Raw genomic sequence first — 284,710 nt, 5'->3', positions numbered from 1 at the left:
GCAAACAAGCAAAGACAAATCGTGTCTCTTCCCAGGGCTGGTGACAGAAAGACAAAAAGCCCACGACTTGGGTAACTCTAATTTTGTGGAGGACCGAGTGTGGGAGACGTACGTCTGTAGAGGGAATACCATGCTCTGTTAGGGCAGACTTCTGACCTTGGTGCTTCTAGGTGTTTTCTTCATTTAACAGTACCAAGCAAAGATTTCCGTCATTCCTTGCATCACATCGGAAAACTAGGCTTTGTGGTTGCTTCAGTCTTGATTTGCAGACCCTGTATCTTGAGGCAGCTCAAGGGATGGGCTGGAGATTGACTTACAGAATATTTTCATAGCATTAAAGCAAAATTGCCTTGATAGCACAGCTTAGAATTTGGGATCTGTTTTTTGCAAGACTAAATCAGAGAGCCTGAGTCATTCTGAAAATATTAGTTTTTACCTTTCTGGAGAGGAAGAAATGCTCATTCCAAAGGTTGGTAGAAGGGACAATTGGTAGAAAATTATATTTTTCATTCTTCTCAACAAATGAACTGTCATTATTTTTCCTCAATCTAATAGTTTTCAACATGATTTTTAAAAACCTAAGTTGGAAAGTGGTCCCTGGAGCAGTCCCTGGAGCATTATCTCAGTGTCATAATAGTAATAATATTAAAAAAAGGGGAAAGAATTAGTGAAGTAAAACATAACAAAAGAAAATTTTCAACTTCAGAAGTTGTTTCCATGTATTAAACTTCCTTTGTTTTTATCTCGTTGATCAATAGTGTTGATCCTGTTGAAGAACCAGGAGTCTAATAGAGTGCTGTATACATCTGTAGGAAAAAGGAAGGGAATTACGACCAAGTGAGCTTTATGTGTTTTCAGGCCAGTGAATATACCAGTGGAGTGTATATCCTTAAAGATGGGTAACTGAAAGGCTGTAAAGATATATGAAGCCTCATTTTTTGCAATTGATGCTTTGCAATTGTAATTTCATGCAATTTCTGACTGGAGTGATAAACCTCATTTCAGACAAAAGGTAAACTATAGTGTCTGATACAAAAGAATAGTACTCATTGGGCTTACAGAATTACTGACTGCTCAGTAAACCCATTAGATTTCTTCTCAGCCATCCTTGCTTGTGAGCTGATCTCCTGGTGTCCTGTCTCTTCTGACGTTCAAAACACAGGACCCCAGAGCATTATCGCAAATGAAAGCTCATGAATTACACGTCATAGTCCTTTGCCAGTCTGAAGGACTGAATCTAGCCTCTGCTGTAAGTGAAAATCTGTCCCCAAACACTTCTGTAGTCTGGCTTGTGTTTTTAAAGAAAAGGTTCATTTCCTTAGGCAAACAGAATAGTGCCTAAAACCAACTAAGTGCAGTTTCCTAAAATGACAGTGGTGGTTTTCCCAGCATCTTGTCACTGTTCAGCTTTGGGTAGACACATTGAGAAGTGGACATGCCAAACACATGGTAATCAAGAGAAAATCTTTCCAAGGACTGATAACCACATGAAAGCTCCCTGAATATGCTCCTATGCTCTGTGACTCTTCAGCAGAAACAAATACAAACTGTCCAGCCTGAAATTATTGCCTGCTATAAATGCAAGAGGACTGGAAATTTCTGTATTCTGTTCTGAAAAGAAACCCTGTATCACTGCTGATCATGACATTTACTGCAGGAACAGAGTGGGCATGCTGCCATAAGATAACTGATTTTAGGCATCGATGAGAAAGTGCATCCTTGCAAAGGACCTGCTGAACTCAGGGCTTTATACCAATGTGTGTTTTTTTTCAAGCGTGTTTAAACTGCATAAATGAGTTAATGGACAACAGATACTATTAGCCTGTATATGTTTTGGATTCTTTTATATTGCTTTAACTCCCCTGCCAAAATTGTAGTCTTGTTCTTTTTATGTGGGGCATGGATCTTTGGTCTTCCTTGCAGGTTCGGAACATTTTTGTTGTTGTTATTTTGGATATTAAAGTGAAGCTAAAAAATAGAGATTAGTGATGAACAGCTCCATCCTGAGCTACAAACAGAATCACAGGAAGGGCTATTATTTAGTATTAAATACAGTGCTTTGAAATGTCCTTTTAAACCAAAATCTGAAGTTTGTTGCTCTTAAATTAAAACAACAGGATGCTTTGACATAGTTGGAAATGTATTACATTAAATGAAAGTCTGGTGAGTTTGGTGTGGAGAGGCCTCAGCAGCTTTTCATTCTCAGACCAAAAGTGGTTTCTTGGAAGGCCAGCTGTATAAGGAACCCAAGCAATGCAGGTAGTTAAGCCCCACACTTAAATTTTATGGCTTTTTAATAAGGTATCTGAAAATGCAGCAGCACTGCCTGAACTCTGAAATTCGTGATTCCAGCTGCAGCCTTGCCAATCCAGTTGTCTTTTCACAGCTGAAAGAAGGAAACAGATGATGCCAGTACCATCTCAGTAGCTGACCCCTATCTCACGTAAAGAACAACAAGACCTCCAGGGAGCATACAACTTGTTTGTTAGATGTTCTCCTTTTGGCCATCAGTGAAAGAAGTTGTAGGGGAAAATCCTCAATTTACTCCAACTCCCCACATACAGAAAAGAAGTCAGATTAAAAATGAATAAAACCTTTGGGCGATTCTCTGCAAGGCAGGCAGGGACAAGCAGTGCAGGCCAAGCCACTGTTCCCACTGCAAAGAAAACAAAAACACAGGTGCTGAATGTACTGAAGCCATGCAGATTAGCCCTGTGTGCAGTACATGCTCTTTACAAGAAGAAAAAACATCATTCTTGTTATTTGGCTATTGTTCGCTTGAGGCATGTTTTATTTCAGCTCGACTCCAAGCAGAGTTATTATAGATCCCACAGCAGAAGTTCTCTGTGATGAGAGAAACATGTGATCTCTGGGCCCTAGAGAAGAAATTATGCTGGGAAGGCACCTCCAACGGGAAGGCTGATGCTGGCCACCTGAGCAAACACCCAGCCTAGAGAGCATAAAAAAGCAAGCAAAATGGATATATGTAATGGCTGTACACAGGAGTGGTTTGGTTAAAGTTTCTCCCAACGACGCTGCCTAGAGAAAGATGATTTTTTTTGTACGCATCTCTAAGACAAAGAGCTAGGAGGTGTAATGGGAGAGAGCACCGCGTTGTTCCCTAGTTAAAGAAAGAGGAGAGACAGTTTGTCATTTTGCAGTTGGTGTAGTGCAGTTCCAAACACGGCTTGCTGATGTGCTGTTTAGTGTTCTCCCATGCTGGTTATGAACTTTATGGCATTGCACATGGAAACGTGTGTATAGGGGATGCAGGGGAATGATTTGGCTTGGGATCAGTGAGTCCATCAGAGCTGACAGCAGTAGAGTCTGCTGACTGGGTCATGGACCAAATCCAGTGAAAAGAGACAAGGCTGCTGTAGAGTGATGGCTTTTGTGGCACAGAGGGAGCACTTTAGTCAGACCTTATGGGTCTAGTAAGAGTGGGGCTGGCTTAGGGGGGTTGGACACATGCTGCTGGGAGCAAAACTGGTGTCACTGACCCACGGATGTGGTGGCAGGAGCCCACCTGAAAGAAGCAAACAGATGGTGCAGAGGAATGGTGTGAGCAAGCTGAGGTGAAGCTGCAGGGGCTATTCACCAGATGACAGTGAGAAGAAGTGGATGTAGGAGCCACAGCAGTGGAAATTGCTTTTGTAAGTAAATTCTGGGAAGCCTGAAAGCCAAGCAGCTAATAAACACAAGTGTGGGATTGGCCTTCACATGCTGAACAGATTTTGCTAATATCACTTTGTTATGCAAATATGTAATTATTTCATTTCCCCCAGAAAGAGTATTTGTGGTTTCCTCTTCCCCGGGACTTCCGAATGCTTGTGTGGAGGGAACAAGTAACTGTGAAGTTACCAGGTATGTACATTACATGGCAAGCTCTGAAAAAGTGGGAACCTGGACGTTTTTGGTGGAGGTTTTAAATAGCACTTTTGAAAGGGGCTGCTGAGGGATGGTGAGGTTGGCTCTGACAGTGGCACAAAAGTTGATTATCATTTAAATAAAGTTAATTAACATTGAGGTCTACTAGGTGCCTGGGGCTAAGGAATAAATAGGCTACGTTGCTTACAAGTTCAGCTACTGCACAGTAACATGTATGAAGTGCACACTGGAGTCTCCATGGTGGATCAGATTAGAGCTGTGGTAGCAAAGAGCTGCCAAGGCCCAGCAGGGAAGGAGCAGGATCTGCACACTGGAACGGAGCTGTAGCTCAGAAGGCTGATTGACACATGTAGATAACCTGCTGTAGTCCTCAGCAATGCAGGAGAGAGCAAATGAGAAGTATGCACTGACCCTCCCTTTCTGTAGTACCATAGGTAGAACAAGCACACGTGGGTGATCAGCTCGGAAAGGCCAGTCCTGCCCAACTGTAAGGCAAGTAACTTCTGTAATTACTAAAGGGAAGAAAAAGGAAGTCAGGCTGTCTTATGCATAGCCAGCATTTCAGAGTTTCAACTTGATTCTGCCTCAGATGTCTGTCTGCAAGTGCATCTGTAGACACAAGCTTACACGCACCAGCTGGCGTTCGGTGCCTACTTCTGGAGCAGCATTATTTGACCCCTTCACATCTTCCCAGTTTCTTCTGACTGGGGAGCAGGGTAAGAAAAAAATAGTACTAGATTATCTGTCGCTGTCCAAATGGCTATCTCAGCTCCACAGACGGAAATCTAGAGTGACCATGCTGGATAGGATGGAGTCACTTCATAATCATACCAGTGTGTGTGTAGAATTTGTCCCATGTGGTGATGGTTATTCTTTTTGTCTGCCTGCATGTTTTGTAGCTTTTCATGCCCCAACAGCTGTTTTGTGTAGAGACCTGCCCTCCAGACTGACTAAGACCTGATCTGTACATTTGTACCAGAATGATTTGTGTTCTGTGCAGAAAGGCAGATGAGTTTATTTGGATATTCCAGAAGAAGTGATTTAGGAAGTTGGACAGTGTTTTGAGATTTGGAGCCTGTCAGTATATCATACTGAAATGTTTGCCTTGTTTTTATAAACACAGGAAAGGCAGGTAAGCTTTTATTCCACTCTGTTGCTTTGATGATTATGCCATTGAGCTGCTACGTTTGGCAAACCAAGACAGAAAAAAAAGGGGGAGGGAGAAAAATAAGAAATTAACACCACATTTAGTCATCTTCATTAAAAATGCAAAATACGTAGTGTTTCTGCACCAAGTTCAGACTAGATCTCATTCTGCACAAATCATTTTTACTGCTGTTGCATCAACATCAAGGCCCAAAGCATTCTTTAACCCTTCTTAGCCTTCTGAATGAGCTTCTATGGATGAGCCTCTATCAATAGAAAATGGGAAGAGCCGATCAGCATGCCTGTTAGCTGGGTGGACCCAGATTGACAGACAAGTTAAGGTGCTCCATTCCTCTTTGTTTCTTCTCTTCAGGCATAACTGGGATCAGTTCTGCAGGCAGCTGAAAAGCCGAGAGCAGAGTGGAGATGTTAAATTGAAGAACTTATTGACAGTTGTTGCCCTTCCTAGGTCAAAAGCTTACTTGATGAAAATCATTGCAGCTTAAATCAGTGAAGGAATAGCAGTTGAGTCTCAGGGGGAAAAAAAAAAAACACATGCACAATACTGCCAGTCTTTTAAGCATGGCTACTAAAATACAGTGAATCTTGGCTATATATTGTGGAAATGAGTGAATCACTGTAGTTTGTGTCCACTGAGGATCTGGCCCAGAGAAAAGGCCTCAGGATTTGACTGTGTATTGACACAAAGCAAACAACAGTTTTGGCTCATATGCGTTGCCAGGAGATGTGTCAGAGAAGCACAGGATCGGACCCTAAGGTGGACTTCTGCAGTACTCCATCTATTCCTGGCCTCCAGGTAGATTATGTCTAATTAACACTGACCCTTGAGCCCAGTTGTTCAAATGGTTTTTTCACCCATCCAGGTGGTAACGCGCTAACTTGAATACAGTAATATTGTGAGACAGTGGCAGAATCCTGGCTGAAGTCAGCTAAATGTTGTCCACTCGTGCCCCTCATCCATATGTCCAGTCAATTTATCACAAAAAGCAATCAGGTGGATCGGGCATGACTCGCCCTTGGCAAATCCAATGCTGACTGTTCCCAGACATGTTTTTCTCCCTCGTGTGCCCAGAAACGTGTCCCAAGAGGACATGTTCCATGTTTTTCCCAGAGACTGAAGTGAGACTGTCAGTTCAGTCAACAAAAAAGTACCTGTTGGTGCACCTCCTCTTGACAATAGAGCTCTGACAGGTGCGCTGGAGGAGACTTCTGTCTCCCACACCCCAACAGTCCCCTGTCTTTCCTATATAAAAGCACAGTTCAGCTGTTAGAGAGCTTCTTTATGCTGATAGGCAACAGTGCTTAGCTTCTAGTACTTGGGGATCAGTTGCTTAGAAGTCATCATGGGGTGAAACTGAGCCAGGACTTGCCCATTTTTCTGGGAAGAGATTCAGATCTGACCTTTACATTTGGCCTTTTTTATAGAAAAGTTTAAAATGTCAGAGTAGCACCATGGCCTTCATATTTCTTCCTTCTTTCCAAAGCAGAGCTAGCAGAGTTTCTTTCAAGGGGCTCTCCGTTTGCTTTTTGGAAGATAGACATTTAACTTGTTCTTTTTTTTAACCACGAGCTAAACTGGAAGCAGGAGAAATTTCTGCCTCAATTAAAAAATAGTATTAATTGTGTCAGAGAATGAAATGCAGCAAAACCATATCAGTAAATGCTGACTTCATTGTGTAATTAAGTATAGCATATTGGCCCTATGAAACTTGGCCTATCAGTGCAACCAGGCTAGAGACCCATCTGCTTCACTTGGAGCAGAACTCAGCCCACAAAATATATTAAGAAAAACTGCAGAACTACATTTCCATTCTGGAAGTAGCGCCAGTGTCAAAATATCTACTGAAAACCAAACCACAGGTTCTTTCCATAGCCCTCATTGCTGTTTGTAAAATGTTATTTAAGAAACTGAGCTGAAAAGATGCCCGTGGAGAATTTCAGATGGGAGGTAGTCAGAATCCAAACTAACCAACCACAATTTATTTAAACCAAAATATTTCATTTTAAAGGAAACCGTTTTCTCACTTTGCCAGATCCATTTGCCTACCTCTCAATATTTTAATACATCCATATCTTAGCAATAAACATTGATAGATAGAAAGAAAACAAACCATGGCTGACAGGATAGCACAGTAGCTTCTGCCAACTCATCAAAGGCCATTAAGTGTGCAAACCAGCAGTGATGAATATTCATCAATTGATGAAAGAAGATTTTCCCCCCACAATCAGCAAATTCAGATGCTGCTTTCAGATGCAGAGATTGTTGTTTGCGTGCCAAGATCTATATTTTTCAAAAGTGGGCACTAATCTGCAGAGCGTCTTTTCCAAGTTTTCACATGGCTGTCACTGAAGGGGAGGGGTACAGAATTATCCTGGGGGCTCGCGATCTAGCTCAGGAATATGGCTTTGAAGTTGGAAGTCACAGCAGCACAACTCCAAGAGTATCTTCGCATTGGCACGGACAGCAAACTGGCTGACCAAATGCCTACTGTTGGGTGAGCTGAAGCATCTCTTCAGGTTCCTCTCCCTCCATCGGTTAGAAGGGGAAACCCAGTTAGACTAGTCACCTGCAGTTAGGTGTCAGTCTCCACCAATATGCACCCTTCATAATAGCACGTATTTGCGACGGTCCCCCATTCAAATTTCAGATGTAGCTGAAGTGGCTGAAAGTAGCAGGTTCACTGACTGATTTTGGCACATCACCCCACACTTCGGATTTCGCAGTTCAGGGGAGCTTTGAAAAACCATCTAATCCCACTTGTATAATGCCTGGACTTGTGCTGAAGGCTGGCACTTCCCAGTGTCTTTGCACTGTACCAGCTATGTGAACTAAGAGTTGCAATGTGACCTTGTAGCCAGGAATATTTTCTGTTGAGTGCTGAGCGCATGTTTAATACATGCTTAAAAAATGCAACAAGATGGATAGGAAATCACTCTCAGTGGTTCTGAGATGTTTAGTTTTAAATTAAACACAGCTTTTTCCTGCCAAGACTTGATTTACTTGCTAGACAAGGACCGGTAGGTCGCATGCTTCCTAGCCTTTTGGGCAGACTGGTATAGGCTGAGGGCATTGAGTAGGCGGGGTCCTTTCAGTGCAGCATCACTGTGCAAGCTGACATCTGTAGCATGCTGTCCTATAAAAAACAGTAATACTGGGACTGTTCCCAGTTCTGAGGCAATCATACCGGCAAAGTGACCTTGACAGCTGGGATGAGCTGGTTTCTTGCTGGTCAGCCATGGCAGAAAGCTCACTGACTGGAGAGGCCACGAAGATGAAACCATCCCAAAGAGATGGTCCTTTCAATTCAGAGTAAGCTCTGGTTTGGCATAGTACATTGCTGAAGTACTGTACAGTAGCCCTGATATTTATTAGTAGAATTATAGAGTAATTTTAGCATGCATGAGGCAGCATGATGGAATTACAAGCTTGGAGTCTGCTTATACTGATATTAGTGTTAAACCATCCTGCTGGGTTTCATGGGGACAGGAATACTGCACGAGGGAGTATCTCATCCACTGTGAAAACACTTCTATGACAGGCTGCAGGCATGTTAACCACTGCCCCCAGCACATCTGTACCTCAGGTCTGGCCTTCAGAAGACCATAATGAGGGCAAGTTCTTCATCTGCCCCTCACCACACCCCAAAAGCAGCATCAAGCGGCGGAGCTCAGGCAGCAGGTGGAGGATTGCCTGCAGGAAGGGCAGCTGGCAGGGCTGGGGGGAGCAGCTCCCCTGCTTGTATGGTGCCTCAGGGGACTTCCCTGCTCTCCGCACCGTGGGAAGCTGTACCCCCTCCCCTCCTACCAGAGCCGCAGCAAGCCAACGCTGATGCAGGGGCTGTCTTGCTGTTAGTTAGGAGTGGTGCATAACCAAAAGATGCAAAGCAAGGTCAAGTATGTTAGTATCCCCACCCAAAAACATGCAGAGATCAGGAGTCATTGAGCTATCACTCACTAATGGTGAATTTGGAGAAAGATTAAGTTGGAAGTTGTGTCTCATTCTTAACATTTGTGGTCCATTTTAACTGCTGTTGGGTCCTTTTCTGTCTCTTCCCTACTGAGATTTGGCGTGCCTGCAGTGTCACACACACTCATTTTGCAGTACTGGTTGCACAGTCCTTTCACCTGAGCCTTTAGCCTAACTGTGCTGGGTGAGCATGGGCAGCCTGGACGTTAATCGTAGTATATCCTTTGCCTGTTACATCTCTGCCCCAATCCACTTGTAAATTATTTCTTTCCACTTCTCTTCCTGTCCCATAAATGCTATATGCAAACACATTATTACAAGGTTGTAGAAGCAGCTGGAAACTGACCATTGTCTAAATAACCCATTGAATTTGATCTGTGAGATTATTTTACCAAAGCTAAAGAGCAGAGTGCGCTTCCTGGTTGGAAATAGTGCATCTGTAAGAGGCAAGGGTGGTTTCAGTGGCACGCGGTCATGTTGGTAGTTAAAAAGGTTCATTGTCAGAACTGCTGTTTTGAGGGTGAACCTGTGGGTGCCTTTACCTCCATAATATTCATGATGGAAGCACTATGCCTCTCTGTCAAGGCTAGGAGCACAGCGTCACCACTGCACATGGTACCAGTACAGTTACAAGGCTTGGAGGGCCTCTTCTCTCTTAAATCAGCATAACTCTACTGAAACCTGTGAGGTTGAACTGTAAGGTGTCCGGGACCTGGTCAGAGTTTTGTTCTCTGAACAACACTAAACTGGCTAGTGATCCGCAGTACTTGCACAGAAGGAATGGAAAAGAATTAGCAGAGGGACGCAAAGGAGTTTTATCTCAAAAGTCAGGTCTGAGAGTTTGCCAGCCATTATTTACTAATGAGGAGTAACTACTTCTATGTGCTAGTTCAGTTTGGTTTGTGCAGTCACAGTGCTCAGGCATTTAAAATCACGTGTCCAGTTTGAGCTAAGGATAACTTCTGTAACTTCAGGAGCTTAGGAACTGCATGTCCCACCATGTTACAGAGACAGTCCATAAAGGGAGTGGTGTTTGAAACTGAGTATGTGCATCTGCAGCATTCTCAAAAAAATGCAATAGCAGTCTAAAAAGAGGAATCAGAGAAGGTACTTAATGGCCCAAGAAGTCATTTTTTCCTTTCTGCCTCACACCAGGTGTCCTCTTTCTCTCTCTTCACTGACTGTAATATGATTGTATAGGGCAAACTTTCTATTTTAGACACCTAGTTTAAACAACTGCAGTCAAGTGGCGGTGCAAGGCTCTGGGAGCCAGATTCTGAATTAATTCTGCATAAACAGTGCTTTTGCTAACACTTAAGCGATTTTAAATAAGGGCTCAGCAATAGGGTGCTTGAGCTTCTATGCTGAACCTCAGTTAGTTATTGTCAAATCCTCCTTTGCTTGAGTAGAGCGTGAGTGAGATGTATACTGTCTTGGAGTATTTCTTTTTGACTGAAGTAGTTCTTGATTTCCAGTGGTCCAATCTCAACAGTCAGGCCATAGTTTGGAAGATGTGTTGGTTATGCAAAAGATCACAGTCATATGGCCAGTGATTTGGCACTGTAGGTTTAAAAGAGAGTTTAGTTATGTTTGATTTGGTTTTGTGTTTGCCTTTTTTTTTTAACTCACCTCTCTTGCCATCAGCAAGTATACAGAATCAAAGAATCATTTAGGTTGGAAGAGACCTCCAAGATCTAGTCCAACCTCTGACCTAACACTAGCAAGTCCTCCACTAAACCATATCACTAAGCTCTACATCTAAACGTCTTTTAAAGACCTCCAGGGATGGTGACTCAGCCACTTCCCTGGGCAGCCCATTCCAATGCCTAACAACCCTTTCGGTAAAGAAGTTCTTCCTAATATCCAACCTAAACATCCCCTGGCGCAACTTTAGCCCATTCCCCCTCGTCCTGTCACCAGGCACGTGGGAGAATAGACCAACCCCCACCTCGCTACAGCCTTCTTTAAGGTACCTGTAACATTACTGAAGTTGCAATACCACTTCCAGTATTTCAGTTGCCTAAAGATTCCTCCTTGGGGGACACAGTTTTGCCATGGGTATAAGCCAGAGATTGCTGTTTGCTCTAAATTTCTTAGCTGTGCTCAAATGCACAATTTTCATTTTACAGTAATTTAAGTTTCTTATATAGAGAATGAAATGAAAAGTGTAGTTAGTACTGGCATTAATATTGAAATCGTGTGTGTGTACATTTATGTACAATATTTTTAGATATGCATGGCTAATTGGATGCCTCAAACCTCTTTGAAAACAAGACACTGACATATCTTGTATTTGAGCACTTAAATATAGATGCGTACAAAAATCATTAGTCTGCTTTTGAAAGTCATTCTTTCTTTCTTACCTGCCAGTAGGCACTTGCTTCTTGTAGTTACAGACAAGCTGTTTAAAGCTTCTTAGGGATATTTAGTATCTAGGTCCTAAATTCAGTGGAATTTGAAAAGCAAACTCACTTTCCAGTACATGATGTATTTTAGTTGATACATTTACATTGTGATAATCGCACACTTGACTGTCACCCGTTGAAAACGTGAATGCCCCATGCTGGAAATAATGTGTGCGAAGCTCCACATAGTAAGGTGTAAGCTCATTTTTCTTATTTCCCTTCTTCAGGTTAGAAACCAAGTCATTCTCCAAACGTGAACCCATATATTTACACACCATGAAAATGTCAAGAAGCTTCTCTTCCACCTGCTGTGCTTTCCCCCACCGAGTGTATGAGGTAAGACAATCCTTGTGTTGCAGAGCATATTTTGGAAAGGACAGCGTTACACATCTGGGGTCCTGTCTGATGCTGTGGCACTGGCAAGGGGGTGAGACTTTTATGTCCTTTTGGTTGTGAAAAGCAGCCCAGGCAGGAGGTATGTGAACTCCTCTCGGCTGTGCACAGAACACCTTGCTGCGCTCTGCTGTGCTGGAGGAGTCCTGATGTGCAGTTTCCCTGCCTGAGCCCATGCAGCCTGCAGAAGGGTTCCCATGTGCGAGAGCATTCGTCTGCCTTCACCTGGGCATGGTGCATGTCCCTTCCCAGCTCCAGGCTTCTGGGGACTCTTCAGGCAGCCCTGTCTGGGTTTGAGGGTGACAGAGGAGGAAGCAGGATGCCACCAAAGTTGGGTGACCCCTGGGAGAGGGGGGCTACACAACCCAGTTACAATCCCTTCTACCTGGCTGCCCCAGATGGTGCAGAGCCCAGGCAAGCCCTGAGATATTTGAGGGGAGATGGCTGAGTATACTTTGACTCGGGATTTTTGTTTTGTTGCAATCATGTTGTTTTTCTGCCTTTGGGAGAAGCTGGGTGGAGGTGAAAAGGGAACATCCCACCAGCCTGTTCCCCCGCTGCCCTCAGGGACGCAGTTAGTGCTAGTGATTGAATTTCCAGTCACCTCTGTCTCTGCGTGTGTGTGTGTGCATTTTTCTTTGGGTGGTGGTTTCCCCTTTGCTTTGCCTCTCGCTTGCAGCCAGAGCCGAACAAGAAGGCGGTGTGATTGGCTGCTGATTACACAGATCAGCCCCGAGAGCCGGGGCTCATGCTCGCACACACTCACTCACACACACATACGCACACAACACACACCCCACAAAAACTCACCCGGGCTGCGCCCGCACCAGTCGAAGTGGGGAAGGAGCATCCGGCCGCACGGAGAGCAACACCTCCACCTCTCGCCAAAAAACAACCTGCACAGCGAGGGGAAATAAACACCTTCACTGCCAGCACTGGGAAGGACGGGCAGTTTATACGGCAGCGCTTTCCTCCACCCCACTTCTTTTTTTTTTTTCCTTTTTTTTTTTTTTTTCTTTTCTTTTTACCGACAAGAGGAAACCCCGTCTCCGGTTTTGAGCACAGCCCCGTTTCTCTCCCGCTGTCGGGGGCTGCATCTGTCTGAAGCCAACTTCATCGGGGGTGCCGGTGTCGTGTCGCCCGGTGCCGGACAGAGGGGCGACTCGGCAGCGGGATGGCGGCATCGGCCCGCTGGGTGCTGTGCCTGTGCCTGGGCTGGGGCTGCCTGTGCCTGGCGCTGGGGGACGTGCCGAAGGCTCGCCGGGTTGGGCTGCGGCGACGAGCTGCCCTGGCAGGAGCTCCGGGCGGCCGAGCCAGAGCCGTGGCAGGTGACTACAGCCTGGGGCAGCGGCGGCCACAGCGGCTGCAGCCAGGGGACAAGGTCTCGGAGCACATGCTGCGGCTCTACGACCAGTACAGCGGTGGGCAGGCGGCAGCAGCACGGCCCCAGGACCCGCCGGGGCTGCCCGCTCCGTACCTCCGCCGGGGCAACACGGTGCGCGGCTTTCGCCCGCTGGCTGCAGGTGAGACCCCAGCGGCCCCCCGGGGAGCCCCGCTGTGGAGGGGAGGGTGCTCGGTGCGAGAAGAGAGATGAGGAAAGCAATGCTGCCTGCAGCGACACTTGTGTTTTGGGACACGGTGCTTACATTGTCTCGTGTGTTTTAATTACCGGGTTATCTGCTCAGCTCGGTATGCAGCCTCTCTCCTGGATGATATCTGAGTACCGTATGAGGGAAGTGGACTAATTAATATATCCTCTCTGGAGCCTCCTTTTATCAGTATTTTGCATGCATAGCTTCTGTTGAAATCACGGGTTGATTTGCATGTGAGAGAACAGTAACGTGCTGGCGGTCCTTTAGACTATCTATGGAACAGTTACTTTGAGATGCTGCTGACGGTAGTTGTGATTAAGGGCAATAGGGAATGAGTTGAGCTCAAGGATAGTCTGTGCATGGCAGGTGCTGTACTTCAGCATCTTCAGCAGCGGCAAGTAGATCTCTGTCCTGATTACAGACTGCTGTGCACGGGTAGATTTCTGAAAACGTGAAGTCACTTTTCACAAAAGGATATTTATGGTGGGGGAGACATGGATAACATAGCAGTATCCCAGAAGAACCATGTCCTAGCAGAAAGAGAAGGCAGCACTGTCTTAGCACTGCATCTCTGGACTCCACTGCTCTGCTCCATCATGCATCTGACCTCTGTCAGGGCTCAATGGAAATGCCACAACCCTAATGTGACTCTCACTGTAATAAACTTCCCAAATCCACTGAATCCTGGAAACTTGCTGTTTGACAACTGTTGGGCCATCCAGAGCAGCCTGCTTTGACAGTCTCTTATTTTTCATCGCACCAAAGGGTTGACCCAGCAGTAAAACTGAGTTCTGTCTGGGAGTTTGCGACCTACACTGATTCCTTTGTCTCCCAGAAAACTTGCTGAGAGCTGGGTGCCAGACTTTGCTAAGGTTTATTTGGGAGTCATTACTGCTGATTCTTCAAAGGCAACAATGTCTATTATAGGATAGCTCTGCACACAGATCAAATACCATGAATAATTGAATGGCTTTGGCATGTTAGGATTCTGTGCTACAAACACTCTCCATCATATGTTACCGCAAGTGTTTCTGTCCACAAGAGAGGATTTAGAGGCTAGAGACTTAAATACGTTTGTTTCAGAGGATGGATAGGTGGGACTCTCGGTTTGCTGTCCCCATGGAGTTTTTATGTAGAAGGTACTCTCTTTTCTTTCTAAAGTTTTTGAAATATAAATCCAATATATGTTCCTTTGTTCTGAGTTAAGTGTTGCCCTCACTGGAAAAGAGTAACGTATAATCCAAAACAAAAAAAGGGGGAAAGGTATAATCCAAACAGAGTGTATTTTCTCCTTTAAGCATATCTGATTAAAGATATTTATTGTTCTAAACCTAGAAGGCCTTTGGTTGAAATCCCATCTCTGTGGTCTTTCTGATTATATTTATACTCTCACTTGACGTTGGGTGGCAGCAGTCCTATAAACACACTATTCACTAATCCCTTTCCTCCTCCTCCAATACTTTCACAGTTCAAGTGCCAAAGCAATAAATTGGAAGTGGTTATAAGTTTTTTGACACTTTTATAAGTATTTATGCAAAATATTTAACCAATTGGCTGTTGTCTTTCTCTCCCCGTAGGCAGCAGCAGCTCGTTTGTATGGTTATTGATGGCATACGAGTGCATTTCCGTAAAAAACCTTAGATCAAATGTTCTTTAGGGTGGCGTCGGGGGAATATTAAAAGACTTCTGGTTTCTGGCTTCTTCCTTGCACCCGACTGCCCGGCCAGCCCTGCAACGCAAACGGCACCTCCACAGTATTTCCTTCTGCAGACGGTTTGTTTCCAGATCTCTGCTTTGACCGCCAGGCTCCTTGGCTGCAGATTTCAGTCTCCCAGTGGCTTCCCCCTGTCCATAACGTGGCCGTACCAGTTGTTAATCAGTTCTGTTGCCCTCACTCCACACATTAAACCCTCCCTGCTGCTAACCCCTTCAGGAGACAGCTTTTGGTCTGCGATGAGCAGAACTCCCCTAAGAATCCACCAGTTTCTCCTGCATTTGCAGCAAGAGGCCTTGAAGGAAAACTTTGGTGACTTCATGTGCATTTTGAGCATATATTTGGCAATTTAACCATGTATTTTCAGGAGGTAAACCACTCCTTCTCCAAAACACACCGCTCAAATAGAGCTGTGAAACCTTTCTGTCCATGTTTTTCCCCTAAAGGACAAATTTTGGGGACCCTAAAAGATAGTGCGGTGTGCAATGAGACCAAGAACTGGTAGGATTTGTTGAAACTCTTCCATGTTTCTAGTCCAAGGAAAGTGGTGCTGCCTGTCACAGCTGCAGTCTTGCAGGAGACAGGCCCAAAGAAAACCCAAGACATGGTTACTGAGAAGAAGCACCTTAACAACAGCACGATGCAAGTTTTCCTTTCTGTGGCTCAGTCCTCCAAGGGGACAGGGTGAGAGCTTCTACCCTGTGTGGGCACCTCTCAGGTGTCCATCTGATGCTGCCCCGCAATCTTCCACGCACCAGATTTCACAGACAGGCTGGATTATTGGTGGTTTGTTGCTCATTCTGGGATTTGGGGCCTTTGACTTTGATGACCGCTCACGTGCTCTATTCTGGCAAATTTGTTTTTCATCTCTCCCACCAAGTTATCTCAGAACAGAATTGTCCAGTTTGAGTTGCTCAGAAAAATAACCTGTGATGCCCGTGACAAAGCTGAAAAAGCCCCAAGCCCCAGATCTATGTTCAGAGCAGTAAGGATTTACATCATCTACAGAACATGCAGTCCCATCCCAGCACCATTTTTCCTCGCAGACTGAACTGTCCTTGTTTACCTTTACATATTTAGTCAAAGGATGCTCAGCCCATGATTTCTGAGAAGCTGTGTCAGGCTACAAGGGCAATGTTGTGGGATATTTATGGGATGGCGCTAGCGGCCCTTGTCTTACTTAGACCAGGCAGCACGGCGAGCTCTGCTTAAATAGAAATCCTGAGCCAGAGCCTTCCCCAGTTCTCTGCCTGCAGGTCCCACAGCGGTAGGTGGTTTTCCGTCCCTTGTGACTAAAATGGAAGCTGCGGGGAGGACAGGGCGATATGTGAGCTACAGGTGAATGCTTTGACAGTTAGGGCAAGAGTAATCTTAAACTGTGAGTGAGTCTGTGCATCGGCTTCTGCACGCGGATCTTCTTTTCTCCTGCCCGTTAGCAAAACCAATGAGTGACCAGCCCTCGGGCTGATACAAATCTGCTTGCCTCCAGTGCTTTCCGCAGAGCTGTGCTGATCTGCAGCTTCTGGGGCTTTGGACCTGGAGGAAAGGCACAACCCGGAATAAATGCAGAGTGGAAAGATAAAAGCCTTGAACACAAGGCTTTCAGTTTGCTTTTGAAAATACTTGTAATCATAGCATAGCTAAAGGAACACGTCTTGCAAATGAGTCATTTGAAAAACTCTAAGTTTAATTGGAGGGTCCCTCTAATGATGTTATAGTAAAGCTATACAGGCAGAAATTACTTTAAACTCTTTTTTATTGACTGAATTTCAAGTAATTTTAGGTATTACACCTGCCCCTGGGCCAATTCTTGTGGTTTAAGAACTATGTTCTCCTCCTCTTTCAAATGCTTTTCTTTCCTTTGTTGCGGTGTGAAATGCCCACGCAAAGAGGGAAACCAAGTACTGCATGGGGAAGCCACTGAGTCACCGGCTGCCGTCAGACTGCGAAAATCAGCAGGGGCCCAATGCTAGCCTCTTCAGCACTGGTAACAGTAAGGTCATTTGTGACAAGAGCTTTAAAAACATTCAGGCAGATGACCATGGTGGGGGGGGTTGTTTTTTGTTGAAGTTGTTTTTTTTTTTTGTGGGGTAGAGGGAAAGAGATTCTGTGCCCCTATAAATAAAATGCAATCAACAGCATTCTTCTTAGCATTGTGATACTTTTTAGGCAGAAGGAACTGGGCCCAAATCTGTGAATCTGCTAAGGCAGACGGGCAGGATCTGTAGATTTGGCCTGTCAGGACCAGACCCCGGATCTGGATTTTCTGGCTTCTGTTACCACCTGTCTCACTGTGCTGTCATCCAAGTGGATGAACTAGCCTACAGCCCTCAGTCAGTCAGTTTCTAGAGCACCTAAGTTCCAACATGAAGATTTACGGCCTTGAGGAGACGGTGTGTGCAACTTTGTTTTCATACAGTAGACCTACTTCTACCAACTGAAGTTGAATTATGACTGAGAAGGAGGAGAACCAGCCTTTTGCATTCTCCTTCAGAGCTTTTTGTGTTTTATTGATGCTACCTGCTTGCTTGTTTATTATGTGTTAGTTTTGGATTTGTTGTTGTGTTTAGTTTTCAGACCTGGTCTTTCTGCTTAAAACATGTAGTAGGGAGATGATTTACATGCTGTGCAGCACATTTGTGATGTTCAATGTGCATATTCATGCACTTCATATCACAAAATAGGCATGTAAGTTAGATCCTAAGTATTGTACCATCACTGCATCTCAAAGTTAAGTTTAATCGAAGTGATTAAACTTAAATGGGATTATTTAGCTTTAATCAGAGTGATGGGTTTTTTACTTTTGTGTGTCAAGTTACTAGCTGCTACAACCTTGCCTGCTTTGCTAGAAATAATTAAGCCAGTTTGGCGCCAAGCTGTATGCCCTTTAGAAAGGCAGAACGGGATCCTATATTTTTCCTTTGCAAAATACCCAAATCAGTAAGGGGGGAAATGGCAATCAAGTAACAGCAAAGGTTGGAGACAAGAAGAAATCTGGCTTCCAAATCTGTGTTGCCATTCTGAAACTTTTTCCCATTTCCAGCTCTGAGTGAACTTTCGTAGCTGGCCTATGAACCCATGAAAACAAGGTTTTACAACGGAAACACTGATATGTTCTTAACTGTGCACTGGCACAAGGGCACCACTTTAATATCTCATTTAAATGATGGCTAATGACGACTATATAACTAAACAGCCCTCATTATTGCATCCTTTTTCACCCATGGGATAGATTTGGCAGTCCATAAAAATGTCAGTGCATCCTCTATAAAGGTAAACACACCACATGTTGGTGGATTTGTTCCAGCTTATTGATGCCTGGAAATGCCCCTTGTAACATGAATATGTTCCTGCTGGTGATGTCAGTCTCCACAGACCTACTGCTCTTTCTTAAAATACCTTTTTAATGCCAGTAACAGCAACAGGCAATACAAACAGCTGCGGGTTATTGCAAGAAGGTGAGGAAGCACAGGCCATGCCTCTGAAGATTGAGTGGCTACAAGTACTTCAGCTGTAGCACTAGGAGGTGGGTTGCTTGCTGGTCTCAGCCCCAATAACTGCTGGCAGCCCAGTGAGTGAGCACAGCCTGACTTGTATGACAACCACCTGTATGAAAATGTTAAGGCATTTCTGCTTTGGGCCTGGAGAGAATGTATCTCCCCTTTTCCCCTGCCATGGGGAAGTCTGTCTGGGTTCTGGTTTTCTTTCAAAATAGGAGAGAACATACAGGTGAGTAGTGATTTGCAGTTGGGGTGAGGAGGCCAATAACTTTGTAGCCTATCCATGTACTTTACTATCCATGCCTTTACCTCCTGAGTTATATTCCACAGGAATGCAAGTAATGAGGTGTTCTCACTGTGAAGTACTTTCCTGTCCAGCTCATGGCTGCTGTTCCAAAGCTCTACATGGTACAGGCAAATGATACTGAAAGTGCACTGATGCTGTGTCTTACCTGCTGCAATTCAGAAGAGCTCTGTCCTGCAGAGCTTGGTCTTCAGAAATTCCTCAGCAGGCTGCCAGCAACATATGATAATCACTTTAAGGGGAGCAGAGATTGCCACTAAAGCCTGGCCTCGGAGTATCTGAAAGGTAGCAGTGTATTCCTTGCATGGAGTTCTTTTCATTCCCCATATTTTTCCTTTGCTCCTTTCCTCTTAAATCTTCTCCTTAGACTTTATTGTAGGGAAGTTGTTTGTGCTTCCTGTGTAGTACTACAAAAGAGCAAAGCTGAGTTAGTACAACTCTTTTCAAGTAAGTCCTTGAAGACTTAGACAAAAGACTAGCTCAGCTAATGCTGCTCTGACAGAACTCTGCTGCTTGCAGTGCTCGGAAGTAGAAGAAGTGAGCCCACCAAGTTACTGCTATTCAGGTAATAATTACTGAGTTGCAATTGCATCACATTTTGCGCTGCTGTGTATGTGTGCGAGGTTACCAAGTACAGCTGCTCAGAGATGTGTGACAGAACCTTGCCAGGCAGCAAGGTGGTGGTCCCTGCTGTGGGCTTGCTCCAGCAGCCGTCTGCAGTGCAGGGACACTCCTGGCTCTTAGGATCTTCCCAGTATGGCCAGCCCAGGCAGAGGGAGACCTTGTACCCAGCATCCCTCTAAAGTGTCATATTTCAGTACGAGATACTTCGAGGAGAGCATCGATTGCTGCAACAGACTATTTCACTTCTGGGCAGCTAGCACAAGGAGAGTTTCTTCAAATGTTTGGTGTTTTCATTTTTGTTTGATACTGAAAACGTAAGAAAAAAGCTATTGCAATGCCATGACCTCCCAGGGCATAGGTTTCTGGGCCTGTTTTTCTTCCTTCAACTTGCAAAGCTGACTTCATGCTTCTAGCAACAAAGCTCTCTGTTAGTCTTAGTAGATTTTGTTACCTTTGAGACCTTAAAGCTCTTTTTATAGCAGGCAAACTGGCCAGAGACCTCTACTGGGCTAAGACAGTCCAGGTTTCCCCACTGGCTGCTAATCTGTTGGTGATGGGCCCTATGGTTTGGCTCCCTTCCCCTCTTTGTTTTAAATGGATACTAGCGTACTAGGAGATATTGGTTATAATGAACATCTACAAGTTATTGGAGTTGCTGAAGCCCTAGTTAGGTTTGGTTTAAGTTTGGGGGGTTAAAAATATTAATTATAAAACCTAAGCTTCAGCTCAGATCAGACAGCATAACTAAAGCAAGCTGGCTGAGGCTTTCGGAAAGGTTCATGCCTCACAGTAAAATGTTGTTAAATGCTACTCAATACCTCCTGTCCTTGGTTAGTAGTTGAAATTATGTTATTGTGGGGACAGACCCTCAGCAGTTTCTGTTGTCTGGGATTGAGGATGAAGTTTCATTTAAGTCAAATTTAATTTTCCCAAGGAAAAGGTGCATTTGTAGATATTTTAAAGCTGAATCTTCCTTTATATATCTGTCACTTGTAAGGGTAATTACTGGCCTGCAGTATGCTTATTTGAGTGCAGTGCTCACATCTCAGTCAGGTATTGCTGTCACACAAATCATGGATTTGACACAGTGTTCCTAAGTTGTGACAGAAACCCGGGCCACACAGCTGGTTTTTTTTTTTTTGAGCTGAGAGCCAGCAAAGCCATAGACATCTGTGCTGGATGCTAATAACCTGCTTGTAGATGATTTTGTGAACTGAATTATCTGAAACCTCTTCAGAATGGCTTGAGCTCAGAGGTCGTTCAGTGAGAAAATAGCACCACCTACTGCAAGTCTTTGGTGTGGAGTTAAGAGTGGCTTCTTGGGCTTTGCTTTTAATCAAAGTATATATTCCTCCTGTGTCTGTTTCACGCCAGATAGAGTTTCTTTATAAACAAAAGCAACTTGTTTTGTGTTTCACTACAATATGCCAATTTAGGACAAGCAGTATTTGTTAAATGGAATTCTTATTAAAAATTAAAATCAAAATTTGTCATTTAATATTAAACAGGGGTTCAAATAATAACTTCTTTAACAGGCATGCGTGAGACACCATAAATTCTATTTCCTAAGACTGATATGCATAGTGCTCTGACAGATTATATATTGATCTTATAATATTAGTGATTACAAACCAAGCAGAGGTCAAGTGCACATGTGAGCTTAGTAGAAATGTAATGAGTAGCTGGATTTGGCCTTCATGAATTAAAAAAATTTATCAAAATCAAGGAAAATCCCAGGCATAAGTAATAGCCAGAAACTGGATGGATCTGGTACATTAGTTTTCAGATATTAAGAACTTACCTACCAGAACCTTATGTGATCCACTGTCAGGTTGGGCTGAGTGTGTGATCTATGGTGTCTTCCATAAATGATTTGGTATTTTTTCCCTGTTTCACTGAGAATTTTTTTTCCCCTAATTTCCTGAAGCAATACATGTGGTGTACTGGGGAGAAAGATTCTGTATTTCTAGTGAGATGATTTCTCCTCTTTTAATATACTCTTCAGAACATTGATAAGGAAAAAAAGAAATAAAGTTAGAAAAAGAGGCCACTTAGCTGGTTGGGATGGGCAGACAGAGGGAGAATATTGTCATGCGCTGGACTCTGTCTGAATGACAATAGCAGTTACGATATCTGTGCCTGGAAGCACAGAATGTCACCCAAAACATCGCCTGGAGCATAAAGCTGTCAAAATTTTTGAAAGTTCAGTATTGGAAATTATTTGTTCTCACTTGCTTTGGTAGAGGGCTTAATACAGTGTTTTGAGGATGGAAGCAGAGAGGCTGTTCCTCCCTACTGCACAGGAACATCTTCTGTGCTTCTCATTCCTTGGGACAAAACAACAACTCTTGGAAAACTCTGGAGTTTATAACTTCTCTCCAGCCACTAGAGAGGGTTTTGACATGCTATGGTGTCAAAAACATTTAACTCCATGTTGCCTCATTTTCCTAATGTGTTGGGTTGTTTCCAGCCCTTTGGGGGGCTGTAGAGCATACCTTTGCATGACTATATTTGACTTTTTGATACAGCTTGTTTTTACAGGTCTCGATAACACTTTAACGTTTGGATCTGTATTTCTCCCACTCTGAAGGACAGACATAACTGCAGTTCAACCAGGAAATCTTATAACAAAAATTAAGCCTCACCTCCAAGCCTTTCTGTCATACTCTGCAGGAGATTAAAGTAGTCAGCCATATGTTTTCACTCCTGTGTTAGGAGTGTGTCTCTGGGTTTGTGCAAGATACCTGTGGTTAAGTTGACTTCTCTAATTTCACAGCTGTGGAAACCCCACTTTCCACCACATCCCTCCTAAATGATACAGTAACACCCTGACCATGAAGATGTATTGTCCTTGGCTTGTTTCTGTCTGCACAGAGGCTAGTGGGTGCATTTTGCCACCACTGCCCATCCCTCCTCCCACCTTGCAGAGGAAGACAGCTTGGTTTGGCTTTTTTTTTGTTATTAGGGTTGCTCTAGTACTGTCTGCTTAGCTCCAGCTACATTAGTAAATATTCTGTTATTGATTCTCGTGAAAATTGATGAGATGTCCTGGGGGAATGACTGAATTTATCCTGTGTAATTGAAGTGACCCTGGTCCAGATTATTCTAGAGGGAAACTTTTGTTGTAATTAGTGTCCGACTTAGCCAAAAGGAAGTCATACAAGCTTGTGTGTTTTTAGCCCTTTACAAATTGTGAATTGTTTGTGTTTCCACAGTTGACAACTGAGCCTTAAAAATGAAAACAGTGGTTCTAGCCTGGTGTTTCTCCCCGCTGTGTCTTTAGAGGCAAGCTGCATTCCTTCTTTGTGTGCAAGACTGGTGTCAATGCTTGCTTCTGTGCTCAATTCTACCCTTGCGGTTGTGAAGGGCTCTGTGTCATTTATACATAAAAAGGAACACTTGAGGGGCCACTAAATTGGTCTTACTGTCATGGAGGAATGGTTAACGTTGAGAGGAAGCATCCTTTGTAATACAGGATTTCAACTTGTCTTTTGGTTTAGCTTTTGAAATAGATAGTACTTCTTCTGCCTGCCCATTTACCATCCTGATAAATATATGTAGCTATACCAAACATTAAATGTATTTGAGTCCCTCTTTAATAGTCATTGAAAATTTAGAATCTGCCACCCAGGCCCCAAGTTCCCATCTTGTAGATGAAGCCCAGATCACGGAGGGGTGGAGTGGGAGGTGTAAGGGAACCAGCTAGGCTTTTTGGCATTGAACAGCTCAGTGATCAGAGCTCGAATGGCTTACTTAAAAGCATATTTTAAAGCCTGGGGCAGCAATGAGAATCATTGCCCCATTTCAATCCAGGCTTTTTGTCTTCCTCACGGTCACATTCAGCCTCTATCACTAAGGAAGCAAATCTTGTCTTTCTAGTGAGGGGGCTTTGGCTCATCAGTATGATTGAAGAGTACAGACAATCCAATGCCTGGTAAAGCCAGTGGGAGCCTTTCTCCAGCTTCAGCTGCATCTTGGTTAAGGCATGGCTCAGTGCCATTGATGTCCCATTTGTCTCGGAGAGAGAAAGACAGACTTGTAGGCAGGACAGAGCAACGTTACCTAAGGTGTATTTGCAAGGAGGGGAGAATGTTTAGAGAGAGAGAGAGAGAGAGAGAGAGAGAGAGGGAAGGAGAGCAAAACCTTACTATGATATTGCTCAAGTTTGGATGATAGATAGAAGGATGATAGATACAGCCTTCAGTGCATCTCTTATCGACCTGTGTTCCTATGACCTAGTTTGTTTCCTGGAATCAAAGGAGTGGTAGCATGTGTATGAGTTTTTCTGGACTGAAGGAAGGAAGCCAGACAGAAAGTATGTGATGTTAAGGTCACCAGTTTACTAGCTGGTCATTATTCTGAATAATGGCCTTAACCTGTTCCCAAAGCACTGCATGAAAATTTTCCATGAACTTAATGTATAACCTAGAAAGTAATATGGTTTGGTCCTTTTGGTTTCCATAACAATTTGAATTGCCCATATTCTTATCTAAATATTTGTTTTTCTAGGGAGCCCTGGAAGCCAGGAGCTGTATGTTTTTAACTTGACTTCACTCACCAAGTCTGAAAATATCTTGTCAGCTTCGGTATATTACTATATCGGTGATCTGCTGAATGCTAAGTGGAACTGTTCACAATCCAGAGGCTGTTCTCATGGGCACAGAAAACCTGAAATTCAAGTACATCTTTCAGTTTGGACCTTTCCTTCTGTTGGGAACCAGACCCGGAGTCTGGGACATTTCCTAATAAATGTCTCCAGTGCTTACAGGGATGTCCTTTCCTGGCAGTGGAAGGATATCACTCAGGTCCTGCATGAAGCAAAACAAAACAATGAACTTCTGATCAGTGTCAAAATGGGTTTGACAAGCCATCACCCATGGAAAAGGGCACCTTCTTACTACGAACCTTACATTCTGATATATGCCAATGACTCTGCTATTTCAGAGCCAGAGAGCGTTGTGTCTAGTTTGCAAGGGCACCGTAATCCTCTGACAAGGGTCTTTCCTAGGCCAGAAAACCATGTAAGGAGCAGCACTGGGAAGCGGCGGCGGAAACGCTCTACAAATGTCCTGTTGCCATTGCAGAACAATGAGCTTCCAGGAGCTGAGTACCGGTACAATGAGAATGAGAGATGGGAAGACAGAAAATCATACAAAACATTCCAGCCACGTTTGGCAGAGAGGGCAAAGAGTAAGAAAAAGCAGAGGAAGAATCATCACCAGAAGAGCCAGACTCTGCAGTTCGATGAGCAAACCTTGAAGAAGGCGAGGAGGAAGCAGTGGAATGAGCCAAGGTATTGCGCCCGGCGCTATCTCAAGGTGGATTTTGCAGACATTGGCTGGAGCGAGTGGATTATTTCCCCTAAATCCTTTGATGCCTATTACTGCTCAGGGGAATGTCAGTTCCCAATTCCTAAGGTACTGTCTTTACTGATCTTTTTGCACTTTGTGTTATTGTAAACTATGCACTTCTTTTTTTTTTTTTTTTTTTTCTTCTGTATGAGTAAAATGCAGCTGGTCACCTATTATGTATCGGGATATAGAAAATAAGTGGTATCTTTGTCTTGTACTGCCAGGAGTAGTGGTTAAAACAGCTAGTAAAAAAAACAGGCTTGTAAAGATAATTAAAAAAGCATTACACGGTATTAGTTTTTTGTCCAGAGCCCAAATTGCCATAAAACATTTCCTGAATAGTGCTAATGATCTGTGAACTTGTTATTAGCCTGTTTAATAAACATAATACAGGCCAGACACAGAAAATTGCTTATTAGACAGTAGTAGTTATACCATGAAGAAGTCTCTGCTGCCAGGCCTGCAGTGGGGTCAGTCATTACAGCGTCCTCTAGGAAAAATGCGTGCCTCATGAGGCATTACTGTCAGAGTGACAGAGAGTATGTGGAGCTACAGGAGCAGTTGGGATGCTCTGCATGTAAGCCAAAGATCCAAATGACTCACTTCTGTGACAAAGTGGATCCAGAAGCAATGGTTCCCGACAGACTGCCTTTTGCAATGGTTCCCGACAGACTGCCTTTTGCAATATCCTCTGCTTTTGATGAGATTGCATGTGGGTAGCAAGAAGCGCCATGACTTTGGTAGATGAAATCAGCTCCTGAAAATCAAATGCCCAATGTCATTATTAGCAGTGTGCTTCCCCCTGAAGTCTACCAAGACCTAAAAGTGAGATGCAGTATTGAAGGCTGGCATAAAATGAAGGGTACACTCAAATAACACCTACAGGAAATTTCAGTGAAAGTAGGGCATCTGGTCTCACTGAAACCTCATGTTCAAGAGTCCCTATTCCTGATGCTATGAAGCCTTGGCAGTCTGTTTCAAAATTCATGTGGAATCTCAGAGGCTTAAGGAGTCAAGGGAGCCACCCTTTGAAAATGACAGGTGGCGAATTGTACCAAAGGTGATGGAGCCCAAATAAAGCAAGCTGAGGAAGGAAGGAGCCTCTGTTTGAAGGAGATGATTTGTCTGACTATCTCAAACTGCAATGGCAGGCTTTCAGGTTTCAGATCAAAGGGGAAAAAATTAAAAGGAATAGAAAGAGAAACAGTCACTACCTGTGCATAAATGGCATTGTGCCTTTAACTTTATTGTTGATGGGAACCGTGCTTTACTCAACATACAGGTTAGAAATTTTAAGATCAGTGGTCTTGAACTTGTAGCTATAAGGACAGACAAATTTTTCACTGCCCACTGTAACCATATACTTGAAAGTGGATTGACATTTCCAGATGCAGCTTTTGTTATAAGAACTTTATCCCAACCATAAGAGTGCTGTTTGGACTTCTGTTTAGCAGGAAATGGTACATGACAGTTAAACCAGAAAAGCTAAAGTATTTTAATTCAAAAGCGTTCACACAAACACAATGTCTTCAGCTGATCCTGGCCTCTAAAATCTTCTTCACTTAAAATGAGCTACTTGCTGTGGGCTACCATCAGAGTTGCAAAAGTCATAAAGCAAACATGAAGTACGGTTCAGACAGTTAGTGATTCTACTGGAGGTCAATTTCAGTCAAGTTCTTCTATTTCTGATGATAATTTAGGACAAGAATGTTTAGTAGCCTCTTAGAAAGGCCTGAAGTTGTCTCATGTTAAGCTCAAAAGTATTTAGGTTCCTGTTCCATAAAGTTATCAGCTCTGGCTCTTTCCATTTTCAGGGGAGTAAATCATAGTTGAGGTGCTTACGAACACCCATGATCTAGCATTTGTTAGAGAATAACCATTACAGCCCACTCATTAGATTGTTGTGTGGGTTTTTTGTGTGTGTTTTTTTTTGTTTTTGTTTTGCTTCGTTTTGGTTTTGTTTTTTTTTTTTTTTGTTTGTTTGTTTTTCATTTGGCAGACATAAAATAGGCTTCTACCTTCTGAGGCAGCAATGGCTTTAAGAAAAGCTCTCTTTCAATAGTCAATACATACCATATATTTCAGGGTTAGTGCCTCTTCTGTCTCTATGAGGTATAAGTCAAAACTAAGATTGCTCGATAAAGTGCATGTTCAAAAACAAACAAGGCTTTCACCGAAATAGTTTTGAAGGTAGTGGTTTTAGAAGCATTTGTTACTGGTCTCTCCCTGCTCCTACTGAAATCTAATCCTACCTCAGTTGATGGGAAATACCTAATTTAAGACAGAATACAAGACTAAATACTAATTTTATACTAAATACTAATTTAAAGACAAGAATACAAGAAAGAGTCAAGATTAGACTTGGAGAGCATGGATACTCCAGTAGCAAAAGAGCACCAACTATCTTCAGAGAGATACATAAATCACAAGAAACAAAAAGCAGAGTAATAATAAAGAAGCAACATAATAAAAAGGTTCATTTTCTGTATGCAGAGCCTCTTTTAGTACCCACAACCAGAAAATCCCTGACATGCTTCGCAAACTCAGGGCTTAATACCCAGAGTAACTTCAAACCTCTGGGGAGAAGAAGAAAAATAATAATAAAAAAAAAAAGCTATAAAAATGCTCCTGGCAAGTAAAATGCCCTGAGATGAGTTTAGTAACCAATGGTTCTGAAGAGACAAAGTGAAGTTTAATTGTTGTTTGAACTTCTGTTTGGCACTCTGAGGCATGACAGGGAGGTATTTACAGCGTGCACAGCTGAAGGGTAGTTAACAGATATTGCCTGGGTGAAAGATGAGTTCCATCTTTATCTATGAGTCGTCTGTCTTCAGCTAATTCCCCTGACATATTACACTTCGTATAAAAAGATTTTCTGTCATACAGAGCCAAATGTATTTTAGCCAAAATCAGGATCTACTTTCCAGCAAATAATAACATTGGCCTCTGATATGTTGTGTTTTAACCCCATCCACCCAAATAAGTAGACTTGCAGCTACTACTGTCACTGTAGCTAAGTCCAGCAGTCTCAAGGGCATATTCTTTCCCCTCCTCTTCACCCCTTCGGTCTGCCTGGGACAGGCATGTACCCACAATCAGAAGTGGTCCCTGTCCTAAAAAATCTTACAGTAGAAGAAAGGTGAGAAATAAACAGGAGAGATGAGTGGGCAAGTAAAGCGGCGTTTGAATGACTTCTCTGATATGAAGCGGGTCTGATTGCCATGAGCTAGCCATGTAGTTCAGGCCTACACCACTGTAATCAGGACATCAGTTTTCTTCCTCAAATCCTAACAAAAAGGTCTGATCTGGCCTATCTGTGCAAAACTCCCTAGACTCAGTTGGGTGAGGAATATAGAATCAGAGCATTATAGGTACATGGACACCGTGACAATGAGTGCTTGCTGCCATGTACTCCAAAGAGATAGTTTGTTGAGAGAGCAGGTAACTGAAACCTCATGGTAAGTCTGATTCCCTGGGAGCAACTGGCAGATATCTGTCCGTATTAGATTTCAAATTGTTCCTTTTGTGCATCTTTTAAATGACCTTGTTTTCCAAGGAAAATGAAAAGTTGAATTAATATAAAGGTGAAGCAAGCATCTTCTAGATCATCTTCATGTGTTATTCTTGGGCATACCTAATATCTGGTGTTGCTAATAAGACTGTGTTTGCAAAGTGATACTGTAACCATCAGGCAATAACAAACTAATCTGTGCCTATGGGTATATAATGTTCCCTTGCGGAGGGTGAACTCCTAAAGTTGACAACCTGTTTGGTAATTAAGAACAGATGTGCTTCTTCCCCCTCCTTCTCCACCTCCAAACTTTCCGGCCCTTCCCTTTCCCTGATTTCAATTAGCTGGCTTGACTGCTCTCAAACCCACGTGTGTTGGGCTTGCAGAACACCACGGAGTGTGCAGGCCAGGCAGACCCTCTCCCAGGTCAGGAATGAAAGCTCGTAATTGACATCATGTGCCCTGCTCCTAATACATCTCTAATGAAGTTCAACAGGGCACCAAGTCTCCCAAGGATGCATGCAGCTTAGCAGGTGCAGCCTTAGCCATAGCTGTACTTATTCACAGATTTGGCAGTTAGGAGTTGGCTCAGCATTTTTCCCTCCCACTGCTCCTTATGGCCTCACCTCCTAAAAGAAAATCTTTGCCTGCTTTTCATTAGCATGCGCTGGACAGAGCATCAGCGGCCCAGACGCAGTGGCCTAAATACCCGTTCTTGTGCAGGGCATAATGCCCATTTAGTACCCAGAGGGGGGTTTCAGTTTTCTGAAAAGCACTCACTAAAATATTTAGATATTTTACCTCTTTGCATCTGATCAGCAGGCCTAAGCAATGTGTTGGGCTCCCAGTGACATTTGTAGAGAATGCTGCCCTGGAGCTGAGTAAAGGAACAGGCCTGGATGCTTCTGGAGCTTTCACATACTTTTGCAGAGAGAAATTATAGAAAAATGTGAATTGTGTACTGATCTAAGACTCTTTAAAAATCCTTATAAGCTACTGCTGAAGAACATAGGTACCCTTGAATTAAAAGCAAACAAATGACCAAAAATGTCTTTCTTAAGATCTGCCAGCTAGATTGAGAGTAATGGGTTTGTAACAATGCTGGGAGATCTATAGCTATTAAGAGGACACTTCAAGAAGTTTTGCTTTTGTATTTTAAGCAGAGCATCACTGCATGTCTCCATCTCACTTCTGATAAACTTTGACTGAAACAGCAAAGGGAAAAAAGATCAGGGTTTATACAACCTTTGCGTTTAAAATGGGCTTGGATCCTGAGTATACATGAGAAAATTCTGAGTCTGTCAGACTGTAAACAGACGCAAGAGGCACGCAGGATTGGGATCATTTGTTGCTCTGCCTTTCTGCATGCAAAATAGGCTCCTCATTAGAAGGAAAAAAAAATCAGATTATGTTTAATGTGTACCTAAAGAATGGCTGAGTGCTCCCCAGTGAATCCTTTCCAATTCTCCGTCAAGTGGTTCCAGTTCTCACTTGAGACTGCTTTCAGTGATGTGGTATGGAAAAAGTCCATTCTGATTCATTTCTTTTGGAATTCGAGGAACATCTGTCTGTGTGAGAAAGAGGAAAAATGCAGAGTCATGAGCTATCCCTTCCTAAAAAGGGACAGGTTAGGCATCCATAGCCAGCTGAACTGGAAGCAGATACCTCTAAATGTACAAACATTTATGCACAAGCGATTTGACGAGCCGGTACCTCACAGCTATTCCTGTGATTTTTGTGTGCAAGGTCATTAGGACTTGCAGATGAGGTAGGTAGATATCTAAGCCTCAAGACTGATTTATCGCAACACAAATCATCTCTTATCCCAACAAAACCACAAACTGCAAATTTGGCCCGCCCGATCTTGTTCCATATATTTCTCAGTGACACCTGACTGAGCATACTTAACCATGTGATTCCCAGGTTCTGTGTGCAAGATGAGCTCTAAGATGCATTGTTAAAATTTCACCCTTACAAAAATAAGTCTCTGGCTAAAATCTGTCTTGTGCATGTTTCATGCTCACCTGCTTACAGCTATTTGGGTTTGGAAGGGTTTGAGGGTGTTGGAAGTAAAATTTAGGATATTTATTTTTCATTTTTCTGAATATATTCACTTTTCATTTTGTGAATGAACTCATATTCTATTTGTTTGGTTGGGTTGTTGGGGTGTCTTTGTTTTTTTGTTTGGTTGGTTTTTGTTTGTTGTGGGTTTTTTTGTACAAATATAGTGAAATAACTATCTCACCACTCGGATTTGCTTTTCATTTGTATTAAACCAAAATTTGTTTCAAATTATGTGAGTATTAATCCAGGAAACTTAGTCCTTTAGAGCAAAATGTCACCATAATATAAGGTACAACTGACAGGGGATTTGAGGGCTCAGTTATTCAGCAGTGTCACTGATGATGTATATTAAAGATGAGAAGTGATTTGGCATGGAAGGATTAGCAAAACAACCTAACCTTGGAAGACAGCAAACTGGAAGAGTTAGCACTGTGACATGAAGTATTTCCATACTCTCCTCTGTATATGTTTTATCCTTTTTTTTTTTTTCCCTGATGTACTCATATTCCACCAGCCTGACTTCCCAGCATAGAAGTTGTATTTTATTTCGCTCCCCTAATGAATCAGCCTGCTAACATGTTGACTGCCTCACTCCCAGCTGTACAAGTTTATGACTAAATTGCAGCCCACATGAAACTTAATTTACATCAGAAGAGACTGCCTTGACCTATAGGTACACCTTGGTGCAAGGTCTGCTGCCTGGGCATTTTCCTGGGAAGGCATGTCCCACCGAGAGCAAGAGGCCCCTGTCCTGAGTGGGATGCTCTAGCTGAAAGCAGTGGAGCTGCAGTGACATCCAGTGGCCAGCAGAACCAGGCCACACCAGGTCATATTCCCTGCTCCTGGCTCGGGGTGTGTATGGTGACAACTGGAAATAGTCTAGTAAAAGACAGATTTTACAGTGAATCAGCCACAGGGCCCTTCTTTAAGAAACAAGTTTTGTTCTGGAGTATACAGGTCCCTGTTAACATACATGAAATTATATTTTCTGCTTTTATCTTTCTCTTGCAGGCCTTGAAGCCATCCAACCATGCCACCATCCAGAGTATAGTGAGAGCAGTCGGAGTAGTCCCAGGCATTCCTGAGCCTTGCTGTGTTCCGGACAAAATGTCTTCTCTCAGTATCTTGTTCTTTGATGAAAATAAGAACGTGGTTCTTAAGGTGTACCCCAACATGACAGTGGAATCCTGTGCATGCCGATAACATCTCAGAAGACCCTTTTGAAATGCTAAGGTGATCACTTGCTATTCTGTGAGGTTCTTTTTATGATTTCTACTTTTTGTTTGCACTGCCAATGCATTCCCTTTTGAGGGGGGGGGGGGGAAGGGGGAAGGAAAAAAATTGAATCTATCCAAACTAAAAGGATGGAAATGACATGGATTCTGAACAGCAGTTCCAAGGAAAGGGAACATGAACTTCATTTATCTTTGAATTTGACCAAGATGTAACCCATGGCAATGGGGACTGACTGTTTCTGTAGAAATACAGAGATGAAAGAGGAATCTACCGAAGACTCTTCAAGATTTTTGAGACTGTCAGAAGGACATACTGATCTATTTTTGTACATGATTTTGGAAACAGCAGTAGCTGTTAATTTTTGTCTCCGTTCTTCTGGTGACTAATGGGGAGGGAGATTAGAAATATACTATTAATCATTTTAAAGTTAAGCTTTCTGCCTTAGGTTACTGAGTAGTGCAGCGAAGAAAAAAAAATCTGACATTCTAAGAGCCTTAGATAATCCAACTTAGACATATATTTCCTTGGTATGACATGTCACTGACTGCATGTGTGTATTCATTTTTGTTAACATATTACTAGATGTCAGTGCCCTTGGTGTGAAGAACACAAAACACATTACTGCTGCATGTGAAATTGTGGTATCTCAAAAGCAAAGACTTCTCTTTCTTGCCACTGTAGAAACTCAGCAGGCTAAGGGTTTGAAAGTATCACGCTCAGTGAAGTGGCTGAGTGACTTGTTCATAACAAATATTCAAGAACGTATTTGCAAATAATCTATGAGTAAATTATTGTAGTTGATTCCTAACGTGAAATTATTTGGTGCATAACTCTTACCAGTAGACCTTCACTACAGTTATTTTATCAAAACTAGCTTTGGTTGGTGAGGTTTGATTGTCACGTTAATTAAATAGTAGCTTTTCTTTTTCTCAATGCTTCTACTCGGAAAATCAAGTTTGCTGTATCTGTTCCGTCAATTTAAGGTTTCTTACTAGCAGGTTTTGCACAACAAAAATACAAAACATGCATTCCACCTGGAAAATTTTTGTGCAAAACTACAAGCAGGAAAAAAGCGATTTAATGAATCATAAACACATGAGCAAAAAGTTATATCTGTTATTGGGTCAATGTCAGAGAAACTTCAGGCTTTGTTTCCAGCAATATTCTCTGTAGCAGATGAAGCTTTTTAAAGCACTTCTGGCTGTCAAGAACAATGTTTTAGTTTGTGCTAGGAGTAAACATTGAACCACCTTTTTGATAAGTAATCTACATAACTGCCTGTGTGAAGTAGTGTACTTAAAGGGCAAATATTCATAGGGAATAAATTAATTCCCCATGGTCAAGAGAGTTCAGTTCTCTACTTTGGAGTCGGTGATTCCTTGGTGTATTGAAGGTGATAACAGTTTTCCTATGTAAATGCCTTCTTGCAGTTTCTTGACTATATGAAGCTAATTTAAACAGTCGATGATTGATTTTTGTATTTGGTCAGTGGTGCTATCATGTTTACCAATCTGAGTAATTTGCATGTGCGTAGGTGTGAGAGGCGTGGATGTGGAACACACAACCTAGGGATCCTTTCAGCAATGACTTTTTAGTGCGCAGAGTCTCAGTGGAAGCTGACAGGAGTTTCACTTCATTAAAAAAAATAAAGGGGGGGGGGTGGACAACAAGATGAGTCCCAGATGCAAGTTAGGTTTGCAGTCCTTCCCTTATCTTGCTTCAACAGCATACCCGTGCAGTCAGATTTCCCAAAATTACAATCTGATACCTTCTTACTGCCTGCAATTAAGTGACAGTAATTAGCACAGCTATCAGATTTGATTGTCCTATGTTAGGATTCCAAGAGCTCTGTAGCAGGATATTGCCTTGAAGAATTAGTTCCCTGGAACCGCAAGAAAAAAGTCTCCATTTTTACAGAGTAAGTGCCATCTTCATCAGATAGGAGCAGAATTGCCATCAAAAGTAAGCAGTAAGTGTGCAGCTGTGTGCATTTAGATCAAGGTTCTTTTGATCTGCTTCCATATGTTGGAGAAAAGTTAGACATTCGGTGTGCAAATCAGCTTGACTTAAAAACTGGAGTAAAAAAGCTGTGCTGTTCTTCTGGCTGAAATGACAGACAGCTGCAGACAGCAGAGCTTTTCGGTGCTGTGTCTTGGTGGTGAAAATGAGCCTGTCTGTGCTGCTGAGCTGTGGGGGCTCCAGCCGTGGCTTTAAGGACGGTCGGAAGCAGCGACGTGCACCAGGCTGCCCGTCCTGTGGGGCTCACCTGTGAACCCCCGGCTCTGCTGCAGGGCCCGGTGTCACCAGGGCACATGGGGGGGTCGCTGGCTAAGCTGGAAGGCGGCTCCGGCTCTCGGACAGCAGGCCCTGCAAGCACGAGAAGAGGTAGGGGCTTCCCCTAGCTGCCTTCTGTAATAGCTGCATGGATAAATACCTTGTTTATGCGGTTCTGCACGATAATGGCTACTGCTAAACAGTGCGCAAGCTCAAACAATAAACCTAACCCAATCTAATCTGCTATTTGTAGAGGGCTTGTTGCAAAACAGATTTCGTGCAGCTTGACAAGGCAACCTCGGCTTTGTGCCAGTATGTCCCATTTCTTTGTTCAGGGTGAGGTAGCTGGTGATGAGTAACAGCTTATTGCCAAAATCCTTTCCTTTACAGTAATTTTTGCTGTTCGGTACAGGCTGAATGCTCTCAAGGTGCACATCTTGTTTTCCATAGAAAGGTGGGCGCAGCTCAGCAGCACTTGAGGGCTGGATTTCTCCTCACATCGCCTTGCCTTAGGATGACAGCATGTTCCTGTCTCAGAACAGCACCAGTCTACACCTTCCCAAACACAGCAGAGAAAGTACCTTGCAGCCTTCTAAATCCTCATGGGATGGGTCCTCACACTGCAAAAGAGACCACTGCCGCTGAGAGTGGCAGTCAGTCCCCCAGGGAATGCTGTCCAAGCCCCAGTGTCCTGTTTGCAGTGGGAGGGAGGATTTGGAGCCGCTGGCTCTTGGCCAGAAGGCCAGGACTGGGCTCAGCTGGGTGTGTGAACCGTGCCTGGCACAAGCAGTGCCAGGAACTGGGCTCCGCAGAGGTCAGACGCACCTGGGCCCACCCCTTGGATGGCAGGAGTTTCCCAGATCAGAAGAGGGTGTTGGCAGCCAAGCTTCCTGGCTTGTGCACTCCAAAACAGAGGCACTACCTAAATATAGGAGTTTCTCCAGCGCAGCAGTGCTCTGAGTCACTCTTTGGGACTGAAGATGAGTTCAAGACTATAGGCAATGCTTTACGCTGCTGTTACAAGGCAGCCTGGAGTTGACCTGAAAAGGAGCATCAATATGCTATGCTCGGTTTTCACTGGGATAAAGCCAGTCTTTGTCATTAACCTTGTCATGTAGAACAAGTACAATCTTCCAAGTAAAATTTGATCTGCCTCTTCCAACTTTATACTGAGTGTTATCTTCAATTAACTATGTATGTGAGACATTTTATGCACAGGATTTGTTTTTGCATTTTTATTTTTACATGCAACTTTCTAAGTAAAGCCACGTCTAGCATCAGTAATGTATTAATCAAATAAGCAATGATTTCTGTATATAACTTTGTATTACTAGGGTCTTAATAACTTCCAGCTAATGTTATTAATCACCATTTTAGTCTTAAATCAGCATGGGGGGCTTTTGCCACCTGTTGTTTTTTTTGAAATAGTATTAATTGATAAATGGCTCTGCTTCCCATCTAATTATATAATATCTAATGCCTGCGCGTTATTTTTATGGCTGGCTCAAAAGATGCCAAGAGAATGTCTCGAGCTTCTCAAACTCTCTCCTCAGATAGGCTGTCCTGAAAGATTAAGCACTGCCTCAGTCTGCCAAGGACTCTGGGAGCAAAGTCCCCCGTGAGGAGCAGACTGTGAGCAAGCCTCTGCAGAAAGCTCTTGAAAATCCCATTCTTTGAGGCTGAATAGAGAATCTGGCAGTAAGTGTGCAAAACACAGGGTGCAAAGTAAAATGTATTCACCCTGCAGTGCGATACCTGGACCCAGGAGAGTTGTCCATTGGAACCAGTGACACAGGGTTACAAAGTGGGCAACGTTTTTTCATTTGTTTGGGGACCCTGAGCTTGCAAGGAGCTGAGTACATTTCATGACGTACCATGGACTCCTGGGGTTGTGAATCCCTCTGCTCCAGTGCTGGACCGGTCCAAAAGCTTATAGGATGCTCATCTCTGAGGAGATGCTCAGTGGTTTGCAGGAGATTGACATTTTGTTTAGCAACCCATTTCTCCTTGTAAAAACAGCCTTTGTAAATGATTTTTTGTTTAAAAGGTAATGTTTGTACAGACAACGTCAATTTAAAAAAATTAAAATTACAAAAAAAAAAGTTATTTTGTATATGGAAAGAAACTTTACAGATACTTTTAATTTATTTTATATCTGTGGCCATCCTGTCCTTTTCATATTTTCCTCCCAATGCTCTTTAAACATTTTTCACTGTCGTTGCAAAGATGAAATGCTGGGACTGTGGGCAAGTTCACAAGGACAGGTTGCAGCAACACTGTGAAGGGCATGTTTCACTACTGATGTATAAGCTTGCCTAATTTGTATTTGTTTCCTTTCAGTAATGGGAAACTTTCACTATGAACTCTGGAGAAAATATAAAATAAAATCACTTTTTACATGAAAACTCATTTGTTCTGTGTTGTACCCGGGTCTTTCCGAGAACCTTAAAGTTTTCCTTGCCTTCTGTGTTCAGCACTCCGGATATGTATACATCTCAAGTGCTCGTTTGCAAAGGCAATCCAAACAGAGATTGTGTTTATAGAGCAAAGTACATAGTGGCTGGGGAGTGGGTACTATGGATTCAGTTAAAGGTTAGCTAGTATGACAGTAATAAGCTACAAAGGTTATTGGACCTGATCCAAGGCCCAAGGGTATCAGTGTGTTTCTGTCCATTGGCTTCACCGGGTTTTGACTCCAGCCTACAAAAATAGTGCAGAAATTGTGGTGACACCCTGCAATTTATCAGAAGAATGAGGCCACCCTAATTGCTTTCTTGGTGTGGACAGAACCTGAGGCTGTTATATTAAAACCACGGAGGGAAGTAATTCCTGTAACTGTATACAGCACACAGCTACGAAAGGAAGTTGGGAGGTCCCAGCAGGATGCATTTCTGACTTCCCCCAGAGAAGGAGGGTGGTGGTGGGCTAGCTACAGTGTTGTCCTTCTTGAGTTGGCCGCGTAGGAAGCAGCAGGTAAGAAGCTCCTGGGCTATGGCCATCGTGCGGATGCCTGTCTCTGCCTCTCCTACTGAATGAAGTTACAGAAAGTGGGGGGAGGCTCAGTAGTTCCACAAAAGCAAATGAGAGCAGACAGCTGACCACTGCTCCCCTGGGAATGCATGCAAAGGGAAGAGAGGGGTCTGGTCTGCTCTGTCCCCAGGAAATAAGGAGAGTTTTCTTGCCACCGGTTCTGTTCTCTGGGCATCTGGGAGGTGTCCCCAGGTTAGGGTAACAGGAGAACCCACATGTCCACTCTAATACAAGACATTTGGCTTCAGTAACAGAAATGTTTTACTACAAAACTATGGAAAAGAAACTCTGGAAAGAAACCAAAACCATGGTATGCACAGCACAACTCCCTGCACAGCACAACTTGGCCTAGCAAGAGCACCCTGCTCTAAATGCTGGAGGGCAGGCACACCAAGGGCCACGCTTGGCCTCTCGCCCTCTCCTCGGAAGGGGGAGGTACATTCAGATTAGATATAAGAAAAATTCTTCCTCATGAGGGTGGTGAGGCACTGGCACAGGCTGCCCCGAAGAGCTGTGGATGCCCCATCCCTGGAAATGTTCAAGGCCAAGCTGGATGGGGCTTTGAGCAACCTGGTCTGGTGGGAGGTGTCCCTGCCCATGGAAAGCAAGATGGTGCTCGATGGGCTTTAATGTCCCTTCCAGCCCAAACCATGCTGTGATTCGGTAATTTACTTCCCTAGTGACTTACTAGATAACTAAGCAGCCATGCCTTCTGCTATCAGCCAAATAATTTAATTGGAATACTCATTCTGGCTTGTGATGTGGCTGGCAGGCAGCCTTGGTAAGGGTAATGGCTTTTGGCTCTGCAAAGAACATCAGATAAGCTTTAAAAAAATTACATTTGCCACTTCTCAGCTGCTGTGCATCAATGAAATACTGGCTAAGGGAGGTCAGCCACAGTTTACCCTTGACTTGTGTGGATCAGGAGCTCACCTTATTTCAGTAGCTTTGTGCCAGCTCCCACCAACCAGCCCAAAGTCCCCGTGTATCAGAAGTCACAATGATCTAACATTGAGGAGTTCTGCAAAAGGATACACTTGAAAACTGAGGGAAATCTTGCTGGTGTCTCGCTATCCCCAAAACAGATTGTCAGGCAACATTAGTGGGACAAACAAGGAATCACAGACTTGGAAGAAAATAATTAGCCACCTTGTTGCTACTGTGCGGGCTAACTTACTCTGAAACTGTAACTCTCTGTCTAGTGTGATTTTGCACACAATGTAAAGAACCAGGCTGCTATCTCTAACCTCTGATTACAAGAAGGAAACAAGAAAGAGGACTCTGACTCACAAAGTGAAAAGATGCTTTTGGCTGCTTCCCCACTGGCCCAGTCCCTCCAGAAACTCTGCATGGTCTAAAGGTCTCCCACCTCAAGGTGACCGAGGTTCACAAACCACAAGGATGTGATGGTTCAAGAAAGATGGGTTGTGACTTTCAGGATTATAAATGCATGTGCTCACAATATAAGCCTGAAGGAGAATTCGCCTCCGCACGGCCACACTGCGCATCCTTCCCAGTTAGCCCACAATCTGCATGCAAGCAGGTGCTTGGGGCCTTACGGATTAGTATTTGTGTCTGAGCTTTGCAGGTGCGCCTCATCTGCAGCACAGGGAGCTGCTCCAGGCTTCCCTTGGGTTTTGATCACTACCTGTTAGAGGGATGTTAGTTATTACTGAGGAGAGGCCAAAAGCTCCTGGTAAAATCCAACTCCATCGCGACATAGAACAAAAAGAAAGCATTCTTGCACGTGAGAGTACCCAAGCATGGGGTTGTCTTCACAAATCAAGTTTTCCATTTAAATACACTTTCTCCTTTTGAGCAAAGCTCATGTCTTTTATCTGCTTACTTTCAAGAGGCAGTCTTTTACCCATAAAGTTAATTTTGATCTTACCTCTTGCGAGAAGGTGACGTGTTTCAAAGGATGCAGAGAAATAGGACTTTGATGTATGAAGCTTGCAGAAAAGATCACTTTTTTCTTTCCATGTGGAATTTTCATGAGGTCTTTATGAAAAGATGCTTCCCTCTTTTCAGCATCATATTTCACTTTGAGGTTCTTTTACTGCAACACAGATCAGAGAATCCCTTTCTCATAAATGAGACTTCTTAGTGAGCCCCAGGTTATCCCGATTTCCAGGGGAACTGGAAACATGATAGTGAATAGAGAGCTGGATCTAATTTAAAAACAGTTTTTTTAAGCTTTCCACAATGTTAAATTTTTGTCATTAATTTCACCTCTTCGTGTCTGCTCACTGCACAACCTCCTCCTTGCTTTCCACCTTTGGAAGGAATTGTCTTATTTTACTCATGCTGCATTCTATGTCATGATTACTGCCTCCTCTCTGTCCCTAAAACTGTACCATGCAGAAAATGTTAACCATAATGTAGTGTCAATCCATTTTCCTTGGCTTTTCACCTCAAAAGATCTTACACACTTAGAAAGCACCACAACCATTTAAACCATTTATCTGAGCATGGCCGTGCAGCCACTTAAGCAGTGAGAAATGAAGCTGTATGTTCAATAACAGACACACTCAGGTATGTGCGTCTGAGGATCTTGATTTATTCCTGCTCGTTTATCCCTAGTTTAAGAAGTAAAGAAGCAAATCACAAATGCTCACTTCCATGCCAGGAAGAAAGATAGTTGTACTACAACACTCAGCCATAGAGAACTCAAGGATACAAAGTGCCATTGTTGTGCCACCTTGCAAGAAATGAGAAGGGAGGATGAATTTATGGCAGCATGCTTCCATACAGCTGAGAAGACTGGCTTCAATTTTCTGAGCTTTCCCTCACTTTCTATTGTCTGAAGGAAGGCAAATCATTGAACTGTCAGAGGTGTCTAAACGCAAACCTATACACAGGTCTCTAGAGGGAATGCAAAATTCACCAGGGGCCTTAAATCTCTCAAGACTTGAGCTCTAACTTAGTGTCAAATAAAGATAAAAATCCTTCACTCTGCCACAAAGCCCTTGGGGACCGCAGCAGGAGAAAGCCACAGCTGTTCAGAGACAGCTTATTGAGTAGTGCGAGTAAAAGAGGAGCTCAGCTGCTTTTCACTGCAAATGAGACCTGTGAAATCCTGACTAGCCTGTGGGTGCCGGTGGCAGAATGTAAGGACACAAGAACCCATCCTAGCCCATTTCCTTGCCAAGATGCAGACCTGACCTTAGGCTTGAAAGATGGGGACTAACTTGGGAGCGAGGAAGGGAATGTTTCCTCTCACAACCCCGGTGTCTGGGTGAGAGTCACGGAGAGGGGGTTGTACCAGAAACCCAATCACATTTCATGCACAGCAGAGCACAGCTGCTCATTTGCTTGGTGCTGCTTTCCCCAGTCAAGAGTAGGTTGCCAGGATCCTGTTGTCACCTCCAGAAGGAACAGACAGCCTCAGGAGAGAGACAGCCCCTGCTGGACAGGGAAACACCCCATCTGCACAGTCAGAGTGACTCTCTGAGGCCAGGTTAGTGTAAGAGCAACCTCGACAGCCCTGAGCAGTGTTTTTAATGCAAACAGGCACAGGGGAAAAGAGGCCAAACTCACGAGGTTCAGAACTGGACTACAAACACCCTCATTCTAAGGCTGTAAGTTTGGCCGCTTGTAAGACTCCAGCTGTTCTCTGTCCTTTGCTGTTTTAACACTCACTACAAGGCTCAACTGTGCTCAAGGCAAGGGGAAAAGGGCGAGAGCTTTGACTGAACCTGACCTGCCTGAAATCACTGGGATTCCATACATGTCAGTCTGGCTGTTTTCTCATTCAGTGTGAGAATCTTGCACATTTACCCACTGTAACATCTCCCCTGCATCCCCAAATGTATGAACTCAAAACTCTGATGCACCAAGGTTACTTCTTCTCCCTCCAACAGCTGATTCTGATTAACAGGTGATGCAGGAAATTCATACCTTGCTGATTGTCACTGGTTTGCAAGCAATTTGTTAAATAAATGTGATTAGCCTCAACAATTCAGCTACTTTCTTCCAGATTACTCAGTCATCAGTGAGCCCCATGGTAGAGAAATTCATTGGGCAAAGGTAACCTTATCTCTTTCACTTATCAAGGCCAGTACAGGTGTTTTCATAGTCAGCGATTCTTAAACAGTGACAAGCTTCTTCCCAAACACTTTCCAGCTTCTTTTAATAGAAGTATAATTCAGTTTTGGAACCCAAGAGAAGTTTTTACTGAAGTTATCCAACCACGTTTATGCCTGGAGGAAGAAGAAAGAAAATAAGATGCTTCTAAGAAAGCCTGTGCTGGGTCACTTCTGTGTTTGTTCCACACACTTGAAGAGACATCTAGCTCCTGTTTCCTGGTCCTGCTGATGCTCACAGGAGAAGACAGGGTGAGTGTTGTCTGAGGCATGTGTTCCACCTCCTTGCACGCTGCAGACAAGATCAGTGCTGGCACTGATAAATGAATGGCAAAAGAGGTGAGTAAAGCTGGTGGGGGCTGAAAAGGAGTAACTAAGAAAAATCCCAACAGAAATCCAAAACTCCTTGCAGGGATGTCAACCAAATGAGGGCAGTACCTGGACTGTATGACAACTTAGCGGCCAGCCTCCTGCTTCTCCACAAGGCTTGAAGGAGCAGCTTGGAGGCTGTGATGAAAATTCATCACTTGCACAGAAAACTGGATGTAAGTAGCAGACACCTCCACAATTTTCTCTTTCACTCTGCTGTCTGCGTGTCTGTCCTGAGTGCTTACCTGTATCTCTGCTCTGGTGTGGGAGATGGGGAAAGGCACTTCCATCTACCCAGCCCTGGATGAGTTCTCTAGTGGCAAAAGTAGAGTTTTGTCCTGCAGCAAAAAAAAAAAAAAAAGGGGTGGGGGGCGGGGGCACAGTTAGATTTGCATTTTTTAGTGCCCTGTGGTAAGGGGAAGAATGGTGTACAAATGGTGTACAGGAATGTTGAGGAGAGAATGAATTCAAAGAGATAGTAACTAGAAATCTGTAGCAGACCCAAAAAATGAATGTCAAAACCAATTTTCTACTGACCCCAAAGTAAAAAAAAAAAAAAAAAAAGTGCAATTTGCAGCACTAAGCACAGTGTAATGATCTTAACTGATTCCTTCCGATCTCTTGCCATCTCTGGCACACTGTTAAGCCCCCCCTAGCCTTTGTTTCTCTTTTTTATGACAGTGTAACTTCATTGACTCTGAGCTGGTGTCTGAAGTACTTCTGTGTTAAAGACATTTTGACTTAATTCAAAAAATGTTTATGTTGCATTGACTCAGCTTCTTCTTTTTCTTCAACTTACAGGTCCTGTGCATACAGCCCCAGAAATGAAATGAGCTGGGACCTGTATAAACTGGAACAGATTTGAGAAAAATATTCAGCAGCAAATGAGTAATTTGTCTGTAGTAGTTTGCATAGTTTGTCTGCATCCGAGCAAGAGACTGAGCTGCACGAAAAGTGGCTCTGTCCCCGGGATAGCCTCTCCTCTCTGTCTCTTTGGAAATACGTGGACAACAAATACAATTCAGAATGAAGAATCTGGACTGCTGTAAGGAATGTCATTATAAAAAGAGAACGTATTGAACCGTCAGTATTTATCTGAACTTTGAGTTAAAGAATTTGTATAATTGCTTTGTAAACAACTGAAATTCTACACATAAATTTATCTAATTGCTGATTTCCTTAAATCTATCATATTGGTTTTCTTTCTGCATTTAAAAACTAAGTACTTATGTATAAAATCAGAAATGTTTATAAATAGAAAAATACTATCAAAATGATGGGATGTGTTTTTTTGGGGGGGTGGTTTATGACAAAAATTGCTGTGAGACATACGTGTGCCCACGCATATATATAATGTTTAGTGTTCATCTAGTCCCTGAAAAGAAAATCTGCTTTTTGATGCTGCTAAGTAGCACTAACTTGAAGTGCACAGCCTGAAGTGCTCATAGTCTGCTCTCTCTTCAACAGTGTATAGCTGTTAACATTCTCCACAGACTTAGCTAGCTGCAGATTTCCAGCATAGCTTGCGGTGAGGCAGGGAAACAAAACCAGCTGAATGTGGCCTCATTCCTGCCTTCATTAAATTCAGTGGAACGTATTCCTCTGCCTTTACTGGGACTGAATGTCAAACAAATTGTTTAAATTGACTTGCAGGCAAGGCGATGCCCATTCAGCAGCGTGTACAAACAGCTGCTGCAGTTTAGCTCCTGTTTTACTGCACAGCCACCAGCTGTGACAGCCAGTTTGTATGGGTTCCTCGGACTCTGCAACCCGCAGGCTGTCTGTATTGGTGACTCAGGAACAGACCAAGTCAGCTTCTTCACTGTCTTTGGGATATTCCTGCTACATGTGTATAGCAAACACCGAGAACAGTTCCAGGGAGATTCTCAGTGGGAAATGGGGACCTTATCAGTGTGGAGAAAAGCCAAGCAAGATACCAAAACAGTGCTATAGATCATAAAATCAGGTTAAAAATCCTCCCTTTTAAAGTGCCTTATTTTCTTGTCTACCACATTTCATAGAATTATAGAACTATAGAATCACTCCGACTGGAAAAGATCTCTAAGATGATCTTGTCCAACCTTGAACCTAATACTGATGAGTCCACCATTAAACCATGGTACTAAGTTCTACATCTACACATCTCTTGAAGATCTCCAGGGATGGTGATCACTTTCCAGGGCAGCCTATTACAATGCTGCACAACCCTTTCAGTAAGGAAATTTCACCTAATATCCAAGTAGGATATAAATATAACTAGGATATAGGTATTTAAATAGGTTTTTTTACAAATTTGCTAGACATTTCCTAGTAGGAAAGTGAATATATAGCACCCTTACAATAAACAGTTCCCTCAGGAGTCCAGCTGCCCACATCAGCCAGCATTTGGCACAACACAGGGCAGGAGCTTTGAAAATAGCCTAAATGTGAATGGAAAATAAAAGTCAAGCAGCATTGCATGCTTCTCCTGTGAATTTCTGGGTCTTGTGCCTTGTGAATTGCAGAAACGAAAAATCTGAAAAGTCAGTATTTGTGCTGCTTCCACCCCTATCCCCACTTAGTGCATCCCGTGCTGGGTGTGGGTGTGGAAGCCGGGCCGGCTGTGCCGTGTGGCACAGTGTCCCCCGCTGCTGCTCGCTGCGGCCGTGGCCGTGCTCCTTCTGCCCTGTGCCTTTCGCAGGCAGCTGTGACTGACCTTTGCCAGACGGTTCTGCGTTCACGGCTCCTCTCCCTGCGAGCGCCTTTGATGTGTGTAATTCCAAGACCTGCTTTGCCTTGAGGAAACAGTGTCGTGAGGCGAAGGGTTCCCTCTTGTGGTAAAAAGCAAACATTAATCCAGAGATCCAGGTGGACGGGGAACTAGGAATGGATGCCCACGGGCAGAAACACATCCAGATTATACCAACACCCAGCAGCTGCATCATTTCCATAGTTGTCACTGCTCCTGGCACGTTTTCACTGAACCCACCCGCAGCGGATCTCAGTGCAGGGGGTCACCGCAGGGGACAGAGCTGCTGCCAGCTGGGGACAACAGGGAGCAAGCTCAACCCAGGCGGCCGGTCTGGGCCAAGGGTGGGCCAGGTGACCCGGGGGGGGGTCTTTTCCACCCTATTAAGGAGCCATTAGGCTCCGCGATGTTATGACTGTAAGGAGAGGGGAGCTGCAGAGGAGGTAAATGTGGGGCTCTGCCTGGCGTGCGGTGCTGCAGGCTGCCTGGGGAGCAGCCATTCAGGGCATTTTGGGGAGCAGGGGGCAGGTCGGCAGCCCAAAACACTTCGAGCACAAAAAAAATGTGTGAGGGGTTCCATGTTTCAGGAATTTTCTGCCATTCTGTCTGTCAAGCTGTGTTACCACGTGGCACCCAGCTGAAGGGCATGTGGAGCACAGGGCAGAAAGAGGAGGTGACTGACTGACTGCCGCTCCTTGAAGGCAGGAGCTGCCTGTACATGAGGTTTGGTGAGGCCCAGCTGTGTGCTGTAACGCTCCGTTACAGGAACAAATCTCCTGGGACAGCATATCTTAGTGCTTTGTATGCTGAGGTTCTTAGACTGCCTTCAGAAACATCCCAGTTTCTCATGGCCAGGGTACAGTGCATCAGATCATCCTTTCAGTTCCTAGGAAAGAGCTGTGAGTGTTTGACCTCAGAACAAGGTGCTGTTCATTGAACCCCATGCCCATTTCCCATTGCAGATTGGGGACCACAGTGTTTTGTTGGGAAGGGACACGGGCAAAGGTCTGTGACAGCACCGGGGCCAAACCAGACAGCCCCACCTGGCTGCTTTGCCTGTGGTGGTGGCAGCGATGAGAAAAGCAGGACAATGCAGCAGGATCTCCTCTCCCCAGCCAGGCGGCTGGGCCAGCCTGTCCTGCACGGCTGTGGCTGCTTTTGTAGCTCCAGGGATGAGGATGGAGAACCAGGAGCTGGTGACGTGCCTCTGCTGGTGGACAGGGCAGCAGCAGAGCCTGGCTCTGCAGGGCTGTGTCCTGGGAAGGCTGCTGGGGCTCGCATCCACCAGGCTCCTCAGTCCCAGCTCACTTCCTCCCTGGGCCTGGAGAGCTCTGCCCAGGTGGTGTAAATGGCTGTAAATGTTGGCACAGGCTCTCCTTGGTGGGAGGCTGTTAGCTGCCCCACCACTGGTTTCCCACAGTTTGCTCTTCAGTAGCTGACACTGGGGGGAGGATTGTGGCCAAGGGGAGAATCCAAGCTTGGTCCCGGCCTGCGCGTCCTGTTGTAGGAGGGGTGCAGAGGTGCAGGACTGCCCCGCAGGGTGCAGACTACAGTCAGCAATGTGACAGCTGGTACAGTGCCAGAGAAAGGCTCTTGTACAAACAGCCATGGCTCCGAGGTGTGCCATGGGACTGGAACAGGAGAACGTCTCTCTCAGCACTGTGGACTCATGTAACTGTGATGACCCCAGTGATTAAAAACTTGTAATACTCTAGCAGTTTGTACCTGAATGTTTTAAGTTGCTGAAGGTTCTTCGGTCTCAAGTGTGTCTGATCCAGGTAAGTCAGGAGCTGAGTGCTTTCCTTCAGTGATGCAGCCACAGCTGAAGAATCTGTGTTGGAAATACCATATGTAGGGAACTATTGCACAGAGGCTGTGGAAAAGAGCAGGGAGATGTTATGAGGGGTAAACTGAGGTGAGGGTAGTTGCAGGCTGGATGTGGTCAGAGTGATGACAGATAATGAGGAAGAGGTAAAAGGGAGCTCAGGTAAGAATAAGAAATACTAGGAGGCTTTTGGAGTTGAATGGAAGCAGCAGTGCCTGCAGAGCAGGCTGAAAAATATAGCCAGTTCTGAGAGGTTATGAAGTCTCAATGTTCTAAATGTGTAAGGGTGTCCTAACTGCAAGGATCAGACCATCGTTGTGCTGTGTGCAGCTGCTGAGAGCTATCCAGGAATAAAAAGGGATGGTAGTGCTCAGTTAGGAGAGGCTCAGCTTTTGGGCTGACTGCCTGTGCAGGATGTCAGCTGTCAGGGAGATGGCGGAAGAAGGCCTGGATGTCAGAAACCTTTCTTAACAGGTATGTGACAAAAATTTGTTTATAATTTGACGTTGCTTTGCATGCATCCTGTCAATGTGGTGTGGTCTTTCTGCCCTTAGGCAGAATTGTGCTTTTCAGATTAGAGTCCCTCCAATGTCTGTCTACCAAGTGCATTTTGTGCTGTCCCTTCTTCAAAAGGCTTACCTTGCTGTCCTTCTTACTCCTGCTTCACCAGTGTGGATACAGCCGTTCCATTCTTAAACTGCATGGATATGAGTCTAGATTCAGACGTTATTGTTCGATCCTGTTTTGAGAAGAAACAAGCACAATGTTGTGCTTAAGTACACTACTACAATGACAAAAAAGACTTATTTCCCCACCTCATCCCTGTATTAGTAAGTGAAACAAGAGACAAAATGCTCCTTAAAAAGTTAAGAGAAAACTTCATTATATTAATGTGGTCAGAAACACAAAACACTTGCCGTGAGTTCAAGTATTCTCAGGTGAATCCCAATCAGACTTGGCAGACCTGAGCCATGGGGATGATGAATATGAAAGTTTACTTTGTAATTTGAGTCTATGAATATATAAAATTCACTAGTTAAGAGGCTACTTTTTGCCTAGCATTGCTTATGGCACTTTTAGAGAGCCAAAAAGCATGAGTGTTTCTTGATGAGCTCTTTTTTCTGTTGTGTTCATTTGATGCCTTCATAATTCAGGACAGGGTGACTTATTACTCTTCATACCATCTGTGGAGTTCAGACCTACATCTGAGGGTCTGTAGGGTCTTTGACCAATTTTTGTGTTATAGGCATGTGAATACTTCTCGTCTTTGATCAGAAGATTGTTTTATGCAAGGCGTGTGTTAATAAGTGTTACCTTGTGGACAGAAAGGTAAGACTGCTACCCAGAATAAGCTATATCAAGAAAATGGTATAATCTTTACTAAATCTGATTACTTGTTGGTCATGGCTAGTGGTGGCTTTAGTTCTAAAAGAACTGAAGATTTAACAAGGTTGGTCTTCTCTGTATCTGAAGAACACGATGGTATTTGCTAAATGATCTTGCTGATTTACAAGTTGTTGGATTAACAATTGGCTCCTTCCCTTTTCCTAGAGGGATGATCTGACTTGTCTTCCAAGCAAGAGAAAATTCCAGTTGCTGCTGCCTGTGCTGATTTACTGCTTAACTTTTGGTAGGTCACTGAAACCTTGACATGTGCCTCTGGAGACTTAGCCAGTACTGTGTGTAGCTACTGTCAGTGTCAGAAGGTGAAGCGTGTAACTTGGCAGACATTAGCCTGTTTAAATTGTATACAAAATGAAATGTCTGATTTTTCAGCCTTGTGACAATGGATTTGCAAAATTGGCAGAGCTTTTGTGGTTAAATACCAATGGAGGCTACAGCTAAGGCATGCAGCAGCAAAGCCTAAGTCCTGAAAAACCTGGTTCTTAACCCAAAGAAGAAGGAAAAAAACAAATGTGCTAAGCATTTTTTTTTGGTGCAGGATTCTCCTTTTGAGTACTTATTCCTGTCTTTGGCATAATACAGTTAAAAGTTCTTCCAGGAAAGGTTTTTCTCAAGCTCCATTTTTTCGGTACCCTGAGCAAACCTTTCCCGTTATACTGCTGTCCCCTCTGCAGCTGGGTTCTGCCAGCTCCTGAGCACAGTGCAAAGCTGACTGCACAAGGGGACACCCTCCTGCAGGGTCTGGAGGTGGAGGAAGACTCCCTAGCTTAGTGCCTGGCTGTGGCTCTTGTTGTGGTTTAGGTGGGCCTGGTAATACCTGGGCAGAGCTGAGGAGTGTAGTAAGGTGTTGATCACACCTGCCCCTCTTCAGAGGGCTCATGGGTGAGCCAAACACAGCTGCTCCTAAGCTGGTGCCTAAACAGCCTGCGTATGAAGTCTTTATCTTCAGTGGCAGGTTATCTGAGACATTTGTAGAAATGTTCTTTGTGTGCACTTGTGTTGAGGGCAAGGACCCCACTGATGGGGGGACTGGGAGTGTTTTGGAACACAGGGGAGAGGTGACAGTTTTGTTATTTTGCTTTAGCCTGGGTTAGTTTTGCCTTGGTGGCTTCTGCTTCTATTTTTATTGCCCATTATTCTCTAGTTTGCTCCCAGCTGTACCTGCTGCAGGCCCTGTGCTCTCCCTAAGGTGGTTATGGTGCACCTGCACATGTGGATTTGATAAGGAGCTCTTGCAGTGATAAAAAGTGTTGATAGGTCAAAGCTACAGTGGTAAAATTAATTGTTCAGAGACTTGGAGTCTCAGGGCACCCATAAAAGCAGTGTAATGCACTGTATGGAGTACCACCTGTGTGTAGCAGCTGTCTCAACAACTTTGTTGACACAGGGAAAAAAAAAAAGGTGATGCTCAAGAGATTTTATTTGGGCTAAAGAAATGTTCTCTGGAGGCTTTGTTTTTCACTTAATTGAAAACATCTACAGTATTGCTGCCAAATAAGTGATTAAGGGCCAGCCTTGCTGAGAGGGCCCCTTGCCTTGAAACCATGAACCCCTGCTGATCATTTCTCAACTTCTTAGACCTGAGTATCAGGTTCTGCTTATCAAATAAAATAGTAGTGAACAGGAGGATCACTGAGGTGACCACTTTTAGGGCCTCATCCAAGGAATTATCACTGGATTTTTCTTCAGAAATCTTCTTCTTGGAACAAAAAGACACCTTGCCTCTTCCAAAGGCAGTGTAGCTGCTGGAAGACATCTCCTTGTGCTGGTGGAGCATTACCTTCATTATAGGCCTCGTGTGAGTAGATTTACTGATAGCTTTACATGAGCAGAGTGATAGGGTACTGGCCTGATGTAAGCAGGGATGTGGTTTTATATATGTGAGAACTATTTTACTGTAATTAGTAGTATGTATTTTGAGATACTGGTTCTTGATCTAGAAGTTCTATACTAATAGGTATGATGTGCGCTTAAGTTATGGTTCAATGTAAATTATCTTGTATAATTACATCACTTTTTATTATAAATTAACTCAAAGTATGCTGTGGGTAGTAAGAGGCATTGTATCTAACTTATATCATAATCACTTGAGCAAGTTTTCCAATTTCGCTTTTTGTTTTTAAGTGAAGAATTGCTAGCCAGTCTCAAGAGTTGTTAAGTGCTCTTCTGGGCAGAATTTGTGCCTAGTGACTGTGCAGAGGTAGGAGCTGGGGGTGCCCATGGTCTGAGCTGGGCATGTGTGAGTTTGGGGCAGGGGGATTCTTGAGGTCCTTCAACAGGCCTCACTCAGCAGGTTTTGAATTGGTCTGGCATAGATTTTCATGGCTTTGCCTGTTGCTATCATGTACAACGTGTCAGATGTAAGGAAGTATCCTCTACTGTAGTTAGAGGAATTGGTCTGTTGGTTCTAGCTCCAGATGACTGCATAACCTTGGGCCAAACTGGTTGTGACTGAATGTTGAACTCTGTTCTTCCCATTGGGCTATTCAGTACAACCAAAATGTAGTTCTTAAACATGCATGCAAAAGAACTTTTTAGAGCTGTTGGATTTACTTTGGAAACGTCTGCCCTTCAGTCTTTCCTTTCTGGTAGTTTCCATTTACACTGGTATGTACTCAGCCTACATTAATCATCTGTGCTTGGGCCTGGAGGACTAATAGGGGAGAAATCAGAGATGCGTGGGGCTTGTGAACCTTGCACAGAAATAAGGTTAGTTTCTAGGATGGTTCCAGCACAAAGCAGTTCAAGCTTCCCTTGCTTCCTCTGACATGCGAAATCATACTTGTGTACCCCTCAAAGCTTATATAATATATATGTCTATAGAGTGAACTTAGCATACTTATTAGGGCCTGAGGGAGATTTGGGGCCCTCATTTTCACTGATATCTCCTTCACAAGTTTGATCAATGCAAGATTTTCCTTCTCAGTTTTCAAGCTCTCAAAGTGCATGCAGTAACTCAGCTTTTCCGTAAGTTTGTTGTGTTTCCCAAAGGGGCATTAAACCTGAACCAAATCACCTTATGTAGGATTATAAATGAGGGTCAGATGCAAGGATATTCCAAAAGTCCTCTAAATTAAGAATCATTGCAACAGATATATTTAAACAACAGATTTACAATGAGCTTCTAGTGAAACAAAGATGTTGTGTACAGCTGTGGGACATCTGCAGCCCATCTTCTCCTCTCTGAAGTCTATGAAAAGTGGCCTTTGCCTTTCCCTCTGTACAGCAGAGCCTGCACAGAATTATGTGCAGAGCCCAAGCTGTCTCCCTGCTTTTACCAGAGCTGAAGGCAGAGCTCTTCAACAGGCTTTCACAGTCAGGGACCAGAGGCTGATATGGAAAGATACTGGGGGAGGATGGTTTGTGTTGGCAATGTGCTGTACTCAGCTGATAGTTCAGCTTCTCTCTTACCCCTCTCTAGTACCTCTGATCTGCCTTGTGTCACTAAAAAGAGATTTCTCAGCACAGTTTATTGTTCAGAGTGGTAATTTATCATTTAAGAGGCAGGTAGTGTCATCTACATGAATTGAAATCAGTTTGGGATTAACATTTGTTGTGAGATGTTGCAATATTTTGAAATTGGGTTAACTGGAAAAAAAGGTTAAACCTAGAATAAGGCTCAAGTTGGAAAATGCTAACTAATTTTTTATAATATTCAGACCTTGTTTTTCTGATGCCATACAGCAGAAACGTGGGGAGGAAGGCTAAAAAACACCTATGAATCTTGTAGTAAACAACCAGTCTGACACACGAGAGTACAGACCTGGATTCTCAAGGCACAAATCTCTGCCTCTGCTTCCCAGTGCAGGATGTAGGACTTGGATGTCTGCACAATGCACCTATGAGAGGTTTGCTGCCTTGTGTTGCTTCTCAAACGGTGTGAAGCCAAGAGCACTGTTCAGTTACCTTCCATCTGCTAAACAGTGTGGCTGAAAAGCAACGCAAAACCAAGAAAAACAAGTTTAATGCCAGCTATGGTAAAAAAAAACATTTAAAACAAAATTTTAATACGCATTTTTCTGCGGGTTATTGCACCAGGTGCTGGTGTGTTTGCATCCCTGTAGGAAAGGCACTCAGACTCTGTCAAGTGTAATTTCAGGAGCTGTTTGTGAGAGATATGATAAAGAAAAGCATAAATAACAGGTTCATTTAGATGCTGGGGACCCCAAGAGAAATAACATCAAATGGGCCTCCAATCCACATGCAGCAAGCACACCCCACTGGTAGATGTACCTCTTCTTTGGTCCTTACAACTACTATAGGATTTGCTTACAAGGCAACACCTCTAATTGTCATTTGCATGAGATTGTGTTGCTGATTACAGCAAGACTATGCAGATGGCATGACTGCTAGTACCTGAGTGCAGCTGTTGGCAGCTCCTCTGCTGCAGCAAACTATGTATGTCCTGTAGCCAAGAGATTTTAAAAAAGGGGGGGGGGGGGGGGTGTCACCTAAGTAAGCTGAGGGCTGGGAATTGAAGAATGGTAGTTAATCCTGTGACATTAGTCAGTTTTTGGGAAATTACCTTAGGTTTGCTATTTTGTCTCTTCTGTGCCCATCTGACAGTAGGTATTCTGACTTGAAAAAGCATATTCAAATGTGAAAATCTAGTGTAATGTTGTTATCCAGAACTGTTAGAAACATGTTAGACATCCTGACCAAGAAAAGTTATTCTTTGAACTGTAAAATACAGTGATTCCTTTACAGAAAAAATATCCATATATCGTCAGAATGCTCAGGTGAGCTTTTGTTCTGGGGCTATGACTCCAGAAATACTTCTGAAGACGGTCAGTCGTGCGAGTACCACAGCAAAGCCTGCAACTCTTAAGGCCCCCACTGTATCCAAGCACACAGCTCCCAACTCACTTATCCATAGTTGGACCCTAACATGTTGTGTTCTGTAAGTAACCACAGGGTTTCCTCTGAAATGAGTTGCTGAGTCATGTAAAGCTCTGTAAGAATTAAAAGTCAGTGGAAGAAATCTAGAAGCAAGGTGGGAGGGGAAATGGACAAGCTAGCTTCTGCCTCCATGTAGGTGGTATTGCCTGGTGGTATCAGCAACCATGCTGGTTCCTGGAATTGAACGGAATTAAGCACGGCTCTGGGTGGGGACTGGTCTGAACAGCTTGGCCTCAAGGTCAAGCTGAAGTGCCAGGAGCTTAAATGCTTGCAGTGGAGAGAAGAAGAATTGCTGAAGAGGAAGAAGAGTGAGGCCTCGCTACTGGCCACAGCACATAACTTCTCTACTTGAGAAATCGCATGGCTTGTATGCTGGCCTTGTCGCCTCCTGGATGCAGAGGGCCTGGATGTCAGCATTAACCCCTGAGTCCCTCAGGCTGATAGAAGCAGCTTGCAAGCTGGTGCGGAACAACTCTGTGCACTCTGCTGGACCTGCTCTTCCTTCTCACTGGTGTGATAATGAAATGTGCCACCTAGAGATCTGCCTCAGTGCAGCTGGGAGAGGAGTCTTGCTGATAGCTGGGAAGCTACACAGCTTGTAAATCTCTTCTGCTTTTGCTGTATGTAGCACTAAAATTCAAGGATCTACTTAACAGCCAGAGAGTCAAAATGAACTTCTGTCATCTCACTGAGCGTCTAATTCATCAAAAGATGTGTCCTGTACTGGTGTAAAGTAATTTGTTGGCATACCCACAGCAGGAACATGTCTTTGCTTTCTGTCCTGAACAAAAAGCACCCAAAAAATCAGGCATGTGACTGGGGAGTTTGTCTGCAAGTTGTTCTGTATGGTCATGTGTTTAGCTAAAGCCTTGTGCGATGGGAATTTTCTGCTTCCTATCAGGCCTTTCCAAATGGATTGTAGATCATGGCAAACATCCTGCACTTGATATGCATGATTGTGTGTGTGGTAAAAAATGATGTTCCTATAATGTGTTGGAAAGGCCCTCAGAGGATGAAGAAGTCATTACTAACAGAATACTGATGTTTCTTGCAGCTTCCAAAAAATAAAGATTTTAAAACTGTTCATTTGTGTTCTGTTAGGCTGAGAAGATCAGAGCTTAAAGTAATGCTGACAAATGCTAACATGGTGTTTTGAGGTGACTTTTGCATTTGTGTTATCTAAATGTTAGGGGAAGCAGTGCACAAACACTGCTTTTAAGTAATGCACCTTTTCTTACATCACACTGAAATAAACATCAATGAACCCCATTTTTTTTTCCTGTTATTGCAAGGCAACCTTTCCACCTCTCTGCTTTTCTGTTTGCTCAGCTTGATTTGCTGGGTCCTCAGTCTCCATTTCATAAATTACTGTTTTTGTTGTGTTCAGTAGTCCTGATGGGTTTTGGCTAAGGGGGTGCTCTCCCTCTGGAAGCTTCCACATAATTACCAACGTGTGCACATGTATCTGTAAACACACATCTGCATATACCAATACCTATGTAGTTTTTAAAAAAATACATTCTATATGTGTGAAGGGGATTGTAGGATCTAGTTACAGTCTCAAATGTGTTTTGTTTTTTCCTACAGTGTTGTAAGAGATGCTCTCAAATTCACTGAATTAAGCAGTGGCTGTTTCCCCACTCTTAGAATTTGGAAGTAAAAGGTGCTTCCCTTAGTGCCTGCTGTGTGTGTGTGACCTCCTGTAGGACACAGCTGACGGTGCGTTCTCATGGGTCAAACAAGCGCTTCTTGCTTGTGATATTCTTTCACTTTCCCTCATCTTTTTCTTCCAAGCAAAATCAGAGGACTTTGGCACCATGCAACCATACAGAAAGGAAAGCCTTGTGTTGCTGCAAGCAAGATTCAGATTCGCTGGTTTAGGGAAACTGGGCTGAGCAAGAGGAGTGAAGGCTGACATGGCAAAAAAGCAATTGCTATGCAATAAATAAATCATTGCTTGGTTTGTTCTATTTCTTCTGGATGTTTGTACATCAATATGAGCAGCTGTGTGTCTGCATCATGCAGTGGGATTTTCCATCTTAGTCCGAGAGAACGGTGCAGCTTCCCAAGATGCTGCTCGCTCGTGGCTCGAACAGAAGTGCTCGTTCGTAGCAGCGCGAAATTGCAGTGTGCTTGAGGTAGGCAGGGAGCTCTGGGGGCCAACCAGTGTGGGCCAACCTCTCTGCTCCGAGCCACATCCTCTCGGGATTTATTTAGTTCAAAGAATGGAGACTACTGCCTCTCTGGGCAATCTGTAGATCAGACTGCTTAGTTGCACTAGCATCATTCAATCTCTTTTTAAAAAAAAAAAAAAAAAAAGCTCCAAGGATGGTGGGAAGCTACTCTAAGACAAATTAGTAATTAGAATCATTTCCCTTTCTCAGACTGGATCATGCTATTGTCTTCTGTGGTATCACACCCTTGTGAAGTGCTGATGTGGCTGCCTGTGCTCTGTGGACCAAGGCTCGGTAACTCAGAGACCTTTTCCTATTTCCTAGTGTCATGCCACTGCTGCTGGCTGACTCTGTGGTTTGTAATGAGCTGTAAAGCAATAAGCCTTGTGTTTCACCTTCCTCTGAGATCAGCTATGGCTGCAGAAGATGCACTGAGTTAGGAAATCATTTTTTTCCCTCATCATAACCTAGCTGGGTTTTGGGACTCAAACTGTGAGGGCACTTGGGAGCAGTGGATCCCAATTGTTTCTCTCTGTTCTGTGATTAGGGAAATGAGGGAGCCAAGAGCAGCAGCAGCATCTCTGCTCATGTGCAGGCCCCTGCAAAGCAAGTATGTTTTGGAGCAGATTATAAGCATCCTGTCCAAACACCAAGATGCACTGAGGAAATTGAAGCAAAAGGCAAATGTTATAAACAGGTAAAGTGAGCAAGGATAAGTTCAGAGAAGGGAAGACCAGGTTTGCAGTGGATAGGATGTCCAATGTTTAAGCTTCTAAGCAGTGAAGACAGCAAACCGCGAAAGTGTTGTGGGTTTGTTAGAAGGGGTTATATGAGCCAGTGAAAGCAAGGTACTAAGGCTTCCTCATTTGTTTTCTGTCATCTGATCGTTGTACATGAGGAGGGACACATTCTAGTGACTTGGAAAAAGTCATTTGCTTAAGCCATGTCACTTGAGTTTCAACTAGTCGATGTTTTTACTCCATTGGTGAAGCAGAGCGAGAGTTGCTTTGGGCCTATCTGACGAGTGATAGTGCTAGCAGCTTTTACCTGTACTCATCAGGTGTGCCTTTCTGTATCTTTGGCAAGACTGTTTTGTTTTCTCCTGTTATCTGTTTGATACTGCTGTAAGGGAGAAGGTGTGCAGGGGTACGCAACTGAAAATTCCTATTTCCTTACTCAAACATTAACAGACAGAGGTGCTTCTCCTGTTCTCAGTGGTCTTGGGCTGGCAGGAGGACTTAGACTCCCAAGAGAGGCTTCAGCTCTTAGCAATTGCCGTGTAGCCTCAGGTTTGCTTATGTAGCCATGCTGACTGGTTTTATCTCTACATTTGTTGCTTATTTGTGATGTTTAATAAGCATTTTTAATCTACTTGGATGAGTCCATGTTCTTGTGCTGTAAGAGGGTAAGAAGTAAAAACCTGTGTGGAGGTGCTTAAATGCCAATATGCCTTGTAAGAGAGAAGTCACATTTATTTTCTTCTCAGTTCTGCTTGTATAGCAATTCACCTGCGCTACGGTCTTGGTTAAGAAAGCTCTCCTGGAGAAGAGTACAGACCAACCATGTAGTCTGTCCAGTCCAGGCAAACTATGAAAATTTTGATTTGAAAATCCCACAAGGGGAGGTTGAATGAGCTGGTTTGTTTGCTTGAAGAACAGATGTGTGTTGTCGTGTCTTAGTGTTGCAGAACTGGGCTGGAGAGGGCACTGCTGTTCAAGGTATTCCTCTGACATGATAAATATTTGATCCCAAGGATTATTATTTCAGTGGCACTGTTCTTTATTTTAAATCTGCATCTGATTTATATTGTGTCCGTTGTTGTTATAAAACTATGAATACTGTATGCATCCATTCAACATATCCACAGATACACAGTGCAACATTATTGATAGTGTTTTCGTGTTAATTACACCCACCCAATATGTGAATTGCCTTGTATATAGGTGCCAGTATCCAAGCACACACTCAAACTGTTTACACAAGGTGGCGACCTTATGTAAATACAGAAGCAGGTAATTTTTGATCCATTTCTTAAAATCCTCTCCTCTGGGTGCCAGTGAGAGGTGGCAAGATTACTCTGTTATGTTATACCAAAATATAATTGAGAATGCTAGCAGCCTGCTGAGAAAGACCTGCCAGGAGAGCTGATAAGCATTTGGTTTTCTTGAGGCTTAAGTGGGTAATTTCCTAGTTAGAGCAGAAACGAACTGTTATGTTCCTCAAGATGAAAGTTTGATTAGCTTATTCAGGATCGAAATAGTTCTGTATCTTTCTCCCTTACAAGTAAAAGAAAATTGTTTGGTTAGAGCTTTCACAGAACCAGCAATTAGCTTTCTGTCAAATCTAGACCTTCACATAGAACACTTGCATGAGCAGCTAACGTTTAGTGAAATTAATAGAAATGGTAACTTTTGGCTTAACTGAAAAAAGACAGGGAGAGTAAAGAGCACTTTGGCCATGGAAATACTGCTCACTTGCTAGATTACAGTAGATGGTTAAGGCCAGTGAACATCATGTTGCAGAGAACAATGAAGCAAAAAAAAAAAAAAAAAAAGAAGCAGAAGCCATAGTATCAGAAGAATTGCCTTTGTTTTTTCCCCTGACTGCACGAAGCCTGTCCCCAGTTGCTGCACTGAGAAGGAAGCAGTAGGGCTGTAGCTGTTCCTTGGAGGGCTCTGAATACTTGCTTGGAGAATGCTCCAGAAAAAGGCTGGTTTCAGGTGAAGTCTTTGTTCAACTTTCTCAATTTGGTTTCATAAACGGCTGTTTTGGTGAGGATGTCTTGTGATTTTTTTTTTAGATCTGTGAACAAAAATGTAGGAGAAATATACTTTCTGAGTATAACTGACCTGAGATGCGTTGAGTTGTTCATGAGAGGCTGGTTCCCTGTGAGTTTTCAGCTGTCCACCAAGAACTGGCCTGTGCCAGTAGGTAGTTCTTGGAGATATCAGAAAGCGTGGCAGGTAGCGTGGCGCAGCCTCTTGTTTGTAATTAGCTGGGGCGGAGTTTAAAGCAGTCCCTAGCCTTCACTCAACTTAGGTGCTAGCCAGGTCTTCGAGTTGTTCAGTGTTGCTGTTGAAACACCCCTTAGGGGAGCTATGGTGCATCTTTGTTCCCATCATCACTCAAATATGCATGGAGCATCATGTATAATGCAGTTCCCATTGGCATTTCACATACTGTTGGCCAAGTATTCGTTTTGTGATGAAAATGTCAGCAGCCCAGTTTTGTATAGTTTTCATCATGGATTCCTCGCATTCATCCCCTGATGTTTGAAATTCTGACAGATGCCCTGTTTGTTTTGTGCGGTCAGATGCTGGAGTTGTGCTCAGCACCTTGGTGTGCCATGACTCGATCACAGGTGGCACATTTTTCACAGTTTCTCTCCATTTGTACCAGTACAAAGCTATGGACCATTTCCTTTAGTTTGATAACATTGATAGCTACAGCTAGTTCCCAGATAAAACAGACCTTTGTTTATAAAACCAGTGTTACCTGGTTGAGAAATGAATATACCACTGTATATCAGTATAACTGAAATGCTTATATGCTTTACTGGACTACTGAGATTACTGTAATAAAAATAGAGGGCTAATTTCATTAACTTTTTCAAATGTAAAATTTACACTTTTAATTTCATTTCATAATATTGTAACACAGTAGCACATTTTTGTTAAGTTAACCATTTTTGAAGGCTGTCAACTTTTCTAGATAAAATCCTGCTGATTTCTCAAGCAAGAGTGAAAGAAAGAAGGAAGAAGGATTTTGTTTTTAAAACCAAAAACCCTACAGAGTGAGCCCTGGCCAAATAAAGAATTTGGAGCCAGTAACATATGGGCACAAGGAACTGCAATATAATTGTCACTAAGAAGTGAAGGGAACGTAACTGTGCATACAATAGGAATTGGATTTGGATCTCCCTTGTTACATTAATTGCAATAGAAGTTGCACTGGAGATGGCTGGTACTGTTTGCACTTGTTTAATTAGCAATTGCTATGTTTTTTAGAACGGGCCGGGGACTGAGGGTGTGTGACAAATTGAATAATGTATAATGAAGTTGGTCTGAAAGGCATGCTTTAAATCTGAGCTCTCCAGTGTTTGCAGAGCATTTTGAGTTCCATCTGTTCAGTTGTAAGTATATACGACAGGAATTGCTCTCAGCTGGTACTTTTTCCCAGCCTGGATGAGGAAAAATCATCTTAGGAATGATCAAAGTGAAGTGATAAATTTTTAGGCAAAAAAAATCTTGAAAGCGATGTGAAAGTTTGTACTCCATAAAGTATAAATGGTTTCCATAAGGGCCATGTAATGCAAGTCCTTTTAGACAATGAATGACACCAGAATTTTACAGCTGAGAAGGCTGAGTTAGAGTACCCCTGCCATTTAGTTTTGATGGTATCAAGACCAGATTTTAGAACACCCAGGATTTTCTAGATATATAGATATCTAGATATTTCTAGATATCTAGAAAATTGTGCTGAAGTGCATGTGTAGCATCTTAGGCTGTTCAATACCTTTAAAAATGTGGACCCTAGTTTAAAAAAAAAAAAAAGCTGAGTTGATAAATTATGCATAGTAAATCAAATCCGGATCTTTTTTTCTGTGAATATAGATTCTGATGGAAGAGCTTAATTTGTGTCTTCACATTATAAAGGAGGAGTTAGCTGACACGTTAACTGAGTCTGGCTAGTGTGGTAATCTCATGACTTTTCAGTAAAAAGAACAAAAAAAAAAAACAGCGGTATGTGGCTAGAGCTGAGACCCTCTCTTAAGACCTTAGGAGGTCTCAAGGTTAGGAGGTGGCTGAATAGATTTCAGCCTTGTTTCTTCACTGTTCCTGTAAGGTCCAATATTTTTATTTTGTATTTCAGGCAATTTCTGTGCAGTGTTACTGAATGGGATGTTTTGAAGACTTTTCACTAGTCCTCAGGCCAGAACTTGTAAGCACAACTGAGGAAGTTGTATCAAAATGTTTTTAATTTCAAATGCAAAGCAAGATACTTTTATTAAACTGATGCAGCATACACAAAGTACCCTGAGCTTTTTCGAACATTGAATAGAGGCACCTGCTTCCTCAAAGCATGTGTCTTTGCACGTGACTTGTACCACAGCATTGTTTCAAATGTATTTGATAATCCTAATGAGACTGAAGTAACTATTGATAATGAGGCACATGGGGAACATTAATGATTTAGAGAACACCCTGACAACACAGTAGCATTTGCAGCATGGCAAAGAAAGGATTTAAGAATGAACAGGAACAGATCCTGTATCAGAATGAATAAGGATAGTTATAACAAATGCACCTGGGGACAAAAATTCAGTTTAACTTATGATAACAGGAGGCAGCTATACAAAGACAAAGCCTCTGAAGCAGAGGGATTCATAGATGTTAATATAATTGAGAACATTAACTCCTCAAGACAAAGGAAGAAGGAAAGGAGAATGGACAAGAAAAGAGCTTTGAGGAATTGTATATCAAAAAGGCTGATTGTATTTTTAGATATTTTGAGGATAAGCAAGTAGCCTAAATCATTAGTCAGAGCCATCTCCCGTGGATTCAGAGCTGCCCTCCTATAGGATTTACTGGTGGCGTAATCTCTAAATCATGGCCAGAACAGTCAGTGGCCAAACTAAAGAATCAGTCAAGCGTTCATCTTAGCATTTTGAGCACAAGTGTGTTGAGGGAAATAATCTGTGCAACAACTGTGGAATAGAGGAAACCAAATTGCTGAAAATATTTTTTATAAAATATTATCTGAGTTTCAGAAGATGGGATGCTCCAATAGGAGTTAATACATATAGGTTACAAGCATCTACTCAGATACTTCTTGTTGAGGGTGGTCTTTCAAAAGCCCCTCTAAATATTGAAGGCAGGGAGCCATGTGAAGGAGATTTTGAAGCATGTGTGATTTCATTACTGACATTTAAAATATAAATTTTGGCAAACTCAAATGAGAAATTGAAAGTGATAGTCCTTTCTATTTTAAAAGGAGTGCAAGAGGTTTTAGAGGAGAGGCTGACAGGAGAACCCAGAGACAGGAGACGTGAAGTCTTGTTACAACGGGTGAAGTGAAATCCCTACACAGAAGAGGATTCTGTACACAGGACAGGGTGTCATAATAACGCACAGTATTCAGGAAGATTTAACAACCAGCTGTAACTTGTGTCTGAATGCCAATCTCCAAGTACATCAGAAATATTCTCTGTTCATTTATGGATTCTAGTGCTGAAGACAAGCTATTTAAAAGGAAAATCTGCTCTAGATCAGAAAACAAAGTAAAAGAACCCAAAGAGTCCTGTTTTCTAAGAATCTGATGGATAAAAAATATATTTGGGTGGGTTTTTTTTTCAAAATGGATGTCTATAAAACCCATCAGTTAACCAAAATAACTTGGGAGAAAGGGATGGCTGATTTAAGGTAGCTGTGTGTGTGGCGTTGTCCAGTGACATACATCTCACCGTGCTTTAGTAAAGTCTGCACAAGTAGAACTGCTTATTGACTTAGAGGAAAGCAAAGAAAACAACTTAGTATCAAAGTCTGGGCAGTTTCTTGAGTCAGACAGCCCTGAAGAAGTTGCAATTGAAGGGCACTTTTAAGACTTGCTATAAGTGTAGATGGACAGTCAGGAGGAGAGCTGGTGAACGGTCAGTTACTCGCACAGCAGCAAGCGTGAGGTTTCAGCACCCCTGTCCAGAAGGGACCAAGTCCTTGGTAGTTTCTCTGGGGTAGTTTCCCTAGTAAAAAACTGCCGGTGTTCAACACCCTAAATCGAACAGGTATGAGGAATGGAAATGGTTATCCTGTCCTTGGCAGCAAATCACCCAGCCAAAACATAACTGTTTGTCCTTAGAAAGTGTAAGCCTATTTTCATGGTTTACGTGGAAGCACATACACATCCCTTTAAAAAGGCAGGATTTTTTTTTGTTTGTTTAGGAGAATGGATTTGAGGCTACTCCATACATGTTTGGCTTTATAAGTAAAGCAGTAACAATCCAGTTTTCCACACACCAAAATGATTGCACACACATAAGTGAGAAGTTTTTTTTTGAGAGAAGAGACTGTCCAGTTTGTACTAGTGCAGGGAATAACTGTGACCTCCCCTCAGGCTGGGTCTAGGTATGGTGTTTATGTTTGCATAAGGCACTAACGTGCACTCTGGAAGCCTCAGAGAGGTAGCAAGGACACCGATGCTGTGTCTTCAGATCTATTTGTGTTTTCTTTCTTACACTTCAGTACTCAGATAAAGCATTTACTCTAGTGAGGAACTGAAATCCTATTTCCTGTCTTAGTTTGAGTAAAATTTGCATCTTAGAGATGTTTTTTTTCCTCTTGAAGTGGACATCTTCGCTTGTCTGTTCCAAATCATAGTGCAGCCACCTGGTTGGCTGCCTGGGACCCCCGAGGCTGGTAAGGAGGGAAAAATTGTATTTACAGGTGATGCTTGACACTGCATTCATTGTAAGGACAGCTCCCTGCTTATCTGTGTTCTGGGTCTGGCTGGGATGGAATTAATTTTCTTTGTAGCAGCTGCTATAGTGCTATGTTTTAGGTGTGTGACCAAACCCAATGCTGGTAACGCACTGATGTTTTATCTTTGGTTTTGCACAGCATCAAGGCTTTTTTTTTCTCTCTCTGCCCACCTTGATAACAGACTGGGGTGTGTGCAAGAGGTTGGGAAGGGACACAGCCAGGCAGATATTCCAAAGGAACCAAAGAGGTATTCCACACTGTATAAAGTCAAGCAATAAAAAGGGAAGAGGGAGGGCTTAGGGAGGTTGGCATCTTTTTGCCTGGGAACTGGCTCAACAAGTCTAACTGTGTGAGCTGGTAAGCAATTACCTCTGCATCACTTGTTTTGCTGTGTTTTATTTCTACCCTACTACTACTTCACTTCTTACTTATTTTTTTATCTCAACCAATAAGTTTTTATTGATTTTACTCTTCCTTTCCTCTTTCCCTGTCCCACCAGGCACGCAGGGGAAGCGAGACGTTGTCTCTGTGGTGCTTAGCTGTCTATTTGCGTTAATGCACAACACTCGGCATAGCGAGTGGTTTTATGTTTTATCTAACGTATGTTTTCCTTGCTCGCAGCTTCCTGGATCTCACGTGGTGTCATGTCCAAGTTGCATGATGTCCCAAAGGCGCTGCCATCTGCCACACATCAGTCATTACAGGCCAACGTTACCAACCCAGTCTCCACAGATAGTATTAAAAAGGTCTCTGTGCCAGGTCCTAGAGCATTTTTCTTTCTGAACGTTTACATATGAGCATGAGTCACAAATTATCAGTGTGAGGACAGTGTATTTATGTCCATCAGGACTGTGGGATTAGTAAAGTCCATACTTGCGGTTTTTAGAGATGTTCATCATTAACTTACACAGCGGTCTCCTGTTGTGGCTTGGCCAGGATTTGCGTCAGCACAGGAAAACGTGTTCTGCTCCCAGGAACCATTTCCAGTTCTGGCATATAAATTGTAGGACTGTAGTCACTTCTGGAATACTACTAATAACTGTGTATTCTAGGAATAAAGCCCTCTCATAACAATAGGAATTTTTTCTTCCATATGGGAAGAAATAGAAATCTGAACCTAAATGCCTTCAGAACTGGTAGAGAAGGCTGTGAAGGAATCTTACTGTATGGCTTTCAAATTAAATATTGTATTAAGCAACTGTTGCCTCCTAGGATTCTTCTTATGACCAGATGGAAACATTAATTGACAGCATTATACACTGTTCTGACACTACACTCGGTGTCTGCAGAGCTGAGATCTGGGCAGACAGTAGATCTCCCTTTTGTTTAATGACCAACGTCTGTGGCATGAAGTGTCTTACCTGCTTTTCTCTGTGGAGATGCGAAGTGAAGCAGGTGTAGGGATCGAGGAGTAGTCAAGAATTTTGTGGGAAACACTTATGTGGGGTTCTTAAAGAAGAGAAAAATAGCTTTCTCACTAGTTCATGGTGATCCCCACCATGGTTTTGATTGTTTCTTTATCTTTGTCATGTTTTTACTCTGGCTCTTATTCCAGCTACTTGAAAAAGACTTATTTATCTGCTAGGCTTTTGTTTGTGGAAGGGTGTATTTCTCCCTAGCTGCTGAAGCTGACTACATAAAAATAAGTCAGAATAGTTCAGAAACTTACCACGTACAATCCTGGCTCTTTGTCCCAAGGTCTGTGTGAAGATGCACTGCCATGTCAGAATGGGTGGATGGTAGCACAGCATATAGTGGAGAAAAAAAAAGAAGGAATAGGGAATGCATCAGTCCAGGCAGCCAAGGAGCTGGAAGCACTTATCACTGCTGCTTTCACCCTGCTCTGGTGTTTGAAGGCCAAGAACCTGAGTGCAGGTGTTAGTCCCTAACCACGGCACCGTTTGTAGAATGCCCTCCCATTCTGCCGCTCCTGGAGTAAAACACTCCTTTCCTTTGTTGGCTTTGCAGAGAGATTTCCCTCTTTCTCTTTTCCTCTAAAACTAATGAATTAAATTTCAGAAGATTTTACTTCCTTTAGGTTTATAGAGCTGTCAATTTGCATTTTAGTAACAAAAATTACCACAGCTATTTTGATTTTCAAGAGTAGTGGTATAAATGCAATATAGCATCTAAATACTTTCCCTTACACACTCCTTGACTGGAAGCCAGGTTTACTGTTGAACAGAGATAATGCAGTTAAAAATGCATACAAGTTTTTTGTTTGTTTGTTTGTTTTTCTTGAGCACATAAACTGAGACTGGACATACCTATGTCATGGATCAGCTTGCACCAATTAGTTTGGGGACTTACTGTGTGATCAGAGCATTGGACTCACCATGCCATAGTGTTCTCTTCCAGATTTGTGTTTAAAGGTATTTCAGTGGGATTCCCATAATAATATCTCATTTTGTAGTATCAATCTGCTTTCTGTTGCTGTCTTCGCTCTTCTTATTATTTTTCCACAATTTCTCTCCCTTGTCAATGTTACTTCTTCCCAGATAGGCAAAAGAGTGACAGGTGCCTTTAACTAACTAACTGATCTTGACTTTTTTTTTTCTTTTGGTCTCTTCCTTTGTGCCAAACTCTCCCACTTTAATGTATTAAACAGGATTCTGAGTTTTAGGATGCACTTGTGCCGTACTTACTAAGTAGTCCTTATTTTCCTTGCAGGTTGGAAAGGAGGCCTATGGTGTTGCAGCCAGTGGCGTAAGCCCTCTCCTGGGCTGGATGCACTCAGATCCTAGCATGAGGTGTGGTGGGAGTAGCAGCCTGGCCAGGTCTTGCCATTCTGTGGACTGCAGTAAGAAATAGATAAGGAAAAGAAAACATCACTTGAAAGGTAATTGCTTGTGCTTGTTGCTTAAAGTTCAGAGCTGGGAGCAGAGCCTAAAGAGACTGCAGTGAAGCTGCAGTTTGGGGCAGGGAACGGTGCTCTTTGGGTATGGTCCTGCACCCAGCACTATGTAGGGGTTTTTCTCCAGGCTGGGGTGAGCAGAGGGGGAGTCCCCTGTCCCATGCCTCCCTCTGTCCTGAGCATATCTTCCTGCTCAGCTTCTGAGACAGACCTGATGGCATTGCAGGCTTTTGAGCAGAAGCTGGTATTGTCCTTTAAAGTTCTTCAAGGCAGCGTATGGTTCTTACGAGCAGTGTGTGCAGTTAGCACACAGTCTGCATTCTTCCCTCCTTGCAAGGTGCCTGGTATTCCCACTTCGTGCAAGTCTGGTCCTGCTGCAGCTTCACACAGCTCTGCGGACCTCCTCCCACAGGCTGGAAGACTTAAAAGGGTGTTTTGCTGAGCCAGGCGCTGTTCAGAGGGTGCTCTGCAGAGGAGGGGGTAAAGCGGCAACGGCATCAAACGAACTCCTAGCGGCTGCCCCCGGCCCCTCACAGCGCCTGGCCCCGGGCTTTCAGCTCGCGGGGCCGTCAGGCGAGGCTGGAGGGGCTGAGGGCAAACGCGGACTGGCGCTGAGGAGAAACAAACAAACAAAAACTAAGCTTTTTCTCTGAGGGAGAAGCTGGTGTGGCTTGGGGGGCACAAAGGGCATTGTCTCAGGGAAACGCCGAGGTAGCTGTGGAGAATACAGCCTGAGTTTGGGGGGGAAAGGCTGAGGCAGGTCTCAGTGATACAAAATGATGTTGGGGGGGGGGGGGGGGGGGGGAATTTGAGGTAACCTGGAGGGGACAAAATGAATGTTTTTGGAAGAAAAATTAGAGCTAGCTTGGAGGGGACAACATAGGCATTTTTTTGGGGGGGGAAATATGAGGTAACTTAGATGGAAAAACAGGATTCTTTTGCCCGGAAAATCTGACATAACTTTAGAGGATATAAAATTACAAAATAGATTCTGGGGAGAAATGGAGCAATGTGGGAAGGGGGAAATCTGAGGTAAGAGAGGGAAAATTACATGAGGAAACTTACAGCAGACAAAATGAGCTTTTCCTGAAGGAAAACCTCAGTTAACAAATAGGAGACAAATTGAGCATTTTTTGACAGAAACATTGAGGTAACTTTAGAGGATATAAAGTGGCACTTTTCGGGAACAAACTGAGGTAACTTACACAGGAAAACTAAGCATTTTTTGAGGGAAAATTTATAGTAATTTAGAGGGGGAAAATGATTTTGGGGGGGGTTGTTGAATTAACTGTAGAGGGTAAATGGACATATTTTGGGGAAAATCTGTGGAAACTCAGAAGGGTTTTTTGGAGGAAAAAGATGAGGTAACAGAAGAAAAAAATGAACATTGTTTTCAGGGAAAGGCTGACATAACTTTAGAGTATGCAAACTGTTAATTTGGTGAAAAAAATAGGTAACTGAGGGGATAAAATGAGCATTTTAGGGGGAAAAGCTGATGTACCATTAGAGGATATTAAATGACATTTTGAGAGAAAGTTGTGCAATTTGGGAGGGAGGAAAATCTGAGTTAAGAAAAGGAACAAAATGAAGATACTTGGACAGAAAACTTGAGGTAATCCTGAGGGGACAAAATAGTCATCTTCTAGGGGAAAATCTGTGGTAACTTTTAGGTGACAAAAAGCATTTTTGGAGGGAAAACCTGAAGTAACTAGATGATATAAAGTGCATTTTAGCAGTTGGAAATTTGGGACCTTAGATTGGATAAAAATGAGCACTTTTAGAGGGGAAATAGGAGATAACGTAGAAGGGATAAAATGAGCACTTTGGGGGGGAAAGCTACAGTGACATTGATTGATGTAAAATTATATTTTTGGGTAGAAAAGCTGAGGTACCCTTAGAGGGTATTAAATGGCACTGTCGGGGAACAACCTGAGGTAACTTTCATAGGAAAACTAAGCATTTTTTTTGCGGGAAAATCTATAACAATTTAGAGGGGGAAATGATTTGGGCGGGGGGGGTTGAGTTAACTGTAGAGGGTAATTGGACATATTTTGGGGAAAACCTGCAGAAACTCAGAAGTGACAAAGTGAGCTTTCTTGGAGGAAAAAGCTGAGGTAACTGAGGAGAAAAAAAACATCATTTTTTCAGGGAAATTCTGACATAACTTTAGAGTATACAAACTGACATTTGGGTAATGGTAATGGAGTGCTATTTTCATGGATAAAAACCATTCTCATGGGGATCAGTTCCATTTAACAACGGACCTCTGCTGTTTTCTTTCAGTGACAGCTCTGAAGTGCAACTTCAGCCTCGACTCAGAGCCATGTTGTCTCTGGAGGAAGGCTGCAGAAGGATCACCAGCACTTCCCACTGAGCACGGGCCGTAGTTTTCTTGTGAGCGAGAGGCAGCAGGGCTGGGGAGCGACAGTGAGGCTGGGGCAGAAAGCAGAGGACAGGGGAATGGAGAAGTGCCCTTGCTGGGGCTGCGGGGAGGAAACCGGCCCGGCTGAGGGAGGGGTGCTCTGAGCTTCAGGCCTCCAGGGTGCCACGGCGAGGAGCCAGTGCTTCTGGTGGCTCACGGTGTACCCCTTCCCTTGCAGCAGCAGCGAAGCTGGCAGAGAAGGAAGGAAGAGTTGTGGTGTGGAGCTGTGAGGCAGAAGAGGAGTGGAGGACTGATGAGGAGCACAGGGACCCTCCTGTCACCAGGCCTGGGTGCATAGAAGATGACAGCCGACACCTGCAATGCCTTGTCTGGTTTGCGCTGGATGACCTCCCTGGAAGCAGGGATGGGTCTTGGTTTCTGTGGCCTTTTATGGCCTTTTCTCCCATTGCTCCTCCGGTTGCCAGCAGAGCTTGGCCACCCTATAAGGACGGTGAGAGGCCATGTCTTCCTGCACTGGACGAGCCCCCTGTAAGCAGGGGAGGGCTCTTTCCCTGCCACACTCCTGTGGCCCTAGCTGCTTTCTGCCCAATGGCAGCTTGGCCAGCATGACCCCCTGTCATCAGGGCGTGTCACAGCCTTTGCACTTTTGCCATCTGGGAAGCCTCTGGCACGTTTTGGTCTGTGATCTCCATGCAGCCTCTTGGGGCGGGTGTGAGGCTCTCCTGTCCTTCTGGCAGAGAGAGAGGGGTTGCTGCCTGGGCGCTGGCTGCACTCAGCTCCCTTTCTCCACTGGAACACAAACTTTGTCCCTAGTCCCATCCCTGTCCTTGCCCAAGTTGCTGTGATTGAGTGAGCAAGTTCACTTGTAACAGGGGCCTAAAGTACAATTGCTGCAGCTTAGCTTGACTTCCCAGGAGGGAAGGAATGGCTGGGTGCAGCCAGCATCTGGAGGGTGACCCGTACCTCCCTACCGGCAGGCCAGAAGACCATCAGACCTGTCTCCGGGCTGTAGGAATGCCGCAGACTTCAATGTCCCAAAACAAGAGGCTTCACAGGTGGCCAAGGCCAACGGAACAGGGCTGCCCTGTGAGACAGAGCCCAGCAGTGCCCCACCATCCTGGGCGCTTGGCACTGCAGGCAGCAGCTGCGGCCCTTGTACAAGCAGCGGAGTAGGCTCCATGGCTTCCTTAATGGGAAAAGCTGATTGTCACAGGTTTTGGTGGTGGGTAGGGGAGTTGGGGTAGGGGCAGGGAGAAGGATAATGGTAGGGGCAGTGGGTCTGCCACTGGCCGCATGGTGCCATAGTGATCTTCCCTGGGTGGGTGTCCCTCTGCCCTTCAGGTGCAGGAGCTGGCACTTCCTGGGCCTCAATCTGTCCTACTTGCTTTGCAGCAGCTGAGCTGGTGGAGGAGGAAGAAAGAAGATGCATGATGCTGAGCCGTGAGGCCAGAGCGAGTCAAGAAGTCTTTTCTGTGTCCTGAAGAAAAGGTGTTCTCAAGCTGTGAGTGATGCCTAGAGCAAATGCCATACCCCATGCTGCTGTAGCTCCCGCCAGTATCTGTGAGGGGAGGCAGGGGCCTTGCACGAGCAGTGGCAGCTCACATCGAGGAGGCCTGGAGCAGCCCTGCTGTCTTTGTGCCCTCACGGGCACCTAGAGGTAAGAGCTGGGGTTTTGGGGAGCAAGGCTGGAGGAACGGCATGTGGTGTTTTCCCTGAGAGGGGCTTGGTGGCTGTGACATGGGGGAGCCTAGAGGCGGCCACCTGCTTGGCTACTGAGCTGAGCTGAGCCCTGAAGAAGCAGCAGATGGTGTGGAGGGGGGTCTTTGCCCGAGGGCACCTGACTTGCTGTCAGACATCTTGTTATGGCATACTTGCCTTGCACTGTGGGACTGTGTCCAGGCCACGTGGGATTTTAAGTGCCTTTTGATCCTCATTTGTGCAGGCGGTGTCAGGTGTTGATGTTTATTGATCATAATGGGCCTAAGCAATCCTCTGCATAAGCTTTGCCTCATGGAAGTGTAATAGAGTTATGGTTGCCCTGTGTTTACTAATTTCATGTGCCAAATATTATAATCAGTCACAGTATAACTATTTACCTCTTCCTTGCAGGCCTTAGAAACAAAGTGTATCCTAGGAGCATGTAAAGATGGATTCCAATGATGTCTGCCTTGCAAGAAGACTCCAAAGACAACCATCAAAATATCCAAAACCCAGTTGGTATGTTTTCTGCATTGTGTTGTTCTTGGTTTTTATGTAGGTGAAAGTCAAATGTCTTTTTTTCCTTTAGAGACTACCACAGTTATCATATGTTCAGTACATTGCATAACTTCTGTCTAGCATAATATGTTTGCAAGAACATATGAACTTTGCTTTCAGGGACACCTTTCAGCTTCGCCTGTTGCAAGCTTTGCTAATAATGTATTGCAAACCTGACTTAAAGTTACATTTCTAGCGTGGTAGGGGAAAAAAAAAAAAGGACTTTGAGGAGAAGGAAAGGTGTTTACAGCACGTGTTGAGCTTGCCTCTTGTGTTGCAAACTGTTTCAAAGGGACACCCATTTCAAAATTTGTGGTAGCTTCTAAAGGAGTGACTCGTGCAGTTGGTGAGGAATGAACAGCTATAAGAAAGCATGAAGTATTTATCAGCAGGTAAGGTTTTACTTGCATTATTTAATATTCTTGAATTATGTCTTAAAATAGTGTAGAACATCCTAGGCCTCAGATAATCCCCCCAGGGTTGTTGTCAGGCATGACATTAAATGTGTGGAATGTGGAATTGGATTGACTGGCTCAGAACACAACGGGTGGTGTTCCTCCTGCACCTGAGCTGGGGACAGGAGTGAAACCTCCAGAGTACCTCCTTGTGTACTCATTGCATTCTAGCCAGGAGTATGCCCGTGTAAAACTGGCTCAAATATTAAATGAACAAATTCCTTTTCCAGTGGATGAGAGGACACAAATCCCTCGGGTTTGTTAGTGAAGCAGTGATTGATTTGAAAATACAGGAACGCATGGAATGTTCAGGCCATAAAGTAGGTAGCAGTGGGGCTGGGGGTAGGTCTAAGCTTGTTGTTCCCTATGCAAAACATGTGCACATGTGATGGTATAGCTGACTTAAATGAGCATAAAATCACTTGATATCACCCCTAGTCTCCAAAGACTATTTGCTTTTCTTGAATAAATATGGAAAGGTCTTGTTAAGGTGCCTTAAAGACCTTTGCAGGTTTGTTCTTCCTTTTTGTGCTATTATGTTTCGAAAGATTCAGTGACAACTCAGAACAGAGTTTCAGTGATGCCTTGGATTATTTGTCATCTTCTGCCCTTTGAGTATCGAGAATTGTTCTTGCCTTGACTGATTTGACCCCAGGTCAGGATGGCTGAATTTGAAGAAATTTGATACTTAGTGATGTGGTTCACAGCAGGGTTAGAGAGCTTTTGTTTTTTTCCATGTTGTCAGCTTTGTGTCAATTTTGAGAACATATCTAGCCATCACGAAGTCAAAGTGAAAGGGGTCAGTGCAGCATTTCGTGAAACAGCTTTTTCAATTGTTTTATTTGGCCTTCAGTAATCTGCGGAGGGATTTGTGGCAAGAGTTGTGGATTTACTAATCCATCGGGTTGGCTGTCCTCCCTTGAGAGGACTTGTCCTTGCTTATTGTAGCCTCATGGGATGGCCTTACTTGCTTGAATGGAGGCTCTGCAAATCCCAGCCAGAGTAAAACCCTCCTGCCAGCCGAAGGAAGGAGAACTGACAAGGACTTTTGTGGACAGAGCCCGCTGGCCAATACCGTCAGGTGTAGTGCCTTGTTTGTGGCTGGGGGTGCTTCTGGCAGGCCCCTCTGGTCTGCTTGGGATGGAGGAGGCACTGGAAGCACATCTCTCCCTGTCATTAGGCTTACAGGAGCTTTCCTGTCACCATGCTGGGAGCTGAGGAGCATGTCGCTTATGTTCTGATGCAGAATAAGCAGTGCAGTAAGCCTGTGGTTTGATTGTCACCTGATGACAGTGGTGACACAGAAGTAAGTTGTTTGTCCCATGTAACCCCTGTGCCTGGTTATTAAGGGCGGCATTGATAGAGGGTTGTGTTTCAGACATGGAACTGAAAATATTTGGCATTCCCTGAAATGTCTGAGTATGAAAGGGAGTAAGGCAACAGAGTAGCTATTGTAATACCCTTGGCATCAGCTGAGGTGACAAAAGAACAAGTCCTTCTTCCTGAGTGCATAGGAATATATTGACCCCCTTGTCACCTGGCCAGAATTAAGAAAGATTTTAAAAAGACAGTCTGATCTCTATCCAACAGGCTTATGAAATTGGTAAAGGATGGGGTTTGGAGGTTTTCTGCTTGCTCTCTTTCCTCATTTTTATTTATACGGGTAAATCTTTGCATGCTCAAGTTCCCTGCTAGTGTTCCAGTGCAGCAGAAGCCCTTCAGTGGAGGTATAAATCCAGTCTGAAGGCAGGAAGGCAACTAACCTAAAGCAGAGTGTCTGAAAATGTTGGGGTTTCCAGTTTTTCATGGGTAGCAAAAGAAGATTGTTATGCCTTGTATTCTGTTTTAGAAACTTTGTGCCATGGGTGCTTCTGATTGGGAGAAAAACTTTGAATGCTTCTTTTAAGTGTTTGGTTCCCCATTTGTCAGAGGAAGACAGGCCGTTTGCCCCTGTTTTTAGTTTGCAAGTATGGAACGGTGTTCTCAAGTCTCAGATGTGAAATGGTCTCCCTTGAAGATGCAGTGTGGGTCCATGGTGTGCTTGCAAGTTAAAATGCTTGACTTCGAGTAAACTGTTGTTGTCTCCATCCCAGTGCTATGCTAGTGCGGCTAGTCAGTTGCTGTGCTAGGTAGTTTAAAACCTGTTGGACTAGTTGGGGCTTCCAAGCCCTCTACAGGTAGGAACTAGGTGTTGTATCAAGAAGTATTAGAATGTTGAGGGAAACACTTAAAGGGTTTTTAGTGTGTTAAAGCAGTTTCATTCTGCTGCCACTTGTGTGGATGCTGACAGGAACAGGGGAGAACATTAGTTGTGCATGCCGTTTATTGTCTGGACTGCTACACTTGCTCTCTCTAAACTAGTATGTGCAAAGTAGGGTTTTATTTTTCGACTCGATTGTACAAGAGACTTGCATTGGGTGACTGGCCAGTTCAGCTGCCTTCTGCAAACAGGATGTGTTAATGCTAATGTTCTGCTCCTTCCTTGCCACTGACTGCATCCGACTCCACTTGTGGTTTGACCTGTGTGATAACTGCACAATACTTGCTGTACCGTGAGCAAATAAAACGTCCTTGAGAAGGTAAGTGGATTAGATGCTTTAGAACTGCTTGAAAATGCAAGATGTTGTGAGATTGCTGATAGAGCCAGGAGCCATAATGGCGTAATAACATTTGCTTGACTTTTAGGGCTAATTGAGGTGCTTAAACTGTACCACGTGCTACTTCAGCTGCTGCCAAGCAGTCAAGCCAGATTTTCCTGGAGCAGAGAAATTGAATTCCTCTGAATTTATTTTTTTCGGACTTTTCACTGAGGATTAGGCTTTTGATACGTAACCTAAACGTATAAGTGGCATTAGGAACTTCCTGTGTGTGTGCTTGCAGTAAGCCTGGGCAGCTTTGAGAACAGTGGTGCACAGAGACATTTTTTTCTTGGACAGTCTGTGGCCTGCACTCGCTTGTAGCAGAGCAGAAAAATAAGCCTAGCGTAGCAAATGTAAAGGCTTGGACTTAAGATACTCGATGCTGATGCCGAGTCAGTTGTATTTCACTGGTTTGATAAATTTCCATAAACTTCAGGCAAGATTGTTTTTTGTACAACTGCACAGTGCATGAAACTGAACATGCAGTGCATCCTATGCTGACAAACTGAGATGTGGAGCCTTAGCCCCAAGCCCTAGCCACCGGCTCAGGAGGGGCACAGAGGCTCTGGGCAAGTTTCTTTCTTGCTGACAAAAAGATGATCTACAGAGGATGTTACTCATTGGTAGTCAGGGCTGGAAATAGGTTTACTTTTTTCTTTTGCCGTTTGACTTTGAAGTAGTCGGGTATTCCTGAGTGTAAATAGAAAAGGATCCTGTCAGGGAGTGTTTTGTGCGTGTGTACAGGAAGGAGGTGTATGCGCCGTGCACAGGACAAATCCTGTACCACAGGCAACTTGAGGTAATTTGCTAGTGCTCATCTGTTTGCCAGCAGTCCTGCAGCGTTGTCCCTCTTACCACCCCTCTGTGGGGCCCCTTTCCTTTTCTATGATAATAGTGACATTCAGCGGGGAAAGGGGAGAAGCAAACGTTGAAAAGCCCAGGCACTGTGCTGGTGCCTTACTTGATTTGTTTATTTTGGTAAGCTACTATGCAGTGAACCTGCGCAGCCTTGTTGAAATGACAGTGCAGGAACATGCTGGTGGATGGCCTGGATAACAAGCCCAGAAAAGAGCGGCCCTGGCTTGGCAGCGAGGAAGAATTTTTCTGCTGAGCTCCTCTCTTGCTGAAGAATATTTGCCTGGCACGGTGACAAGGAAGACCCCTTCCTCCCTGCTCATATATGGCAAAGTTTCTTGCTGAGCTCCTAGGCTGCGTGTTGCCAGATAAGGGCGCCTCTTCTGCATGTGAGGTAGGTGACTGTGCAGTGATGCTCTTTGACTAGTGATTTTTAAATGTCTTCGGGGTGTTGCAGGTACCTTCTGGCAGCTTGTGTGCCTCTTCTCCACTGAGCAGTAGCCAGGGCTGGGGCAGGGGTTCAGGAAACTGGGATGTTTTGTTTTCTGTGTAATAGTAACCCCCGACGGGCTTACTGTTCCACATGTTGGTGGACAAAGAGCTGGAGCTTAATTGTCTGCTGCTGCTAACTGCTCACCTGAAAAGTGCTTGGCTTCGGAAATGAACAGCCATCAGTTCTCCCACCCCCAAATATATGCACATGAACTGGCACGTCTCAACTACCAGCAGACAAACAAGCTCCCTTGGTGTGTATAGCAAGACGCAGCATGTGCCTTAAGTTCCCTGTCTGATTTTTGGGGTGACGATAGTGCTGTAGGCATTTCTAGTGTTCTGGAAAAAATATGGTTCAGAAAATGAAGTTCTTCAACTTCAGGATGAGGGTAGTACCTCTGTAGTGTTCCTTCTAAGTGAACTCTCAGTGCTTTGGAGAAGTCTGGTCTAAAGGCTCATGAGAGGATTTTACCCCCAGTGCAGTGTATTGAATGGGAGGGTTATTTGCCTGGTTTTAGGGGCTCCAGTCCAAACCTGGATAGCAACTTACTGCAGCAGTGTCCCTTTGTGTGTGGGCAGCAGGAGCAGAGGAAGAGCTTGCCTTTTAGCATGCATTTGGGGATTTGGCTGGTATTTCAAAGGAGGTACTGCTGAACTCTATTTTGTCTGAGGAAAAAGCACAAAAAGGTGTATTAGTTCGGAATTGCGCAGTTCTTCCACCACGTGGATTATACCTGGTAAAAGTATAAATAAGTTGGCAAATAAATAGTCAATGTTTTTAATTTAAGTTTCCCAGTTAGCTTGTGTTATCCCGTGTCTTAATTGTTGGCAATGTACTTGAGATTGCTTGCTATTCTGTGCCCTAACCTCTCATGGTAAATAGCTTCTTGAAAGTATGACTTGAAAGTTTTGTTCTAGTTCAACAAATTGTACTTTTTGTCCTGTGCTTGGGCGACTGCTATAACCATCCATCACAGCAGATCGCAAATACTGTAATTAAACTTCTCCATTTAAAAGATGGGGTTTAGCATGTAGCTCTTCAGTTGAGTGTATGCCTGTGCCCCTCTGAGCCTGTCTCTGGTGGTGAAACCCAAATGAATTGGTGGTCTCACTCCAGAAGCTTGATTGCAGTGCTTAAGGCAGCCTGAATGGAGCTGATGGGTGAGAGGGATGTCCTCGAGCAGGCTTTGGGTTGACAGTGCACAGTGGCTGCAGTCATGGGGCAGCTTAGGGGGGTAGTGAGGGGCTTCCAGCTGTGCCTGCCCTCTGGCCCTTGTGGCTCAACGGGACCTGGTTTGCCAGCTGCGATTGTGCATGGCACAGCTGCGTGTGCAGAGCCTTGCCTCAATTTGGCGAATGCTCTTCAGACCTGTCTGAGGCCACGCTTTGCAAGTGGAAGCTAGCAGGCATCAGGTCTCCTGGGCAGCCTCTGGGTTTTAGTAGAGTTTGTCCCAGGCAAGTCTGCTTTGTGGAGCCTGTGCTCCAGTGAGGCGATGTGGCAGGGCTGCTGTGGAGATAAGTGCTCTGCAGACCAGCAGGTGAGCACGAGTGGCAATGAAGGAGGTAGGAGTATTCATGGTAGAATTAAATTTCATTTCAACAGCTATCACTGTCCAGATCTCATTCTGGATTGATCTATTACACTAGAAAACCTTTTTCCTAAAGTTAGCTCAGTATTGGTTTGATGATAACTGGTCTGCAAGAAATTAACATGGCCTGCTTTGCTTGGCCTCTGTTTCTGGGACAGTCTCTCAGGATAATAACAGATGTAGGAATTGGTGGTTATGGAACCTGGAAGTCACCCACAACCACATGGCTGCGAAGGAGCAGCTGCAGGCCAGCTGGCATGCCTGGTAGCACTTGAAATGGTTCTGTGCACCTATATTTAGGCACGTAATAGAGTCTTTAATCATTTTGATTGGGAAACGGGCATTTTGTGTTGGTCAGCTGTGGCTGTTGGCTACTGTTCCTTTGCTAGGTCTCTGGTGCCTCCAGTAGGAGCTAAGCAGAGGTCTCCGGTGCTTCCAGTAGGAGCTAAGCAGCTTTGTTTACATATATGCAGCTACCTTTAGATGTGCTAACCTTGAGCTTCATCCTACCTCGATTTTTATGCAGTCTTAATTGTGCTCTTCTTGTTGATAATGAAAAATGTGACAAAGCAGTCTGAAACCAATAACAAAATACTAGCAGGGGTGATGTTTGTTCAAACTGTCAGCATCTGTCACATGAGAACAAGATGTTCAAAGCGTGGTGTGATCTGCCTTGCGTTTGATATTGGCAAGCCTGCACCTCCAGAATGTCTGTAGAGAACAGTGTCTGTAATGTTTGGTGCGTGTTCCTCTGGGTGCCTGTTGGGAAATGCTACCTTTAGGTTTGGGAAAGAGTGTGGATAGTTTTGTGCAAGACCAGTTCAGGAGGACTTCATTTTGAAATCTATGTTTGTTAATGTACCCATAGATACAGAGGGATGTGTGCATGTGGCTGTGAAGGTAAGTATTAGTTGCTGATTAGAAGTTGATAAATATTAGGCTACATTCAGAAATGACTGACAAGGGTATGTGCAAGTAAAATTATCTGTTACATTTGACTACTGGTTTCCAGAGGCTTGTATGTTGATAAAAATAACTTACATGTGCATATTAGCAATAAATGACAAGCAATGAATAGCTCTGACTTGACCAGGAAAGCACTATGTGCTGCTGGAGATCTGGTTTACATCTAACCACTGCAGATGTAGATCCTGCGGCCCAGTGTTTTGCCTCCTGTGGAAGAAAAGTCCACTGCTGCTTTAGCTTCACAGGGTGGGCCATGCCCTGCGTTGACCTAGTTTGCATTGACCAGTTTGATGCAGGAAACCTACCAGTGGAATCTGTCCAAATATTTCATCTTAATGAATACTTTTGAAGTCAATGAGTTGCAGTTCTTCAGTGGTCAAGTCCATATAAGCACAATGGGAAATCCCAGACCCGATCACTGCTTGTCCCCGGGTCTTGTAATTAAAGCACAAGTCCAGCAAAACGTTGTTAGGCCAAATGATGAAACAGTTTCTGGAGAAGTACTTGGTCAAAACAGCGGACTGATTTAGCTATAAGCAGGGTTTTGCCTGTTGTTCCGTCTTAGTTCCTTGGTGACCCACAACTGGTTTAGAGAGCTATTAGAGAGTGATGTGATTTGTCCATTAATTACATGCAAATGTGATCAGAGAATTTCACCCCCAAGAGAATGCTTCAGTTGTTCATGCATAAATACCTTGCATTTGTACAGAGGAAAGTTCCTCTTGAGACCTTGATGTAACTAAAGTGGTTGAATGGTGGTTCAAAGCCAAGCATACAAAAACGTCTGATTGGATTACCTGCTGGATTTGCTGATGACCAACTAACAAGCTCTCCATGTTGCTCTCAGTTTAATTGTAATCTGAATGCAGGGCCTGTACTACTCCAAACAGATTTTGGTTGAAAGATACTAGGACTCTAACAAGGTACAGAAGTCTGGGCTTTTAATTGAAGGGATTAAAAACACTTGTTACTACTCCTTAAAGTTAACTTCACAGACTGAATTCAAGAGTAAACTTATTGGACATGTTAGTAATAGCTGTCAAGTCATATTGATTGCCGGGCTGGGGAATCTTGAGTGTCTAAATCTGTAGCTTAAAAGAAACTTTAATCTTTGACTAGTGTGACTACTCTCCTTGCTAAGAGGGTTTAAGTGAAAGCTAGGTGGAGATGATGTGCACAGGAGAAAATAGCTTGTAGCTTTCTTGCCAGGATGCCCATCTTAAAATTGTCACCATTTCACAGAGTCAGATTAAAAACTATGCAAAAAGTACTCAGAAGGCCTTAGAAGTCATAATGCTATGGGAGCTTAATAGTCAGCCTTAGTTCAAAATAGAATTAATTGCTCTGACTTGTGCCTGTGTAAATACCAACTTGTGATATAGTAAGGAGGTTATGATATGTTGTCATGATTTACAAGATTTAAAATTGGAAATCATAATTTACAGTGGACAAATCTATTAAAGACTAACCCAAACCCTGGAGAGCAGAAAGCAGCTGTGTTCATGGCTTCTATCACTGGTTCGACTGCCAGCATTACTGTCCAAGATCTGTATTTATCACTAGTGTATTTGTTCAATCCGTTTTGTACTACCTACATCTTTCTGCTGACCAGTAATGAAATACTTAAGAGCACTGGGACCTGAAACTGCAATTAGGTGTCCAATCATAAGGACTATGTCTGGCTAACATTTCTTTGAGATAAATGCAAGAAAATGTACGTAGAACTCAAAAGATTGCTTAAGGCCTAAGCAGACAGAAAAGCTACAGCATCTTCATGTGTTCATGACAGTTGAACTTCAGAGTGTCTATGAGCATATTTGCAAGACTTTCCTAACACTAATGACTGCAAGGGGTGTGGGTTTTTAATCTCTTAATGGTTAAAGAGTGAGCTTCAGGAGTTAAAAACTGTCATGTCACAGGACAAATGTGAAACATTACAGCGGTTGACAGTCTTCAGACATGTTCAGCATACCAGCAGTGTCCTTTATAAATCAGCTATCAGTCATATCTGCTCATCTTCAGACCTGGATCCTTCTTAGCTCTGGGCATGCAATTTCTCTTTAACACTGCTGGGATTGGGTCCTGCAGAGTTGGGCATTGTCATTTGACTTGCAGATTTCAGGAAGTTATTCAATGGACAGTCCCTCAATTTCTTGGGGGGAAAAAAAAAAAGAAACAGAACACTTTGTTTCTGCTATATTGGGGGGTGGAGGGGTGGGGAGAGCATATTGTAATCAAAGAGCATTTCATCTTTTGCAAACACTTGATATTGTCTGAGTGTAAGGAATTTTACCTTTAGCTTTACTCAAACTATTGCTTCTTAAGATGACTAACGTCATTCAGACTCCTGGACCTGGAAGCAGAAAGCTCAAGGTTTGGTCTGAAAAAATCACTGCAGGAGTCTGCCCTGTTTTTCTTCTTTTTCCTTTACTTGTTCCTTCCCTTTCTTCTCTATGAGCTTGAAGCAGCTGCCTCGCCTCCTTTGTTTACTGAACTGCTCCTAATCTCATAAAATGTTTTTTTCCCCTGAGGAGAAAAGTAAGCAAACATAAATGCATCCCTCTTTTTGTTCTTCTGGTAGTTTATTTTAATCTGTATGCTCAGAAAGAGCCAAGCAGAGGGAAGCTTTGCCACAGTGAGTTTGTAAAATGCAAGTGGAATGGTTCACAGAAGGGACTTTTTTTTCTTATAGGAAAAGAGTTCATTCCTGTGAGCTTTAGATACTTGCTAACAGGAAGAGTTAAGTCCTAAACTAAGTGTTCCAGATGTTATTTATTTGCTGAAGGACAGTGAGGGATGACTGGATTGGCTAGACTAAAAACATAGTTCGAAACTAGGCTTTCTGTGTATGTGGTGACAGTTGTGAGTACATCAACTTAAAACAGGAAAAACTTTATGCTTGTGAATCCTATTGAGTCCAATTTTGGAAAAGTTTTAGAACGTTTCATGGTTGAGGATGGAGATGTATGTGGAGCTGATGGCAGTGCCATGTGACAGAGTGCGCTTCTTGAGTGCTTTGTGGTCCCTTTACTTAGACAGCAGTGATATCAGAGGTGGAGTGGTGGTAATGCTTTCGGAAATTCCATTCAGAATTTCAAGTGTCTTAAGGTTAAAGCGTGTGGGTCTGTTGCTGAGGCTTAATCCTCTGGACTTGACTCCTGAGATGCAGTTTCTTGGGGCTTTTCTCAACTAGGTGTCATACTGAGCAGTGGTTTGTTAGCAGGCCTGAAATAATGGAAGCTCTGAGCTATTCCACATCTGGGTATTTGCCATCTTCATTTTCCAAGTTCTTTAGGGTTCCTGAATTAATGGTTTCCTATACAGATATTCAACTTTTTCCATGAAAGCTTAGTCTCCTGTATAGACACAGGACCCCAAAGCTTAAAAAGCAGGTGGTGGGGACTAGAGGTAGAGTTGTTGGAGCTGGCCACAGCTCTGAAGGGAAGGTAACTTGGTGTGACATGCGTCAGCTTGCTTAGTCAATAAAAACCTGAAAATGTACCTGCTTGTAAGCAAAATGAGAATTCCGATTCAGAAATAGGAATTGAACATTGTTATAGCAGCAGCGATTCAAGCTCATTTTAGTCATTTAGGATGCTTCTTTTCACCCTTGTCAGCTAAACTGAACGTGTAGTAATATTTCAGCAGCAGCTACCAGCAGTTGGGCTGTCCCTACAGCAGGGCTTGGACAATCACAGTCACCTTGTGCTAAAGCTGTCAGTACTCCTGAGCCAAGGAGGCCTGAGTTGAGGCCAAACGTTGTGGTTTTCGTCTCTTCACTCAGGACCTCAGTGTATACAAAATAAAAGAGGGTTGGGATTTGTTACCTATGAGGAGGTCTGCACCATCAGCCTTTGCAACTCTTAAAGATGGGCAAAGTTTGTCTGCCTGGGAGGCTAGTTAAATCATTGGGGTTAAGGTCTGAAAGGAATAATGATACAGTTCTAAAGATCTAAGAATTATTTAAGAAGCTATTGGCCATGAGAACTTTCTTGCAACAAACACTGTCTTCTATAACTATAGAGTGAATTTTTGCTATGTCCAATTTAGGAGAATTAATCAATGTTTCAGAGTGTGCACATTAGATTTCTCTCCTGTTCTGCTCTGTGCATTGTGGAATAGCTTGTGTGTACTGACCTTAAAATGAACTTCCTGGTTGTCTTTTCCCTGTCTGAATTCTGAATGTTTAATGAAAATATCGGCCTGCATTACTTGGAAGGGGGATTACTTGTCTTGTATTTTTCATGTGTGTTGAAGTGACACACAGAAAACGTTGTATGGTAAGGAATAATAGCAGTAGGGGGCAGTTTTCTTCAGTTGTAAGGTTTGATCAGATTTTCAGCTAGAATCCATTAAACTGAGAAAGTGCACTTGATTAGAAAAGTTATGAGAACAATACCTGATGTAATTTCATTGCTGGGATTCATTGTAGTATTTCCATGGGAGGGGAAAGAAGGAACCATTCATGTTTTGTTACTATTGTTAGGTATGAAAAATGTTGCCCCTGTGTATGATTTCAAGTTCAAGTGACTCATATGCAAGTTCAACACCAGCAAGGTTTGGTGTTTGGCTTATGTTGTATTGTAAACTTATGTTTAATTCTCTGTGGTTGTCTTAAAATTTGAAAAGTAAGCCATCCAATTTTTAGCATGAGATTTAATTTAGCCTGCTCAACATCATGTCTGTTCTTTCCCTCCAGTGCTTACATGCCTCTGTTTGACAAGTGGAGTCCATTTGACTTGATTTCATGTGACAGAATGCATGTAGCTTGGCAGAAACATGTGAGTGGCTACTGAAAGAAGAACGGGGGCATGAACTCTTGCAAGGAGGCCTCAAGAGGCAGGTCTTTCTGTGTGCAGTTAGCTTCCAGTACTGAGTAGACAGGATGTTTCTGGAACATCTGTAATTGGTTTGGAATTGATTCTTATTCTAGCCTTTCTTGATTATATGTTATTCGAGAAGAGATGTTCAGAGGATTTGATGTAGACGCCCAACTCTGAGGGAAATACTCAATGTGGGGGGGGGAAAAATCATTCTGAGCAAAGAGAAAACACAAATAACAATGTTTCTGCAACAGAAACACAAGTGCTTTAGAACTGAGTTCAACTTTCCCCCTGCTATTCCAGGGCAGGGACCTGGAATAAGTCAGTGGCAAGAAGGTTCTTCAGCATAAACCAGCTATGGTACTGGGTGGGCCATTTCCCTAGGCTTTGAGGCTTTTTGCATTGTCCTCCTGGAGGCAAAGCTTCCGCCATGCTTCATAGCAGGTGTGTTCTTCTGGAGACCCACAGCTACATTTTGGAAGTGAAAAACAGTTTTATGCAAGCCTGATGCAGCAGTCTGGAGAAGGCATTAGATCTTTAGAGGTCACTTGGAAATAACTGCACTGTAAAGAAATGTATGCTTCAGTGGAAGTGATGAAGCATTGGCTTAAGGTTGCTTGGGATACCTCAGGTGTCAGGGCTGTTGTCTAAAACCTTTAAAAAAGGTTTAAAAATCTTTAAGAAGGTTTTAAAGGTCTAAAACCTTTAAAAGGGTTTTTAAAAAGGTTTTAAAGGTTTCAAAGGTTTTTGTTGTTTTTTTTTTTAAGGTCTTAAAACCTTTAAAAAGGTTTTTGACTTGTAAGGTCTAAAGATAAGACTAATCACAATGGGATATTGGGTTTGATTTTGAGTGTTTGGTTCTAACTTTGCTCTTAGCTGTATTTGACAAAGTGCACATGAGCTTAGCTTTAAAGTATATGCTTAATACTTGGACAAATCAATTTTTGGATGTAAAACGTTTTCTCAGTGTGAAACTTTAAACCTCACTTCTTTCCAGGAAGAAATGTGAATTATGCTGACTTGGAGGGGGTGGAAAATTAATCTTTGTTGCAAAATCATCTACTAATCGTCTGTTATGAAACCTCTGGGTCAATAGTCTGGTAAAACAAGTAATCACTTCAAGATTAAAAATGCTTTAGGACAAGAGCATATTTAAATGGAGTTCTGTGAGCTTATGCTGAGTTTGAGGGATTTGCTAAATACTTACAGTGGAGAGCTTTAGTTTGGGTCTTACCTGCTTGGTTTTGTGGTCCTTTTCTACACCTCCTCATCTAAGCTGCTTTTCTTTAATATGTACAGCATACCTGAAATTTCTGAAGACTTGCTTACTGAAGTCAAATAAGAGCTGCTGTTAAACACAGTGTATTTAGTATTAGTGTAGAATATTCATCAGTTCAAGTGCAGTGGGCCTGTGAGCTGAAGGTCATTTGTTCATTTAGACACTCAAATGTGGAAAGTGCAGAGAGCTCAAGTATTTCGTGGTACTCGAGTGTTTCCTTTAGTCTGACTTACACCTTCAAAACAAGCATTACAAATGAATTCAAGTCTTCAAGCAAACAATGTTCAGCGGATGTAAAGTGACAACTCCAATTTTAACAGGAATCGTTTTTTTAAATGTGATAATCCCCTCTGAAGTATGCCGGGAGGGAGGGTGGGGCAGGGGCTTAGGGATATAATTCTAATTTATGAGAGTGACCACTCTTGTGCCATGCCTGAGGAGTATTTGCAGCCTTAGCAGCTTAGTTTAAGTGTGAAAGGCCAGCTGAATTGGACTATTTCCAAAACAAACATAATGGCTAAGCTGAAGAAGCAGACATGCTTTTGGGAGGAGGTTTGTGGTGTGCTGTGTTATTTGAAGACTGGATGAGTGATGCATGGAGCCAATTGGATGAGGTGATATCAAAATATTTTGTATCTGTAACTCAAAATAAATCATTTTTATAATTTTTATTAAAACCTATCAATGCCTCCCCCCCAGTAGTATATAGTGTTAGGAACAGGCCTGTGCTGTTTTTGTTAATGAAAAATCTCATGCATAGATACCAATTTAGACTTTTGCATTCCAGTCAGAGAATTTGGTTGTTCAACGCCTGCACCAGTTTCCTCACTGTTTTTCTTGCATGTCATACCTTGTCATTGTGTAATCTAATTTCCTCTTTTCTTAGATGGTCACTGACTATAATGACCAGTTAAAACAAGATGCCATTCAAGCATGTAATTGTAGAACTAAATTTACAGAGTACTAGTAGCAAATCCACTGCAACTAGGTACTGCCTTTCCTGTTTTGTTTACAGCCTATACAACGGACAAATGATGCTGTTGGGATTCCTAGCTACTGAACATATGGTGTTGTAGGATAAAAGATGGATTGGGGAAGCCGTTTTGCCGTACCAAATGTTAGAGAATGTGCATCATTAGAACTTTGTTATCTTGAGTAAAATATTTCATTGCTAGGTGACCGTCAGACTTGCTATCAAGTTCTGTGCAGATGTGTGTACCACAACACTCAAAACTCAGAGTGCACAGCAGTAGGTAAAAGTTGGGCTGTCTTTCTGCTTCTCACTTAAATGTAATAAAAATTTTATGGCAGTCCTTTAATAATGAGGAGCTAGACACATGGCAAGTAGCACTAGGGTAGGAACTTCTTTCAGGAACTAATTAAAGGGTCATCAATACGTGTTAAAGAGCTTAATTCTAAGGGGCTGGAACATGAAATGGTGGAATAAATTCTCTGGGAACTTCATTGGCTCTGTGAACCAGTAGTCATTACTTTTCATTAGATAAAACTTCTGTGCTGCCATGAAACCCAAAGAAAGAACTTGAGGAAATCTCATCCCTAGGAACCAGGTAGTCTTTGTTTACATGGCCACAAAATGTGTTGAGTACGTGGATTGTGGAAGGCTGAAGTTTATTTTAGTCACAGAAGACTTGAGACATCTGCTTTCAGACAGTTTATTTGGTGATACCTTGAACGTTTAGCCACTGGCAAGCTTTACTGGCTAGTTGCATTTTCTTGCTGAAGAACAAGTGAGATGCACTTGTTTTAAGTGTCTTAAGTGTTTTTGAAGCTGATAAGGCAAAATAGTCTGTGGAGATGAAGAGTATTTTGTCAAAGGAGAGATGAATGCAATTAATAAATCTGTGGTCTTAACCTAATAAGATCTGATAGCTTTTTTTATTAAAATGTTGTAGCCTGTCATACAAACGGTATCTAAAGAAGTGTTAGCTCAAGGTAAGTATAACTGGGAAGGTGGTGTAAGTGGTAATCCCAGCAGCTGTAGAGTTAAGATGGGTTGCAGTAAGGCTAAAAATCATGCTGTTACTCATTTCTGAATGACTGAAGTTTGAGCATTGTGTTTAAACATGGAACACTTGCCTGGCTGTTTATAAAGGTACTTAGGTACAAATGTCTTTCTTTGAGTCCACATATAAAAGCGTGAATAAGCACAGGTAGGAATGGCATAGTTGCAAGTAATGTTTGTGCTACTTTTCCTGAATGGTGTGCTTGCTTCTTGTTCTGAGTGGGTGTTTTGAATTGCTTGGAACTCTGCTAGGCTGAGCTCCCCTTGGCTGAGGTGAGCCTGGCTACAGAGGTACTGAAGACTGAGCACCACTGGAGTGGTTAGACCTTGACTACACACAGAGAAAGACAGCCTATTAAGTTCAGGGGGGTCTCCGCATTTCAGGACACTGGTTAATAAAACATGAGATTCAATTCATAACAAATGCACACAAAACAAGTGGCAGCAGCATGTTCTTGTTGTTTGTTTGTTTGTTTTTGTATTGGACTTTGATAATGTACTTCCAATGCAGTTGGTAGGGAATATCATTATATATGGGACTGGTTTTGTAAGCCTCTTGAATAAGGTTGTCTTACCAAATGTCCATAATGAGTTTGCTCTTAAATTATTTAAGAGTTCATTTGAAATAAACTTTTTTAATGTATCCACTGAATTGCCTAGTGTACTTGGGAATAATCATTTATGTATCATGTGAATGTTTTTGTTTTTTCTTTAATTTGGTGTTACTGACATCTGGCAACAGTGTTTTTGACAATGACAAGATTGTCTAAAGGCTCCTTCCGCTAGAAGAAAGCGTGATTTTCTTTGAAGAAGCTTTTTTTTTTTTTTTTTTCCAAAAGCTGTAGCTGAGTAATGGTTAGGGATTGTGAAGACGCTCGGAGCTTATCGGCTCTGCTGATTTTACACCAGCTCCATGCGTTCTTTGCTGGTGCTGATAAAAGCTGTGTCTGTAGTTGTTGGGTTACTGCTCAGCTGGGCCTTCTGAATGGTTACCTGCAGAGTCATACAGTAAATGTCTGACTTGCCCAGTGCTCTGGGTGTTATCCAGGAGCTTGTGTGAGGACTTGCTTATGTATCTTACTTGGACGGCCTCTTATTTTCATTGTTTTAAGGTTTGCCAGAGTGCCATCAAACACCTGTTGAAGCCAATTCTGTACAGACACTATCAAGGTGCATGTTATTAGCTGACTTGCTCACTTGCACATCCTGCTTTGGGTGCACTTAACTAGAGGCTAGGAGAATTTCATTGCTGTGCAGGGGCAAAGCATTAAGCCTTGGGAGTTGGTCTTGGGCTATTTAAATGTTTGGTTAGAGAGGAGACAGCACAATTAAGCGTTCTGCTTGCTGTTTAAAATTAATTATCCTTTACTGGCTTCCGGATTTGCTTGTGTTGCCTTAGTGGCTTTTTTCCTTTGATCCAATTGTCTCTGAACATGAAGCTCTTTAAGAAGAGTCATGAGTGTTGTCTAGGCAAGTTTCTCTTCTGTGATGTGTGATTCTTACCTGAAAAATATTTAATTCCACATATCTGAGCTGTATTTGGAGGATGGCTTCTCAGCTACGCTGGCCCTAATAGAGGGGTATGGATGAAAACCACAGTTGACTTGATATAGACTTGACTTTACACCCTGTTTCCTTGATGCTGTAGTTCCCAAGAAGCAGGGAGCATTGCACACTGCTCCAGTTGTGTCCAGTCGGTAGCAGAGGCTGGGAGCAAGTGCAGTTCTGGTGAGCTCTGCAGCTGCAGACCTGCTCCATGCAGGAGAGGTGCCCAGGGACCTGCTGGCTTGTGTCTTGCTTGGTCTGGCTGCTGGGATTGAGCACTAAGTGCTGCTTGCAGACTGGTGTGTGGATGGGGTGTAGGAAAAGGATATGGGGACAGATAGCTCTGAGAAGAACTTGGAAAAGCAGGCATGAGTGTCTTAAATGATTTTTCTGTGGTGTTTTTACCTTTTCTTTTTCTCCCAGCTGAATTTGTTTTCTTTGTTTTCTAGTCCAGACAGTCCTGTGGTGGTGTGAAGCAAAGCACTAAGCAGAAGGTATGCTCAAACTTTTTAAACAGTTGATTTGTTTTGTTTCCCCTATAAAGCATTTGGGTGCCTTTGTGTGTGATCTCATGTTGTACTTGGAGAACGTTTCTGTGTTTTCCGTGGATCCATTTCTGTGCTGTACAAAAATCTGAATATACTGTGGAGAGCTATTTGGGCCAAATGGACTTCTTAAAGGTAGGTAGTAGGCTTCCTTGGACCTATAATTTCTTTCAGTCTCGAGGGATTTTGGGGAGGGGGGGGGCAGGGTGGTGGTTGTGTAAATTGTTTGCCTTTTAACCTTGTCCACCGACAGTACAATGTTTGGAAACTTACTTAGCAAAACCCAGTGTCAGAGATGCCCCTTGCTATATCTTGAATGGCGGAAGTACTAAGGTGAGCAGGTGGAGTATTCAGTCTTCCTGCTAGATCATGTGCATAAAAGAACAATCAGGTCCAAAAAGCTAGAGGGACTTGTTTTCAATTACCATCTGCTCCCTAGGATTTTAACTCATAACCAGGAGTTATTTCCAGTTTTGCAGAGCTTGTCCTAAAGGTGCTTGGCACCTTATTGAGATGGATTTGCTTTTACCAGGCCTGACGAGCTTTTTTAAATATGCGCTTTGTAACTATACTTTTTTAACGGTTTTAAACCAATTTTTTTCTGGTTGTGGTTGTTAAAACAATTGTTGCCCTTATTGTTGTGATGAAGTGTGTGTTTGCACTCTAATAGTGTGCCAAGTCCTCAGGTAGTGTAGGAGAGCCATCATGTTGAATGCTTCATAGTGAAAAGTAGCTTAAGGTTAAATGAAAGAGCGAAAATTTGAGCTATTTTGGATGAGATTGGTGGTAAAAGCAAATGACAAGTACTATGCCAGTTTAAGAGGGAGAACTAAGACCTGAATGACTTGTTTGCTTTACTGTATTTTTGGCCTATAATAATTGAGTCTGTACCCCTTAAGGTTTAAGATCTTGTTTGAAGAAAGTGCTGTGGTATAGCTGGGCCTGTTAACATTCTCCTATCTTCTGTTGCCATCAGGCTGTAAAGTGACATATTCAGGATAGAGATAGGTATAGTGGAAGTCCCCAGTATATTCTGGACATTAAACTTCAATGGTTGTTTTTTGTTTGTCTTGGTACTTGCATTTTGTTGCTTGTATAAAACTGGAATCAATTGGATTTTTGTCTGTTTTGATGCCCACAGTCAGTAGAACTTGGTTGCTTTTCAGATGTTTGCAGAGGGACTTAGTAGTACTTACTTGAGTTCAAGTCTAGGTTTACTGTTTGGTTTTGGTTCAAGACTTTGCAAAAGCTCTTACCTAAGGCTTTGCAAGCTATAAGGAAAGCTGAGGAGCAGGATAACTAAAGTGGAGGGACCTTTATCTCTGGTCTTTGTTTCCTATTGTGACTAAATCTTGACCAAATGCATTTTGGCCATATACAGAAAGCTTTAACTGATGTAATCTGAACTTTTTGTTAACCGACCCTAGTATTTCTAGTACGTATGTCTGTGGAACTAGTGCAGAACCAATTTCATTACCGGTTTTAAGTTCTGATGTAGTAAGATAAATTAGTTTTCATATTTAATTGTTTACATTGATGTGAATCAGACCGGATAGGGGCCTTAATAATTCTGTTGGTTTGTATGTATCTTGTAATCCTTTCTGGCCCCGACTTTATGTCAAGTGTTCAAACCTTTGATCTGCTGAAAAACCATGCATATGCAGAGGGGAAACACTATTTTCAGGATAAACTCACAAATTAACTGTTAAAGCTAACTCCTGAATCTGTTTTAAGTCATATGCCTTCATTTTCCTGTATTCATATTCCATTTTGGTAGTTCTCTCCAGATGTTGCACTGAACAAGGATGTTGTACCAGTGTGCATCTGTGGAAAAAGGTGGTTTTTCGTTTGTCACTGTGTAGTATTATACCTCTCGCTGGTGCAAAAAGGACAAGGCTATTTTAGAGCTGAGTAGTCATGCCTTATGTGAATTAGACAACAGCTCTTTGCCTCCCCTTGCTTGGTGGGGACTCAGGCTATGAAATTAGTCACTTCTGTGCTGCCCATAGCCTTGTGTTTCTGCAAATTTCTTCTGGTAGCTGAGCAGGCTGCTTTGAAACACTTCTGCTGAAGGTATACAAACGAAGTTCAGAATATGCTAGAAAATTGGTAGTTCTTGAGTGACCTAATGCTTTCTCTGACTGCCTACTGACCTGGATGCATGTATTAATAAGTTATCATTTGAACAGTAATGATATTTTGGGTTTAAATCATTGTTGTGGTTTAACCCGGCTGGCAGCCAAACACCACACAGCCGTTCGCTCACCCTCCCCCCTCCCTCTCCGGGATGGGGGAGAGAAACAGGAAAGTGAAGCCTGTGAGTTGAGATAACGACAGTTTATTAAGACAGGAAAATTAATAACAATAATAATAATAATAGTAATAATGTGTACAAAATAAGTGATGCACAATGCAATTGCTCACCACCCGTTGACCGATGCCCAGCCTATCCCCGAGCAGCCGGCCCCCCCACCCCGGCTAGCCACCCCTATATATTGTTCAGCATGACGTCAGATGGTATGGAATACCCCTTTGGCCAGTTTGGGTCAGCTGTCCTGGGTCTGTCCCCTCCCAGCTCCTGCTGCACCCCCAGCCTGCTCGCTAGCAGGACAGAGCGAGAAGCTGAAAAGTCCTTGGCTTGGTGTAAGCATTGCTCTACAACAATTAAAACATCAGCATGTTATCAGCGCTCTTCTCATCCTAATCCAAAACATAACACCCTGCCAGCTACTAGGAGGAAAATTAACTCTGTCCTACCTGAAACCAGGACAATCATGCAGTAACAAGCTGATCTAAACTTTTTTTTCAAATGGTTTTGATTTGAAAATCACGTAGTTCACTACCCTAAAACCACTTGGTGTTTGCTGGTGTTGTAAAGACTAGATCTGATTTTGTATCTGTTTTGTTAGACCAGTCTGAACCATTCGTTTTACTAAATGGTCTCACTGAGTTTGCAGCTAAATGAGGATGGTAGTGTCAGACCTTGTGTCACTGAAAGAAACGTGCATCTGTGATGCCAAGGCAGTCACAAAACTCCAGAGCCATTAAGGTCACTGAAAGGATTCCAATGACTTGAGCAGAAATTGAATGAGATCTTTCAAACAGGCCTAGGGCTACATTTTTAGGAGACCTTGCACTGATGGTTTTTGTGGATAATTGGCAATTTTGCCTACACTCGCAAATCTGAGCGGGGCTGTATGCAAATGGAGCTTTCACACTTGGCCCTTGTAGTTAGTAATTACTGGGTGATACATGTAAATCTGGGAGCTGATGGAGAACTGAACTGATGTTTTCCCATTTTATGTGCTTTTTCATTTTCTTTCTACTTCAAGGAAATTATTATCTTTTGACATGGGTGGCTGGGAACTGTTTAGAGTGCAGTATCAAGCAGGAAGGTTGAAGATAGGAAATGAGTGGCAGGTGTAAGCCTGTCCTTAAGCTGCTCAAAAATCACAACTGAAAAGTGCCCTAGTGGCACACATGGAGTTCTTTGCAATTGCCTACAAACAACAATTACTAAAACTGAAAGCTTTGAGTGGTCTAATACCGAGCTGAGGTTAAAAAGCTGTCACTTCCCTGAGGCTTTCCCTTCAGGGTATTAAGGATCATGTGCAGGGGAAGAGACTGCATGTGGTCAGTGTGCCAGGGACAACAGAACAGCTGGAGTCAGACATGGTTAGTGCTGGTAGTCTGTCAGGTAGATATCAGGGGAGGGAGGAAGTGGTAGAATGTGAATTATTACTGACACCTGGTATTTTTCTTGTCATCCTGATGAGTTTCTCAAGTTAAATTTCAGGATGCTATCCCTACTATCACCCTTTGTTTTGTTTCTGTAGTTTCTGTACTGTCTCCTTAAGCTTTCTGCTAATTCTGGGTTTTCCTCAATCCCTAGCCCACTAACCTTGTTACCTTTGTTCTTTTCAAACACTGCACTTGCTGGTCCCTCTTATGCTTTGCTGCCTCATGCAAATGTAATGAGCTGTGGTAGTGAGCTGTGGTGTTGGAGTGCTCCCACTGCAGACTCCCCAGATGCTTCATTATTTGCTTATAATGCTAGCATGCCTGCAGGGTTTGGTTGAAAAGGCTGTGGGGAAGTAAGCTTGACAAGGCAGAGAAGTTGGTAACCTTTTCCCTTTTTTCCTTTGCATTAGTGCAGCATTAGCCATTTTATCAAGTGATGCCAGCTCACCAGTGAGATTGGTAGTGCCTGCACAACTGGCTTACATTTCTTCTTTGGTCTGCTGCTAATAGCAGTGGGTAGTGTTAGGCCAAATAGATCTTAACTCCAGTCGGAGGTGTAGGGCAGAAACGTGATGAGACATTTTGTTGTGAGAAAAGGAATGTTCACGTGTGTGTGCTCATATCCTGCTTAGGGGAGAAACGTGACCCTGGAGTGATATTTTCTCCTGTTGTGAGAGAAGGAACACCTGCATGTAGAGGATGGACGCTGAGTGCAGGAGAGTGGAGGGGGGCTTGAGGTAACAGCGAAGGGTACAGGAAGCAGCTTAGTTAGCTTGAACCAGGAAAAGAAGCCAAAGCCTTCAAGAAATAAGCTTTTGGCTGATGAAACTAGTGGCAGAACACAAAGTGTGCGTGTTAGCTACCTGGGCTAGCAAGGATGTTCATCATGGGGACTTCAACTTCCCAGACATATCCTGGAAGCACAACACAGCCCAGAGAAAGCAGTATAAGAGGTTTCTGGAGAGCGTGGAAGATAGCTTCCTGACGCAGCTGGTTAGAGAGCCTACCAGGGGAGGTGCCCTGCTAGACTTTCTGTTCACAAACAGTGACGGACTGGTGGGAGATGTGGTGGTCAAGAGCTGTCTTGGACAGAGTGACCACGAAATGGTTCAGTTCTCTATTCTTGGCGAAGTCAGGAAGGGGGCCAGTAAAACCGCTGTCTTGGACTTCCGGAGGGCTGACTTTGAGCTGTTCAGGACACTGGTTGGCAGAGTCCCTTGGGAGGAGGTTCTGAAGGGCAGAGGAGTCCAGGAAGGCTGGGCACTCTTCAAGAAGGAAATCTTAATGGCTCAGGAGCAGTCTGTCCCCACGTGCCCAAAGACGAGCTGGCGCGGAACTAGACCGGCCTGGCTGAACAGAGAGTTGTGGCTCGAGCTTAGGAGAAAAACGAGGGTTTATAATCTTTGGCAAAGAGGGCGGGCTACTCAAGAGGACTATAAGGATGTTGCAAGGCTGTGCAGGGACAAAATTAGAAAGGCCAAAGCTCATCTGGAGCTCAATCTGGCTACTGCCGTTAAAGATAACAAAAAAAGTTTTTACAAATACATCAACACAAAAAGGAGGACTAAGGAGAATCTCCATCCTTTACTGGATGCAGGAGGAAACTTAGTTACAAAAGATGAGGAAAAGGCTGAGGTACTCAATGCCTTCTTTGCCTAAGTCTTTAGCAGCAAGACCAGTTGTTCTCTGGATACCCGGTACCCTGAGCTGGTGGAAGGGGATGGGGAACAGGATGTGGCCCTCACTATCCACGAGGAAATGGTTGGCGACCTGCTACAGCACTTGGATGTAAGCCGGATGGGATCCACCCGAGGGTACTGAGCGAACTGGCGGAGGAGCTGGCCAAGCCGCTTTCCATCATTTATCGGCAGTCCTGGCTATCAGGAGAGGTCCCAGTCGACTGGCGGCTAGCAAATGTGACGCCCATCTACAAGAAGGGCCGGAGGGTAGACCCAGGGAACTATAGGCCTGTTAGTTTGACATCAGTGCCAGGGAAGCTCATGGAGCAGATTATCTTGAGTGTCATCACGTGGCACTTGCAGGGCAAGCAGGTGATCAGGCCCATTCAGCATGGGTTTATGAAAGGCAGGTCCTGCTTGACGAACCTGATCTCCTTCTGTGACCAAGTGACGCGCTTGGTGGATGAGGGGAAGGCTGTGGATATGATCTACCTTGACTTCAGTAAGGCTTTTGACACCGTTCCCCACAACATTCTCCTCAAGAAACTGGCTGCTCGTGGCTTGGACTGGCGTACGCTTCGTTGGGTTAAAAACTGGCTGGATAGCCGGGCCCAAAGAGTTGTGGTGAATGGAGTCAAATCCAGTTGGAGGCCGGTTACTAGTGGAGTCCCCCAGGGCTCAGTGCTGGGGCCAGTCCTCTTCAATATCTTTATCGATGATCTGGACGAGGGGATTGAGTGCACCCTCAGTAAGTTTGCAGATGACACCAAGTTAGGTGTATGTGTCGATCTGCTTGAGGGAAGGAAGGCTCTGCAGGAGGATCTGGATAGGCTGGACCAATGGGCTGAGGTCAACTGTATGAAGTTCAACAAGGCCAAGTGCCGGGTCCTGCACCTGGGGCACAACAACCCCAAGCAGCGCTACAGGCTGGGAGATGAGTGGTTGGAAAGCTGCCTGGCCGAGAAGGACCTGGGAGTCTTGGTTGATAGTCGGCTGAATATGAGCCAGCAGTGTGCTCAGGTGGCCAAGAAGGCCAACAGCATCCTGGCTTGTATAAGAGGCAGTGTGGCCAGCGGGTCTAGGGAAGTGATTGTCCCCCTGTACTCTGCTCTGGTGAGGCCGCACCTTGAGTACTGTGTTCAGTTTTGGGCCCCTCGCTACAAGAAGGACATGGAGGTGCTCGAGAGAGTCCAGAGAAGGGCAACGAAGCTGGTGTCGGGTCTAGAGAACAAGTCTTACGAGGAGCAGCTGAGGGAGCTGGGGTTGTTTAGCCTGGAGAAGAGGAGGCTCAGGGGAGACCTTATCACTCTCTACAGTTACCTTAAAAGGAGGCTGTAGCGAGGTGGGGGTTGGTCTATTCTCCCACGTGCCTGGTGACAGGACGAGGGGGAATGGGCTAAAGTTGCGCCAGGGGAGGTTTAGGTTGGATATTAGGAAGAACTTCTTTACCGAAAGGGTTGTTAGGCATTGGAATGGGCTGCCCAGGGAAGTGGCTGAGTCGCCATCCCTGGAGGTCTTTAAAAGATGTTTAGATGTAGTCCTTAGTGATATGGTTTAGTAGAGGTCTTGTTAGTGTTGGGTCAGAGGCTGGACTAGATGATCTTGAAGGTCTCTTCCAACCTAGACGATTCTGTGATCTTCGTGCCAAGCAGGTACTTGGGCCTGACCAGTGCTGGAGAGGCTCTCACATCGCTGGACGGGTAAGTTCACTGCCAAGCATCGGTGGGCTTACCTGAGGTGCAGCACCAGCACAGCAGTTGCCTCACGTAGCTGTGTGGCAGGGCATTAAGCTTTCCAGCTGGAAAACTAAGCTGCCTTCTGACAGACTTGATAGCAGAAGCTAAAATCCTTGTCCTCTTTAATTTGTTCTTTAAGTTGTAGAGAAATGACATCAGTCAAAACTTACTGAGATGACTTTGTCACCGCAGCTGCTCTTCCCCATGTGCTTCCACTATCCTTTAATGATAAAAGGAGCATACAAATCTGTGTGTAGAGATGGCTGGCGGGATGGCAGGTAATGTGGCCTCTAGGGGTCTGCTTTCATTATGCCTATGTAATTATGACTGGCTAAGTGTCTGCAAGCAAGCACGCACATATAGAATTAGTAAAGCTCAGTGATTGTTCTAATGGAAACAGTGATGCGTACCAACTCTGGAAGGTGTGCTCTGTTCTCTAGATGAACTGCCCCTCAGCGTTTCTTCCCCTTGGGCTGTGCTGTGGGAACTGGGCCTCTGAGAGAGGAACTAGGAGGCTGTGTGCGTCTGTCAGTGGAATTGCATGCATGGTTGGCTGTCTGGCTGCCATGCATGAGAAGTAACGTGGTTATCTGTCTTGAAATAATGTGGTTAACATTCTCTGTGGAGCATGATAGCATGCAAGGCTGAAGGATCTTAAGTGCTGCAAATCCTGTCGTTAGGAAGTTGCGTTCACCAGTGTGCCTTGGGCTGGCCTCGTTTGCTCGGTGCTGGAACTGCTGCTGTCTGTTGTGTGTGCTTGCTTTACCCAGCTGTGACTACTGTAGGGGAAACATGAATGTTGTGTAATGGACCCTACAGAGCTATGTCATAATTAGGAATAAATTTTTATGCTAAACTTAAGTGTGTTATGTGGTCTGTCCAGTAAATACACTTGTTTCCTAGGTTGTCTTCCGCACAAAGTTGAACAGATTTTTCTTAGTGTTGTTATTAGCATATTCCAAGTGACTGAACTGACTTTCTCCAGGTGAGTTAACAAGTGGGAGTACGGGATCTTTAAAGCTGGGGAAAGCACTGGAGGTGAGTTGCATCTTCAGAAAAACTGTCCCTATACTTTTGGTTCTGGAAAGACTAAAACTTGAATACTGTACAGGTTTGAGCAGGTTACAATGCTTTGGCGAGGTCACTAAACTTGAGTTAGACTATAAATATCACTTAGTTTTACTCACAGATTTTGTTTCAGATCAGCCTCCTTTCCTTGTGAGAGGTTGGCAGGTGTCTTGTGTGTTTCCTGTGCAGTCTAAACACAAGATCCTGTAGGGAAAGGAGGTACCAGCTACGCTTGAACTTGTAAAAGCCTTTTAGTGTTCAGGGCTGTGCCCTCTACTCCTAGGTAAAAACTATTCCTCTAAGTCCTTATCAACACTGCTTGGCCAGAAGTAAGGCTTTTTTTCCAAGCAAAGGACACTTTGCTAGTGTTGATGGAAAGCCCAGTTCAATTCTGTTGCTTAAAGTTAAGTATTGCATATACTGTTAATTAAGGGGTGAGACTCCTTTCAGACTGCTTTAGACATGTGCTTGGTTCAGACAGACCTCCTTGAAATACTGCCTACGTGAGCATTTTGGTAGTATTTAAATGGTTTCCCTTAAATATGTTTATCTGTCTGTGTCTCCAATTAAGTGAACTGCTTCCTGAAAAGGATAAGTGTTCTGATGAAAGCTGTAATTGTTCTAATGAGCTGGATCTTACTTAATTTGCAAGCTCTAATAAGGTATTCTTCAGTGAATAGGTTTGCTGCAAGCCACCTTATTTTGCATCTCCTGGTGAATGCATCAAAAGCAACCACTCTTTATTGCCAGCCTGTTTCCTGAGCATTATTTGGGTGTAGCCTTTGAAGAAACCTGGGGGATCATGCTGGTGCTCCTGGAGCAGTTTATGCTTAGACCCCGCGTGTGATGTCTACTGCTGCCACTGGTGGTGAACGGAGAGGAGTTACCAGCTGCAGCGCTGAAGTGTCCCCTGTCCTTAGGCTTTGATGGAGAAGGCCCGTGGGGGTCTTGAAACAGAAATGGTGTTTTGTAGCAGGTGGGGTTAAGTAGTGGGAGGATCTATCCATCAGTGCTGTAGCTGTGGGACAAACTTGTCAGGTTTTCCTCTTTTTCCAGTGGGCAGTGTAGCTATTGATTTCTTGTCAAGCTGTCACAGCGGCTCTGGTAGCAAATGAGGGCTGTTTCACCAGCATCAGAGCTTAGCTTTTAAGAACCCATCAGATAGTTACTTGAGGCAATCATTACTATTCTGCTTTGGTTTAAAAGATGTGTAATAGCTGGTGATTATGGTAATGACTCTCTGCATCTCTGAACTTGCCCCTTGTGTTCACTTCATCAGCCGCTATTATGCTTTTAATGCAGTCTGTTGGCAATGAGTGTAGGCTGGTAGGCGTCTGAACCTACTGGCCACAGAGGATTAACCGATGAAGAGGAAAGGATGAGGGTTAAAGGGACAGGTGAAAATCTACTGGAAAAAAACTTTAAAGTCATGTAAACTGAAAAAAGTGATTACACTAGCAGTTATCACTGAGCTGCTCACAGCTGAGATAATTTCCTGTCCATTTTTTGGTCCTTTTTATATTTCAGTACGGGGGAGGGGGGAGGTCCATTATGGTTTAAAGCACTGATGCTATTGGAAGTGAAAATTATCGCAGTGAAAATCTTAATTCAGTACTTCTATCATGATAATTTGTTCTACGCAACAGGGTGAAAGCCTCATTAAACTGGCGATACAGGATAAAGCTCTGCTTTTTTTTTTTTTGCTGGAATTTTAGCCCTAAAAATTACACTTTGAATTCATGTGCTTTCCCCTCCCCCCCCAGTGGTTACAGGGTACTTCCTGTTCCTTTTTCCCTATTTATATTTTTCTTAATTGTTACCTCTGGAAATGCAGTACAGAATGAGAACTGATCTGTGAGCTTGACATATGCCTCTGAGTAAAACCTTGCTGTACAGTTAGGCAACCCAACTGGTTGTGATGAGCTATGCAGCTAATGAAGAGATTTTCCTTTCTTCATGTTCTCAGGTGTTAATGTCTTGTTGTGACTTATGAGCAATTTTACCATTTCATACCTAGTGTGTAGCAGTTTTCATGCAATTACTGTTCTGCACTTGAAACATGTCTTAGGAAATAATACATTTGTTAACCTTGCCTTGTGAGTCATGTGTTGAAACCTTTTAATGTGGCAGGAACATTCATCTGTTTGTTAACAGGGTAGTTCAAGCTGTTTGGCTGAATTTGTAGGTAGCTGTAGCTGCAGCAGCAGTAATTGTCTTGGGCTTAAAAACCCATTATGTTAGGTTCTGCGCAGTGCCAGTTTCTTTTACTGTAGTACATTGGGAAAAACAGTTACAGATAAAGGGTAAAAATGCTGGGAGGTTGAGATGAAATGGAATTGTTTTTTCTACTCATACAGAAATGGGTAGCAGAGATAAGGCTAAGGTGGTTTTTAATCCAAGCAAAATGCTTTAAGGAGGGCCTCTGCTTTCTTGATGTGTGAGGAAGTGTATAAATATCGAATTTGGGTCCTTCCTAGGAGCTGAAAACTGAACCCAAGTCTCTGAGAATATTCTTGGTGACTAAATGAGTTAACGCTAATTAACTGCTTTTATTGCTGTAACTAACAGGATAGTGTGGTGCGATTGCTTTTTCTTGTGTATGACTTGGGTCATAAATACCCTGCATGTGTTCAAGTTGCTAGTTAAAACAGGTTCTGAGGCTACCTTACATGTTCCAATAGCCCACGCTAAACCTCAGGCAGAGCAGAGGAGCTATTAGTGGGAGAGGGAATGGATAATGTGAGTTCAGAGAAGAAAAACTCACTACAAAGACTTCTGTATAATTACCACTGTTGCCGAATGTAATCTAACTGATGCAATAAAAATGAAAATGTAGTGTGGAAGAACTTGAACATGACTTTTTATGTGCAATGAGGGCAGGTGGCTACACAAAAGGGGCTGATTCTGAAAGTGCCAAGACCTGCAGCTCCTGTCACCTTCAGGTGTTTCCCTAGCAGATGACAGCCTAACATCTGAATGTCTTTGAGCCCTTTGAGAGGTTCTTAACTGAGTATGCTCAAACACTGAAGATGGCTTTCTGGTGGATAGAATTGGGTTGGTTTTGCAAGTGGCAGCTGAAGGGCATTATAGGATGCTTATATCAATCCACTGAAACATTTTGCTTGAGTTAATCATAAATTTCTTTTCCAAATCTCAAGAGCACACCTGTGATTTCTCATGACCCGAGCCACCTGCCTGCTTTCCTTAAGAAATTGGTGTGGATGCGGGGATGTTATAAATGGGGAAACTGTAGGCTCTTGGGAATCTGTGACTTCTGGCATTTTTGTGGTACTCAGTCTTGTTGCTCATACCTGTGTGTGAGGGCTGATTGTGCTATGACCTGCTAGAGAATCCTTTCCTGACATGAACAGCTGGAATCAGGGAGGGGCTGATTCTTAGCTGGTAGGCTAGTTTCTTAAATAAAACCTAGTCCTGGTTGTGATGAGGTTTTGTCTAGTCCTAGAAGCTTTCCAGTTGATGGTTGACTAACAGCAGCAGGGAAGCAGTCCTGCAGTTTTGGAAGGTAAGTTTCTTCAGGCAGGAAGAAGATAAGAGGTTAAGTCCAAGGCTGAGGAAATTCAGGTTAAGTGAAGGTGTGGCTGTGCTGGAAAGATGTCACTGATTGTCATTTGGGACAGTGTGTATTGTGGAGAATGAGGTGGCATTTAGGCTGCAGAAATGTATTTCAACTGCATAGCCATGCTTGACCCTGTAGTTACTTGTGTAGTGCTAGATCTTGTTTTTACAAGAGTAAGCCCAGTTGTCTAATATATTGTAGTTACTTTGGAGGGTAAAAGAGTTTTGATTTTTAGGATGAGAAACAATGGAAGAGAAGACTTGTTGAACTACTTTTCCTTTTAAACTCATATTAACAAGTAAAAGATTTAAAAGGTCACTAATTTGTTCAGTATATGTAATTGGACTTCCATGTGAAATTCCCTCCCCTTTGACTTGTCTTGCTAAGAGTACTTACTCTTGCTAAGAGTATTTTCAGAGGAAACCTTCAGGGCTTCCTCTGAGGCTGGATACAGTCCATAGGGCTCTAACCCTGTCACTTAACAGACAGAAGTATGTATCTTTCTGCTCCTGTGCATTTCAGTAGAAGAAACCCCAGTAATATATGAAACCTAATGTTTTTCTTAGCCAAAAAACTTGTTCTAAGTTTTGGAACCTATTTTTATAAATGTTTTTTTTCTGTTGGCTTCTTAATGTTTATCTGAAAATGTTTTGGATCACGTGTGAATTTCAGTTAAAGTCTGAGTTGTCTAGCTTCAGGTGCTTTGTAACAGAACATCTCTGCTTCATGCTGTACGCTGGGTCATACGGGGGATTCAGCTTCAGTGGCAGTAAATCTCTCAAGGCACCAGTTCCCGTCAATGTGGGTGAAACTACTGTGAACAAGCACTGAGGATTGTTACATTCCATGCTTGACTAATATGCTGAACAGCCTTCAGGCATATAGTAGGCTGAAAGTGTTTAGTGCTCATTTCTCCAGCCTTTTTGAGGAAATGCTTGCCTAGAGTTGAAATGCTGAACATGTTTAAGAAAAAAAATGTATCAACTGATTCCAGTTTGAGAGCCTAATTTTGCCTTGAACTCCTAAGTTTTTAGGTCATCTCACTGGTAAATATTATGCCTTTATTGGGTGAGCTATTAGATACACTTTGCGTTAAATGAGGATAAGTAGTTTTCTTTGCCCTGTTTTGCATTTTATCCCAACAGCTTTTCCCTTAATTGTGCTGCAAACCTTCATTATCTAAATAGGATGCAGATGATGGTCATTAGACTGGAGGGTTGATCCTGCTGGCACAGTTAACAGTTTCTGCACTTGGGCACAGGAAAACATAAATTATCAGCTACATATGGGTTAGTATTTTAGATTATTTCTGTATATTTTATTGCTGGGTTGGTGTTGGTACCATTTGTTCTGGAAATAAAACTGATTAGAGACTCAAATAGGGCTTGATGAAGGAAAAGAACTAATGTATTTCTAGCAGGTCAGTGCTCATTCTTGATGTAATGTTCCATTTATAAGATGAGAATGTTATTGAAAGCATTGCTGTGCCCAAGCCCAAGTTGGTGGGCACCAGGTTATGGTGGTTGTTAGTACTTCAGGAATACTGTGCATCATGTGCTTAGATGCCCAAGTGCTTCTTGCTGTGCTGTGCAGAAGTGATTCATAGTGACAAGGAGATAAAATGAGGTCCTGGTACGTGAACATGAATTTCTTGCCAAAAGTATCGATGGTTTGTTGAAAGTTAATGGCCCTTCTGCAAGTGGATGGAGGGTGGTGCATGAAGCATGGGTGTCTTCTGATTGACCCCTCACTTAGGAGTGTCTTTTTGAGCCTGACACCCCTCCAGGAATGCCTTGTCTGTTACAGGAGGAGGGAAAACTTACCAGAACAGCTGAAACTGACCATTGCAGAGAGCTGTGCAAGGGACGACATTTACATTTGATTTGTAAAAGTTTTGCTGGACTGTACTTAAAGTGCTTTTGTGCATAGATACTGTGATTACTGTGAAAAAAAAATGGACCATTTAGGGTTCCATTGGGTCTTCCTACTTGTGGTTAACTCCTACTGGAACTTTGAGTGTGCCCTTTAACAGAACTTCAAGCCCAGAATATTGTATCATGTAAAACAACTGCATACATTACAGCACATGTTCCACAACTTAACACTAGAGAAACTTTTTTATTCCATGTCACCTAGCCGAAGGACTAGAAGAACCTAAGGGTAGCATGCACGTCTTGATACCGAGGCAAACTGTTTTACTATACAGTAGTGATTTGTTTTAATGTTTAGAGCCGTTTTGTTAAAAGAAAGGTGTTTTGTTAATCCCCCAGAAAATACAACAGTAGTTGTCCAGACTAACGCATCTTATGTCCTTTATTTTTCAGACTGTGCTTTTCAGGACATTGGCCAAGGAGAAGTCCTTAACTGCCCACAAACAGGTAAGCTAACCTTCCATTGTGCACGTCTTTTTAATATATTAAGAAAACGGTGGCAACTACGTGCCTGGGTGCTCCTAAGACCAAGCAGCCTCTGCAAGTAAGTAGTGTAATGCGGCAGGGAACTTGATAACCTGTGATTGAAACAGAGATGAACACCCTTTGATTTTGCCTTCAGTTTCTGGGGTAAAGTTTTTGGCATGTTGCTTCCTGTTCTGACTTTGAGCACAGGTGATTATGGGAAATGTTGCTGCCAAGCTGTTCAGATAGCTTAATGTTACTTTTATTTGAACTTTTTAATATATTGCTTTTAATACACATCAGGAGGGATGGAAAGTTAAAAGGGGTAGAAGGAACCATTATGGATTAGGGATTTGGAATAGAATTCATCTGAGAAAAAAATTCGGTTTTGAATCACCCTAGCCATTGTGAGCCTGTGTCCAGCTTCAGTAAATAGGGTTGCTGCGCTGTGGCTTAGCACTCTATGGAAACAATCCTGTATTGCTTCTGGGTCTTTTTTTTTTTTTTAATCTTAAATGGGCTAGCTTGATCTTTGGCTTGATGTAAGGCTTAACTTAATGTAATGCCAATTGCAGGGAAAACAGCTTAGATTTGTATTTCTGAAAGACTTCAGGTTTAATCTTTTAAATGTATGTAGAGGTTAATTATAAGAGGGGAAAAAAATAGAGGAAAGGAGTTCCAACAGCGTGTTCTTTTATGTGATGTAGACGTGATTGACATCACAGGACTGTAAGAAGCTTCTGTGCCATTGGTCTACATACTTAAATATCTGGGGGAGACTTTCTTCATATAAGGATTGTTCTTGGCCATCATCTTGCTTGAGTCAATAACTCAACTGTGGCTTCGGAGGATTTTTTTTTTTGTTCGCAAGGAAAGGATCTAAATGCATTCCTTCTTTATAAATACATCAAATAGGAGACCTAGTAAACTACGAATATAGATAACTCTTCTACGCTACAGTCTGACCGTTCTCTGCAGCCTGTTGTGCAGACTGGCAACCACAGGCAGGTTTTATAGTGCCTCTGTCAGCTCGAGGCTGTTGCTGGTTTTGTCTCTGCTTTCCAGTACCTTTGTAGAACATGGCTTTGGTAGTTCTTGCATGTGTAACAGAGTTCATATTGCTTTTTCAAACGTTTATATTTGATGCATCAGGCTTACTCTTCTGAACTTCTTCCTAATTAGCGACTTCGAGAAATTGCAGTTTCTGGATTACTTGGATTTGTGTGGGTTGATTTTCATGTTTTTGTCTTCTAGGTGCACTTGACTTTTTTTCAACCAAAGCAATGAGAAAACTGCCTTTATTTTCTACAGGAAGGCATCAATTTAATTCTGCATTACCTAGGGCTTTTATTTCATATTGCAATATTGAGTTGGCTGCCTTAGAAGTGTGTGAAAGAACTTGGAAGGGCTAATGTTATGGTTCAGGACTAATGTCCAATAGCCTAATGACTGGTTGCGGATCACATTGTGAAGGAAGATCTAGTGCATTCAATTGCAGCATGTGGGAGCAAAGGGCTTAGTGTTATTCAGAATAGAAAGCAAGTCCTGCCCAGTGCAGTGTGGTTTGGGATCATGTTAACACTTTGCTTATTAGCAGGTAGGTGGCACTGTTGAGAAGGCCACAGTCTCTCCAAAAAGCTCCAGTATTAACTGTACCACGTCATTGCTTGTGTCTGAACATGATTCTCTACTGAAAGACAAGACGTTTGACAAAAATTATTTAGCCAAGGTATGTGTGATGTCAGAGAAGCAATCAAAGGCAGACATTGAAATAGTCTGTTTGATCAGAGTGAAGTGGAGAAGCAGAGGTCAAAAAAGATGTAATGGGAAAGGAATGAGAAGAGTAACCCAAATGTAGGTGTGAATTTTTCTCCAAAGGAAAATGGAGCTTCACAGAAACACTGTATTATGAAGTTCTTTATTAGTACAGAGGGGGCTAAGAAATGTTCTAAGGACATACACTGTCAGGGCAGGTAGATCAACTGGATGCAGAAACAAGACTTATCCATGGTATCAAGCAACTTATTTGCCCCTTCTCCCCTCACAGGAAAAAGAACCTTAAAAAGGACACAAGTCACCAAGTGCTTTTTTCAGAGGCTTGAAAGCAAGTTTGAGTTGAGAGGTAAACCTGTGTGCATCTTGAGCCTGAAGAAGCCCAGGGCATCACTCAGTGAGTAGACACTCTTCAGATTACCCTTAGCAGTAGCAGGTGGCAGTTTTCCAGACTTTGTTTCCAACCACAGCTCTATCTCAAGAAGCAGCTGTGGAGTGAAAAACACAGGAAAATAGGTGAGCTAATATAAAGTAATTTATTTTATGAAGGGACATACACATTTCATGCATCTTAGTCATGTACTTGCTAAATAAAACTTGGTAATGCATTCCAAGTACATTATTAACAATCCTTTCACAATCCTTCATCTCTTCAAGAAATTCCTTCTTGTGCTCAGATACCTTGGGAAACTGGCTGCCCGTGGCCTGCGCAGGTATATTCTTCTCTGGGTAAAGAACTGGCTGGAGGGCCATGCCCAGCAGGTAGTGGTTAATGGAGTTAAGTCCAGCTTGCATCCCGTTACAAGTGCTGTCCCCCAGGGGTTGGTACTGGGGCCTATCTTGTTTAGTATCTTTATTGATGACCTAGATGAAGGGATTGAGTGTACCCTTGGTAAGTTTGCAGAAGACACCACATTGGGTGAAATTCTTGTAGGTCCTTTCCAACCTTGTGTTTCTATGATTCTATGAGAGGGGTGGGGGTGAGATCAATAGATGATTTGCAAGCTGAGGATTCCTGTTGGTGATTGGGAAACACAAGTAAGTTTGAGAATGAAGACAGGAAGAACTGGACATGGGATAAGTAAGAATAGTTATGATGCTGCATTTTTGTACTCAAAATAGTAAGTAAAAGTTCACATCTTTACGTCGTGTCAACATGTTTGCTACAACATAACTCCATGGAAGGGGCAAAGGAGAAAAACTCATGGATTTTGTCTGTCTCCATCTCCCTGTTGACAGATAACATATACAGCTGCAACAACAGCATGCCCAGGTTTGCTGGGGATGCTAGCCAGAATGCACTGATTTGTGTGGACTGCTGAGATATTGAAGTGTTTTGCCTTCCCTGACAAGCACTTCTTGTGTTCCTTATACCAGTATTTAATGTCATGATTGCTTACGTGTCGATGAACCTTGCAGAATAGGAGTTCATCTTAGTGCTGTGTGGTTTGGCAAATGGAACCCCAGAGGATTATTTGCTGACTGTGATGAATTGCATTGTAATGAGGATCATAATATCCAGCAGCTGAGCCTTCTGCTGGGGGATGCACAGCATGGGGTCTGAATGCTGCAGTTCTTAGTCAGCCCCCATTGACTTGAGTTTCCAAAGTCAGCAGGAGTGAAGATGTTTTCTGTCCCTGTTTTCTCCCTGTATATTTTTTAGGAAAAAGCACTTGGACTGCATTATAAAGCTCAGCTGTCAGTAACTGGTCCTGTCAAGGTTATAAGTCATATGCATCTTCCCCCTTCTCTGCATTTATTTCCTGGGGAGCAAGAAGGATGGACAGGATATCAACTGTTTCCAGAAACCTGTTACCACTGTTCCTCTTCTTACTCTAGCTACTTAGGACTTGTGATCTTTAGTTTCAGTAACACTAGTAAGGCTAACTTCTGCTACTGAGATGACCAGTGAAATTTGGCGTCATAATTTGACTACGGATAACTTTATTTTTTTTTTTTTTTTACCAGAGGAGCCAGGAAATATCATCTGTCCTATCCCGTAGCCTTGAAGCTGGTGTGTTTTCCTAGTATGTAATATATTTTGGGACTTCGTATAGTTTGTTTTTCTGTGGATGTTTGTGATGACAATATAAAACAGCTTAATAAAAAGGACCTTCTCTGACATGAGTAATAAATGCAAAAATTGTCAGGCATTAGTGCTAAGACATTAATATGAGAATTACATGTTTCTGAGGATTGTCTGCCTTGGGTGGTAAATCTCTTAGCATTTTTAGTGATAGCAATCCTGTAGGATAGAGCCATTTATAATTCTGAGCTGTCCTTTTGGTCTTTTTGTAGATTCTAGAAGATGTGTTTGAGTTTATTGCAATTCATGTGTTGTAGGATTTCCTTAAAAAAAAAAAAAAAAAAAAGGGGGGGGGCAATATACTTTAAAGGAAATGATCAGTGCTGGAGCAAAATCATGCTGCAAGAGATGTTTGTAAGTCTAGGGTAGGAGTGTTATACAATGTGTTAAGCCCTTGGCTCATTCTGTTTAGTAAGCCCTGGTACATGCTGCGGAGGCTTGTTTTCTGCCATCAGGCTGTAATTAGCGTTTAATTCAGCCTTGCATGTTTTGGAAATATGCAAAGGGAAACCTTTTGTTTCCTGTTCTCCTGGCTTCAGTTCTTTAGTGGTTGCCCTTTGTCAATGTTGTTTCCCTGAGACAGCTTAAAAGTCCTTTTGGAACTGAAATTCTTGTTTCAATCTTAACCCTCTATGCTCTGCATTTAGGCCTTTCTCTAGCATTTAAAATGGAAACTTAGGCCCTGTGTGCCAGTCCTGTATGAGCCCACCAAGGGGAGGGCTTGGTTTTCAGTTGTATTTTGAGGGAGGCATGCATAGCATGTTATGGCTGAGATGTGAATCTTCTTGCGGGGGGGGGCGGCTATCAACACAGCTAGGACTCCATCCTACTTGAGTGCTCAATTTTTTAAGTCTGAAACTTAAAAGAAACTGTTGCAAGTTTTCAGTCTTGCTCTCTGTTTCTTCTGAGCCTGAGCTTACATCCTTATGGCTTGTTCTAGGTAGAGGCATGAGGAAAAACCCTGATTGCTTTCCAGATGCTTTTACTTTGATTTCTCAAAATGCTTTATTATGAGTCTGCTGTTGGTATAGCATGTTCCAAGGGTTGAGACTCATTCCACTTCCCGCAAAGCACACAAACTACTGCAAAAGGGCTGAGCTGAGAAACTGAGAATCTCTGCGGAAGGGAGAGTCAAAGGGATGGATTTCCTGAGAGAAGGAACTTCTTACCTAGGTAAACGCAGGAACATCTAGCTGCTCACGCTTCCTTATATCTGAGACAGCTTGTATGCCTTCAGTACAGCTCAGTTGCTTCTGTTTACTGTTCAGAAGAGCTTTGGAAGCTGCCTTAGCAACATTTTCTACCTAGCAGAGCATGCGAGTGGCTTGTACAAACTAGATGATTAAGTATTGTCTTTCAGTCAAAGAAAGCACAACAATTAGAAATGAAGCTGCTGCAGTGGTGTGATGTATGCTGATCAACTGACCTAATTTAGTACCAACACTTTGTTGGGCAAGTTGCCACAGCTGCTTTCCTTCTCAAAACTTTGCAAAATAAAGGAAATCCACTTCTGTTGGCTTCGCTTCCTGTGTTGGATTTAAATTATCTATAAGCTGAAGGTGATGCCTCAGCTGTGCCGTTTAAATCTGTGAGAAAAGTTCTGTTCAACTCTAAAAGCACGAAAGCAGAACGTGGATCCATTTGAAACCGATATCATGAAAACATAGTCAAAGAACGTTGGATTAGTGCTTAACTAGCTGAATGCTGCTGCAGGTTGTAAAGTGATATCCTAGTCTGCTTCAAAATGGCTGTAAAATCAGGTACTATAAAGTGTTTTTCTGTGGCGTTTCAGGATCAAACAGGGCACAAACCAAATAATGAGCCTTGCTCCTAGAGCCCTATCATGTAATTGTTTACACAGACCTGCAAATGAGATGGTATTAAAAAGATAGAGCTTGTATTAGACAGAATTCATCTTTGAGTACAGCAAAAAGAGCACAATCAGGATGAAACTTAAGACCAGCTAAAATGTATTGTTTTGAATATAATAGCTTTTAAGCAACTTTGAAGGATCCCTCTAGCAATAAATGCTTGTTTTGCCCCAGTGCTATTTCCCAAACTGTGGAAAGTAATATTTTTGTATCCCCTCACACTTAAAATGCAATTAAAAAAAAAAAAAAAGATAAGAGGAGTAGTTACAGTTGCCGCATTGTCTCTAATATGCAAAAGGATTATATAGTGAATGTAGTTTTCTGGAGCAGCCTGGAATTCAGCTGTTACTTCAAAAAGCTTGAAGACCTGAGGTTTGCCAGCGTGTTTGACTTGTGACGCCCCCACGTAAAAGTTAGCATTGCAGTGCTCTGCTGGGGACCACAGACAAAGCATTAAGAACAAATCCAAATGTGATTAAAATGCAGTGAAAATAGTGCTTAGGGAGGCATGCGAAGTGTGGGCCAGCCTGGTACTACAGTTCTGTGGGATGTTAAAGCTTGAAGCTGGGCCCCTTCCTCAGGATTGTTTTGATGACTGTCATGTGGATGAGTGGTGGAAAGCCTTAGACCAGGCAGGGGAAATACCGACTGAAGACTTGGATAGAGCAGTAGTTCACAAAGATTTTTTTGGAGGAGGAGCTCGGTTGGGATTTCCTAATCCTGTTGGAATTCCCTGGCTTTCATATTTATCGTATCAGAATACTTGTTGGACAGTAACCTGACATCTCAGTACTGATGACTTAGCTCAGTGTGGTGCTGTACTCTGGATTGTCTAAACTTCATTTTCATCCTTAGTAATCTCTTTCCAAAGGGCTCTAATAATACAGCCTGCGGTAGCGTTGGGTGTCTACTTTCCTTGGGGTGTTGTCAAGTTTTTCTTCCAGTTCCCCCTTTAATCTGGTACCCTTCATGGAAGAGCATAGGGCTGTTTTCTTCTGCTTTTTTTTTTTTTTTTTTTTGCTTTATTCCTGATGCTTGGGCAAGAATTTTCCTAGCTTTACTTGACTAGTTTTCCTGCTTTATGGTGTTATTTAAGCTTTACAGACAAATTGTCTTACTTAGTAAACGCCATTTTCCTTGAAACAGTTTGCTATGGCTCCTGAAGGTCTCCCTTTGTGCAAGTCAGACATGGTTATTACAGTGGTGTTTGTTATTGTAGGGTTCTCAAGATTCAGAACATTACTTTTAAATGGGAGGGTGCTGGGTGTGCACCCTAACTGAGCAAAACTGTCCCTCTAACTTGGAGGGCATGATGAGAAATTGCTTAGCTATTTTTTTTGTAATACTGATCAAATTGTGTAGTTTGTTGTTGTACTATATTTCTTCTTCCTTAATTAAGCTTCTGGTGTATAAAAATATGCCACTTGTTGTGCCATAATTATAGTTTAGAATGGGACTGTCTCCTCGTCTATTTCTTGTGTTTGGTCATGAGGGATGCTTCACTTGTATGTTACTTCTGGATGCTCACAGCAGAATGACCAGTTTCAAGAAATGCTTTTGTGTATTCTGATGATGGAGGTGGTTTTCATGATCTTTCCTGATGAGTGGTAGTAAATCTTGTATGTTTTTAGAGACCACAAACCCTCACTGGCCATAAGAGCTAGAAATGTATTTTAGATCGACTTGCAGTTTGAAGTTCTCTATTAACCTTTTGGTCTTTGCCCTGTTGCAGTGGTACCTAATAATCTGGTTCCAACTCGTGAGGTGAATTTACGTCATTGGGGGCTAGGAAAGTGTGCTGATGTAGCCATACTGTAGATTTTAGAGTATTTGATATTTTTTTCCTGCTAAAAGGGATCCTCTAATGGGAATGTCAGTCCATATTTAATAATGCATTGTTACTTGTATTTTGCTCATAGCTTTCAAGGGCGCCAGACTTTGCTGCAGAGTCAGAGTTTAACACCTGAAGAGCAGCATCTCTCCAATTTCTTACTCTGTAGAAATTGGGCATAATTTCATGCTTCGTTGTCTGAAAAAAAATGTTGGTTGTCTTGTGTTTTGGAAACACTGCAGGAGTGGAGATACCTTGTTGTTTTGTGGCTAAGGCTCAAAAAAAGGCAGCAGCTTTAATCCTTAGGTGAATCCCTGGAGCCTGGTCCCAGTGTGGGACATCTCTTCCAAATCCTGTGTTTACATCCCACAAGTATGAATATTTTGTTAAATGTGTTATCTTCCGCTGCTTTCCAGACATCCATGCTTTCTTCCCTCTTGTGACATGAAAATGCCTGCAGTGCTCCCTGTTCCCCTGCTTGTGGCATCAGCTTTCCTTGTTCAGCTGCCATTCAGCACCTTCTGCTACCAAAGTGCAGTGGGCTTGAGGCAGGCTCCTGGCTGCTTGTTCTTGGTCTTGTTTTGTGCTTCTTGTCCGTAGCTGACTCAAAGATGAGAAGTACACAGGCAATGGGCAGAGATGAATTATGTGCTGGCACGCCGCCTTTTTCACTGCTCTGCGCTGGTGCTTTGACCCAGAATTGCGGTGTGCTGGTCACTTTGGTCCCGAGGTAGGTCTGAAAGCTCAGCTCCGGCTGCAGAGCTGGCCACCAGAAGCAGTGGGCCCACCGGCTATGGCTGCTAACGTGGGACTTGGCAGCAGCGCTGAGCACTTGTGACATGTACTGGATTGTATATAATTAATGCTGGTGTCTTTGTGAATACTTGTTTACTGAGACCTGGCTTAAGATCACAAAGCTTACTCTGTGCAGCATGCCAGAGACACAGCAGATGGTCGTGTTTTGTGCCCTTGTAATCTGCTGTGTATTTGGACCGGTGACCTAGAAGGGATGGGCTCTGTGATGTTTTGCCTGTTCTCTGTGGTCTGCCGTTCTACCCACAGTTGTGTCCCTTTTGTGGGCAAGGTATCATCATGAATGTTAATTTGAAGAGATTATACTGATCTCACAGTGGATGGTATCTGATACAGGGTTAGCAGCCTGAAACCGGGGGGTTTTAGGCTGCTATGGAAGCAGCAGGCTTTGGAGGCATCCCATCTGTGTGTCTGCACGGCTCTGGCCATCCTGATTACAGCGTAGTTCCCACTATGGACACCTTCTTTCAAAAAGAACCTGATTAATATTGTAAACATGCTGGGAACCTCTCCAGACTTAAACTACTTGACAGAAGCTGTCATCACAGGCTTGCTCAACCCTTTCTTCCTCCTGATTTCTCCAACTCTCCCCTGCAACTTAAAGCCGGGCTGGCAGGCTTTGGGGAGACTGATCAGTGGCAGGTTCTCCTTGCACTGTAGCCTGCTGCTACTGGCATGAAAGGTAGCTGGAGATAGCGGTCGCTGGTAGCGCTGCAAGGTTTTGTTAAGGCTCGGGCTGATCCACTTGTACTGTGTCAGCCCTTTGCTACCCATCAGCGTTATCTATTGGTATACTGGAAGAGAAAAAGAGGGTGAGTGAAGCAAAAACAAATATTGCATCTGCTTTTGTGATAACGTAAGGGATCCATTGGAGTGCACAGGAATTCAAACAAATTTCCTGATCCAGTGAAATCTCTGGTAGATTTTTCCGATCTCCAATGAATTACCGTGCATATTCTATATGATCATTGTGTGTCTAAATACATCCATTTAAAACTTAAGTAGAGCAGGAAAATAAAATGGCTTTACTGGAATTGTACAGATAGCTTCAAGCCCCAGGCAGCTAGTGACAAAAAGAGAGGTAAATTGGCAATATGTTGTAGGGATGGATAGTAAACATTGCTGGGTGTCCTCACCTCTGACCACACAGAGGTTTAATTCTGTTTGCTGCAGTCACGCAGATAGTTTGGGGAATTACTGCATTATTCTTCAGGTGGTGTTGCCCCTTTGCTGGGTGCTCCAGGCCAGCTTGTGAGAACAGATGGGAGCCCCAGCCCAGGAACAGGAGTTCACTTAGCAGTGTGGTCAAGCTGTGCACTTGAGCAGCTACCTGAAACAAGTAGGTTTGCAGTTCCGCATGGCTGTAGAGCAGATTTCTGCCTTTTTGCACCAAACCCTTTGAATGATTGGATGGTAGAGTTGAAAAGTGGAGGAGGCACAGCACCTTAGGTGGTGGGATGGGGGAAGGATCCCACATTATCTTAGCTTTCCAAGTCAGATGCTCAAGCAGTGTAAATAAGTAGATAACAGTCTACCTCATAATTTGGCCTTGTGGGATTTTTTTTAATTCACAACTCATGCTGAATAGTTAGCACAATGATGACTGTACAAAGCATCCTCCCGTGAAAGATAAATGAGTTAAATAACAAGCTAGTTTCTGGTAGGAGTATCCAGATGGTGCTGTTGTACAAAAAGTTATTGGCAGGTTTTCTCAGCGTAGGATTGCTGCTTGCTATGAAGAGCAGCTTGTACTGTTAGGAGTTTGGTGCTACAGGAGCTACTGGTGCAAGTTGTGGTAAATGGGAATTTCTGACTCACTGTGGTTGAATTAGTACCTAGGCAAGGAACTAGACCCGTGTTAGGCCTGAAACACAAAGATATGGGAAAAATGCATGCTGTTGGCTGTCTTTTCTGACACAGAGGTATAGAACTAGATAGTGCGGTCAGATGTTCTTGTTGTTTTCATTAGGATTATTATCAGAAGAAAAAATAAGGATTCTCTTCATAGAAATCCCCATTCCTTTGCATTATGGGTATAAGAGGCAGGTGGGTGTTCTGAAGTAGCTAGGAATCTGAGACAGATGTGGTGGTTTCCAGTGGCGAGAGAATGAAAGTAGGTTTTGCTTCTGATTTGCCCTTAAACTAATAAGGCTGCTGCTTTTAGTCAGTAAAATGCCATTAATATTCCCTGACAATTTTTTTCAAAATTCCAAATACATTTCTAAATTAATTGCAGGTGGAAATGGAATTGCATGGTGTCATTTCTGCATGATAAAGGGCTGCCATTGAATCCTGAGTTTTTACACCTTAGGAGGGCGTTCAGTGACTGGCAGACAAGTGAAAGTAATGACAGCTTTATAATGAGGGGACTAAAAGCTGAATGACAGAAACAGGGAAGAGAACTTGAGTGTCGTTAACTTCATCAGTTCTAATTTCAGTTCTCTAGGTTTTTGTTAACCTGTGTACTTAGCTGAAGTGACCACTGGAGGTAATGCCTTTGATTAAATGTATGTGGCACTCAGTGTCCTTGGGCAGTGTATTAACAAAAAGAGATGAGATGACACTTGTCATTTCTGGTAAGTTATTAAAAGGAAATGAACACAGCTTAGAATGCATTTGAGATCTCTTCAGTTCTTCAAGGTAAATAAAGGTCAAGTCCTCATTTGTGGGGGAAAAAAGTATCAAATTGTTTGTATCTTTTCTTAAAGCAAATGCAGTTTAATTTTGCAAGGAGAATGAAATCCTAACAGGACAGGCAACATATATCTCAAGTTCCAAGGACTTCTGTGAAGAATGCTTTTGTTTTGGCCAGTTTACTTGGCTATTAATTTATGTGCTAATGATGCTGATAACTGAAGCATAGAAGGGCAGTTAACCTGTTGTATTAACTTAGTAAAATGCTACCTTCTCCACCCATAAAAACCACTAGGCTCCCAGTTAACCATGCACTTGCAGGTATTTGATCAGGAGAAAAATGTTGCAGAGCATGAGAATAACTTTTCGCTTGGTCTTAGTGATACCTGTCTGCTTTGGAAGATCAGCTGTTGGGTTCTGCTTAGGAAGCTGGTCTAGGACTGGAAGTTCTGGATTACTTTTCGTCAGTTCCTGGGTGCTCTGGTTAAAAGGGGTCATCTGGTCTGATTTTACTTGGATCCTGTCTGTGGCTTTTCTTTCAGAAATGCTGTTTGATTTAATAAATATATGAACAAAAATTTCTGTACTGGGATTTACCATTATACCTGGACTGTCAGGGAATTTTGTCTTCATCCTTCAGCTTCTTGTTCCATACTAGCAGGACCCACAAGGTGGCAATGTCCCACAGTGGGATTGTTATGACAAGGACAGCAGACTTGTTCTGCTTAAACCTGGCAGAAATGCAGGTAACTTGAGTTTTGTTTACGGGAGGGAATTGCTGACAGGCTGGAGAGAAAACTTCCAGGCTAGTGACTCAAGCTTTTGAGGGCCTTCCTGATGGGGCTGCTTGGGCCTGAGGTGCTCTGTGCAGTTACCTACATGGCAATCTACAGCTTGGCTTCCTGCTGCTGGGAGATGTTCTGGAATTCATGTCCCCATCTGATAGTTCTCTTTGTTTCCTTCCATCTCTGTTGGGTTAGAGCACGTTTGTTTGTTTTAATTAAATTTGTTCACAATGGGTTTCTGCTGTTTCTGTTCATTTAGTCTGCTTTGTAGAGATCCCGTTAGTCTTGTTTGATTATGCTTGATGTAAGTGTACAAAATTTACACCTTTCAGGTAATTACTATAGCCCCTACTGTGGTGATGTTTAGTTTATAATGAGGAAAAGTAACGTTTGTTTCTTAAGGTCAGGTCAGTCACATTTCCTGAAGCTGAGATGAAACTGATGTAGTTTGTCTTAAATAATGAATTCTCACTGTGCCACTACATGGCAAGTGAGTTGTGATGTGCACGTAATGATTCCTTTAATGAAAGTACAGCATCCCAGTAACTTCAGCAATGTAATGTCTGTCTTGGTTGACACAAAGCCCTTCATTAGCCTTTTCACGTGCACTGTAAGGTTTGTCTTAATGGAACTCTTTGATTCCCTAAACTGTTGAAAAACATATGTACATCTTATTTCCCTTCTACATTTAGATAAGGTTCCTGGAAATAACATGACTATGGAGGGAGAGAACCTGGCTTTCTAAGTAGCTGGAGAGTAGCTGCCTAAATGCTCTTCAGCTTTGGGGTTTTTTACACAAATTGCACAATGTAAATATGCTTGATAAGATCCTTAATTAGTGTTATGTGCTCTCACTAACTGATCTTCTATTAAATGGTTAAGTTCTGAAACTGTATTCCAGTAAGCAATTGTATCTTCAGACACTGGCTTACAGTAAAGGATGGGTCTGTATATTCTGTTCTTCCTGTAATGCAAAAACCATTAGGGGATGAAGGTCTCTCCCTAAAGCTGCTATTTTAGCTGCTAGTGCTGGACCCTCTGTATGATGAGAGATCACAGACAAGCATTGGCACCTGTGAACATCTAGGTGCTTTGTAGCTCACATGTGCTGCTTAACAGTCTTAGAGAATCAACCTTTTCTCCAGGCCTCAGCAATTACTATGCTTTTTCAGCTGTCTTTATGTCTATGGGAAGTAGTAAGAAGCAGTTCTGAAGCTGTGGTCTGGTAGAGTACTTTGAGCAGATCAAACAGCACATGTCTGCAGTCAGCCTGGGCTGACTTGAAACTGCTACAGCTATTTCAGCTGGTTTCAGCTTGCAACTTGGTTGGTGGCCAGCTTGTTTGGGCAGCAGTACCATAAGGGCAGTAGAAAACCAGTGCCTGCCAAGTTTTCCTGGGAAGATGGCAGTTCTGAATATCTGTTTATATTTTATTTACTGGAAACAGAGCTGATGTTTGGCATGCTGACAGCTCGAGGCTTGCTTAAATAATGCACTTCTCCAAGATTTTTTCCTTAACGTTTTCCCCACCATTCATGCCAATTTTTTTGAGGGAAAACAAAACCAAGGACCTCGGTGACAATCCATTGGAGTTGGTAGTAACTTCCAGTGCTTTCTACTCATCTGTACCACTTGGCTTTCACATACTCTTATAACAAACTTGGAATGCTTACTTGCTCCCTTTTTTTCCTGAACTTTGTCGTTTACTCATCTCCAATATTAAAATAATTCAGGGGGCATAGCTGGCTTCAACTACTGGCAGTGTGTTTTGATTCTTCACTGTGGCCACCTACCTTTGTGTGCGTTAAGTGCATTGGAAATGACTCGAGAAAACGGAGGGTTCTGGCTACGCTGACACTGGCTGCACTTGCAGCCAAGCTGGTGAGGGAAACTGACCCCAATAGGTAATGCAGGGGTGTGTAGCCCTCCTAAAACACCTCCTTTGTAAAGGACTTGTATTTTTCCAAACAAGACAATCTTTCCCTACAGTTTTATGTGATAGATGCTCAGCCACTATTAGAGTTTGCTTCGCCAGGCAGACAGAGCCAGGTAGTGTAGGGTGCAGTATGTAAGGGAAGAAGTTACAAGTCAGATGCCACTGAAGTGTTAACTTAAATTGCCTTGCAAAAAGGGCTGACTGCTGCACTATATTGGAGTACAGCTTCTTCAGGTTGATTTAGAGCTCCAAGTGCTAGAAATTTCCCCTTTGTCACACAGCCTTCTTAGGGATGAAGTGAGAAAATGGAGGCTCGAGCTCAGATCTCCCCAGGTCCATCCTGCTGTCTTGTTCTTTGTTGTCCTGTACCTCACACAGACTAAATTTAAATTCTGCATGGAAATATAAGCTCCAAACATGTAGTAGTTGAAAAACGATGATGATTTCTAATCTCAGAACCATAGAATCATTTTGGTTGGAAAAGATCTCTAATATCAAGTCCACCCATTAAACTAGCACTACCCAGTCTACCAGTAAACCATGTCCCTAAGCACCACAGCTCCACCTCTCTTGAATCCCTACAGGGATGGTGACCCGACTACTTCCCTGGGCAACCTGTTCCAATGCCTCATAACCCTTTCAGTGGTGACATTTTTTTCCCCGATAGCGGACCTAAAACTCCCCAGGTGCAACTTGAGGCCCTTTTCTCATGTTCTTTGGCCTGGGAGAAGAGACTGACCCCACCTGCTACAACCTCCTTTGAGGTACTTGTAGAGAGCGATTAGTTGTCCCCTGTGTCTTATTTTCTCTATGCTAAATAAACACAGTTTCCTCAACTGCTCCTCCTCAGACTTGTTCCCCAGACCCCTCACCAGCTTCGTTGCCCTTCTCTGGACATGCTCCAGCACCTCCATGTCCTTCTTGTAGTGAGGGGCCCTAAACTGAACACAGCACTCAAGGTGCAGCCTCACCAGAGCCGAGTACAGAGGAGCAATCACTTCCCTAGACCTGCTGGCCACACTGCCTCTTATACAAGCCAGGATGCTGTTGGCCTTCTTGGCCACCTGAGCACACTGCTGGCTCATGTTCAGCGTCCTATCGACAAATCCCCCCAGCTCCCTTCCCACCGGGCAGCTTTCCAGCCACTCTTCCCCCAGTCTGTAGCACTGCTTGGGGTTGTTGTGCCCCAAGTGCCGGACCTGGCACTTGGCCATGTTGAACTTCGTACAGTTGACCTCAGCCCATTGGTCCAGCCTATCCAGATCCTCCTGCAGAGCTTTCCTACCCTCGAGCAGATCAACACATGCACCTAACTTGCTGTCTGTCGTTTGCAAACTTACTGAGGGTACACTCGATCCCCTCGTCCAGATCATCGATAAAGATATTGAAGAGGACTGGCCTTAGTACTGAGCCCTGGGGGGTTCGACTAGTGACCGGCCTCCAGCTGGATTTAACTCCATTCACCCCAACTCTCTGGGCCTGGCCACCCAGCCAGCTTGTTACCCAGTGAAACATGCACCCTTCCAAGCCATGAGCAGCCGGTTTCTCCAGGAGAATGCTGTGAGAAACAGTGTCAAAAGCTTTAGTAAAGTCTAGGTAGACCACAGCCTTTCCCTCATCCACTAGGCATGTCATAATTAGTAAGGATGGAACAGTGGTGTGCTACTTGCACGGCTGGTCAGAAAAGTCCTCCATCCCTTTTTTATTATTGCTCTGAGTCAATGAATCAGTGAGTTTGCAGATGACACCAAGCTGTGTGGTGCAGCTGACACACTGGAGGGAAGGGATGCCACCCAGAGGGACCTTGGCAGGCCTGAGAGATGGGCTGCACTTACCTCATGGAGTTCAACAAGGCCACCTGCAAGGTCCTGTATCTGGGCTGGGACAACCCTAAGGACAAATATGGGCTGGGTGGAGAATGGATTGAGAGCTGCCCTGAGGAGGAGGACTTGGGGGTGTTGGTTGATGAGAAGCTCAGCAGGAGCTGGCAATGGTATCCTGGCCTGCATCAGAAGAGGAATGACCAGCCGGGGGAGGGAGGTGGTGCTCCCCCTCTGCTCCTGTGAGACCCCACCTGGAGAGCTGCGTTCAGCACTGGGGCCCCCAGTATAAGAAGGACAGGGACCCATTAGAATGAGTCCAGAAGAGGATGTACGGATGTTCAGAGGACTGGAGCACCTCTTCTACAAAGACAGGCTGAGGGAGTTGGGGTTGTAAAGCCTGGAGAAGAGAAGGCTCTAGGGAGACCTTATAGCGGGCTTCCAGTACCTAAAGGGGCCTACAGGAAAGCTGGGGAGATCCTTTTAGCAACAATATGTAGTGATAGAACAAGGACTAATGGTTTTAAACTGAAAGAAGGTAGATTTACATTTCATGTAAGGAAGAAATTCCTCACCATGTGGGCGGTGGGGCCCTGGTTCAGGCTGCCCCGAGAAGCTGTGGCTGCCCCATTCCTGGCAGTGCCCAAGGCCAGCCTGGGCTGGTGAGAGGGGAACCTGCTCTTGGCAGGGGGCTGGAGCCAGGTGGGCTTTGATGGCCCTTCCAACCCAGATTATTCCATGAATCTGTGCTGAGCTGTTAGGTGCTGAGGTGCTAGCGTCCTTTTGAAAAGCTTCAACCTTTTGGCATGGAAATGGCTATTTCTTCAAAGGATGGGAAATCGTTGTTATTGAGCAATTATCTCTGCTAAATATCTGTGCTGACCAATGCTTGGGAATTCGTCTACTTGAGAATTCTTCTGCTTGAGTAGAGCTATTAACTAACAGGTGGACATTCTGAGGCTAAGGACAGCCTTGAGACAGAACTGTAAGAAGGTAAAATCAGAAGGTAAAAATCAGCACTGTGATCAGCAAGTGAGTGCTTGGACTTCATAGTACATCTTTAGAGCTGTGCTTTGGAAATATTTTTGATCTTCCCTAAAATAATATAAGTGTGTGTGTGAGCAACAAAACAAAAAAGATACAGTTGGTTCAGAGTAGCATTGATGTTTCTGTAGTGTCTCTGATGAACGCTTTCTGCTTGTTAGACATAACAAATTGCCAGTTATGGTTAGTCATTAAAATGGCACCCTTAGGGAAAGATGAGATGGCTTGTGTGCTATATGAATAGTCATACATGTGTATGTGGTGATTGTGACTTGTGGATCTTATAGCCATCAGTGCCACTGATAATAAATCGAAGACTCCCGCGTCAGAGGACTCTTCTCTGATGGGAAAGGAGCTATGAAGTTAGACAGGGGCATTTTCCCCTTCAAGCCCGCACACACTGCAACGAGTTCCAGTACTTGTCTGTGTAGGGGAATACAGGGGAGGAAGTCACAAACCAGTGGGATGATTTATGTGAGGAGAGCTGGCTTCTTCACCTGAATCACCTGGAAACCTTCTCTGCAAATAGAGTCTGTGCTCCAGTTTAATTAGCAATTGGTAGGCTTGTCTTGGGAATTATCAGTTAGTGTATTTTCCAATAGGAGCTACTAGTTGAAGGAGCTTACTGGGCAGCTAATTAATACAGATGAGAGGCTCTGTACAGTGATCAAAAACTGAGTGTAGCAACTTCATTGGAAAATGGCAGTTCTTTGAACACGTATATGGAAAACAGTAACTTGCTTGTTCCGAGGGTACCAAGTAAGAGCAGCAGAGCTCATTATGTTCTCAGCCAGTGTTTTTTATGTTTTGCTTGTCTCAGGACTGCACTCTGCTTCTGTATTTCTACTCCTTGAATCCTTTCAAACAAAGGGGGCCCTGTAAGTGAGAAAAATACTATTTTTGAAGGAGTACTTGTTATCCCAGTACAGGAACAACAGCAGTTGGAGCCATCCTGGCTGCAGGTAACCTTTAACTTCACCTATTAGTCAGTGATTCAACACTGAATGTCCAAAATGGTATTCATGTTTTTATTAATTTTTTTGACCCACCCACACAGATAAAGGGAAGGAGGGCTGAGAAATGGCATATGCTGACTGCACGCCATGTAAATTGTTGATAGTCATTCAGTTTGCAGTGTGGTGAAAGCTCTTGAAGCACCATGGAGTTATGCGTATGGCGTTACTTCCATCACCTGTCTTAGATCCAAGCAAGCACTAGCATAGCTACAAGAGGAAGAGGAACAATTTCTTCCTCTAAAAAAAAGGCAGTGATGGAGTGAGGCCCGGTTTTTGGTCAGATCAGTGAGCTGAACCAAGTGGTTGTTTAAACACTGAGTGAAAAGCTGCCTTTTAAGCAGCAGGCTGTGTGAAGCCCAGCTACCCCTGGGTATCATCGGACAAGTTAGCAGTCCCCGACATCAGTGTGAAACTGACTTGGTTGGTGGCCTGGTGCAGCTGTTTGTGACTAATGGGAAGGGGTAATTAAGCTGGGCTGGCCATAGGTCAGAGGCTGTTGTTCCAAACTAGAGCTCTGAAATAGCAAGCATCCTCTGAGGAAGCTTCATTGCCTTTCCATGCATGTTTCCTTTACTCAGAATGTCAGCCTTGGTTTTAACCTGAGGGAAAATACAGGGTGTTTCATTGTGTAAACTGAGACATGCACCAAACAGCTTTCCAAACAAAGTGTAATAATTGGCTCACTGACACACAGGGTACTGATTACCTCTGAAATGCAGCTTCGGCTCTTATATGTTATAATGCTGGCAACGAAAGATTTATGATGCCAGCTATTCGTTTCTACCTTTTTCAAGGCATTGGCTGTTGGAAATGTGATAAGAACACTTAAGTGTGTTATTTTTGGTAAATGCTTCTTTGTGGTATAAATTGGACTTAATTATGATTAAAAACTTGTTTTCTTTCAACTTTCTGGAAGTAGATGTGGGGTGGACCTGAGCTGCTCTATGATCATCAAATAGAAGTATTTCTATTTGAAAACTTTTTTTCTTTTGTGTTCTCCAATTAGAGGAAGTGTGAAATAGGCTGTGCAAATGCAGTGTGGCATTTAGCATATAGTAGAAGAGAGGACTCGCAGCAGCACCGCATGGCCCTTCATGTGCAGAATACGGGGTAGAGGCACAGCAGAGAAAACAGCTCAGTAGAACTGTTTTTGATGAATGAACAGGAACCTTATGAACAATAAAGCTAGTGGTAATCTTTTAAAATACTCTTAGAACAAACAGATATATAGGTCCTAAAAATGGCTATCAAAAGCAACGCCCCGTTGCCGGTGGCTGTTGGGAGTAAACATTTCTTCTGACATAAAATATAATGTATCAAGAAATCCTGGAAAATGATTACTGTGTCCATGTAAGAAACAAAACATTCCTGGAGCTCCGGGCAGACTCCCAGGTACCTGCTGCAAGGTGAGAGTGCTACCTTGTCTCCTGCTGAGAACAGATGTCTTCAGATAGAAGGCAGATCGAGAGGGAGCAAGGTTCTTCTGCCCATGAATACGGCTGACAGGTGAGCAGTGGTAGTGCAGTCCTTCAGTTTGCAGGAGTTTGCCAGAAGGTCAACGCGCCCTTGGCAAGTAATTTATCTTGACAGCACCAGCTGTCAGTCAGATGTCCCAGCGCCGCTCTGCCTGCCACTCTTCTGTGCTGATGGCTGAGATAAATGCTAGGTGCTGAGTTGCTTGATGGTGGAGGAGTGGATTGTGGAATTCTGTCTGCAGTTCTTTTCTTTGCTCCTTGTAGGCTACCTAAATCTTTCTTAAATACAAGACGGTTCAAGTCAAAAAAGAGAGAGCGAAGTGTGAGTTGAAGAAGCAGGTCAAGTGTCTTGTGGAGAGGCTGCTCTTCATGGAACATGGACAGGGGTTTTTTGAGCTTGCATGGAGGAAGTGTTTTCACAGATGCAGGTCTCCAGGTTCCTGTCTCAATGCTATCAATGTCCTCTGGGAATTTAGGTTTCCTCACAGTATGGAAATGCATCTTTCCTTTTACATTAGGTGAAACGTAGACATCCCTGACTAGGTCAAATGTTGCATGCAGCTGTTATTTTGGGAGCTTGCTTTCAGTGTGAACTTCCGACCCCTGTAAGTCAGTGGCAGCTTTGTCGTGATGTTACTTAGGTTGTTGATATTTGGGCAAAGATTATATATTACTACAAGCACCGCGTGAGGAATCGAAAACTAAAATGAAAAAAGCTCCCACTACCCCTATTTTGTTTTCTTGAATATTCTTAAATTATGGTGATGCACTCAACACAATGCAGACCCCCTGTAATGCCACATGCTGTTACTGAAGGCAATAGGAACTTGGCCAATAGCTCCTGTTGGAGCAGGCCTGGGGCTGTGCAGGTGTTGGGAATGCCTTTTGAATTCTTCACTTGTCTTGGTCCTTTGTTAGGCTGGTTGTATATTACTGTACAAGGGAAGGGGAGGGGGGTTCTTAGAGACCTGAGAAGGTCAGGTTTCATACATTTCCAGGTGGTTCTGGAAAGCACACCTAAATGTGATGATACCAAATGGTTTAAAAGAAAATAAATGTATGAAGTGTGTACTCTTAAGATTGACCTGTATGCTAGGCTTATAAAACTTAATATTCATGGCTCTTTACCTGGTTTAATGATCAAGGAAGGCCAAGCAATCCAGTTCAGATTAATATTTAAATAAAATTGCAACTTCCATTTTTTTTAGGGACCTACAAAGGTGGTTATTAGATGCCGGAATAATAAGAGAAGACTTTTTTGCTTTTTGTTCCTCCAGCTTTTAAGCATTGCCATGTGTCAGTAGTGATGGAAGATGAGTAGAATTTCACTCAAAGTTTGTTTTCTTGATGAATTACATTTGGAGCTGATTTCATTATAGCACAAATGGATTAAGCTATACGGCTTTGAAGAACCCCCTACTAGGCACTGATCTGGCTATTCCTTGCATGTGAAGGTGTTGGAAGTTGCTCGGGGGGAGAAAATTGGAATGGGAACTTCCCAGTACAAAGTAACATGTAGCCTCAGGGGATTCCTTTGCTCTTTTCAGGGGGTGATTGCTGACTCTAAGATGAGGCTGAAACACCGTGTGCGAGAGCATCAGGAGGTGGGTTTTGGAGGACTAGCAGACAGCATTACGTGTGTTGCCAGTCACTGAATGAGGGGGATGTTTGGCTTCAGCAGGATCCCCGGTTCCTTGTAATCTGCAAGCTAGGAGGAGGGATGTGTGCTGGAAAAGGCTTTGAAAGCTGCTTTGAAGGAGCGATGATTGATTTCTTCTCCCTCTCATCCTTCCTGTTTCCATGCAAGGAACAGCTGTGGAGAGATTGGGTTTTCCTCTTCCAGCACTATCCTGGGTTCGAGGGGATAGATGCCTTCCTGACGCTCCATGGTCTAAGGTCAAGCTTTGCTGCTTAAACTGGGCCCTGGCTCAGGATCTGAACCGTAGTGCAATTCCTCTGGAGCCTGTGACTGTAGGCTTACACCAATTTCAGCCACTGACAAAGCTGAAACAGCAAAGTCCTTTCAGATGATAGAACTAAGCGACAAGGAACATGAAGAAGGCTGCTGCTTGCTCAGTAGTGCAGGTCTTGGAGATCATCTCCTCAGGAGTAGTCCTGTGCTGCTGTAGGAGCACAGCCTGATACTGGCAATGAATTTATCCCAGAGTCCTTGGTTTTGGAGAACAGGAATACTAATAGCTCCAAGAACCGCAGGAGGAAGTTATCTCAGTCATCTTTCTCAGATGAGCTCTTCATGGTCAGCATTGGATGCACTGTTTTTCTTCATGACACTGGCTCTTTGGCTGTGAAGTCAGTCAGTCTGAAGTGAGAAGCATTATGAACAGAAAAGCAGCATATTATGGATGAGTAGCAAACTGTCAGAAATAACCTTGAAAAGTCCTTCTGGAGAGGATTACCAGCTGAAAACTGTCTTAAGCATATCTGCATTTCACAATTAACTTCTTTAAATTAAAGGCATACTGGAAAATGGCTGGTTAGAAATGGTTTCCTCTGACCTTTTCCTGATCAATGTGGGCTATTTGTATGCAATTTCGTGCTAACCTTCCCATTGCAAATAAAGTAACTGCCTGTACCTAAGCCAAAGGTAGACCTGTATGGGAAAGTGTACCCTGTGTTTTGTACAAGAACGTGCAGCCTGTAATGTGCAGTGCTCAGAAAGATGAGTGCATCTTGCAAACAGCATGTAGTTACCTGAATCTTTCAAGGGCTGAACCATCCAGAAGAAAAGAAACTTGCTGAATCAAAAGCAAGTTGCCTGTTCTTTTCTGCATATAGAAGTTGTTGGTGCCCTGCATTTTGATGCTGTTTGTACCCACCTAGAACCTGGCTCGTGCTTTTAGTTTTACCAAATGAAGTTGCCTTAAATCAAGCAAGGCACAAAGTAGAGGGGGAGCTGAAGGACTGTTCAAAGTTAAGTAGGAAATAAACAGGCTTCTATTTCAGTTCTTATGGTGTATGTTTTATGGAGCTGGGAGTTTGAACAAACTTGTGATTACTGGGGAGGAGGTAAGTGCAGAGTTGGTCATTGTGACAGAGAGTTCAGCAATACTTATTTCTTGCTGTGTAAGTGTTCTGCAGTTCAAGTCATGACTAAAGCATGCTAGAAAGCTAGGTACATAGTTTAAAAGTTGCTGGTCCCTGCTAGTTGCAGAACAGTGCAAAAACAAAATGCAGTTGTCATGATAAATGCAGGTCCCTGGATGCAATTCAGTGTTTTGCATTATGTGATAGAGAAATTTGCTCTGAGATAAGCCCATACTTCAAAGCTGAAGTTCCGATAGGAGGTTTTGTGAAACTTTAGGGTAAGTACTGAGTCAAGGTTGAAAGCTTTGTTTTTCTGAAGCATGTGAACTTTCCCCATCACTTTTTTGGCTAAGATGACTGGCTCTGATTTGATTGACTGTTTGGTTGGATATTGCTGTGTTTGCATCCTTGAACAAATTGTTTAGAACTCGTTGCTAATGCTGAAACGCAGAAGCCACAGGGAATGCACAGCTCTTAAAGAAAATCAAGTATTGTAGTGCTTTAATTGCACTGTTACCATTGGAAGTCCCTCAGTAATTTGCACACTAATTTGTGCAGTTCAGCAGCATGGGTAGATCAGCTTTCTCTCGGCAGGTCAGTGAAGTGTGGCCTTTCGGTATGGGACACTGTGTGGGGCTTGACTGTGGAGCAGCGAGGAGGCTGACACAGGTGTGCAGCATTAAACAGTGGCACAAGACAGCATCAGCCATCGAGTGACAGGCTGACCCTAGACCAGTAGAGGTGAAGACACCGAAACCCATGCAGAGCAGTGGGAACTCCTGATGGAGGGCAGGACCCCTGCATAACAGTGCTGTTGCATGGGTATTTTATCCATACGTTTTGCAGGGCATAAGCCTACCTCCACAGCGATTCAATTGTTTGTGTTAAGCAGTTTGCTATGGAATGTGCTCATAGTTGTATGATACTTGAGAGCAGAACACCTCAGATTCACTAATGATGAGATGACTCGTATCTGCTGCAGAAGACCAAGTATTCCTAAGGAATAATCCATTTGTCTAACAGGCAGGTGTGTAAGTCATCGCATCTAATTCCTGAGTGTTAGTGACTTGGGTGCAAACTGAAGGTAGAGGCAGCACAGAAAGACTTGGAAGAGATCCCATCATATATCGGGTAGTGTGACTGAAGAAGGGGATGAGTTTAGCTCATTCTTTTGATGAAGAAGCACAATGTGAAGTCTGCTTAAAGAGATCAATTTGTCAGTGTGCCAAGTGTTTTTGTGTGCAGCTTGTTGGTGACCATGAGTGTCAGGTGAGAGGGCTTTTGGAGCTTCCTAATGGAGGGGTGGGAGGGAAAAAAAATTGCAGAGGATGTTGCTGCAGGAAGAGTTCTCTGAGATTATTAAAGTCATGTAACCAGAGTAGGCAGGACATGTGCCAAGACAGGGAAGGAATAAAGACAGAGATTCTCCTAAAAGTCACTGTAGGAGCAGGTGAAGGTAATGGCTGCTGCACTGAGGGTTTTTGAAGAGGGGGATTTAAGGAAGAAACTCAGAAAAGAAAAAAGGTCTTCGTGTATTATAAAGCTAGAAAGACTGTCGTCTAGTCTGTGGGCTGTAGGACATGTGGAAATCAGTTGTTTTCTTTAGGAAGCCATCTAATCTTCTTGAAAATTTTTGCCAGTGATGGGAGTCCACATTGTCCTGTTTGCAAGTTTTACTAAAACACAGCCCTGTGCTTCCTTGCATTTCTTTAGCGTCTAAATGCTATAGACCAAGACCAGATCTCTGTGGAACTTGCTGGAGAATTGTACGCATTTACTGATCTGTTTACTGCTCATAGTTGTGATCTGAGATCTGTTAGCTAGTGTTTAGGATGCTACATGGGATACAGTTTGTAGCTGAAGGCATGTGAACTTAGGTCTCCGCATATAGGTATGTAAGCTATAGCCAGACTTTTTGGCCCCCTTTGTAGACAGCAGAGGTGTATAACAGATAATGAAGCTTATTCCAAGGTAGATGCCTAAAGTGGAGACACCTTAGCCCAGAAGCTGATTCCTGCTCTTACTGCATCATATAACACATTTTCTAAGCCATTTAATGAAACATCTTGTAGTACCACATCACTGGTAGTAGTGTAATAGCCAGTGACCTAGGATAGGACAGACCATTGAAGAAAAGAGAACTGAAAATATAGACATGAGTATCTTGAGAAAGGGAAAAAGGTGTGTCTGAAGGGAGAAGGAATGATGCCTTCTGCATAAACCTGAACTAAGGAGAAAGCGAGAGGGATGTAGTACAAGTCAAAGCTGCAGAGGTAAAGTTGAGGGGAATAGACAGTGAAGAGAGGAAGCTAACCTAATGGCTTCGGAGCTGCAGGTGAAGGTTCCTTCAAGTGGAAGGTACATACTAGAACAGCTCTTGATCACTGTCTTGTACATGTTGTCTATTAAATTTTGGATAGAAGCATGAAGAAGAGAAATGGCTAAACCTGGAATTATGGGTCTAGAGCTATTTCAGGTTTTCAGGATGCTAATGAGGGGACTCTTAGAGGCAGAATGAACTGCAGATCATCTGTCATCACGCAGTGTGCTTGTGATTAGGGTGGGTTTGTGGTGACAGCGCAGAAGAGAGAGTCGGAAGATATCTGGGTTCTATTACTGTCACTGCCTTACACTTACAGATTGACTCAGCTCTCAATACTTTACTGCTTCTGTTTCCTGTAGATAAAAGAAAGCTGACAGGATATTATTCCCTTATTTTGCAAGGGTGTGACGATGATGTAGGCCAAACTTGTCACTCTGGTGGTTCTGATTGTTGCTTCTCGTTTTAGAGCAGTGACAGGGGAAATGGTGAGTTGCTCAGAACTCCTGCAATACTTCCTAGTTGTAAGGCCAGGCTGTGACTGACCCTCACAGCCTCATTGGTGTAACTGATTTCCTGACTGACCTTGTAGATGGCTGTTCCAAATGAGTTTGGAAGCATTAACACAGGGTTCTTGCTCTGGCTGAACTGCAATTGGCTTTGAAACTGCAAATTCATTTGAGGCAGCTTGAGAGAGCAGCGATGGAAAGGCAAGATTTGTCTCAAGGGAGATTGACTGGGAAGGATGGCACCGTCTCATGGATCTACACTTAGGTCAGCTTAGTCAGCTTAATGCTTAGGTCAGCACTTCCAGATATGCAGTGCTATTAATTCAGCCCCACTGAACGTGGCCTTTTCTCTTCCCACCTTTATGCCTGTAAAAATACCCTCCCTTGACTTAATGACCTGCCGTGTTTGCATTCCTTGTTTGGACAGCGTTCTTACACAGCAAGCTCGAGGATCTGAGGAAAAGCCTAAACTTGTTGTTAGTGCCACACTGTAATGCACCGCTGCTCTATTTCAGACATGGGTCTTGTAAAACAGGTTTTTAGTCGGATACTGATGAACGCCTGGTGGTCTGCTGCCTTCTAAGTGGTGCATGAAAGCAAGCAAGCAAATGCTGCCCATCCCACCTCAGGCTTGCTGTTTGTAGGTCTGACTCTGTGGAAGATTTCCAAGGGAGCCTCAAAACTGGAAAGAGGTGGAAGAAAACCATGCAGACAAGAAGGCGGGAGGATCTTTTTGTCCAGTGTTGCACACCTGGGGGTCCTGCTTAATTCACAAAGTACAATAATGTTTGATCTCCTCTGAAAAGAGCAGGACTTCATCTTGGCCAGGTGGAGTCTGTAAGGAATGTATGGGGTGTTTAACTTCTAAGGAGCAGCTACTTAGCAGATGTCCCTGATTTCTTAAACCAAAGTGCCTAGATAAAATTGCAAGTGTCAGATCAGAGTTCTAGGAGTCAGCCTGGTCACAATACTACTTAAATCCAAAGAAACAATTTTCTAATGAGGCATCCTTCCAGGTGTACTTTATTTACATGTCTACACAGCTGGAAGATTTCAATAGCTGAGAAGTAAAAAGTGTAGAATACAACTACTTCATAGCTGGGTGGTATTACTCTTTAACAACCACTGGGTACATACCCGTCAGCTGCAGTGCTGTCAGTGTTTTGAAATACTTGTAAGCTTGACGGTATCTAGGAGGGAGTGGAGAAAGTGAGGGCCCTTTGAATTGTAATCCTGCCTGCAAATAAGAGTTCAATCTCACCAAGTCTTCAGCTCCATCTGTTGCGCTCTCTCCTCGCCCGTCCTCACAGCACTGAAATCCTAATCATGGGTTGCTTTTCCTAGAGCAAGGGGCCAGGATCAACATCCAGGTTATTTATAGACAGTAACAGCCAAGTTGGTGCAAGGTCCCAGTTGCTGTAATTTTGCTCATTACTTTTCAGCATGTTTGAATTTTACTTCTCAGAGTGGTGTGGCTTGGAAAGGGCATTGAGCAGGCATTCACTTTGCAGCAATTTCAGGTCAAGCGTCGGTTTGTTTAGCTGAGACCATCAGGTTTTAGAAGTGCTTAGGTAACATTTTTCCAAGTGTAAAGTAAGACAAAATTGGATGGTTTGACCTTGCTATTTTTCTTTGTACTAAACAACTAGAGACTTTGTTTTGATTTTCAGCTCTATGCCAGAACAAGGACTGTTGCAGGCAGCAAGTCAGCTGTAGCTCAAGAAGTCTTCTCAGGTTATAAGGTAGAGTTAAATGAAACCCAGAAATCTTTTTCAAGGAATGAGGTGGCACAGATGCTTCTGTAAAGCTCAATACACAGAAATGAAGACATAAGGGACTCGGTGTTTTCATTACTAACCAGTGGATGAAGGGGAGCAAACCAGATTAAAAACATCAGTGCAGGGGGAAGCCGTATTACCTTCAGCTAAATATTTTGCACACAATGAAATGACAGTCTGCCTCTTGAGGCCTTATTAGTATCTTTGGGTCATGTAACCTTTGAAACCAAGTTCAAAAAGCTTTTTGAACATATGAAGTCTTCCCACCCATTTCAATGATTCTCAAAAATGGCCAATTGCATCAGTTCATCTTACAGTGAAGGTCATGGGAAGCTGGAGTAGGCTTTATTCTTCTTTGGTAAGCCCTGGTGGAAGTGGAGCTGGCGCTTGACATTCAGGCATGATGGTTACTGGATGCCTTCCTCAGAGGCAGGGGCAGCTGCCACGTGTCCTTATGGGAGTTCATCTGCGGAGCAGTTCCTGCAGCTCGGTGTCCCGATTGGAGATGTGATGGGAACAGTGCGCTCAGCCCACTTCATCTCTGTGCTTTGTTCTGGGGAGCCAGGCAGAGCAGCCCCCGGCCAGCAGCAGCAGCCTCTGGCCCCTTGATCCATTTGGAAGGCTGTCTCTTCTGTGTAGGGTCTGTGGGTGCCCCAGGCTTTGTCATGTGGCTGGGTCACTAATGGCTTTCTTGGGTTTGTGGTTGTGGCTGCAGGGAATGAATGCAGTCTTCCACCTGGGAACAATTGATTTGTGAGGAAAGGCATCATGTCACTCTTAAACGTCCTCTTTGAGAGACCAAATAGGACCCTTTTGTAAACGGTTGTTTTTGTAGTGCTTTAATATGCTGCTTGGGTTGTGCTTTGCAGAAAAGCTGCTGCTGTGTTGGAGGCAAAGGAGTGAAAGCTGTGTCTGCTGTGCTAGTCATTGTTAAACAGTCTGGGTATTTAGTTTCCTGTTGAGGGGACCTTTATTTAAAGCTAATTACAGGGCAGGCTTGACTACATGTAGTTGCAATTCCTGAACTAGTTTTGCTGGTTTCAAAGCAAAAAGGCTTTCTTTAGTCTCAGGCTGGTCAGTTATCCCACAAGCTCACATGGCATGTGCAAGCTTAAAAGGCAAAGTGAAAAACTGAGGCTGGGAGGAGAGGAAGGGACAGAATTAAAAGCAAATGCTCAGCTTGCCTTGTTCTGAGACATCTTTTAACCCTTGGAGGGGCAGGCTCTGTACTCTGGTCACTTAGACAAGAGGTGGAAGAGCTGAAAGAAAGGCATGAGGAAACTTCAATCCAGTTGAGCATGAGGCACAAGGTGAAATTGCTCCCTTGCAGAGGATCAGCCTAAAGATACTAAGAGATGCAGCCATATCTTTTTTCTTAGGTGGTCATTGGTTCAAGATAGCCTATGTACCTGTGCATATGCCAAGAACTTCAATAATTTACATCTCAAGCTCATCAGGATAATTGGATGTGACCAAATATTTCCTTTCTATTTCATATTTAATACTTTCTCCAAGCTCTTAGCAATTATGGTGTCACCTTGGTTTGTTGCCAGACTGTTCAGAACGATGCCCTTTCCATTGCTTGAGAGAAAACAGTCCCGGCGGAATGATGAACTTCTCTGTGCTGAAGGCTGAGGCTGACCTGCACAGGTGCAGGGAACACGTGGCGTTCAGTCGGTGAGGTCCTGTTACAGTGCCTAGCCAGTGCTGTTCTGTGCTTACAGGTATACACGTGGAGCACTGCAAGTAGAAATAAAAATTCAGCCCTTCAATGGATGAAGGCATGAAAGTCACGGTGGACTAGGCTGCTAGCTAATGATTAGGTAAAGCTAATTTTCTTGGCTTTGAAGATGTGCTCTTTTACATCCAGTGAAGTCCTGGCCCAGGGCATTGGCCTGTTTTAGTCCTGAAGTCCAGAAAGGAAATTGGTGGTGGCAAAATTTGGACATGGGGAGCTTGCATGAATTTGGATGCATCTTTGATCTCCTGGCTCAAGTATAAGGGCTTGAGAACTTGAACCTAGGAACAGAAGAATATGGGATTGTGTTATTAATGAGTATTTCTGCTACTGATGTCCTGTCCTAAAACAATGGCGCAGCTAACCAAAAGGGAGGGTGGTCTTTTTCTGCAATATTTAACTGATATTGCAGGGCTGGGTAGGGAAGTCTTTGTGTCTGATACAGATTGCCTCTAGGTAATACATATATATAAAAATATATATAAAATATATACAATATATATATTATATAATACATTCTTTTTCTTGCACTGCATCAAGAACCTTAAATGTGTTATAGTGTGAAAATGAATATGGGGAGTAAACCTGAAATCCTCATGATCCTTTTTTCTCTTGTCTGGAAAATCGCTTGCTCATATGAACTTGGTAGTGTTTATGGTCTGGTATGGTCATAGTACTCGGACAACAAGATGAGCATCCTGGCAACAAAATATGCTCCTGGCATATTAGGGAAACATTGTAAAGGTGGAAAAATTAAGAAAGTAACAAGTCTCGTGTGCCCTTATTTTTGCTTGCTTGCTGTGCAACTGTTGCAAGGCAGTTTGTGGCTGTGACAGTCACTGCTTCTAAGAGGTGAGAGCAGTGCTAGGAAGTATCAGTATTACTGGCTTCATGGATCTTATTACTATTTTTTATTTGGTAATGTAATAGATTCTGTTAACCTTGGCTGAGATTAGACATATGCAAGCATACAGTGCAAAATTAGTCTTCAGTTCAGATGAAGATGGTGGCATTCAGCACGGACTTGTTTTAGTTGCTCTTAATGTGTCAAACTTTGAGGTTAAATGTTCCTTGCTAAATGTCCGGGTTATCTCCTATTTAGATTTTCTAACTCTGAAAATTTAACTTTGCAACTTCATTCTTTACTCGTCGTAGTTTATTTCTGTATAGCATCTAAGTGGTATCTCAGGGCCTGTATCAGATGTTCAGTCACATTCTGTGCACTTTAATGACAGTCTGCTGCAGTTGAAGGTCTATGGGAGCTTCCTTTGAGATGTTGTGGGGAGATGAGCAGTGACTTGTACTAATAAGAGGTCAAATTGTTCACTGAGTTGGGTGACCTTACTAGCTCATAACTTAAACTCCTTTTGCAGCAGTTTAAAAATCAGTACATTAACAACATAAATGTTACTTGTCTAGTAACCAAGAGATTGACTTAAATTCCCAGGGATGGAGTTCCTTTGCAGCCACTCAGGGCTTTCCATTTTGTAAATGCTGCACAAAGGTAAACTAACTGAGGAGGTGGTTGAAATTGCTCCTATTCCTTTTTACACGAGTGAATTGTAGAATGTGTGTGTTACTTCATGATTTCACAGTGAAGACACTGGAGAGATATTTTTCCCTGTGTAAGAGAATTCATAATTTAAACATTATCTGTTACTGAAATGTTAAATGTAGACCCTTTTGGGAAATGATAACCAACCTTTGTCATAAGTGTCAAAGCCAGGCTCTGCTTGCTTGCTTACTGCTTTACAGAAGGGTGTTGCAGCATGTTCCCAGAAATCATCAGTAGAAAAACTGCTGCCAGGCTGAAGGGAAACGTAGCATGATTTTCGTGCTCCTGACTAGCACTGCTCTTCAGGCTTCCTTATCCTTCCTGCCAAGGGTGTTGTTCCCTGGGTACAGCGAATGAGATTCAGCTATTGCCAGTTCTTACTTCTGACATGGCCTCATTGTGACTACCTTCTTCCCTGAAGCACAGGCGTGCAGTCTGCTTCCAAGATATTTAAAAAGCACTCACTGGGTTTCATCATGTGGTTGTTCACTGCTTCAAGAAGCACTTGCTTTCAGGGGCTCTGTGAAAATACAGGCATCTGACAAAGAGGTCTAACTCCAAAGGACCTGATTGTAGATACTGCTGTCTGCAAGGCAATTGGGAGACCTGTGAGGTGAGTTGCAGCTTTGTGTAATGGGAGATAAAGTAGGCTGGTTGAGAAGGGCTCCAGAGGCAAGCATGAATGTGTAGATGCGTTACTTCCTCAGATGAATCCCTCCCTCATTTTTCCCTTCTCTCAAGCAGTGCGTTTGAAGCACAGAGAAGCAGAAAAGAGGTCAGGCACTTACTGTTTTTAAGGAGTTTGTACTGTCTTGTCTTGTGCTCCTGCTTGTACAGTGTTGTAAATTGTCTCAAACTTCCTCCCTGCTCCCCAGGGTGGTAGGTAAATGTCAGCGATGGGGTCAGCGGGCAGCAGAACTCACGTGCCTGAATACGTCCTCCAGGCTGCACAGTAAGGTCTGTTCCTGGGTTCAGGCCAGCAGAGTATGTTTTGAGTGGCTTATTTTAGCCTCTAAAGAGATGACTGGAGGGAACCTTTCCTTATCTTTTTCCAGAGACACCTTGTATTTCCCTGCTAATGTGAAGAGGTGCAAAGACATAAAGTGAGAATCTTACATTAGTTGTAACATCTAAAGGTGCAGTTTCGTCAGCCTCATGGCTCACGCAGACATTGGGTTTCAGCTTGGAGCTACAGCCTCTTTCTGACCTTTAAGTGTACAGTCCTGTTACGGCTGAGCATTAATTGAGTTTCTGAAATCAGACCCATGATTGCTTTCCGTGGTCTCATGAGCTTTTGGTTGCTGTGCTGCGTCCTTGTTTCCTTGCTGAAGAGCACTCAGGCTGGTGGGACAGGCCGTTTTCCTAAACATGTGCATGTCCAAGTTGTCACATGCTTCAGCAGCTCCTCGTAACTGCAGTCTGTGGGACAATTATGTGGTGCTGGCAGCTGGATGATGGAAAAGCCCCACAACTTCTGCTATCACTTGATAGCAGAATCAGGCAGTTCAGGACCTGTCCTGAAAAATCCCAGTTTCTCTTGTGGTTATCGCAGCTTGCTTGGAAATTCTGCAGGTTCAACAGTGAAAGGAGATCGAATCTTTTACTTAGAAACATTGTCAAAATCCATGCAGTTCTGAAAATGACTCCATGAATTTTGTGGAGAACCTCTTCTTTTCTCTTTTTTCCTTAGATGGGTGAGCTCAGGTTTGGAAATAATGTTGTAATCATCAGATCCTGTTTAGCGTGCACTATAGATCTAAATAATCTGCTGTAAGGTGTTGGGGTAAAGGGCTAGTGGCATACTTGGCCAGAAAACAGTAATCTGTTACTGGTGTCACAGGCTAATGCTTCTCTGAAAATCATGAGAAAACATTTGGAGTCAGCTTGATGTAGATGTCTGGTGGTGGAGGGAGTTGCTGATGCTGAGCTAGGGCGTTGGTTTCCTGCTTTTTTCTTTAAGGAAGTAGGGTTCGTTTAGAGATGACAGAATATCATATAAACTAAAGGAAAGAAGATGTGAAATGGCACAAGATGTGGGAAAACCCTAGTCAAGTCATAAACTTGACTGTCTTCTGGGCAAGCCTGTAAGCCTTTTGGCTCTAATTCAGAAGGAAGGGGTCTGGAAGTGGGGAACTTTGTAATATGATATAAAGCTGTAGAGCAAAAGCCTGAGGCTCTGATTTCTGTCTCCTGTGGTTAAAATGGTTTAGGAGGCTTTGGCCCCAGTTCAGCAAAGCGCTTAAGTTTATATGCTACCTTTTCTTATTAGTCTCAGTGGAACGATTCACATGGATTTAAACTAAGCCTGAGTTTGCTGGCCTTCCTGGAGCAGGGGCTTTACAGTAGGTAGGAAGCATGAAATTAACACCCCTAAAGATAGTGTTGATGTAAAGAAGCTCAAGAAAGAGCAGCTCGGAAGGCCTGGAGAAGAACAATGGTGTGATTGGTCTCATGCATTTCCTGGGCCAGACGCAGAAACTTGTAACACGTCTTAATAGTCTCTAGAAGAAACACAACAAATTCTCTGAGGTGATAAAAACTCAGTGCTTGACCATCGAGCCTGTTTGGAAACATGACGTGGTGCTGTGCGGGTGCAGATGGAGTTCGGAGTTGGAGATGCTCTGTGGGTCCTTGCCTCTCTGGAAGCTGCTGCCAGCTTTGCTACCAGGAGCGGCCATATGTTGGACAACTGAAAGCAGTGTCAGGACCTAACCGAACAGCAAGGATTCACCTGCAGCTCTGCAGACAGCACTAGTGCCATACAGAGGAACCAAATGTGTTTCTTGTCTTGGACAGTCTGCGGTTAGCTGCTTTCTCAGGAGCCCCAGCAGCTCGAGGTAAGCTGCTACGTACTGTGATAAAGGCAGCAGAAGCAGTCCTCGTCTCCTGAAGCAAAGCAGTAACTAAACTCAACCATTTGGCATTTGCTTGTCGTCTTTTACATGTATTTCTGCTGGAGAGCTCTCTACAAAAAATGCAAAAAGACCAATTTCAAGTGGCAAATAGCAAGAACTCTAAGGCTTTTCCTAACGTGTTAGTGATGGCATCAAAGCAACAAATGTAGGACCCTTTATCAGATCCTGAAATCAGTGTTTTCTTGTATAGAAAGTGTATGTTAGCAAAGTGGTTAACTGCTTGCAGCTTGATCGTATGAGCATGTTGAGCTTTCCAACATGCCAAATGGAAACCTCCAACTGCTGCTGTGTTTCAGCTCACCTTCTGGGCTGCTGTGGCTCTGGGACAGCTTTCTGCCCTGAGCTTTCCATGGCCAGTGTTTGTCCTCATGGCTAGCAATGCATGTCTTAGGTAAGCTGTTTGTTAAAGCATATGGGGCAGTGTGTTTACTTCTGAATTCAGATTTATGTACAGGTCAGCAGCGTCACAGTGATGCTGTGGAAGGCATGTGAGAGGGCTCCTTTTCTCCCCAGAACGCACTGCCTGATTCATGGTCTCAGTGCTGCAAATTGTCTTTGTCCTCTTGAGGCAGAACAAGAAGGCTGTTCTTTTCTTGTCTGTGTCTGTGATAGAAATAGCCCTGAGAGAAAGACATCTTACACATTAAGTCTCCATCTGACTGGGTAACTGGATTTCATGAGATGCTGCCCTTTAGCCCTGCGGTAGGGTGTCTGTGTCTTGTACTGCTGCAGTAAAGGTTCCTGTCACTGAATGCCACTCCATCTGTTTGGTGACTTGTAACTTCATGACTGGGGAAATAAGTTATTCCTGGTTTGAAGGGGAGGATGCGAGGGACAGACAACCACTGTCTGAGCCCTGTTCAGCTCTTTGAGCTGGCATATTTTAGCTTGGAGCTTTTGCATTCCTTTGGCCAGTACAGGCCTTAAAAAATATAAAAAAATAAAAATAAAAAAATCCTGCAGGGTGGTAAATAAAAGATGAAATTGAGCTGGTGGGATGAATAAGGGGCTGATGCTGCTGAACAGTGGTGACTGTCAGTACCCTTCCAAATTAAGTTGTCTGATCACACCATTACTAATAGTGCCGTGTTCTGGGGGACTTGAGTGGTTGTCAGTGTCACACTGGGCTGGCAGTTGTCATAATTTAATGAGAGACAGGATTTTGTTTGAAGTTGTGAGATGCTATAATGGAAGGAAAAAAGGCAGAAACTACTCAGTCAAGTGCTAACATTTCTCTGCTGGAAGTTCTCAGGCTTACTGCTCTTCTCCCTTTGCATAGTAAAAGATTGCACTTGCAGCCCTACATCTTGTTGAATAAAAACTCATCAAAAAGAAATCCACTGAGCATTGCTCAACACACAGACTCCACATCCAACCCAGTAAAGCTTTGTGCTTGCACTCTCAGCTCCCACATGCTTTACTGGAGAGACTGTCAAATAGACCTGCCTCAGTAACCCTCGTCTTGAAGATCTGCATGTTAACACGCTCCTGGAGATGCAAAAAAGGTCTGGACGGCACTTTGGTCTGACCAGGACACCTTGTCTGTTGTTACTCCAACTGCACCAACTGAAGGGCCCTACTCTGTGAGTGCTGAGCATCTGGCGTACAACAACTTTCTTCCCTCTTACTCTACAGGAAGCTGCCTTTGTGCTTTGTTTTACCAGTAAAGCTGTGTAGGGCTGAAAATATTGCATCTGAGCTAACAAGGACGAGGCAGTGGTGCTGCTTGTGAATTGTAATTGCAACAAAGCCCAGAGTATTCTTCCGAGTGTTCAAATGCAAACCAGAAGCAACAAAGAGCCTGAAGAAGCAAATTTGTAAGCATCTCTAAGGATATATGCAGAAGAGCTGACACACAGATAACAGGAGATCATTGTAGCCTTTTCTAATACCTTTCTGATAATTGCGTGAACTACAAAATGAGTAAGAAAACTGGAGAGCGCTTAAATTGACGGGAAGAGGAAAGCAATTGGCAAATGATGTAGATGGATCGGGAAGCATGTACAACGATCTTCAAAGAAGAGCTGAGACAGCAAACAGTTAAGCTGTTGATGATGTGAAGAGTTAGAACAGGATGAGACGGGGGAAGAAAAAGAAATGTTCCCGTGTCAGAGGAAAATCAGGTTACAATGGTGAAAAGTGTGAAGTAATTTCTTGGACAATAGTGGAAGCCTCAGAGTTTTGAGTCACTTAAACCTGGGTCCCAGGACAAAACTCCAAAATATACTGTAAATACCTACCCTGTAGAGCAGAGGAATGGACATTGCTGTGTTTCATTTCAGTCGCTTTTCTGGCAGGAACACTGACTCTGTTTTCTGGAGTGGAAAGTCAGATGAGTTGCAGCTTGGTTGGGGAGAATGGAGGTTTCAGTGGTGTGTATGTGTATTTTTTTTTTTCCCCATGCATATTAGCAGCTGAGGATCAGATTTGTTAGAGTGCTTTCAAGTTAAGCTCCAATAATAAAAGTATCAGAATAGATGTTAAGACAACGTGAAAAATTGTGTAGAAATCACTTTACGTTATCAGATCCTGAGTTCTTTACAGAGCTTTGTTTTCCACGCTTCATTGAAGCTAACAGGAATTTTGTTGCTGGTGTCTTGCAAATAGAGGCTGTCACATGGTAAAAGCCAGTAACAGTGTACTGCATCCGCCATTTAGAAAGCTCAATTACTAATTTCTTCTTGGAGTTAGTGCTGTGAACTGGGTTTGTTACCTTTTTAAATCTACAGTACAACTGTTCATGGACAGGGTGAATAACAGCGATATCTCCAAACCCGACCTTTTTAGAAAGTTAAGAGAAATGCAGGTAATAAGCAACTTTAGTTAAATAATGGTTCACTTATATTTAAAGCTGTATTATACAACATCTTGAATTAATGAAAGTAGTCATTTACCTTTTTAAGGTTTTCTTTTTTACTACATGTCCAAGCAAGGACAGGGCTTTTTCAAGATGCTGACTTCTCATCCCAAGCAAAAAGACATGCAAAACTGGTTTCCCAGATAGCATTCAACTTATCTGTCACTGTCAGAATTCCTAAACTGATGTGACACTAATGTGTGAGAGGGATTCCTCGTGTTAGTGTACTGAGTGTCAAAAAGCATAAGCAGTCAATTTGAGGCTATATAAGATGGCTGTGAATTTCAAGGCTGCGAAGTCTCCTTGGGGATAAATTATTTCGTAAGTACTCAATGTTTTTATACTCGGCCTTGCCTTTGTAATAGACCTGCCGGGTGTCACTAGAAGCAAGATATTAAAACTAAAACACAGCTTTGTTCAATGCAGAGAACGCTTCCATAGGTGCTGAGGCTCAGTGGGCTTGGAATAAATCAAATCCTCTCCAGCTACTTATCACCAGATCAAAGTAGCATCAATAATTACATAGCAGCCCATATAAAGAGTATCCTGGATCCTTCTGCCTTTTAGGCCTCTGAATTTGTACAACTTTTGCCTCTTGACAGGTGGAAAATTGAGATGGAAAAGAGAATCTTCATCTCTTGGGAGAAATGAAAGCTTGTCGTAAGCAGAAGGCAAGGCCTGAAATACGGCTGTGACATGTAAATAAATGGGAGTTGGCCTCCAAAGAGGAACTTTTCCTGTCTGTGTGCAGCTCGTGGGTTAGCTTCATCTCCCTGGACTGCTCACGGGGTGTGGGTGGGAGAGAGAGAAGTCTGCCAGGGGTCACCAGTGTTTTGCCTTCATTTCCAAGCACAACAAAGGAATGTGATGTTTGCGAAAATGTGACTCACTGGAAAAGGTTTTGGCTGCCATGTGCCTGTTAGGATTGTAACGGGAAAACATCTGCTTTCCACAGTCTGTTACCAATCTGGAGGATGCTCATGGTGGTATATGTTAAATTGACTTCTGAAGTAATGTTGATAGGACAAGGAGTCAGTATTAAAAATACATCTTTAAAAGCTTCTCTGGTACTGAGAAAGAATATTATTTCTCTAAAATTTCTCAAAGTCTGAGTGTGTGAGGATTTTTTTGTTGGTGGTGTTGTGGTTTTTGTTTTTCTTTTTTGCTTTTATGAAAAGCCATGTGCTGATGTAACAAAATTGAATGGGGTTCTTGGTTTGCAGAAAGTAATGGGATGCACAACTGAAACTGATAATGCACACAAGTATAGGTAACAATATTAGCTTTATTGCTTACAGGATGGACTTTGTTACATCTCCTTTGTTTTGAGTAACAGGAAATATATCTAAGGGACAGATGGCATACCGGAGATCAGTGGGATGCGGAGGTTGCAAACCTTTTATAATAAAGACTGTCAAAAACTCAGACTTTTATCATGTTAATTGAGCAGCAAATACACATTGCAGCACATAGGGAAATGTGCTTGGTTTTGGTCTGGCTGAAGTTATATAAAATTGCTGTCAAAAGCTTAGACATGATTAGTTTTTTTCAAACTTAGGAGCAAGTCCTGTGACTGTTTCAGCACGGCTCCATCAATAGACCAAAAGCACGTATGTGTTGACAGGTCTGGACTTGAGAATTCGTATCCAGCACAGTAATTTGCCTGTTGCATGCTCATCACCTGACTCTTCTCTATGCCCTAACAGTTTATATATGCATCCTGCTTGGATCACATTTGGAGGAAGCATTGGCAGCTGGCCTAAAGGTTATATATAGCTCTGCACAGCAGGGTACGTATCTTCAGTTCTGGGTAACTGTAACAGATAACCAAAACCACCACAAACAGAATGCAGATGCAAGTCTATAGAAGGAAGGGGAAAAAAGGTTATTGTTCTCTATACATTCTCGTTATATTCTGTATGTTCTCTCCTATATGCTGTTTTCTATATTGTTCTCTTACCTACCAGTTACATAGCTAAGAATGGCTACTTAAAATGAAAGCATAGTATGATAAGACGATCATAATGGCAATCAGGTGATACAGAAACATGTATAACATGTAAATAAAATACCATTGGTATGGAAGGAATAGGCTTTTTTAGGTTAAGTACAGCAGTTACTCCTGCCATTATGGGTTAGGAAGTCACAAAGGTATAACAACTAAACATTTCAGGTACACTTAAATATATATTTCCTATTATATATATTTCTCTGTGTATTTATATTTATGTATTTATACATATAGAGAGAGAGAACAGACTCCATGGAGGTATAGATCATGTAACAGCGTGCCCAGCTGTCACACTGCTTGAGGTACCAGCGCTGCCCTTTATCTGAGGGTGCCGTGCAGATCTGGAAATACAAAAGGAAGCAAATTGGAGAATGTGAAAATAGGTGCTATTTGTTCTGGATGAGCTGTTGCAAAGCCTTGGGCTTACTGCGGAACTTAGGTTTGCCACCGGATGAAACTGTATATTTGAAACTTTTTAATAAGTACTAGAGTGCATGTAATATGAAAGGCCAAACCAACATAACCTGGCAAAAAAGATCTGCTGTCTTTTCTGTTCAGCTTGGTTTGTGTTCTAGGTGGGCTATGTAACATAGATGGTGCTGTTGCTGTCCAGTTGGAATGGATAACTGCTGATGGGATATCCCATCTGGGCAGCAGTGGGTGCAGCCAGCATCCCTTGGGGCAGCAGCCTGCACGCTTGCCATAGGTTTGCTAGAGCTGAGGGCAACACACTCTGAGCTGTGCTACGCACTCTGTCCCTTCCCAGAGATACAGAAGATAAAATGCTATTGATTTCAGCTGGTCCTTACTATTTCTAGTTATTTCTAAAAACTATTCTGGTGTACTTGGTGATTATTTTCTTTCACCCATTCTTCAAGAGCAATGTTTGGAGCCATTGTGAGCCTCTGACCCACTCTGACTGGCACTGAGCATGGGCTCACCTGTGTTTGATGCAAATTAGGGAAGGCTTCAAAATAAACGCTTAGTGATATAGCTGTTTTGGCTGAAAATGCTTTTTAAATGGTTCTGAGTGCACTTAAATTTGAGGTCTATATAAGGTTTTGTAAGCCGTCTATTGATTTGTTCATTTTTCTTTCTTTTTTTTCCCCTCATGCTTTTACCTCAACAATTACTGCAGCTTGTCCCAGAATTTGGTAATAGTACATGAGAAACGAGGGCAGCCTTCTCACACAAAGGTGCTGTTGGCAAGCTGGTGTATGTGAGTTTATTTGTTGCAACAGTATCCAGGCACACACCTCCCTGTGAATGTTATTTCCAAAAAAAAACACCACCACGATTTCATGGAACTCCTTCTTAGGCTGAGCTTTTCCCTAGTTCTGATTTGTGTGTTCTCTAAAGCCCATTCCCTTCTAAATGACTGTCTTCATCACCTGGAAGAAATTTAGAAAGCTGCTACAGTCCAGAGGGAGCTTATGCCACTTTTTCCATGCAGTCTGAGTCTGTGTATGTCACACTGATAACATAAACTTTAGAACTCTGATGAATTTTTTCCCCTTTCGTTTATGTGGGAGGTTTGGTAACTGATTTTTCAAGGGCATACTTTAAAGAATGATCATTTGGTGACTAATGAGGAAAAGAGAAGGCAGGAGTCTGCTTATCTGGAGAAAGTAATGGGAGAGTCCTGCTCTGAAAGCAGTGACATGAATTTGTTTTGAGATGTCACTCATATAGTCTTTGATTCCCGCAGGGCAGGCCTCCTTGAGATTGATAGCTTAGGTCTGGCAAAGTGTCAAAGACAAAACTGGAGCTTTCTTTAAGCCTAAGGTAAGCTAGAAATCATAGAATCATTAAGAGGGTGGAAGAGACCTTCAAAATCAAGTCCAACTCTCAACATGACAGAGTTGCACCATTAAACAGTGTCCCTTAGTTCCATGTCCACACGTCTCTTAAATACCTCCAGGGATGGGGGCTTCCCCACTTCCCCGGGCAGCCTCTTCCAGTGCTTGACCAAATAGTACTACAGCTACTTTAATGAAGAAAAATATTTTTATCTGGCATGGTCTTGGGTAAGTCTGCCTAATGTTTTTTGAATTGGAGAAGACAGTTGTGAGTGGTTATTGATTTCCTGCCTATAAGCGGTGCCTCCTGTGCGTCTGGTCTGCATTTCCACATGTCATGTATTTCCTGTTTATCTTGTGTTCTGTGGCAGTGGGAAGCAAATCAAAATTCCGAGTATTTTTTCTTTGACACAAGCTATCAGGATCAGGGCTAGAAGTTCAAATTGAACAATTGTTATCTGCCAGTGTATAGGTGAACAGAAAGGGTCAACAGCAAGGGGGCGGAATTGGCAAGTGGCATATAACTACATGTTAGCGAAAACTAGAAAAGAGTTTGTGGCACATTGGCAGGACCTCACAGATCTGCAAAGATTTGGAGACGTAGCAGATGAGCTTAAATGCAAACCATTGCTGGATAGGACATGCTGGAAGTAAGAATTAGAGTACTATTGTGGTATACTTTATTGTGAGCAGACAGGAAGAAAAGCAAGGTTTTAATGTTGACAGTTCAATGAAAACAGATGCTCACTGCATAACAGAAGCTACAGAACTGCATACTTATATGTCTAAGGAGGCTACTCAGTTCCAGTGTATTGGGTAGGATAAAAATGAATGAAGTTTGCCTGCACTTTGTTTTTGGCAACAGAGGAATCCTGCCAAGGATCCAGGTGTGCTTTCTGAAGTTGGGTAGGTTATTTCTCTGAAGCACTCGATCAGAGTTGGGGGCTTATTAGAGGATCACCAATCCAACACAGATATCAAACCCTGTTTTTTTTTGTCCTAAGTAGCATGATGTGCTAAAAGTGTTTATGACAATATCCTGAATTGCTGCAGGGAAGTCTGAAGTTTCTGAATACAGAGAGATGAAGAGTTCAGTATTAAAATTGTTCTTGAATACTGGAGCAGCAACATAATACAGGCTGAACTCTGGACGTGGTTGAGATGAAGGGAAAAGCGGGAATCCTAAATTTTACAGCTGGCCTGATTTGTGGGGTTGTTTTTAAACTATTTCTACTAATAGTAGCAGTAGGTAGCAGATTAGGGGCTTTGGATTCGTAATAATTCTTCTAAAATGTCTGCAGCTCATCTTTGAAACTTTCTGTTGGACTTTAAGACTTCAGCTTCTTGATGAATTTCTCAAGAGGCAGTAGTCTTGGAATGTAGGACTGAGCTTCAGAGAACAGAAAATATGACGGGTTTTGTTGCATGAACTACTGTGTCTGCAGACAGTGAAATTGCTGCTTGTACCCAAACAATAAATAAAGGTGGTCTTCCATACATGTAGCACAGCAGCATGTGTTTAATGCCATAAAATCGTAGTTTATCTGTCTATCCTGTTAACCAGAGTGGTGAGAAAGAGAGGAATTGGTGTTTCGGGTTTCAGGTTGACCTGACTGGTGCAGGAGAGGGGGAAGGGAGGCAACTGGCTTGGGACAGAAAGAGAAAATGCACAAGAGCAACATATAAGCCATATAGAATGTGTTTAGGCATGTGGCAAATAACATGAAATATATTCTAATCTGAAGAGTTTCACTGTGATCCTCTTTGTGGAGCAGCAGTCCCAGAAAAGGTGACTGTTGCTTTTTCTGCAGCAAGGAGCGGTGGGAAGTAGGACCTGTCCCAGCTCCCTGTCCTGTCAGGACAGCTCTTTTCCATGTGGCCTTCCTTTCCAAGAGTATTTCTACTTTCTTGGCCTCCTGTAGTCTTCTGAACAAGCAGCAGCTCCTACACGTCCTGAATGTGGACTGACTAGTAAAATCCAGGACCATTACTTGAACCAGGAACATTACTGATTCCAATCTGGCTGAGTGAGACAGGAGGTACATTACAGGGAAAAAATGCCTTGGACACAACTATCAGGTTGCCCTTGCTAAGCAGCACATTCTCAGTTAACTTTACATCCTGGGATACCGTTCATCTCCTGGTTTTATTAACTGGCAGATTCCCGAAGAGACAGGCAGCTTTGACTAAAACGGGCTTTGTGATGTCCCACACTGTCAGGTGTTTGATTTATCTTGCTGTTCTGATGCATCTCCCCCACCCGGAGGGCAGGGTGGTTACGGAGCAGTCCCAGCTTGCTTGGGAATCTGCATTACCAGGCCTGCAGTGTTTTGATGCTGTCTGATGTGCTTCCCTTGAACAGCTGCCGATTACTGTGGCGCAGCTCTGCTTGGGCTGTAAATGCCCTGGAGCTCGGTCACCTTCTGTGGGGGTGAGAGGAAAGGGGCTGTTGAGGGGCAATCAGTTTCTTTCTCCCCCAGCCCTTTTCAAAAACAGGGCTTAAAGACAAAATCCAAGCGAAGGTGTGATGCTGTCTCAAGTTGACAGCTAGTAGAGCTCTGTCCAGTGAAAAATACCTGCATCTGAAGAGCTGCCAGTTCTGTGCATGTAGCATAAAGCTTGTCAGCATTGAGTTCTTAAAAAAAAAAAAAAAAAAAAAAAAAAAAACAACAAAAACTGAATTTTCAGTTAGAGAGACACCATCTGATGGGAACTGGCAGAGCATTAGTACAGCAGCCTGAGGTCCAGCACCCCTCATTTAACAGCCCTCCATCCCTAGTTTCATCTCAGCTGCTGTTCATCAGATACCATGGCTTTATGCCTGGAGCTCTTAGCATTAGTGATATTTATTCCTCCTACACTGATTTCAGCTGATGCATCAATTAATGCAGGATTAGTTCTCAATTGTAAAGTTTCACAGCAAAAACATTCAGATTTCATGTTCAGTTTTGCAGGGGTACAGTACAGGTTTCCACTTTGTCCTTTTCTGAATGAGCCTTTTTGGTGGCAGGTAGCTGCATCAGCTGCAGCTGCTGGCATTATGGTCTGTTGCCACCTTCCATGTTTTCTTTCACTGCAGCAGTTTGAGCCCCTAGGCAGGGGGAGTGAATATAGTTGACGTTAAAATGTAAAAGTAGCATATTTACTAAGGTAGGGTTTGAGTACTCTGGCTCCTGATATTCAGTGTCCTTCCTTCATTCGTTGCTGCATGCGACTTCTGTGACTGGTCTGATTTTTTTTTCCACTTTTTCTCTTTTTCCTTGAGATGTCCTGAGATGGTATTGCCCTTAAGTAGGGTTTGGGGTGATTACATTTAAACATGTGGTGTGGATCAGAGCTGCTAAAAAAGGCAAAGCAAACTGCTTGGAAGTTGCTTATTTGCTTATTCTATAGCAGTGAGGTCTGTTTATTTCTCCTCCTTGCTCTGTGTAGGCTGTTAACAGGAACTGCATCTTGTTCCTTCCACGAGGTCCTTTTGGAGCAGTTTTTGCCAGGAAAGCTATCGCATGCGTCCCCCCTTGTGCGAGTGAAGTAACAGCTGTCTGGTCATGGGGCTGCTGTAGGCAGCCCACCAGGCAACTTGTGAACCATGAAAATTGCCTTGCAAGATGGCACCTTTGTGTTCTTGGTAATGCCTGCAAAATGTGCAGTGAAGCTGGGCTTTGGATGACGGGTTACTTGGCAGCATGTAAATGTGCCTTTCCCTTGATTACCCACCTTATGCTTGTGTGTGACATGAGAACCTTTGCCATAGCCCTTCTCCTCTGTGAGTAATTCAGGGTGTTTGCATTGGTCCAAAAGCGTCTTGCTTTACTCAAATCTATTGGTTGTAAGGAAACTTCGGGAAGAATTGTGTGGCCATGCAATAATGGCTAGGAAGAACAGAGTACCTACCTGATCCAGATCATCTCCTGGCAGGTATAACTAAGCCCATGGCAGCGACAGTACAGGGTCAGACTCGAGATGGCTGCAGTCTACTAAGGAATATACTGTGCCCATATGTAAATACCCAGAGAGCAGTAACAAGAGGGCATGCTTAGGTGAGATTTGCCCCATCTACTTCCGTATCTTTGAAATATTCTCAGTATGTGGCTGTTTTTCAGCCATGGATAGATTTCTCTTCCATTAAATTTTTGGTCTAATTTTAAACTTAGGGTACCCTTTAGGAACCAGAGTTACCTTCTGCAGTGAATTCCATGTGTCGTGTTCTGCTCTTTGTTTTTTGGCCAGACTGCTGTTAGTTCCATTCAGTGTCTTCTAGTTCTTGTTTGAGAACAGTCACGCTCAGCTGTGCATACTTCTGAAGACCTTGCATTGCAGCAATGTTTCAGGCTCCCACACGATCTCTGCATGCAGTCCCTTGTGTCTGAGGACAAACCTAGTGACTTGGAGCAAGTGATGTCGGAACAGTGTAGTCAGCAGGGTGGAACTGTAGGAAGTAGCCTTTGAGTATACTTCTGACTCTTTGGCTCATTTTAAATTGCTTGTTTTAGTGTATGATTAGCATTTCTGATTTTGTTTAACTCTGACCATGATTTGAATACTTCTTCCTTTTCCTGCTCTCCAAATGGAACACTGACATGAAGTTGTGATGTAAAGCTGGCAGCTTTTCTGAAAATCTCTGGAGTTGAAGGTTTTTACTCAAATTTCATTGTATCTTCAGCCATAGTACTTGGTTTGGCAAAACTTGGAGTGCAGCCTGGCTGTTTTACTTTGTTGTTTGTTAAATAAAGGCCCGGTTTGCACCCACTGAGAAGAATGTTGCCTGTGCATTGGATCCCTGGCTCCTGACTTGTTCCATAACCACTTGACTGCATCCAAGAGCCTAATCCCTGATCTCCTGAACCTTAGTCTGTACCTTAGCCACAGAAACCTCCTACATTCCAAAGAGGAGGGAGGAGATAGGTGGGGACAGCACTGAGTTTTTAAACTACCTGAAAAAATAACTTCTTGGAAGAGTGATAATGAGAGGTTAAAAGAACTTGTCAAACCATGAAATGCGTAATTACATGATAAAAGTCAAAATACATCTGTTGCTCAAATATCAAGTAAACTTCTGTACTACTATTTTACTGTTTCTCTTAGACCCAGTAATTCCTCACAAATGAATTTTTTTTTTCTTTTTTGGCCAACAGTCTTGTGTGCGAGTTCCTGCTAAGCTCTTGAATAGTCACTCAGCTGTAGAACTCCCTCTCTGAAATGACAATTTTTAACAGAACAGGGCACTTGAGAAGATGACCAGAGGTCAATCATTTGTTTTCAGAAGTGCAGTGCATCTGGCAGCTGCCATTGACATCAAAGGAAACTTTCTGGTGCTCAGATCTCTTTAATAGGCTGTGTAAATATCAGTCTTCTCCGGACAGCAACTTCTCAATATGTTGTTTCAAATACCTAAGGTCTCTGTTCTGGGAGACTGTTGTTGCTGCAAAGACCTTTTATTTGCTCTCATGTTCTATGCAAGTGTCCCTAGCTCTATTTTTGCTCGAATATCTCAAGACATCTAAACAAAGATATTAATGAGGAGAAAGTCGGAAGTTTTTGTTTATTTTGTACGGGGTCAGTGAATGAATCATGTTTCTGACTGGCCTTCAGTGGGATTCAGTCTCACATTGAATTTAAGATTGATGAGGATGTTTAGCTCAGAGTTCACTGGAAACTGGAAATTCTGAAATTCAGAATAATTGGTTGTTAGCCAGGCACACACATCGGTACACACGATGTTTTGAGTCATAGGCTTATGCTTGTTGGGTTCGAGTACGAATTACCAGGATGTTGATATAGGCCGTTACTGTAATCTGATGAGACTTGAGTCTTGCAAGAAGCAGGGGCAGAGGACATCATATCAGAACAGGAACAAGGAGGGATGGATAGATTTAGAACAACTGGAAAATGTGTTGGAATTGTTGGTAAGCAAACTTTGGAATTTTTGGTAAGCAGAGTGAAAGGTACCTGTTTGGGGATGGCATGCCTTCTGAGGTTCTCCACAGATGCTGGCTGGACATGTAGGTCTGAGTCAGCAACAGTCAAGGTTCAGACTCCCCTAAAGCTTTTATTTTGCAGAATGCAGGTAAGGAATTTCATGGTTAGAATTTGTCTGTGGCTTGCAATAGCTCTTGTTGAAACAAACAAACAAAAATCTGTAGCTGTTCTCAGGCACCCTATTAATTTCATGGAGGAGAAGTCATAGCTTTGGAGCGTGTCAGAATCAGTATCTGTTTCTGAAATGTCTTTTCACATTTTCTATCTTTTTTTGTTGTTGTTCAGAAGCATCCTATATCCAGGCTCTTAATCCAAGCAACCTTATGACTTTACTATGTTTTCCTTTCTGTTTTAGTCTCATTCTACAGTGGCTATGAAGGGGTTGCCCCAAAATCTCATCTGTCCTTCTGCTGTTGCTCGTTTCTGCATTCTCAAGTCCTGAATAAACGATGCTAGCAGTCTCACAGGATAAATGGTACACGCTGGAGTAACCATGCCTTACCACATGTGACTTAAGTTTATTGGGGGGTGGAGAAGAAACACAATACATGCACTTAGTGACACATTCAGTGTTACTGTCACATTGCAGAATTGTGTTGTGGAATAAAAGCAAAATTGCAGGAGTGCCATCAGGCCACGTGAACATACTTGGAGCTTATGGACGCTCTGTGCTCAAGTTTTCTCCACCTCCTCCAGTGATCTCCTTTAATTGGCTCACTAGAAAGTTTTCTGCTTGCTCTCCATTTTGTGAAACTGTTCCCTAATGTCTCCAACTTTTTAAAACATGCTGTGGGATCATGGGCAGGAATTCAAGAGGAAGGAACGAATGATGGAACCTCTGCTAAATTTTTATTTCCTTCAGCGAGTGCCAGCTTTAATCCCAAATTGCAGCCCTGCTTTCTTCCAGAGATGCACATGCTCTGGTTTTCTGCCAAATTTTGGAGCCCTCTGTACCTGATCAATCCTTTACACACTAGATTTGAATTTCTATGCTTCCCAAAAGTTGGGGAATTGAATTCAGTTAAGTATTATTTTAGGTTATTGTCTCCAAACAATGCCAAAGCTTTTCTTTACATTTGTTATCTTTTGAGAGATCATTCATCCTATCCATTTCCTTTGATCTGAACAGAGCCTTTTGGACAAATAGCAAAACTTCAAGATGCAAGTTTCAAACTGTCCAAATCAGATGGTCTTTGACAGAGAATTGCATGTCAATAATGTATTTTTGAAGCCTAACTCAACCATTGCTGTCTGTGCTGTGATAGTTTTACCAGCTGAGAACCTTCTTCTGACCTGTGTTACTACTTTAAACTGCAGCTTCAAGTATGGAATTTAGGGACAACATTTCTTCATTGGTGGATTTTTATGCATTTTTCAGATACTATTCTTGTATCAAAATTTTGTATAATAAGAGATATTTATCCTCAGAATTTCACTTGGAACTGGTTTAGTTAAACCATGCTTACACATGCCATAGACATGTAGGTTATGATACAGGCCAAGCTAAGGAAATGCAAGGATTTATTTTGTAAGGTTAAGATGGCTTTAGCTAAACCAGTTAATCTCAGGCCCTTAATTGTTGGATTTGGTTTGGTGTGCAGAACTTAACTTCATTGATCTCTTTTAAACTCTAACCACAACTTAAGTGGCATTGCGCTAGCAGCTTATGAATGTGACGAAGTTATTTATATTCTGTGTGAGATGGAATGCTATTTCCGTGTACAATAGCCACGGCAAGTACTAAAGGCATCCTTTTATTGGACATGAGAGCGAGTCTCATTTGAGTACAAGAGTTCCAGTAGACTGTGGATTTTTGTAACGTTTCACTTCAGAAAGCTGATGCAAAAGTTTCCCTGGGGACTGTACCATGTCCTCACCACACCCTGATGATTTGTGCATGGCACAGTTCAGGGGGGCTCAGCTTCCTGGTAGGTCCAGGCAGGGGAGGGGGTTAGAGGCCAAATCCAGACCGACTTCCCCTGCCCTCCTTTTCCTTTGTTGTTTCTCTCTCAGCTTTATGGGCTAGACCGGTTCAGTGCTTAATCATTTGCTAACCCACCCTGGTGGTTAATTTATGTTGTAATTGATATGCTGGTTCTTCAATGAGAGAGTGGGAGGGGTGGGTCATCTGGAAAAAGGCTTGCCCTCCCCTCTGTCACAGTTGGCTGCTGCTGGAGCTTTTCTCCCTGAGGTTCTTAAAATAAACTAAATGATAGTTCCCAGATTTTTTGGCTGTGTGGGACACATGTCACTCTGTTGTGCAGTCAGGGCTGAGTAGTGAAGGGTGGTGGTTAAATTGGTTAGAACCTCCCTCGTAATAAGGTGAAAGGAGAGGGGAGTTGGTCTGTTTTCTCTAGCATGCTGCCTGCCTGTGTTTTCCTGTTCACAGGGGCCCTCAGGAGAGAGGTCAAGTCCTCTCTGTGTCTGCAGTCAAAAAGAAGGATGGCTCTGAAGGAGATGAGTTTAACAACAGGATCTCAGGATGTTCCGTCTCTGATGGGCCTGAGGTTGTAATCAGGGTGGGAGAGCACACACGTTTTCAATGTCACAAGGGCGAAGCATGTTGATTATTGTCTGTAGGTGACACGTATGATCTTTGCCTGATGGTGTAGTATTTGTACTTATCTAAGAGCAAAAAGTGTGTTACTTTTGTTAACTTGTTACCTCCATTTTACAAATTGTTAAAAGCTTTTTCTGGTCATCCAAATTGTGTTACATAAATTGGAAATCCTCCCATTAACTACTGTAGATCAGTAACCTGCAGGTGAACTCTCATTTTGTTAGCTCAGGTCATAGCTTAGATTTGTTTAGTACAGTTTTAGCATGGCAATTAAGCTACAGCATTCACAAATGCTCCTAAGGATTGTGACTGGATCCCTTCATTGGCTTGGGTATTTGTGAAAGCGGTTTTATAATGTTGTTACTTCTCTTGTCTTTAGTCTATGGTTTTGCTCTCAGAGATGCAAAAAGCTTAGAAAAATGTCATTACTAATGTGTGTAACTTAATCATGTACTTTATAGTCTGGAAAAAGCAGCAGGTGCACAGAACATACTAATCGTCCTGAATCTCATCCTGAAATCAAGTCATTGATCATAAAGCACTTGACTACAGTCTACAGTAGGTACTACACTAAATCTTTGATGATCCTCCATAGCAGTTCAGCTGGGACACATTGAGGTATTTATATTCCATGCAGGGAACAAGCCCCACAAGAGATCACGTGAGCTCGAGGGGGATGAAACTGCAGTGGTTAACTCAGGCACAGAGACAAATACTGACCTTCGCTAGCTGAAAAACAGGTTTGATTTTCCTGATGATAGTCACCTTGAATAGATCACTTTGCTCTGAAAAGGTCACTTGTGACACAGCTCCATTTTCTAATGGGATGAATGTTGTTTGAAATCTGAAAAAAAGAATAACCCTTATTTCTAGATCAGCCAGCATTAATATATCTAGTCTTATACTTATGAAAAGCACTGCCGGCGTGAAAGAAAGAAAGTTCTTACGCTCATGAGTTTTCAAAAATAGTTTAACTTGGAGCTAAATACTGAAATCATCCCAGTCTTGTGCTTAGTTCAACAGAAGGTACTCAGCAGGTGTTAGTATTTGGCCTTTACTGAACAGCAGGAGACAGGTCTGGCTGACACAGGGTGGACTATGTTGTAAAGAGGTTCGTTCACCACTTCATGGGTTTGTAAAGCTTTCCTGTTGGTCACTTGTGGCACTATTCATCCCTGTTAACAGTGGGTGTAGTGAAGCTGTGTAGGTGTTGAAAGATAATGATTCAGCAATAGTGAAAAGGAACTTTGCTGCAGCTGCTGCCCCAGACAGGTATTGATTGATGCTTTCTTCATAATTAAAGAGTAAGCTTCCTTGTGCGTTACGCATTCAATCGCTGCTCTGAGCCAGAGTTCATACATGTGTGTCAGTTCAGATTCGGCAATAGGACTACAAAGCAGTGTGCTCATCATTCCGTGTATGCTCCGTTGCTCCAATACAATACAATGCAGCCTCTTGGGACAGACGCTCACCGATGATGAGGACTTAACTTCCTGAGAAGTCAATGTGATTGTGTACTTTGTCTGAGGATTTGGCCTCCTAAAAATGAATTTATAGTGAAATGTAATGGCTTTTGATACTAAGACCCTTTAGATAAGAGTTTACAGACCGATCTGGCCAGCAGTCTCAGGAGCTCTTCTCTTACAGACTACAGTCAGCTAAACTGCTCTGGTATTAATCCCAGCACCCAGCAGAGCGATCCAAGACCTGTTCAAGAATGATAGCCATTCAAGAATGAATGCCAGAGTGATCTGGTGAGAAGAGAGAGATGTTCACAACTCAGATATCTACATCTGCTTTTCAGTTTTCTTGTTAAATTCCCAATGCTAGCTAAAACCAGTGCCTGCAGTTCTTTTGTAGGTGTTGACTTATAGGTTTGATCCTACAGTTACGGTACTAATTCCCTCCTTTTGGGGGAAAGAACATTGTCTAGTTAATGAAGATGAAGTTACCTCTTTCTAACAAATCTTCTCTGTGGGCATAAAATATGCAGTATTGCTTCTGCTGCCCATGGCTACTTTTCCTGGGGTTACACCCACACTCTGCAGTATTAGCTTTGGAAAGTCCAAAAAAGTTACAGAAAATACTGTATCAATGTGAGCCGTGTTAAGGGTTTATCTGTGGAAATAACAAGCTTTGATTGCAGGGATCTCCAGGTGATGAGAGAGAGTTTTACTAAGATGGTCTGGAAATGGTTATGGTTACTGACTCAGTCTCGTTGTTGACCTAACTGGTGCAACTGAACTGTTCCCTTGGACTTGGGTGCCCTGGCTTGATAGCCCAGAATGGTGCAGGCTGTCCTCCAGCTCGACAGGAGAGCAGGCAGGTGTTTAGGAATTGCTGTTCTCTGGCATTGCTGTGCTCGCACATGATTAACACGTGCTGAGGTTGGCGTGGTGGTGGGGCTTAAGCTCAAATTAAAATGAAATTTTGGTCACACAAACAAGAGACAGTAGTAGAGCAGAGGACCAAAGGAAATTCAGCTTTTGCATGAGTAAAGCAGCTGAAGAGAGAAAAGAGAACCAAGAGGAAAGGCTGTAGGATGAGATCTTTTATTAGACATCAAAGGATCCCCATGGGAACACAGCCTCTCAAAATGAATTCACAGAAGGTTGTGTTTGCTGTTGAGGCAGTTGTTTTTTTATGTTACTGCATGGCAAGACAGCTTGTTGAAAGGGACAGTTGGTTTCTGCAAAGCCATAGCTGAGAAGACTTTTCAGTTTCCATTTTTGCTTTTTTTGTTTTTTATTCCTATGCTGGTAGAAAAGACATCTAAGGTGTGGGTTTAGTTGCTAATTGTCCCTCAGACTTACGTTGGACCTAGGGTCAGTCACTGAATGCGTCTGTTACTTGAGACATTATTTCTCATCAAAGCTAGGGACGAAATAATGCTCTTTGTCTTGCCTTATTAGAAGTTGGTTTCCTGTTAAATTTCGTAGTGCACCTTAGCCCTCGAGAGTAAACCGTCTGTGTGTGCTGTAGTGTAGCAGGTCAATAACACATCGTTACCTTGAGCAGAGTCAGATAATTAAAATGCTTCCTCTCCAGCTCACAGAATATCGGCCAGTTCTAGGATGCTTTTGAAGCTCTCTGGGCTGTCGTTTGCCAGTTGGGATTAGTTTGTTAGGCAGCATACATGACACAGATGGGTATGGAGAGGACACCGAGCGAGTGTATGTTAGCTACAGTGCAGACATTCAGACAGTAAAAGGCAGTGCAGGAAAATAAAGCGCACGGCTGGGATACTGGCAGGTTTGGAGAGAATGGGCAGGAAGCTTACATGCATGAATGTTGCTGTTCATTTATCTGCGGTGTATTGTCTGAGAAGACTCACACCAGTAATCACCTATGAGTGAAAGGCCCATTTGTGCTGAATAGGTGGGCATAACAGTGGTGTCTTAAGAGTGAATTACTTCCAAAGATGAGCTTAACTGTATTCAGTTGTCTTAACAACCAGAACTGTTTTCTTGTGGAAATGGGGAAATACAGATTGGTTAGGAGGTGGAGCTCTGCAGATGCTGCATGGCTGCAATTGCTTGCTACGTTATACAGCATTACCAAAGGCCAAAGTTCCTCAAACCCCCTCTTCTATTATCAAATTGGCATCTGACAGTGCATGAGAGGCCTTGGCACCTGGGTTCAGCGCCACTGGACAGGAAGCTTCTCAAGGTCCAAGAAGAGGCCAAGCAGGCCCTGTTCAGGCCCTGTTGTATTGTCTCAAGGAATGTTTCAAGTGATCCAAAATTGTCAGCGACAATTAAGGATTTCTGCTCTTTCTGTGTGAAGAATGAGCTAGATTTTTAGCTTTCTCTTTTGAATTGTACAGAGTACTTGGCAGGGCAGACTGGAGAAAGCAGTCAGGTGATGGCCCTGCCTGGAGAAATGAAAGCAGAACTGGGCTGCAATGCAAGGAGCATCTTAGGTCATTGCCTGCCCAAAAGCAGGAGTGCCCGCACCATGAAGCAAGCTGAAAATAAAGTTGGTGCTTCACAGTGATGAAAAACCTCAGTCTGGTTTAATCAGGAAAAGAAAAGAGAAAGAGGAAGCTGAAGCTGTGACAGCAGGAGAAGGAAGTGGAGAGACCAAAGGGGTTTTTTTGTGCTGGAGTATAATGTGTACTTAACAGCTGCAGAACTCAGTAAGTTTCCTTAAGAAACATTACTGATGAGCTGGATGTGATTCACCTTTAAGTCCTAAATACTTTAAGTATATACCTAATAATTTAAGTCCTAAATACTACTTATCACAGGGATATTAATTTCTTTTGAATTCCGCTCTTGCAAGGGAGATTTTTCTGCAAGGGCTACAGAAGACCAAAGGAAAAATTCATGAGCCACTCAATCCAGCACAAGAAAGAGTCAGGCAGCTATAAAATAACAAAAACCTACATGAGGAGTTAGAGCAGTGTACATTTAGGGGACTACTGTGCTCCTGAAAGGCTTTTGAACAAACCAGGGAAAAAGAATGGCTTGGGTTAAGGACGATGGTTTTGACAAGAGCACAGTGCTTTCTGCAGGAAGGTTCCGAGCTGGGCTTGTTGCATGGGAGTGTGGCTGGGGAGGGAGAGGTCACACCAGGGGCTGTGTCCCTTCCCAGAGAAGGTGGTGGCTTCACGTGACTGTGGAAAGAATGGCATGCCTGTCACCAGCTGGGTGATTTAGTGCTGTGCTGCTCTCCATCTTGATTTTCTTGCCTACGCGTCCCCCTTTTCCTCCCTGTTCCCTCATCCTGGTCTGTGGACAGGTTAACCCTCCCATAGAGGATGAGATGGGAGCGCTTCTTCGTGGCCCATCTGCACAAACACTGGCACAGGCAGCACGGGGAGTGTCTCTTGTCCCCACAGCCCCTTTTGCCTTTGCTTTTCATCTCTCTTGTTCTGTGTGTTGCCCCAGGCATAAGGAGTTCTTCGTGCAGGGCTCATTTCTTTGGGTCTGTTCCCCCATAGGAGACTTGACAGCAGCTCCCCACTGCCCCTGCCAGCCTTGCTCTTCTGTTCCAGCCTCGGTGCTTGGCTTCTTTCCAACCCACCCTGGAGAGGTAAACACAGCTCTGCTCTGAACTGGCATCAGGTTAGCTCCTTGATGTGTTTACCTGTGTCACTATTGGCTCTGAAACCCTGTTCTCCCCTGCCTCACCTTTACACACGTTACACTGCTGCTGTTTGCTTACTGCCAGCAATGTAAGGCCCCACACCTCACCGCTGTGTTTCCAGAGCACCAGGACTCTGGCTGGGTGTACCTGCGGCGAGGTTGCATTGTGGCAGTGAGGAAACGCTGCCTGGTTCCTAGCTCCTTGGTGGGCTGTGTGTTTCCTTGGCAGCCCTGGCAGGAGAGAAGGCCTGCTCCTGCAGCTTAGACCCCTCTCCCCTGTGAAGCATGACAGAAGGCAGCGCTAACCTGGAGAATATGGAGGCATGCTTAGTAACAAGAAGAGTGCTAGCTGTGGTTGGGGAAAAGCTGATTTGTGGCATAGGATGGTTTGTGGTCTTATGTTTTGGTAGTAACGCAACGTATTGCTGCACTAAGAAAAGATCTGAACCAGTAGATGCCTTGATGCTCTAGATTTGTATAAAACTTTTTCAGGCCTTCTGGTATAAAAATAGAGTAATGTAAATAAACTGTAGAATTGGATCCAGGCTTAAACTAGCGTTGGTATTTTACACTTCACATATCTTGAAAAGTAGAAGATTAACAGCCTGACGTTCAAGAGAGTTTTGCCTTTTAGATGTTTAGGTAATTCAGAGAAGTTGTGAGGCTGTCCCTCAAGAAGCTCTTGAAATGAGTGTAGGTCTTGAACCAACAATGTAATCAGTTAAAGCTTTGAGCCCCTGAGTCAGCTGGTTTATTCTTGACACTGGTTCAATGGTGATTTATGTGGCAGTATAACCATCGCAAGGGAAGGCAGCATCCCTGACCAGAGGACCTTTACAATTCACTGTAAGAAGCGAGTCTGAAGAGATGTGATGGTCTTGACCATAGTTCAGGGTCAGGAATTCCAACCCAGCTGAGTTTTTTTGCTTAGTCAATGATTTTGTTCCTATTTTGCTCACCTCGAATGTCAGCAGGCAGGCAAGCTTAGCTCTGAAAGAAGATCCTCTTAACTCATGAATATTTCACTGCTGCTGACTTCAAAGCCTAGCCTCAGTTGCTGCTCTGACCAGCCCAGTTATACTCTTGACCATATAAAAACACATTCTGCTTTTGGCAAGCATGTCTTCTTCCTCTGAGAGAACTTTTCATGTTCCTTAAACCATCCTGCACATAGCATTTTATTAGCCGTCATAGCCTATGGACTTCACTTGCTTGTTCAGAAAAAAATACTTCAAAATTATGAGTGCACATGAACATCTCTCGTATGAGTGCTGTGAACACCAGGCAGCAGCATAATAACAGCACCAGGTGAGTCCAAAGCTGTGCACATCCTGTCATGTATTTTCCAACAGTGGCCTGTAGCAATGCTTATGGCAAATAGTGAGAAGCAGGACGATGACAGTGATGCATCTCGCCCGATGTTCCCTTGCTGTACTCAAGGACTGCATCAAACAGTTTGTGTGTAGGAGTAAGTGACGGATTGCTTTGAGTTTTTTAATGAATGCCTGCTATGAGAGAAACTGGCTAAGGCTGGGGGTGTGTGAAATCAGCTCGAGCAAGTTACCCTCGTTTGTAGTGTCTGGACTTCTTTTATCTTGGAATGGGTCACGTTTTGTTGCACTGAGGTTTAAGAGCATTCCTTGGAGCACTGAAGGCAGCCTCTCCCAAGGCTGCTTTGTGCAGCGGGGTCACTTGCCTCAGATATTAGCAGCCACCCGCTCTGTCCAGGAGCTGCCTGCACATGCTGCCTGCCCCACATTCCTGCCCTCCAGATTCTCCAGGGCTCCCTTTGAAGATCTCCTGTGTGCTTACCTGCCTTTAGATGCCCTTTGCTTTAAGTGCTGTGTTTATTCTGCAAGATAAACATCCCATTGCTAACTGTACTTTCAGCACGGTGGGTTTAGTTTCTGCAGACAAGGCTTTCTAAGGGTCTTCTGCCCTCTAATCTGACGGGACAATTACTGCATTCAGCAGGAGTCTGACTGTAATTTTAAAATTGTAGTATCCCCACCTGCAAAATGCAGTTGGAAGTGTAGCCTGGGTGCAAGTAGACATAGATCTGAAGTTAGTATTCTGTCATCTGCCTTGTAGTGCACTTCGTGGTACTGTGTTTCAGAGCGTTTTTCAAGGAATGTAGTGTGGAAATAGTTCTGTCAGTCAAGGAACGTACTGAGTATGATTTTCAACTAAAAATGTAGTTAAAATAATTAAACCTGAGTGCTAAAAGTCGGAGTCCGGTGGCAAAAAAAGGATTGAGTTTGCAGTGAACCGAAGTTGGTATAGCTTTCCAGATTGTCTACTGAGAACAAACTCTGCTCAACAGATGGAGGGGGAGAAAAAGGAGAACATTTTTAGCTACATGCCTGCTTAACACATTTAAATCAGAAACAATTAGTTTCATGATAGTGCTTCATGATTTTTAATCTGTACCAGAGTTGTTTTGTGGCATCTTTGCAAAAGTCGTATGTATTTTCTTTAGATTTCTGATGGGATGGTGAGATTATTCCAGTTCTTCTGTGTTGTCATAATGAGTACCTTTTAGTTTCTTGTTTTTTGTGGACTATTGGCAGGATTTTTATGTCTGTTAGTTACAGGATTTTTTTCTTGTTGCAACTTGCTAGAATGCCAGAAAAGCTTTGGGCAAAAGACGAAGGTTTTCCTATTTTAAAGAACAGCTTTGAATTTTGTTTGCCTGCTCAGTGTGACTCTCATATGCTTGTTAACCAGCTGATAGAGGAAATAATATTTTTCCTGAATGTAAACAGCTTGCAACAAATAAATAAACAGTCTTAGATGGGTGCTTTATTTAATTGCAATTTACTCAAGGACTTGAAGCAATTTAAAACAAACATGCTGCAATGCATCATCCTATAAAAGACATTTGTTTAATGACAGTCACAGAGTTTGTCCTTCTCCCAAACCCATGTCCATATTCACCCTAGTTGCAAGGAACAGGACTGTGGAGATGCACCCAAGCCTCTGAGGAAAATAAGTATATGATGCAATTGACAATCTTCTATTTCTTTGGTGGTTGGATGGACAAAGAAACCTTCTTATATTTCAAGGTGAATTAGACAGTTTTACAGGTTTATTTTAGGAACTCTAATCTTGCTGATAGCTATAAACTAACTTATATCTACCGTTTAGATCCTAAGCTGCATGCTTTGCTGGGCCTGCCAGTAGATTAATTAATTTGCTGGATCAGAGCTCAAAGGGACAAATTTCTGCACCATTAAAAAGCCCAGAACAGGTAGTAATGCTTCCAACTCCATTTGAACAAAACCAACTCAATGATAATGTCCCTGTTGACTTGATTTTCAGAGTTGTTATCCTCAAACACCACTGGCTCTTATGATCAACTCTAAAGCACTCCGAAATGGATGGGGAACTTGCCCGGCTGGAGGCAGCCCCGCTGCCACACACTGACTGTTGTGGCTCTGCAGCCCGCTGTGCCCTCGCATTTGGGGGATGCGTATCACTGCAGAGAGAGCTTTAGAAAAGGGGCACTGCAGCCCGCAGCTGACCCGCAAGGACAATCCATCTGTTACAAGGGTTGTTACAAGCTTTTTAAGCTGTCGTGATTATTCACTCTGAGTGTGTGTTCTGGTAAAGGATTTAAAATTGGTTCTGAAAATCCTAAAATCCTTGGAGAAGCTGAGATGAAAACCAGCTTACACTTTCTGTGCATCCCTCCCAAGGCTTGTTTCTGGTGTTCCTCCAGATGTGTTGGTGTTTGCAATCAAAATGTAAAGAACTCTTTGCTGTTCATGGTGGGGGTTTTTACATTTCTGCTAAGTTACTGAGAACAAAAGAACTGTGCATTTGCCTTCTGCAGGGGGCAATATTTGTTGCAGCAGCAGGAATTGCTGCTTATAGTGCACATCATAAAGGCTGGAGCTCATGAGCACTTCAGAGCTGCCATTGGAGAGCCTTGCTCTTGCTTTTTGACTTGCTGATGTGAGCTTTTTGACCACAGCACGATGTAGGATGCTGTAAGAGTGAACACACAGGTGTGTGCATGTGTCTGTGCAAGGGAGAAATCTCAGGCCCCCCTCCAGCCAGGGCTGTTGACACTTCACATGTGTAATAGCAGAGCTGTCTTGGCATAGTTTCTGTGCAGTGAGTGCCTGCACTTTGCAGTGCTTAAATGGAGCAGTGTTGAAAAACAGATCATCTGGTGCTGATGTATGTACATCATAAGCTGTGCCCTTGCAAGGGCACAAAATGTGCTGGCAGTCTCTTCTGCAAGAAAATAATTTTCTCCATCTGTGGTTCTGTTTACAGGAGGATTCTAAATATATCTCTCGTGTCCTCGTGGTGGTGAAGAATAAGTGTATTCCTGCTGTGTTATAAGCTTAGAAGTCAATGGACTCTTGAATCCTGTTTTTCTTAGAATACACTGGGTGCAGTGATACTGCCTGAATGGTTTACTAATGAGATTCATGCTACCAATGAAGGCACATGAGTTGTTATAGATGAAATGTTCCCTGCCGTAGTTGTCCCCTTCTGTTGTAGTATGTACTTGTGGCTGCTGGGAGGGAATGTGGGACATGAATGTTATGAAGCAGATTTATCCTGAAACCGTTGGCTGTTCTCTGGCACGGGTTCAGCAGCATTACAAGAATAGGGCCCTGCGAGAAATCATTTGATGTTTTTCTCTTCCTGTTAGATGTCATTTAAACTCTTTTTTCCTTTTTAAAATAAGTAGGGACAATAAAGGAATTCCTTACAAAATTAGCTTCTCAAATGTGTCTTGGTGGAACTGAACTGGAGACTCCCTTTTTATCCCTCCTTTCTTGATCAAATTGCATGAACTTCTCAAAGCAGTTTCTGGGATTTGAGTGAGTGAGCAATTACTCTTGATTGTTATGCTGGAGTTACTTGGCAGGAAATCAGACTTACTTCCCTTTACTTATATTATGTGGCTACAGTGGAGCAATCCGTACCTTAGCGTCTAGACTTCCTCTGTGTTTGGAGAAGAGACGCTTTAAGGTGCAACCTGTCTGATCTATTTTAAAGTTGGCCTTCAAAGAAAGTGAGTCACACCTGAGAAGCGCATGTCTCTCTCCTTGGTCTGCCAGGGGGACTCTCAAAGATCAGCTCAAACATTTTTATTGTATATACCTGTCTTTAGGTGAGGGGAATTCTACTTTTTTCCCCACTAGCAAGACACAGTCTAAAGAAACTGTGCTTCTGCCTCTTAGATTGAGTTTTTGTCTGATTTCAGAAGCTCTCGGTTCTTGAGTTTTTCTTCTGTTTTGAAACCCTGGCTTACAGGGGATGTTGTTCAGCAAGAGCAAAGAAAGAATGGGAGTCATTAAGGAAGTATTTAAGTCCTCTGCTTCATTTTTGGCTCAGCCCTCCAAGATAACAGCTGGTTTTGACAGCTACAAAGTTGACAATGGAAGTTCAGATTAAACATGAATTTCTGAGCAGAGTCCTTCTTTTAACTTTTAAAAGCCCAGTCTGTGTTCTTGGCACTTAAGTTTGGTTAAAATTGACAAACAAAGAGTACGATTTGGGAAACTTCTTTTCTTCTAGGGAAATTGAGTTGCTAAAGCACGGTTTTCTCTGAGTTGATTTTGTAGGATAAATGCTATGTCGAATGCATTGTGCTCGGATGGAAAATGACTCCCTTGCTTTGCTTTCAACATGGCATTTCTGGGCCAAATAAATGTAAGCTGAAGCTGTAGCTCTTCTCTTGAGACTAGAGACAACTGTGTGATAGAAATGAACATGGTCTGTGTTCAAGTCGGTTCAAAAGGAACTGCAGTTTCATAGAGGTGGTGCTGGCAATTAGTTTTTCAAAGCACACTGATTCACAGACCTGATTCTCTTCTTCCTTTGGCTAGGATGGTTAGTTTTCTCTAGGCAAAATGTGTCTCTCTGTACAGTGTTTCACAGCTGCCTCGCTCAGGTGTCAGCAGCTACACAGAGGCCGAGGTGGGAGCAACAAGGTTTTGAAGGTCCTTTCTTCAGTATACAACTTCAGAACTGCACGTTCAGGACACCTTCAGAAAGGGTAAACCTGGAATAAAATGGTCAAGATACTTAGGTGTCCTGCTCTTCTTACTGTCAGAGGTTTTGAGTGTGTTCACCTTGAGTCATCACAACGAGAGAGCTAGGTTTACAGAGGTTAGAATGCAGTGCGTTCTGGCCACCTTTTGGAAGATACCATACGGTAACTTTGAAAAGCTAAAGAGCCCAAGAATATTAGTCACTTCTGAAAATCGTCACTTGGGATGCTGTAAATGGGCAGGACAGATGGAGTTCTATACTCTGAGTCCCTTTAATGAAACCAGCTTGTTCTGAGTAGAAAAGGCAGTGTAGGAGGAATGTTGCATGTGGTAGTGGCATTTGAGTTGTTTTGTACTTTCAGATGAAAATCATCACGTTCTGTCACTTACCTCTTATGTCATTTGGAATGGAAGAACAAAGGTCTTAGTACAACAAGACTGTTTTAAACCTTAGGAAATCCACTACGTAGCTCGCAGATAATTCAAAGGTTAGGATGGTGAAAGAGCATGCCAGGAGAAGAAAAACACTGGCTTCTTACTGGAGGAAAAGGAGGAATGTGGATCTGGAAATTCTTTGCCGAGAGAGGGAGAAAAGCATGCTGCTGGTATTGCAGCAGGTGTTTTGGACTTAAATTTATCTTGGTAGGTAACAAATCACAGGACACCCAGCTGAAAAAGCAGCAGTGACTTGGGTGGAATTATATGAAATGAGCTTTCAGGAGAGGATGCTGCAGAGAAGCCTTGCAAAGAAAGATTCTGTGATAAATAGTGAAATGGACTCCTAGCAGAGGAGGCAGATGCTGTTTGCTTTGCTTGCCTGCAAGAGGGTCTAAGAATATAGTTAGTTGTGTGATTGTGTATGTGCTATTATGCTGTATGACACTGCATTGTCATGTTGCAGAGACACACAGGATTTTGCAGGAATTTTGGATGAAGACAATTTTTTCAATTGCAGAACAAATGTTTCAGGCATTGGAAAAAATGCAGCTGAATGGACATGTATTTGGTTTTCAAATGCTGTTTTTTTTTATTGACCTTTCTTCACATTGAAATAGGTGAACTGCTGTATAGCTGGTTTTCACTTAACCTTGTGCTTAGAAAGGGACGGATGTGGTCATTTGTTACTATTTACTTACATATTACTGCATTGTACTGAATGTTTTGAACCAAAATATAATTAAATCTGCAGAAGATGCTGAGCTGGCTGTTGTGGGATAGCCAGAAGCAATTTATGTCCTTGCTGATTTTTCTTTTAGGTTTTGAATAGTAGCAACTTGACTCTTTTTTTACAGCGTTATGTAAACTGAATATGTCACTTTGCCTGTTGTACTTTCTGCCTGTGGTGCAACTTATTTATAGGATAATTCCTAAACCTATTTATCCAAGCACTGCCTAGTCCTTGCACTAGTTCTGCAGAGCAGTGATGTCACTGGTCCAAATAACCATGCCTGGGATAAGGTGAATATTCCTATCTTGCCAGTTTCTGGTCTGGACTCTAAGCTGCATATCCACCATCTGTTGTGGTTTCCCAGATATATCATGTTGCAGAGGTAAACATGAGTTGCCCGTCTTTTGATACTTGTACACCATGCACCATGTCAAAGTGTACCTGTTGATTTTAATAGGACCATTTATGCAAGCACAGGAGAGTAACTTGTTAGCAGAGAAGAAAGTTTGTTGTATGTCAGAGCAAGAACACAGACCATTTCTGTGTAAACTTACAGAACCAAAGTTCCCATGGTTGATGCAGGTTTTTTTTTCTATCTACATCAAGTTCTGGGCATGGATGGCTTGTCCAGCTCTATGTAAATGGAAGTAGTGGAAGGATCCAGAAGTGACTCTTTGCATCCTGAGCTTCCTGATTTCTAGATAGTTATCTAGTATTTCTAGATAGTAATCTAGAAACTAGTTAGCTTTTACACCTCTGCCCCAAAAGCATAGGTGTCCCGCATCCTTCTTGTCTGCCACTGAGCTGTTTCACGGCCCTACCATCCAGACAGCTGTCAGAAACTTTCTGGATGTGTTTTACGAGTATTTCAAATCAGCCCTAGCAGTTTAAAGTAGTAGTGTCAGAATGAAAGTGTAAGGGGCCCACACGTGTTTAAACTACATAAATTTATGAAAGGTGAGACTACTGTGCAAGCAGTGTTGATAATAGAATTAGTGATAAAACTTTTTTTTTGTCAGCTTCTTTCACCTGGGGCTGAAACATCCTCACATCCTCTCAGCAGGAGAGCAAGGTGGGGCTCAGCAGAGCACTGACTTGTGTGTTTGCTTTCAAGATGCACAAGAAATAGTCTCACCTACTCTTTCCATGGTGTGTGCTGTTGTTTCCAGAGGGCTAATTTTGAAGCAGAGCGCATACACTGCACTTGGTTGTGCAGTGAATCCAGACTGAAAAGCTGTCCTCCTGTGTCAGGCTTTTCTTTTCTTTCCCTTTGTCTTCAGTGTCTCAGCATAGCCCGTCAACTCTTGCCTCCTTCAGTGAGGAGTGAGGACTTGTGGGTGGCTGGGGCTGTGTCGGTATCTGCTGCCCACAGATTAATGCTATGAAATAAGGGTATTTAGTACAAAGAGTCAATTTCAGAACCTGCCTGCTTGTTGGGGGCTGTTCAGTGTGGTTTGTTTTTCATTAACAAGAAAATTGCAACTCTGCTTCTACATTAAATGATTAATGCTTCTGATTACTCTGATTTGAGACAAGTGAACTTGTATTACTCATACAGTCCTGGTGATGTGTCTTGGCCTCTTTGTGTTCTCACCTATTAGCTGATAATACAAAAGATAATTAAGGTAGATAAGTGCGTGACTGAAGATTTTACTTGGAAGAAAGCCATTTTGTACAAAGGGCCAGCTGTACCCGATAGCCTCCTGCTGCCTGGTGTGCAGGGGCTGGTCCCATTGCTCTGCAGTGGGATTGGGAGTGTTGGCTGCCCCTACAGACAAGTCCCCAGAGAAGAGGAACTGGGGTCTTGAAGGCCCCAGCAGTTTGGGCTTTCTCTTTTGACATAGGCAGGTTTGGAGGAAGCAGAGGTGAGACTCTGCTTTCTAAACACGCTGCAAATACTGCCAGCTCATCCTCCTGTGACTACATCAGGAGGAACTCCAGTGCAGTCAGTGGGCCTAGTGAAACTGGTGGGAGAAAGAGGAAGGACAGAGCTGCTCAAGGCCAAGCGTTTGCATGGCTTTAGAGAAATCCACATCATAGCTGTCTCTGAAAACCCAGACCTGGCTTTTCATCCTTTATGAAGGTGAGCCTTCCTCCTAGACCATGGAAGCTGATGTGTTCCCTAGTGTGCCCAGAGCCTGCACCGCCCGTTGCAGCAGAAAGCAGGTATGGCCCACCTCCACAAGCTGGTTGCAGACCAACCGCAGTGCTGCCACCAGGTGTGGCAGCCCTTGCCATCAGCTGTGCTGGCGCTGTGCCTGCATGTGCTGTTGGCGAATTCATAGTTAAATAGTTCCTGTATTCTGGACGGGGTAGTTAGCACATGCCACGTGTTTAGCCGAGAGAAACCATGAACATACTTGCAATGTGTTGTGTTTCATGAGATGGTGCCTTACAATTACTTTAGGTTGAAAAAACTATTTACTGGCAGTTGTTACTTCTTTTGGATGAAGCTAAAGAAGCTTTTTTGGGAACATTTCATTCTACTGAATGGGTTCTTCACTCTCTACACAATGCTGTTTTATTGTATAAAGGGGCAAACTAACTGAAAACCAGTGTGTGTATACAGTGTAGCTCTCTGCTGTTTTAACTTAGTGAATTGCATCTATTTACATAACAGATGATTTTGGCCCAGCTTGTGCAGCAGCTTCACATGCTTCTCATGAATAAAATGAAGCAAGCTGTAAACAGCTGACCCGGTGAAGTGCCTGTATCGTCCTGTTGAATAACGCAACGTGACAGTGCAGCGATATCTGTGTTTCTGTTAATGAGAGCTGCAAGCTTTGCTTTCCCTCCTCATTCTCTCTCCCTGGCTGTTGGAAGAAAAGCCCTCTCACCATGACGATGAAGAAAGCTCTTGAAATGTGATTTGAAAAAGCCAGTAAGAAACCACTGCAGATAAAATGGGTGGCATGTACTGGGCAAAGACAACCAGGCATGTGACTGGTAATCACACTGGGGTACAAACGAAAGGTGTTCAACAGCAGCTGCTTCCTCTCCTTCACAACCTCAGTTGAATTCCCTTCCTAACAGGAGCGTGCGTCCTGTCAGAAAGAGATGGCTGGAAAAGATTTTGGTCATCTGTATTTCAAGAAAATAAATGGCCAAGTTGAAATCCCATTTTTCCTGGGGCGGGGGCTGGAGAGTTGGTAACGGTGAGCTGGTGTAATGCCAGTTTTAGAGGCCACGGTCCTGTTCACCACACGCAGGCTGTGCTGGGCTGCAAGGTGAGGTGACAGCTGCAGAGCAGAGGATGCGATTGGAAAGATGCTGCGACAGCATCTTGTGCTCAGGCGGAGCGAGTGGGAGTCTGGCTTCTGTTCTATCGGGGGGTGTAATAGAAGGGAAAACATTCATTCTCCATCCTATGGGATCTTTTCTAAAGCCTGTGACACGTTATCCAAAGATAAAATGCTTGTTAACCCAGCTAGCTGTTCCCATCAGATAGAACTGAGAAATGTGTTAATGCCCCTCAGCAGACAAACAGCCATCTTTCTAGCCAGCAGGATGTCTGCGTGTGAAGCTGTAAGCAGGTTCACTTTCCCCGTAACTTCTCTGGGCTTTTATTTTTTTCTGATTTCCCTTTTCCTGCAGCTGTTCCTTTAGCATCTTGAGAATGGCTTTAGGAACAGCGATAGGAATGTTTTCAATTGGTATTTAGGTTTATTCTCTTAAAATTTGAGTAAAAAAACCTGTGGTTTCATTGGTTGTGTGCTATCAGGCTGTACTGATTTTACAACATAGCATACCCCAAGGATCCTTCTGGGCGGTGGACAGCTTTTGTAGAGGTGATGGTTTTATGGGGAGGTTGTGCTGTCCGGGTGTGGGAAGAGAGCGACTTAGGACTTTGAAGCGAATCCTCACTTAAGCTTCAGGCCCACCGTTGGGAGGAAGGGAGACTTGAAATGCCATGCTGTGGTTCAGCTCTAGTTCTTCAACCAAAAAGTCTGGCTGAAATATTTTTCCTGTAGAGATCAGTAACACAATTATTGACACCAGCAGGGCTGCTTTCACCTTACTTTAACAACAACCTGAAAAATTGTGATGAGTAGAAGGCAACTTATTTCCTGCTGTGCAGTGTAGTGTAACTGTCTGTACCACCCTACCCATGGTAGGAGTGGATTGCTTGCCACAAAAGCATGTTGCTGGGAGGCAAGTTACTCAGCCTGATGGCTCTGCAGCCTGAAAAATGGAATGAGCTCTGGGTTTCTCTAAGTGGAGTTAGCGTAAAGAAGCTTGCACGATAACAGATTCGTCACAGCTTATTGTGAGAGAAGGACGAGGAAAAAGAGGGCACCGTTTATGGAATACAAATTGGAAGCTTGAGCTGCACATGACATGGATGCTGAATGGTGGTTATAAAGAGGAGTCTAAATGGAAATGAACAAGGAAGATGGATTTCTTCCAGTTTGACAGGCTGCATTTTATCCATCAGGTCTGTAACAATGCTGTTGCTCTTACATGTAGGAAAGCTGACCTGAAAAAGCAGGGACACGTAGCAACCTGGTCTCTGCAGGCTAGACGTTTTCAAAAAGCAAAAGGTACTTGAGCTGCTGACTCCTTGCAAATGTGTGGTGGTGGTGTTGTTTTGTTTGTTGTTTTTTTTTTTTTAAATCAAGCAAGCAAAGAGATGGCTACAAAGCATTATTCACAATAGAATAGCTTATGAGAAGTTAACTGTGACAGAAAACGAATCAATGCAACTGGCTAGCTTGTATGTGACGATCAGAGAAAATAACACAGCTTTTGATTTGAAGAGCATGAGAGATCAGTCTTTGTGAGTATTTAATAGCATGGATGCTTCTGAAAGGAGGTGGCTGTAATCCCTCTGTAATATGGGAGGGCATTCTCATTGGATAATGATAACATGGACAGCAGTTGCTGTACTTGCCTGTGGCAGCGGGGTTGTAATTAGATGATCTTTAAGGTCCCTTCCAACCCAAACCATTCTAGGATTCACTCCTACCTACCTAAGCGAGGAAGACACTGTAATGCTGCTGCAGCAGGAGAAGCAGTATTGGGAATTGCTCCCTGCTGGGGATGCTCACCACAGGACCAAGCAGGGGGGAGGGAAGCAGTTCTTCTGTCTGCTGCTCAGCCTGGAAGAGCCTGACCATGAGAGGTGGATGGAGTGAATATCCCTGCAGCATCAAAGCTTCTGTGTTGTTTGACCTCGAGTGTCAAGTGTAACGCAAAAGAAATGTGACTGGGGGGACCCAGGAGCAGTAGTCAGCTGTCACTGAGGGGGATCTGCGGGCAGGCTGGAGAGCTGCAGCCCGGAAGATCTGAGCTGAAGGGGGCTGTGGGAGGTTCTCCCAGGCTAGAAGTGAAGCTGCAAGCTTTGAGCAAGCATGCTTGCAGAAAGGAAGGTGGTCAGATGGAAACTCATGTGAGCCTCATGTGATTGCTGGGATGAACTGGTGAATAGGAAGGCCATTCAGCAGGGGAAAAAGAGGAAGCTATTGAGGGCTATTTCTCACTTTTCTCCGTTATAAAGACTTGGAGAGGGGGCTGTTGTGCACAATTTTGATGTGGGAGCACTGGTTCTCGGGGCCTGCGCTGTGGTAAGCACTTTCCAGGGACAGAGGAGAAAATGGTTTGCCTTCCACAAAGTAGTATTTTTGATAGACAAAATGAGTTAAAGGGTGGGAAAATTGCCTATTCCTAATTTGTTGATCAGGAACTATGCTAGTGGGACTAAATTTTGCTGAGAACTGACTGCAGGTTCTCTGATTTCCCACATGATTTGGAGAATGCAGCACTGTCCTCCTTCTTAGGATCCTACTGTATCCATCACAGGCCAAATAAAAATAGGCTGAAATATCTGAAGCTCCTTCAGAGAAGTCTGTTCAATTTACCCCACTAGCAGCAAGCTCTGTTACTGTGGGATGGGGGAAGAATGTGAGGGGACACCATGTGAGATCAGCTGCCTCAAAAACACCTGGAAATTTGTACTAAGTTTGCCTGATGCATCTCAAATGGGACTGTTAGCATTATTTCAGTTTTTGCATGTTTTGCACGTACCCATTTGACTCTGGTTCTGATGAGCTTGTCTTAAATTGAACACAAATGCTCGCACTCTCTCAAAGCAAAGCATATCCCCAACAATGCTGCTTGTCTTACTGGTATTTTATATATGACGTGGGTGGTACCCAGCAGAAATGCAGCTGCTTGAGCAATGCACACACGAGGTCGCAAGCAGCTGCCTGTAAGATGCCATTTGTCAGTCGCCTTGAAAGGGCAAAAGCATCAGGAGTGCCTATAGGTGGGATCTGGCCATTACTTCAAGGAGCTGGCACGACTGGCAGATCTTGCACTCTGCCAGGTCCAGCGGTAGCTGGCAAAGTGTCTTCAGCACTACTGGTGGTTGATAATGAGCAACCCCTGTCCTTCGGAGTGCTGGCAGGTAACAAAAAACACCTGTAAGGTAGGAACAAAAGAAAGGTTAGGTTTGCGGGGCTTTGTTTTATCTGGGGGGTATACAGCTACTCAAGTGATTAAGGTGTGCTGCCTTTCCGGCGTAGAGCACGATTCCACAAAACAGTCTCAGAAAAGAAGTGGAGCTCTTGAATTGCTGTGATTGAAAGTCCTCTGGCACAAGGTTGCAATGCGCAACATGTCCATCGGGGCAGAAGGAAGTTTCTGGGGTTTTCCTTCTTTTTCTATTTGTAGCCTTTCTGGAGACAGGATACTACTCTCATTTCCTCCGTGGAAATCCCCCTCCCACAATTTTTACAGCTTCATTCTGTGGCTTTAAGGGAATTTCCAAAGAATCTAGTTTAGCTTCTGTTGAAGTCAGTGGCAAAGCTGCAGCCTGCACAGTGAGAAGAGACAGCCTCTAGCTTTCAAATTCCCATTTGAAAATACAATTTCCTAAATCACTTTCTTAGTGTTATGAAATGACTTATTTGTTATGCAAAATGGGATCTTAGCACTGCAATGGATCTGCTGGCAAATGGGAGGGTGCTCTGTAGCCGTGGCCTCCTGAAAACTGTGAGGGATTCTCATGGGTACCAGTGCCTCTGGCAACTGACAACAAGTGCCAGCTCCACAGCCTTGGGATGGTGCCAAGAGTTCTCCTGTGACTGAGAGCAGGGCCATGCACCACCAGGCTACCACACATGATTGTGGCCAGACCCCCACCCACTGCTGTTTTTCCCTCTGTTTGCAGCCTTCACCTCAGGAGTGGTGCCTCGCTGGCTGGGAGGGGGCCACCTCCTTCCCGAGCCACTCTGCGCGGCCCGGCTTCTCCCAGAGCTCGTCCCTGGCTCAGCGGCGTCTGGTGGCACTCACCCAGGGCCAGATCCACTCGGGGAGAAGTCAGCAGGGGAATGGTTTAGCCCTTTGTAGCCACACAGCTGTTAGAGTGCTTTTATTGACCTGGCTAGGAGCTTTCTGGTAAGGAGAGCTGATTTACAGTAAACAAATAGCAAACTGACCAGGAATAAAGCTCTGGAGGTTTGAGCTTCCTGAATTCTCTGCTAGTTCAGAAGTGATGGTATGTAATGACACAGGGTGAGCTGGAAGTCTCCTGAGTGTTTTAAAAATTATTAAACGTCAGGATGGGCTTTTAAATCCTCAGACTTTGGTAGCACCATTTAAATTGACTTTTAGCATATGTCATTCTGTCTGAAAGGCCTCTTTAAATTTTGACTTGGAGATGTGAAGTGTAATGGATCTATAAATAATTCCCTAAGGGATAAAAGGAGCAGGGGTCTTTTTCACAAACTGTGTTTGTAATACCCTCTGCTGAGTGGAAGAAGCTGAGTGATAGCGAGTTGTTCTGAAGCTGGAAGTACTGGCGTAGCTGGTGCAGGGTTGATGTTTTTCCCCGCTATCAAACTGTTCCAGCCTATTGTCAGTAAACTTCAGCGTACTGCCTGTATCGGCTGGTTTTATTATTAGCCAGGGGTTACTGCTGGGTACTTGCGGAGCCAAGGAAATTAACTGCAGCAGGAGACCTTGGGCAGAACGTGCAATGGCTGTGCATTGGAAACCCATGAAACAGGCGTACGTTTTCATTCGACCCCGTTGTAACAGGATTTCAGAGGGCACAGCACCCAGCTTGTTGACATGACGGAGGATGTGTGTTTCGTCCTCAGAGCTGGGGTGGGTGCTGACAGAGGAGGCGATGAGGTTTTGGGTGCCACTTTCTTCTGCTGTGTAAAGAGGTCCTGGGGACCTCTGGGTCTCGGCCTGGATCTGCATAGGAACTTGTGGGCATCCCAAGGCTGCTTGGCATCTAGTTTTTAAGGCAATCTGTGCTATAAATAGTGGCATCACACGGTTTTGAGGAAACATTTGAAATGCTGCAAGCAGGCAGCAACAGTCCAACTTGAACTGGAATTGCAGCCAAGGAGTTGTTCAGCTCCAGAGGTGCTCTCCATACAGCAGACTGCATACTGTCAAAAACTCCTTTGGACTTGAGGATTTAAGCATGCCCTGAAGACTGTGTCACTTGTGTGGTGGTTTTACTCGGGTGGGTGACCGAGCTCCACCACAACCACTCTCTCACTCCCCCCTCCTCAAAGAGGAACAGGGAGAAAATACAATGAAAAGGGCTCAAGGGTTGAGATAAGGACAAGGAGATCGCACAGTAATTATTGCGACGGGCAAAACAGACTCAGCATAGGGAGATACTAAGATTTATTGCCTATTACTAAAAAGCTAGAGAAGTGAGAAACAAAGGAAAGAAACCAAAAGCACCTTCCTCTCATCCGCCCTCTTCCACCTCCTCCCCCCGAGCGGCGCAGGGGAACAGGGGAATGGGGGTTACAGTCAGTCTATAGCGCTTCTTCTCCGCCTCTCCTTCTCAGTCACTGTCGTCCCCTGTGCTGTGGGGTCCCTCCCACGGGATGCAGTCCTTGCTGAACTGATCCGGCGTGGGCTGCCCACAGGCAGCAGCTCTTCAAGAACTGCTCCAGATATGGGTCCGTACCACGGGGTCCATCCCCCAGGAGCAAACTGCTCCAACCTGGATCCCCCACGGGCAGCAGCTCCTGCCAGGTCACCAGCTCCTGCGTGATCTTCTCTCCACGGGCTACAGGTCCAGCCCAGAATCTGCTCCAGCAGGGGCCTCCATTGGTGCAGGTCCACCTGCTCCACCATGGTCTCCTCCACGGGCTGCAGCGTGGAACCCTGCTCCACCGTCGTACTCCATGGGCTGCAGGGGGACAGCCTGCTTCACCATGGTCCTCACCACAGGCTGCAGGGGACTTCTGCTCTGGCGCCTGGAGCACCTCTCCCCCTTCTTCTTCACTGACCTTGGTGCCTGCAAGGCTGTTCCTCACTCCTCTTATTCTCCCAGCTGCTGTGTGGTGCAGCATTTTTTTTTCCCTGTCTTAAATATGCTCTCACAGAGGTGAAAACGACATCGCTTATTGGCTTGGCTCTGGTCAGCAGTGGGGCCCTTACCTAACATGGCAGCTTCTAGGTTCTTCTCACAGAAGCCACCCCTATGGCCCCCTACTACCAAAACCTTGCCACATAAACCCCCTACAACTTGCCAGAGATTTCTCCTGCTTTTTACTGGCCTCTGTGGAAGCTTTTCTCTTCAGCCCGTCTCCAGCAATACCAGCTGCCCAGCAGGGATGTGCACTTGGCATGGTGCCATGTCCTGTCGCTCTCTGGCTGCTGTGAAGTGCAGCCCTGGAGGAGCTTTCAGCCAACCGAGCTCACAGCCACGTGTCTCAAGGCCTTCAAGCGATGTGATTGTTACCAATGACTTTGCAATAAGTCTTAATTCAAACTAGATTAAATATGAACAAAGGTGTTTAATTATTTAAAGCATAGAAAAGACAAAGCCCACTGAGGGGAAAAAAGAAAACTGAAACTAAAAGCAAGTTTATTTGCTTACATCAGGATGTTACCTAAAAAGTGTCGTATATTTGGCTGGCATGCTGTAGATGCTTTTTTGGACCCACAGTCCTAGAAGCTGATGGCCTAGCTTTGGTCTTCAGATTTCTCTGAGAGGATTATTTCCTGGTGTTAGCCTATTTCTTGTAGTCCTTCTGCCTTTTAGGAATTTTCCAGAGGTTCTGTCCGCTTTGTCCTTTTTCCTCAGGTTTTATTTATCTCTGGCAGCTGATGACTGTGACAGCTCCTGAAAAATCCAGATATTTCAATGGAAATTCGTGTCATTGCCTGTATGTATTAAGAACTTCCTGAGTCATGCAGGTGTTAAACTGTCACATCTTTCACCACACACGCCTACTCTTAGGAACATACAAACAGCAGGTCTTATCTCTTGACCCAATCTTCACATTTGAGGCAACATTTATATAAGCTATAAAACTAGATACAAACATCTAGAAGAAAGAATTCATGTAGCTCATTTCTGGGACTTGAATGCAGTCAAATGTGATGGTGATGAAACTTGAAGCTGATAGATGGCCTGCCCCCCACATCACCCCCATGTGCATGGTCTTGGGAGGGCTATTATTTTTTTTTCAAGTCCAGAGGTCTGTCATTGTCTCCTCTAAATGTGGCACCTTGCCATATCATGGGTGTAGGATACGTAGGATTGTTGGTATCCATGCTGTTTGGCTTGTGTTACATATTATATGCAAGCACTGGAAAACAGATAAATGTTTTCTGTCACATATGATCACAAATATTGATTAAAATAAAATTGGTTTGTTGAGTTCCAGCATTCAATTTTTAACTAAAATTTACCAAAATCAAGCCCTTGAGTGCAGAACAAATGCCTCTAGTGTTGTTTTTTTTTTTCATATTTAAGGAAAAAAAAGCAAATAACCCCCAAACCAATGCTTTTTTCACCATGGTCTCAGTAAAGATATTGTTTGAGGTAGATCTTGGTCTTCACATAAACCCTTGGAAAAAAGGCATGGGAAACAGCAGAGAAAAGTTATTTCCACTCAACATATGAAAGGAAGTAGTAGTACTGTGCAAAATACCACTCTTTCATTTCTCAGGGACTTCATGTATGTTTTATTTCTGTTTTTGCATCACGTGAACTCCGAGTAGCTGGGCTTTGTTTTGACTTTGAACAAAACTAAATCTTTCAAAACAAAGCTCAGATTAGACTGCTCTTTTTCATCCATTTTGTGGTCTGATCATATGAAGTTAACATATTTCCCATGGTTTCCAGCCAAAAGCAATAGTCTAAGTTTCATGTGAAACTCTGTAAACGTTTGTGTGGAGTTGGGCTCAAATTTTGAGGTGATTTCATGCAATCTGCAATGACTTTCAGGATTACAACTGAATCACAGCAAGTAGTAGAAAATACCTGTTTTGGTTAAGTTCCTTGTCTACCTCCTGGGTATTTACCTTGACAACTTAATGTTTCTGTGCTTGGAAATAGTAAAATATAGTTATGGTACCACCTGCTAGCATCCTTTGAGCAAAGAGAAGCAAAAGGCAAATCAAAACCTTGTTCCACAAGAACACGTAACTGCTGGATTTTTTTCTTCCCTTTGTTCTCTGACTACAGGGGAAAGTTTCTGCAACCTAAAATGTACTGTAGTTCTCTATTTTAAATATCTGGTTGTTCTAAATATTGCTCTTCAGCCCTGAGTGTTGGATGCTACCACTGGGATGAAGTGAATGAGACAACTTTTTTCTGTGAGTTCTGGTCTTCTGAATGAAGTTTGGTGATCTTTACTGAGGTGCAGGCAAAATGAACTGTCAACCCAGGAGTGATTGTGTTGGGCTCAGTCCTGCCAAGTGCTGGACTTTCTGGATTCCATCTGTCCAAACTCTCCACAAATGCCTAAAATACTCAAGAGGCTTCATAACAGACACACATTGTGCTCTTAAGTTAGGAGGATATCCTTAGCTGGATTGAAGCCTGAATGACTTGAATAAAACTTTGACTCATTTTATTTACGTGCACTAGGGAAAAGTGACAGAAGAACTGCCGATCAAGTTGAATCAGGATGGGGGGGAAAAAAAAAGATGAAATTTTTAGAGTTACTTGGATGCTTAATGTTGCACCTTGAAGCCAGGGGTATTCCTTTCCCCTCCTGTGTCTTAGCACAGGATGAAATGCCTCAAAGAGGCCAATGAGCAGTGAGCGAGTGAGCAGCTATATTGCTGAACGCAGTATTTCTTCTCTCTGAGCAGTAATGAAGGTGGAGCTGATCTAACCACTTTTCTCCACTATAGTCCTTCCCCACCTCATCCTGGTGCTTTGGCTCTGGTGCTCATCTGATCCCTTTGTGAGGATGTGTGTGCCTGTAGAGACTTCCTGACAGTGTTGTTTCCCCAAAACAGATGACATGGAAAGCTTTTCAAATCACGCTTTCTTTCCAGTGGGAATGGACTTAGCAGTTCCTCGCGCCACAGCTCATGCTTTTGAGGGGAAAATCCTGATGCTGCTGGAGTGATGTGCCCTGCATGCAGTAGGAATTTAGTGAAGTACTGTGCTAAGACAGGTAGACTCTGAAAAGGAAATGTGTGCTTTTAGTCAACTGCATTCACTCCTTTCCCTGCGGATGCAGGCAGTGCTGCTAAAAATCATCTTCACTCGGTGGAACCAAGCCTAGGAAAAGGCTTCTGTCCTGCTGGCTGGGCAGGGCTGCCACCACCACAGAGCCTCAGTACCATGGCTGTACTGGCACCGCGATGTGGAACAGCAGGTGTAGCAGGATGCTGACCAGACCCTACCGAGATGTAAGTGGCACTTTGCACCTCGTTGGATATCAAAGGGGACGTGCTCAGAACAGATAGTTCCCACATCCATCCCTGATGTCTCTGTAAGTAACAACGTGCTGTCCTGGCTGCCTGAAATTAACGCAGATGTATGTTTGTACATGTGCTACTGCCACAAGGGACCTGGTTCTGCATCTCTTGGTGGCTTTTTCTGGCTTTGTTTGTCTTCAGGTGTGCCGGGACAACTGTTGGTGGGACAAAAGGGTGAAATGCTTTGGGAGGCAGACATAAAATCTTTCCCTTTACTTCTTACCAGTATCCAAGCTTGACTCCTGCCGTGGCCTCCCACGTTGTACCAGCTGCAGTGGTACAGCCACAGGCCAGGGGTGAGCTTGGCACGAGCTGCGGGGGGAGAAGCTCCTTAAGCTGGCACCTGCACAGGAGAAGTGGCTCCGGTCTCCTTTCATGAGTTTAGAGGCAGGTTAGTTTTCCCTTCACTTCCTGCACGTGTGCAAATGAAAGGTTGCTTTGTATATTACGGTATTTCTGCGCTGAGGGAAGGGACTACCACTGACCTCAGGTGAATTAGTGCAGGTTTGCTCTGGTGTGAGTGAGTGGTCAAACAGCCATGGGAAACGGGACACCAAGTGTCAAGAAGATTTAATCATCAGGAGATGAAACGTCTCCTGCTAACAATGCAGACTAATCACCCAGTGCCGCTTTGTGTGTATCAGTGTCAAATGCTCTAATGGGTCTAGTCAGAAAGTATTTCAGTGATTACAAGCCGCTTGTGATTAAAATTAGTACAATTACATGAAAGAAATCGGATTTGTTTAGTTGCCCAGAGACACCTTTTGTGGGAATTAGAACTAAATTTCCTGTATTAAAGGATAAAACAACCCTAGGAGAGTTCATTTGGAAGGTTATGTCAGCATCAGCCCTAGTGAGCCCTGTATTTTCTCTGACAGTCTGTTTGCATCTCTCATATGTTGTTAAAGAAAACATTTCCCTTTGAAATGCAGACAGACTTCAAAACATGAAAATAATATACCTGCCAAGAAGAAAGATCATTTTTATTGGTGAAATTAATGGAACCAAGTTACAGAGCAGAGATGTGCATTTTCCCACTGTAGTACTAGGAATGTGTTTATGAGTTGTTTTTTCTGGACAAAAGCAGAACTTAATACTTTCCTCCAACACCCACGCACACTGAAAATTGGCAAGTTAATAGCGTCTGGATTGATTCAGAGCAAGGATGCAGAGTTTGAGGGGGGGGTGGTGGTGGTGGTGCATTTCTGATTAAATTTTTATTTTTTTATGTTTATTTTATATTCCTGCCCAAATTCTAGTGGTGGCATTTTAGGCTAGCCCCATCATATGGCAGCAGTGGATTTGCCTCTGAGCCTTGCCCACTTGATGCCAGGCAAGAAGAGTCTTATAAGAGCCTTGTCTGGGCGTTTTGTTTTTATCAGCTGTTTTCTGAAACAGCTCTGCAGAGCTTGCTTCTCCCCTTGTCCCTGTACCTGTGGAAGGTTCTTGTTCGTACAGCTAGCAAGTTGTGACCTGGCAGGGTGAGCAAAGCAGCCTACAGATTTTCATTCAGGCCAGTCTGAAGGCAGCGTGTCTCTGTGGCATGACGGAGACGATGAGGGAGAAGAACAGACCCTGGTGCTCAGGGATTCTGCTCTATGCAAAAGATACACAGCTCCTGGTCTCACTTCTTTGCCTCGGTGCTTAGGCGATGCAGGCTCTGTTGACCTCAGTTTGGATTTCCTGCTTTCTAATGTTTTTTCTTGAAATCCTAGCTCCTGGAATCATAAATTTAAATGAGAATCTCAGTGTATGCAGAACCAAAGTTGTTTTGTTTTGTGTTTCTGAAGCAGCAAGGGCATTAAAAATCTCCAGGCTATTAGCTGCGAAGCTTCAAAAGCACAGAGGTGACTAGATTAATAAGGAAAAGAAAGGTGTTTTTTCTTTCAGGCTCTGGCTTCTGCATCCTGGGAGTCTTCCCTATTCTTTTTAACTGACTAAAGGTAGAATTGTTGTTTGATTCCTGGCTTTATTGTAGTGAGGAACATTTTATGTGGTTTTAGCTTTCTTTCTACGAGCTGGTATTGTTGTTGCACAGACAGCTTGCCATACTTTTCAGCCTGCGATGCTTTATTTTTTACAGAATCTGCTTTTGCTTTCAATTCCTGTTTCTCCAAAGTCCTTGGTGATTTTTTCAGAAGGCATTCATACTTGCCTTGTAGAAATAATTAGGAAATCAGCTGGGAGACTTCTCAAAACATCTGGACAAATGCAGGATTACTGTTTCTCTGACGGGAAGCTGGGGGCCAAGCATGTGCGTGTGGCCAGGGGAAAGTGGCGGGGGATCGCAGGGCAAGGGTGCACGCAGTCATGTTTCGATTTATGAATAATCTTGCTGTACACTATGCAATTTGGTAATTCTTATGCGTGTTATAGTAACCGGGGCCTTTCCATTGATTTCCACAAAGTTATGCAAATTTGTACTAGCTGAAGGTTTGGCTCAACAGCTGGAGAACAAAATTCAACTTCACTTAGCTAGGAGATCAGCTGCTAAAAGTTGCTGTTGTACTTTGATCTTGTGAATTAGCTATTTGATTTTAACTTCACTGAGTTCTAAAAAAAAAAAAAAATTATTCATTTTATATATGACCTAAAGTTCGCTTCTCAAATGCTGAAGGAACGTCTCTTGGGACAGACGGCATGCTTCTGAAGACCATTCCAGCCCTGTTGTCTATGAAATTTGTGCTACCGGTTTTGGTTGAGAATCCTGTCAGTTCAAGATCTTTTAGGAATTTTTTTAATTGGAGTTTTCTCAGAATAGCAAACGTCTTTGGTGTCATTACGTTTGTGCGTTTCTGCCTTGCGGAATAGGTGAAAAGGGATAACACATCAAACCCTCAAGCTCTGCTCTGAGAGCAAAAGGTAAAGCAGCCTGGAGGTTGTTCTTTTTCAAGTCAATGACCCTGTAACAAGTGAATATTTTCAATGTTTTCACTATTCTCAGTATTCACAGCCTAAGGGCATGGCTGGATAAGATGGCAGTTCTATATTCAGTGAATTGTTACCATGGCAGAGCTGGTTTGAGATCATTATCCACCACGAGAACCCCACTATAGAGCTGGGATCCACATCCATGGCTTCAGTGTAATTGCTTCTGCCTTGCACAGTAACATCTTGAAGTTACAAGGGGCTGCCAAAGGGTGTTATGTGGGTAGCACATGGTCTTGCGTCTGTTTTTCAACCTACTGAGCTGGGGAAATGCCTCTAGATTGTTCCCCTACCATGGGAGGGATATGCAGAGGTTCAAGATTATGAGCATCCTACTGTGAAGGTGTGACCTAATCAGAGGGATGGATTTTTTAATGCCTCCTGATAAACTCAGTAAGACGAGGAAGGGTTTTCTTCCCCTGGGGAGACATGCAATTACTCCATTCCCATGGCAACTTCCCTTCAGTGGAATGAGCAGGGCTCTGCAGGATCTGGCAAGTGCTGCAGCATTAGTTTAATAGCCTTTTAATACTGCTTGGCCTAACATCATCAAAATCATAATTTTACTGTCTTATAAAATAAAAAGTAGTGCTGTTTGCATACTTTAAAAGCTGCTGTAGTGAAAAACACCAAGTGAATCAGCAAGTAAGTTGACAGTTGTAGCAATACGTAAGAAACACTTGAGTTTGTCTTTTGTCAGTGAGACAGAATTGTGTGCAGTGTAAGGGATGCTAGTCTGACAGCCATTTCAGAAACTTCTTGCTGCTGAGCTAAATTAAGGCAGTGCATAAGCCACATGGGAGTCTTCATTTTTCAACTATTTTAGACCCAAAATGGCACTTCTTGACATCTCTCCTGCAAGAATGAAATTTCTACTGTGTTGTGAATGTGAATGGTGCTAAACATTGCCAGCCTTGAAAAAACCTCACCGCTTTCAGAGTTTCTGGAGTGTTTCATATTTCTACAGGTAGAGCTGTTGTTACTGTTCTAACAACAATTTCCCTTCAAACAGTACAGTTCATAACATTTTCAGTATATAACACAAAAGCATAACTTCCTCTACCTTATAGCTAACTGAACATTTTAGGGGAAGGGAACTGAACAGGCTTGCATTTCAGCTCTCTCCCATGACTCGGCAGCATCTTTTACTTTAAGTCAGAAGACTGGTGAGAAAGGTGCTAAGTTGATCTAAAGGTAAAGCAAGCTCCTCTTTATTCTGTATCTTCAAATGCAAGCTGACTTTTAAAAAAAGCTTATTTGTTGCTGTAATAGTAATAATTAGAGAGAGTGTGGTGGTGGTATTGTGTCAAAATACACCATGTTCTGCATAATAGGTCACCTAACCCTAAACACCCCCTATCCAGGTGGTGGGGGGAGAAGATGTTTTGTCCTTCAGCCACTGAAATAATTTCCAATGAGATGTTTAGTCTTGCTGGGACCACAAAGAAGGAAGCAAACATTTGTAAAGCTCTGCTCTCAGCATGCTGTGTGTTTTAGCAGCTGCCCTTCTACTTGAAAGTGCAGGCAGCAGAGCTGTGAAATTATCAGTGATGCAAAAACAAGATGCAGTTTAGTTTGACACTTTAAGTGCAGTTCACAAGTAAAAGGCACGGCTTTCAAAGTTTCAGCCTTAAGAGTTTCATTTCTTCCTGAAATGCCTGAAAGTCTTCCTCTTGCCTCTCTGTTATCATCATCAATAAGAGGACTCTGCATGCCCAGTCTCTGTCAGAGCAGGTCTTACCTGCCCTAGCCAAGTTCTTCATGATGATATAAATACACCCTTGAAACCAAAGTATTTTTGTCAAGTTTTCTTTGCAGAGGAAAGTGGATGTGAAATAAGCATTTACAATTAGTTAGCAAGTCTACACTGCTGTATAATCTCTACATCACAGGAGTCTTTCTCAGAAAATGTCATTGCAAGAAATGCATTTCATTGATCTGTCTGCCCTCAGCCTCTGTACTGCCTTTTGTATCATTTAGCTAGAAGGATAAAATGAAAAGGATTTTTCCCAATAGGTACTTGTATTCTGATAATGATTTTCCTTTGCTCTCCCAGTTTCCCCAAAATACCATCTTTCAAAACAAAGTATTGCTTGGGAGAAGCTGCAATTTCTTCTGTTTAAACTGCGTTTTGGGAATTTGAAAAGGAAAACAGGCTCAGTGGTTGCCTTTGTGAAGAGATTTTTTTTCCTCCTGGTTTCTGCCAACACTATCCTTCAATAATCCTATTAGTAGCCTGCATTTTGTCTGGGACAGTTCTTACCAGCTCTGTAAAGGCCTGATCGATAATCTAATAGTGCCAATAGAAGAAATTCCCTAAGAGTCAAACAAATGTCAGCTTCCCTGCCAGGGTTAGGCATGCACCGCCTGCCGGGTACGGAGATGCTGGGTGCTGCTGTCGGTTCGCGGCGCGGGATGCTGCATGCCGCTTGGCTTGGGCTGCAGCTCACCTCTGCCACACTCCTCAGCCAACTTCCCAAACAGGGGGCAGGAGCTTGCACCAGGAGACAGTCTCCACTTCCCCCACAGGTGCTCTGCAGCTAAGTTGTGATCTCAAGCAGCTTTCAGGTTGGCGGTGGCTTGTGTCCCACCTAACAGAGCCGGTGATGTTTCAGGGCTGTGTTCAGAAAAATGAGAAGTCACCCAGTGTACAAAATCTTTGTTCCCTCTGGCAGGCCTATACTGGAAATCTTTAATACATGGGCATTACTGTCACTCTGCAGCCTTCTGTGTAGCTTTGCTTCCCTTTTAAAACAAACAAAAAAAAGGCCTCATTGTCCCTGAGGAACTGTTTTATTTGCCAGATGCCTTACAGCAAAGCATGTATTATTTCTTTGTATGAAACGTCTGTTTTTCAGGCTCTGTAGATATATTCAGAGCATACCTATGCAAATGGCTTCCCTTCAGCAGCTTGATCCTGAGCTCTCTGAGGCAAGTGTAAATAAGGGGGGTCTCTCAGATTCAGGCTCTGTGTAGCAAGACCTGTTTTTCTGCAAACGTTGCATACAGCTAGGCTTGACTGTTGGTTCTGAGTTGTGGTCTCCAAAATATGCCAAACATGGAGGCTGATGTAAATCTTTTTCTTTTGTTCACAAGCGCTGTTGTGGAATAACAAGTGGAAAACTTCAGGCTCTTACTTGGTGGTACAGCTCCCCCGCACATAGTTGGGTTTGTATGGTGCAAGGACATTGCTCTGAGCAATCTGAAGATTGCTTGATAGTGTTTCTTTATTTGTTGCTATACATTTTTAGATCGTATCAAATTCAAAACTTATTTGAAGTTTCTGGCAAGCATTTGGCTTTTCTTTGAAATGCAAAAGGAAAAGTTCATATCATGGCCTCATTCCATAAAAGCTAGCAACAGTCCTCGTGAGGCTCAGGGGCAAATGCACGTGGAAACACAGACACCTTTGGGATAACCTCCCTCATTTCAGCCGGTGCAGAAGTGTCTGCCGACTTCTGTGTTTGGAGAAGATGGTTAAAAAAAAAGTTATTAAAGAAAATTAGTAGTGGATATTCCGGCAGTTGTGAAGAATTCTAAGTAAGGTAGTACTCTGAAATGAGAAAGCTTTCATATTAAACCAGCTGGGTGACTTCTGTTTGTGTGTATCAGAATTGTGAACAACTGACAAACCATTTCCAGTGGTTTGGTTCTAAAAATGTGTGCGAGTCTGAGATTTCCCCACTATCAGCATTAGGCGTGTGGTTGCAAATGAAAGTGACTTAAAATACAGACAACGTAAATCAAAATCGGAAGTCAAGGAGAACATCTGCTTTTTGCTTTTTTCATGTGACAGTCTTTTTTATGGACTTCCTCAAACCATTGTCTTGAGTCTCTCAGCTATCCCTAGACCACTTTAATGGTAGATCAACTCCCTGTTTCAGCAAAAAGAACAACAAAGGTAAAAATGAGTTTTCAATCCACATTTTTCTGAATTGGTTATATCTTTGTTAGTTTTCAGTGGCAGAACTGAAAGCAGAGTTTCGCATGAGTTCATTTTTTTTGTTTCCTTGTCTGTTTACAGTAAAAGTAGTAAGAGTAACCTTTATCTCTCCCCGTCCTGTGTGCCTTCGTGTTATTGTGACTCATGGTTCAGCTACATGGGGCAAAGGTTGGAAGAAATGATGGATAGTATAAAATTACTTGAAAGTCTGACACTTCCAAGGCAGTGTACATGAATGATCTTGTGGAACTGAATTATTTGCAGGTGTAGGATTTGTTCTTATTGTAGTGCATGCAATCTGAGTGTGGTCTCTGGCTTGGCTCTGCCGTGAAGAGGAAGAAAAAAAAATCCAGAGGGCATAAGGAGGCCTACTGATAGGAAAGGTTTGCAGGCTGGTTGCTGCCGTCCATCAGGATCCCCGTGTAGTGGAAATACAGCTGCTGTGCAGCTCTGTGTTGTGCAGAATGAGGGCCCTGCCTCCAGGGTTAACTCCTGGGAAGTTCACGTGTGTAGATTTATGAGCGAATGCTCTGTTGAAAAAAAAAAATGATTATAAGGACAAATAGATAGTTCTGAGCAGCATGTTTACCTTTGTTTGCAAATAGCCTCTCCATGCAAACATCTGGAGCATACCGTTAATTGGTGTGTTTTTTTTCTTGCCTCTGAGACGTGCCTTTTGTGAAACCTGAAAACCTCATTTCACTGGCAACTTTCATCACAGCTTTGGAGTGATGTTGTACTCAAGTGTGCTGATGAGCTGGGTTGGTGAGCACCTCCTAACACCTTTATGCTGTATTTGAATCTATATGGTTAGCACAGCATGCATTGCGTTTAGGACTTCCAGGGGCAGATGGTTAGCTTTACTGCAGTTATGCTTTCATTGACTGTTCGCATGAGGATGGGCTGGGGTGAAGATCCTGTGTTAGAAGCTTCACTGGTCCCCTGTTGCTTACCAAAATTTTTAACAGCTGCTCCAGACACTCCAGCTAAATGTAGGCAGATGAGACTGCATGACTTATCCTAACATGTGAACGCAGGCCCACGGTGGCTCTGGTTGCCAGCAGCTCTTTTCTTAGGAAGTTCTTATTGCTTATAGTTTATTTGTCTTTAAGTACAATGTTTAAGTCCCAAATTGTAATTGGTGATAGGAGCTATAGAGATAAAGGTCTTTGAATACTGTCTTCTGTGTGGTTGCTCAATGGAGTACACTGCAGATGACATAAAATGAAGAGTGGTTTCCTGGTGAGGAGACCCCTCCAGAACTTCTGCACCTGAAACTCCTGGGGTGAGCTCCAACAAACTTGCTGCTCCCTGGAGTGACCTAGCTCTGCTCCAGAAGGAAAATATCAACAGCAAGGGACTGTATAGATAGAAAAAGCTCTGTGATGATACTGGTAATGCAATGAATTCAAAATGCAAGTGATGGGGGGAGAATAAATAAAAAAATATCCCTGCAGTAAGGATGCAGAATGTGACTTTTGGAGTTATGTAACTTAGTTTGGATTTTAGACCACTCACTTCTGAGCTAACTTGATTTTCTGATGAACTTTGCATTATTTGCAGTCTGTTCAGTGGTCTGTGCTTGGAGGTAAGATAAACGTGGAAATCTGGAAAAAGAAGTACCTGCCTTTGGAGTAATACATAGATCAAAAAGACTGACTGCCCTGCAGATCTGCTGGGAAGGAAATCCTGGGAACTACCAAGTGTAGCAGGAATGAGAACTAAAGAATGCACTTTCCAGGCTGAGTATTTTCAGTTTGATCACTGGATTTACCTGCCTGTAAGCCAGGTGGATCTAAGAAGAATCTGTAAAGAGAATATTCTGAATCTATACAGAGAGTCTGTAGCTATGAGATGCGTTCTTTTCTTCAGGCTGCCATTCTGCTGTTTGAATCCGTCCCTTGGAAGCTGAGGATCCAAATGCAGTTGCCTCCAGCTCACAGATGAGTGCCAAGATTTCTGAAGCCTCCTCAGGCAGTTGTCTGCTTTTGCTAAATGAACATTTGTAGTCAGACTCTGGAGTTTGTAACAGGAGGAGTAAAGAGCCTACAAATTTAGATGTGTACATTAGTCCTAAACAGCATTGGAGAGTTTTGAATGTATACACAGCAGTTAACTCATGAATTTACCCTTTAAATTTTTGGAAATCTTATGCACGCTCAGAGGTCTTGTGATGGTAACGGCCACACAAAACAAAGGGAACTCGTGCATTGGCACAGACGCATTACCCTGTAATGTCCAGCTAGACTCAGCTGCAAGAGTGAAGCCAGCGTCTGCAAACCCTGCTGACTTCTTTGCAGGCCATGTTACTGGCAGACGCGATAGAAAGAAGCAGCTGGTCCTAGCTGGAGAGCTTGCTAAAGCACATGGTGAGATGCCATGCAGGTTGCCCAGTGAGCCCATGGGCCTGCCACGTCAGCAGCCTGTGCTCTGCGATTCCCTTCCCCCTACCAGGGTGAGCCAACTGAGAGAAAGCACACAGGGGCACTGCAAAGGCAGGAGTAAGACTTTTTAATGTAATTTATAAGCCTGTGCATGACAATCTGTATCTGACCCGTATTTTAGTAGATGGAGCTTTAAAGTCTCAGAGGGAAATGAGGTTGTTGGGCAGGGATGATCTTTGTCAGGGAGAATTTGGAAAGCTGTTTCTGTGCTATCTAGCATTTTTTTCTGCCTTTCTATGGAGTAAATGCATTTCGTAAATGGTGTTATTTCCTCAGTTCCTCTTTCTACCATGAATAGCACTGGCAGTTACTTGTGGTGAAGGCAGCTGGCGTGGGACTTTGTGGGGTAATTTGGAGACAATTGGTGATTGAAGGCTGGATAAAATTGAGCTGCCCTTACTTCAGGGGAAAGCATAATTCACCTTGGGGCTGCAATGCTGGGAGGTGATGAGATGGAACAAAACAGAAGCCCTCGGAGCCCGCAGCCCTGGGCATTATTTCTGCAAAAGCAGGTCGGTCTCCCACGTGTTGTTCCATTTCCTGTGTGTCCAGATCAGCCCTTGGGCTCTGTGGAAGGAACTGGTATTAGCTCAAGAACGGTACTGATGCCTGCAGTCCTGTAAAGCATTAAGGACTGCTCTTAGAGCCATTAAGCCCCACCACAGCTCACATCCTGGGAGCGAAATTTGCAGCGTGGCAGGGTGTGTGCTGTTCTGTCTGGGTCTGGGTTGCAGTAATCAAACTTTCCCTTTGTGCCCAGAACACAGAGTGGAGGGAGTTATTAAACCCAAGGAAGTCAGCGATGAAGAGGGAGGCGAGCTTTCAAAGGAAGTGTGCGGTGGGGTGGTAAAACTCGAGCAAAGCAAGTATGTGATATCCAAAAAGGATCAGGATGCTGATTGGATCCACATGTCACAACAAAGTGCAAGGGGAAGACATAACTAACGCAAATATGGGCAGACTGAGCTATGGCGCTGGGAGACCCAGCATGTCTTTGACACACAGCCTCATCTCAGAAATGGGAATTTAGCTCCACCTCCCTGGGGGACCTCTCACGAGCTGCTCTGAAGCCTTCATAGGATCCTTTAGGCAGAAGCCTTTTCCAGCATGTTCTGCGGAGTGCAGGCCATTGTAGTTTGGGAAAGATAACGGACTGGCACAGACTGTACCTCTCTCGCATTTAGTCAGGATTCAACTGCTTGCTGTTGTTGCTTTTCCTTGCTTTTAATCTGTCTTTACTCCTGCTGGGCTATATGTTGTCTCAGGAAGCAGCTGGAGAGGGTAATCCCATCAGAAGCAGAGAAATCATCTTTTCTACTCAGCAGTAAAACTTTAGCCTGGCATTCAAGAGTTCCATTCTTGCACATCAGCGTTAAAGACCCTGCACCTTTTTTTTCATAGTGGTCTATGCTGCAAAAAAAAGTTAGCTCCATTTTAAGACACTTAAAAGTACCACATAGGAAAAGATTGCAGATTCTGAGGTTACTTCTATTAGTATTGAAAAAACCCTAGCCTAATTTGTTAATTTGTTGCACGACTTACGCACTCAAGTATCTGTGCAACTTGAAATTTCATTGTCCTTACTATTATCACCATAAACAATTAATATGAATGAAAATGTTTCTAAGTACACTCAGTTAAAGCAAGCTTTGAAAAATACCAGCAAACAATTTTTTGAGAATACTCACTTCTGGAGAAGCTGTCATATTTCAATGAAAAAAATCCAGAGGAAGTCCACCAGATATAGTTCCGTATGTTTGCTGGAGAATAACAAGATTTCTCTTGCTTCTGAAATAGTAGATGAGCCACCATTCATGTCCTAAAAGAAAGAAACATGATGACAACAGTAAAATAATGATTAGTATTATGCTGGATTTCCCATCGGTATAGCTATTCTAGACTTCACAAATGGTAAAATGTCAATTACAAGGATGTCTTCTTTTCCTGAATTATTTTCTAAACCCTAGCGTGGTAAATTCTTTAAATTAGTGCATTACTTCAGTTGAAAGCACTGTAAGAGATGGGAAATTTCCACACTTAATGCTAAGTATCTCAGTAATAAAAGTAATTGCCATCGTTATTGCAATGCCACAAACAAGGGGAGGGAGAAAGCGATCTCATAATTATAGCAAGCCTTTTCTGAAAGTGTCTGTCAGGGTGAATTCTAATGCTGGCATAAACAGGAGTAAATTATTGTTCATGGGTTAGAAATCTCTACAAGTAAAAAGGCACATGAGAACTAAGAGAGAAAAAGCACTTTGGGAGGGCCAAGCAAAACCCTTCTGGTCTTCCTGACCTGCTCTGCTCCAGCAACGGCTTCCAAGCAGAAGTTGGTTCTCAGCTAGGAACCCCCTGCTGATCCAAGCAAACGTTCTGACCTGCCAACTACTGAATTTAAAATGAAGAGCCCTTCTGTTGTGTTGCCTCATTTTTTCTTTCTGCATCTTTTTTGCTTTCCAAGAAAATAATGAAATGCCAGGAAAGTGATTTTCAAGAATTTACCGTCAGCTATTCCACAGACGTTCTTTAATAACACGTGGTGATGAAAGAAGAAGGGTCAGGGAAGGATATTGAGAGAATCACGTTATCCAGGGCAGTATAGTAAACTCGCATACTGGATGCAAGCCAGAGCTAGAAATAGACACACAGCATGAAGGAGAAAGAAAACTACCAGGAATCTTGTCTGCCTTCTGTTAGGTAGTAAGTTAGTCATCTTCAGGTGTTCTTATAGCAACTCAGGCCTTGGCTTCAGCTAGGCTATCGTGTTCAGCACTTTTTGATCTTTGACCCTGTTTGTCTGTTGCCGGAAGAGAGGATAACCTAGTGGTTAGCAAGTTGGCCTCAGAGCTGGAACACCGGAGTTTAAAAATGCCTAAATGAATCACTGGTGTTTTTCTGGTAAGGACATCTGGTTCTGAGAGCTCCACTGACGAGGGTGTCTTAGATGAGCAAGGATCTCTTGATTGGGGTATGCTTCTTGGGAAGCAAGCAGGCACCCTCAGCGACTGCCGTTACCAGCACCATCTACCCCGAGAGGGACATGGGTGCCAAGGGCTTCTTTTCCCTCTGGATTAGTTTCTGCCTGCAGTCAGAATCTCCAGAGAAACAACCTCCAAAGACTGTTTGGAGAGGTGGACTGGTTAACTTGCTGGATCTGGGACCAGTTGAATTAAACTTTATCATCTATTTCCCATTTTTTTGAGTAGTGCACTGTAGGAAGCAACAGCCCTCTGCTTCACACTGGTATTTTCATTTCCCATTTGAAGTGGAACTTTTTGACACTTCAGAGGGGCCATATAAAAAGATATGTTTGTAAGGCTCCAACAAGAAAGGAAGCAGCTGTGTATCACCATATGAAATGACTTTTATATTCTCCAGTAAAGATTATGCTTACTGTGGAGTAAAATCGTTGAACAAATTCAGGCAGACGCTAGTAGCAGTGCTCCTTTGAGGATTTTGTTGCTTCTGATGAATGAGGCACAACCCCTAAGGCTTTCTGGGTTGCTTCTGCTGGGCCTGATCATGTTTAAAGCCCCTTACTGCCTGATCCTAAGGTGAGTAGAGCAGACTGGAATGATGCTCCTGAGCCATAGGTGACAGAAAAGCCACCTCTGTAGTGGTTGGTGATGGGAGCGTTGCCTTGTGCACCGCAGTTAAATCAAGCACAGCTCTTTTGATGAAACATGGAGTAAGGTTTCTCTGCCTTCCATAGAAGAACACACAAGAAGTCTCATGGTAACTAAGACCAGCTGCTGGAGTCATGAATTTTTATGAAGGGCTTTCTGGCAGACGCATTAAATAATGCCTTTAGTCCACATATTGGCTCTCTGAAGTAATTTTTCTATCACCGGCTCTGCAGATGGGTGATTTGTTGCAGCACAGGCTGCAATTTAAAGTTATTGGTCCCTACGACAAAAGGCTCTTATACTTGTCGATGTTGTCGCATTTGCAGTTTCGCTTCCGCTCAGGATGATGCTGGTAAATAGAAGAATTATTGAAGGGAGAGGAAGAGAGAGATATTCTTTCACCCCCTGAGGACTCAGTTTATATTTACCACTTTTAGCACCAGTTGAATTTATTTACGTTTTGGTACTGGTTCTGGCTTCCAGGCTATCAGAATTGTTCACACACATGGCTTCTCTCAAAAGAGCATCACCGGAGTACACCCTTCAAGGACTGATATTTCACAAGTTGGGCCTGCAACAATCTAATATTTATTTCCCAAATGGGCCCCCGTGGTTCCATTGAGCCGTATTTCACCTGCACACCTTCAAGGCTTGTGAAGGAAAAACTTCCAAGATCTGTAGCACAGAGGTTGCATGTTGGTAAAGGAAAGCAGAATCTATTCTGTGAAATACAGTGGAGGTCTGTTGGGAAAAACTATTTGAAAGAAATCGCTATTGCTTGAACCCAGTGGGTTCATCTTATTACAGACGTGTTACGGTAAGTCTTTCAGATGAGTCTGGCAAATTCTTCTCCATGATATCTCTTGAAATATAAATTCCAGTTTTCACCTCAAACTTGATGGTGTTCTAGAACACCAGAACCCGGGGAGAAGGTCCTTCTCCGGTCAAGTTCAGTAACTAAAACTAGTGGGGTGATCACCTACTGCATATTTAGCCACCACCTCTCCTTGCTACCATATTTATTTCAAGAGGCTGGGTCCTGTTGGTGCTGAGCAGCTCAACCTGATGCTCTGAAGTCTGGTGGTTGCCATTGTAAACAATGCTCATAAACATTCTGCTAACTGTTGGGAGCTGGCTTGGGGGAAGTGTTTTTTATTTCTGGTTCTATTTTTTGAAAGTACACCATGCTCTATGTGTGCATGATGACACCCTTCCTTTTTGGAGATGGGGCTTGTCTGGCAGCTATGTAGAAAGATGCTGGTTTTGCAGTGACAGAATGAGGAAAAGACCATTGCTGCTTGCCCTGTAGTTCATTATAGCCATCAGTGCCCATTTCAATGTTATCTCCAAGGTTTCACAAAGCTTCTTTCCCTTTGTCTGTGTTTCTTGACAGCCGCATACCTTTCAGTTTTGTATTTCTGCAGCTCTGATTTATATCTATTGAGAAGGGGATGGAGAAGGCCCATGATGGTTCTAAAACTGAGTCCATCGATCTGTCATTTACTCTAGAAAGGAGTTTATACTCTAGAAAAGAGTTTATTTTATCCAAGTCCATCCTTGCTTATTCAAATGCCTTCCCTCCTTCTCCCAAAGCATAATATTTGAGGGAATTTCTTAAGAGGTGGGAACTTTCTTAGGGCTTTGGGCTGCCTTACAATGCATTTAAGGCTAACATCTGATCTGTGTGAGCAAGTGACACGAGACAAGGCCTGTATGTCCCTGCCTGTCTATACACAGGCTGAGGAAGAAAATTGAAGATGTGGAAGCCAGTGTTGGCTGTTAGCAAAAGCAAAAACCCTTTTGGCTTTGATCATGCTCTTTTGTTTGCCAAGAGAGGCAGAGACTTCTGCATGACTATACAGAATGCCACCTGCTCATTTGGCATTGTGAGTTGTCTGAGCTTACTGTTAAACTAATACTGTCCTCAAAGGGTGGTTATTAATTTTGCAGTAGAATGTGCTCTTTTACATTGATAATTCTCAGCAATCTTTATCTATTTCTTAATCTGAATTTAGCCAAGTTCTCCCCTATACTGGAAAAAGAAAGGTGCAGGCCTGGCTCTGGGTACAATAATGCGTGCTCAGTCCTCAGAAGTAAATAAATTTGTGCTGATATATTCCAGTTTGATTATTTGGCAAATGGGTAAAAATTGAGGTGTTACTGAATTTCTCTAGCTGGAAGCAAATGGAAATTATTTTGTTCAAGTATTGTATTTACTTAGAAATATGAAATATATACGCATATTTTTAAGTATTTTCTATCTGCTATCTGCTCCGTTACAGCAGTACGGCTGTGCTAGGTTGATGACAACAGTAAAGCAGTAAATTTTAAACCTCTTTATGAACATGAGGGGGACATTACTTGTCAGTGTAAATCTCCTTCCTTTCATCCCTGACCTACATACCTACATTCATGTGCTCGGTCTGAAGTGTGTAAATGTTTAAGGAGTCTCTCCTGGGTCAGCTCCTATTAAAGTCAAGCCTGTGCATTAAGAGTTTGTCGAATTTGAATCTTGGTTCCTGGCAGAGTGCCTGTAGTTTTTATTATACTATAAGAGGCTGGGGGGGGTGGAGGAAGCAAGCTGCCATTGAATGCTAGTGAACTGACACAGCAGACGAGTTGCAGCCTATCATGAGTGTAAAAATATGCCTGCTAAACCATATTTAGACAAGCCTTCAAGGATGTACCACTTCTTCTATTGCAAGAGTAGCTGGTTTGAAGCCATTTCTCTTGGATGAAGTAATATTTAAACAGCTTTCAAATGAATATTACTTAATAAAATGAAACACTGAAGAGTCAAATGGTGTCAGTACAAGCTACTAACACTACATTGCTTTATTTGAGACTTTGTTGTGTTCATTTTTTACCCATTAAAAGTGTTGACTCAATGACAAGTACTTGCAGATGCAGAGAATAATGGCAGAAAAGACCACAGAAGTATCAGTTTCTAGCCTTTCTATCCCACAGTTTTTCAGGAAGGCAAAATCTCAGCAGATTTGTGCAGGGAGAGACGCTTATCTAAATACACAGCTGGCACAACCAGGGCTCATACCTGTAGCTGAAGAAGTTTTTGTTTGCTTTTGTGTTTCACCTTATGTCCTGTCTGGTGGCCAGTGTGTCCTGCAGTCTGCGAGCTCAGGTTCCAAGCTTTCTGGGACATACACACTGTGCTAAAAAATAAATAAAAATAATCATAATTAAAAATAAAAAAAAAAAGATGAAGGGTTGAATGCTGAGAGCCAGCTATTTATTGTGCTTTGGGTGTAGTAGCTAGTCTGTTGCATGTGTTGGGGGAAGGGGAGGTAGATCTAGGACAGTTTAATTCTGCAGGGTTTTGTAATCCTCCTTGCGGCTGGAAGTTGGAGGGGGACAGCTGGGCACGCAGCAGGCAGCCTTTCAATTAAGTGGAGGTGGTGGTAAGCTTGTCAGTGACACTTCCTTGTCTCTTGACCAGGCAATTTAACAGAACTGACAACTGGTAGGAAAAAAAGTACAGATTCTGAAAAATATCTGATAACCTTTTTGGGCGGGGGGGGGGGGGGGGGGGGAGGGGGTGTGTGGGGTGGATTTGAAAGTGTTCAAATATCCTGCTTAAATATTCCCAGCTGTAAACATGCTTTTTAATTATTATTATTTTATTTTTTTTTTATTCAAGCCAACCTTTGTTTTGCCATGTTGGCTAATTTACATAAGGTTTTAAATAATAAAATTTTGAATTCAAAATTTAAGCTCTTAAAAACTATGTAACTTTTCAATCTGAAATGGTTGGAATTGTTTTTTCATGAACATTCTTTTTTTGGGTGTGATTTCAAATTTGTGTCGTGGTTTGGGAGGGATTTTTCAGCATCTTGAAAATATTTGCATAATAGGAATGCTATTCCCCAGGCAGCTGCTGACTACTGTCGTGACAGTTTTGAAGATGTGGATGTGTTGCTCCCCAGAACTTGAAAGAGGTCACCCACCAAATTCCTTTCACATAGGCTGTCAAACTGCTTTCATCTGTAATAAATCTCCCTTTCTTTCTCACCGATCTGCAGTTGGAGCAACACCTTAAAAGTACTAATGGCATTATTTTCTTAGTCTTCAGGACATTGCTTCATTTCGCCTGTCCTGCTAAACTGTAAGCCTATTTTTCAGTACATAGTGGTGGAGAACATACACTTCACAAAATAGCAAGCACAGAGAAATGCATGTGCATATCTTATTTGTACTTGAAAACAAAAGTTGTGGTTTGGGAAGCCTTTGAATCCTTTGTGCACTGGTTGTGGGTAGAGATGACTGAACTCTATCCAAAGACTTGTAGAGGGCACCGTCATGTTTTATTAAACATCTGGGAGGCATACCAGGCTTCCTGCAAGTCATCTGGTACAGAAGGGTCTCACTAACTAGTGCTTTGAGGTTTGTCTGAGAGCCATCACTGCCGCAGGCTAGGAGGATGAATTTCCTCCAGGAGGTGGCTGACGTGGTTAGGATGGTTGGAAGCAATGGAGGAGGACGTCTCTTGAGCTGGGATATTCTCCACTGCGCCAGAGTCCCCGACTGGCTGCATAATACGTGCGCACACACAAGACAAATAAACCATGTGCTAGTATAAGCTCCAAGCAGCCATAGCTGGACCATTTTCGCATTTTGATAATCCATTAAAATTGAGACTGTTTTGTCCTCGTGATATTTGCAGTATGAGACTCCGCACACGAAAGGCAGTTCAGAGCTCTCCCATTCCAGTTCACCACTTCAGGCAGGGTTTATGAATGTTAGAAAATGCAGAAGAAGGGTTGGTTTTGGCTTTGGGAGGAGGTGGCTTGTTTGTTTTTGTGTGGGGCTTTTGTTTGTTTTGTTTTAATTTCTGCAGGCTTCCTTTGTTTCCGTTTGCTCTTCCTTGTTATTTTCCCAAACCAGCGAGTCGGCTCTCACAGCCCCGCTCCCAGCCCTGCTGCCTAAGGGGAGAGGCACCGGGTGCGTTACCTACCGGCGGTACGTCAGGCCTCTGCACAAGGTGCCACTCATCCAAACACATGGGTCTCCACCGTTCCCAGCCCCTCGGACGGCAAAATCTAGTGAGCGAGGGATTTTTTGGCTGCCCGCATGAGTGCAGGGAGCCCCCTGAACATTATTATTCAAAACCGTAAACCTGCGCCAGACTGTTAATGTCTTGATGCTTATTCAAGTGTCAGGGAGTGCTGGCAGATGTCAGAGTAAATGGGAGGCCGTCAATGAGGAAATTGCTTGCCATTCACAGGGTGATTGCTGCAGGCTGTCAGGTAGGTTTGAGAGGATGTCAGGCTGAAACATGAAAGGGGGGAGAGGCAGGAGAAGGTGGGGATGGTCCCTTGTCTGGGAGGCAGGGGGAAAGCCTCCAGCAACAGCAATCCTACATCAGTAACTAAACAGAAACAAAGATGTCAACATCCTCCTTTAGAATAAGGCTAGTAAAGGAGGGGTTTGGGACTTTTAAAGCTCAAGGCATGTGGCAGTGGCAGTTTCAAGTATTTGCAATGATCCAGAAAGGGCAGGAGTCAGTTCACATTCAGTATTCCAGTTTCTCCTGGGGCTATCTGTCATCTGTGTATCATCAGACAAGGTCCTAAAGCAGAGCTTTTATCCATAGTTTAAAACGACAATATTTGCACAAGGTATTTTATGTGTTTTGGGTAATCTGCTTTGCAGTTAGGAGCACCTCCCAGTAAACTAGATTCTGGCAGCCAGTGAGGGAATCTGGATTTGGTTCTGTTCTTGGCCTTATGTGCTCACTTGCTACATCACGTGCCGTGGGAAGGGTTTCTTCATCGTTAAGAAAAAGTGGAATATTTGTCACATCTGCAGATAGGTGAACGGATTTATTTGTAGGATATTTGGGGGAAATTTTATGCAAATAAACAGAAAATTTAATTCACTCTGGACAGTTTATTCATTTGGGGTCAGTTAAACATAGGCCATTAATAAGGCAAGTGACTGCAGTGAATCAACAACTTGAGAGGTAAAAAATCAGGAGTAAGCCATGCGGAGTTGGAATTGACTTTACCCGCCTCCTGTGTTTCCCAGCATTTAAGAGACATCAGGAACTCATGAAACATCTTGCATTGTGCTGTACTTGGTTTTCGGTGGTTTCAAATTTGTATAGTACCCCAATAGTACTGTCAAAGTGATGTTCACTTAAAAGGAGACGGAGCCATTTGTTCCTTGTGTAAATACATTTTTAAAGTAAGCGAACTCCTGGCATTTTTCATCACAGCTAGTGGCTCCTCACTGTATTAACATCCAAGGATGCAGTGCGACTGCCAGGTAAGAAGCAGCCTATAAGCCACCTTAAAGGAAGGAGCTGCTGCTTGACTTTGAGAGCTGAAGTTGCTTCTCCAACATAATTTCAGCCTTATCTGGCTTGAATTACAGGTACCTCACTGTCATATGGACCGGTCCTGTGGAAAGGTCAAGATAATTCAGTTAGATATGATGACAGAGTGTAACGATTGTTCTTAGAGTTTAGATTATGGCAACCCATTGCTGTGGTCATCTTCACCGCTTGCCTCACAGGTTTCATGGGAAAGAAAGCAGAACTTGTGTGATACCTTATAACAGTCAGCCCTAGGACACGCGAGCAGTAGTAGCTTGGATAAATCCTCTTTGTTACTTGGGAGAGAAAATAATGCTCTTCAAAGGACATCTGTCTTTTCCTTCTGTTCCCCACTCAGGTCAGCAGTTGAGGTGAATATTCTGAAGGTGAATGGTTTCAAAGACTTGATCTTTGTTGTTACGCATGGGTTGTCACCCACTTAATTGACAGAAGCACCATGTGTGGAGTGTGAGATGACTGAATGGGGTCCTTGCAGAGTTGCCCTGTTAACTCTGAAGCTTTGGCTCCTAGATAAATCTTCAGAAGTTGGGTACTGCACTCCCTGGCCTGCCACATAATACAAAATTTGATAATTTGTGCCTTTCTTTGGTGTCTAGGCAGTACCTATCTCCTTTCCAAACAGCACTGATATCCCTTGAGGCTAGACTTGAGAGAAAAGCCATCTACAATTTTATTATTTCCTGTATGATTCCTCCTTAGCTATGTCATCCCAATGCTCAATTTCCTTGTCCCATCTACCATGTAGTATTTAATCCTTCCATATTGTTGTCAGTCTGCTTCCGTTTCTTTTGCATGGTCTTGGTGCTAACAGGGAGGCTGCTGAGGGGGCTACAAGAGGCTGTCTCCAGCTCCGGTGCCCGCTGCACGGAGGTGTAAGGGGTCTTTTCAGCGTGAGTCCAGCTCAGGCCCCTGGCTAAGTTGTCACTAGTAAGCAAGTTGGAAGGAGCTGTGCTGGCAGGCTCACACATGCTTTGTAGAGCAGGCAGCTTTCAGAAATTTAGTTTGTTTGAATTTGGGTGGTTCTTACCTGGAAACCTTCAAGGCTAATGACAGTGAGTATATTCTTCCAAATGTCAAGTCTCTGAGTGTCTTCTCAGAAGGTAACAGTAACACACAAAAAAGAAGTGTAGAAAACATAAGGACATAAAATATTGGACTTCTGCCCAGTACCTTTTCAGAAGAGCAAAAATAATTTTACCTGAGACTTGCACTGAGTCTGAAGCGCACCTGCCATCAATAGTTTTAGCTTAGGTTGTTTAAACTGTGACCAAGTTGTAAGTCTCATTGCGAAGTACGTGTTACAGGAAGTACTGTGTGCTCACCAGAAATCTCTTAGTCTTTGCTCACAATTGCACTGTCACACCGCTCCATCAAAACATTTAAGGCTATGCTTTTGTATTCTCCTTTGTCAATTGCTGAAGCATATTCGTAATTTCTAACTTGAAGGCAAGGCTTAAGTGATCTTCTGGGCTTAGGCCCCTAATCTAATTTAACATTATAAGTTGAACCTGAAACAGTTTTTTGAAAAATCAAAATAAGACAAGATGTTTGGTATCAGGTTCTGGAAATGCTTTCACCTGTGCAGGTGTCTCAATGATTTCAGCAGGACTTCTGTGCACAGATCTAAATATGTGTGCTGATATTGCCAAATTAATTCTTGCTTTTGAATTTGGGATAAATGAATGCAAATGCTGAAACTTTTCATCAGTCTGTGTTAAGAATCTGCTGTGTATGGGATTCTGCTAAGTACTTTTTGAAATGCCAAATGTATGTTATGTGCTCTGTATGTAACGTGACTTCTCTACAAAGAGTTAAATGCTACTTTTCATTTATTTTGACCTTCCCCGTATTTGAAACTGCAGGTTAGTTTTGGCAAGCATTAATAGCTCTTAAATGATTTGTAATCTGTTTTTAATATGACCCTAGTTCAAGTTCAATGTGAATAAACGTAGGGTTTAAATGAAACCTGATGTCTTCCTGCTTCATGCAGGGAAGTGCTACAGACCACAGGGTAGGGCCCGAGAGGTTTACACAACAACAAGTATTGAAATGTTAAAAGAACGGACATCAGCCCAGCCGTTTTCTCTTAATTCTTTTTTGATGGTTCCTTTGGAGTTGCGGCAGGCGGCTAGCAGCTAGACTGGCTGATTGTTTCACATTGCTCTGACAGAACTGTCCAGACGGTTGCTTGCTGAAACAGGACAGAGTATTTTCTCTTATTGCTTAAAATTCAACACTGGTTAATAGTAATACAGGCAGCACTTGCACGACCTAACTAGTAAAAGATCACTTGGTAAACCGAGGGAAGTGGTTTCTCGTTTATCACTAGGAAATAACAAGTGTTTGGCTGGGGGACGTAGCACAAGCAACACTGTATGCTCTGTACGTAAACTCAGTGCTAGAATTCCCCACAGAGAAGTGAGGGAAACAGGGATATGAACAATTAAGGGAGCTGGAAGGATAAAAGCTGAAAGGTGTGCTGTTAGAGAGAGGGGAGAAGACTGGTAATGGTACCAGTTTACATCCTCGCCAAGTTAGGGTCTGAAGCTTTCTCTAGTTTGGCAGACAGGTCAGAATTGACTTGCTTTCTTGTACAGAGTTGCAGGCTATTTTCTTTAGAACTGAAATAAGAATTTTTGCTATTTCCACAAAATCTACTGTCACCCAAATTCTTCAGAGGTAAGACAAAAATAGTTGACGTTTGAAATAAAGAAGAGGGAGTGTGCTGTTTTATCAGTAGACAGATATTCAACCATATGAAACTTGTGGAAGTTAGTCTACAACAGAAACTGCAGAGAAGTAACAAATCTCATTATCCGTTGTAGGTATTTCCAGGCGTGGTGATTTTTCTCAAGTTTCATTTCCTTATGTCATATGATTACATTAAATAGTCTTCCCCTTCCATTCTGTATAACTTTTAATTCTTACATCTCGGAGAAACACTGAAAGGTATGAATATGTTGATATGAAACTTACCAGAATAGCTACTAGTTATCAGAAAAGTAACCTGAATTATCTTGGAAAAATACATTTTTGTTCTATGCAAGTATTGAAAGTTTGGGAATTACATGCCATGTTCTTTGATAGTTGACATCGGCACTGGTGTTTTACCCTGCCTTTTCTCAAATGGTCAGGAGCCTGCTTACTACTAGTCTGCATGGTAATTTTGTATGCATTTGTTGGTGAGGGATTATCACTATCTACTAGATGAAAAAATCTCTTCTATCCTACAGTGATGTTTGTTTGGAAGTAACACATTCAGATTTTACATTCAAGTGAAAAATGGGTTTTTACAGTAGTAATGAGGGTGGAGGTAAGATGGGACTTGGGATCAGATTTTCCCAAGAGCTCAAATACATGGACAGAGTGGTCTGCAATTTGAGTTCGTAGTCTGTATTTCTACCACAGTGGAGGGTCTATGTTAAATCCCAGCCTAAATGTTGGCCTTCGTGCCAGCAGATCCAGCCATGGACATGGGTCTGAGTTGTAGAACTTTGCACAGCAACTGCATTTAGTGTGCACCAGTCTAATTGGTTTAATCAGATCCCATCTAGTTTTTTTTACTTTTTATTTGAGCTTAATTCCCTTAATCCTTGTTGCTGTTGTGACCAGTACCCTATAAAAAAATATAAGAACAAATAAGCAAAGCATTTTAGCAATCCAGATTGGGCATGTCCTAGAAATGTTGACTCATAATTGTGTTTCTCTTACCTCCTTACAGTTTGTGACCTCCTCTAAACTCTTGCCAAGTGATTCATAACCACCTGCACTACTGCAAAGCAGCCAAGCAATGCCAGGCACAGCAGACAAATTGTCTCTCTTGCCTAACGCGATACTTCATTGTGGCCCGGTGAGCTGTAGCATTTGCCAGTCTTGCAGCAGCGCAGCGCTGCTGATTCACAGGCAATGCGTGGCTCTCTGCACCACCCTGCTGCCGCTCTGGGGTTGTCCTCTCCGCTGGGAAGCACAGGGTCTGCCTTCGCTCTTGTCAGCCTGGACCAAAATAAACCAGGCTTAATGTGTGCAAACGTACCACTACTTCAGTAGAATGTTTGTGCTTTAAGTCAAAGAGTGTGGCTGAAAATACATGAGATGAGGGGAGGAGAAAACCATTGTTTGGTTTCTGAGGGGGGGCAAAAGGAAAAAGGGAAAATCCTTTATCCGAATGAAGTCTGAATTTTTTTCTAGTGGATTCCTTGTAGGTATGCCAACAAGAGTTGTAGATTTGTAGGGTAAACAGGAATTTAGCAGTAATATTAAATGATGTATTGCACTGGGAAAACTGTTACAGACAGGAAATGGTGTTAGAAAGAAACATTACAGAGTGGAGCCTGAGGAAGATAAGTAGCACCACCCTCAGACATACACCAAAGTGGGAAAAAGGATGAGAAAGGTACATGTGAAACTGCTGTGGCCTCTGACTTGGCCTCGTGTCATCTTCTCCAGAAGTTACGCACCAGTGTCATTTAATTGCCTTGCACTGTGACGCTGTGCAAGGGGACAGGGCGGGCTTGGATGCGAATCCCCAAGTTGAAGAACTCGCACATTGTTTCGGGAGATCTCACATGCATGTTTATCAAGTCCGGATTCCAGAAGGGGATCGTGTGGGCAATTTACTATTATTATCTTGCCAGCTCAATAATTTTAAAATCAGATTTTTAAAGTATTTCTTTCTAGAGACTGAATTTATAGAGATGGAAATGCAGGTAAGACTTCATGACTGCCTCCAAAATCGACCTGGCCAAAGGAGCTCAGGTTTGTATGTTCCTTCTGCTGTTGAGCGCAGAAATACCCAGAGGCACCTGTCTTGCAAGCGTTTAACTACTGGGGACAGTTTTTCTTCAGTTACTGAGAGATTTGATGCTTGTGGGTAGCTTCACATGTAAATGATGAGCTCTGACCCAATTTCTGCCACTTGTTTGGCAGATGAGTGTACTGATGGCTCCAGCTCAGTGTATGGTAGCAATCAAAAAAGCACATCGAGCATAGATTGGGAATTGTCAGGAGGGGATGGAGAGCAAGGGAAGCTGGTGTACGGCTCCCTGTAATCTGAGGTTCAGCTGGACCTCGAGTAGTATGTGCAGCTCTGTTTCCCTCATCTCAGAAAAGGTTCAGAAGGCCCGAGAAGGGTAACAGGGTTTTCGGAGATGTGGGCCCTGTGTTTGCTCTGCCACTCGATGCGAGAGCCAGGGGCAGCAGAAGGAAGCTGCTGAGGCAGGTTCGAGAGAAACGAATGGCGGCGGCTCCCTGGGCAGCCCTAGCATGTCCATGCAAGTCCTTTCCGAAGAACCTTGCGGACGGGCAGGTGGGGGAGCCGGGCCCATAGCCGGAAGGGAGATCTGAGGGCTAATGGACTAGTGAACAGCGCCAGGCTCAGCAAAACCACTGAGCTGTGCCAAAAATAGAGGCTGGGAGACTACTGGAGGAAGCGCCTGTGCGTAGCGTGCTCTCGCCGTTCCCCACGCCTCGGCCACAGAGGGAGGCGAGGTGCCGGGCAGGCTGCCTGCGGGAGTCCGGGCCTGCTGGCATGGCGCTGCTCTGAGGGCACGGAGCCGGGCACGGCCCCGCTCGCTGGCTGGAAGCCTCCGTGCCGCGCTCCCCCCGCCCTGAGGCGGCGAGGCTTCCTCTGCTCCGCCTCCGCCTTGCGAGGCGGCCCCGCCGCTGGCGTGGGGAGCCCGGCCCGGCCCGGCCCGGCCCGGCGGGCGGTGCGGGGCGGGCCTGCGGGCGGCGAGGCAGCAGCCGTGTCCCAGAGCGCCTGCGGCCACCTTCAGGTAGGGTCCGAGGGGCTGCGGTGCTCGGCTCCGCGTCCGTCCGTCTCCTGCGGTAGGGTGCTGCCTTTCCTCCCGGCGCTTGTCTCCTGATCGGCTGCCAGAGCTGTTTGTTTCTGGGGGGTTATGGTGCTGGGGAGGGGAGAGAGGCTTTCACCCAGCGGAAAAAGGACTTGGCAGTCGGGCGGGTGCGTGCTTTTTCCTGCCACCTTCCCTGTATTAGCACGGGACGGGGTCCTAAAATGCACAGCACCATCTTTCCGGGAGTGTAATGCCCTGAGATGCTTTCCTCGTTTTCATTTAAACCCACCTGTTCAATTGATGGCTGCTGATTCGGGTGGGAAGGATGAAAAAGCACCTATTTGCTAGGTTGTCATTGTAGGGCATGCGTGTACAGTGTCACCTAAGCGTGGCGGTGGGCTACTCACTGTCGGGACCTGGGCTGCATGTGACAGGTGAAACTTCAGAGCCCCGTCCTCAGCCAAGTGGGAGTGCTGGAGGTGTGCAGGTGGGGGACAGCGAGAGCAACGGCTGACGAATGACCTGAGACCGAAGCTACGCCGCTCTCGCGGCAGACTGCAGACCAAAGCAGCCCTAACAACGAGCAGTGCCTCCCTCCCTGCCTGTGTGTAAACCTAAATATAGCGTGGAGCGGCGGGGAAAACTCCGTGAGGAGTTCCCCTGAGCAGAGCAGAGGAGAGCCGACTCCTCCCCAAGGAGAAGAACGGCCTGAAAAACCCAGAGAGAGCCCTGAACAAAGAGGTGCTCTCAGCCCAGACAGACAGCTGTCCCTCCACGGCAGGAGAGCTGGGGGCTTGCTGTCAGGGGGACTGCCCCTGAGGGAGCGTGCCGCTGGTGGGAGATGGGAACCCTGGCTGGCAGGACTGCGTCTCTGTTCCGCCTCTTTATTTTGAAAGCTGGGAACAGCATCTGAGAGTTGTCTCCCTCAGCCTTCTCCTGCAGCTTTCAAATGAAATGTCTTAGAGAGAAGCTGGGAATCAGCTGAAAATCAGTGCTAAGTATACTCTGGACAAGTAGGTAGCTGGTGAGCTGTGGTGGAGAGACCTAATAGGTAAGACATTGCTTTGATTTTGGGTCAGTGATGGGGGCATTGCTGCTTTAAACAGGCAGGACTGAAACAGGCTATTGTAGGTTTTGTTAACTCCTTGTAAAAGAGAAAAAGAAAGTACCGGTCTGTCAGGGGTTAAGCTCGCAGCCGTAACACACGCTGATGAAAATGCTTTTTGTCCAGCACAACAAATCCCTGTTTGTTTGGGTTCTCAATGGTCTCTTTCTCCTGAGCGCTCTGGGGGCAGCACAGTGCGTTGTTACCTGTACTCTAGTTTGATGAGCTACCTGTACAGCCCTTGGGCAGTGCAGTGAGGAAGGTACCTGGTACCTGTTCGTGGTGTGGTGAGTGAGCTGCTGGCACGCTGTGATGGGAACAACAGGCAACAGTTTTAGACTGGAGTCCCATCGGAAAGGAATGTGAAGTGGAAAAGCTGAAAACGAGGGAGTTGCTTTTTGTAAGCAGGAATAGTTAAAAAAAAAAAAAAAAAAAAAAAAGATTAGTTTGACTGGGGCAAAGATAGGAAGGGGCTGTGTGTGGATCATGTTGCCAGTTTATACTACATGGCTATAAGGGTCTGGTGTTACAACACCCACTAGAGCTTACACTATTACGTAGGTGTATCTTCCTGGCTACCTTTTACTGCCTGACTACTTCAGTGTTGATGTTCCCCTTGGAAAAGTTGCTACAAAGCTAAATGGCTAAAACATAGTAGAACTGGTACTCTCAAGTGCCTCAGAACTAATCAGCTGTGAAAGGGTTAAGCGATGTTTGGGGCCAAAGATGTAGAATTAGGGCTGGTTGCTGCTAACCGGGATGCTTTGTGGCTCCAAGCTTTTCTGAGTATCCAGCACTAGGTGTCGCAAAGAGAGGAGGCATAAGAAGCATTGCATGGTTCGAACTCTGGGGTTTTCCTTTCTAAATCAGAGGGTTTAGAAACTTTTCTTTCTACGTAAGGCTGCAGGCAGCTTTTGCTGGGATGTTGAAACAGGATGGTGGGAGTTCTGCGAAATGACTGAGAAACAGATGAGCTCGTAGTACTCGCTTCTTTCTTGGCATGGGTGTGTTGTTCTTCGCCACTGTGTCCCTGTTCGGTCTGTAGAGTTCCTTTCATTAGCTGCAATCCTTCTCACCCATTTGGAGAGATTAGTGTCAAAGCTCCAGCCCTGAGCAGGGGAGCTGTCAGAGGAGATTTGTTTTAAGGGGCACTGTCTGGAGAAGACAGCCTCGACTTCTGGAGGTAAAGACGATCCAAGCCACTCATTTTCTTGTATCGTTATGCAGTGTTCCTTAATCAAAAACTAATTGTGTCTTTGAAGAATAGGCAAACATGCTGAGCTGAAACAGTCATTTGACCTCTTTTTTGCTGCTCAGCATACAGTTGGGCAGTACAGAATAAAGGTGTCATTTGAAATAGGGTGGCCACATTTCAGTGAAGGAGACAGGATTTCTGACTGTTCCTGCATGAGCATCTTTTTCAAAATGCTGGTAGGTATGCAGGTGTACTCTGCATGCACTGACAAGAGCCCTTTGCTTGACGTTGGTTTGTGGGACTGAGCCACATCATCTCATAAACACTTGACTACAAAATGAGCTTGCAACAAAAATTCCAGGGTGCATTCTGCAGCCGCAGCAGGGACAAGACAGCACTTACAAACAGGAGACAAAGATTCTACCTCCAGCTGAAAGCTAGTATTAATTTCTTCTCTATTACAGCTGCTGTGAGAAGTAGCATTAAAAAAGCTAAATCACTACAGTGAGGAACATGTGAGGATTGCACTCGGTATGCCTGCCTTTTTAATTAGAAAATGGGCAGGATCATGGAAACAATAGAGCTCAGTCTTCCTAGGTAGCTCTAGAATAGCACTGCATGACTCAGATCCACGTATTCTGACTACTTTGCTTTTGATTCATTAAAATACATCTTCTCCCCAGAGTAAAATGTTCCCTAGGTCACCTGCCCCTCCCATGGGGTCAGGTATTCCGCTTACGTCTTGTCACATCTGAAAACAGGGCCAGAAATACCACCTCACACACCAGTAGAGAGGGGAGCCTGGGAAGCTGTGAGTCTGCAGCAGCCAGCGCACCGAGGCATTTAGCTTCACGACCAGTAAGACAGAGGATAAATATGCTTGAGTCAGGTTGGGCAGTGGGGGATTTTCGCAGATAATTGCTCTCAGAGGTACCAGGGCAGGTGCTTTCTGCACGAGAGCAGCGTGCTGACCTGACGGCACCTGCCCATCAGCGCTGTGACTTGACCCTCCCTTAAGCATCCTGCAGAGATTGGGATGCTATTACCCCGGGTTTATGATGATCCTTTCACAACCCAAGCTGGTGTGTGTTTGCTGAATGCCATACCTATTGTGTGTTGCCTTAGTAAGTGTAATCCTTTCAAAGGCAAGGAGGCTTTGGCCCATCGGTTGCAGAGCCCAAGGGTCCACCTTCTGTTGAGCATGGGAACTGCTGCCGGGTCCCCAAGGCTGACAGGTACCAGCAGATGCAGCGTGCCGGTGGATTCCAATTACCGCCTGCCTACACTAGGGTAGAAAGTCTTCGCAGGCAGTTTGGCTGGGCTCTTTTCCTCCTTGCTTTCCCAGGCAGCCAGTCGAACTGACTGGAGCCAACTGCTTTACAAGTCCGCTGTGCCTCAGAGCCAGTTCTGCTCGAGAAACCACTGGCTGATAATTCAGTCAAGGTACAAAGGGGTGTCAGGCAAGTACTGCTGACTCGGGTACAGAGCCCTGTTTGCTCTTTACGGCCAGGACAGGGCCATCCCTCTTTATCCGCAACCTAGACACTGGAAGGTTCGGGTTTCTGTTTGTCTGGAAGTCTCTTCCAACCTGGATGATTCTGTGATTCTGTGAACTCTCATATAGGCTGCTTTTAACTAGCTGCATATCTGTAACTGTTGGTAAAACTTCTGCCGTTCATGGAAACATAAGCTGTTACTAAATGGAAAACCAGAGGTGATGTGAACCTCTTGCCTCAAACCAGCATTTTTTTTTCTGCATTATCTAAATGTAAAAGTGACATGTGGTGAGGTTTTAGGTAGGGCCAGTTAAATAAACTGAAATAAGTACTGTTATTTAACACTATTACAGCCTGCTGTTATAAATTACAACCTGGCTGTCTATTATGATTATGAAAGGGAATGGTGCTCTCTTCTTAAGCGTATTGTGGGTTTCACCAGAAGACCAAGCACAGATGTCTGAAAAGAGCTACAGCTTTAAATTGAAAAGGTGTCTGGCTCTGATGAGATTGAGGAGGGAAGCGTTGGAAGAGAGCTCCCCACTCAAGGCCAGTACTGCGCTTCTGGCATTAAAGCTGTGTGATACACCTTCTGTGCCCCTTTTGAAATGAGATCTTGGAAATTAATGAAAGGAGGTAACCCCACACTAATCCCTCTTTGTACTGTCGAGGAGAAGAATGCGGTAATGAGAAACTGAGTGACTTGACTCAAGCCACGTGAGGAGTTTGTAGCAGAGTCAAAAGTAGATCCAAGCTCTCAGCTGCCAGGTTTTGGCACTGAAATGCTTTTTTTGGTTGACTGTGGACGCATATGTGAGCAGTTGTTTGTGAAGCTTGTTATCACTGTGCACTTATTCGGACCCACTCGTTGCCACTGAGCGTGCCGATAAAGTCTGTCTTTTGGCCTCAGTGACCTGAGGTGGGTTAGGATTATGGAGGTTCGTGTCCCTGTCACATAAAATGGATTATATCCCCCAGGGTTAGCGGGAATTTGATACCTCATTGAGATCAGCTGTACTCTGTTCTGTATAGGGAAAAACACTCCCATCTCTGTTTGCAGCATCAGTTTTCTGTTCCTTCTCTTGTATGAAGAATGGAACAGGCTAAGTTTGAAGCCCACAGGAGGTGTTACGTGTGGTACGGAAATGATAGAGAGTCGGGGCTCTGATTCATTGGTGGGGATGGCATAGCACAGATGACATCTCAGCTCCCAGCTGCCCACCCCACCCTGCTCCCCGTTCCTGGACAGCTGAGCCACAGTGAATCACCTGCTGAATCACTGAGTTTTGAACGTGATGTTTTGAGGTAAATCATCACTGCTGATGGTTTGCCTTAAAACTCCTGACTGCAAACTGCAGGAGTTCATCAGCTGATCGATGAGCAGCTCAGCACGCAGGAGGCTGGGCTGGTGAGCTGCTGCGGCCTCGAGAGCTGCACCGTGCTGCTGGAGGGGAGCCCTGACAGTGTGCAGAGGTGGGTTTAATGAGCATATTTTTTCTCCGCAGAATTTTGTCTTTTAGGACTATAATGTTCAAGAGCTGTCTGCTCCCAGCAGAACACATGGCAAAACTCTTCTGTACTTCTCAGGGTGCAAGTAGAGGGAGCTGTGTATTTCTAAAAACCTTACCCTGCTTCAGCAAGTTAAAAAATAAAAAAATAAAAAAAAATGAGGCTTTAGTATTGTGCTCATGTGTGTTAAATATGCTTGTACTCTTATTTCAAAGCTCTCAATTTTGCCGTCAGCAGTTCCAGCTGATTTCTTAACACTCTCTGTTGGGCAGCCAATAATAAGCTGTTTTTCTTGATGGTGCTTGATCATGAATTAAATGTAACATTTTGAACTGAGGAGATCATGCTCAGCTTATGTATTGGTTTGGTTTTAAAGAAAGTGCTTGGAGCACTTGGACATTATTGGATATATAATATATATATGGATAAATATATAACATATATGCATATATATTATATAATAATAATTAATGGAAAAGGTCTATTTATTATTTTTGTCTACACGAAATACATCCTAGGAGATATTAAAAAAAATAGTAGGTTCTTAACATGATCCCAGTACTGGTTGTGCATCAAACTTTCCTTGCTTTCAGTCCAGCTGTCTGCTCATAAATTTTGGTAGGAAAGATAGCTTGGTGTGTTGTCTGCTGTTAAAGATGGGTGGTATTTCATTGCATGCTTTGGCTGGCCTGAGGCCTTTGTGCATGCTTTTCCCTTTAATTCATTCTGTAAATCACTTGAGGTTTACAGGAATCGCTATGGAGCGTGCGGTGGACTGAACTTTTCTAGAATCTTTGGAGGCTTGTGGCATATAATTACTGCTGTGCAAATCCATCATGTCACTGATAACAAATACTTAGGTGGATCATGTTTTAAACCTTTCCTCTGACACACGAAAAAATATGATGTGGGATTATCAAAGAGATTTACAAGTTGAAAGAAACATTAATGGGAGAACAAGCCCTATCTTGAGCTGGAATTGAATAAAAATGTTAAAGGGATATCATCCTGATGTTGATCACTAGGCAAAAAAAAAAAAAAAAAAAAAGCTTGCTAAAAGATTTTTCAGTCAGTGATGGTATACAATTCACATAATGTCTGTCTTTTTGAAGAATAAATGTCATTTTCAGTTTTAACCTACAGAGAAAAATCTCAGCTGCATTGCCATCATGATAAGATAATAAGTGTGTTGAGAAAGCTAATAATATGTTACATGCACGGTCTTGTTTTCATGTTCTGTGTTTAAAGGCTGCTGCATTAGAGAGTCCAGCAATACAGACAGCTTGATTTATTTTGGTCTGGAGGAACATATGTCCTGTTCTCTCCCTTGGCCTGTGTGATTTTCCTGCACCTGGGATTTTTGCCATGATGCAGTCTGCCTGCCTGCACAGCCACCCTCAGCGCTGCTGGACGCGCGTTGAGGTTCGTGCCTCAGGGAAGAAGAGCGTGGGGAAAGGGTAGAAGGGGGCTTGGTTCTTCGGGCAAGGAGTTAGAGCACATCAGCATCACGAGGAGCTTCTTTATCTTCCCTTTTTTTCTACCCTTGCATATTCTGAGAAATTCAAAGCATGCTTAGTAACGCCCTGCACTTTTCTTAATGCTCCCAAATGTACACACAAACGTGTGCATGTCCATCACACTTGCAGTTCAGTATCCTAGGGCTTTAGTTTCGAATTACTCAGGACCTGCCTAATTACTGTGCCAAAGTTCTCATACGTGAGTGATCAGTCAGCAGTAGTGCATCTGACCCTTCCCACATCATCAGCTGGATCTATTTTTACCAAGAATGAAGAAGGAGTTCCTTTCCGCATTTGGGAGGAAAAAGCCTTTCATTGAAATTCGCTTCCTGCTCTGTTCTTTGCGTACTGGCATTTTTCTTTTACAGCCTATTGTTGCCTGGGTAATTTTTTGAGAACTTTACAAAATTGTTCATCCTCTGCTGTTTCAGTGAAAATGAAGAGGTGGCTCAAGGCTCATCTACTTTGTTTTGCCTGCCGGAGATCTTTGCTTGCCCTGCCAGAGGCTACGATGCGCTCACTGTTCTCTTCTGGATGTAAAATATATTTCTGCTGTTATGTCACTGTCCAGCAGGATCAATTCCATATAGTTTCAGCCCTCATGTTACTCTGTGGTGAATTTCTTCTTAGTTCCTCTTATCTTGCTCTCCATTTCATCCAGGAAAAGATATGTCACTTGCCTCTCCACCTCCTCTGTGAGTATGAAATACCATTTACAGTTCTCTGCCTCTTACAAGAAGCATTTCTCAAGTATTTTCTGGGGAGGACAGTATATAGATGAAGCAAGTGTAAGTCAAAGTTGGTGCTGAAGTCACACTGTCAGAGTTGTATGGCAAATTGAAATACGTCAGGGAAGAACTGCAAGAAACAAAACTTGAGCTAGGATCGTTCTGATTGCTTCCGTAAGGCGTATGAAGCACTGATCTGGGAGTTTTCAGATTTCTTATCTTGGTAATAGCTGAGCTGTAGAATTTCACTTTACATTTCAGTGCAAAAACCAGATGCTTTGTAAACAAAGCAAACACACCCAGGTTTTGTGGAATGCGAAGGGTGGCCTCTGTGTCTGGTATGCTTTTGTTCTGGGTAGCCTGGATTGTTGTATAAAATGCTCTACACTTTTCACAAACACTTCAGAAACAGTTAAGGCTGGATGTTGCTGCTAAGCACCTAGTCCTTACTTCCTTTCTATAGGTTTCCAGGGAAGCTCATTCTTACTTGCTCATGTTTTCCTATTTTAGTGCAAACTGTTAAGATTCGTAGTCCCAGCAGTCTTCTGTTTTGCCATACCCCAACTTTATAACGGCCTCCATCAGGAACACTCTGGGAAGTGCAATCCTTCTGTAAATGTGGTTTGGGGTTTCTGACGTGTATGGCGAAGCAGCTCTGTGGGGATGTAATTGCACATTTGAGGTTGGCATCCTGTGTGAGGAGGTGTGCTTTCAGACTGGTACAAATTCGGTGACCACTCCCCATGTGGTGTGGGAGATACCTGAACTAACAGAAGAGCTGAAGATGTTTGGCAGTGGCTTTAAAAGCACCTTTCAAGGTTGGTACTGAACCTCTCTGTGGGTGCCCCCGTGAAGGATGCAAGTTACCCACATTGTTTGTTTTGGTTTATACCCCTGTTGAGCTCTCTAATGTACACGAAAAGAAAACAAACTAATGCAATCTTCCTCTGCTGCTAGTAGAAAACTGATTTTTTTTCTGTTGCTGAACATAGAGGTTTGGATGAGCACTTGGCAGGCTGGAAGCTTTGTCTTGATTCCTTTAGTTCTGCCAGACTGGATCTTGGCAAGGAAACTGTAGGAAACAGTGGGGTTTTGAGCGCATCGCCTTCGGTTCTGACATTTTATTTACACAGCTCTTGCGAGGACTGTTGAGGCTTCTTTTTTGTGAGCATGCTATTTGAAGTCAGAGTTATGGGACCTTAATGTCCAGGATCTCACATTCTCCTTGATGATACCAAATGCAGAAACAAGTTTTATTTGTCTTTCCACAATGCAGAGTTACTGACTTGCATCTGTTACAGGAAAGCATCACTTCTAGAGCCAGGAAATTATTTCAGTGCTCATTCCTTCAAGTCAGATCAAGTTAGAATTAAAAATAAATAAATAAATAAACATTTTGCATGTTAGAAATAGCCAAATGTTTCCAAAACCCAGGTTAAAAGTTCCAATTTTAACTTGGGATGTTTTTCACTAGAGTCATCTTTCCTGTCTGTTTTTCTAATTCCAGCCTGTCAGATGTATTGTGATGGCTTATCAATATTTTCAGGTCCTAAGATGCATCTGCTCTGTACACCAAGACTTTGTGGGACAGATTCTGCCCTGTGACTGGCATTTCACTTCCACTCAGGTTATTCTGAAGGCAGGGTTGGTGTTATGTATTTAGCTCCTGAGCTAATTAGAACGAAGTGTGCTGCTTTTTTGTCTCCACCTCCATGTGAAATAGAACAAAAGGGTCAGGGTACTTGAGGAACCCTGGTGGAAAAGCACACGTGTTATATGAATCATCCTGTTGGCTGTGCTATATTTATCTCCGTCACACTTTGGTATCATCCCTTTTCATTGCACAGAGAACGTGCCCTCTGTCTTGTTCACTTAGGAATGAAATCTGCCGTGTCTGAACTCGGGGCACACAGGACATCTCTTCCCTAGTACGGCATGGCATCTCGCTGAAGCAGAACCGAACCATCTCTGTCAAGTGGCTTCCAGAAATAGACAGCAAACAAGTGAGCAAACAGCAAACAACATGTACTTTTCAGGGGCAGTCTTTGTGGAATTTTATTTCATTGTTATGAATCAGGACATCTAGAAATGACCTAAGGATATTTTTGTGTTTCCTCTTGATTCAGGCACGAGGAGGCTCTGTGTCGCAAATTTAGATCCATCTGAAAAAGGATCTGCGTGATTCTGGGACTAATTGTACTAAGAGCTAGGGGACTGAAAGTTTCTAAAAGGTCTCATTCCCTTTGGGAGTTATTAGAGTTAAGCACTGCCTGCTGACTTTCTAAAAAAAAAAAATCACATATTTTAAAGGGTAGTATTACATACCATGCATGTGTAAAATGAGTTGGAGAAAACCTTGCTGTGACTCACACCTGTTCCAGTTCTTACCGTGCCCGGCATTAGTGGTATGATGGAAGTGGGGGCTTTTCCCCAAACACTGTATCACCTCAGCCTTTGATGAAATCAGATAGTACCTAACTGCTCTGGGGTGCTGATGGTTGTATGAAATCACAAGCATTTGCTGGTCACATTGGGTAAAACCTCTGCAGATTCCAGCCTCACGCTGAATGGGGCTGATTTGGTTAATGCGAGACCTGGATCAAAACCAGCTCCTCTCATAGTGCTTTTTACAGTGCCAAAATTGATGCCAAGTGGTGTTGCAGAACCAAACTAGTGTTTCTTACTTTCCCTGTGGAGCATTGCCTTGCAGCTACAGGGTTACAAATGCTTGCTGGGTGGGTGGCAGTTTGCACCCTCTCCATTACCGCTTGTCTTTTGGCTATGAAGCATCACCATGGTAGCTGAAACAACTTCTACACTGTGGTACGAGCAGGACATCTTTCAACACGAGTGGACTGTAGAGTATTTTACATTTGTTCAAGTCCATGGTTTGCATTTAAAACATGGTGAGCTTTACGCAGTTTGAAAACCCAGGAAATATTGCACAAGCTCTTTAACTGATATTTGGTTTCTTAGACTTTGCTAGCCTTGCAAAGAGCCCAAAAAAACAAGAGCCTGTATGCCACAGAATGCTTTATCGTTGCAGAGGGTGGCAGCAGTTGGGCTGCTTCGTACCTGCCCGGTGTCTCTTGTACAGGAGCCTCGTTCGGGTCAGGCCTGCACCTTGTGCTGCAGCGCATGTACTTACTTTATTCTTCTCCTCTCCCCAGTTCGTCAGGCTGGCCAGAATTGTATCCCTGGGTGAACAGCTGCACAGAGTGACTAATGTGACTTTTCAGACATGGAGACTCCTCACTTTGTCCCTTTTTGATGCAAATATCAGTTGGCTTCTTGCGAAGCAGGATTAGTGCAGGTCATGTAGGCCAGGAGGCTCTGTTCCCTGTCCCTCTCTATCGTAGCACTGGAGTTTGGCTTTCCCTTATTGTTTACTTACTGAATCCCTCAGTCTTGTGCTGGTTTGAATGCCTCCATTGTCCAGACGTGCTGCCAGAAGCAGGGAGGCTTTGGCTCTGTGCGCGGTGCTTTAGGTCCCCAGGAATCTAGCTAATAACTTAATAGCTTCTCATCTCTACCGAGCTCCCTCTGAAAAGTGCTTTGTTGTGAGCTGTGGAGCACACAGATGGCAGCGTGCTACTTATCTCCGGGCTGTCACATTGCTAGTTGTTCTCAAAACCGGGTGCCTTTGCAGACTGGTGTTTGCCGAGGTCTGTGGCTCTAAAGAACCTTTTCCACAAATAGGATTTGATACAATGGAGAGAAAAGCTACAGCATCTGCACGTACAATGATGGCTCAGAGGCATTACAGCTCTTTTCAGGCACATGCTCTGTCAGCACACAAGCTCGGCAGCCTGTAGAAATTACCTTCACAATTTAGCCTCCCATGCCTCGTAGTTGTGGAGGGGAGTGGAAGCAGTACACGGTAGCATTTTGCATTTGCTGCGTCTGCTCCCCAAATATGAGCGGCCCATTAGCACTCAGCACACAGTAGCTGCTGTAGTAGAGTTGAAAACTGTCCATATTTGTGGGTAGAAGTGGGTATAAACTTGGCTTGCAGTCAAGGCCGTAAAAACCCAGGTTCCTTACACCGACAAGAACGGCTGCTACCAGAAGGCAGGGGAGGGGAGGGAAGGAGGGTAGAACCAGCCGGCAAGTAATCACAGTGATTTTATCTTTCTGCCCTTTTGCATGCTGCGTCACCAAAAGAGCTCATGGGTGGTCGCATCCCCCTCGCCGCCCACCCACTACCGTGGATGGCTGAACAGCCCACAGCACAGGCTCATCGTTTTCCTCAGTAAGGCATTTTTATTCTGCAGACACTGAGATGCAGACTGGTGAGGAATTCCTTCATTTTTCCTTAGGAGACTGAAGCTGGAAAACAGACGGCTGGATTTCTCACCTTCTTATTAAATTTTGAGGAAGGTTAACAGAGCTTTGACTCTGCTTGCATCTTTGAAAACATAGGTAAACTTGGAAAGCACTTATAAGCTGTATGTGGACATATCCTTCCAAATTTCTGTGGAGTGGAGGTGGAGGTAGATGCTCCAAAGCATCTGGTCTTAGCCTGGATCACACCTGTCACAGTCTTAAAGGGAAAACCAAGCGCTGATTTATCAGGGTGAAGTTAGGAAAATGTGGCAGTCATGTCGCATAAGGAGACTGTCCTCACGCACCACCTTTTTTCAGGGTTTCCCTTCATGCTGTCCCTCTGTACTCGTTGGGCTCTGCCTGCCCCCAACAGCCTGAACGTGCTGCCACATCAGCGTGCTGCTCTCATGGCTCTGCTGTCAGGGGGTTGCCCAAAGCTGTCGAGGGACGTTATGCCATGTGCCCAGAAGTGTTAAGAGGAAGTTTGCTTTCCCAAAACCTCTTGACAAGAGTCTTGAATGTTCCTTCTCACTCTTAACCTCATCCTCTTATCTGTAATTTAACAAAGAAATGCCAAGATACAAAAGAAGAGCCTGGCAATTGTGATAGGCAGTGATGAGAGCCCTCACTGGACCTTTGCACAGGCTGCAAGACAATGCAATCGTTATTGCTCTGTGCGAGTGACCCAGGGTGTGATATTGGTTTGCTTGTTTGTTTGTTTTTCCTACTGCAAAGCCATCTCGAGTGTAGAATGCCTTTTGTGTCGCACCTTCTGATAATAAAGTCGTATCTCCTCTGTGCATGTGTCTCCTCAGGAAAGGATGCCGCAGACACCTCCCTTTGCAGCGATGTTTGACAGTAGCGGCTACAACAGGAATCTCTATCAGTCCAAAGAGGACAGCTGTGGAGGCCTCTATTACCATGACAACAACCTCTTGTCGGGGTCTCTGGAAGCTCTGATCCAGCACTTAGTACCCAACGTAGATTACTATCCTGATGTAAGTATGTGCACCCAGCGAGCTATGTGGCTAGGCCTAATGTATCTCAGGAAGGGAAGGTTTCAGGCGCACAGCAAAAGCAGAATGCGTCACATGAAATTGCTAAGGAATGGGTTCAGCTGGCTGGTAAACATGCTTCAAGTGAGTTCAGCATGCAGGAACTCACCTGATGTTGGAAATCTAATCCTTTATTACTGCTGTTATTGAGCGCAACCCTGGTGACTCATTTATAAAGAAAATACCTAGTGTGGCTTACTGTTCGATGGATTGTATGTACCATTGACCCTTAAAAATCTGTCGAATCTTTTGACAGCAAGCTGAGGAGAAAGGACAACCAGCATGACTTGATTAATGTGTTTAGTTTAAGAATAAACAGTTCTTAATGCATGTGTCCCATAGCTCATCTCAGGCCCACACATATTTTGCAATTAGCAACTGAAATGTCAAACTAGTACCACATTGTTCGGAATCAGCAGCAATTGGACATGAGAATAGGGCATTCCTCATTTGAGAATTTTTGTCCTGTCCAGATGCATCGGTGCATTGAGATATTTTATATATCATTTAGAAAAGAGAATGATACCAAAAGAAAGGAAAGGGAGTGGCCAAGGGACAAACTACATCACTTTTTGTTGAAAGACTCTGGCTGAGAACATAAATCTGCTTGTATTCAGCTTTTGTTGATGTCATAGGTGCATTTACAATTCCAAGACAGGAGCTTTTGAAACTTATATCAGGGTTAGCAGCACCACAGGACTGTGCTTAAGTTATTGGTTATCCATTAATGCTTAATGCAAAATTTAAACGTGTAGCTACTTAGATACTGATTTATCAAACATGATTTATTTCAAGCCCCAAGAATTGAGATGTTGTACATTTTCTGATGAGTGCCATAAATCCCTTAGTAATGTGTGGGGATTGGAGTGCATATGATCAATATTGATCTCACAGTGAGGTCAAATTGTTATATATGGAAAATCAAGGTAAAGAGCCCTTTCTTGTAGTCCCTGAATGAGTTTCTTTATTCTGTAGAACTAAACTCTGTAACTCCCTCCACTTTCACCCAGGAAGCAAGCAGTACTGTGAGAGTTGAACAGTATTTGGGTCTTCCTTCTTAAAGGGAGTATGAGGTGATGGTGCATGGTATACTGAAGTCAAACAAGCAAATACAGCATGGTAGAGATGGTCTGTGTGGTGAAGTTGGGAAAGTTGGGCAGTCTGGTTAACTGACTTATTTTTTTGTTCACTGTCTGAGGACTGCTTGCTTTAACCAGAGAAATATGGAAGCAAGCAAGATCTGTGTTGGTACTCTACATAGCTTGGACTTGCAGCATGATTTTTTTACCCTGTTGGGCTAGGAAGAGTTGTACCATCAGGTACTGGTTCTCACAGAGGTGTACTGCAGAGCACAGGAGATGAGCTGAAATTTTATTCTGAGTAATTTCAGGTACTAGGCTTGTAAGAACACTGCATATATAACAAGAGCTAAACCAGCCCAGCCCTGTCTTGTTTTGGTTTAATCTTGCCTAATTTGGCTCAAGCGTGATGGTACAATGCTGAGTCTGGAGCAATGACAAGTGTTCAATTAAATGCCTACTGCTGTAGTAATAGTACTTGGCACAGCCACATGCACAGTTTTGTTTTGCAGATACTAAAGTATTAGGAACTGATTTGTCTAGAAGAAATATTGAGAAAATACAAAATGGTGGTGATTTATCCCTTTCTCTGTCTTCCTCTTGTTTGCAGAGGACGTACATATTCACCTTCCTTCTCAGTTCACGCCTCTTCATGCATCCCTACGAGCTCATGGCCAAAGTTTGCCATCTGTGCATTGAGCAGCAGAGACTAAGTGAGCCTGGCCTGGACAAGGTAATATCCCTCACTCTGAAAATCTGACCTTTTAGTCATTGACATTATTGGGAAATCTTCACGCTGCTCGGCCCGTCCTGCCTGAGGACTGTTGCTGCTGCTGCACTGTTCAATTTACCACTGCAAGGGACAGAAATAAAAGCGATGGCTATTAATGACATATCCTGCAGTGATGGCTTTTGTTTCAGCATTCCAAATGCCTTAACGTATAGAGCCAAAAAGTTGGAAAGACATAACGATGAATTAAGCACGTGAATGGGAATTACACTGATGTGTCTCACATGCTTAAGCTACTGTCTTGCTTCAGTCTTGATGGAGTGGCTTAGCTTGCTGTCCACTTACATGGGAATGCATTTTGTCAGTGTTTGTATAGTGTCTAGAGTGAAAGGAAGCAGGATGTGGATGTTGCATGGTACCTCCTCCCCAGTAGAATATAACATGAATTAAATTAACAAATGTGAATCATTACACCATTTTCTCACTCTAAGGTATTGTGCATGTGTAAGTGGTAACTGAAGCTTAACCCTTGGATAGTTGGCCATAAATTACGGAAACACTAGTTACAGAAACAGTCTTGCACTGTGACACTCCTGATAATGAAGGCAAGACATATATAGATATATAGATATGTTTTGTTTTTCTTTTTTTCTTTTTCCTAAGGTTTTCCATTTACCTGGGACCTAATTTCCAGCCCAGTTAAGCCAATTGGCTCTGGCCTGTAATCCAGTGCAGATTTAAGTTAAGCTTAAAAAATTAACTGAGCTTCATACCCCTACGCTCCATGGTATCCTACAGAAAGGGATTATATTTCCTTTGGGTTAGCTGTGTGCTGTATTGCTCTTCCATGTAATGCTCCTCCTTTCCATTTTCAATAGAACCGGATACGAAAAATTGCACCCAAAATCCTGCAGCTGTTGACTGAATGGACAGAGACGTTTCCTTATGATTTCCGAGATGAAAGAATGATGAGAAACTTAAAGGAGCTGGCACAGAGAATAGCCAGTGGTGATGAGGTAAGTTGTCTGTGCACAAAGTTACTGGAATTAAAAGGCAGTTCTTTAATACTTTGATATTGCATAGTTGTTGTTGTTAATAACATGATAGGGTTCTGGGCAATCAAACTAACTTATTAGGGCAGTTCTTGAAGGACAGTTCTTGAAGACAAAAAGTTCTGCCCAGTACCTAGGACTAGGAGGAAACCTTGAAGCATGAAAAGATCCTCTCCAAAGCACAGGCAGAGTTCACCACATCTCTGAAACCATGAAATAATTGCACATTGTGGAGACAAGCACAACATGGCTTGTTTTTTGTTCTTAATGATTTTGCTTGGAAGAAGCTGGGTAAGACACTGGGAAGCCTTGCATATCTGAGAAATCCCCTGGTAATTTGTTCGATTTGTGTGAATAAGGTTTGTTAGAATTGGGCTTCTGATGTTTATGTCAGTGGAAGAGTTATAGTAGGTTTGGGACAAAGTTTTGAAAAGAAAATCATCAGGAAGAATCGTCTTGTGCTTTAAGTATTGGACATGGACTCAAAGAAAGTCTGTTGTATTCCTTCCTCTGAAAGCAGCACATGAGGAAATCAGGAAGAACGGTCTTGTTCTAAGTGCCAGTTCTCAGGTGCAAGTAAAGTTTCAGGGAGGTCTTACGAAATATTTTGTTGCTTAATTGATGCTTGTCTTGTAAGTACTGAAGTAAACTCAACCAAAATCCAAGGCTTATTCCCACTTAGTGGGAAGGCAGTTAACAAGTTTCGATAAGCAGGTCATGTGTAGCTGGCATAATACTAAGATTGCAAAAGACATTGGAGTGGCATTTGGAAGAACTATAAACACAAAGAGCAATTGCTAAATGGCATCATGCTTCTAGTCTTCCTCGGCTTGGTGTTACTTACATAAGCCTTTGAATAATGATATGGACAAGGCAAAAAACAGCCTGTTAACGAGCTTTGGTAGGTAAGCTTTACTGGGAGGCGGTGTGAATGCTGCCAAAGGCCTGAAAAGACCTTGGGAGCCTATAAATAAGGGTGAAAAAGAACAAACCTAAAATGAATTTAGGAGCTGAAATAAATTTCTGTGTTGTGAAAGGGAGGAGAAACAACAGAAGAAGGGTGGAAAGGAGTGAGATATGGTATGGAATATGAATTAAAAAAATCAAACTTGATGAGCAAACTTTGAATTGCTACAGGATATCTATAGGGGGCTTTGGATTGTGAACAGGCAATAAGTTTGCTTTCACAGTGTGGATGCTGGGAGACAAATTTCCCTTTACAGTGCTACCACAGTATTGCTTTGTTCCTTGATACTCTTTTAAAAGGAAGATAGGGAACTGACATTCAGTTCAAGGAAAAGTAGTAAGATGGCAGACTCTCATCCGCTTGAAGAACACCCATTGGCATAAAAAGAGGGAGAGTTGTTTAGCCTGCAGAAACTTGAGTTGATGGGAGCAAAAGCAGGGTGGAAACAGCAACAGGGAAAGATTTTCTACAGTGAAGTTCCTGGCAGTACACAACATTTAAACAGTGAAATCATCTGTTGAGGAGAAGGGCAGAAGTTGGACAAGCTCCTAGAAAATGATCCGTGGGGAGCAATCTTGCTCTGGCAGGGAGTTTCAGATCTTTCCTAGCTTCCATGCTAGACCTCCAAGTGACTTCAAGGTTTCCTTTAGAAAGACGAAAGCAAGCGCTGCAGTAAATTGGCGTGCATTATTGTGAGCTGTGTGGAACAGCAAATGGCAAATTCCTTGAGTCTGCTTTTCTGCAGATTGCTTGGATTAGTTTGTGTAAGTCATTACTTTGAAGGATACAAAGGAATCGGTGTTGTCTGTTCCTGTTCACTACATCTCTTTTACTTGTAGCTTCTTATTCCACTTTCCGAATTACTGTGCTCCACTGGTGTTAAGAGCTATCAGTAAGGGTCCAGCTAAGACCATTCACCACATGAAGATATTTCTCCGTCAGAAAAGTCTTTGGGATATTGAACCTTGATCTTTCATTTATTTATTTATTTTCCTCTCAATTTCATTCTATTCCTGCTACTTTTTCCTTCTCTGTGTCCTTAGAGGTCATGCTCATGAAATATTTCCAGATGTTGTTCTGGTCTCTTTTATTGCTTAACTGACCTTTGTTTCAAGGGAAGTCTTCTGAAGCTCTTCATTATCAGCCATTGCCTCCGGTCACCTGATTAGTTCCATGTAAACACTTATTGGTGTCTTTTCCTGTAAAAACATTTGATGCATGTATGCAGAGTCACACCAAAGCCGTGTCCTGTATCCCGATGTCTTCTCATACGCAGCCCAACATTGTACCAACCTCTCTTTTATTCCACTATGATATCATTTAGGGGGAGTGACTGTGGAAACTCATTTAGCATATGATATTCCACATCTAGCAGACAGTAATGACTTCCAGTCACAGTCTGTACAGGACAGGCACCAAGAGATGACCTTCGGGTGAAGTGTCCCATCGCTTTCTTCTGTGCTGTCCAAACCTCAGAGGTTTTCAAATATAAATAAATATCAGCATTCTTCCCTTTATTTGTGGCTAGAAGGCTTGCTAGGTGTGGTACAAATATAGAGGGATTTTTTTTTTGTTTTTTGTTTTTTTTAATTAAAAAAAGGCCTTAAGAAAAAGAATACTATTTAGGAAGATGTATCAATGATAATCTTGATCTGATAGCTCATGTTGCTGCATCAATATAGGAGGTAACAGACAAGTTAATCATCAGGTGTTCAAAGAAACTGACATGTAAACTTGTTTACCTATCATCTACCAGGAAAGAGGAGTGCGTAATTTTTTGAAGTTGAAATAAGAGTTTAGGGAGCAGGGTGCTGCAGCCTAAGAGTTCAAGATATCTTGTTCTGTATGGTCATGCTAAACCAAGAGCTCAGGTAGCTTGGCTTCACATCTTCACCAGTTTTTTTCCCTGTTTGGGTTGACAGAAAGAACAATTTCAGACAATGTTTATTAGTTTTGCTCTTAAGATTGACCCACTAATTGTTAGGCAATTTCCACAATAAGCCAGAACACATCCAAAGTATTTCAGATGCTTTTTCAATCTTGGTTGTTTACCAGCTCGGCAAGAAAATGCTTCATTAAGTTCTTTTAAATCAAATTTCAAAGAATTTGGAAGGGAAATAGGTCAGTGAGGCATATTTGTGTATGTCACCTAGCACCTATTTATTGAAGTGCACCACTTGAAATAATATTTGTGTCTTCATGAGGAGTGTGTTGATCCTTTTTTTTGAAAAGTTTAGGATCCCCCGTTCTCTTCCCACACCGCCCCTCAGTGAAAAACATTGCAGTGTGTATTTGTCTAGAAAATCAAAATATATAGAAACCAGAAGGTGATTATTTACCAAGTAACAAGCCAAGTTTAGCCTTGGTTGAATACCATGGACCTCAAGAATGAATTTGACCCAAAACAATGCTGCTGTATTTGGTTGAATTTGGAAATCCATGTAAATGACAGATTCGTAGAGAAACACAAATTCATTAGAATGCAGGAAACATTCAGGCCTTTGACTGATCACACTATGGTGGGCTGCCAATAGGTGTTTTGGATGCTCATTTTTTCAACTACTTTTGTTTTCCATTAATATCTGTAGGCTGGTATCTGGAATTTGGAAAAGCGACCACCTGGGGGGCTGTTACAGAGTTCTGTCTACATAAGTCAAGTCCTGCTCTTACGCAAATTTGTTCTTCTGGTAAATTAAACAGGGCAACACGGAGAGGCCTGCAGGATGAAAGAAGGAAAGATGGCTTTATACTATTCTCCTTTCTCTCAGATATACTGCACCTTTTAACTCTGACTTAGGTGAAACTGGTCTTGTTTCACCCCAGAGTGAAGTAGGCCCTATTATCATCACTAAATGACCATATGTTGTTGGGATTTATTTGCAGTCCTAAGCAGCAGAAGGTGGAGAATTTTCATTTCTTGTATTTTATCACGACTGGTACTTCATTCGATGCAGAGCATTCTGCATATTGTTCCTGTCGTAACTTGGCTAGTCAAGTCACTGTTAAAGCCCTGAGACAATCAGTGTTTAAATGCTCATCTGGATTCCTTTTGTTCTGATGAAATGTCAGTATCAGATACTCACATACTAGAATGTGTCCTATGTTTACAACAGGATTGTCAGGCATCAGCATCATTCCATTTTGGTGTCATGCAGACTGTATATAGTATCCTCGCACATTTTGAGAATGTCTCCCAATTGTTTCATGTCGTGACAGATGTATCGGAAGAACGTACAGCAGCTCCTCCAGAACCTGCTTCGAAAGCTCGCAACTGTTAGCCAGTATGAGGAAGTACTTGCAAAAATTAATGCAACGTCCACAGATCGCCTCACAGTCTTAAAGACCAAGCCCCAGTCCATCCAGAGGGACATAATCACAGTCTGCAACGATCCCTACGCATTAGCTCAGCAGCTTACACACATAGAGCTTGTGAGTTTTTATTTCTCCATTATGATTTCGTCCTTCTCCTCCTTTTGATATGCACGTTAACCTAGGATCTGACTTGATTGCTTGTGTGCTTTTTTTAGGAGAGACTTAATTATATTGGACCAGAAGAATTTGTCCAGGCATTTGTGCAAAAGGACCCTTTGGATAATGACAAGGTAATTAGAGATCTTGAGCAGCTCCGAAGTGTGGCATTTAACATCCTAGAGTTCAGGTGCCTGTGAACTAGAAGTTCCAGCAAACAAATTAGAACTAGCAGAAGCAAACTGTAAAGTGAAAATGCTTCTGTACTCCTCTTAACAATTTTGTTTTATCAGTGCTTTTTCTTTCTGGAGGACATGTCCAGGAGCTCCAGAACTCAGAAAACAAATTGAAATCAGTTTAACACATTTGCTATTTTTTCTGATTTAAACTAAGGGGAAACTTAATCCTCTGAATGTTTTCTTCCATCCACCTACGTAGTTAGTCTTCTGCTGGAAAAAGCTGAGATTAACTTTGGCTTTTGCATTACTCATTTTTAACATCTGTTCTTCCTTTTACTAAACTTTTGAACTCTTTGCAGCAGACTGACAACTGGGGCAGTCTGTAGGTAGAGCGCACTCATCATGAAAAGCAGGCGGTGAGCTCTATATCCACATAAAATGAAGGTTAAAAACACTGTATTTTTAGCTAAGTATGCTGGAGTTACCTCTTTAGGTGCTGGTTTCAAGATGACTTTAGCACAGTTAATTTAAAGAGCATAAGTCAGGCAGTTAACACTAGAGTTACTATCCAACCTAAAACTGATGAACAGAATAGGATGACCCAAGCTTATAATTTGTATTTTTGTGAGACAGTCTCTCGAAGTTATTTTAATTTAATATTAAGCAGATATTTATCTTTGATTGTTTGCACAAATCTATCCTAATTCCCCAAAGCATGCTGGTGGGATTAAGAGCAGGTGATGGATTCTGCATGGCTGCTTGAGTGCTTTACTGAGCCAACAGCTCAGGAAGAAGTGATGCATACCCAGATGCTATCACTGCTGCTTTACTTCTAAGGTTTTTGTTTGAGGGTAATTGAGTTGATCCTGGTTACTTGACAGGGTCTCGGGATGGCAAGGCAGAAAGCCAAAAGGTCTCTCATAGAGAAAAGGTGAAGATTACAGTAAAAATTGCTCTTTTTCTTCTGCAGAGCTGCTACGGAGGTCGAAAGAAGACCCGTAATCTGGAAGCCTATGTAGAATGGTTCAACAGGCTCAGTTACTTGGTTGCAACAGAAATCTGTATGGTAAGCAAGGACTTTATCTGCTAAAAGGTTTTGCTTAGTCTAGTTGTCAAAACCGTGGAGCCTTTTTAGGTTTGGTGTCCCTTCAGTATACCCTTGGACTTTCCATTCTCTCAGTTCCACACGTATTCATGTGTGTCTGAAGAGGAAATAAGTTGCATGTTTTCAGCATCATACTTGTGTGTCCGCATTGTTCATATGACCAAGTGGTGATGTTATACTGCATTAGTCCTCCTTGGCACAGGAATGGGTCTGGCCCTTCTCTCCTGTTATCCCTCATGAATGGAGCCATCTATTCTCTCCTGTGTGCTGACACCCTTCTCTGCTCAGCTGTTCATCGTACCCTTCTTCTTTGCAGAGCATCCTTATCTGTTGTCCTTGCTCTCTATCTGCCAGCTGTCTGGCTTGTCGTTTCCATTCTGACGTTCTGAAGACAATAGTGTGATTTAATCTATAGGTAAAGTGTAAAAAAAAGCAGTGTAAAAACAGTGTAAAAAAACAGTGTAAAGTCATGGTACACGTGGAAAAGACCTTTGTAGGTGTTTTTTCTTTTGGGGTTGGGTTAGAGCTCTCTGTTTCCAGCTGGAAGTAACGCTTCAATGTCATCTCTTGCAGCCTGTGAAGAAGAAGCACAGAGCAAGAGTGATAGAATATTTCATTGATGTGGCACGGGAATGTTTTAATATTGGCAACTTTAACTCCTTAATGGCTATTATTTGTAAGTATGCATCATGAGATGTTTTGTCCCTGTTTGAATCTGGATAAATGAATTGTGGTGCTTCATAGGGAACTCTACTGCTTAACATGCTCAGCGACGTGCAGTTGGGAGGGGAGATGGCAGAGAATTGCTAGATGTTTTTGTAGTATTACACATGTAAGAAATTGATTACTCTTTAGTGTACATCACAGAAAAAGCTAAGTTTTCACTGTAACTCTTCAGAGATCTAAATCTCTGCTTTTTGAAACAAGTTTTAATGCTAAGTTGGAATAGACACTCCTCCTGTAATATGGAGGATTGATGTCTTTTATTATTTCTACAGCACCATAAATATCCTAGCAGTTTAAAAATTCCACACTTTTATATCAGATAGGAAAATATTGGGAATATTTATGGAAATGGTAAAATTTCCCAGATACCGTAGATTTCCATTAAATTTGTAAAAGGTGGTGTTAAGACAACTCATTTGACTTTTTTACTCCATATTCACATTTATCGAGACCACAGGAACTTATAGCATGGTATTTTTTGAGAGATTTTTCTGTAAAAGATGTTGATTTTTGTTTCCAATGTTTTTTTACCACTGGAATTTCAAGAAAACAGTAAGTCTGACTTTAGAGTATCTCTGCTGAAAATATTTGTTATTGTTAATAGCTCCTTTGCTCTAGAAATACTTACCAGCCTTAGCCACCTCAAAGATTTCTGAATGTTCAAACAATTTCTCTCTCTTACATCCAGCTGGCATGAACATGAGTCCTGTCTCTCGATTAAAGAAAACATGGGCAAAAGTGAAGACAGCCAAGTTTGATATTCTTGAGGTAAGTTTGACCAGTACTTGGACACGTGGCTGTTAGTAGCATGCTACTTTAAGCAGCTCTGAAATGCAAGTATGGCTGCTTTCTGACATGTTTAATTTAGTATATATATATGTTCTTAGTGGACATTCCAGAAGGTGTAATAAGAATGTTTCAGTTATCTTGTGCTCTTTCAACCTGGAAGAAGGACGCTGAAGTAACTGCCTTGTTACTTCTAAAAAACAGTGGCAGTACTGTGATTTAAAAAAAAAAAAAAAAAGGGGGGGGGGGAAGTAGGTAACATCTTGAGAGGCAGATGTATTAGAAGAGGTTGGTGTGGATTCACCTAATGCAGTTCTGCCTTTGAAAATGCAGTTTAGCTGTAAGGCAGCTGCCTTGTCCATTCAGAGAAATTCATCTTGAATTGATTGATTGCCAATTACTTTCAGGTAGCAGATGCCTTTTGCAAAGATCATGTAGGTGCAGTAATACAAGAATTTGTGATCTACCCAACAGATTATTTACCAACAAGTTAATTAGCTTGGTCTACATGGCAATCGGTTAACTCAGACTATAAGTAATACAGAGACAATGTGATGTTCTGGTCATGACGCAAACACGGAATGTTTATTAATATCATCCAGAGATTTGACTCGGGCTATGACAACAGATTAAAACCGGACAGTTGTAGCCACTTCACACTTGCTTCCCCCACCCTTGGGTGGGAGATAGCCTTCCTTGTGTCAAGGGGTGGCTGCAAAGCTCTTAATCAGCTCTTAATATCACAGTCCTATTTAATTCAAACCTATTATGCAGGCTGGGCTTTGCTGGTTAAGGGCGTGTTTCATGAGCGATGCAGTCATCCTGGCCACTAGCAGCTTTAGCTGCCTGATCTTACTCTGCCACTGCAGCCAAGTCAGCTCTGAGAAATCTGCATACGTAGGAAGAGTAGAATATTAGTGTCAAGACCCACTGTTGTCTTAGTTCATGATTTTGGCTTTTGAGTTAAAGCTGAAGCTACTTTATTGGTGAAGAGGGAAAGAAAAGGTCCATAGTGCCTGCCTTCGCTTTCCTGCCCCTGACTCTTGTTGTGATGAGCGAACATTTTTTAAATCACATTTCTGTTCTGATTGAAAGAACAGATAAAGAGATGCCACAGTCCTTTAAAAGGCTGTGTTTGTGGTGCTCTTACACAGACCTCTTGCTTTTTAAAATAGTTGCTCAAGTGAAAAAGTGTTGTGTGTGGTGAGTACGCTGGCTCTCTGAAGCTCATTATTTACATTTCTTCATGCTTTGTAGCATCAGATGGACCCTTCCAGCAATTTTTATAATTACCGGACTGCTCTGCGTGGAGCCGCTCAGAGGTCCCTGACAGCTCATAGCAACAGAGAGAAGGTATGTTTGCAAATGACTTGGCAATGGGCAGAAAAGAAATAAGCTTGTTAAGTCACATGGTAAGCTTTTGTCTGGGGAGTTTGATTTTCAACAGTTCTACCTCAGTGTTTTTAAAAAAAAATAAAATCTCAAAACTGAATCCCTGTCTATTCAGAATATCTAAATACTGCCTGTAAGCTGGCACCTAGATAAATGCAATATTTGAGGAAACCAGGTGGATCAAGAAAATGACTGTCACAGCAGTCTGCTGAAATCCAGTCTTGTTTGGTACTGGCTGAAAGTTGCAAACGTGTAGTGAATGATTTGATTATTTATATTAACTAATATACATTGCCTCAGCTCATTTATACTTTGACATGAAAGACAGAGGAGAACTGGGAGAGTGGTGTTTTTATGCCAAAAAAAGGAGAGGAGATCAACTGGCCTAACTGTGGGTAATGCATGTTAGTTCAGAGGTGTCTAATTTGGGGAAATATTGTAGTTCTTCAGAATCTGGAAGTTGGCCTCTAGTGTTTCTGTCTGTGTGTTTCTTTTATGAATAATGTTCTTTGCATGTGGGATTTGCAAAGGAGAGGGACTGATAATTGCTGAAGAAGAAGAAATGTTGCTGAAAATGTTAGAGGACAAACTAAACATGCGAAGTTTAACTAGTGGTTGCAAAGAGACTGAAACGAACATCTCTCTCTTTTAAATGGTTTACAGTTTGGGGTGGAAAAGCTTTAAAATCTACTCAGAAAAGATACTCCAAAACTCGAATCTAGACAGAACTTCTGTCTAAATCCTGGGGAGTGCCCTTCATGTACAGTATTTGTTAGATGAGCATTAAATATACTCTGGAGTTTTAGTGGATAGGTGAGCTGAATCAGGTATTAGTGGGATACAGTGGGTTAAAATCCCCCTTTGCAGATTTCTGGAATGACTGCAAATTATGCATTAACAGAGGTGGCATCTTTCTTTACTTTTTAAAATAATTAGCTTCTAAGAAATAAGGTGGATTTGGTCGCACATTCATGCAGAGTCCTGGTTGTAGTTTTTGTGGAAGGGAGCCAAATAGCTTCCTAGCTGCCATCCACTTAGGAGCTGTTGTTCATCAACTGCTTACAACTTTAGCACTTTATTCTGTGTTTAATAAACCTGGTCTTGGTGCTCATCAAATAATTTAAACTACCAGGCAGGATGAAGCAATTCCATGTGCAGACTGCCTGTCTATACTGATGTTATACACATGTAAATAAAATCTGTTTTTTTTCTTTTTTTTTTTTTTCCTGAGTCCTAAGGATCTGTTTGCACAGCATTCAAAACATCGGAAGTTTAAATGTTGGTTTTTTTTTTGAGAGAGAAAAGTGAATTTTAAGACTTCAAAGAAAGAACTTTTACATATTTCAATATTGCAGCCAAGTCTCGCTTGGAATTTGTGATATGGTGATATTTGTTTTGTGCTCAGTTGCAACAAGGATGTGCAGCTATGCAAATTTTTGTAGGATGCAAATTGAAATGCAGTCATTTTCAGAATGTAAGCATGTTCCAGCATTCTCCAAAGGCAAATACTTGGATTTGTTCAGTCAGCAGGAAGTGTTCTGTTTTGAACCAGTCAGTGGTAAGGATCAATTTCTTGCTTGAGCTCACAGAATTGTAGATCAAAAGTCATCTATTTAAGTGGGCTTATAGCTCCAAACTTTGTCATATTGTTCTTTAGCTTAGATCTCCCCTCGTTTACCAGACAAGTCCCTGTCAAGAGGGATAGCTGCACTATGAAGAGATACCCTGCAGAAATTTGGGGCACAAGTGGAGGTTAATGTCAACTTCCAGGGAGGCAACACAGCATCACCTTTTATTGGATGAAAATTCTTCTGTTTCAGTGAATTGATCTCACTTCTTCATGTCTTCATTCTTATATGAATAGCCATTCCAACAAATATTTTGTATGCTGGCCTGTTTACTCAGTGCCTACTGAAACCACGAGATTTTGTGCCTACCTGGTTGCATTTCAACCCCTGTGTTAAAGAGGTTGAAGCCTTGCCTTTCATGTTGTTGCTTGGTGGCCTGCTGTGATTAAATTGCATGCTTTTGTTTCTTCCACTGCCAGCTTTGGTCTGTTGTATGTAGACAGTTTCCTGAGCCTGAGAATCTATAGTGTACCTACTCTAAGAAGCAGAACAGAGTTAGAGGCCATGCTAGTTCTGGAGGCACACACTGTTAGGGGAGGGTGGAGATAAATGCAGTCTTAAGGCAATGGAAGCACTAAGAGGTTATAGTAGGAGCCCAGCAGATGACAATGTACTGTCAGCTCTTGCCTTTGGGTTTGATTTTTGGTCAGGATTTCCTCAGCTCCCCACAGCATTTTATCCCAGCTATTGACTTCCATGTAGTTGTTGATAAAGTATGTGCAAGAAGTAGGCACCTCTTGAGTTGTATGTTCTGGAATCTGCAAAGAAATACGAGAAAGTGAAAGTAAGAGGGAAAAGAAATAGAAATGAAGTGAGCTAGGCAAACTGTTGTTCTAAACACACCTTGTAGCCACACTGGACAAGCAGTGGAGTGCTAATGGGTGCTGAAATTGTGACCTTGAGAGAGCTACATGTCATGAAGCCTTCAAGATAGTGGAAACAGTTGTTTGGCACAAACGTGGAAAGGAAATCACAGGGATTAGCTTACCATCCGAGGGAGGACTTTATGTATTATAAAATGTAGTGAACACAAAAATTCTGTGGATTGAAAGAGAAATTATATAGATCTTAGTCATTTGGTATTTTGTTTACCTTTTCTACCACCTGCCTTCACTTAATTGTTCTCTATAGAGCAGTATGTTTTGATTCAGTACAAGACTGAGAATATTCTTGTTCTTTCCTTAGATCGTGATACCTTTCTTCAGCCTCTTGATCAAAGATATTTACTTCCTCAATGAGGGCTGTGCCAATCGTCTTCCAAATGGTCATGTCAATTTTGAAGTAAGTAGAGCAATGTGGCACTGAGTGGGGTGTTTATATAGCCTCAGCCCCTTCAGCAGAAGGCTGAAGGCAGACCACGATTCAGCTTCCACTGGATTCTAGGAAAGCAAAACTAGACTGTAATTTGAATATATCTGTTACTTCTCACAGGAGCTGAGAGGTAGTCAGGAAAATGCATTTTTGCTGAAGTTGGAGTGTTTATAGAAACCTATTCAACAGTCACAGTTTTTAGTGGGGAAAGTCAGAACTTCTTCCCAGTGCTCAAATTCATCTAAACATTTCAATTCACATGTTTATTATGCCTAACCAAAAATCATGCAATTTAGTATTTTGGGTCTTCTTTTCAAATTCCAAATGTAAAAGTTATGTCCATTCTTTGTCAAGATACACATGCAGTAATTTTGTGCATGACAGTTAGAGATTGTCTCTGAAGAAATGTGCGACAGAGCAGCAGTGAAGAAGTTCTGAGTCCCTTTCAGGAGTTCTTCTGCCTTTGAATTTACACTTCTTATCTGACAGTGTGGATTACCAAATCATTTGTTTTCTTGTGCTTTGTTTTAAAGAAGCTTGGGTCACTCACACAAAATTACAGTAATTTCACTTCTTGTAATCAGCCTCAACTAGCCTGGTTCTAAAGTTAGGCAATGTTTATAGTCTGGAATGCCCTTTTTCACAAAGAAGCCAAGTGCTCTTGAGACGTGTTAAACTTCTCTTGAAAGAGCTTGTCAATGAGTGACATCAACACACTACATGGGGAATTTTTACTTTTGGCATAAGCTTCCAGCAAGAAAAATGAGCGTTTCAGATTGATTAACTTAAAAATGGAACATCTGGATTTCAAAATGTCAGTATGAAGCATCTGGAGACTTGATGTGAAAATTACTAAATGCTTCACTGTGAAACAGGCAAACAATAAGCATCATCAAACTTAAAAGTTAGGCATAGAACTATTATCAGCTCCTTGAAAAGAACTTGAGTGCAAATCATGATCTACTATTTATATTCATGATTAACAACAATTTCACCATGGTGGAGGAGTGGGAAGTCATCCCAGGTTGAAGCAGGAACACAAAAGTTAGAAGCTGAGTTGTTCAGTCATGTTCAGTACTAGTTTAAAAGCTGGAAAGTTCCCAAGCCTTGGGCTTGAAACTGAGGGCTCTCTCTCTCTTTCAAAAATGTTCAGGTAATTAGTACTCTCCAATGTAGCATCTGTTTTGTTTCCTGTTCTACTCTGGCAGAAATTTTGGGAATTAGCAAAACAAGTCAGTGAATTTATGACATGGAAACAAGTGGAGTGTCCATTTGAAAGGGATCGGAAGATTCTGCAGTATTTGCTCACCATCCCAGTCTTCAGTGATGATGGTAAGGAGCTCTGGACTTCGTGCAGGTCGGGTGTCACTGACTATTGCTTGTCTCTGTCCATGTTAACTCATTGCTTCTTCCCAGTAAAAAAAAAGACTGACCCGAAACATCTTTGCCTGGGAAGTTAAAAAATGCTTCTCCCTTACAAATGAGAGGGAAAATAAGATTTTTCACATGATGTGCATGTGGCCTAGGAAAATCAACTTTGTCCTTTTCTCTAAAATGGAATGAAAAAAAATGATTTGGATATGTGGTCCCTGTAAATATCATCTGAAGTGTATATATATGGACTTTCAGGACACTTAAAAGGGTGCTGCTTGAGAAAGAAAACTGGGACTTGGCTGTTTTCTTGTAAAGCACCATTGCCCTGGGCTCAGTTTTTCCTTCTGAGTGCTTTCTTCCACTCTCATGCTTTTCAGTTTCCAATAGTTGTTTTTCTCCTTCAGGGTAGTCTTTGTTCTCATACACTTTTTGTTAGTATTGTCTGTATGTAATTATAAGCAAAATGCTGTACTTTCTAATGGGAATCTGGAGTCCTCGTCTGAGGGATGGATAATATAAGCCTGCTTCAATTAACTTCCATCCATTTTCCAGGGAGAGCACACTTAAAAATGCCAGTAGGTTTAATATATTGTATTTGCTTGTGATTGCAGCACTTTACTTGGCTTCTTATGAGAGCGAAAGTCCTGAGAATCACATTGAAAAGGACAGATGGAAGACTCTGAGGTTTGTGTCAAAGGTTACTCGCATCAATAAATAAAGAGAATAGGATATGGAGCTAGCATCAAACAGTTAAAACCAAATGGCATGCTGTATGTTTCAACAGATGGGGCACTGCATCTGTACAAATTCCCCTTTCACTCTGGGACTCTTAGAAAAATGAGCACAGTCTTTATCTCTAGCCCTCTCAAGCCTTCTCTCCCTTAGGAGATTGGAATTAAAACAAGTAATTGTGTATATTAATTTCTTACATTATTCAGTGTAGGAAAAACACATTCTAAACTTCAAAGAAATCTGTACTTCCTTGCAAGTACTATAGAGCGCTCTGGTTTCAAGCAGACATTTCTGGAGTCACTCCATCCCTTTCTGCACCTAGGTTTTCAGAGAGGTTTGCACAATGATCATTCTGCGTCAAATGTATTCATGAAACCAGGTAATGATTTAGAGTCCAGTGTGGGAAAAAGGAATTGCAGCAAATGCTAGCTTTCCTTTCACTGCTGGCTGAACATAGCCTAGTCAATTCTTTCGTTTTATTAATTATGGAAAGATACAGGAGCTATTGCAGCACTGGTTTAGCTTCTGCTTTGCCAATTAACTTATTAAAAAAAAAAAAGGTGAATTTATGGCAGCAGAGAAAACTCATCAGGTACCTAGATGGAGACTTAGAATTAAATAGGTATAGATCTGTGTTTTCACCCATAAGCCACACCTCCACGTCAGTTTTTAAACTACCACTATCCCAAGGAACTGACCATTAGGCAATTGTTCTTGTCACTGTTTCTGGCAGCTGGTGTGATAACACCTGGAGGCACCCATGAGTATAACACCCCAATTCTCCTGATCCACTCTGGGAGGCAGCTGTGCACTGCAACCATGGTGTTTTTTCCTGGGATATCATGAGGGGATGTAAGAGTTACATTTGACTAGTCCCAGTGAATTTGGGGAGGGGAGGAAAAAGGAGAATTACAATCAGTGCATGGTCACTCTGGCCCAGTGCATCCCACACAGAGGCGAGATGGACAGAGAAAGACTCGGGGATGGATCTGTGGTAATGCTGACCTCAGTTCCACGGGATCCTTACGTGAGTCACTCCAAAGCTATCTGAGAAGATGTACATAATGGTTGTCTTCTTTACATTTACCTCTTTGTTTCAGGTCAACGCTTCTGGGCAGAGTCTAATGCACGAGATGGCTGCTGTTTCTGCTGTTGCTACATTTTGTGGCTCATCAAGGGGCATGGCGTGGTTTATTTCTTTGTGTACTGAGCAGCGTTCAAGGTGATGAAAACTGCAGTCAGTTGAAATACCTTGTCAACAAAGATGAGACAAGTTAACTCAAGAACAAACAGGCAGCTTCTCACATCAGACAGATGAAATTAAATCACAGCCCACTCTTGGCTTAACTATTGATTGAAGACAGTGCTGGCAGAACCCTTTGAAGAGCTCAGATGCCGCCTATGAATCATTTCACACCTGGATGAAGTATTTTACCCCCTCCTTATGCTGGAGCTAGCTGCTACAAGGACTCTGCAGAGTTAATACTGGATTATGGAGGGGAAAAAATTACCATTCCTTTCAGTGAAATCCAGGTTTGCATTGAAGAACTTCATTCATAATAAGCTGAATATAGGAACTTGGCCTGACTGGGATTGCTAACAAGGGAAAGGACTGGACACAACGTATTGGCTGCTGGGGAGGGAGAGTTTCTCCCCGCCACTGTAATGGTGGCTATTTTTTTTCTTTTTCCATTATGTTTTTGAGTTGGCTGCTGGCAGACAAACTCATTATTAAGTTATTTAAAAATATAAAGTAATAAAAATTAAGGCTGTGGTAGAAAACACACCTGGTAGAAAAATATAGTAGCTCTGTAGCTTGGACTATTTTACAACTTCTAGAGAGCTTTTTTTTTTTTTACTTTCAGTTGTTTACAACTAACCACTACATGCTACAGACATTCTTATTTTTACTATGCTGTTTTGTTACTCTTATTTTCCATACTTGACCTTCTTTTATTAGGTTGAACAAGCTGAATTTTCTAGAATGGTCTTTGAGAAACTAATGTACAAGCTATGTTAAAATATGAAAGTATGTTTTTAAATCATTTTTATAATAGCTTTTTTGAGAGGGTAACAATGGAGAACACAATCCAGTATGACAGAAATAGCAAGATGCCAAAAAGGAAAAGAAAAAAAAAAAAAAGAGGCTTCTTCTCAACTACATCTGTGAACAAAGCAGTCTCCCTTTGTTTGCTTTATGGATTATAGTTATGACTGTGAAGTAGTTCACTGTGTTACACACCTAATAAGTTTGTAGTAGCTCTGAATATTTAGCCACTCTATTTATCCTAGGAAGAACCTGATGAGGAAAAAAAGAAACTGTAGCTGTAGATCACCCTGGATGTGAAATTACTAAGCAAAGGCACATACTTGGAAAAACAGGTATTTGCAATTATCCTGCCACTGTTACTTAAAAAAAAAAAAAAAAGGCAAAGAAATAAGAATAAAGATATCTATTTGTTGCACTGTATATCTTGAGTTTTCAGGTAAGCTGGTGTTTAATTTCTGACCATCCTTTTTCAGGCAAGTATTTAATTTCTGAGTTCCGTAAGAACATGCTGAAGTAGCCTTAAGCAATAAGAATAATAAGAATACATACTGTCCTTAATTACTACCTGTTTGCTGGTACAAGGTACTGGAAATCAGTGAGTTGCGTATTCCGTGAGCGCCAGCTATGGGAGTGCCTCAAGCCCTGACATTGGAGAAGGATTCCTCTCCTCTTCTCCCATTCAGTGAGTTAGGGTGGAGGAGAAAGAAGAGACCAGCTCTTTGAAAGGAGACTTTGGCAGTTCACAGACTTGCATCCCAGCTTTTGTCAGGTGAGGGCTTTCCAACCTTTCCCTCTACAGCCCTTCCCATTGTTGAGGCTTACAGGCAGGACTTAGTTGATGTACAGTGCTGACAAAAATGGTGTATTCCTCTTCTACATCTCCTAAAAATAGGCTGATACCATCATAAGGTTCATAAATGAAAGTAGCTTCCATGACACAATATTTGCATCCTTATTACCCTTCTTTTTTACATTTTTATTTCTAAGGAAAGTCACAGTCTGTAGCAAAGGGTTAGATTACTTGTGAAAATAACTTAGCCACTTCCCTTCTGCACTGTAACACAATTTGACTACATGCCTGGCTTAGAAATGGATTTGTTATTTATGTATTTGAATAGAGCCTTTGTAAATGAAAGGAGAAATAGCATTAAGCTGCCTCCCTCCAGCCTGTGGGCTCTGGGTGTTGTCTTGTGGGCCAGGTTCTTACAGAGAAGAGGAAGCACACAGCAACAGAGGAGGCGGCTGCTTCCTCAGCACAGTAGCTGGGCAGCAGGTGCAGGAGGCTGCGACTGGTGCTTGAAAGGAGAATGCAAATTCCTTAGCCCCAGGCAAGCCAGAGGCTGCTCCTTTAGGTGTTATAAACTCAGCGTTTGATGTTAGAGTGATGCAGATCTCATCACACTCTGTACCCTCTCCTCCCACGTTCTGTGAACCTTCTGTTCTGGGTGCCCACTGTGAATATTGAGCTACTGCTAGGCTGTTATTATGGGCTTGAAAACAGCTAGTAGCTTGTACCTGTAGCAAATGAGAGAGAGAATGACTTGTATGGCTAACCAGCTCCTAAAGGAAACATTGCAGACTCAGAAATGAGTAGTTACAAGGACTCAACTCTACAGGTTGAGTGTTCAGTCAGGACTTAACATCCCTGTTCAGAGCTGACAGATGCTTGGTATTTAATAGGGACAGAAGGAGCATCAAAGTCTGCCCTGTAAAAATAGCTCACACATGACTTCTACTTCTTTTTCCTTGTGGTGCAAGCAGAGACAAAAAATGAGGATCTTAAGGACCCCCATGAATCAATTTATTCAGAAGAGTCTAGATGTCCAGCTAAGACCCCGTTTTCTTTCTCCTACTTGGGTACAGTTTCATGCTATAATCATGAAAAAATAACTTGCATGCAATAATGCGCAAAAGCCTGCTTAAAACTATTATCTCCAATGAAGCTGTACTTCCAAGTGATGTATTTTTTTTTCTCAGCCTTCCTAGGCTGTGTGGTCTTGACAGAGGGGAAACAGGTGCTTGATCTAGCAGTAAAATTTACTTTTATAGATAGGAAGCAAAATGTGATTCATCTTCCAAGGCTATTTGTGTTGGGAATTTTCCCTGGCACTTGGGGTGGTGGTCCCAGTATTAGTTGTGTGCAGTGGGACCCCTTGTGGGCTTATTGTGGTATTTCTGCCGGGGAAAAAAAAAAAAAAAAAAAAAGGCTTCCGTAGTATGTCTGCTAGCTCTGTCAGCTCCTCTCTGTCTCTTCTTGGTCATGCTGGACAGATTTTTTCCAGGTACATAGGAGAGACAGCAGTGTGGAGAGAGAGGATAACTCCTCAAAATTCATTCCCTCACAACTCCATCTGTCCAGCTCCTGCAGCTGCTGTCAGACAGATCTATGTGGTTCCACTTCTACCAAGCAGCTGGACCCTAACCTACTTTTATGGTCATGAAGTCTTCTGTCATCAGCTGGTTTTCAGCTTAAAAACAAGGCTGGTAGGGATTTTCAAGGGAACCTGTCTATTTACGATGTTACTGTTGTTAGCCTTCTGCTAAACTGACACTGCAGACTCCAAACTGATGGAATAGAAGGTCAGTGAGATGTGAAGTGCAAGCTTAGTGCCAGAAAGTACGTTGCTGATACCAGCAGATGTTTTACCATTACTCTGCTGTGCTGCATTAAGCTCTTCTGGAGTATGTTTATTTTCCCTTTGCTAGAAAGTTCTAGGTTTAGCACAGCCTCAAAAGATGTTTTGTTATAGGCCAAATACATACCCTGTGGCGTAGGATTTTCTGCTTTGCTACTGCTTCTCTCCCCTGGCCTATGAAGTCCAGAGGTTGGAAGAGAAGTTGTTCTTAGGACTGGTAGCTGCAATAGGAAGCAGCATCTGGAACCAGACCACTCCAGAGAGGGACACACCAAACAGAGCATCCATCTTGGTGTTACAGCAGGATGCTTTCGTAAACCCCAAAGTTTGGTCTTGCAGTCAAAAGTCAAGATGACATAGCCTTCCTTAGAAATTACCATATAAACTATAAACCAGCCCAGGACCTCCTAACAAAAAAGTATTTGGAAGGAGGAAAAAAAAAAAACCAAACAACTTGGCCTTTGAACTGCTTTTTTTTCCTTTTTTTTTTTTTTTATGGCGAGTATAACATTAAGATTCTGGATGCCTCACTGCTTTTCAATTTATTAATTTTTTTCCCCTGAGAGAAAATGCATATATTGGGCAGAGCCTGTTTTCTCTTCATGTGTGCAACTGCGATAGAGGGCTTACTATTTCTCAAGGAAACAATAATGTTTTCTTGGCTGTCTTTCTGAGCTGAGCCATCTTCCACATTTATATTCCTGCCAACCTACTGAAAACTGAAAGTATGAAAGCAAGATAGGATAAAATGCAGCAAATGAAAAACTATGCATCTTTCTGATTTCAGCGTCTATAGAAGAACTGTTTTAGTACTCTACTAAAACCTCTACTGTTTTAGTAGAGGTTTGTAGAAAGTCAGAAATAATTAGGGCTGGGAGCAAGTCTGTTATTTCAGAGGGAGCAAGGCTTTCCTTAGACCTCTTTCTAGTTTTAGTTTTCCTGGTCTACAAAAGAAGTCAGAGGAGGATCTGTGCAGCAAGGGAAAAGATGATATGAAAGGAAATGGATTCACGTTTCCTGAGACGTTTAGTTAGAGACAGCGGTATTGAATGGAAAAGCAAGCAAGCAAGCAAAGTTTATGTTACTATAGTTGGTTTGACTATTGAACTTCATTGGACTATGTCGAACTTTGGGCTTGCTGACACAGAACATCCGTTTGTAACCAGAAATGCTGTAGCAACTCTTGTTGCAAAGGGAGTCAGAGAATTGCTGCATCTGTTAAACTAGGCAAAGTGATCTATTGCTTAAAAGGAAATAATGTGAAGTTCTAGCGAGAGCGGTCTAATAATGAAACAGTAAAAGATAATATGAAATCAGAGCAATTAGTAAGGAATATACTTACCAGTATGGATAGGCGATAGTTTAGAAAGTTAGCATGTGAAACAAGTAAAGAATGCATCTATTGAGATGCTTTTTCCCCCAACATCATGTTTCACCAGTGCTGCCAACGTAACAAACTCCTCTGATGTAACCAATGGAGAATGTTAGGATTTCCCCTTCATTTTGAGCAAATCTGTTGCTTTTTTGTATGCATTTCTGTATGGCAGTGCAATCAGGTCTAAAGAAAATAGCAAATGGTGTCCCTCGATCCCCATGTAAGCCAGTTTGATAATCAACAGAGCTGATACTCAGAAGCCATTTGCCCCCCATTTAAAAAATAAATAAATAAAAAAATTCATGGTATTACATGTTCTCAATCAACATTGCAGAGAACAGATGTTATCTGAATTCTGAGGGCTGAGCATTAAAGAAATCTGATCTGTAAATCTCTGTTTTAGGTGCAAATGTCAGTCAGCTGTAAACACTGGAGGCTAAGGGAAAGGAGAGAGCGAGATGTGTAGTGTACCATGCTGTGACTTTATGCTGTGCTTATAATGTGTCATCTACATTCTTCTCTGATAAAGCAGCATTAAATTGTTTATTAAGAAATTATATTTAATTTCTCTGAAAGAAAAGTGATTCACAAATGAAGGTATGTTACTGAGCTTTATTTATTGCACTATCTTTGGTTTTGGGATGGCAGAGTAGGAGAAGCCAATATTTTCTTCTAAGTTCCTTTTCAATTTTCACGGTGTTTGTAGTCCTGTGCACTGAAAAAAATAATCCCTTTACTGCTCAAATCAAAAGTCTAGCTTGTATACCACAATATTGGGAGTGAATGCAGTCAGGGTTCTTTCCAGTGAGTGCATTTTCGGATCTCTCTACCAACTGTTTTGTTCACTGCAGCTATCAGAGCTTGTAATTTCCACTATTCTTCAAAAAAACAGTGATTCTCCCATAGTTACATGACTCTTGGAGCAATACCTCTGAGAAATACTCTACCTATCATACTGCTAACGATAAACCGCAATTGGAGTCCAAACTTCAGCACATCAAATATAAGCAGAAAGCAAATTTCTCTGCAGAGCTGCTCCTTCGAACTCACTGAACAAGAGGTAAAAGGCTATGCCATATTTGCAGGGTACCTGGCATGTAACAGGGCAGGAACTTTGAAAGTTAACTCAATTTAAATGCGAGTTGAAAACAGAAGCATCACTGTGTGCTACTCCTGTGAACTGTGGTGGTGTGCAGTACAAATGGCACAAGCAAAAGGCCAGTTTCGGGATGCGTGCCAGGGGGCACAGGCACTCCCAGCTGGGGATGTTCAGGCTGAGAGCCAAAGCAGCTCGTCCGTGCTGCAAGGGATGCACCAGGGCAGATCCCCGGCTCTAGATGTCCAAGGGCCTGGGCCGTGCCTGGGCCTCGCCTGCCGCAGCTGCCTCAGAGAAGCGCACCAAGGCGGCCCTGGCCCCAGGACTGCCTGCAGGGAGGGCTGGCAGCAGAGCCCTGCCCCGCACGCAGGGGTGCAGGCACCTGCATGGTGAGTGTCTGTGGCCCTGGTGGAGAGGCACTGGTCGGGAGTCACTCACTTTGCCGAGCAGCTGAGAAATGCAGGGCTTTCCATGATCTGAGCCCGGTGCCGCAGGCTGGTTGATAACCATCCTGTCAGGGACATCTCGTGTGGAGAGGGGGCAGATCGGCAACCCAAAACATCTCGAGCATAAAGAATGTGTGAGGGATTTCCTGCCTCAGGAATTCCCTGATCACCTCATCTGTGTTACCACATGGCACTTAGCTGACTGGCATGTGGCTAACTAGCATGTTTCAGTGTGTATTTTAAAGTGCGTGTGTAGAAATAGTTTTATGTGGAGGTTACAGAGCTCCTGTTGCCTAATTATTTACGTATATCTGTCCTAGGCCCTTGGTATTTGAAAGCCTTTTCCTAGCACGTGCTTGGGTCTGTAGAACACATGCTTTAGCTCCTCCTGCCTTCTTGCCTGCGCTGTGATTTTCTTCATAGGTCATATGGCAATTTCTGTTTGCCCATCTCAATCTAGCCTGATACGTGCAGTGTAATGGTGAGGCCCTTGAGTTGGAACAGAGAAAGAGGGGAGGGAAACCAGCTTGCTTTTTTTTGTCTCATTGTGTTAGACCTCAGAACAAGCTGCAGTTCATCCAATCCCCCCGTGTGTTACTAAACATGGGCTGGGACTGGGGTGTTGTCAGAAACATAGCTGGGAAGGGACATGGGGAAAGGTCTGTGACAGCACCGGGGCCAAACCAGACAGCCCCACCTGGCTGCTTTGCCTGTGGTGGTGGCAGCGATGAGAAAAGCAGGATGATGCAGCAGGATCTCCTCTCCCCAGCCAGGCGGCTGGGCCAGCCTGTCCTGCACGGCTGTGGCTGCTTTTGTAGCTCCAGGGATGAGGATGGAGAACCAGGAGCTGGTGACGTGCCTCTGCTGGTGGACAGGGCAGCAGCAGAGCCTGGCTCTGCAGGGCTGTGTCCTGGGAAGGCTGCTGGGGCTCACATCCACCAGGCTCCTCAGTCCCAGCTCACTTCCTCCCTGGGCCTGGAGAGCTCTGCCCAGGTGGTGTAAATGGCTGTAAATGTTGGCACAGGCTCTCCTTGGTGGGAGGCTGTTAGCTGCCCCACCACTGGTTTCCCACAGGTTGCTCTTCAGTAGCTGACACTGGGGGGAGGATTGTGGCCAAGGGGAGAATCCAAGCTTGGTCCCGGCCTGCGCGTCCTGTTGTAGGAGGGGTGCAGAGGTGCAGGACTGCCCCGCAGGGTGCAGACTACAGTCAGCAATGTGACAGCTGGTACGGTGCCAGAGAAAGGCTCTTGTACAAGCAGCCATGGCTCCTAGGTGTGCCATGTCCAGTGACTGGGGCAGGACGATGCTGCTTTGTCTCAGATGGCACCATTGGTGTTGATGTAACTGAGTGATGATGATAGTGACAATAATTTGGAACCTACCAATTTTTATATGAACATTTTGAGCTGCTGAAGGTACTCTTGCCTTAGTGTGTATAATCCAGATAATTCAGTATAATCCAGATAATTTCAGGAGCTGAATGCTTTCACTGACCTGTGTCAACCACTGTCAAAAAAGCTGTGGTGGAAACACTATCAAGAAGTGGTAGCACCTATCAAAGGGCTTTAGTAAATTGCTGAGGATTATTTTAAGGGTTGAACTGTTTCCTTTTTCCTAGAGGGATGATCAGATTCATCTTCAGAAAAAGAGAATGTCACAATCTCTGAGGCTGGTCAGATTTACTGCATAACTCTCGGTAAGTCGCTCAAACCCTAACACGCACCTCTAGAACCTGATCCTGATGCTGTCAGTGATTGGGGAGCAAATGAAGGGTATGGCTGCTGGACATTGGCCTCAGTATAACCTTTTGCACCAAATGGCTGATTTTTTGAGGTCATGACAAATTAATTATGAGTCCTCTGAGGTTCCATGATTACGCACTAAAGTAGGCTCTAGCCAATGCACACAGTAGCAAAGCAGAAGTAATCTTGGCAGTCTTTGTTCCTATTCAAAACAAAAGAACAAAGAAAACACTAAGCTGATATTTTTAGTGCAGGATAATGCTTACACATACTTCTCCCCATCTTTGACATGTCATAGGTAAAACTGTTTGCAGCAGAAGTTTCTTTGCAGCTCCCATTCCCCACTATCCCGTTCCCTCTGCAGCTGGGTTCTGCCAGCTCCTGAGCACAGTGCAGAGCCGACTGCACAAGGGGACACCCTCCTGCAGGGTCTGGGGGTGGAGGAAGGGCTCCCCAGCGTCTCCAGCTCAGTGCACAGCTATGGTTCTTGTGGTTTAGGTGGGCCTGGTAATGCCTGGGCAGAGCTGTGGGGCCTGTTTGGGTGTGTGGGCAGGGACTGGCTGCACCACTCTTTTGGGAGGGCTCACGGATGAAATAAACACAGCTGCTCCAGAGATCATGCCTCAACAGTCCTGGGTGTGAAGTCTTCTTCACTGGTTACCTGGTTACCAAAGATTTTGGTAGGATTTTCTTTTTGTGCACTTTTGGCTGAGGGCAAGGACCTCACTGGTGAGAGAGGGCTGGGAGTGTTTGAACAGTGGGGAAAGGCACCAGCAGTTATTTTATTTCTTGGTTTTGTGTGACACCCTAGACAGTGTGAATCTATCTTGGCATACAAGGCTCTTTTACCTGAAGAGCCAAACATAAATGTAATTTAAACTAATCCAAAATGGTGATCTCTAGAGCAAGCGGGTAATCCCAACATCTAGCTGCTCTTTGTCTATTTGTAGTATCTGACAGTATCTGTCAATTTTGACTCAGCAGGTTGTAAAATTACAGGGAGAAAGAAAGACTCTGCTCATGCCCTGGTTGTTTTAGTTTCTTAAATTTTGCATTTTACCTTGTCCCCATCTCCAGAATATCTGAACATTTTACAGTGGCACCAAATAGGTTGTAGTGTCCTAGCTGAATTGCTGATTTTTTTTAGCTTTAGTACAATTACAAAGTAGCTGTTTAAAGGTAAAAGCTCAGATATATGTGACTGTCTAGGAAATAGGCTCAGTAAAGTTTATGATGATGTTTAATTCTCATTGGATTTGTACCGCAGCCTCAGGCAGTTTCCTGGAAAAGATCCACCTTTCAGGGCATGTGAACTTTTTCCTCCCAAAAGCACCTCTGTTTTACAGAAAGGTAAAAAACCTTTGTCTTCATCATGAAGTTATCATTCATAATGATTTGCTAGCAAGTTAATTGTTCCCAGCCTACTATTAGAACTAAATTGTATGTCTCTTCAAATATCTTAGGAAGCAGTTTATTTTATGTAAATTAAACAGCATAAGTCCTGGCAAAATTGAGTGCATTAGCAAAGGAGATAGTATCACACAATGTACCATTGAGAATTCAGATGCACTGAAATATCATTCATAGCTAAATTGGCTTCTTTTGCAGATGGCTACGAAGTGTAACGGACAACATAAATGCAGCTTTAAATCTTAGCTAAGCCTGACAGAGAAAAGAAATTAGTTCTTTTTATGATAAGCAATGCTGATAATGCACATGACAGAACAATTCTGAATTGGAGCCTGAGCATACACTAGCCCTGACACATCAAACTGTCTGGCATCAGATCACACTGTCTCCCCTTTAGCATCTGTTTGGGCCTGAGCTGAAACTCTGAGGACTACTAACAGGGTGAATGAGAGCATTGCAGCACAACTCTCAGCCCCCCAGGCAGCACAGTGGTTTGAGGAGGACGGAGAGCAGGTGAGAAGTCTGGTTTGCTTCTCTTCCCATGTGAGCAACTCTGGGAACCCAGTATGAGCTGGCTTCCCGCACAGCTTTCCTCCATTACCAGTGAGAAATATAGCATGCAAAGGCTCTCACCAAAGGCCAAGCTTGAACTGCCTGCTACAACCATTTATGTAGCAGGCCAAGGTTGCACCCTAGGCTCCCCAGTCATTTATTTTCTTATCTATTGTACTCATGGATAGTAGGGAGAAGGGTCACACACAACATTGCCAAGACATGGTGGTCTGGCTGCTCACTCCTGATCTGGACTGGTCTGAACATGGGATGGCTATCAGTGAATCCCACCTCTCTTCAGACAGGCTGTTTTGAGATGTGTTGTAGTAGTGTAGTGACGTGTAGTGTAGTGCTGTTCTGTGCTAACTAGCCCTGTGGCCCTGGGTGTAAAGGTGCTTCCTCAAACAGCTCCAATGCTTTTCTGTCCCATTACCTTCATCTACTTTGGAAGGCCTAGTCACCCCCCATTTGGTCTGCTGGCAAAGATGCCCTTTTATCATATATTTCTGAATTTGTTCTTGGTGAAGCAATTGCTTCGAATCTTGTGACCCATATAAATTATTATAGCACTGGGTAGATCATGAAGCTCATCTCTTGTCCACTTTCCCCCTCACCTAATGAAGAATAACAGGTTTTCACTTCACTTCAACAGAGTGGCAGAGGTATCTGACTTTTTTAGACTTTCTCTGTCCTTACTTGCTTCATCTGTGAAGCTATCAGGCCTACATATCCTTCTAAGTCTGGCTCCTGGAAATTTTGGGAAGCTTCCCCATTAAAAAGGCAGATCTCTAACTCTTTCCCATGCAGGTCACTGCCATTAACATGTGTAAATCCTGCAAAAGGAAACAGACCCCTTTGTGGTCAGGGGTTTTATTCAAGGGCTTCACTTTGTAATTTTTTTTACTAAAAATAAAATGAAGAATTGGGTAAGAAATGTGTAGTAGCTGAAGACTACGTTTTTTGTGTCAAACATTTTGACTTTTTTTTGCTTTATTTTCTTTGTATTTGCATCCTTATTTTACTGATTCAAGAACTGCAGGTTTCTTTATCAGTAATTTTAGCTCTCACCGGCTCAGTCAGGAGTGCCCCTCAGCAAGGCACTTGGACTGTGGTCATCCACATATCCATCAGCAGACAGACTCGAGCTTGTTCTGCCTCTCCAGCTGGCTGAACACCAGTCAGACAAGCATGTCATCTCTGTGCTATGCTCTGATATTTGAGCCCACAATCTCAAAGCATCCCGCCAGTTCAAGCACTATGCTTTTCCAGTTACATGTTCTCAGGAGTGGAGTTTACTCACATCCCTGAGCCCAGCTCTGACTGCAGGCATGACCTGCTCCCAGCTCCCCACAACTGCTGCGCAGGTATGATCCTTAGAAAGGGCAAGTAGGGCCCAGGGGAGGACGCAAGCAGGACAGCTGGTAAGAGACCAGGGGCATACTCCCCATTTTGGGTAACAGCACTGGGGAGCTGAATGACTTGCCCAGGTGATAATGATTTGAACTAGTTCGTGTTAGCGACAATGTATGGTAATACACATTGCATGGATTCAAATGAAAATAATCTATAATAAATCAATCATGTTGGATTTACTTATTAGATAATTTAAGTTAAACCATAATTTAAACACTCATCTCCCAAGATTCAGTTTAGTGCTTCTACATTAATGACATCCAACAACTCCTGTTAAATGGGCCTGGCTAGTTACATTGATGAAGTAGTTCTCAAATAGAACCACATCCCTGCTTCCTTCAGCCAGTACCCCGTCACTCTGCTCCTGTAGAGCTGTCAGTAAACCTACTCACACAAGGCATGTGTGATGAAGGCAATACTCCACAAGCACGAGATGTCTTCCAGCAACTATGCTGCCTTTGGAAGAGTCCAGGTATCTTCCTGTTTAAATAAAGTAATTTCTGAAGAAAAATCCAATGGTGATTCCTTGGATGAGGCCTGAAAGCAGTCACAGAATCACAGAACCATCTAGGTTGGAAGAGACCTCCAAGATCCCCTAGTCCAACCTCTGACCTAACACTAGCAAGTCCTCCACTAAACCATATCACTAAGCTCTACATCTAAATGTCTTTTAAAGACCTCCAGGGATGGTGACTCAACCACTTCCCTGGGCAGCCCATTTCAATGCCTAAATTTGCTTCAACAATGCCTTACTACATAAACAATGCCTTGTTTATGAATTTTACAAGACTGGAAAGAACTGGGTATCTCCAGAGGGTGATTCATCTCATCGCTGGGATTGATGCCCCATTTAGCAGACGGAGCATGCAGTAGTCCTGTTGTGGTTTAGCCCGGCTGGCAGCCAAACACCACACAGCCGTTCGCTCACCCTCCCCCCTCCCTCTCCGGGATGGGGGAGAGAAACGGGAAAGTGAAGCCTGTGAGTTGAGATAAGGACAGTTTATTAAGACAGGGAAAATAATAACAATAATAATAATAATAATAATAGTAATAATGTGTACAAAGTGATGCACAATGCAATTGCTCACCACCCGTTGACCGATGCCCAGCCTATCCCCGAGCAGCCGGCCCCCCCACCCCGGCTAGCCACCCCTATATATTGTTCAGCATGACGTCAGATGGTATGGAATACCCCTTTGGCCAGTTTGGGTCAGCTGTCCTGGGTCTGTCCCCTCCCAGCTCCTGCTGCATCCCTAGCCTGCTCGCTAGCAGGACAGAGCGAGAAGCTGAAAAGTCCTTGGCTTGGTGTAAGCATTGCTCTACAACAATTAAAACATCAGCATGTTATCAGCGCTCTTCTCATCCTAATCCAAAACATAGCACCCTGCCAGCTACTAGGAGGAAAATTAACTCTGTCCTACCTGAAACCAGGACAAGTCCTTAACCCTATAAAGTTCCTCCCGTGCATAGATTACTACTGCTATCAGTGGGAGAGCTTGAAGACCTTTCCAGATGCATCATACGTTGAAGGATCTGGGTCCTGTGTAAGTAGTACTTCTTTAGCATTTACTAAAACAAATTGATGTACCTCTTTTCTCCCTCCTCTTGCTAGGAATAATAGGCTCTATCTTACAAAACAAAGTTCCACTTGCCAGGTTTCACTGCACAGCTAAAGCAAGGCTAGCAGAGCTAGCAAAACACTACAAATAACCAGTAGATATAGTGAAAACTGTTTGCACCTGTTCTCATTTATAACATAATCATTGCATTCACTTAGCCAAAACCAGACAATGCCAACAAAGAAAGAGAGAAACTTTTTTGTTCTTCTGTAATCATCTTTAGAGTGTGTTATTTCCTTTTCTACCTGTCTCAGAGGCAATTTGGGAAGAGAAACCTAGCTGAAGAGAGACCAGGCTGACCAGTTGGCCCAACTTGAACACATAGATGTGACATGGGAGCATAATGGAGAACCAATTACAGTCAAGTGGGCCCACAAAACTGCCAGGCATGCTGGGAGGGATCAAACTTATTACTGGGGCAGAAAATGCAGATTTGACTTATCTTGGGAAGCCATAATGCCAGCAGTATTTGTGGAATAATAAGGCAGAAACTGAGTGATGAAGCGGCACACGTGATGGGAGAGGTACATGTCTGGAGAAGCGTGGTGCAGCAGGTTGCATTGGCCCTCTGGGTTCCAATATTGCCGGCAGGTGCTCCAGGCTCACACCAGGCACAGCTAACATCATGATGACTGGGAGGTTTCTGCTGGGAAAGGACACTGGAGTAGCACCCTAGGAGGAATAAGCAAAGATATCTGTCACTGTGGAATACCACTTGAGCTACACTCGGATACTGAAAGTCCTTTCAAAAACAAAATCATCCAAGAATGGTCTGAAGACAGTGGAGAAGAGTGGGTACATCATGTTCCCTATCACTTCGGGCAGACGGAAGGATAGAACGGTACAATAGCTTGCTTAAAGCCATGCTTAAATCGCCTGGAGAAAGGGAATCTCAGGGGTTGCACACCTCACCTCCAGGAAGCTGTGTGACTAATCAGCACAAAGCCAGGAAACTGTCATCATGAGTGCCATCATTTTCTGCCCTGCAGAAAACCTTACACCCTGGATGAAAAAGTACCAGTCAGCTGCACAAACACTTGGATTGGGAGGTGAGTTTGTCTCTCTCCCCCTGCAGCTGTTGAAATACCTAAGGAGATCAAGTTCTAGCCTCTATTTCAACAGGGTAAATTTCCTTAGCATGTAAACCTGCTCTTGTTTCCTGGAGGAGCATATACTTTACATGACTATACTGGTTTGTGTATGTGTATGTTTAGTCATAGTGTATGTAATAAACGGCTGAAATGGGACCAGTTGTCAGCTAGATTATAAAATGCGTAAAACTGCTGTTGCCTGAGAATTGGGTCGGCTGCTCTCTCCTGAGGAGATAGAAACAGCAGTTTCACAAAGTGTGTATTTAAGCTAAAAATAGCTTTTTCTATTTGGTCGCTAATTCCTGTGGGAACCACTATTTCTGGGAGTGTTTAGTATATGTTCTATACTCACTGGAGCTATTTCTTGTGTCCTGGCTTGACCAGATTTCTCTTAACACAGCGGGCAAAATCAAGGTACAGGAGCACTGATAAAGGAGAAGTACTAAATTTTGCTGTTTCAAATGTCCAAAGAAATAGATACAGATCCACAGAGATCTGCTCAACCGGATTATGTTTTGGAGAAAACAATGGAAATTACGGCATTTATATGAGACCCTTCTGAATTTCTAGGAACTGAGTACAAGGTAAATTTGAGACAATGTATGTCCCTTGCATGCTCAGATGCTGTGTTTCTTATGTAGATGCACAACTGTGAGCGTATTCTTTTAAAGAGCTATCAGTTCATCCCCATGGTCAAAAGATAGGTTTAGAAGTTATGTTCTTCTTTGGGAAATAGCTTACCTGTTATAAAGACTTGCTAAGGTTAACAACTTCAGTTACAGTTCTCAGATTAGGTTTCTTACATGTAAACTATGTAGGATTTCGTTCTAGTTCTGGCCATGAATTCCCAATGTTATTGTATTTACACTTTCCTGAAAATCTTACTTCTTAGAAAACCTGGAGGTATTAGGAAGAAATGAGGGAAAAAAAGTGAAACATGAAGAGATGAAAAGGCCCAGAAACATGTAATGAATTAAAGAGCAGCACAGATATCTTCTGGAGTAAATGAGTTGATCAAGTGGAAGCCTTTGTGCTTTCCAGAGTTGACTTATTTCTTGTTTTCCATTTTAAACTGTCACATTTTTGCCTTATATTGTCTACCCCATTACTCCTGGTGGCAGATTAGTCTGGAATGATGGAAAGCACTGAAGTAGCTCACCTGAAGCTGAGCACAGTAAAACAGGGTTTAACAGTCCAAGCCAGATTTACAGCAGCCCATAGTAGTGTAGTGCTATAATTAATGGGAGACAGCAGTGTCAGTACTGTGTGCAAGTTCAGTGAAGTCTGACTGTAGCTGTGAGAAAATCCTGTTTCTGTAGAAATATTCTGTGCTGTAAATGTTTGTGGTGAGAAGGCGATAGGCAGCAACGGTACTTGGGAGTGAAAAACCTCCCTTCCTTTGGTTTTCTGGCTTGATTCTGAAACGTGGCTGAATGTGTCTGTCATCTTCATATCTCACCCAGATGATGAAAACTGTGCAGAAAGCCTGCTGACTTCTGTCTATAGCATGAATTAACAAACTATAATTCTGTTCCAGGAAAAAGGATTCTGAGGAGGCTGAAGTGAGGGGAGCTGTGATGAGGCTGCAAGTTCAGAATTCATCCTTTTGTTTGCATGGGGTCTTAAACCCAAGCAAAATGACCTTATGGATGTTTATAAGTTAGCAGTAGGTGCAGAGAAGTCCCCAAAGTCCTCTAAATATACCTGTTGCAATGATTATTAATTTAAACAACATATACAGTGAGCTTGCAGTGAAACTAAGGTATCGTGCATAGCTGTGGGACATCTGCAGCCCATCTTCTCCACCCTGAAGTCTATGGAAAGTGGCCTTTGCTTTTTCCTCTGTACAGCAGAGTCTGCACAGAATTACGTGCAGAGCCTGAGCTGTTTCCCTGCTTTCATCAAAGCCGAAGGCAGAGCTCTCCAACGGGCTTTCACAGTCAAGGACCAGAGGCTGATGTGAAAGGATACTGGGGGAGAATGGTTTGCATTGGCAATGTGCTGTCTCATCTGATAGCTCAGCTCCTCTCTCACCCCTCTCTAGTACCTCTGATCTGCTTTGATATTTCTTTAGAGAAATATCTGAAAGGATATTTCTCAGAGCAGCTTTCAGAGTTCAGAGTGACAATTTATCAATTAAGAAGTAGGTAATGCAGGTAGCACTAACTGAAATCAATCTCACGGAATGATCTGTTGTGACATTTACATGGTAAGTTTTCTGAAAAAGATAAGTTACATCAAGAAAAAGGTTGGAGCTGAAACCTTGACATAAAATACACACACACAAAAAAAATCTGAAAAAAAAAAAGCTAGTTGTTAATCTACACCCATCCCCAGTTTGTTTTGTGATTTTCAGCCACTGAGGCTTTGATGTTGCATATCAGAAACATGGGGAGAAAGGCAAATTCAAAAAGCAGTATTTTTACAATCAGTCAGACCCATTTCAGAGCACATTCTCAAGGCAGACATTGCTGCCTATGGTCACCCAGTGCAGGTTGTAGAGATGTCTGTAAAATGCAGCTATGAGATGCTTACTGCCTTGTGCTGCTTTTCAAACAGGTTGAAGCTGAGAGCACTGCTCAGTTATCCCCCATTTGCTGAACAGAGAATGGCTGGAAAACAAAGCAAAACTAAGAAAGCATAAATGCCCGATCTGGTAAAAATCTACTTCTGCATTTTTTCATGCTATGATCTGTTTTCTTATGCCTCTGTGTGCGTACCACAATTTGCCATTGGTTCTGAGCCATTTTTTTTGTTGTTGCAAATTTACTGTTTTCACATTGCTTAAGGGTTTGGCTGCGCTATTGATGCTGTGTGATGTGGGGATGGCGGAGTCAGCAAAGCAGAAAAGCTAATTTGTTCCTTGCATGTGGGGACCATCTCCAGGTAGATCTGCGTGGTGCTGGAAGAGTTGTCTCCTTCTAAGGATAAGGAGAGAGTTTTATTTTCTGGGGCTGCTCATACATCCCCTTCTGTCAATATTACGTGAAGCCAAGTAAGTGAATATTTCTCAGCAGTGAGAAGATGCATTCCAGCTTGCTGCTCTCGAGGAGAGTGTGTGAGAATTCCCAGAAGAGGTTGGTTCAATTACAAAGGTTGGAACTGAAACTAATGATTTAAGCATTTTTGCTAAGATGGTTCCATATGCATTCCAGCGGGGACTTGGGCTCCTCAGACACCTTCTTTAAGTAAGATGTTGGACAATGAAATCCATTGCAATTGAGATTTATCCTGATTAATTGTCATGGTGCTTAGGAAGTTGTCCTCTAATAAAGCAGTTGTCCCTGTTGGCTCTGGACTTCCCTGTTCACAGAGCACTGTAGCTTACTTGGTGTTTTGCTTCTCGTAACCACAGTGATGCCAACAGCTTCATTTATGAAAGATCGGATTTGCTTCCAGAAATATTTGAAGACAACAGTTAAATTCAGAAAAACAAAACATGAGAAATCACGCACAAACACTCAGAGTGGAGTGAGAATTGAAGAATCATAGTCAACCCTATGAAAATATCCTCTGTTTCTGGCAAAATCTTTAGCTGTATCTCTTATGGTGTCTCTTCTGATGGAATTTTAAAAAGTATGTTTTTAGATGTTTGTAAATACTGTCATGTGGTTATCCAGAACTGCTTGAAACACGTTATAGAGGTGTCCTGACCAAATCAGCAGTTAAGATTCTTTGAACTCTATAATACAGTGATTCCTTTACAGAAGAATATGCTTATATTGTCAGAATGCTCAGGTGAGCTTTTGTTTTGGGTCCACGACTCTAAAAATGTTTCTGAAGAAGGTCGGTCACGTGAGTACCACAGGAGAAGCGTGCTTGGGAGTAGCTCTCCTGCAGAAGCAGAGAGTAATTGTCATCTTGATTGGAAACTTAGTGGGCTTCACTCAGAGCACTGAAGAAATGCTCTCTGTTGATTCCTGAGTGCTTTCCCAGAATGAGGAATATTATACTGATCTGTGGGTTGTTTTTTTTTGTAGTTGTTGTTTTGTTGTTTGGTTTTCTTTTTGTTGCTGTTGTTTTCTTTTCTTTCTGCATTATCTGCATCCCCCCACCACCTTCTTCCTTTTGGATGGGCAAGCATATGTCTGCATGTTGCCTGTGGAGCAGAGCTACTCTTCCACCTGGTCAGCTAATTCATTAGATGTGCCTCAGTTTGCCTTGGGTGATGTGCAAAAAGGGATAAAAATACAGATTATTGCAGATCCTAAAAGTGCCAGCAGCCACTGAAGATGCAATGGATGTGGTAATACTTTACAGAGGGTAAATATTTCCCCCCTGTTTCATTGCAGGTATTGTTTGCTCTGCAGGCTGAATTCAGGCCAAAGCAGCCCCTGTCCCTCTCTGGGCAGATGTGTATTGGCAGAAGGAGCCCACAGTCTGGGGGTACACAGCCAGCTGTCCCTCAACACCTGGGAGCAGCAGGTCCCCATAATTGGAGGAGGGACAAAGATGAGCTGTGAGGTAGTGGGGAGCAAGCAGGAGAACAAATCCTTGCTGCAAATACTGTTAGTTTTTCTACCCTTAAGCCAAGCGGTAAGATAAAAGACCCTGCTCAGCTACCCTTGTTCAAGAGGCATTTGGATAATGCCCTGAATATGCTTTAATTTCTGGTTATTTGTTAAGTGGTCTGGCAGTTGGACTCTGATTTTTGTAGATCCCTTCCAACTGAACTATCCTATCCTATTCTATTCCTTACAGTTTTTCAGCTGCTGTCACCAACTCAAGCACCAGATGTCTGCACTGAACAGAAAAATGAAATACAGCCTCCAGAAAAGTAGTTGGGAAAAGGAAAGGAGAACCAAGTGGCAGGGAGGGGAAGTGCAAAGGACCTCAAAGGGCCTGGAAAGTGAAGTTTGTCGAGTTCCAGATAGCCTTTGTGTAGGATGTGGTAGTGGCAGTACACATTTGGCATCAATATTAGAGTGTACTGTTCATGTTATTTACCCTGGCAGATGGAGCACTGTGCTCCCCCAGTCTTCAGGGTCTGGAGTTAACCTCCACCTCTGACCCTTGGGGGCCTATAGGCACACACACATGTTTAAAAAATTTCTAAATGAACTGCATGAATGAAAAGGTAAAATATAATTTAATTACAATCTTTAGTACGCTTCTATCTGTACTGCTGTAAGAAATGCTCTCAAATTTGTTGAGTTAAAGAAATAGACAGGTCCCCCACACTGTCAATTAAAAAGTTGCAGTCCAAATGCATGTTTTTTTTATGTTTGTGCTGTCTCTGCTTCTGTGACCTCCTGTAGGACACAGATAGCCAGCTGTTTGTTTATTCACATGGGTCCAACAAGACATTTTTACCATATGTTCCTCTCGCTTATTTCTGTTTTTTTTTTTTTTTTTTTTTTTTTTTTTTCTTTCAGGCTAACAGGCCTGTCACATCACAGAGGAAGAAAAACCATACATGGTCATAAGCAAGAGTCAGTTTGTCCAGATAAAGGGATGGAGTTGGGCAGCAGTGAAGAAGGCTGACATGGTAAGTACACAGTCATATACAGCCAAGCCACAGGAAAAAACTATACATGTAATTCAAGACAGAAAAATGTTTAAGTGCATGCCTGCCTAGTGCATTCAGTCTGAGAAAAATATGCCACCTCCCTAAATTCTGCTAGCCTTTTTTTGCAGATGTAGTACAGTTATATTCTTTATGAGCTATAAGTTGTGATTTCTCTATTCCACTGTCTCACAGACATCTCAAATGTCATGTCTCTATCTCCCTTGTCACGTGCAAGCCTACCTCCGATTCTAGCTCCCCATTTTTCTGGTCCCTATAATTCACATTTATCTTTCTATGCTGTCTTATTAGGTTTGGGATTTTTTTTCCTAGCTTTCAGGTACCTTCCTGCAGTGCCCTGGTCACATTAACCACAGAAGGGCACCTAGCCACACGTGTGAGATTGTAAGCCATGTTCAGAGCACCACGTGCTGAATTGCCTTGCTGGATAAAGGGAGGGCGGAGCCACTCACAGAACTCAGTTACTTCCTACTTTTTTTTTTTCTTTTTAGCATATTCAGCTTCCTCTATGGATCTCAAATGCTGTTCTCCCAACCTGGAAATAAAACTAGCTTTCTTGTTTTTTACTGCTGCTTATAAATGCCTCAGGGCTGGCAAGGTATGGTATATTGTCTCTTTGTTCTGCACTGAACCACCCTCAGTGACTATATATTTATTGTTTGTTTCCATTTATTTTCTTAGAAACATTAACACAAAAAGGACTATGTCTGCTCAAGGGAACACAGAGAGGCTGAATGAAGAATTTGAATGGGAAAGAATGTACTGTAGACTATTTTGTGAGATAGAGAAGTAGTAGTCATTGTGTGCTTAGAGGAGAGAAAAAAGAAGTGGTTTCAAAGGTCTTGACAAGGTGTGTGAAAGACATGTGGATCCAACAGCCTGTACAGTAGCACGGAGTGGTGTTCCTGACTCAGGTCAGTCAGTTCTTGTGCTTAAAATGATGTACAGCCCGAACTATCTCACTGAATCACACTATTGAGAAGCTCTGGAGTAGTATGCTTATCACAGAACTTGTCTTAAGTCTTTTATTAGCATGTCAGCTGTGGGAGCTTTTGGGGAGATTAATTAGTCTGATTTGTCCCATGATATCCGTGGTCACAGGATTCAAAAACGTAGCTGCCCCATGTCTCTATATCCACTGCAGGGTGACTTTAGTGCTCCATCATGTCAATCTGATTTTGCCTCCAGGTCCCAGTAGAATCTAAATATGTTCACTGCCCCTGTTAATGGTCATGAGTAGTGATGTCCTGTGTAACAAAACTGCTAGCTGAATATTTGCCTTGAACGTGTGCTTGTAGCATTTTAATCAGATCACCATTGTTAAGGTCACACACTGCACTTAGGCTACTGTTGTGTAGTTATAAAGCTGCATCTTATGGGTTGCTAGGGGAGGAACGTCACAGGGTCAATGGCAAAGAACATCAGGTAGAGTAACTTGATTAAGGTTGTGTAATGTGTCTAAAACTGGAAAACATCAGCAAGATACAACCCCCCGGGGAAGCTTTGACTTCAAGTGTAAGTGCTGGGTCAAATACAGGCTTGTTGAAATTGAGACAATATTTCTTCTGTAATACTTATCCTAAACAGACGAGATCGTTTAATTTTTACTTCCAGTTCCAAATGCAATACCATGTAAAAGTATCAGAAAACACACATAAAAATAATTTCAGTATTGAAATCGCAATTCTGAAAGGCTGGCCAGGGATAAAACATAATAACTTTAAAGGTCTTGATTTTCTTATATTGAGATGAGTCCTGTTGCTTCTTGGAGGACATTAGGAACATATGCCATCTCTGCATAGCACCACATAAGGATTCCGATGCCAGGAGGCTTTGGAGGAACTTTGGACTTGTTTTTTTAAAAAGACAACATATTTTAATTCATGTTGTTTCAGGCACTAAAACTGGTGAATGATGTGTTTATTGGTCCTGCTAAAAAGCCATCCTTTTAAATTACTGATTCAGCAGACTAGCCACAGAATTAAGAGCAAAATTTTTACAAAGCAAATATGTCTAGGAATCAGGAAGGATAGCATTACTAATCTGTAATCCCCAACCATTTCATTATTATCTGCAAGGAAAATATATTTAATAACATCATTTGTTCTGTTTCAAAATGTCAACTTTATAACAGCAAGGCACAATCTAAAGCTCCATATTTTCATGTTCCTGCTCCTCCCTACTTTATGGTAGTAAATTTGATCCAGTTTTTGATAATAGACAGCATTGCAAATGGAAAGGATTATAATTAGGACATATTCATTATACTTTACAGGTTTATTACTGTCCCAGAGGCTTGCAAATAGTTGAGTGGGATTTATAGACTATAGGGCTTGTGCAATACTGGTGTTCTTTTAGTACATGCTGTCCAGGAAATAATTGAAAGTGAAAACCAAGTTGCTTCAGAGCAATTTCAACTCTATCTCCTTTTTATTGTGAGAAAGCCAGGCTAAATTCTTTTCCCACCTGGAACAGCCAATAGCCAGGCTGATTTCTGCTTTCCCAGGCTGATTAGTTATCACAGACTTTTTTTTTTTTTTTTTTGTGCTCACTAAAGATCTCAGTATGTCTTAGTTTCTCAGGTACCCAGCTGACATTCAAAGATGCCAACTACACTTCTCAAGGATGCTCTCTGGGTTGCCAGGCTCTGAGATCCGAGGCTGGCAGATATCTTTCTCTGTCGGTATTTTAGTGGACATCTTATTCCGTCAACATTTTTCCTTTACGGCTGCTCTCTTCACACATCCCTCTGCAGAGGCTTAGAGGGGTGTTTGGGCATCTTACAATGGCTCTGTGAATGCTCAAGGTGGCCAGAGACAGTGCAGGGCTTTGCTGTGTACAGGCTTTTAGTCTTCTCTAGGTCCACTGTGACCAGTTAAGCTGCCAGATCAGTGTCCACTTATTGTGAAGCCAGACTGACACCTGGGGGTCCAGAGGATATCTCTCTCTTCCCTCCCCCCCCACTCCTGTTTATTCCACCTTACCCACACACAACCCCATGCTTCCCATGATGGCCCTTCTCTCCTGCCATCACCAGGTCTGCCCAGTGCTTCCTATCTGTCATTGCTGTCACAGGAGCCCCTTTGGGCAGGGAGCTTTGCTTCTGTGCTGCCATTTAAGAAATCTGTCTCCTGTGAAGCCAGACCTTAGAAATTAACTTGGATCAACAACAAAATCATTGCAGCTAGTCACTCAGTCCTTGATGCACATACCTAAGTTACACTGCAATAGGTATTTTTCATGTAAGTAGGGTAGTTTTTTGGCATTTCTGTATGGGGAGAGGAAGGAGGAATTCTCCTTTCTCAGTGAAAACATCTTTGACCCATGAATGCAATTACAGTTTATCTCAAAGGACACACCTCTTGATAGACTGATTTCTACTTGCATCATCTGTAAAAGTCTCTGTTTGATTTCTGCAGCATCATGCTGGTCCAGAACCTCATTATGACTGCTGAACCCAACAACCTGCAGCACTGATCTCTAGATCTTGCATTTTTCTCAGTTTCCATCTGTTCTGGAATATATAGATGGGTGATTGCTGGTGACTTTCAGTTGAGGCGAGTCACCTTTGAGTGGGTCATGTAACAGCATGACCTCCAACTCCCCAAACCTAAGCTATAGTACACTCGTGCTAACCTGCTCAAAAGGCAAAAGAAAAACCCAGAATAAAGCTAGAACAAGTAGCCAGAAAAACAGGTTTTGAAGTTTTTGAACTAACTAGTACCACATCAAGTTCATTCTGAGTCTAGATTGAACCAAGAATTCCTAGCTGTATCCCCCTCATACTGCCACCCTGAAATGCTATCTAATAAGAGTCTCTGTAACACATACCAGACATTTTTTAGAATAGGACATCTTGGGATTTCTAGGAATATTTCTGGCTCTGTATACTCTGAAGTATTTCTTTACTGGGTTAGTTTTCTGGAGCGTGTTTCCACCCTCCCCCTACACCCTATCTTAGTCTTTGTAATATCTTTTCCACCTTACATGTTCCCAAATTGAGAGTCAACTGGGAAAAAAAAAAAAACACACCTGAAGCAACTTGGGCTATGTTGCCCTTTGAGAACTTATTCCTATGTACACAAGTGAGGATGTTATGCGTAAGACAAGTCAGTAGTCTATTGTGCTAGGGAACAGCAAGAGGAGAGGTGCTTTCTAAGAGAACGTGAGCCACAAGCCAGGCGGGTGAAAGGGACACAGAAATCGGACAGCCAGCTGGGCCAGGGTCTTACTGTCCAGGGCCCGGTGCAACAGTACCTGAGTGAAGGAGCACAGCAGAACCAGAGATTGTGGCCAGTCCAGCCAAGAGTCCACAGGATTAGACAATATCAACGTGATGAGGCAGATCCCTGGTCAAGCCGAAAAATCATTCCATATGTAAGGTTTAAGATCAAGGCCAGCATTGCAAGGCAGAGTAAAATGCCAGAGCCAAGATCAAGCCAGGAAGTCAATCTACAGAATGAAGTCTGGATCAAGGGGCTTGAACAAGGAGCAAAGACCCTTGGCTGAGCTTAAATAGAGCTCCTGGACCCATGGCTGTGGGGAGGGGGCTCCAGTGAGGGTGGTCAGGGCCATTAATGGTTATTAGAGCCTTCAGGGCCTTGACAGTGTGTTCCTTTCAGGCTTTGCCACTCACTTCTGTTTGTTCACAGACTACTTGTTTCATTTCTCTGTATGGGACTGTACTGTCCTCGCTTTTGTTACCTTTTTGTTAGTAACCTTTTGTTACTTTTTGTTAGTGTGATTGCAAACACTTAAAATAGGAAGTCTTGTTCCTTCCATGCCTGCGCAGAAACAAGTGTAGGAGGGCCTTTGTCTTGACTGAGTCTTCTGATAATAAAGCATGTAGTATCTGTAGACAAGTGTGTTCCTGGCAGGATTCCCACAAAAACATACACTTTTGCAACAGGAAAAGAGGATGCTGACAAACTGCCGTACACCTTGGTGGATGTGACAGAATTTGACTTTCAGAGCACAAGCAATTGCTGAGGCATGTTTTCTCATCAAATGCTTCTCCTCTGATCACTACAACATTGGCATTCGGAGGTTGTGAGTAGGCAGCAAAATGTACAGCCACTGTTTATTTATAATTTTGTCTTTTGTAATCGAGAACAAGATTGTAAGTAAATGTGTGCAGCTCTCTTCAGAGGGGTCCTGTTAGTCTACATGAGCTGCTTCGCTGCAACCCCAGGCAGGGACTGCAGCAGTCACACTGAACACGGATGCCTGTTAAAGTCAAAGGGGGATTTACAGGTGGGGAAATTGGCGTTTGCTCATGTGATGGAGTTGCCTGGAATATTTATGTCATTGATATGCCTATGTGGAGTTTTTTCGCCGGTGGGGCTGTCAGGATGTAGAAGGGAAAACAGGAGGGATTTCAGGGGCAGTATGAAAACTGACTTAGGGTATTTCTCCTCTAGTGCTGGCAGCTTTGAGCAGCAATTCTGAGTTTGTGAGTGGCACAAAAAAGAATCTGAGGTGAATGTAAAGACGCTCCCAAGAGGAGAGGTGAAGTATAGAAGAGAAAATCGGAGACTCAGAGTCCTAGAGGCTACGGCTTGGGTCAGACTGAGCCTGCCTGACAGCGCCAGTAGGAGCAGCGTGTGTGCAGCTCCTCGGCTGTTGTGAAATCCTTTCACTCAGCGTTTGGCACTGTTTGAGCCAGCACTCCTCGAAGAGAAGAAGCTGTTTGGAAGCACCATGAAGGTACCTGCCAGGAGCGAACCACCCCTGTGAAACCAGGAGGCAGTGTGGAACAGGGGGCAGCCGCGGTGCTCCAGCCTGGCCGAGGACGGACCCGTGGACAAGCGAAGGGGCTGCAGCAGGCAGGAGGGCTGCGTGCCGGTACCCGGGAGCCGATCGGTGAGCGAGGGCTGCAGGATCCCTGCAGCAGCTCAACCGCCCACCCGTGAGACACGCCAGGCCCTCTCTCCGGCCCAGAGCCCCCTCACCACCGAGGCCCGGGCGGGCACCGCTGCTTCCCCGCCCGCCCCCGCCGCACCTCCTGGCCACCCGTGACGGGCAACGAGCACGGCGGGCGGCGGCGTTTCCACCCACCTCGGCTCTGCAGAGGCATCGGGCTGAGCCTGCCAGGTGAGAGCAGCCCCGCGAGGAGGCCGGGGGGGTCTTGGCAGAGGCACCGGCCCAGGGCTGGCTGTGGTTTGCGAGCAGCGCAGCCTGGGCACCCAGCGCTGGCTTGGGCTGAATCCGCCGAGTGGTCTGCGTCCTCCTCTCCAGGTAGGGTGAGTCTCCCCGCGCCCCAGCCCTGTCTCGGCCAGTGGTGGACCCACGGAGGATGTGAGATGCTTTGTAGGAAATGAACAGGGAATGCTCTCTTTTTGTCTCTTCGCTTACAGGTGAAGACTGCTCAAACCTTTGAGGTGTAATGTTTTGAGTTTTCTGTTAAATTACTTACTATTGTGCTGAATTAATTACCTGTCTGGCCTTTCTTGAGTCCTGTTGTATATGTAGCCTTGAGAGTTTCCTATACCAGCAGCCAATAAAGGGCACTGTGTGGAAACAGTAACATCTCAATGTTTGCTGCATTGTGCACTGCCTATTAATTTTGCACATGCAATGGGAGAAGTTCCTGTGTTTTCACTCTAGTTCATTTGTTACATTATAAACTTTAACCTCCAAGTCATCAGCTCTTTATTTGGTAAACCTGTTGTGCTGCTGTGTTCAGTCTTCTTACTGTGCTTCTCTGTGTCTTAGGCATTCACCCTATCCTTTTTCAAAGGTCATTTTTTTAAGTCTGTGATGGCGTTTTTGAAATGTGGTGAATGCCACTGCGTGTAATATGGGAGGCTGTTGTGTGTGATAGCAATATTTCCAGTAATCTTCATTTTTACCTATGTATCAAAATAGTTTAGTTTTATTGCGTGCTGAGATAGGATTTTTGGTTGAGCCATAGGCATTAACATATAGGTCCCTCTTGAGAGATAAGTTGATTTGGTACCTTGATGTGCAAGTTGCTTAAATTCTCTTCTGCAGTACTGATTTATGTGTGATGAATTTTATTAACAGCATACTGCTGTCATCAAGCCAAAGCACCATGCAGCAATACGTCTTTAAAACTTAGTAAAATACTATATTGATAAGGCAAAGATTGGAATTCAAGGGAAAAAATCATGTTTCACCTGAGACAGGTGTCTCCTGTGCTGTGGTGTTCTGCCTCTGCTACAGCAAGGTACAATTTAACAGGCTTCATCAGGAACCTGAGCAGGCTTTTTTTGAAAAACCTCTGTGTGGTGCTAAGGCCTTGGCAATACAGCCCTAAACTCATTCCTTCTCTTCCAGAGGAGGTCTCTGTAGGCTCAAACTACACCAAGCTGTGACCTGGCACTGTTGTGGTCCACACGTGGGATCTGTAAACAGACATTGCTCCAAGATTGCTTCTGGCGTACAGTGGGTTAGTGACTGTTGAATACTGGACCACTAAAAGCAGTGTGCTAGTTTTCCCCCCCCCCCACCCCCCCCATATGCGTGGATTGAATACACTCTGACCTGAGCAGCAGATATTGCTTCCTTGCTTCTTTTAAAACAATAGAAGATATGCCAAAGCTTGCGTCCAGCGAAGAAGGTAGGTCACTTTGCAAACCCACTGAATGCTGCTGATTGCAACAAGGGCCGGGTGAGCAAGTGTTCCAACAGGAATCCAAGCTCTTTTTTCCTGGTCACTTTTCCTGAGTATGACAGAGACACTTTTTCTGAGATGACAGAGAGGGACAGTTTTCCATGAAAGTAGTAGAAAGCAGTAGCTGCTGTGACACTAACAAGCCTGAGCCAGCTTTTAATGTTTAAGAGCTACAGAACCAATGCCAGCTGCCTGCTCTTGGTGGGAGTACATCAGGTCAAACTGTGTTCAGCCCTCAATTTGTTATCAAAGGACAGCAAAGTCGTTGAAACTTTTGGAGTGGGTCCTGTATGAAGAAGCACTGATTAAGCCAGAACCCTTCTTTCTGGGAAAGAATTCAGACACACATTAAGGCAGAAAGGTAGGACAAAAGTTTGCAAAATAGCATAGAAAAGGTTAAGAGAGAGATTTTTTTCTGAAACTGGCTCCTCCTAACTTTGATTTGTACCTGGTTTTGTGCTGGAAAGACAAATAGGAGGAAGTTCTTCAGGCAAGCAACAGACCTATGCAATTCCTTGCCACAGTCTGCACAGATTTGAGGTTTACAGGGGTTAGAGGGAAAACAGGACAAGTACAAGGAACAGAGATCCATTGGGGATTAAAAAATGCCTATTGGCCTCAGTAATCTGAAATTTGGAACACCATTTCAATCAAGTAGGCTCTACAATTGTCTTGTTGATACTCTTTCATGGCGATCTCCTTATGGCCACAGTTGGAGACAGTTTATGAGCCTGCCAGATCCTTGTTTCCTGGTCAGTATGCCTGTTTTTTAAAAAAATGGTATTTGCCCATATCTTTACTAAATCACACATTCTTTCTGCCAGACAGATGTATACCCACTCATTGAGTTTGTATGATCAATAGCTATTCCTCAATGGGAAAATGAAAGAACCTTTCTTTTTTCCATTTAGCTTATTCCTTGATTCAACAACAGAACATAAACTTTTCTTCTTGATTGTTTTGCTTTTCTTGATTTTTTTTCTTTATTAGGCTGATAGGAGCTTATATATTTCTTCAACAAACAAAAAGTGTCAGCCACTTTTGCTTTGTATCTACCAACCCACCACCTCTTCTTTGCCCTGTACTTCTCTGGCTTTCAGGACTGGGAAAGATGAAAGCCATCAGCTACAATGTTTACTGCAGTCTACTTCAAATTTAGCTGCCAGATAAATAATTACCTGCCCTTTAACAAAAATATATTACTTCTGTCTGTGTAACTAAGTAATATTGCAAATGTATTTTTGCACCTAGGTCTCTGGACAAAATGGGGAACTTGTCAATGAAACCCAAGCACCTGAGACAGCCAGATAGACACGTAGCAAACCTCTCTATTGGTTGTGCTGGCAACTATAAGTTTCTGAAGGACCCAGGTCTAGGCATCCATGTGACTGGGCAAGCTGATGCTCTTTGCAGCAGGGTGGTTGAACTGGAAAAGGAGCTGAAAAGAAAAGATGAAGAATTGCAAGAGAGTCAAAGTCTCGTTGCTGAGCTTCAGGAGCAGCTGGCTATGCAGACTAAGGTCATAGCAGAACTCACCAAGGAACTTCAGAGCAAGTGTATACAGCTGAACAAGCTGCAGGATGTTATTAATACTCAAGGAGAACACTCTCTTCAACCTTCTCCATTTAGAGCAACTCCAAAGAATCAAGTCTCTGCTGACAGGAGGAAAGGAGCTAAGGAAGGTGTATCTGCAGAGCCAACAACACAGCTATATGATTTGAGCAAGCAAGCTAGGTTTTCCTTTGAAAAATCAAGAGTCCAAAAGGATTTCAGGTAAGCTTATTGCAGAGTGGTTGTATGTTTGTGTTACAGGAATATAGCTGCGATCCCAATGATATTGTCTTTGTGAAAAATTACAATTTGAGTACCCAACTTTTTTTTGCATAGGTTTTGTCACTATGGTAGTTAGATGCTGGCTGGATTTCCATTTAGCTTTCAACCAAGAATCATCTGCATCCCCCTAACTTCAGATCAAGTGGTGGGTGGCATCTGCATCTTTGCTTTTAGCCCCTTCAGTATTTGTCTTTACTGTCAGCTAAGCAGAACCCAAGTCTCAGGTCCAGGTTTGCCTACTGCTTAAAGTTTAAGCTATTCTCTGGAGTACTGATGGGCAGAAGGCTGGATGTCTTCACATAGGGGCAGATTCTTAGTCCTGCCTTATGGATGGCTTAGGAAGGAGCAGGTGGCCTCAGTTCAAGTGCAGCATAGACATCAGTTCTCAGCTGTGTACTAGCTTTGTCAGCCTGGTGTCAACTCACTCTTGCAAAATATAAAAATTGTTTTGTACAGCATAATTAACCTGTTAGTAGCTTCTTCCTCTTCCCCCAGTTTCAGTCCTTGTTAAGGAACCCATTTTAACTTTTTCTGCTTTGAATCATTACACTTCTAGCCTCTACAGAAGACAGGAGCTGCAGTTGCAGCTCGCCTTGTGGACAATTTTCAGACTAGTATTCTTACCCATACTGTAGACCCTCTTTTACCTTACAGTTTAGGCCTATCCTGATTATCTGATTTAATATGATAGCCAGAAAATATGTGGACTTCAGCCAGCAACCAAAGTGTCTCCTCTTCGTGGGGAGCTTTATTATTTTGAGGAGTTCATGGCACATTTGAACCTGTACTGCAGTAGAACTAGGAGTTATTAGGCTCAATGTAGTTGTCATCCATCCTGTGTTATATCCTCAAAGCTATCTTTTGAACCTGAAAGGCTGCCTGAATTACCCTAAGGAGCTGAAAGCTTCAGAAAGCAGTATTTTTCTGTGTATGGTAACTAAGGGAACTGTAATTACAACTTCTGATAAAATGTTATTACCTATCTTCTCCTTGGCATAACCCTTGTGCTGAAGTCCACCAGATTGTTTTCTAGGGTGCTTTCAGAAGTAGAATTGTAATAATACTGCAGAGTGAAGCACAGGACAGGATGATTTACCAAGTGCAGCACAGACTTGACCATTCAGTACAAAAGCAAATACTGCAGCTTATGCAGTCTAAACATAATGCTGATCATACAATAGACTAGAGAGCCAGGAATTTTCTGTCTTGATTCAGTGGCCAAGCAGTTCTAGCACTGCCATTTTTCTTGAATGCCATCTTCGTTTTCTTGTCTTCCTAAACAATGGCATGAAACGGAAAGGATAAAGCAGAACTGGTCATTTCATTTTCCCTCCCTCTAATCTTTAACAATCTGGTTCAAAATAGTTATGGTAAGGCTCCCATAGATCCATAACAATTTAGAATACACCATTCCTGTATTGATCTGGACTTTAGTGGAAACAACTTTTTTAGTATTCACCCCAAAAGCGCTAAGAACAGACCACCCTACTCTCCTCCCCACCATTTCCAGCTTTTATATTATTCTTTTCACCTTATTTCCTTCTGTTCAATGCTATCCATGTTTCCTTCATTTGCACTTCATTTTTTATTTTAATGGCCATCACGGAAGATGAGAATTCAACTTTCATTTGTCTGCTAATTACTGTCCTGAGTATAAGTAATTTTATAGTGAAGTTGAACTCATCATTTGTTTCATTACACACTGCTAGTAAGTGCATCAACTCTGCCAGAGTAATTAGCATGAGAGAATTAGCTATGTGTTCCATACAAAAAAAAAAGTTGCTCCCTAAGCTGAACTGAGAAAAAATAATAAATAAATAAATTTGGAAATGCAACCAAAACTTCAGCTCTAACATTAAATATTATTGGAACATTTGTTGTAGCAGACTCAAGAGCTCACGTGAACTTATTTCTTGGCAGGATTATGAATGAAGAAAAGCATATCATAGAATCTTAGAGTATCTTTATTAAATCAGAAGAGCTAGAATTAGGAAAAATGATTTCTAGGGTATCCTAAGTATTCGATAGATCATGCCAGAGATTAAATTACCTTTTCTTACATTATTAAACTCAAATTCAACTTCATATTTTACCCATTGTTCTTAAATTACCAAGTAATCTTCCATAATTAACCATTTTCTAGATCTATTTTTGGTAGGACATAAAATGGCAATATATCTATGTTTTACTTGTAGATTTAGGGACATAGTCCAATAGTTACTAAGACAATTAAAAAGCTGATTATGGACTCTTAATAGCATTACAGCAATAAAACTTACATTTTTTTAAGTGGTGCTTTGTAGTAGTTTTTTTTTGTTGTTTGTTTTTTGTTTTTTTTTTTTAAGTCTAAGAAGTAATGTAAAAGCATGTCATGGTTTTATATACACTTACAACTGTCTCCAAGAGTTCATGTCTTTCTGGCTAAGGTTCTGAAACTTTAGTCTGCATTATGGGCAGAATTCTGCTATGCAATCGAAGTGACTTTGTTCAAGTGTCTTGGGCTTTGAAAGACTAGAAACTTGGACTAAAAACACCAAGAACTGGTGCCTTGAATTAATATAAGTGCAGTGCACTATCAAAACCTCATTTTCTGTGGAATAATACTTAAAGGGCATACCCAAAATATTTTATTCATTTGCAAGTTGGCATTTTTTTTTCTGTTGCAGTCAGTATTTGTTGGATTTATGTCTTTTTATGTCTTTTGGACAGCTTTTAGATTCAGACAGAATGTTTAGTACCTTTATCAAAAAGCTATTTTATAAACTCACATACATGATATGCACCAAGGGAACAAATTAGACTTTACCCAATGAATCAAGTAATGGGTGAAGACTTCGCTCAGACTTCTGGGCAGAGGTCTATCTTTTGATGCAATAGTGGCCAAGCTATCTTTTGATCTTCCAAATGCTTCAGAAGCATACAGAAGTGAGGAAATAACACCAGAAGTGCTAGAGGCGTAGTAGTGCTGTGTCCACCACCTAGGTAAGCCTGTGATACACGTGCACTTGTTGAAGTCATCCCCTTGCAATTGAGATAAAATGCCTAGAGATTCAAGCATTTGGTTTTCTTACACAGGCTGTAAATACTTCAGGTAGGTCTAATTCAAACAGTTGGCATTCATAAAAGGACAAAGTCTAACCTTGACTGTCTACGGAATTCTGTCCATCGTGTTTAAAAAAAAAAAATGTTTCTTTATCCTAGCAGTGGCTATAGGAGCTTTTAGAGTTGTTAATGTAAGCAGCTGCTTCCCCTTTACAGAGTAAGGATTTAATGGAGCCCTGAGGGGAGAATAAAAACCTATCTCACACTTAAAAGTTATGTCTCCTGCCAGTCAATACCAACAGAAATCCAAGATCTCTCATCACTAGGACAAAGTCAGATTGAGAGAAATCAGCGTTCCCTGAACTATGTCATACCCTTAACCTGTGGGATGACAGGTATCTCCTCGTGGGAGGAAATTAACTACTGTTCACAGAAAGATGTTTTTGAACTGTCAAATAGTATTTATGGGGGTGTGACTGTTTTGAAAAGGGCCTCAGGGAACATTGATAAAATTGCTAACAGCAGGGAAGGGAACCAAGCCTGGACAGGAGCACTACAGCAAAGCTCAAGCAGTGTAGTAAAGGAAAGTCTTGCTAGTGGTGGGACCCAGGAATACCTCAGGAACACCAGAACAGTTGTATGGAGCTGTGCATCCCCTTTTTAGCCTCTAGAAAGAACAGTGCAGTAACTGGTACAAATATAGTATCAAGTGTCACCTGTCCTTTCAGGACAAGTAATTATTTCCAGCAGATCTTAAAGCTAAGGTAGGTGTAAGGGAAGCAGAGAAAAACAAAACAATATGTACTGTGCTGGGTGCCTATGAAATGAGCAAGCAACTGATTGAAGAGCCTGAGGCATGATTATGATACTTCTAGGTCCTTTACTTAGTAGCCCACTGCACTTCCTGAAACAGCAACATCAGAAGATTCAGTATTTCTGCAAGCTTTAGTGCTTGCTCTTAAGTATCAGTTTATAAGCCATTACTGTATTTTATTGCAGTATAATGTGCATGATGCAGGCCAGGATAAATTAAATAAGCAAGGTCATTTTCAGCAGAAAATCAAGTTAGAGACTATATTCTAATAATGCTGTTGCTTTCAGGAGAAGCTAAATTATTATCTCTATTTCTAAACACAGTCTTAACCATTACTGCTTGATTTTATTTTCTTGCCTCTTGTCATTACCATTACTGATTTTCAGACATTATATGCCTAGTAACATGTTAAATCTACTTTTGTTCATTCCTGATTTCCCTCAGGAAACTTTCCCACATTACCTGCATTTGATGAAAGCTTTGCCTTGTTTTACAAATAGAAGCAAGAGGAAGCCTTAGATGCTCCAGAAAGCTGTGAAGGTGTTAATTTTGTTAGGCAGTTTGCCTACAGCAGCATAATAGGAACAAGGGGACTTGAAAGCAGAATGTAACTTTCACTGCAGCAGTAAGAAAAATCACTCAGTAATTCCGTAAAAGATTTATCAATGCAGCGTTTGTTTAAATGCATTCACTTCTGGCATGCATTCAAAGCACTACAAGGCTTTTTACAGGAAGCCCTTGACCTAGAGCATGTGTCAGTCAATCAGACTTCACAGGCTGCCCAATGTGTATGTAGAGCCAGTTTTATCTCAGTTGATCGCTCATTGTTAGTCAGTTCAGCCAGCTTTGATTTTTCCACATTCTCTCCTTCTTAAAATCCAGCCACTGAGATCTTCTATCAGCTGGAAAAATACACTGATCTTGTCTTTGCAACATCCTTTTCTATATCAACATTTCCCACTCCAGGAGATAGTGCAGAGACAGCATCGCAGGGAGCAGTAAGAACATGGCTGGTCCCCAGGGAAAAGCAAGCCAGGAGCCACAGATGACCACACAGCACCCTCACTAACCAGGGTACCATCCCACAAGGGCCAGACAGGTTAGGCGGAACAGGGTGGCGATGGCAGCATCCAGCATAAATCCCTCCAAGAAGCGATCAGTCCAAGTGCAAGCTCTATCCAGGAAACGTAAGCAAAGTACTTACAGTGTGGTGCCAAAATCCCTCTAAAAGACAAAATCAATCCCTATAACATAGCTCAAATAAAACCAGACTTCCCAGGCCTGAGCTTAAATAGAGTCTGCAGGCCAATGGAGCAGTGGGTGTGTGGATGGGGGTCCCAGGTGAGGATGATCAGGGTGGTGATGGCCTGTTACTGCCAGCAGCAGGGTCCTCACAGGCTGCTCCTTGAACTCCGGTATGCCTACTTTACATGCCTTTTGTCTGACTTTTGTGAATACCCCAAAGCTTTTCCAAAGACATTTCAATGAAACCACCCTGTATAGTTGTGCTTTGCAAAGGGCATGCTTAGGGAAGACTTCTCCCCTGTCTGCTCCTTCTTAAGGAGACGGGGCCAGTTTGTCATCCCAAATGGGCAGACCACTACCACACTTTTACACAGGTAGGAGCATTTATGCTGGTTTTTGTCATCCACGCAGAGGAAGTGGATACAGCAAAGGTAGGCAGAGTTTTGTTTGTAGGAAGACAGAGGACAAAGAACAGTGCGGAAGGGAGCTGCATTAATCCCAGCCCTCACCCCTGCCCACCCCTTACACCCTCTATCCTGGGCTTATTGTGCAAATGTGGGGACAGTGTTCAGCAGGTACTCCGCAAGCTGACCTTCCCATGGTGTCCCACTCATAACTTAGTTTAGTAGCTATGAAAAGGGGATGCCATAGGATCAATGGCCTTTTGCAGGTTCAGGGCAAGTTCTCTGTAGTCAGTTGTTTAACCACAATCATTTACAGCTTGCTTCATTTTTCCCACCATCAATGTCTTTTAACATGTTCCTAAGAACCAGCAGTGCCTGTTAATCATGCTTTGGCATACTTTTATTCCTTGCTGCTTACCTCACTACAAAGGAGAAACTCTTCATACCATCAGTGTTGAATTTAACTCTGTTACTATCATCGGTGTTTTGTTTCTGATGGCTATTAAGAAAAAAATACACTGGAATGTTAGAAAAGTGGACCAGATTTTATAACAGGTTGCCATTCCTGTACAGGCAGAGGTATGTGAAGACATACCTTTCACATTTCATTCCTTCACATAAGCAAGGCTGTATATTTTAGTCATGCATTGCAGAAAGAACACGGTGAGAAACAGTGCGAAACATCTGGGGAGCGTGCCTTCTACTTGGAGCCTTTTCACATCTAACATGATGCTTTCTTTGATGGGATCATGCAGGAGGAGAGAGGCCATGGTGTGGCACTGCTTCTGGGATGCATGTTAGTTGCAAGGATTGTAATATGCATCATTGATACTGGTCATGTTTTCAGTGTTAGAAATTAGACGAAGCATGTTGAGAGGAATGAATGCCTGGTGAATAATATATCCCAGCAGTGCTTGATCTTTGAAACTTTGCTTTTTGATCGAAACCAGTGAGAAGAAGCTCATCACAGATGCCCTGAATAAAAATCAGTTCTTGAAGAGACTGGAGCCTCAGCAGATCCGAGATATGGTGGAATGTATGTATGAAAGGACTTTCCAGCAGGGGAGTTATGTCACCAGACAGGGAGAGCCAGGCAATCACATTTTTGTGCTCAAAGGTGAGTACTGCTTGCTTGTACAATGCGTAAGTGCTAAAACCAGGAAAATAATTTATAAGTCTTTGCAAGAAACAGGAATGTTGATATCTGCATTCCTAAATGACTCATGCTGGCCCCACTGAGGGCAATGCAAGTTTTATCTGTGATTTCTGTGAAACAGTGAGAGCAACAAAAAGTACCCTAGAAACTTGAACCTTGATTTAATGCTATTTCCTAGTAAAATAAATTGAAGTGCTTCTTTCAGCTCTGAAACTTAGAGGCCAGGAGAGGCTGGTTTGTACCTGCATTTCAAGGCACTGTTTGCATCCTTGCTGCTCCCATTTCTGTACTTGAGGGAGTAGTGAAGCCAGAAATGCATTGATTTACTTTTCCCTCCTCTCTGTGGAACAGAGCTCAGATTTAATGCATATTATCCTGATGATTTTTGACAGAGGGCAGACTGGAAGTCTTTCAGCAGAATAAACTCCTCTCCTCAATACCTGTGTGGACAGCATTTGGTGAACTAGCCATTTTATACAACTGCACACGGACAGCTTCTGTGAAAGGTATACAAAGTGTATTATAACAACATGGTGTGGACTATTGTGAGGTTCCTGTTATATCCAGTTTATCTTTGAAATTGTCATTTAATAGATGTCAAAATCCTAATTCAAGAGGTAATAGAGTATGTAGGAATTAGTTGCTGTTGTACTTTTTTGTTTCCAAATCATTAAGTTATTGAGTCTCACCAAGATCCCTTTACATGTTGCATTTGTGACTGGCATTAAGGAGAAGGTTGAGTTTGATTGTGAGGAAGATAAGGAATTGCTAGGTGAAACATGCTGCTTCTCCATGGAAAATACTGGCTCTTGCTTAGTGTTTACTGTCTGACCAGGATAGAGGTCAGTGCTGCTGGGATACAAATATCCATCTTCCTTTATTAGACTGGGTATTAATTCATTAAATATCCCTAGATTCCTTTTCTAGCCTGCCATATTATTCTGTGACAGACCAGTAAGTGACCAAATAGGGTTTTCATTCCTCATCCCCATTTTTCCAGTCTCCACCATTCTGTGAAAATAACTTGTGTTTGGAGGCTCATTTCTGGCCTCGTCTTAATTGAGAAACCTTGAACCACCAGTAAGTATGAAGAGTTCTTGCTTACTTAAAAGGGAGCAAATGGAATAAAACAAAAGTTGTTTGTTTTAAAAGCTTCTGGTCTTTGTTTCTGCACCCAATTTAAGTACTTAATCATTGCTGGCTATGTAGATGGAGTAAGCTCCTGTAATCTTTTCTTTTTTTTTTTTTTTTTGTGGCTTCCTGATAAATAGAACAGCATCACTAATGTGATTAGTTTCTGTACTAGCATTTGAATATGTTCCTTATTTTTCTTTTTTGCATGCTGTATATTATTAGCGTTGTAAAGTGATGATTCAGCATAGTAAGATGTCATGCTGTTTTGGGTCTTTATTAGCGTGAATTGTTTTTGGGGTAGGACAAGGTCTCTCCAACTGTTGACAAGAAAGGATATTTGTATGCTTAAAGAAACCCACGCCTCCCCACTAGCTTTCCTGTGTTTCCTTGTGGTGAAGGAAGAACACTGCAATGCCAAAACTGAGCACAACTAGCAAATAGGTAGGCGAAAACTCTGATGTGGATGCTGGATCTAGTCAACCCCCTTACCTGCAACGTTTGAAAAATGACAAGCGAAGGAGTTTAGCCAGACAGCATTTTAATGACCATGGTTACCCAGCAGCATCTTTATATGCATTAGCTGTATTTGAAACTGAGAACAAGATTTACTGCTGTGTTTCTTTCTAGATTCCTCTTTTTCTGCCTCATCTTTGAAATTGCAGGTTTTTGTTTGTTTGTTTGTTTTCTAGCTATGTAATTAGTTTATTTAATTAAGGTACAAGATACAGGAGATGGAAAGCTTTCATACTTGCCATATTTTCTTCATGGAAAGTAAACTGAAAGATATTGTTTAGGAGAAAACCAAAACCAAAACAAAACCTTTGGTCTCCCTTCCAGCATCCAGAAATATTTTTTGAGCTCTTTTAATAAATGCCAGTTAAGAGTGTATGTGTATATCAGGATTAAGTACAATGACTGACAACTGACCTGCGCATCTTTTTAAACCTAGCATTGTTCTTTCCTGTAAAAATGGTTTTTGTTTCTGATAAATAGTTAAACTGGGGAAATCAGTTGTTCTATTTTTTTTTTCTGTAGCTTTCTGTAGCATTTATCCCAGAGAAAAGTTTTATTCCTTCAACTTACAAAAGGAAAACTACTGAGTACAATGTAGCATCTTGAGAGAGAGAAATAGAGAGAGATTAAATTAAATAGAATCACCATATTTTGCTGAAAGAAATAAAAAGTGCAGTGTATTCCGTGACTGCACATAGAGGCCGCTTAGTGGTTTGCATCTTTGATGCTGGGTCTTGTGGACACTTGCTGCATGAATATTTTTATTACCTTCCTAAATATAATCAGTAAACTGTAAGGTTTGTTTTGATTGCTCTTCTTTCCCTTAGAAAATGGTTAAATTAGAGGAAAAAATGTGTGAAGATCATAGGATTAAATGAAATTACATGAATTTCTTGACCTCTGTTATTCCTATCTTCTTGCATATCTCACAAACTTTTGCATGTAATCAATCTGAATTAGAGAAGGATCTGAGCCATAGTATTCAACATTTATATCATACATTTATGTCACACACACTTCAGCCAACTTTTCTTCCTTCAAGTCATCTGTTTTACAAATTACATTGGAGTTTTCAAGTGCAAAGTCTATCCATGATTAGGAATAGATTTTCATGAGCATTCAGCCCTGATTATGCCCATAGCAAATGGCTAGTTTTTCAGGGTTACTCACTCCATGGGGCTGCTTTGAAAGTGCACACTGAAGGAGCCATTTGGAAATCTAAGCCTTATTTTAGTGAGGGTTACTTATGTGGGAGCTGGATTCTTTTAAAAGTCTGATTGCATTAGGTGTTGCAGATTTAAAAATTTGTCCTTGGGCAATTTGAAAAGGCTAGTCTATTTTGTACCGTGGCCTGATACTGTAATATCTGCCACCAGATCATAAGGAAACATTGTTGATTTGTTGTTGTTTTGTTTGGTTTTATTTTGTTTTCTTAAAGCAATCACCAATGTGAAAACATGGGCATTGGACAGAGAAGTGTTTCAAAACATCATGAGAGTGACAGCACAGACAAGGCAAGAACAGTACAGAAGCTTTCTTAGAAGGTAAACCTAATGCATTTGTGTTTCCAAGTACTGGTCTGAGCTACTTGGTAAGGTGCACAATAGTATTGTGCTTGTCTGTCTTACAAAGGGACAGAAGAAGAGGTGCATTAAGGAATGCAAAAGGGCCTTAATAACCTGAATATTAATCTCTTTCAATTTTTTTAGGATTCACATAATTATTTTGTTTATTTTGACTGTCTTTATCTATTGCATTAGGAAACAGCAGTATCTGCTTGATGAAATGCATGCTTTTAAGTAATGGAACAAATGTATAGACAGGTTACATGGCTAGAAGTTAAAACAATGTATTCAATGAAGAGAGTTAATGAAATCGTCCTACTAGAAGTTCATTTGCTGTTGGAGTAGATTAAATAATATATTCTTCATCCCTTGGAGACTTGAATATGAGAACTACATATCTTTATTTATGAACTCTTTCCAATATAAATTACTAGGAAACCTGTAGAGAGGTAAAGGAGAATAATACTATCTCCTACAGGGAATACTGAGAGATGTGCAGTCTTTTTCCTTTAGAAGAAACTAAGTTAGAGGTTCCAAATCATAATTAGCTGATTTCATATTTTCTTTTCCTTTAAAAAAGCATCGCCATTCTGATACAGTTTCAAACTGAAATCTCAAGCCTGGCCTTGCATGTCTTTTTGCATCCATTGCTTGTCTCCATCTTTGATTTCCATCAGTATTTCTTTGTTGAGCCCAGTAGCTAGAGAGCTCCACAATTTCCAAACTTTTACCAGTCAGAGTGCTACGGAGGAGAGGTTTTTCCATTCTTAGCAGCAAGTTCACTAAGTCATCACTGTAGCTGAATTCTCTTTTAATGGTTATAAAAGTAATAGTGAAGTTTCTAACTTTGTCTGATTTCGCAGTCTCTGCAGTGCTTTTGAAAATACATTACTGGAGTATTATAGTGTCTTGTTTTTGCAATGAGTGGATTCTGTATGACTTAATTTTGAATTTGGGCCATGTGCCTGCTAGAGCTTTTTCTACCTAACGAAGTACGAAGGTGATTTACAAACTAAGCAGTGTTTGCTACATTTCTATAATTGTGCAAGTTCTGCTTACCTGAAAAGCAAGATGTGAGAGTGCTTCAACCTTTCAAATAAAGATTTAGTGCATGTTTTATATTATGTGTTTTGTATCACAACACCAGTTTAGCTAGTTATAAAGTGTGATTGTACAAATTCTATAATGAGAAGAAATCATGGAAAAAAAGTGAAAAAAGTGTTAGTCATAATTTTTTTTTTTTGGCTTTGCATTTCTGTTTTCTGGTAGTGTGTCTCTCCTAAAAAACTTACCTGAAGATAAACTAACCAAGATCATGGACTGCCTGGAGGTGGTAAGATACTGTTAAGTTTTCCTGAACAGTATTCAGTAAACTTTTAAAATAATGAATAATAAGTAGGTTAAAATATATATATATATATATATATATATTTAATATGACAGTATTTTTGAAGTGGTCAGAGTGGATTCCAAATACCAACATTCAGTGGCATATAACTAAGTTATATCTTTGGCATCTAAGAAGTCAAGCAAGTAGTTAAAAGCATATTCTGTCTATCTGATGTTAGGATTAAGCACATAGTTGCTGCCCAGTTCTCTGACTCTTTTTTCGTAATCATGCTTTATTGGCATACAATGTGGATATGTAATATTTTCATTTGCCTTGGAATACATACACTGCAAAATGTAAGGGAAAAAAGACCTGTCTGTCTTAGGGATGCATCTGACAACAGCATTTGGAGGTAAAGTTTAGGTATGTAGTCGTAGCTGTGATGTTTTCAAAGAGCAGTGGTAGCCATTGATATTATTTGTACTGGGAAATTCTTTAGGAACTCCAGTCTTGGAACAGTTCTACGAATAATTGGAGGAGAAGAAAGAATTAAGTGGATTTTTAACGAATCACGAAACTGAAAGTTAGCATGGAAAAAGTTCTTGACTGAAAGTTAAAGAATTTGGCAGTGAAGGCGGGATTCCTTAGCAGAGACAGAAAAGCTGGTGTTTTGGTAGCTTGGAATAGATGATTTAGGCACTGCTGCTGAGGCGTCAAGCCCCAAATTACTTTGAAAATGGGACTTGGATTTGGAACTCTTTTAACAGCTTTTTATATTTTATCCTCATTTTTTCCCTGCTTTGTAGGGATGATACCAGTGCTAATATTTTTTTTACATAGTACTGTATTTAGATATGTTACAGATCAACCACCAAGCTTTACACAGTGGAATGCTTGCATATTATTATGGGACAACCTATGCTGGAGATAGGAAGTTAAACATCAATGGAACATTGAGACATGTTGACAGCTCTGCAAATAATCCGATTTATCAAAGAAGCTAATGATATATCAGGCAATGTTGTCTCTCTCTTTATCACCCAACAGGAGTACTATGACAAGGGAGATTATGTTATTCGGGAAGGAGAAGAAGGAAATACCTTCTTTATAATAGCAAAAGGAAAGGTAAGATGTAATAAAACAAACTTATAACAAATACAAACACTGGTATTTCAAAAGCTATCTTGAGGGGTGTGGTCTTCAGTAAAATGTGTTCAGTTGCTTTTATGTTCACAATGCTGTGATAAAAGCCTGGACTAGTATTGCAAAGACAGGAACCTTACTTTCTTTGGAAACTAAGCCATGTTATACTGTTACAACGTAATTCAAGTACGTTCTGAAGCTTCTCAACTCTGTAGCAAAGATATAATGTCATTTTTTTTTGTAAATGAGATTTGATCCTCTTTCTTCTGCACATTTCATTATCTGACAGGTTAAGTAGACCATTTTACAGTCCAAACACCAGTAGGAGCCATGTTTTACTTATTCGTTGTATTTATTTCATGATTTGACAATCCAGGAAACTCATTTGAAACAGTAAAGCGCTACTTGAGGAACTAAAGAATATAATTTGCTTCTTCCAATATTTTAAACTATATTGGTGCTCAAATATGTGGTATGATAAAATATTTTAAAAAAATGCATACAAATATAAAACTCTGATTATTTCATAAATTCTCAGGGAGGATTTATTTTTAAAGGTACAAAATGTTAGTTAATATTTCTGCAGGCTCTTTAACTGAGAAGCCAAAAAGATAATATGTCTGCCCACTGTGGGAACCTGAAGTATTTTTCTTTTTTCATTGAAATTGGATTTATTTTGCTCTGTTTTAAAAGGTGTAATGAGAAAATGTTAGAGGATGAGAAATAATAAATAAGTTTGGTTTTGCCATTTCAGCACAAATGTAGGAGGGGCTGCAGGATGTTTACTGGTTTTAATTTTTGAGAGAAAGTAGAAATTACATTTATCTGTTAAATACTGCAGCTTCACTGAGTTTTAAGCATTTATGAAATATACAGAAAGAAGGGGAAACCATGGGATGCTTTGACTCTTACCTTCCTAACGTTTTGTTCCTGTCCTTTCAAGGTGATAGTTACCCAGAGTACTGCAGATCACTCACAGCCTCAGCTGATCAAAAGTCTACATAAAGGAGATTACTTCGGAGAAAAGGCTCTCATCAGGTTAGTTCTCACTGTCTGGTGTATAGTATTTCATTGGATATGTCACTGTGTCAGATTGTACACTTCATGGCTGTTTTGAATATAATCTTCGTTTTGATTGAAATGCCAGCAGGTCGAGGCAATGGCTGAATTTGTCTTAATATGTTTTTTGTTTTCAGAAAAGACTTTAAAACTTACACTGTCATTTACCTTTTTTTTTCCTTGAAAAAAAAAATAAATTGCTGGCCCTCTCTGCATTGTTGCTTTTTGTTTCTAAAAAGCTGTGATGAAAAATTGTTGTTCCAGGCTCTCTATGACTCCTAGCATGGATAAGTTCAATTGTTAGGAATACAGAGAGTATGTGACCTATGAGCTAATAGCTTCTTCCTAGTAAATGTTTTCAGGCTTTCATGAGCTGTCAGAAGGTCTTGGTTTATTATTTCTGGGCTCCAGATAATTTTTACCCATACTGCTGCATTACATGATGCCAGCCCTGTTTTGAAAGAGTAGTTAAGTTCTGGCTTCTGGGGATCTCTTCCTGATAGAATTTTTGTAGTGGATTTGGCTAGCAAAGTTGCTGTGGTCACTCATTTAATTTTAAACCTGTGTTGGATAGCACTTGCAATAAATAAATTAAAAACTTCTAAGCTTTGGAGAACTTCTGTGTGCTCAGTATCTTGAGCATTCCCTTTCTTTAGTTTCTTTTCTCTGTGCTTTGTTGGCCTTTAGGAACTGCTCAGGGTATTTGGGGCACTCATGTCTCATAGGCTACATTAAGACTTTGAAAGGTCTTTCTTTTTAGTAACCAACTGTATGAGTAAATTCACATAGGACATAAATATTTTATAGTAAGCTTTCTTCATTCCCTCTCACAACTGAAAATATGACAAGTATGAATAATGCGCAATAAACTCCCAAATACATTTGGATGTAAAACAGCCACTGGGAAGCTGGGACAAGAGAAGAAAACTGCACCTCTTTTTACAGTTCAAGATTGTTGTGTTGTTTCACATGTAGGCACTCACGTGTTTGACTGGGCAATAAGCAGTATTGTAACAATTTTCAGGCTGATGTAAAAGGAATTACTTCTTAAGAAGACGTTTACAGAAATGAAATTAAAATATTTGCATACAGGCTACTAAACAACAACAACGAAAGACTGAAGAACTTAGAAAATACTCAAATTGATAAATAAGTTTCTGGGCACCTTTGCATTCCTTTCTATGAATATTTATGTGGATGATTGAGTGGAAAATGTTTGGTGTGTGGAATGTTTTATCTCTGAGGATCAGTTCTGAAATGCATAGTTAATCTGTTTGAATGCTATTTACATCTCCAACTAATTTTCTGGGAGGTTTCTAAAGAGTCATGATTCAAACCCTATTGAAGTGGGAATACAAACTGTGCTAAACAATAGTAAAGACCTGTAAAATGCTAGAATTGTGTATTTGGTTCAGCAATATTAATACAAATACAACCTACAGAGGCCTTGCAGGAGTTTCACCTCTAGCAGCTGTTACCCTCTGTGAATAAGTACAGTGTGAGGTATTTCAAGGGTTTTGATATGCTTCTGAATTCTTCTAATCTGTTTCAATTCTTAGTGATGACGTCAGATCAGCAAACGTTATTGCAGATGAATATGATGTGGAGTGCCTTGTTATAGATAGAGAGTAAGTATCATGCTATGCTTTAAGGAATGATCTGCATTCTTTTTAGGCAGAACAACAGTAAGAAGTAACTTCAGCATGAGCACAACCACCATGTTTTCTTAAGTGAGTATTGAACAAGTGGTTATACTTTTGGTATTCTGAGCTGTGGTCATGCTTTAGACAGAGACCTAATGAAGAAAGGCTCACAGAAGGTGCACGGAGGGAGCAGAGAAGCTTAGGAGTAATTCAGTTATTCTTTTCTTTCTCTCCTCATGGTGGTGATGTTTGACATTTAAGTAATATTCTTTGGCTCAGGGGACAGCAAAATCCCTCACGTCCCTGTTTTGGGTATGTTCATTTGTCAAGGGGATCATGCAGCCCAATTTGCTGGTTTTGTCCAGTAGAGGCCAATTGCAGACTTACTAAAGTGGAAAAAATGGAACAGTTGGAGGATACAAGGAAGAAGATTCCCAGTGGAAAGCAAAACAGCAAACCCACATTTCTCAGGGCTAACTGCTTCAAGGATGCCTCCTTGGAATGTGGACAGCCACCCTCATTTTCCTTGCTGAATCCCCAAAAGGGTCCTGCTGAGGGCTAAGATTCTGTCCCAACCCAGGAATTGACATCTTGGGCTGTGAATGCATTTTCTTCTTTAGTTCTTTAGCTTGTTTAAATGGGTTGGAAAGAAGCATGCCAGAAGCTGGTGGTACATCATTTCCACTGTGCTGTCACTCACCTGTGAAGAAGGAGAGGTGATGTCAGTTGCTTTGGCACTGCATGCCCAGGGTTCAGTCCATTGGAGGGAAGGAGTGACAGCCTAGACTCAGCTACACTAGTTCTTGTGGTAGGGATAGTGGAACCATGCTTAATAATCGGTGTCTATGAGAGTCAAACTATGTCCAGCCTGCTCTGAATTATTTCAACATAACAGGAAATTATCTGAGATCAGGTGCTCTGTCCCCCTACCCTTTGGCAAACCAAATTTGGTACTTCAGTGGGTTAGCGCCTCATCAGATCTCTTAAAATTTTTACCATCTAAATAATAGGGTCAAGTTCTGCCTGGGTCATGGCTTAGGGGCAATGTAAAGTCCTGATACAGCAACACAGATTTTGGTTTCTTTCTCTTTCCGTAGTATGTACAGTAGTTTATACTGTTTCATTGGGTTTTTAGGACATTTAATCAAACCGTTGGAACTTATGAGGAGCTCCAAAAATACCTTGAAGGCTATGTGGCTAACCTGGCCCGGGCTGATGAAAAGCGACATGCAAAGTAAGTCAGATCACTTGTTCTTCTTCATATCTTCTTCAGTAGATAATCACAAAAATAAGCGATAGATATGTCAGTAAAATCATGGATGGTAGTTGGTGGAGACAGGCCTTTGGGAACGATAGGAATCACTACACTAAAACTGTGTAGGTATGCTTATTGAGTCCAAGGAGTTTTCTTTTCTGAAAATTAGAGTACATAGAATCTCAGTATATTGACTTCCAACCAAGAACTAACTCTATCCAAAGAAAACTGAACACAGAAAAGAAGTGAAAGTGTTTTCAAATGATGGACTTACCTTTTGCTTTCTGATGGTAAGTTGACTGGTAAAACCACTAAAGGTCAACCTCAGTCCCCAAAGGAGTTAATAAAACTGTATTACTGTACAAAAGATAAATTGCCATTTCCAATAGAAATAGGCAGACATAGAAGAAGCAGTCTATTTTTGATGTTTCAGCCAAGCAGTAGTGTTGTTAAAGGGTTTGCTTCTAATGGTGGACCACACCTATTGTTTCTGTGCCTCTGATTTCAGCCTAAGCACTGCTGGAATAATAGCAGAGTATGTTTTTCTCCTGTGTAAAAATATAGCTGCACTTCTGTTTCTGCTAATTCTGCTTGAACTGTTACACAGTCCTAGAGAAATTTCTTCTCCAAATTGAGAAGAAATTTCACCTCTCCTCTCCTCTCTTTTTATAGGAGTATTAGGGTACTGTGATACACGTTGCTGGCAAGGAAAGCGTTAACCTATGTTAATTGTCTTAATGCAGAAGAAGATCCTTCTGTGGACAGTTGACCAAAGAGGTGACTTTGGAGATGATACAGCTGCAGGAGAAAGTAGCCCAGTTCTCTTCTTCCCCATTCCAGAATTTAGAAGTTGTCACAACTCTCGGTGTTGGTGGGTTCGGAAGGGTTGAGCTTGTAAGAGTTTGTTTTAAACATATTCAAGTAGTTCTCTGTCTTAAATAATTGATTTAGGTGCTGAAAGATGTGGAGGATTTTAACATTTATTCTGCATGATGTGACTCCCAGACAGAGATAATTCTATATAAGGCTTGTTAAACGGTATTTTCAGGACTTAGATGTTCAAAAAACCAAATCCACTCTTGTGTGCTTTCATCTCTTGTTGTTAAAAGTATCTTCTTCATCACTATACGTATATTCATCGGTTTGTGTGTGTGACATTTACCAATGTGCCTACCTGCATCGTGTCCCCTGAATTGCAGGTCCTTTCCCCAGATTCTGCCTGAAGTGATCTCCAGGGTTACGACGTAGCCTTTGTTATTGGAATTGCTTTGTTATGCCCAACAGCTACAGGAAACAGTGTGATCTGATTCTGAGCTGTGTTCATTTTGAATTTTCCCACAATTTGTAATGGCTCTTTTGGGTCATATTCTATAATATGAACAGCCACATTTCTGGGATGTGAAGAGCCTCATTAGACTTAAGTCTTAAAATTCCACTTTGCTCTGGCTGGGTACCAAATATCTGAAAAAAAAGTGTGAACACTTCTTCTACAGGTTGCTGGAGTTAATGGTAAACAAAAGGTGATTCTAATGAACACATATAGTCTTTACAGTAGTTAGACAATCAGTTGTTTTATTCTGAATCAGACTTCACCAAACAAATTTCCACATTGGTCGACTGCCAGTTTGGGAATTCTACAACTTCACCTGAAAAATAAGCTAAAAATTAAATTCTCAGCTAGCCATAGAGCACTGATAGCTGCTACTTTGATTTCCTGGAAACCCTGTTTTATCTTCCATTTTGGATAATATTTCATTGTAAACATTCTTCATAAACTGCCTCTGCTTTTTTTTTATTATTATTATTATTTGTATTATGCTAGTATTTAGAGATCTCAAACTGAAATTAGGACCCACTGCAGTATAAACTAATCTTAAAATACAGTGCCTATCCAAACTGCTGCTGTTTTCTATACATAAAAAGGACGAAGACAGCATTCTCTTCATTTTACAAGTATGGACTGGGACCCTAAAAAGCTCTGATGCTTTACTTAAAATCATACAGAATAGTTGTGCAGAAAATCTGGCATTTATCCCTCATTCTAGTCATCAGTTTCAGTCCCGTGCTGTGTTGAAATGGACCGACACCAATATACCTATTGAGAACAAATGGGCAAAACTTCTTTACCTCATATGTACTTACCATTTTTACTCACAGGTTAAAGTGAAAAATGAGAACATCGCTTTTGCTATGAAGTGTATAAAGAAGAAACATGTAGTGGACACCAAACAGCAAGAGCATATCTATTCTGAAAAGAGAATTCTCGAACAGATATGTTCTCCATTCATTGTGAAGTAAGTTCACCGTAGAGTTTCCTTAAAAGCTGACCCACTGAACAGCATTAGAATGAAGTTTCGCGTAAATGAGTTCTGGAGAAAAGACATTGTGGGTCCTGCAATTCATTTTGCTTGTCCTAAATAGCTGTTTTTGTGTCTCCACAGACTATATCGTACATTCAAGGATAGTAAGTATGTATACATGCTACTGGAGGCTTGCCTTGGAGGAGAATTGTGGAGCTTACTGAGAGACAGGTAACAGCAACAGAAGTGGAACCTTGTCCTTTGAAGTCACCAGTCAGCTCCACACATCTGCTGAGTAGGTTCTCTGTTTAGCTTGATTGGTACAGATCTATTACGGAGGCTGTGAATGGGAAAGGGATCAGATTTTCAAAATTCATAGCCCTACAATACTTTGTATACAGCCCCCTTCTTCCCCACTCCTTTCTAAAGTTAGAGAATTTGTTGAGCAATCATCACTTCTTTGTATACGCAAGATGCTGAAAATAAATACATCCTGCTGGTTTCACAGAAGAGCCATATCATTTCAGTCTCACTCTGTTAATTTCCCATTGGATATGAAAAAAAGAGACTATTGGGGTATTCAAACGTTCTTGGTGGTTGGTTTCTAAGCAGCAGGCATGAGCCAATGCTAGTATGTTTCTGTATTCATGGCTAGACTTGCAATGTATGATTGCTTTTAGCAGAGCAGCACATCAGTGAACATATTACAAAATAAGAACTGGATAGCATAAACGTTGTGTCAGAGGCTGTCTTTGAGCTGCCTGGAGGACGTAACCCCTGCAATTGTTTGTTCTTTAGGCTCAGCTTGTCTCCCATGGCCCCATCTATGTAGGTAGAGGAAGAACATGTCTCTAGTGGTTCTAATGCTGGTGTCTCTGAGTTTGCTGCTGCCCACCACCACAGTTCACCATCTCTCCAGGAAGCAGAGAACAAGTCCTATGAAAAACTGAACAGCAGCTTCCTGTACAAAAGGAGAGGGATCTGTAGAACTTGAGAAGGGGAATGAGTGAACTGTGTCCTAAGCTAAGACATTGCATTATCAGGTAACTAGCAGCAGAGCAGTCTTTCCCTGCTGACAACCGTGGCATGGGCCACTGCCATAAGAATATTGCACTGTCTCCTGCTGAAAAGTCAGCAATGAGCCTGAGAAACAAAATGCTGTAAGCAGCCCTCTCTGACTGAGAGAAGGGAAATCCTTCTTAGCAACTAATGGAATCCCTGCTCTGGCTAGAAGTGCTGTGGGATCTCTGTTAGCATTAGAGAAGCAAGATGCTTGCTTTCATGAACTTGTCTAAAAATGATTACCTGGAGTAATTCATTTGTACACATCCACAAATGTAGAGACTGTAAGCAAGTTAGGAGAGATCGTCTCTTTTGGTTGTTTCTTTATGTACGAAGAGGTTGGATCCAATCTGTCAGCATGGGAACAACCAAATTCAGCAAGAAGTACAGAAATAATTTGTTTGAAGGTATTCTTGAGTTATAACGATACTGTTGTCCTAACACAATGCTTGATTTAGTTCACATTTGGAAGTGCTGTCCTTCAGGGAGGAAGGACTGAGGATCTTGCTCCCTTTCTTTCACCAGAAAGTGTTTAAGGCAAATTTGTTTGCAAGTGAGGTTGTTCTCTATAATAGCACCTGGCATTTCAATTCATTGAAAAATTCCTTGTTCTCAATTTTTATTTTATACTGTGGTGTCATTTGGCTCTGTGTTGTTATAAAGTGGCTGCATTTCACTGTCAGATGAGGTTATTGTGCACTTGCAGTGTATATAGACCTTTGGGATTTTTTTGCAGTGAGAGATGAAGTATCACTCAAAATATTGTCAAAACAAGCAAAATGATTTACAACATGATAATTCAAAGGCTGTCCCATGAAAAGATATTTGGTTTAGCTTCAACCACATGAGTGACATACAGAATGTTAATGCAAAAACGTTGTTCATGTTCTGGATGTTACATGTTATCTGATTGTTAAGTGAGGTATTTTAAGAAGTTAATACTGTCTGCAAAGTTAATGATTTTTTTCTTCCAGAGGCAGCTTTGATGAACCCACTACCAAGTTCTGTGTTGGGTGTGTGACAGAGGCTTTGGACTATCTACATCACATAGGAATTGTCTACAGGGACCTGAAGCCAGAAAATTTAATTTTGGATGCTGAAGGATACATAAAATTGGTAAGATGTACTGTTATCTTTTTGTGCCTGTATCCTGTTTTCTTGCAGGGGGATATAAATAGACAGCATGTAATTATAGTACCAGGATCCTGGAGTTTAATATCCCTTACTTTTCAGTAGAAAAGAGGGCAGGCTACTGGTTGTGTGGTAAGGAACAAAGGCATTGCAAAGCTATTTCAAGCCACAAAATGGGGATCTGCAGCCTCTAAGAGCTCTTGCCACAGAGTAAACCCTAAAAGTACTGTCTCCCACCAGCCATTCTTAATGAAAAGGCAGGAACCATTTTTTCCCAGGACCAGAATGCCCTCCCTGACCAGCCTCAAGCAATCATAGGTTCTACATTATCTCTGTAGAAAGGGAACACAGTGAACAACTCCTGCTGTACTTGACTGTGACAGTAAAATTGGAGAGAGATTATCCTTCAGAGAGCTTGAAACATCCACTCTTGAGGACAATGAGCAACCCACCCTTTTCCATGGGCTGTAAGTCTTGTATCCTCAAGGAGAACACGGGTTGTTCTGTCCAAAACAAGAATCGTCTGGGAAATTACTCATGAAAGTAAATGGGACTACTCTATAATATTCAGTAATCCCATGGAATTACTTCTCTATCCTTCCCAGTAACACTGTAATTGTTCAGCTATAAACAATTGGTTTTACTGGTGACTGTGAGATCTCTAGAGGGGGTGGGGAAGCAATTAGGACCTTAAAATTTCTCAGTGCAAAGCATGTCTGTGTTATACAGCATATGTTCGTTTTCATCAGGTTGATTTTGGATTTGCAAAGAAGATCGGGTCAGGGCAGAAAACCTGGACATTTTGTGGAACCCCTGAGTATGTTGCCCCAGAAGTCATTCTGAGTAAGGGCCATGACTTCAGTGTGGATTTTTGGTCCCTTGGGATTCTTGTATATGAACTCCTTACTGGCAGGTAAGTGCCTACTACTCCCAAGTTCTTACCTTATTTATCTGTTTTGAAGAACACTTTAAAGGTTATTTTTAAAATGAATTTTGTTATTTTCCCCATCGGTAAACAGGAACAACTTGCAAACTGATAAGTTTTTTTGTCTCTTCCGTATGTCTACTCATACATCATTTCAGAAATGTCACAGATGATCGAGGCAGGGGACATATCCTCAGTTCTGGCTTATCCATCCAAGGAAAGAGCCAGACACAGGCTATAGACACAGGTTTAGAGCTCCTTTAACAGATGCTCATGCTTCCTTTAAGGAAGACCTAACAGCAAGCTGTTCTCACCTTCAGTAGGCGAAGGGGTGCATCGGGATGGGTGAACTGTGAGCAGGGCATGCCCCCATGCACACTTGCATGACACTTCTTTGTGTCCAATTGATGTTAGTACAACATGGAAGCTCGGGGCAGGGTTAGCTTTGACAGACACGTGTCATGCAGTATCCCTGATTCCTACAGGCAGTTTGCCAACTTCACACCCTTCAAGTATCTTAAACAGGCTGAAATGCAGGTTGTCAAGCTAGGAAGGTTTTTTTTTTTTTTTTTTTCCCATATTCTCAAATGTTTGCTTGGATAAGAAATGGCCAGATGTGTTCTTGCCAGCAATTCTATGTAACAATGTGCTTTCTTTTTCTAGTCCACCATTCTCCGGGGCTGATCAAATGATGACATATAACTTGATTCTCAAAGGCATTGAAAAACTGGACTTTCCTAAAATAATAACAAGGCGGCCTGAGGATTTGATCCGCAGACTTTGCAGGTAGGAGGGGCAGTTTGTGACAGAGACTGGGTGTAGATAGTTTGAGCTATTTAAGATCCAGATTAAAATCATAAATTCCTTACAACTTCATTTAACATTGTTATGCCTAACATGGTCCATTCTGATTATATCCAGTACACATGCATGCCTCTGAGCATGTCACGCCTCTTAGTCTGCACAGCCTTAAATGCAGGGTGTGGGCTTCCTCTGTAAGTATGAATTTTTCTGTAGTTTTCTGAAAGACATTTTAGGGAAAATGTGTGTAGCTGAGGGCTAAGGAAGGAGCTAGAGAACTTAGTTTTATTATCAAGTTTTAAGAAATGCTTCCAAAATTACTTAGGCATGTAGCTCCCCCACAAAGCTTAGGTCCTGATTTAAGGGCTAGCTTAAGCCCATTCAAAAGTGTGCAAAAAGGTTCTGTTTCAAAAGGATCTGCCTAACTCAGAAGCATTAGCACATTGTCACAGTCACAGCCTGTGACTGGTGACACTGCTGACTTTGAACTCCCAGCTCCTGTGGGATTTCATCCACGGCTCTAGGAACACATAGCTGTGTTTGTGCAGTGGGATTAAAAGGACCTTTAAAGCTGCTAATTTTGGCCTGCCTCCTTTTACAACTCATGAACAGACCTGCTGGCCAAGAAGAAGAAGATGTAAGGTGTGCAACTAAAATTCAACCACTTAACTTCCTGCTACTTCTAACAGCAGAGTGACACTGTCTTGGCTTCCGAATTGGAAGATTTCTCCATCCTTGGGAGAAAGGAGGAGAGAGAAACACCTCCTTATGTCTCCTCATGTGACTATATGTTGTATGCAAGCTTCCTCCCTGAGTAACTGTTCAGTGCAAGCAGTCAGGACCAATGCTCATTTCCAAAAATAAGAACGTTTTCAAAATTTTTATGCTTATTCTTTTTCTGTTTTTAAGGCAAAACCCTACAGAAAGATTAGGCAATCTGAGGAATGGAATTAATGACATCAAGAAGCACAGGTAAGTGAAAGAAACTGCCAGGAAGAAAATTTATTTTTTAATTTGAGATTATTTTTAGTATTTTAGAACCCAGTCCACTAACTCTGTAAGTCCTGAGACACTTCCAGACAGATTGTGTAAGAGATACTCGTGTTGCTATCGAGTATGTTTGCTACTTCAGCAAGCAACAATAGCAACATAAATCCTCAGCAGGATCAACTAGAAACATCTTGTTGTTGACTGGTTTTTGTTACAGGTTGCTGACATAGAAGTTTAATTCCATTTGCAGAGAAATTAATGCCAGTAGTAGTCAGGATTATCTGCCCTCTTAGATCTCCTGAGTCTCTGATCTAAAGCCAGACAGTTGCTGTTCAAGAAGAGTAGTTAAGGGCTCTGGAGCAATATCAGATTTATGTCCTCTTTCTTTTAATCAAGAAAGACCTCAGTGGATTAGACATTTCCTGCTTTTTCTTTTCATCTTAGTTATTTCTAAGCCCTGCAGTTTGTTCTGTGGAAAAGAAGTGCTTTGGCTCTTCTATTTGTCTCCCTTTTCTCATGTTGTTAAAAGAGGGCTGAATCCCAAGGCGACACATACATCTTTGCGTGGCAGTGCTTATGCATATGCATCCATGTGCACTAAACCATCTACTATAGACTGCCTGCCACTTCAACACTTCTGCAGAGAGGAGATGCCATGTACCTGGTGGTTCTGAAGCTCTCCCTGCTACTGCTTCCTTGTATGGCAAAGACAGTGCTGAAGTTTCCCACTTCTAACAAGTGTGTTGTCACATGGACTGTTGTCATGCAAAAATGTTCTATAGCCCTTGTTCACATGCATTTAAACTTTTAATAATATAATGCTTCTAACAGAAAATGGTCTGTCTCTCAGTCTCTCCCTGTCAGTCTCTCATTTCTTTTTAATCAGGTGGTTGAATGGTTTTAACTGGGATGGTCTGAAAGTGAGGAAATTAACATCACCTTTAAAAAGAGAGGTATTGGTTCTGGCTTTCAATATCTTCATGCTTTACTAATATAAAGATGCTTGACTCCAAAGAAACAACTGATGACAAGTGCAGAATTTCCCCAAAATGTATTTGCATTATTATAGCTCTCCATGTTTAATGAAAGCTGAAGTAAGGAGAGGGAGACCCAAGCAATACATAACTTAAATTCAGTTAGATAATGGAAATGTTATTCTGCCTGTGTACTTCGCAGTAGTTTTTCACCATTATTATAATAAATGGTGAACATTTATTGATGAACAGTGAAAAAATGTATTTTCTTAGATGGGCATGTTAAGATGCACTGCTCACGTTACTGTGCAGAGTACAAATTCCTGTATTTTCATGGTATTACGGCACATCCGTAAATAAGCTTCATGTTTTAAGTGGACCATTTCTCTTTGCCATAAAATGAAAAACGATTGAGGGTAAAGAATCTGAAGCTCACTTTGAACACAATTTGAAACAAACAATTCCACGATCTGCTTTGAGTAGTTACCCCATGTTTGTAGATGAGGTCTTAAACAAATTTGAATCAAAACTGAACTTAGCGTGGCCCAGTTTTCTTACTAACTTTATAGGCCTCTGGATGAAATCCTGGATTTCATAATATTTGGGGAGTGTTTGTGTACATGGATGCTAATGCTATTGTTCTGTTGTACAAGTTAATTTCTAGAGTTCTAGCTTTTAAAGAAGGAGGATTTTAATCCAATGAAAGAAATCATCCCTTGTCATGTTAGCCTTTCCTCCCTCCACTGGTAGCAATACAAATGACGCATAATCAATTGAAAGTATTTTCAAAAGGTACCTTCTGAAATAACTATTTCTTTGTGTTTTTCATGTCATAGTTGTCTGGACCAACTGATTACAGCTACTTTGATAGCTATCCACCTGAAGAGGGAATCCCTCCAGATGAACTTTCAGGCTGGGACAAGGATTTCTGATACTTCCTTCTTCCGGGACATTTATAGTGACTCATAGGCATCAGTTCTAAACCAGTTCTCATGTTTCTTGCTTAAAATCAAAGCACGCAAAGTTTTTGACAAGCATGATGTTCCCTGAAGAATAGAAGACAGTACAGCAACCAGAATCTGTTTGGGTAACGCACCAAATTCTCTGTGTGCCTCCTTATACCAAGGGCATGCAGATGCAACCTGAATACTTTTTGATACACGGTGTCTCTGTGAGCATTTTCATGCACTGTGGGTGGGATGTATGATTTGCTATTGGAAGTTTCACTAGCTACTATTTTGATATTAAA

The 284,710-nt window shown here is 42.8% G+C and overlaps 3 protein-coding genes across 14 annotated transcripts; all 3 read left to right on the top strand.

Annotated features, from left to right (window-relative positions):
• Positions 1–12,994: 12,994 nt before the first annotated feature.
• BMP3 (bone morphogenetic protein 3) lies at positions 12,995–31,683 on the top strand. Of its 2 annotated transcripts, XM_035552382.1 has the most exons (4): positions 12,995–13,343; positions 19,821–19,840; positions 24,084–24,971; positions 31,492–31,683. In XM_035552382.1, exons 1-4 carry the CDS (start codon positions 12,995–12,997, stop codon positions 31,681–31,683), a joined length of 1,449 nt encoding a protein of 482 aa, XP_035408275.1. The 2 variants fall into 2 exon arrangements, with proteins under 2 accessions (XP_035408275.1, XP_050566416.1); XM_050710459.1 differs by lacking the exon at positions 19,821–19,840 and having other exon boundaries at positions 24,064–24,971.
• A 41,648-nt stretch (positions 31,684–73,331) lies between these two features.
• On the top strand, positions 73,332–230,931 carry RASGEF1B (RasGEF domain family member 1B). Of its 7 annotated transcripts, none has more exons than XM_050710596.1 (16): positions 73,332–73,815; positions 86,588–86,632; positions 100,809–100,862; positions 211,781–211,963; positions 213,710–213,832; positions 214,708–214,845; positions 219,065–219,277; positions 219,376–219,450; positions 220,466–220,561; positions 221,174–221,276; positions 222,015–222,094; positions 223,370–223,465; positions 226,318–226,413; positions 227,652–227,775; positions 228,429–228,501; positions 229,650–230,152. In XM_050710596.1, exons 1-16 carry the CDS (start codon positions 73,747–73,749, stop codon positions 229,672–229,674), a joined length of 1,593 nt encoding a protein of 530 aa, XP_050566553.1. In that variant the 5' UTR covers positions 73,332–73,746; the 3' UTR covers positions 229,675–230,152. The 7 variants fall into 7 exon arrangements, 6 of the variants coding, with proteins under 6 accessions (XP_050566553.1, XP_050566554.1, XP_050566555.1 ...); XR_007708257.1 differs by lacking the exon at positions 86,588–86,632 and adding an exon at positions 230,842–230,931 and having other exon boundaries at positions 73,480–73,815; positions 229,650–230,082; XM_050710598.1 differs by lacking the exon at positions 73,332–73,815 and adding an exon at positions 76,377–76,402.
• Positions 230,932–258,406: 27,475 nt separating this feature from the next.
• Positions 258,407–284,393, top strand: PRKG2 (protein kinase cGMP-dependent 2). Of its 5 annotated transcripts, none has more exons than XM_035549645.1 (19): positions 258,407–258,476; positions 258,540–258,915; positions 265,431–265,597; positions 266,029–266,142; positions 268,722–268,827; positions 270,118–270,181; positions 271,226–271,303; positions 272,265–272,359; positions 273,940–274,008; positions 275,159–275,257; positions 276,022–276,172; positions 277,436–277,572; positions 277,720–277,809; positions 279,615–279,756; positions 280,521–280,684; positions 281,360–281,482; positions 282,407–282,469; positions 283,374–283,440; positions 284,298–284,393. In XM_035549645.1, the coding sequence occupies exons 1-19, from the start codon at positions 258,407–258,409 to the stop codon at positions 284,391–284,393; spliced, it is 2,271 nt and encodes a 756-aa protein (XP_035405538.1). The 5 variants fall into 5 exon arrangements, with proteins under 5 accessions (XP_035405538.1, XP_035405546.1, XP_035405532.1 ...); XM_035549653.1 differs by having other exon boundaries at positions 258,407–258,479; positions 276,025–276,088; XM_035549639.1 differs by having other exon boundaries at positions 258,407–258,479; positions 276,025–276,172.
• Positions 284,394–284,710: the final 317 nt, after the last annotated feature.

Source organism: Cygnus atratus, chromosome 4 (assembly GCF_013377495.2).
Source record: "Cygnus atratus isolate AKBS03 ecotype Queensland, Australia chromosome 4, CAtr_DNAZoo_HiC_assembly, whole genome shotgun sequence".
NCBI lineage: Eukaryota > Metazoa > Chordata > Aves > Anseriformes > Anatidae > Cygnus > Cygnus atratus.
Note: the sequence above shows the minus strand (reverse complement) of the source record. Positions and strands in the feature narration are given on the sequence as shown.

What these genes read in the sequence shown, in the direction of transcription:
- BMP3 (XM_050710459.1), top strand. Translation starts at nt 12,995, where the DNA reads ATGGCGGCATCGGCCCGCTGGGTGCTGTGCCTGTGCCTGGGCTGGGGC. An exon ending in CTTTCGCCCGCTGGCTGCAG is followed by an intron (nt 13,344 to 24,063) that starts GTGAGACCCCAG and finishes TTGTTTTTCTAG; the next exon opens with GGAGCCCTGGAAGCCAGGAG. An exon ending in GTCAGTTCCCAATTCCTAAG is followed by an intron (nt 24,972 to 31,491) that starts GTACTGTCTTTA and finishes TTTCTCTTGCAG; the next exon opens with GCCTTGAAGCCATCCAACCA.
- PRKG2 (XM_035549632.1), top strand. Translation starts at nt 258,407, where the DNA reads ATGGGGAACTTGTCAATGAAACCCAAGCACCTGAGACAGCCAGATAGA. An exon ending in GGAGAAAAGGCTCTCATCAG is followed by an intron (nt 272,360 to 273,939) that starts GTTAGTTCTCAC and finishes TTCAATTCTTAG; the next exon opens with TGATGACGTCAGATCAGCAA. An exon ending in GATGAAAAGCGACATGCAAA is followed by an intron (nt 275,258 to 276,021) that starts GTAAGTCAGATC and finishes GTCTTAATGCAG; the next exon opens with AAGAAGATCCTTCTGTGGAC.
- RASGEF1B (XM_050710596.1), top strand. Translation starts at nt 73,747, where the DNA reads ATGGCAAAGTTTCTTGCTGAGCTCCTAGGCTGCGTGTTGCCAGATAAG. An exon ending in ACCCTTTGGATAATGACAAG is followed by an intron (nt 219,451 to 220,465) that starts GTAATTAGAGAT and finishes TTTCTTCTGCAG; the next exon opens with AGCTGCTACGGAGGTCGAAA. An exon ending in CTCCTTAATGGCTATTATTT is followed by an intron (nt 221,277 to 222,014) that starts GTAAGTATGCAT and finishes TCTTACATCCAG; the next exon opens with CTGGCATGAACATGAGTCCT.